General features: G+C 45.1%; 5 protein-coding genes and 6 pseudogenes across 5 annotated transcripts in view; 5 read left to right on the top strand and 6 right to left on the bottom strand.

Annotated features, from left to right (window-relative positions):
• Positions 1 to 19,179: 19,179 nt before the first annotated feature.
• On the top strand, positions 19,180 to 19,296 carry LOC136650579 (5S ribosomal RNA; annotated as a pseudogene).
• Positions 19,297 to 30,697: 11,401 nt separating this feature from the next.
• LOC136649797 (5S ribosomal RNA) lies at positions 30,698 to 30,817 on the top strand (annotated as a pseudogene).
• A 44,081-nt stretch (positions 30,818 to 74,898) lies between these two features.
• On the top strand, positions 74,899 to 137,775 carry EFR3A (EFR3 homolog A). Its single transcript, XM_066625539.1, has 22 exons — positions 74,899 to 74,976; positions 77,907 to 78,034; positions 79,961 to 80,111; positions 83,466 to 83,587; positions 91,035 to 91,184; positions 95,669 to 95,806; positions 96,131 to 96,209; positions 97,749 to 97,884; positions 99,920 to 100,084; positions 101,576 to 101,690; positions 103,066 to 103,117; positions 105,884 to 106,056; positions 108,191 to 108,266; positions 109,472 to 109,633; positions 114,307 to 114,438; positions 114,531 to 114,598; positions 116,173 to 116,300; positions 120,090 to 120,178; positions 123,504 to 123,552; positions 126,619 to 126,722; positions 131,302 to 131,351; positions 133,241 to 137,775. The coding sequence occupies exons 2-22, from the start codon at positions 77,928 to 77,930 to the stop codon at positions 133,344 to 133,346; spliced, it is 2,352 nt and encodes a 783-aa protein (XP_066481636.1). The 5' UTR covers positions 74,899 to 74,976; positions 77,907 to 77,927; the 3' UTR covers positions 133,347 to 137,775.
• Positions 136,025 to 159,049, bottom strand: OC90 (otoconin 90). Its single transcript, XM_066623271.1, has 13 exons — positions 158,989 to 159,049; positions 156,785 to 156,844; positions 155,094 to 155,268; positions 154,041 to 154,153; positions 152,371 to 152,499; positions 151,753 to 151,794; positions 149,824 to 149,877; positions 148,614 to 148,664; positions 147,930 to 147,980; positions 143,057 to 143,231; positions 141,579 to 141,685; positions 140,447 to 140,695; positions 136,025 to 136,071 (listed from the first exon to the last, which is right to left on the bottom strand). The coding sequence occupies exons 1-13, from the start codon at positions 159,047 to 159,049 to the stop codon at positions 136,025 to 136,027; spliced, it is 1,314 nt and encodes a 437-aa protein (XP_066479368.1).
• An 8,656-nt stretch (positions 159,050 to 167,705) lies between these two features.
• Positions 167,706 to 200,328, bottom strand: HHLA1 (HHLA1 neighbor of OC90). Its single transcript, XM_066623270.1, has 11 exons — positions 200,259 to 200,328; positions 198,828 to 198,908; positions 196,950 to 197,033; positions 196,777 to 196,860; positions 193,891 to 193,974; positions 193,267 to 193,323; positions 190,904 to 190,990; positions 189,345 to 189,407; positions 170,481 to 170,634; positions 168,650 to 168,732; positions 167,706 to 167,749 (listed from the first exon to the last, which is right to left on the bottom strand). Exons 1-11 carry the CDS (start codon positions 200,326 to 200,328, stop codon positions 167,706 to 167,708), a joined length of 891 nt encoding a protein of 296 aa, XP_066479367.1.
• Positions 200,329 to 221,843: 21,515 nt separating this feature from the next.
• Positions 221,844 to 221,962, bottom strand: LOC136650065 (5S ribosomal RNA; annotated as a pseudogene).
• A 4,522-nt stretch (positions 221,963 to 226,484) lies between these two features.
• Positions 226,485 to 240,950, bottom strand: LOC136647626 (potassium voltage-gated channel subfamily KQT member 3-like). Its single transcript, XM_066623269.1, has 7 exons — positions 240,940 to 240,950; positions 240,170 to 240,357; positions 232,002 to 232,104; positions 230,455 to 230,586; positions 229,187 to 229,285; positions 228,317 to 228,401; positions 226,485 to 227,213 (listed from the first exon to the last, which is right to left on the bottom strand). Exons 1-7 carry the CDS (start codon positions 240,948 to 240,950, stop codon positions 226,485 to 226,487), a joined length of 1,347 nt encoding a protein of 448 aa, XP_066479366.1.
• Positions 239,610 to 239,726, top strand: LOC136650446 (5S ribosomal RNA; annotated as a pseudogene).
• A 19,131-nt stretch (positions 240,951 to 260,081) lies between the features above and the next one.
• LOC136650064 (5S ribosomal RNA) lies at positions 260,082 to 260,200 on the bottom strand (annotated as a pseudogene).
• A 4,515-nt stretch (positions 260,201 to 264,715) lies between these two features.
• Positions 264,716 to 288,358, bottom strand: part of KCNQ3 (potassium voltage-gated channel subfamily Q member 3) — a 159,068-nt gene continuing 135,425 nt past the window's right edge. The window contains exons 11-16 of the mRNA XM_066623376.1: positions 278,398 to 278,585; positions 270,236 to 270,338; positions 268,689 to 268,820; positions 267,422 to 267,520; positions 266,553 to 266,637; positions 264,716 to 265,444 (exon numbers count right to left, since the gene is read on the bottom strand). Of these exons, the coding sequence (XP_066479473.1) occupies positions 264,716 to 265,444; positions 266,553 to 266,637; positions 267,422 to 267,520; positions 268,689 to 268,820; positions 270,236 to 270,338; positions 278,398 to 278,585 (1,336 nt within the window). The remainder of the gene's footprint in view (positions 265,445 to 266,552; positions 266,638 to 267,421; positions 267,521 to 268,688; positions 268,821 to 270,235; positions 270,339 to 278,397; positions 278,586 to 288,358) is intronic.
• Positions 277,838 to 277,954, top strand: LOC136650414 (5S ribosomal RNA; annotated as a pseudogene).

Raw genomic sequence — 288,358 nt, 5'->3', positions numbered from 1 at the left:
CAGCATAGAGTAGGCAAAAAAATAAGATTCAGCCAAGTGCTGGATTAAAAGGGGAGCCAAAAATTCCTACTCAGCTCAAAACACTGGCAAGCAGATACACTGGGAGGGATCACAGAGTTGCTAATCCCCAACAAACATAAGTGCTAGGGCATCATGTTGGCAACCTTCAGTCTCGAAAGACTATGGTATTGCGCTCTGAATGGTGGTTCTGGAACAGCGTCTAGTGTGACTGAAATGGCCGATTCGGGAGTGACCATCCCTTCCACACCGGGAGCAAGTGCAGTCTGTCCCTGGTCTGTCTCCCTGGCTATGGGCCTTCCTTCTTTGCCTCTTAGCCTCAGACTGTTGGCCAAATGTCTCTTCAAACTGAGAAAGGCCATGCTGCACAGCCTGCCTCCAAGCCGGCCGCTCAGAGGCCAGGGTTTCCCACCTGTTGAGGTCCACTCCTAAAGGCCTTCAGCTCCCTCTTGCAGATGTCCTTGTATCGCAGCTGTGGTCTACCTGTAGGGCGCTTTCCTTGCACGAGTTCTCCATAGAGGAGATCCTTTGGGATCCGGCCATCATCCAGTCTCACGACATGACCGAACCAACGCAGGCGTCTCTGTTTCAGCAGTGCATACATGCTAGGGATTCCAGCTCGTTCCAGGACTGTTGTTTTCAGGTCACCCAAAAATGGTCAACGGAGCTCTGGCCCAGCACTTCCCTAGCAGAGGCCAATTCACCAGACTCAGGGATATTTTTGAAAACAAGGGGGAAATGTGTGGCCAGATACACCCAACCCTGAAGACAGGCTATGGGGAATGGAGACATAACCTACACCGAGCTTGATGTGGAATCTGATTGCACCACACAAGTAGCCACTAGCGGCCCAGAATGACCAAAGGGGCTTCTTGCATGCCTGTGGTGATTTAATTCAACATGAAGTGCTTTGCAAAGCGAGGTGAACCACTGCGCAAAACGGAGTGCTTTGTACCCCCTCTAGCTATGCTGCTGGACTAAGCCACCCAACCTCTCTTGGTGAATAAATTCCTCTCTTTGCCCACCTAGTTGCCTCCTGGGCTCCTCCTTCTCCTTCCTCTCCGTGGATTGAAAAGGGAAGAGGGAGACAAAGGAAATGTGGAGGGGAGGAGAGTGGTGAGCTAGAGCATTGCAGAGTGGGAATAGCAGAGACTGGCACATCAACAGGTATAGGAGGCATCATTTCATGTGCCACCTCAGGCATCAGGATGTCTGGGGCTGGTCCTGTAAACCAGGTGATTGAGAAAAATGTCTTTCCCCATGCCGTATGAGATGACTTCCCCACTGGGATGAGTACAACGGGAGTGGGCCCCCTACAATTCTGCATGCAATGCATAAGAACATAAGAACATCTCCACTGGATCAGGCCACAGGCCCATCTAGTCCAGCTTCCTGTATCTCGCAGCGGCCCACCAAATGCCCCAGGGAGCACACCTGATAACAAGAGACCTGCATCCTGGTGCCCTCCCTTGCATCTGGCATTCTGACATAGCCCATTTCTAAAATCAGGAGGTTGCACATACACATCATGGCTTGTACCCTGTAATGGATTTTTCCTCCAGAAATTTGTCCAGTCCCCTTTTAAAGGTGTCCAGGCCAGTCGCCATCACCACATCCTGTGGCAAAGAGTTCCACAGACCAACCACATGCTGAGTAAAGAAATATTTTCTTTTGTCTGTTCTAACTCTCCCAACACTCAATTTTAGTGGATGTCCCCTGGTTCTGGTGTTATGTGAGAGTGTAAAGAGCATCTCCCTATCCACTCTGTCCATCCCCTGCATAATTTTGTATGTCTCAGTCATGTCCCCCCTCAGGCGTCTCTTTTCTAGGCTGAAGAGGCCCAAACGCCATAGCCTTTCCTCATAAGGAAGGTGCCCCAGCCCCATAATCATCTTAGTCGCTCTCTTTTGCACCTTTTCCATTTCCACTAGGTCTTTTTTGAGATGCGGCAACCAGAACTGGACACAATACTCCAGGTGTGGCCTTACCATAGATTTGTACAACAGCATTATAATACTAGCCGTTTTGTTCTCAATACCCTTCCTAATTATCCCAAGCATAGAATTGGCCTTCTTCACTGCCGCCGCACATTGGGTCGACACTTTCATTGACCTGTCCACCACCAACCCAAGATCTCTCTCCTGAACTGTTCAGCTGAAATGAGCAGTTACAGCCTGAGCTACGGGCATTCAGCCTATAGCTTAGCCTTAGGTCAGCAGCTATATGTTCTGTTATACTTTGTTGCTATCAGGAACAGCACTCCAATGGAGCTCACAATACCCTAGCTCTTTCCATCTCTCAGAAATGCAGGTTTCCTTCCTTAGAAGAGATTCTGAAGAGGACTCTGACTCTCCCAAAACTTCATACAGCAAGATTTTCAATGTTATGAACCATTTGCTGCACTGATATAACTCTCAGTCTTCTCTGGGATATTTGACAGAGGAAGAAGGAGGAGCCATTCAAGACCACATTTCAAGGGACATCATTGACCTGGAAGCTCTCCCTGCTTCCAAATGGACCTAGATGACCAAGGTGACAAATTCATCTTGATATTTTGCTAGTCCCTCTTTGCTCTACACATTCTTGACAGCTAGCAGGGCTGCTAAATTTAGCTCCAAGACGTTCTTTTGCAGTCAAGACTTCAGCAACTGAGAAAGATTGTCTTTTGATTAGGAGTGTCAGAAAAGAATTAATTGTCACAACAGGAGACCAGCAGAAACCACAAGCCAGAATAACTGCAAGATATGCCTGAAGAAAAAAGGTCTTCTATTAGTGTCTAAAGGCTCACAGAAAAGGGGCAAAATGTCAAGTGGCAAGATGTTCCCAAATATGGTGCCATAGTTGAGAAGTTCCTGCCCCTCATGCCCAACAACTGCACCTCAGAGGGAGGCAAGACATGCAGCAGGGTCTTGCTGTGGACTGAACCATGCAAGCAGGTTCAAAGAGATGGTTGGCAACCTTCAGTCTCAAAAGACTATGGTATAAGCCTACAGCACCCGGAATTCCCAGGCGGTCTCCCATCCAAGTACTAACCAGGCCTGACCCTGCTTAGCTTCTGAGATCAGACGAAATTGGGGATGTGCAGGGTAACAGGAGGCAACACATCCATATCCGGAAGTGAGCAAAGGTGTTCCTAGCCATGGCTGCCACTTGCCTATCCAGGAGCACCACAGTATCCAAGAGCATTTGCAAACTGCACATCCATTCCCATCCAAAACACCAGGGTTGGGAACTTGACTCGGATGACTCTGTTGGGGCTCCTCCCAGATGCCCTGACTCCTGACTTACCTGGGAGCAGGCACCCCCTGCCCAGGGTGGGGAGGCTTCACTGCCCCCAAAGGGGGCAAAGCGGGTTGGCTCACCCCAACCAGCCAGAGGGAGCTGGCAGGGCAAACAAGGAACACAGAAGGAAACAAGCCAGGAACAGGAAAGGCCTTTTCTGCCCCACCTGGAGGAAGGGGAGGGGCCAAAGGGGGCGGGCTTGCTCCATAAAACAGGGAGGCCAGGGATGAGAGGCGGTCAGTGTGAAGCAGGGAGCTGCGAGGTCAACAGCTCCTGCTCCTAGGCCAGGTTTGGCAGCTCTGCTAGGGAGGAGGATAAGGGTGCTGGAACCCCCTCTCCCTCCAGCCAATCTGAGGCCTCCCTGGGGAGGAACAAGCCTGTTCCAGGCCCCTCCAGGGGAAGGCCCCTACAGACTCGGACTCAAGTTGCGAAAATGCACTATTTTCACTGACTCATGGACTTGTGATCTGCGCGTGTGGAAGGCTTGGAAAAACACTCAAGTCGGGGGCCCCTGACTCGGCACTCATCCCCATGCATGCAGACTCAAGTCTGTGTCTGGGCGTGCTTGCTTACTGTTTTCGTGGCATGAAAAACCTCGTGGGGTCATCATTCAGACCAGGCAAGCAGCAGGGAAGTTCCAGCCACGAGGAGGCAGGGAAGGTTTAATGTTTGCTTTTGTATGGGGGAAGGGCGGGAGACAGGACCATGCTCTATTTTCCTTCGATGCTCATTGGCTGAAGAATGGGCAGTGTGCTATTTTCTTTGGCTGAGGTAGGGCAGAAGGAGGAGCCAAGGGTGTTCTTGTCTTATGATTGGCTGCAGAAGCCTGGGGTGGGGAGGAGGCAGTTCATAGCAATCACACTTTTCACCACATGGCTGCTGTGAGGCGCTCCATTCTTACTTGGGTGGAGGAAGTCTCATTGAATGACCAGCTGAAGTGGGACTACTGAGTAGACCTGCCAAGGATCAGGTCATCCTGGTAAGCATGACCATCCTCCCTGTTGCGGTTTCTGTCCCTGCCTTTCTCACAGTCCCTCTTGTCATACACTTGGTCTCACTCCCAGGGTTTTGGGGTGCTCAGAGTTGTTGGTTCTGAACCCTAGAGCCCTCAAAATCCCTGTTCAGTAGTACTGCCACCACCCTGTAAGAGCCAGTGTCTCAGTCCAGGGACACCGAGACCCTCTAGGCTTAACTATATCCCTTGTAGGCACTGAGCACTTTCTTTACGTAAAGTCTCAGTCCTCAAGTTTCTAGTCCACAATGAGGATTTTTGGTAGCTTGCTGAACGGCTAGGCAGGATTCTGAACCTTTGTCCCCAACAGAAAATGAACCAACATGGTAAAAAGGATTTTTACTTTATTAAGTACATAGGTTACAAAAAGTTACAAAAGGCAGCAAATGCTAGAGGCATAAAAACTTCTAGGAAACATATCAGCATAAAACAACTAAGCTAACTGGCTAACTCTATTAATCTCTGACTCTCACCTGGGTCAGCTTCTTTTGTAGATCCTCAGGCCAGTTACCTATGGCCACATGGTCCTGGCGGGGCAGGATGTGCACCTACCACCTCTCTCACCAAGAGACAAAGACCAACCGACCAAAGACTCTGTCCTCCGGAAGTGGGCTGGAAGCTCGCCCTCTCAGCTCTTCCCTCCCCCTTGGAGATCTACAGCTGCATTCCATCCTTGATGGGCGTCTTTCTGGCTGCCTAGGTGCTACATTATCACCTTCCATTGAATTGTAAATCCTTGCAGCTAGGACTGCAAGCCCCTTGCAAGCCCCTTCTGTGTTACTGGGTTACTGTGGTTCAGGCTTTGCAATGCTACTAGGCCCAAACTGTACATATTCATGACACCTCCCACCCTTTTTACAGATGGGTGGGGACAACAGAGGAATGTTTAAAGTGAACTCCGACACACACACACCAGCCCTATTTCCCTCTATGGAGCCACAGTGGGCTTTATAGAGGGGGGGTGACTTGACTCGAGTCGCAAATGGGTGACTCAGTAAGTGTTCCCGTTATGACTCGTTTTTGAGAGAGTCATGGGGATGGAGACTGTACCCTCGACTCAAGCTGTGCCACACTGGGTTTTCCCATCCCTGCTAAACACCTAATCCCAGACTGGCCACAGGACCAGTACAGCCTCTCTATCTCAAAGAATAAAACAACTGCAGAAGCAAGATCAGAATCTGTTAAAGTTAAGCAAAGGTACTATGGATTAAAGATAAGAATTAAGGAGAAGAAAATCAGTATTTAATTCTTTCCCTGAAAAAGAAACACAGGATCTTTAACCTAAAATCTGATTGTGGAACTGAATTTGAATTTAGGACTAATTCGAGCTACCTTAACTCAGACAGGCAAATGAAACGCCATGCTGGTCTGAGTCAGCCTTATGAGGTTCTCTAAACTAAACCGTATGACAAACCAAGAATAGTTCCTTGAACGACAAAATATTTGAGAATCTGGGCTGTGACTACCTAGCAATTTATTCCAAATGAGAGGGGATCTGACAAGCTGGAGAATGCAACCTAAAATAGTCTGTGTCTGCTCTTGAGACCTCCTAGAAAATGGAAAAGTGAGAGGTTTGCATATAAATATGACAGGGGTAGCCAATTTACAGCTGTTGACTGTACTGCTAAAATAATACATTAATCAAGCCGCATTCAGTGTGCTAAGACAAGTGAGAGGAGCTGTGCGTGCACCCCTTGGGCCCTCAAGTGCCACACTGGCACACATGCACCCAAAAAGTGTGCTTTCAAGCAAGTGAAACCCTGCTACACTATGCAGTTGGTTTTTGGAATTGATTTTTCACTAACCCTTTGGCACAGAATTAAAATCAGGTGGGGAGCAAGAGATAACACAGTAGGAAATGGGAGCAGAAGTTGCTCAGGCTGAAGGATTGGTGCATGGGAACTGGGCCCCTGATGCAGTGGCATAGCTAGACGGGGGGAAAGCACTAAGGTTTGCAGGGAGCCTCACTGCAGTGTGCAAGCGACCCATCCCCCTCCCCTTTGGAGCCAGGTATTCACCTCCATTTTGCCCCCACCATCCAGAATGGCTCCAAAGGGGTGAGGGAGGAACCGCTTGGATGCTGCTGTGCGGCTCCCTGCAAAACTTAGTGCTTTGCACCCCTTCCAGCTATACCACTGCTCTAAGGATTCTCTGATGGAATGTTCAGACCAGGGGTGTCAAACTCGTTTTATTCAAAGGGCCAAAATAGTATTTATGATGCCTGCAGAGGGCCAGAAATGATGTGCTGAAAAAAAATAAAATAGATGAATTCACAAAAAACTATCAAAGTTTGACTAACTAGATGTTTTTAAAGCTATGAGGGGAAATTGCCACCATCTGCCAGGCTGTGGAGGTACATATAGCTTATCTTCAAGTCGAGCCAGTTCAAACTCATCCATACATACATAAAATGAAGGCACACCATAGGCTCCTCTACATTACGCTCACATAGTGTAGGCTCACACGGAAAGGAGTCTACGCATCTGCTTTGTTTTGAGGGCTGTTATAGCTGAGAGACATCCTTTGCTTCTTTTTGCAAATGAAACTCATGATCTGCGTGTTTTCTTTGGACCCAGGGAGAAAAATGAGTATGTCACTAGCACCAGTGGTGTACCTGGGGAGGGGCAAGGGGGACAAATGCCCCAGACATCAGGTTTGGGGATGGGGCCATGCCACCTCCACCTCCCCTGTGGTGCCTCCCGTGCCACCCAGGGTCTTTCATCCAGAGGCGTTCTGAGAACCAGGGAAGCAACACACTGCCTTCCGGACTCTCCAAAGGTCTTGTAAAGGCCTTGGAGGTCTGAAAACAAAAATCACTTCCTGTTTCACAGAGGAAACCAGAAGTGGCGTTTTTAAGCCCTTAGAAGGCCTTTGGAAGGTTGGGGAGGGTGCGTGCTGCCGGAAGGGTGGCATGGGGAGGCGACCCGCTGGTGGGGGAGGTGGCAGCTTGGGTAGTGAGGGGGCGGCAGCCTGCAGCCTTGGCCCTTGGTGGTACTGGGGCCAGGATTGCCACTGACTAGCACTGTATTTTTAAAAAATACAATCTGGGGGACCTGATTAGGTTGAGACGGGGGGGGGGGGGTATTAGCCCTATGTCTCCATCACAGTTGCATTCCAGATTTGTCCCCCCCCCTCCACTGTTGCTCTTTGAGAAAGGAAAATGTTCTTTTTGGCACCAAGTGGCATTTATTTCTTGTTATGTAGTAGCTGCACAGGGGAGAGGGAGAGAATCCAATCAGGACCAGTGGTGCTCAGGATCAGGGCAAATGTTAAGGCTACTCTCTTCCTGCCACTGTCTCAATATGGATTCCTGCCTCCCCTCCCCAATTGCTATTTTTGGGAGAAAAATTAAATTCAAGGTTTGGCCCTTACTTTGGCTCTTTCTACAATGTTTCTCGGGACTGGCAGTCCAAAAGCAAGTTGATTAGGCTGTTCCTACTGTACTATAATACATACTATGGCACAGAGCATAGACTTGGGACCTACTGTTCTAGTTCATGATCTGAGACCTCTGGCACCGTACAGAATTTGGCTAAAGTAAACCAATAAAATTGGTTAAGCCGTTAGGAAAACATTTGCATATGTTAACCTTAATATGCTTTGTTAGCACTGCATAGGCTTTAAAATTTCTTGGCAGAGTGAGTGATTTCTTTGTTATAGGTTATGCTAAAGCCCACCGCACATGCTGTTCTTTTTAAATCAGTGTATACATATGCTGGGCAGAAACCCAGACAAGTGTGCAATTTCCCCTACAAATTTAACTCCCAGAATGAACGAGTGATTTTTTTTTAAAGACATAGTTGATCTCTTCACTTCGGAGGAAGACAACATTTAGCAGGCTGCCAGAACATTTACAAAAGATGACCTCAGGGAATGATAGGGGTGTACAATTTTGCCTGCCAAAGCAAACAGAGAATGTGTTTAATAGTTAAACTCTTTTTTTCATTTAAGCACAAAATAACTCTCAGCTGTGCAGTAAGCTGAGGCTGGCATTTGCATCAAACTGTAGCCTGCAGAGCTGTTCTGTGCGGCCGCCAATGCCTGCTTCTGCCTTAGCAACTCACACACTTTATATCTATTCACATCAGGCTTTGGCCCTGAACTGGAAACCTCCAGGCTTCCAAAACCTCAGGTGAGGTCAGCCATGCACAAAAGCAGCCAGTGGAGGGGAAGTAAAAGGAGGTAGGCTTCCTCAACACAAATAGGGCACAGCAGACAAAGAAACAGACACACACTCCCTATTCAATTCAGAAACCGTTTTGACAAACCAGGCACCTTACCCAAATATCCACCCTCAGTTGAAACACTTATTGCACATTGATCCCCTCCCCAATAAATACTACTGTGTTTGCACCTATATCTCCTCGCTCATAAATGCCATTTCCATTGGGGTGTGCCACTATCCCATGGCCACAATCCAGGGATGGGCACTCGAGTCCTGATGACTCAACTCAAATTGTAAAAACATGCATTTTCCACGACTCGTGTCAACTCGAGTCACAGGTGTCACGAACTCGGACGTGACTCGCAACTCGGGGTCGGTAACTCAGAGAAGAGTCGTGAGTCATATAGAATCAAGTGACAACTCAGTGTTTGTGCGTGCTTGCGACTCGGTTTTGTGTACATACTTGTTTCTGCCACTTCTGCGTCATGCCAAAGACCTCGTGGGGTGATCCAGAAGCCAGCATTCAGGCTGGTGACAGCAGCAGGGATGGTGGGAGGAGGGTAGGTTGGCTCCAGGAGGTGGGGGCTGGGGGTGGAGAGGAGCAGGGAGGCAGTCACAAAGGCCTCCTCAAAGTAAGGGAATGTTTGTTCCCTTAGCTTGGGACTACATTGTGGCTGCACTAGTCCTGGAAAACTAGGTAGGATTGGACTCTTAGGGCACAATCTTATAACCCACTTTCCAGCACCGACATAAGGGCAATGTAGCTCCAAGGTAAGGGAACAAACATTCCCTTACTTTGAGGAGACGTCTGTGAGTGCCACCCAACTACAGGATGCGGTACACATCCCATTGGCACAGCTACGCCAGTGCTGGAAAGTTGGTTAGGATTTGGGCCTTAGTGACCTTCACAGATTGTCGGGGGGGGGGTGTTGGGGGGGAGGATAACTAAGATCTGAGTGATGTATCAAAGCCAAAGGGGCAGACTAAATGGATTTTTTTTTCTTCACTCAGACCTAGTGTGCTGTTGGTCATCCCTTTGAATGGGAAAAACCTATGAGAAATGTGCTCATCTTAGATGTGAACCAACTAGCATGTGAGTCAATAATTTAGAAAAGTAGTTCTCAAACGTTTTAGCCCAGCACTCACTTTTTAGAATGACAATCTGTCGAGATCCACCGGGAGTGATGTTATTAACATGGAAGCGATGTCATGGCAGGAAGTGACATCATCAAGTAGGATTTTTAACAGTCCTAGGGCCCAATCCTATCCAACTTTCCAGCTCTGGTGTAGCCATAATGCAGCCCCGTGGTAAGGGAACACATGTTGCCATACCTTGAGAAAGCCCCAATGACTGCCCCTCCACCACAGGATGCAGTGCACACCCCACTGGCAAAACAGCACTAGCTCTGGAAAATTAGATAGGATTGGGCCCCTAGGCTGCAATCCTATCCAGATGTACCCAGGAGTAAGCCCCACTGAGTACATATCATTGTGATAAAAGTACAGATCTCCCCAAACGCAGTCACGTACCATGTTGACATCAAGTCTAATATACTAAAAATAAAATATTGAAATGAATGGGGACCCACCTGAAATTGGCTCACAACCTACCTAGTGAGTCTTGATCCACAGTTTGAGAAACAGTGATTTAGAAAACCCTGGTTGGCAACCTTCAGTCTCGAAAGACTATGGTATAAGCCTACAGCACCCGGTATTCCCAGGCAGTCTCCCATCGAAGTACTAACCAGGCCTGACCCTGCTTAGCTTCCAAGATCAGATGAGATACCCTTGCAAAAATTATGTATCTATCTTTGCAGATAAATTCTCAAACATGCAACATCACTTTTGGACAAGGCAGAAACATCCACTGACCCAAACTGGGAAGTTTCAAAATTCCTAATATCTGGACAAGTTCCATTTTGCACCTCATAGCTTGTTTTTCTCCAATAGACTTTGTCAGGGAAACTGAGCAAAGAAATAATGAATCTTCCATGCCAAGATGGCAATACAGCCTACTCTAGATGGGGGTGGTGGTGGTGAAAGCAACACTGTCAACATCAGTCACACGTGTCAACGTGCTAAGCAACATTCCTTGCACATTCCACTATTTATAGTCCGTCATTCACGCTTCTGTCACCAGGAGCCCAAGGTGGCAGTTTCTACATTTTCCAAAAGCTGCTAATAAATGAGATGCATCCCCATATGGGTTTTATTAATCAAGAGATCATCAGCAAGTTAGCATATTGCTGTGCTATGGTCTGGAGGCCTCATCTCAAAAGCATCTTTATCAACAAAAAGGAGCATGGTGGCTTTGGCCACTGTGAAAGAGAGGTCAAAGACACGATGAAAGAGCAATCTTTTTTCTTTTTTTTCTTTTTTTTTTTTTTGCTGCCTGTGGATAATTTCCTGAATACTCAATTCAGCTAGAGGTCTAAAATAAGTGTTGGGGGGGTGCAGGCCAAGGCAGTTTGTAGTTAAAGAGGAACACATCGAGAGCCCAATCCTGTGCATTTCTACTCAGAAGCAAGCCCCAACAAAGTCAATGGGGTGTACTCCCAGGTAAGTGTGAATAGGATTGCAGCCTGAGAGTTTTGTGCAGCGCAATCCAGGAGGCCTGCACTGTATCCAGCACAAGATAAGGCCCCGAAGTGGCTCAGCCAGAGCCAAGGGGAAGTTCTCCAGTGCCGGCCCAAGCCCGGATCAGGATTACACCCTTAGGCTGCAATACTATACCCCGGGGTGCCTAATGTAAGAACCACGTATGATAAACTTCAGATGTTTGAGAGTCGCAGTATTTAAGAAGCATTTTAATTTAATTGTAATATATTTACTCACCACAATCATTAAACTTCTGTTTTAATTCAGTGGACTCTCCATTTATACCCGGTCAATAATTATAAAGCTTGAACGTTTCTTATTTGCCTTGTATGTTAACTGTGATGCAGAAGGAGCCCAGTCCACATATTTTCAAGAGTGGCACATTATATGTCAAAGGGCGCAATCCTAACCCCTTACGTGAGTGCTTTCCAGCACTGGCATAGTGGTGCCAATGGGACGTGTGCTGCATCCGGCAGTTGGGTGGCATGCACTGAGACCTCCTCAAAGTCAGGGAATGTTTGTTCCCTTTCCTCAGAGCTGCATTGCCCTTATGTCAGTGCTGGAAAGCACTGGAAAGCACTAACATAAGGGGTTAGGATTGTGCCCAAAGAGTTGCATGTGGCTCGAGAGGATAATTTTGGCTTCCCCTGCTAAACACTGTTATCTTTGAGTAAGACTGCAATCCTATACACACTCACCGGGGGGGGGGGGTAAGTCCCATTGAATACAATGGGGCTTACTTCTAAGTAGGTATGCATAGGATTGTGCTATACGTCTCATTGAACTCAGTGGAGCTTACTTCTGAGTACACACATATAGGATTGGACTGTAAGTGAAGTTAGCTGAAGTGGGTAGGGTGCAACCTTAGGGTTACTAGTTGGGGATCAGAAGAAGGTTACAAGTTGGGGACCAGGTGCAAGTGTAACTATCTGTTGTTGGAATGTATTTGACTCTGCTGTGCTCTGCACTTGCTTATTTATTTGTAAGTAAAGCAAATAGACTCAGTAAAGGGGGGGGGGGAAATAAAGCAAAGACCACAGACATCTCTGGTGCTCATTGATCCAAAGAAAATGACAGTGTTTGGAGCTGTGTCTTGAACTTTTCATTGTTCTATAGGTACATGACAATATTCACCAAGAAAGCAAAAGTTGTTTTTTTTTTCTACTTGGTTTCCTCTAACTACAAAATTATACCCAGAGCCCAATATTATGCATGTCTACTCAGAAATAAATCCTATTGAGTTCAACAGAGCTTGCTTCCAGGTCAATGCGCATAGGATTCCAGACTTAGCCCATTCCAGGAGCTCTTCCACCTAGTAGAGAGCTGTCAAGGGGTCTGCAGTTTGATCTGGGTCCAGATTAGCCCATTCAGGTGTCCTCCACTGCTACAGTTACTAAAATGTACTTCAAATAATGCAGTATGGGAAATATTTTTGATGTTTGAAGCGTCCCGTGTTCTAGGAAGCTCAGTGCAGCATCCATTGGGTTACCCCATTTGACCCTCACAAAAGCCCTGTAAGGTAGATTAGGGTACAAACTCACCCTAGGCCACCCCTTGGACTGAAGTCTCAACACACTCGACAAACACTGCAGAGAACACAAGTGTGAAGTATCACCGCTGGCATCCTTCCTTTAGCTGAAAAATAAAGTAGTACCTTCTCATTTCAGACTCCACTGATCATTGAAACCCTGAGCTGGGCTACACATTTTCAAGGATGACCTGCAGGTAATGGCCACGCATGATCAGACAGCCCTGGCCTGCCCTGACATTGATTTGGTAAAATTACACTTGCCATAACACGTAGGAGCCAATTGAAAGAATTGATGGAGCGACAAGAGGTTGAGCTTGCTGACACATGTTGTTGAGCCTGCAACCCTGTGGAGGGACGACTCAGCATCAGCCAATGGTCAGGGCTGCACAGATAAGGCTTTGGCACCCCCAACAGCTCCTCAAAGCAGCTTTGCCTTCTCTTGAAGGACAATCATTAGTACGTAGCTATGATGCTCAACCAACAGATGTTTTAATAAAAATCTAATTACTTCTTCTGCATGATTACAGAGTGCAGCATGTAAATGAGTTGTGCTAATCTCTTATGATCACCACCATGGTTTCTCATCTCTCACACCTGTGAGTAATTTACTACAAACTTTCCATATCCCCAAACTTTCATTTCGACTGTGCAATATATACAAATAATTTACGAAGTAGCTATGGGGGGATGGGACGGGAAAGAAGACCAACTCTAAAGTGTGGCTAATCTTGGTTTGACATCACAGTAAGTGAATGCAATAAAAAAAAGCGGAGGAGAACCAATTAGTTTTATGGAACGTTGACCGTCCCAGAATTAAAGCCAATGTTGGTTTCGTATTCAGAAGCATCTGCAGAATCTTTAGTTATTGGAGCTGCAGCTCATAAGCATTCAGTAAATCATTTGTCACCAACACTCTCTGGCACAATGGAGCTTAAAAATGAAGTTTTACTCACTCTGCTTTACTCCCTGCAGAACCGAACAGCTGGTAAGAAGGGGACTCAAAGCCCTTGAAGCCACTACTACACAGTAACTCTTAAGTCTAGATGGTGGCAGCCCAATCCTGAGCTTCCTAGTGCCCAGGGCTGCAGTGGTGTTGAAATGGCTACTGCTACATCCTATGGGGCTTATGCTCCCTTACTCCATGCAGCAATCAGGCAGTCCTTATGGGTCTCCTCAGATCTGTGCCCACTATTGATCGGCTGCAGGTTTGAGGAGACCCATGTTGGGTTTCCTGAACCGGGAGGAGGGATAAGTTATGGTGGCAGGGCCTGCCATCATCTCTGCCCCCTCCCACCCCACTCCCCTGCCACACCTTCCCCCACCCTCCCCCCATTCTGGAATGCTTCCCTCCCCACCCAACTTACTATTCTGCTGCTATGTGCTCCCACAGAGCACCGGACGACATCTGGCCAGCCTCTGGACAGCGCTGGTCCAGCATGGGCTTGTGCTCAGCCTGCTCCTTATGGCTCTTATGGCCTTTCCTCTTCTTTCCCTGCACATACCCTCTGAGCAATGTTACTGTAATGTTTACAGAGAGCAATACAGGGCCCGAGGAGGAGCAGCTTTGTGGCACCCTGATAGAAGCTGTGCGGAGCTCAGCTGTGCGGCCCACAGCCTAGCGGGAGTGGTGCCTCTGAGTGCTACCATAGAATGCAGCTCAAGTGTCTCTGAGCAGCCTTCCAAGGAGGCTTCCTCTGGGAAAGCAATCTCAGCTCCTCTCCCTTGTTTTGCTTTCCTCCCGTAAACTAAGTAAAGCTACTGCCCAGCCTTTGTGGGTTTGCCGATCAAGCCCACTTCTGCCTTCTTCCCTGCCTTTGCAATAGGCAGTCACGGTGCCCTGGCAAACTAGCTCCATGATTCCTGCAACAACACAAGTCTCATCTCAGCAAATATGGAGAAGTCACCTTGTCCATTGACACCTTGGGCTGTTGGCTCCCAAACCCCACTATTTTCTGCGTCTTGTCTGCAGTCAGATTACTGATGCAATAGAAAATATGACAGCCTCTTCCTCTTTGGTTTTGTGTCAGTGTGTGCTCAAGTCTAGGACTCCTTGAGCTATCTTTTACCTCTTAAGGGGGAGGTCTAGGAATGAGCCTCAGGCCTCCAGCACTCCATTCCCCTCCAAGAGTAAGGAGAATCACTGCTTTCAATTGATGAGCGGGTTAGAGATGTCAATGGTACTGAGCCATTGGGGAACAGTGACCATGCTGCATCCGTTTCGACATGCACATCGGGGGAAGAATACCAGACAAATCAGTCACAAAAACCGTTGACTTAGGACGAGCGGACTTCCCCCAAATGAGAAGGCTGGTTAGAAGAAGGTTGAAAGGGAAGGTAAAAAGAGTCCAATCTCTCCAGAGTGCATGGAAGCTGCTTAAAACAACAATAATAGAGGCCCAGCAGAAGTGTATACTGCAAAGGAAGAAGGGCTCCACTAAGTCCAGGAGGGTGCCCGCATGGCTAACCAACCAAGTTAGAGAGGCCATAAAGGGCAAGGAAGCTTCCTTCCGTAAATAAAAGTCTTGCCCTAATGAAGAGAATAAAAAGGAACATGAACTGTGGCAAAAGAAATGTAAGAAAGTGATACGGGAGGCCAAGAGAGACTATGAGGAACGCATGGCCAGCAACATTAAGGGGAATAATAAAAGCTTCTTCAAATATGTTAGAAGCAGGAAACCCGCCAGAGAAGCGGTTGGCCCTCTGGATGGTGAGGGAGGGAAAGGGGAGATAAAAGGAGACTTAGAGATGGCAGAGAATTTAAATGAGTTCTTTGCATCAGTCTTCACGGCAGAAGACCTCGGGCAGATACTGCTGCCCGAACGGCCCCTCTTGACCAAGGAATTAAGTCAGATAGAGGTGAAAAGAGAAGATGTTTCAGAACTCATTGATAAATTAAAGATCAATAAATCACCGGGCCCTGATGGCATCCACCCAAGAGTTATAAGGAATTGAAGAATGAAGTTGCTGATCTCTTGACTAAAATATGCAACATGTCCCTCATAACAGCCACGGTGCCAGAGGATTGGGGGATGGTAAATGTCACACCAATTTTTAAAAAGGGAAAGAGGGGGACTCGGGAAACTATAGGCCAGTCAGCCTAACATCTATACTGGGTAAGATGGTGGAATGCCTCATCAAAGATAGAATCTCAAAACACATAGACGAACAGGCCTTGCTGAGGGAGAATCAGCATGGCTTCTGTAAGGGTAAGTCTTGCCTCAAGAACCTTTTAGAATTCTTTGAAAAGTTCAACAGGCATGTGGATGTGAGAGAACCCATGGACACTATATATCTGGACTTTCAGAAGGTGTTCGACATGGTCCCTCACCAAAGGCTACTGAGAAAACTCCACAGTCAGGGAATTAGAGGACAGGTCCTCTCGTGGATTGAGAACTGGTTGGAGGCCAGGAAGCAGAGAGTGGGTGTCAATGGGCAATTTTCACAATGGAGGGAAGTGAAAAGCGGTGTGCCCCAAGGATCTGTCCTGGGACCGGTGCTTTTCAACCATAAATTACCTGGAGACAGGGTTGAGCAGTGAGGTCGCTAAGTTTGCAGATGACACCAAACTTTTCTGAGTGGTGAAGACCAGAAGTGATTGTGAGGAAGCTCCAGAAGGATCTCTCCAAACTGGCAGAATGGGCAGCAAAATGGCAGATGCGTTTCAATGTAAGTAAGTGTAAAGTCATACACGTTGGAGCAAAAAAAATCAAAACTTCACATATAGGCTGATGGGTTCTGAGCTGTCTGTGACAGATCAGGAGAGAGATCTTGGGGTGGTGGTGGACAGGTCGATGAAAGTGTTGACCTCTTTTGCATCTTTTTAGATTGTGAGCCCTTTTGGGACAGGGAGCCATTAGATATTTGATTTCCTCTGTAAACCGCTTTGTGAACTTTTTGTTGAAAAGTGGTATATAAATACTGTTGTTGTTGTTGTTGTTGTTGTTGTTGTTGTTGACCCAATGTGCGGCAGCAGTGAAGAAGGCCAATTCTGTGCTTGGGCTCATTAGAAAAGGTATTGAGAACAAAACAGCTAATATTATAATGCCGTTGTACAAATTGATGGTAAGGCCACACCTGGAGTATTGCGTCCAGTTCTGGTCGCTGCATCTCAAAGAGGATGTGGTGGAAATGGAAAAGGTGCAAAAGAGAGCGACTAAGATGATGACTGGGCTGCGCGGCTGGGAGGGTGCTCCTTCTCCTCCTGGCTGGCACCGCCACGCTTCCCCTGTTCCTGTCCCGAGGCAGAGAGTGGGAAGCCGAGCAGCGGCGGAGCTGGAGGCGGTGAAGCGCTAAGTCTTGCAGGGAGCCTCACTGCAGCGTGCGAAGCTCTAAGCTGGTGCTCATGGTCCCCCCAACACAAACACTGTATCCACCCCTCAGTGGCGTCACTAGGGTTCACGTCACCCCATGTGGGAGGCCAGCACATCACCCCCTGCAGTGGGTGTGGCAACACTCCAGGTGGTGGGCGTGGTGATCTACCATTGCCCCGCCCCCACTGGTTTTTGGGCTGTACCTTTTGATAGAATAAAGATATGTCAATGCAGTTTGTTTCATCGCATTCTGCATAAAATTATACATTGATTGATATATAAAATGATATTATTATTTTTGCAAACTGTGATTTTAGTGATTTTGGTCACTAGTTGTATCACCTCCCCCCCCCCCCCCGTCAACTTACTAACTCCATATTGGAGCAGTTCTTGAACTTTTAGCACTGGAACCCACTTTTTAGAATGACAATCTGTCCAGGACCCATCATAAAGCAAATTAAAATAAATAGTTATAAATAAATTAAAGTAAAATAAATAAATAAGGGGAAGTCAGCCCTGTTCCACCAAGTGAATTTTCTCTGCAGCCTGCCTTCAATAACACCCCCCCCCCCAAAAAAAGCATCAGTAAGATTTTCACCCCTACCCAGTACCCAGTTCAATTTAAGTTCTTATATTTCAAGCATATCACTATCAGAACCCACCTAGCTTTACAAGTCTGAGAGCCCAACCCTATGCCTGTCTACTCAGAAATAAGTCCCATTATAGTCTGTGGGGCTTACACCCAGGAAAGTGTGGATAGGATTGCAGCCTAAAACAGAAAAAAATTTCACCTTACCCTGTCAAGTCTCTGTTTCATTCTTTTTATTGGGGGGGGGCTGCCTTCTGGAGCATTTGTTGAACTCCAGTTGCATCAAATCAGGACCATTCTGGTGGCCTCACATTTCCCTTTATCTGACCTGCCCAGGAGGCAAGGCACATTTTCTTACTCATGAGTAAACACGACCATGTGGCTTAGTTTTGCTTTCCATAGGGCTCAATACATTCGCCAGCTTGGAGGGAGGGACCTTCTTCTCGGGTGTTTTTGGGGGGCTACATTCATTGGATCAGGTCCATTCTGGTGTTGTTGGATTCCTCTCAGCCTGCCCTTTCAGATGGATGAAGGCACGTTCACCTACTCACAACTAAATGTGTGATATGACTTGGTTTCACTTTCCATTGGGCTCCATGCATTTTTTGTTTTCCGTTTTTTTTGTCAATAACTTTTGATAGAAAGATGATATTTCACTCCCGTTTTTTGGATTGCATTCAGCTCGAAATTCCACATCCAATGGTATATAACGTGATGCTATTACTCCTAACCACTGCAATTTCAGCGCATCACCCTCCCAGTGCACGTAACCCCCCCTCTTGCGCATCACCCGGTGCAGTCCGCACCCCCCGCACCTCCCTAGTTACACCACAGCCACCCCTGCCTCCAGTGGAGTTCACCAGTACCTGAATTATACCAGGGCAGGATTATGCCAGCACTGCATCCATTGACAGGCAAACCTCTGCATTGGCAGGGTCTGTATTACACTGGCATATGTGGAGATACACTGGCCTATCTTGGGGCAGGATTGGGACATAAGACCTGGGAGATTCAGGTTCAGATCCTCACTTAGCTATGAAGTTCATGGGATGGCCTGGCCTACCTTTCAGGTTGCTGTTAGAATGACATAAAGGAGCAGAACCTGACATGCCAACCTGAGGTCCTTGGAGCAATGGTGGAATAATGTAAAAGAGAAGCAAAACTTTAGGAGATATATATATATATATATATATATATATATATATATATATATATATATATATATATATATATAACCCATCTTTCGGCATCACTGGGATCAAAGTGAACATTAGATAGTTCTCCAGAAGCAGTGAGTTCCTCTTTCGGCATCACTGGGATCAAAGTGAACATTAGATAGTTCTCCAGAAGCAGTGAGTTCCACCGTCTGGTCACTACAATAGAAGAGGACATGTTTGTTGTTCCTGCTAACTGCATCTCAGATCATTGAGATGTGCAAAAGGGTCTCTCCAGCTAAACTGAGTAGCTGGGCAGATTCATGGGGAAGGAGATGTATCCTTTAAGTATACTGATGCCAAGACACTCAGGGCTTGGTGCTCACCAGCACCTTTTACTGAGTGTAATTGGGCTGGTAGCCAATGAAGCAGATTTCAAAGGGGAGTCACACGATCCAAAAAGCCCAGCTATAGTAAAAATGTAGCTGTGGCATTTTGGATAAACTGAAATTTCCAAATGCTTTGCAACTGTTACCCTGCACATGCCCGATCTCGTCTGATCTCAGAAGCTAAGCAGGGTCAGGCCTGGTTAGTACTTGGATGGGAGACCGCCTGGGAATACCAGGTGCTGTAGGCTTATACCATAGTCTTTTGAGACTGAAGGTTGCCAAACATTGCAAAGGTGGCCTCCTGTGAAGTGCACTGCAGTAATTCAGCTTTGATGGAACAAAGGCCTGCAGGACTACAAATGGGTTCCCTTTCTTCTGAAATGGGTGCAGTTGGCATGCAGTTGGCGTAAACTCAGTGAAAGCACCCCTGCCTACAGCACAGCTTCTACCTGGGCACCCAAGAGGGAAGTCTAGTCCAGGAGCACTTAGGAACATATTGCCAACCCATTTCACCTAAAGCAACATGTGAGGTGAATTTAGAGGCCCCTATGCAAGTAAACAACTTTTTGGCTCAGGATAAGAGCTGAGCTAATTTCAGTTTGCAAAGTCTCTCAGTTTATTCCCCAAAACAGGCCAATGTAAATGTAGAGGAAGTCATCCATCCCTAATGCAGCTCTCCTTCCTACGCCTGCGACAGGGCCAATGGGTTAGTCGGCCCACTGATGTTTATATCTGCACTTTTGATGAGTGTGCTTGCTGATACTGTCAGTAGCGCAGCCTGCCTTAGATAAGAAATGAGAAGTAGAGACTATAGATTTCTTCCAGAAATAGCACAATTTTGGGTAGCTCTTTTTTGTTTGTTTGTTTCCAAGCTGTTAACATGAGCTCTTCTCTCTCCGCAGCGGCTGTCTCATGGGGGCCGTGCAGATGTGGGGAGAAGTAGCATAGCTAGAGGGGCTGCAAAGGACTAAGTTTTGCAGGGAGCCTCACCGCAGCATCAAGCAGCCCTCAGAGCTATTCTGGGCAGGGGGAGCAAAATGGAGGCGACCGCCTGGCTCTGAAAGGGACGGGCCACTCACATGCTGCGGTGATTCTCCCTGAAAAACATAGTGCTTTGCACTCCCTCTAGCTAAGCTACTGGTGGGGAGAGAATGCAAAAGACTGAGCCATCCTGCCGAGAAACGTTTGCTTCAAGATAAAGTCAGAGGCTCCCCCTCATGGCTCCAGCAGCTGCAATTTGATGTCTCCATTTGGGTTTCAGTTCATTTTTCCCCCAAGCTGTAAAAGTCTCAGCAAATATTTGATTCAGCTGTAATTTTGAAAAAGGGTATCTGTTGGCATCGTGGGAAAGGGGGGAAAAAATCAGCCAGCAGAGAAACAGGCAACCATTGACTGAGCTAAACCCACAGCTCTGAAATGAGAGTCCCTGCAGGGCTTAGGTACTTAAAACCGAATGAGCAAAAGGAGCTGAGCAGAAGGATGAAGGAAATGCCTACGATGTTGATGGCAAGCAGTTCCACACATACACACTGGCACATTTAAAACACATGGTGACTTCAAAGCAAACATAGCCGAATCCTTCAGAATCCTCCATTATATGTTACATGCAATGCTATTTCATTGTATGTTAGCATGTATGCACTACTGAAACAGAGACGCCTGCGTTGGCTCGGTCATGTTGTGAGAATGGATGATGGCCGGATCCCAAAGGATCTCCTCTACGGAGAACTCGTGCAAGGAAAGCGCCCTACAGGTAGACCACAGTTGCGATACAAGGACATCTGCAAGAGGGATCTGAAGGCCTTAGGGATGGACCTCAACAGGTGGGAAACCCTGGCCTCTGAGCGGCCCGCTTGGAGGCAGGCTGTGCAACATGGCCTTTCCCAGTTTGAAGAGACACTTGGCCAACAGTCTGAGGCAAAGAGGCAAAGAAGGAAGGCCCATAGCCAGGGAGACAGAGCAGGGACAGACTGCACTTGCTCCCAGTGTGGAAGGGATTGTCACTCCCAAATCGGCCTTTTCAGCCACACTAGACGCTGTTCCAGAACCACCTTTCAGAGCGCAATACCAGAGTCTTTCGAGACTGAAGGTTGCCAACTAATGCTATTTCATTGTATGTAGCATGTAAACATACATGCTTAAAAATAAATACAGTTTATTACAACAGTGTTCTTCAACCTGTGGGGTCAGGATCCCAGTGCGGTCCTGAAGCCTCATTTGGGTGGTCTCAGCAAGCTTTCAAAGCCTGTGCAAGAAAGGGCTTGGATCCAATCCAATCATGGCACTGCCTTGTCAGAGCTGAGTTCTTGATATAATCCTGCACAGCCTCAGCAAGTTTCAGCAAGATCATGTGGAAGAAGACAAGCAATGAAGACGAACAAAGAGCTCTGGGACTCTGAGGCTTGAGAGAGGAACTTCACAGACTGAACTGTAAGGGCACAAGGCCCCAGAGCCTTCTTCATGCCTAGAAATGGAGGTGGAGGTGTTCAGCACCAGGCCCCAAAACTGAGAGGAAGCAAGAGGTGTCCAAATCAGCGAGGACTATTAAAAATAGCAGGGGTAAGAACATAGGAAGAGCCCTGCTGGATCAGGCCAAAGGCCCATCTAGTCCAACTTCTTGTATCTCACAGTAGCCTACCAGATGCTTCAGGGAGCACACAAAGCAAGATACCTGTAACCTGTTGTCACTCCCTTGCATCTGTCATTCAGAAACAGGTTACCTTTATGCAAACTTCTGCCGTTGCCAAATGACCAGAGCAGTGTCTTCTCCCTGCTGCGCTTCAAGGTCTGGCTTCATTCCATTGTAGCAACAAACAGCAGGGGCACTGGGTTGGAAAGCATGTGTGCTGGGTCTGGAATCGAGTACAGGTACCCATTGGGTAAAGCCCTGACCTGTCAGGCTTGTAGTTACATCCTACAGCAGTCACCTCGTAAAAGAGCATCTGCGAGATGGAAACCCTATTGTGTGCCCAAACCCTTACCCCTGCCTTCCTGGTTCCTGTCATTAGACATGGAACACTAGTTCTTTCCTACCATATCACAACAACCATAAAAGAACAGTGCGTGGGAAGGTCTTAACTCTGTGATACCAAGTGAAATAGTAAACCATGTCTGTCGGAAGAGAGAACACCATTAGCTTGATAAAATATTTAGCCTCCAATAAAGTGTTCCATTAGCCGATTCTGACTTCCTTTGTTATGAGCTGCCTGGTAAAACATATGGGAGATTGCGTTCTCTCTCTTGCTCTTTCTGTGACAGAGACAGGGAGGAAGAGAGAGGGAGACGTGGCACCTGTCAGAGAGGAGTGCGCTGTTAAAAGCCCACATTTGTGTCAAATCAGAAGCAGCTGAAAATCACTGATGCATCTACTGGACAGAGCGTCTGGGAAGCCAACACAATAAATGGCTGATGAGTTCATAGCAGAGGGAACCAGTGGAAGAAAACACTGTGTGGGATCCCATCCCAACCCTGCTGAAATGTCTAGAGGTGGTCTTTTCCCAGCAGTGCTTAGCAGACTGTCATGCGTGAAATCAAGTAAATGGATTGGAAGGAGTCATATGGAGCTCCCTTATATGGAGACAGGTCATTGGTCCATCTAGCCCAGTGGCTCTCCAGGAGAGATTTTTATCCCTAGCACTGCTACATGAGGTTATGTCAAGGGCTGAACCAGAAACATTCTACCTGCAAACAAGAGCAACATTACTGATAATCCCCACTCCTGCTCCCCCACCCCGTACATGAAGCTGCATTAGACCTTCAACTAGGCCAGTATCATCTACTCTGAAGGACAGCAGTTCTCTAAGGCCTAAGACAGAGGTCTTTTCAGCCCTGCATCCTGATCATGTTGATCAGGATTAAGTCTAGGATCTTATCCATGCAAAGATGGGATATACTCCTGCATACTGAGCCTTTCCCAGGACTGGTTGATACAAAGTGAATGAATCCTTCTGCCATGATGGCAGTCAATCATAGCATGAAATGCAGCTTGTCTCCTCTCCCAATTCTTTCAATCAACATGGTCTTAAGCCTTACCCTCCATTTCCACCAGCCTTCTTGGTCCCTCTGCTCCTCTAGCTACTCGGTTCTACATAAGAACATAAGAACAGGCCCACTGGATCAGGCCATAGGCCCATCTAGTCCAGCTTCCTGTATCTCACAGCGGCCCACCAAATGCCCCAGGGAGCACACCAGATAACAAGAGATCTCATCCTGGTGCCCTCCCTTGCATCTGGCATCTGACTGCTCAAAACCCTAGTTAACGTGAGACCTGCAAGGCTTCCTGGGAATTGTAGTTAAGAACATAAGAACAGCCCCACTGGATCAGGCCATAGGCCCATCTAGCCCAGCTTCCTGTATCTCACAGCGGCCCACCAAGTGCCCCAGGGAGCACACCACATAACGAGACCTGCAAGGCCTCCTGGGAATTGTAGTTTAAGAACATAAGAACAGCCCCGCTGGATCAGGCCATAAGAACATAAGAACAGCCCCACTGGATCAGGCCATAGGCCCATCTAGTCCAGCTTCCTGTATCTCACAGCGGCCCACCAAATGCCCCAGGGAGCACACCAGATAACAAGAGACCTGCATCCTGGTGCCCTCCCTTGCATCTGGCATTCTGACATAACCCATTTCTAAAATCAGGAGGTTGCGCATACACATCATGGCTTGTACCCCGTAATGGATTTTTCCTACAAGCTTTTTGCCTCCCAATACCCCCAATTTCCCCTGCTCTGTCCCTCTGAGAAACACAGCCTGCATTCCTACCTTGAATAAAGTTATTTATGAGCTAGTTGTTTAAAATGAAATGATTTCTGGGAAACCCATTTGATAATTTCTAGGCAGGAGGAGGAACGGGGCAGATGAAGGCCGGGAAGAGGACGATATTGGCGTCAGCAGCACAACCGATATCCTATCTCCCTTTCCAGCTTTGATCTGCCTTCCAGGATCCACTCAGAATTCTGCCAGATATCTAGCTGGTACGGGCCGTAGCACAGCTAGAGGGATGCAAAGTGCTAAGTTTTTCAGAGAGCCTTACCACCGCATGCAAGCTGCCCCTACCTCTCCCATTCAGAGCCATTTGCCTGTTTTGCTCCCCCCACCCGGAATGGCTCCAAAGGGGAAGGGGAAGGAGAGGGGCTGCTTACATGCTTCAGTGAGGCTCCCTGCAAAACCTAGTGCTTTGCACCCCTTCTAGCTATGCCACTCGGTACAGGTCCAAGTGAACCAAGTGGGGCAGCAAAACCTTATCCAAGGGAAAGGGAACAAATGTTCCCATATCCCTAGGAGGACTTGGTGGCCCAAAACTCCCTGGTGGGATGCAGCACACACCCCATTAGCATGGCCACATCACTGCACAAGGAACTAGGTAGGACTAGATTGCTCTAATCTCGCACTAAGTCTCAGTGCCTGAAAACTCTCTACACAGCATTACACATTCCTGAAGGCGTCTCTTCCTCTGTAATATTCTATCATTAACTCTGCAACAGCCTGCCCTCCACTGGCGTTCTAAGCAGGAACCTGTCTGTGAGAGCCTGAGAGCGTTTAAGTTTGCAATGGGATTGCTTTGCCCTTAACAGAATGACTGCACTTCAAATGCATTCAGGCATATTTACTATCTGAGTAGGGGACTATAAAGGAATGGCAGGAAAAATAGTTCAGGGTTTGAACTGAGCCCCCAGACCATCCAAAGTTACAGTGAAGTGATCGTTTAAACCAGGGCCAGTTTTTACATTCAGGGAAGTGACAGCCCAATCCTGTTACCTATATGTGGCTCTATGTGGTGAATCATGTTTGAAATCTTCCCCTTAGAGGAAAAAAATTTTGCCTGCACATTCAAAGCTAGCATGTCAGTTACAACATGGTTCTAGGCATGCCTACTCGATAGTAAGTCCCATTGTGTTCACTGGCCTGGAGTTTACTCCTATGAATATCTATATAGGACTGTAGCCTTAGAAAGGTTTGTGCTAGCCTTCTTCCTGAAATGCTATTTTTCTGTGTCCGGGGAGCTTTTTCGCACAGAACAGTGTTCACACTGGGCACCACATGTTTCTCCTTTGGAAGCTGCTGAGTGTAAACGCTGCCTCCCATGCTGCCATTTGTGATCAGCAGTGCAGAACAGGTCTTGGCATCTTATATAAAAGCTATGCTTCTGTCCTATTAATAAACGTTAGTATATTTCAAAATAACCTTCCTGCTACTCAGTCAACCGTCATGAGGTTAGATCAAATGCTTTCACACAGGCAAGCTACTTCACTTCCCCTGCCCTTGATGCTTTGACTGAAGTCATCGTTTATTTCGTGAGTCGAGCCCAGCCTTTCGATCCATGGATCCACCAAGCTGCTAAAAAGACTTGAGAAAACTTCAATGCACAACAAAATCAAAATCACGAAACACTCATAACACACTTTTTTTTTTAAAAGGAGAAGAAAACAGATGGCTCCAAGCTGCAGAAGCAATAAAGGCATCACTGGTAAAGTTAGCACTTGGTAAACCCCAAAAGCAATTGCAAAATACAGACACTTTTGCTGGACACTGAGGGGCCAATAACAACAGTGCAAGATGGGAAAATTTCCAGTAGTTTGGGTGCCACTGCTGAAAAGGCCCTGCTCTGCTTAGGCACCAATCATAATCAGAGGTCTGAGGCCCATGAAGCAGGGCCTCTAAGGATCAACTTAATGTGTCTGTACACCTTTTTGCACCAATTCCTTTAAATTCTCTCACAGAATGTTACACAGTTAAGTGGCATTGCTAGAGTGGGTACAAAGCGCTAAGTTTTGCAGGGAGCCTGATCGCAGCGTCCAAGCAGCCCCCCCTACCCTTCAGAGCCATTCCCAGCTGCAACAGCAAAACAGAATGGCTGCAAAGGGAAGAGGGAGAGGCCGCTTGCACTCCACGGTGAGGCTCCCTGCAAAACGTAATGCTTTGCTCCCCCTCTAGCTACACCACTGACCCAGTTGATGCCACCATTCATAAAAGAATTCCATTGCCACTGAAATACACCATCATAAAATCTCTCACTGTCCTTTCTCAAGACTGCTACAAACTGCCACCCCAGAGTCTCTTCCTCCATGCCCACGTTAGTCTCTTTCCCCACCTTATCTGTTGATTCCCATCCAGTCAGATTTCTGGAGAGCTTGAAAGTGTGTTGTGATATTGTACTTGGTGCTGAACATGGTAGTGCCCTACTTTGGCCTTTTTTTTTTTTTATGGACGAATACAGCAGCCTACAACTTTTTACTGTGATAATTGAATAAGACTGACCTGAAGACATTTCAACAGTGCCACCAACTTCAAAGGAGGGACACATGGATGAATTTTAAAAAGACAGTGGAAAAGGGAGAAGGATCCAACCTGAAATGGAAACCTGCTGAATTTCTTTGTTTGAGACAAGCTCTGGGGTTATATAATGACTGTAAATTTAGCATGGAAGCTATTCGTGGTTGAAAGTCTATTGACGGCTGCAGTGTCTTTCTCAATCCGTCAGCTCCTCTGTCAGGGTGTGAGCAGTTTTGTTTATCTTCTGACTGCAGACACAGGCCCTCAGGTGCTAGCGCTGCTGTTAGCATTGTGTTACAGACCCTGGCAAAACCACACTTGGCATCCGATTAAGTGGAAGGTGCAACTTGAGCTTTTAGTCACTATAGCTGCAATCTTCACGCAGCTTTTATGTTCCGGGGCCTGGCAATGCGCTAGGCACCATGGTTATCATGCTGTAATAAATCCAGCAGCTTAATGTTGACTTTGTTCAGGCTTTTGAACCATCTCAGTGATCATTACCAGCTCTTTAAATATCTGCCATGCTTTTTCCTGGTTTTAAATGTTGCTAGAGAGGCACCACAGGGTTGGAATCGGATGCCTTGACTTGCACTTGAGCTGAACAGGCTAAAGTCACAGAGGGGCATAACCAATCATGTTTGTTTACATGACAGTATCACTGTAGGCAAGCAGAACTGTTTTAAAGTGAGAGCATGTGTGGGCAAATGAACTGACAAATGTTTTCAGAAGGAGTGCCAAAAAAAAAAATGCCCCCCCCAAAGGCATATTTTTTTTAATACTGGTGAAAATGTTTGTGCAAACCTCTGAGTAATTTTTTGCTCAGCCCTGGTTTCCTCTTCCTCTAAATGTGATGCCTGGATCTGGTTTGACACAAGGGATCATGTGTTCTGTGCATTGAGCAGGAGGTTTGGATTAGGCATATGACAGTTCACTTTAGTATCCTCACAGTTAACTGGTCTAATTATGTATATCAAGGCTGCTTTTCAGAATTGTCTCCTTTTAGCTTGTAGTGTAATCTCAGCTCAGATGATTCATGCTTTATCCATCATCAGTTATCCATAGAAGGATCCTACTAACAAATCTGGAAGCTAAAATATGATGCCTTGGGGCAAAATAATTTTAAAAAATGCTTCCTTTTCCTCAGTGCACTGGGGATTGATTCTGGTGCTGTGCATTTACAAACATGGTTTTGCCACAGCACCTGTGGAGTACTAAGCATGGCAAATGCAGTGGGGTGATCCCCCGGTGGCAGGATTTCCTAGAAAATCCATGTGAACTTTCAGCCCCAGTGTAATGATGTCCATAGGAAGAAATCCATATGCACTTCCATGGCGGAAAATTTAATGTCTGAATTGACTTGAAAACTATGGCTATCAAAAACCAATCTAGGTGCAACAGAGACTTACTTGTTTGGTAAAACCAAGGTCTGTCTCAATTTCCTATAAAGGGGGAAGCAGATCTGAGTAACCCCAAAGGGCAGGCTGAGGCTCGACATGGGGTAAGAGGAAAAATATTCTCTTACCCAAGGTGACCTACAGCCTGCACCTAACCTGCACTGGATACAGTGCAGGCCACTCAGCCTGGCTAGACCAGTGCAGGTTAGGATTGCACCCTAAATTATATAGACAAGTGACTTCACTCTGTATAAGACAGCTTCATTTGTTTAGCACAAGAAGGATATGGCACTCAAACAATAGTATCCCAATAGCAGGAAGTGGAGGGCCAGGCTGAGCTGACCCACAGGACTTTCAAAAAGTCCCAAAATTCTAGAACCAGGTCCCCCCGGAAATGTCTTGCTTAGTGTCTATATTGTGCATGTTGATTTTTAAATTTTTTTAGCAGCCCTGAGAGTAGTTATGTTTTGAAGGACAGGTTTCAAACCTGTTACGTAAAGACACTATTTAGCTGGTTGAAGCCTATAATATGAGTCTCCTGTTCACTGAACATAGAAGAGATGTAACTATTTCTTTCTTCTTCTTCTTTTAATGTGCCAAATGGAAAATAGGAAGAGATGTCAGTGATTTGCTTACAATCCCGACGCAAACACAGTCTGAAAGGTCAGTGAAAACGGCTTCCATTTAAACCAGGGGTGTCCAAACTTTTTGGCAGGAGGGTCACATCATTTCTCTGGGGTTTCTGGCTGGTTTCCCACTCTCAGGTAAGAGAAAAGCCTCACTGTGAGAAGAAAAATGAGTCCTGGTCTGACTTAGGAGTCTCCCTGCAGGGAATGTCAATACTTCACCCAAAGAGGAGGAACTGAATCTATCCACTAGTGTTGTCTTCTGAATATAAGAACTAGCTTTTTTGCCTAGACCTGAGGACCATGAAGGAGAGTGGCCAGAACTCTTCAGGTTCAGAGCCTAGGACTGTTCACACATGTAAGGGAAGGGAGAAGAGCCTGGTGGGTGGAGCACCTAGCAGTTGATAACTAACAACTATCTCCCTGCTTCAAATGAGAGTCAACAGGGAAAAGTTTGGGTAGCTACCACCACCCAAAGCTAGAAAGCCTACATGGAAGGAAGGCTTCTTGGGAAAACTTCACCCAAATGAAAAGTAGCCCCCAAATGTGGAGAGTTCTCTAAGCTTTGAACAGCAGCGGACTGTGTGTGGCAGTCTGTAGCTGAAAAATAACAGCATATGAATTCAAAGGAAAGGAAGACCAGGTATCCTGCCTCCCCATTTATCCTCAATGTTTTCTTCTTTTTCCCATTTGTGTAACAGGCTCATGGACCCACAACCAGGTGCTCAACAAAGAAAGAGATATGGACTGGTGAGCAGCCTCTCTCCTAGTCAGAGACGTTAGGGGAAGTGGAGGTCCTTCGATTTATTCGCTTTCTCACATCAGTTCAGATGGTCCTTCGTGTCGTCTTTGCAGCATTATTGATCTACGTATTTTGTCATAAACAACATGTTCTGCACAATATATTGCAAGAATAAGGAGGCTGCAAGAGGGAAGTAAGTGGCAGCTAGTGTCCCCAGAGGGTCACTACCCCATAGTGTCAACCTTAGACTCTCTGCTTTCCTTGTAGATATGGGGGATATGACATCATACAAGCATTATGCCTGTCATGTTTTAGTCCCATCTGTGGCTACATCACCCATGACATCACTTCCAGTGTCTGGAGCACCATTTCACAGCTCATGGTATAGGATTCTGGGTACCTTGGGGAGGGGGTACATATGCACATGGAAGAAGTCTCTCTGCAATGCTCAGCTCTGCTTCATTTCCACTCATCTAATTTTCTGATGCATGCATTCTGATGCATGGCATACTTTTGCATCCACCAGGTGCCAATCTTGTTTGTCAAAAGCATCCTTGAATTCACTCTGCTCTTTGAGCAGCACTTCCTCTTTGGCAAGCAAAGAAACCTCAAGACTGTCAGGAAGCTCATCATCTCTGCCACCTGTTGCCCCAATAGAAGATGCAGCTGGACATCTGGGACACCTTCCCAGACTTTCTAGAGCTGGGCTAAGGAAGTTTCGCTGTGAAGCTATGACCCACTACCCGGTCAAATATTAAAAAGAAACATTTTGAAGGCTTTTGGGAGTATCCAACCCGAGTAAGACTCCCAGGAAGAGCATTCCTGCCATTTGTCCAGCCCCCAGGCATCAGTGAGGTGTACCCAGGCTATTTTGCGCACTCTGCAAAGCTTACTGCTTGCACCCCCCTCCCTCCTAAAAAAATTGCCAACTTCAATTTTCAAAAATATGTATTGTAGAAAAAATGAAAAGCACAAAACTTGAAACTGGTAAATTTTAAATTGCAAAAATAAGTAATATAGGCTGGCCCTTGGTAAGCGGCGGGGGGTGGGGGGTGGAATCCGTTTAAGTACTTTAACATTTTCTTTCGTATTTGAGAAAGATAATCAAATATGGTTTTATAGGTTGGTCCTCATTAATTTGACTTAAGGTGGATTTGACTTAAGGTGGGTCCCAACCCCTGTCTGGAGTGCCTCATCAAACCTCTTGGACATGACGAGATGTGTCTTCCAGTTGCACCCAGGAGGTGTTCTGAGGCTTCTGAGAGGCAGTCCTGGTTTGATGAAAAATCGAATGTGCCTCTCTGAAATCTTGGGTCTGCCTTCTGAGGCACAGGGAGTTTGAGAATGACCTCCTTGCGCCTCAGAAGGCCTTCCGAGGCTTCTGAGAGACACTTCTGGTTTTTCGTCAAAAGCCTCTGGGAGACTTTTTGAGGCATTGGGAGGCTGCATATGGCCTCCCTACACCTCACTGGTGCAACTGGAAGACACTTCCAGTTGTTTCAGTGAGATTTGGTGAGACCCTTCAGACATGGGTCAGGAACCCACCATAAGTTTAATCCATGGCTCCCAAACCCACTGATAAGGAGGACCAACTTGTTTACTTATCTTTCTCAAATGCAGCAACTGTTACCCTGCACATGCCCAATCTCGTCTGATCTTGGAAGCTAAGCAGGATCAGGCCTGGTTAGTACTTGGATGGGAGACCGCCTGGGAATACCGGGTGCTGTAGGCTTATACCATAGTAGTCTTTCGAGACTGAAGGTTGCCAACCAACCATTTCTCAAATACAAAAGCAAGTGTTATAATTTCTCCATGGGGAACTAGGAGGATATGAAGAAAGCAGACATTCCACCAGCTAAAATTTCACCTGTTTCTGTACATTGGAAAGACAAGCGCTGCCACCCGCCAGGGCATGTTTGTACGTATTAGCCCTTATTAAAATAAAATAGTAGTTTTGAAGCTCTGTGTCATCAGTCCATCAGCCTTTGTCTAGCCTTCTCAAAGGATCCTGTGAAGCAGGCATGTTTGGTGAATCTTGTAAGGCCTCCTCTGTCCATCTATCAGCCACTCTTCCACCTCTTCACTGCAGGCTGTTCAATGTAAAAGAGAAAAGTCATCCCATTCAGTGGTGTAGCTAAGTCATCTGGCAGCAGGGGCACAAACATTTTTAACACCCCCATGTTAACACCTTCCGGGGTTCGGGAGGTGGTCTGAGGCTTCCAAGAGTCAAGGAAAGAGCAACCTCTTGCCTATCATTTCAACACAAAGAAGTGAGGGGCTGCTAATGCAGTGTTTTGCAAAATAGAGCAACAAGTGTCTTGATGAACACATGAGCCCAAAGTTCCTCAGAGGAGAATCCCCCTGCTTACCTCCCTAGCCAGAAAGGACAAAACTACCCACATAAAACCTCCTTTCCAGAATCATCTTCTCCTTTGCAGCCATCAGAAGGCCTCCCTGAAGCCTTAGAAAGGCACATCCAGTGTTCAAGGCCTTGTGAGGCTCAAGGAGGCCGTGCATAGTCTCCCAAAGCTTCAAAAGCCTGCTTTTTCATCTCAGGTCCACCACTGGTGGATGTGGGTTGGCATCCACTCAAGGCATAGTACCTGGGCATTCCTCCCTGCCCCCCTTAGCTACATCACTGGGCTAGAGAAGTACAGAGTTCACTTGCCTTGACTAATGACTATCCTCCCGCCCTTAGGTTTGAATTCAGTTTTGCTCAAATGCGTCTGAGACCAGAATGTTGTGAGACAAAGATGGTATCCGTGAGCTGACACATGTCTGGTTTCTGGCGCATGTCAGCACTAAGCTGGATGCTCTTTGGTGTTCTTAAGATGAAGTACATTTAAAAGAAGGCTTTGTTTAAGGATTTTGATAAATCTGTTCTTCACGCATTGCAAAGAAGCTACTCTACCTATCAGAGGCATAGTCAGTATTTGGTTAATTTGGGCATAGTTTGGGCACAGGATCCACAGCCATGGATGGGCCCATCCGTTCAACCCTTGAAGCCCCTGAAGCATCTGCTGTAGCTTCCCACCACTGCCTGATAAGCTTCCCCATTGACTTACAGGTGTGATGGGCAGCAACAAAAGCACATATCCCTAGCAGTGCCATTTTATATTTTCAGCTGGGTATCTCTGGGGGACAAGTACAAATGGAACATGAGGAACAGGAGCAGGGCACAGCATACTATTGAAGGATCCACTGACAGCCATTGCCCCAGGGCTCCCAGAACCTGCTATCTACCATCCCTGTTATCTATCAAAACAACGCCTTTCCCCATCAGCCTGGTTTGATACACCATTCTGCTTTTGAGAGCTATACCTAAAGAAGAAGTTTGCAATTTAAAAAAAAAATGTGAAGAACTGTGTCTTAAAATTCCCAATTTTAATTTTATTTTATTTTCAGAGCTGAATATCACACTTTGGAGAATCTCGGAGGAGACTGCAAGAATGGCACCGTTAAACTGTCTTTTAAAAGTCACGTTAATATTCGCGTTGTCGACCTTTTAGTGACGACGCTATGCCCACGTGACATTTTCTCTGCAGCTTTAGGGAATTGCATGTACTATATAGGATAATGAGCGACCATAATGACTCCAATTCAGTCCAGGGAGGATAGACATCCTCGAAAAGATGGGGCTTAATTGGGGAAATATACTGAACAGACATTGTTCATTTCCTCATTTTGTAAATGTCTAACTAATAAGAATTTTAAGAGTCTTTTCAAAGTGGCTGCTCCAATTACACAGAGCCAGAATCTCAGATTCTCCTAACTCTTCAATTGTGCTCCGTTTTTGTACTGCAAGTTCGTGACTTGTGTCTTTTGTCACTTTTTATTCCAATGAGGCTGATTCCAGAGCTGGGTTAATGATGTCTCTGACTCAAATCTCATCCAAGTCATGAGTTTTTGGGGGTCAAAATTCTCCATAGGACTTACCTTGCTGGAGTAAGTTCTATTGAACTCAGGAGGAATTGCTTCTGAGTAGACATGCAAACAACTTGGCTTTTAGCGGCCTTAGGCAGTGGTGTAGCTAAAGGGGGTGCAAAGCACTAAGTTTTGCAGGTACCTGAATGTGCCATGCAAGCAGCCCCTCCCCTTCAGAGCTATTCCCAGTGGCTAGAGCAAAACAGAGGAGACACTTCTGTTTGGGAATGGCCTGCCACCCTCTCCCTCCCCTTTGGAGCCATTCTGGGTGGTGGGAGCAAAACAGGAAGGGTTTCCTACACTTCACTGTAGCCACTGGCATTCGATGTAGCTTCGATGGGGAGGGGGACGGGTTGCTTGCACGGCACATTCAGGCGCCTGCGAAACATAGTGCTTTGCACCCCCTCTACCTACACCACTGGCCTTGGGCAAGTCTTCCCCGATCCCCCTGCATCACAATACAGGGTAATAATATTGACTGATCATTCAGAGTTGTTGTGAAGACACCTGAGATGATCATGTACAGTTACATCTACATCTGGGTAGATCCAGGTCTACAGAGCTTGCGTCCTGAGTACACTTCTGTACTGCAGCGAGTCATGGACTCTTTGCTCACAACAGGAGAGGAAACTGAACGCTTTCCACATGCGCTGCCTCCGACGCATTCTTGGCATCACCTGGCAGGACAAAGTTCCAAACAACACAGTCCTGGAACGTGCTGAAATCCCTAGCATGTATGCACTGCTGAAACAGAGACGCCTGCGTTGGCTTGGTCATGTTGTAAGAATGGATGATGGCCAGATCCCAAAGGATCTCCTCTATGGAGAACTCATGCAAGGAAAGCGCCCTACAGGTAGACCACAGCTGCGATACAAGGACATCTGCAAGAGGGATCTGAAGGCCTTAGGGATGGACCTCAACAAGTGGGAAACCCTGGCCTCTGAGCGGCCCGCTTGGAGGCAGGCTGTGCAGCATGGCCTTTCCCAGTTTGAAGAGACACTTGGCCAACTGTCTGAGGCTAAGAGGCAAAGAAGGAAGGCCCATAGCCAGGGAGACAGACCAGGGACAGACTGCACTTGCTCCCAGTGTGGAAGGGATTGTCACTCCTGAATCGGCCTTTTCAGCCACACTAGACACTGTTCCAGAACCACCTTTCAAAGTGTGACACCATAGTCTTTCGAGACTGAAGGTTGCCAACAACAACTGCTAATGCTTTCTGGTGGTGTAAGCTGCTGCTGCTGCTGCTGCTGCTGCTGCTGCTGCTGCTTCTTCTTCTTCTTCTTCTTCTTCTTCTTCTTCTTCTTCTTCGTCTTCTTCTTCTTCTTCTTCTGGCTTATGCGGCAGTAGGGTTTTGAGTTTTGGGTATTCAGATCTTCCCTTGAGAAAGCCACAGTTGGAGTGAAACATTTATTCAGATTTTGGGGAGATTGTGGCCTGGGAACCAACAAATGCATTTCTTTCTTTATGACAGTTCTGGCCACATGAGCCTAGTTCATGTATCAGGAGAGTGTTTACAACTTGCCCCACCCACACACACACACATTTCACCACCACCTCTATCTTTTATATTAAATTTGGCTCAGAGACTTGAAAGTTGAGACTCAAGAGACTCAATACTCAGGACTTGATGAGAATTTGGGTAAGGACTTTAGAATTGACTTGAGTCTTGGGGTTAGGGACTTGAATACATCACTGAAGTGTAGCAGGGCTGGAAGCAGCCTAAGAAAGGTGGAGTTGGTCCACTGTAACTCTCTCAAATTAATGCAGGACCAGCAGTCCATTTTTAGGGGCTCCTTGCTTCCAGTATGTTCTGCATATTTATTGGTAATTAAAAATAGACAACATTTTTTTTTAAAGCATGTTATATAAATGGAAGACACTTCCATAGTTATCTCATCCAAAGGAATCAAAACCCTGTAATGTTGCCTCTGGAGTTCTCAAGGCTTAATGGAACAGGGAGCACTTAACCGCTTGTGAAGCTCTTTTGAACACTCTCAACTGCTGGGTTAGAGCTAAATATTATTCTGGGAAAGGGGCTGAGTTATTATGTGGCAGTGAAGAGTCATGTAGCACTGTGAAGACGACCTAATTGATTTCAGCATGAGCTTTCACAGGCAATTCCCTGAACCGTCATGTATAGTGAATAGACAATGAACAGGGAAGTGCAAGCAGGGGGCATGCAGAATCTGGGAGGCTTCCTTGGTTTCTTCTGAAGAGTCCTTTCAAGCCCACCTCGTAGGTGTCTTGCAAACGCAAAATGGGAATATCTTCCCGTACCCCACTCTGAAGTCCTGAGGTAAGAGATGAATTTGAAATGCTCCTGGTGTTTCAGATTTAGCATGTTGGGAGCTTGGGAAAGAGGCTAAGGGAGGAATTGATTTGGTGGATCTGGGCTGGGACAAGGGCCAGCTGAAATTATTGGGCTGTCTGCTGCAGTACATAACTCTGCCCCCTTACCTAGCTCATGTGGACTCTTGAATCACAGCAGAAAAGTTGAAGTACGCCGGGCTCACTCCCAGAGCGCTGTACACTTCCTCCTTTGTTTTAAAGAGCCCAAGCAAAAGAAAGAGTGATCACGCTTTCTCCCTCCCCCCCACCAAATGCTTTAAAGTGCCCAGCGATAGAAGGTGAAGGAGTCAGATCAATGCCCTCTGGGGACTGGAACACAGCAATCTCAGTCCTCCCTCCACGCAGGCTCTTTACACAGGTGCGCACTGGGAGCACACCTTGCATTGCCTGCTTTGATTAAAGAGCCAGGCAAGTGAACGGGCCACTGAGGAGGCTAGTTTGCTGCTGCAGAGGGAGTTCATTCGCTGGCGCTCCCCAGATCAGGTCCCAATCTGCTGCCCGATGCAGTGGGCTCATCTGCATCATATATGGGCCGGCCCCAACTGAGACTTAGGAATGGACTTTTCAACTGACAAACACAGGAGTGAATGGGGGCAGATAGGAGAAAGGGTGAGGAGTGATGTCACCTTCTCCAGTCTGAATCTTAATTTGTGTCTCTCTTCTCGCTCGTTGTAACAAGGGCTGCAGTTTTCTGTTACTTAATCAGATTAAAAATTTTAAAACATGAACGAAAAGTCAACAACAATCTCAATAAATTTCTAATGGGGGAAAGGAAGAGAACCAAAATGCTTTTCTCAAAGATAACCCGAGGCAGCCAGTGGAGGTTATAAACCAAGGGCGCAATCCCAACACCCCTTTTGGCCTGCCTTGCGCCAGCTGAAGAGTGCCACAAAATCCCTGTGCCAACATGGCCCTGGGAAGAGTGTGCTCAAGCTCAGCCAGTGCGGAGGTCTGGGAATGGGGCGTGGGGAGGGCAGGGAGGAGGTGAGAGGGAAGGAGGCATTATGGGGCAGGGGAGGGCGGGTGGCAGTTGCTCCCAGGGCAGGCGGGCGGGGAGCGGGAGGTGAGGCCAGGACCCAGAAGTCCTGACCCTGTTCCCGGGTGGCCCAAGCAGTCCCGGGCTGCTCAGATTTGCGCCACCTCTCAGGTGGCATGGATCCAGGTAGCCTCATTGGGACCGCAGTGGCTCTCCCCAGGGTAATGTTTCCCCTTGCCCCTGACTGAGCCTCTGGCTGCCTGAAACTTGAGCTGGATACAGTGCAGGCACGCTGGCCTACCTGCTCCAGCGCAAGTTAGAATTGGGCTGTTTATGAAGTACTAATTTCTGATGTTTCAGCAAACAATAACACTCCAGATCGTTTCAGGTGATTATCAAGAAAGAACCATAAATCCCCCCCCCCCCAAAAAAAAGAAAATATTGTGGGTAAAAAGAGCTATTTAAATTAAATGGAGGGGAGCAAAATCCAAACCACGTTGACACCAGGAATGAGTTCACCTTCTTTTATGTATTTGGCTATTCCCGTCTTTAGGGTGTGTCTGAAATGGAGCTTCAACTTCCTGGCACTTCACCAAGATGCTTGAGGAAAGCTCTGGGTATTGCGGCAAGGGGGATGATTAGGTCAGCAGGTGGTGCTGCTGTTCCACAATCTCGGCTTGAGGCTTGCAAGGAAAATTCCTAATTATTGTCAGGAGCAAAGATCATGTATTGGGAGGCGTGAGCGATGCCTTGCTCATAGCAAACAAGGTGGCAGACGCAAAGGCTGCACCAGTGGTGTAGCTAGAGTGGGTGCAAAGCACTAGGTTTTGCAGGGAGCCTCACTGCATCATACAAGCAGCCCCTCTCCTTCCCCTTCCCCTTTGGAGCCATTCCGGGTGGGGGGAGCAAAACAGAGGCAAATGGCTCTGAATGGGAGAGGTAGGGGCAGCTTGCATGCGGTGGTAAGGCTCTCTGAAAAACTTAGCACTTTGCATCCCTCTAGCTGTGCTACGGCCCGTACCAGCTAGATATCTGGCAGAATTCTGAGTGGATCCTGGAAGGCAGATCAAAGCTGGAAAGGGAGATAGGATATCGGTTGTGCTGCTGACGCCAATATCGTCCTCTTCCCGGCCTTCATCTGCCCCGTTCCTCCTCCTGCCTAGAAATTATCAAATGGGTTTCCCAGAAATCATTTCATTTTAAACAACTAGCTCATAAATAACTTTGTTCAAGGTAGGAATGCAGGCTGTGTTTCTCAGAGGGGCAGAGCAGGGGAAATTGGGAGGCAAAAAGCTGAGAACAGAGTAGCTAGAGGGGCCAAGAAGGCTGGTGGAAATGGAGGGTAAGGCTTAAGACCATTTTGATTGAAAGAGTGGGGAGAGGAGAGAGGCGTTCCCTTACTTTGAGGAGGTCTCAGTGCGTGCCACCCAACTGCAGGATGCAGCACACGTCCGACTGGCACCGCTATGCCGGTGCTGGAAAGTTGGTTAGGATTTGGGCCTTAATGTCACAGGAGGGCAGGAGGGAGGGCAGGTTGTACAGAAGAAGGCAGAGAAGTAAGTGCTTTTAAAAAAAATGTTCAAGCAAGGGGAACAGACAAGACTGTTTAAAGCACCATCAATGTACATGCACTGCTGAAACAGAGACGCCTGCGTTGGCTCGGTCATGTCGTGAGAATGGACGATGGCCAGATCCCAAAGGATCTCCTCTATGGAGAACTTGTGCAAGGAAAGCGCCCTACAGGTAGACCACAGCTGTGATACAAGGACATCTGCAAGAGGGATCTGAAGGCCTTAGGAGTGGACCTCAACAGGTGGGAAACCCTGGCCTCTGAGCGGCCCGCTTGGAGGCAGGCTGTGCAGCGTGGCCTTTCCCAGTTTGAAGAGACACTTGGCCAACAGTCTGAGGCAAAGAGGCAAAGAAGGAAGGCCCATAGCCAGTGAGACAGACCAGGGACAGACTGCACTTGCTCCCGGTGTGGAAGGGATTGTCACTCCCGAATCAGCCTTTTCAGCCACACTAGACGCTGTTCCAGAACCACCATTCAAAGCGCGATACCATAGTCTTTCGAGACTGAAGGTTGCCAACAGATATAATGTACATGGCACTGTACTTCTTCTCCTGCTAGTAATCTAGGTGCAGAGATGGTTTCTATTCAGAGGAGTAGTCAGGCATGCAGGTTCCCACAGGCAATCTGAAGTGTTACAGCTAAGAAACAAGTTTACTACCTCCTCCAGCCACATAACACCCATCAGTAGGATAGCGGGCAGGATGCCCCCTGTTGATCAAAACACGTGGGTGTGTTCACACGGGAAACGTCCCATCATGCCTCAGCCCCTAAACACATTAGCTTGGAAGTAAGTCCCATTCCCTCCGGCCTTCTTTTCCTCTTAGTTTTATGCTGGGTTTATTTTCCTGCACCTGTGTTACTTTACATTCATTTTCCCCCACCAAATGTTTTTTTTTGTTATTTTCTGCTCACGTTGGAATGAGCTAGATGAAATTTGCACCTTCCAACATTACCAACTGTGTCAGACCATCTGTTTAGAAAATTAGGAAAAGAATGTTCTGACTCTCTTAATGCGCTGAAATGGCTCTATTTTGCTTTGGGAGTTTGCATCCCAGGCACTGTTTTTCCTCTTTGCCCCAGCAATGAATCTCATGATTATTTTTTTTTTTTCAGTGCAGCAATTTAAATGCCATTATGATTGGTGCATAGCTGAGCATCAATCACCAGTAGCTTCGTTCTGTTCAGGGCTCTTCAGACATGTTTTTTTCTACTTCCATTTGTGCTTTGACCATTTCTCAGCTTAGGCAATATCCTAGATCAGGGCTTCTCAAACTGGAGCGTTGCAACGCCCCAGTCAGAAGGCCCTGGCCTCTACCCCCTTAAGGGGCGGGAGCAGGGGGGGCATTAATGCGATCCCGAGGATCCTGTCGCTCAAGGGGCTGCAGGGACTGTTATTTGCTTACCAGTCCCTGCAGCAGCGTCCTGGGGGTGCGGGGAGCCCTGCGTGAGCATTTGCAGGGCTCCCCAGCCTTCTAAAAGTTAAAGCGGAGCGATCGTGCTCCGCCTCCTCAAAACCAGAAGTGGAGCGCGATTGTTCCACTTTCGCTTTTAGAGGGCTGGGGAGCCCTGCGGAGTGTCACACAGGGTTCCCTGCTCTCCTGAGAAGCTGCTGCAGGGACTGGTAAGTAAATAACAGTCCCTGCAGCCCCCACCAGCTGCCTCCCCCCCACCCCCACCAAGACTAACAGCGGCTCCAACTCTCCGTGAGAGTTTGAGAACCGCTGTCCTAGATTATTTCAGTGTTCCAGCAAACACACGATCCCTTTTGTGAGAGATTATCCGGGAGGGGGGGCATGGAGAGTAAATGTTTTTTAAAAAATTGTTTAAGCAACGGGAATAAACAAGACTGTTTAAAACACCACCAATGTACATGGCACTAGGTTGAATTTTGTAAGACAAAAAGACAGATCCCTGCCCACAAAGTGCCTACAATCCAAATTATGACCATAGGAAAGACAAAAGAGTGAGGAAGAGAGAGAGGAGTTGCATAGTATGAATGATTGCTTTATTCTGCTGTGGTCTGGTATGGAATCATGAGGCAGTTGGCTTCTCTTCTTTCTGACAACCAGGGCTATTGTCAGAAATCACATTATACATCAATCTTGCTAAAGTGATGCAAGTCTGGGCTTCACGAGTACCTGGATAGATCACCAAAAGGCCTCTGAATGCTGCCCTGATCCCTTCATGGAAAAGGCAGAATTTCAATGAAATAAGAAATAATAAGGTTGGTGGTGATTTCCCTGGGAGGAGATGGATTGCAACTTCTCAGTGGCTTATAGCCCCCCTGGTAGAGTGCAATTTAAATCCTGAGGCCCAAGGACAGCAGAAATATTATCTTAGCTTGATCACTGACCCCAGAAGATCCCTTTTCAGATGAACTTCCCCTTTGGTTTAGAATAGGTAATGACACAATTCTACAATGGGGGCAGATATGACATAAATGGGGTAGGGTCCCTAGTATCACTTGGCAGTTTTGCTGGGAGGGATGCGGACCCAAGAGAAGCCAAGACACCAAGATGTCATGGCAGCAATTAAAAGGCAAATCCCCCAGAGGCAATTGACAGATTTTCTCTTTGCTTCTTATCAGGGCAGAGTCATGGACAGATATCAGAGTGAAGCCAGGAAACACCCCAGACCCAGAAAGGCAACTTGTTGCCCAGGCAAGATTCTCTCCCAAACAGGTAGTTGTATAGGCTTTCATAGAAGGGCCCAGTGGCCAGCCAATGTGGAAAAGCTAGTTCAGAACTTAGGAATTCTTCTTGCCCAAAGAAGTGGTCCAAACTACTACCCAATATGTCAACAGACAGAACCCCTGCACACAGAGCCAAGGATTTCTGGTTCTAGAATGGGGGGGCCCTCTTTGTGAGTGGTTACGTTCTTGTTCCCATTATGCCCTTTCTGTGCATCAATGATGAAAAGGGAAACCAAGGCAGACTACTTTGGAGACACTGCTCAGGATGTCTTAGCAAACTGAACTGCCATGTATCCCTCCCCACTCCTCAAAATCCCTAATGAACTGGCTCTTAAACCTACCAGTGGGGTAGTTAAGGAATCTGGTACTTGGAGGCATAAAATTTTTTAACACCCCCCCCATACTACTAAATCAAATTTAACACCCCCTGTTGTGTTCAGGTGCACCTGAGAGGTGGTTTGAGGTGCAAGGAGGCTACCAGGACGACCTCCTGGAGACCTTAGTAAGGCACTCACAGTTTTTCAGAAGGCCTTCTGTCCACCACTGGGGGTGTGGGTTGGCACCCCCTCAGAGTGTGGCACCCACGGCAATGTACCCCCTTCCCCTCTTTAGCTACACCACTGACCCCCTAAGGCACTGATTCTAATAACACTTTTCATCCCCACATGGTCACTGCTTTAGTATGAGCTATCTGGAGGTGACTTTTCCAATATCTTGCCTTCAAGATGAATTATTCATGGTTGATATTAGCAACATGCAAGCTGGAGGTTATGAAACCCAAATTTTTATCATCCTTCCTAAACCCTGATAATAGAACTGAGTCATGCATATTAATTTACTGCATAACAAACCTCAGATCTTCAAATCAAATTAAACACTGGGATTCTGAGTGGCCTACAGACTATTTTCCTAATGAAAACAATCCCCATTTAAAGAATGCATTCTTCAGAGTTAACAATTAGCACTATACCTACACCCCGGACTAGTGAAGTAATTTAGAAAATAAATCAAGACATGTTACCTATTGCAGAGCTAAGCCACAAGAGCCAAAGTTAGTTGCTGTCTTGTGTTTTAATGGGAACAGAATCATTATGCTAATTTTATGTATACATATCAAGGATGAAAATCAGGACTTGTTCCAATCTCATTATATTTATGCCAAGCCTGCATTCATCTGGATCTGGGGGAGATAACACAAGACTGAGCAACTTGTTCAACACAGCAGGGACATCATTTCAGGGACTCTGGAGCAGGAGGCAGAGATATTTAGTGGCAGGGAATCAAGGTTCAGCAAGGTCTAAAGGGACACAACAGTATAAATAGAAACATTTCGGCTGGACAGTGGTGGGGGGAATGTTAGAGCCCCCACAGTCCTGAACTGATACGTTGCAGTCTTGATCTTGATTGCGTCCCTGCACGGTAACGATTTACCTTTGGAAATGTTGAGCGCATGGGGTGAAACTACACATTTAACTTTCCTGATGAGGGCAATTCTATTTGGTGCTTATATCAGAGTGAATTTAAATGACTCTCTGCACTTGGGGTGAAAAAAGTGTCTGTCTATAAAAACACGACAAAGAGAGACACATATTGTTATTCGCAAAATAAATGCGTGCCGTTTTCAAAAGGAGATGGGTTTTGAAGTGCGCAAATGTTATGTGTTTACAGAAAGGAACGGAAGGAATGATGATGAAAGATGCTGCAAAGTCATTGTTGCTCTCTTTTATGGTGTCTGGGGTGCTGATGCTTAGGGGAGATTGGTTCTACTGAACCAAGGTGGGGGAAAGCCGTAGGAACGCAAACCCATTGCTGGAAAAAAGAGACTTGCATTTGTTGTCTGTAAGCAACCCCGGCTTTGCAGGACAGAAAGGCCAAAGGAAGAAGGTATGGAAGTCCTTGTGTGAGCTGCAACTGGAAAAACAGGGTGTTTGTTTAAATGCATAGTCATCCAAAATTTGTGTTTACTCATACATGCCTCCATTACACAGGCCAACACACATTTTGCTTCCTTAAACGTTACACCAATTCCTGGGTATATTTGGGGTGCCGATTCCAAAAATGGCATCTGTTTTGCCCTATCACGTCTAGTTTTGGAGACATGGCATAGGTTCTTTAGTGAATGGTTCAAGCAGCTTCCTCATGAGGAAGCCTACAACACGGCTTCCTCATGAGGAAGCTGCTTGAACCATTCACTAATGAGGCTATACTGTATCTCCAAAACTAGACGTGATAGGGCAAAACGGATGCCATACCTGTGACTGTCCTAGGTCCTTGGGAAGGGCCCAATATTTAACAGGACAAATCCATTATAATTATTATTAACAGTGCCATACGCATTGATGGTAAGATGTAAACAAAGTAACAAACATACAGTAAAATCACTCTGTGATAAAGCAACTGCTTTGCTTATATGTAACTTCGGATTCAGTTCCCAGCATCTCCATTATTTATTTATTTAAAATTCTTTGTCTCTTACCTTCCCCCAAAAGCGTTCAAGGTCACTATTTAAAAATACAATAAATAAAACTTTTTTTAAAAAAAAAAATCAATAATAAAAAAATGATCACAATAAAAATGACAACAGGTAAAAACACTAGGGCCCAATCCTAGCCAAATTTCTAGCAATGATGTAGCCACAATGCAGGCCCAAAGTAAGAGAATATATGTTCCCTTACCTTGAAGAGGCCCCTTGACTACCCCCCCCCCACACACACACACAGAATGCAGCGCATGTCCCATTGGCACAGCTGCATCAGTGGTACAAATTTGGGTAGGATCAGGCCCTAAAACAGACAAAACTTCCGTGCAAGGCATAGCACAAATAATCCACAGCACATAAAGCCCCAGCAAAACAGCTAATCAAAACTGTTAGATCAAAGCTCCAGCTAAGATCCTTCTGGGACAGAGCCGGAAGAGGTGCCGCCAGACAACTCTGGGCCAGTGATCTGACCTGGTCTGAGGCCAATGCCAGCACAAAATTGCTAGGGCCCTCACAGAGCCCCTCTGATAGCACATTGGACCCTGCTGTCACTGATATTGTGGGTTCGAGGGGCAGCCTGATCACTAGGCCCTTTGATGAATATAATCCCCCAGACCGATCCCTGATATCCCGCCTAGGGAAGACTCCTTTTCAACCCAATCTTAAGCATGTCTGCTCAGAAATAAGTCCCATTATTCAATGGGGCTTACACCCAATGAATACATAAGTCAATGGGGCTTACTGCATTGTATGTGTGCATAGGATTGCAGCCTTGTATTGTTTACAGTACAGCCTGCTTGTTTTGTTTTATGTAAAGTATCCCACTGCCTTCTTAGTACACCATGCCACAGAGGAAATGCTCCCTTTTGCAAAAGGCTCTGCATTCGTTCTCTTCCAAGAGCTGTAATCAATTCTTCCAGAACCTCTAGTTGAGGCAGGAAATGGAAGAGAATAATTAGCTTCTATTTTGGGCAGTTATTTTAATCAAGAATTCTGACATTCTGCTTTTGCTGCCTGGAAGCCAAACGAGATTGCTTCAGGTAGAGCTAAACTGAATGTTCTGAAGTCTGTGAAAAGAGAACAGGGATCTGGACTAACATACCAATGTTCTTGATTTGGAAGTATTAAAAAAAAATGGACAATGATCCATTAGCGAGCCATATGCTTAGATTCCTGTTTATATCTAGCATGGCAGAAATTCTTATGACCCACAGTATTAATCCCAGATTACCTACTACTGAGATGATTTAATTGCCCTGAACCTTTGCTGGAAAATCCCATATTACAACCACTGAACATTTATTCCATGCAGACCAAAAGAGTGTGCTAGGTGCAATGGCATAGCTATGTTGTTGTTGGCAACCTTCAGTCTCGAAAGACTCTGGTATCGTGCTCTGAAAGGTGGTTCTGGAACAGCGTCTAGTGTGGCTGAAAAGGCCAATTCGGGAGTGACAATCCCTTCCACACTGGGAGCAAGTGCAGTCTGTCCCTGGTCTGTCTCCCTGGCTATGGGCCTTCCTTCTTTGCCTCTTTGCCTCAGACTTTGGCCAAGTGTCTCTTCAAACTGGGAGAGGCCATGCTGCACAGCCTGCCTCCAAGCGGGCCGCTCAGAGGCCAGGGTTTCCCACTTGTTGAGGTCCACTCCTAAGGCCTTCAGATCCCTCTTGCAGATGTCCTTGTATCGCAGCTGTGGTCTACCTGTAGGGTGCTTTCCTTGCACGAGTTCTCCATAGAGGAGATCCTTTGGAATCCGGCCATCATCCATTCTCACGACATGACCGAGCCAACGCATGCGTCTCTGTTTCAGCAGTGCATACATGCTAGGGATTCCAGCACGTTCCAGGACTGTGTTATTTGGAACTTTGTCCTGCCAGGTGATGCCGAGAATGCCTCACAGGCAGCACATGTGGAAAGGTTGTCCAGCACATGAACTGGAGGTTGTCCATGACTTTGTGTACCTTGGCTCAACGATCTCCGACACTCTTTCTCTCGATACCGAGCTAAACAAACGCATCGGTAAAGCAGCTACCACGTTTTCCAGACCCACAAAGAGAGTCTGGTCCAACAAGAAGCTGACGGAACATACCAAGATCCAGGTCTACAGAGCTTGCGTCCTGAGTACACTTCTGTACTGCAGCGAGTCATGGACTCTTCGCTCACAACAGGAGAGGAAACTGAACGCTTTCCACATGCGCTGGCATAGCTAGAGGGGGTGCAAAGCACTATGTTTTGCAGGGAGCCTCATCGCAGTGTGAAAGGGACCCCTCCCCTTCAGTGTCATTCTAGGTGGGAGGAGCAAAATTGAGGCATATACTTAGTGCTTTGCACCCCTTCTAGCTATGCCACTGGTTAGGTGTTATATAGAAGTGTTAATAGTTTTGCCCAGAGCAGTAGTTCCCTGTATGGTAGGAGGTACTTGGCCCCACCGACATGGTGACTATGTGATAGTGTCCCACCTGGCCTGATTTGCCCTTTCTGGAAGGTGGACATGGCTGGAGTGGGGGTGTACCAGTGAAGAGGCTATGGCTGTGCAGATGCCTGGCTGCAACGAATGAGGGCACCCATGGGGGTGCACCAGCTAGCCACCTCCCAGTGCTACGTACTTGCTTGCTGGCCACACTTCCTAACAGCCATGGCTAGCTGGGGTGTGCGTGTGACTAGCTGGTATTCTGCTTGCCCTCCCAGTGTGTTCATTGAATGCAGGGCGATAACGTCTGACAAGGGTGAAACTCTTATCACATGAAGAACAGATGGGTGGAAGGGCAGGTCACATTGGATCAGACTGATGTTCCATCTTCAAGCCCAAAGCTTCTTTGCCAAAGTTAGGTACCAAATAGGGATTCCTGGAGGAAACAACTTAGGGAGAAGGAGGGAGGCACAGGCTGCAATCTGTGTACAATCCGATGCACACTTAACTTAGAGTAAATGCCACTGAACTCAGTGGAACTTACTTCTGAGTAGACATACATAAGATTGTGCTCACCGAGACTGAAATACCCCACTGAGAGGCAGGATCCTGTTTCCCACCTTCCTTCCAGGCAATGCTGAACTGAGAGTGAACCAAAGATTTCAAGTCTGTCTGGAAATCACTGACTCTTGTCTAGTGAGTTAGTCAGCACAGTTACTCAGGGAATGGGACCATGCATATGCTTGCAGCCACTCCTACTATGATCTGCCTGAGCTGCCTCCTCTTCATCAACCTAGCCAAGAGACACCACCAGGGACCCCTAAGTGACAGGGATTTTTGTCCCCCAACGGAGTCTATGCCAAGCAGGCAGAACCACTAGGGTTTGTGTCACCCAGTGCGAGGTAGCAGTCACCCCTATGATGGACTTCCTCCCATGCAGTGGGCAGGGCAGAGCCCCAAGCAGTGGGTGTGGTGACATACAATTGTCTAGCCCCCACTGGTTTTTTGGCTATAACTTTTGATAGAATAGAGATATTTCAACGTGGTTTGTTTCAATACATTCTGCACAAAATTACACATTGATTGATATGTAACATGATGGTATTATTTGAAAATACCAAGATTTAAAATTTTTTGACTAGTAGTGGGGTCACATACCCCCCATGTGTGTCACCCAGTGTGGCCCACAGCCCCCGCACCCCCCTACTGGGCAGAACGGTTATAAAAGGGAATTGTGTGACAGTAAGAACAGTAGCCATTTTTCTGTTGCATAAGAGCTAAGTTATGCAACTCTCATCTCTTTAAATGCTTTTTAAAAGCAGCTGTGGAGTAGGTGAGTTAGCCCCTTTTCCTGTGACGTTTCTCAGTGTCCCCTCTCCTCAGCTGCTATTTGCCCAGCTAGAGAAAATTTAAGTATGCTCACAAGCATTAAGTATGCTCTTATAGGCTATGGTTAATTGGTAAGGGTTGTTGACTTTCATTTTCAGCAATTCTGGCACTTCAGGCTGAGAGCCTCTGAACATGTGCAGAGTTCTACCCTTAGAAGAACATGTCTTTTTTTTTTTTTTTTAAAGGCTCAAAGGGCAAAGTATCCCATTGTAATGTGCAAAGGGCACACATGCTTTGTGTGCAAAGTTTTACTAGAGACCAGGGATGTGCAGTGGGTGGGGAGGCAGGTGAGGCAGAGCCTCCCCACTGCAGTCAGTGGGAACTGTCCTTGAATTTAATCAGGGCCCTGCGGTGGGTGGGGAGGTAGGTGAGGCAGAGGCTCCCCTCTGGAGTCCTATGAAAAGCGCTGCCACTGTGAGGCACCCAAGCACCAACAACCCACATGGACCACGCATGGGTTGTGGATGCTTCTGTGCCTCATACAGTAGCGGCGCTTTTCAAGGGACTCCAGAGGAGAGGCTCTGCCTCACCTGCCTCCCCACCCACCACACCTCCCTACTACAGAGTAAGGTTATATATATATTCTGTCCTGCCCCCCTCCCATCCTGCAATTCTGGCAAGAACCCCCTAGGATAAAATTCTGGCCAGGCAGAAACCTGTCAACTAGGCAAATGCACTCTTTGCATGCTCAGAGGGTGACTCAGATTCCCTAACCAAAAGTTGACTCTCTTCCCGAGGGAAGAAGACACTCTGCCTGTGCCCCCCACTCTCAAGCAGGTCCTGGACTGGGGCTCCAAGCCCTCCCTGCCCTCCCTTCTGGCTCCAAGCCCTCCCTGCCCTCCCTTCTCCTTCCCCCCCTTAATCGGATCTCTTGCGGGAGAAGCCTCTACACGCCTCCAGAGAGCATCCTTAGCGAGCCTCCTTCTTAGCGCACAGGTAGGTGACTGGGTGGGGAAAACTACGTCCCCCAGAATGCGCTGCGCCGCAGCCAAGCCTTTAACACGGGAGGCCGGGCGCAAGATGGCGGTGGCTGCAGTCCAGTGTTGGGCTCAGCGCGAGAGGGAGCGGGGCAGGTGAGTGCGTGTGCCGCATTCCCAGTATTGATTCTAGGGGTGGAGCAGCAGCAGCTGCTGCTTGTGTTGCAGGGAGGCGAAGGAGGGCTGCATTGGAGATGCTGCTGCTGCTGTCTTGCCTCCAACTGCAGTTCATTGCATGGTCTTCTTGGCCAATGCAATGGGTTGGGGGCTTTCTTTTGCGTGGGCAGTGCTTGCATTTTGCATGCTGCAAAGAGTTGCGGGGCGGGGGGTTGATGATGATGATGATGCAACAGATGCATGTGATTTCTTTCCCCCCACTCTTATCCCCGCAGCAGCACTGCGTGGTGAGTGATGTCCAAAACCACTGACAGGCCAAGGTCAGGCGTGCAGCTTAATGGCTCAGTGGAGATTTGAATCCAGTACCACCACCACCACCACTACCCCATCCGCAATCAGACTGGGGAATGGTTCTTTCTGCTCAGGGCTCACTCAGTCCTAGGATCTCTTTTTCAGTTAAGAAAAAAGGTGCCGGGGGAGGGGGTATGATTGAGTCATGCAAAATTATCAGGGGATGGATAAAGAGAGGCTCTTTTCCCTCTCACATAACTCCAGAACCAGGGGACATCTGCTAAAATTGAGTGTCTGGAGAGTTAAGACAGACAAAAGAAAATATTTCTTTACCACTCGGCGTGTGGTTGGTCTGTGGAACTCCTTGCCACAGGATGTGGTGGCGGCGCATAACATTAAAAAGGTGGCAGAGCAGCTTTTAAACTGATCCCTGGGGGAAGGCCGACAGGAGCCGAGGGGCATCCGGTTCGGGACTCCTCATCCCTATGGGATGAGGATGGGGAGGTTAGAGAACAACAAGACAAAGGCAGGGTAGGAGAAGAAATTGGGAAAGGTAGGGTGATGGGATGTGATAGACGGTTTGGCACAATGAGAGGATGCGGGGACAAAGGAGCGAATAAGCAGCCCATCCTGGGGCACTCCGTGTATAAATGCTTTTATGCGAATGCCCGAAGTCTACGAGCAAAGGTGGGAGAACTGGAATGTCTGGTGACAAGGGAAAATATTGACATAGTGGGCATAACGGAAACCTGGTGGAATGCGGAGAATCAGTGGGATACCGCAATCCCGGGCTATAAACTCTACAGGAGGGACAGGCAGGGGCGTGTTGGAGGTGGGGTGGCCCTTTATGTTAAGGAAGGGATAGAATCCAGCAAAGTAGAGATTGAAGGTGGGTCCGACTCCACCGTAGAATCTCTGTGGGTTAAATTACCAGGCTTGTGCAGCGATGTAATACTGGGGGCGTGCTATCGTCCTCCAGACCAGAAATCTGATGGGGACCTTGAAATGAGGAAACAGATCAGGGAGGTGACAAGGAGGGACAGGGTTGTAATCATGGGGGACTTCAATTATCCTCATATTGACTGGGTCAATTTGTGTTCTGGTCACGATAAGGAAACCGGATTTCTTGACGTGCTAAATGACTGTGGCTTAGATCAGCTAGTCACGGAGCCCACCAGAGGACAGGTGACTCTGGATTTAATTTTGTGTGGTACGCAGGACCTGGTTAGAGATGTAAACGTTACTGAGCCATTGGGGAACAGTGATCATGCTGCGATCCGTTTTGACGTGCACGTTGGGGGAAGAATACCAGGCAAATCTCTAACAAAAACCCTTGACTTCCGACAGGCGGACTTCCCTCAAATGAGGAGGCTGGTTAGGAGGAGGTTGAAAGGGAGGGTAAAAAGAGTCCAGTCTCTCCAGAGTGCATGGAGGCTGCTTAAAACAACAGTAATAGAGGCCCAGCAGAGGTGTATACCGCAAAGAAAGAAGGGTTCCACTAAATCCAGGAGGGTGCCCGCATGGCTAACCAGCCAAGTTAGAGAGGCTGTGAAGGGCAAGGAAGCTTCCTTCCGTAAATGGAAGTCTTGCCCTAATGAAGAGAATAAAAAGGAACATAAACTGTGGCAAAAGAAATGTAAGAAGGTGATAGGGGAGGCCAAGCGAGACTATGAGGAACGCATGGCCAGCAACATTAAGGGGAATAATAAAAGCTTCTTCAAATATGTTAGAAGCAGGAAACCCGCCAGAGAAGCGGTTGGCCCTCTGGATGGTGAGGGAGGGAAAGGGGAGATAAAAGGAGACTTAGAGATGGCAGAGAAATTAAATGAGTTCTTTGCATCTGTCTTCACGGCAGAAGACCTCGGGCAGATACCGCTGCCCGAACGGCCCCTCCTGACCGAGGAGTTAAGTCAGATAGAGGTTAAAAGAGAAGATGTTTCAGACCTCATTGATAAATTAAAGATCAATAAGTCACCGGGCCCTGATGGCATACACCCAAGGGTTATTAAGGAATTGAAGAATGAAGTTGCAGATCTCTTGACTAAGGTATGCAACTTGTCCCTCAAAACGGCCACAGTGCCAGAAGATTGGAGGATAGCAAATGTCACGCCTATTTTTAAAAAGGGAAAGAGGGGGGACCCGGGAAACTATAGGCCGGTCAGCCTAACATCCATACCGGGTAAGATGGTGGAATGCCTCATCAAAGATAGGATCACAAAACACATAGACGAACAGGCCTTGCTGAGGGAGAGTCAGCATGGCTTCTGTAAGGGTAAGTCTTGCCTCACAAACCTTATAGAATTCTTTGAAAAGGTCAACAGGCATGTGGATGCGGGAGAACCCGTGGACATTATATATCTGGACTTTCAGAAGGCGTTTGACACGGTCCCTCACCAAAGGCTACTGAAAAAACTCCACAGTCAGGGAATTAGAGGACAGGTCCTCTCGTGGATTGAGAACTGGTTGGAGGCCAGGAAGCAGAGAGTGGGTGTCAATGGGCAATTTTCACAATGGAGAGAGGTGAAAAGCGGTGTGCCTCAAGGATCTGTCCTGGGACCGGTGCTTTTCAACCTCTTCATAAATGACCTGGAGACAGGGTTGAGCAGTGAAGTGGCTAAGTTTGCAGACGACACCAAACTTTTCCGAGTGGTAAAGACCAGAAGTGATTGTGAGGAGCTCCAGAAGGCTCTCCAGACTGGCAGAATGGGCAGCAAAATGGCAGATGCGCTTCAATGTCAGTAAGTGTAAAGTCATGCACATTGGGGCAAAAAATCAAAACTTTGGATATAGGCTGATGGGTTCTGAGCTGTCTGTGACAGATCAGGAGAGAGATCTTGGGGTGGTGGTGGACAGGTCGATGAAAGTGTCGACCCAATGTGCGGTGGCAGTGAAGAAGGCCAATTCTATGCTTGGGATCATTAGGAAGGGTATTGAGAACAAAACGGTTAGTATTATAATGCCGTTGTACAAATCGATGGTAAGGCCACACCTGGAGTATTGTGTCCAGTTCTGGTCACCGCATCTCAAAAAAGACATAGTGGAAATGGAAAAGGTGCAAAAGAGAGCGACTAAGATGATTACGGGGCTGGGGCACCTTCCTTATGAGGAAAGGCTACGGCGTTTGGGCCTCTTCAGCCTAGAAAAGAGACGCTTGAGGGGGGACATGATTGAGACATACAAAATTATGCAGGGGATGGACAGAGTGGATAGGGAGATGCTCTTTACACTCTCACATAATACCAGAACCAGGGGACATCCACTAAAATTGAGTGTTGGGCGGGTTAGGACAGACAAAAGAAAATATTTCTTTACTCAGCGCGTGATCGGTCTGTGGAACTCCTTGCCACAGGATGTGGTGCTGGCGTCTAGCCTAGACGCCTTTAAAAGGGGATTGGACGAGTTTCTGGAGGAAAAATCCATTATGGGGTACAAGCCATGATGTGTATGCGCAACCTCCTGATTTTAGGAATGGGTTAAGTCAGAATGCCAGATGTAGGGGAGAGCACCAGGATGAGGTCTCTTGTTATCAGGTGTGGTCCCTGGGGCATTTGGTGGGCCGCTGTGAGATACAGGAAGCTGGACTAGATGGGCCTATGGCCTGATCCAGTGGGGCTGTTCTTATGTTCTTATGTTCATCTGGCCTGGACGCCTCTAAAAGGGGATTGGACAAATTTCTGGACAGAAAGACCAACACAGGTTACAAGCCATGATGTGTATGTGCAACTTCCTGTTTTTAGGAGTGAGTTACCTCAGAATGCCAGATGCAAGAGATGATGGCAGCAGGATGCAGGTCTCTTGTTGTCTTGTGTGCTTCCTGAGGCATTTGGTGGGCCACCGTGAGATGCAGGAAGCTGTACTAGATGGGTCTGTGGCCTGATTCAGTGGGGCTTTTATGTACTTTTCAGCACTGGGGACTGATCTTGGCCATATTAAAGTGCTACGTTTGAGTTATGCCTGGGATTTGCTCCTGTTTTGCACTTCTAGGATGTTTAGGGAAAGGGCATCCCTTAGAGCAGTGTTTCTCAAATGCTGGTATCTGGTGGTACTCATGGGACTCTCAGACCCCCACTGCCTGGCAGTGAGACAAGCAATGCAACTCAACTAACGGTGGTAGGAGGCTTGGTTCGGTCAGTATAGCTCCAGCATTCACTTTTCATGTGCTTGAAAAAGCCCTCTCATCTACCCTGAGCCTCTTAGTGTTGTGTCACGTATGGCCACCCAATCGAGAAGGAACTGATGATGACATCTTCCCCAGTTCCCTCCAGTGGTACTTCCATAGGTGGACTGTGCGAAGTGGTACGGCAGGAGGCAAACATTGAGAAACACTGCCTTAGAGCATATGCAAAGTGCATTCTTTGCCTTAAATAGCAAAACTCCACTACTGGCATCTTAGGAGAGGACAAGTTAAATGTGTGTGTGTGTGTATATAAACTGTGGTGGATTTTTTTTGTGTTGAAGTGGAACAGTGTCTAGGAAGAAGAAATGACATCCTTGCTTAGCAGCTTATAGCTGCTAATCTGTTTGTCCTCCTCAAACACACTCGCCTGCTTTTCTTAATCCCCCCCCCCCAATACCCAAGTTACATGTCCTGCACTTCAGTGTGGGCAACCTAATGGGGTAGGAGATGTCTCATGCAAAACCAAAAACCCTTGTTAACACTGTTTCTGGATTTTGAGTGGCAGAAAAAAGATGTAATAGGAACACAATGGCCAAAGCAACAACTTGGTAGGAAGTTAGACCAGCTTTGTCTATCCTACCTGGCAGCAGCTCACCAGGACTTCAGGCACAAATGTTTCCCAGCCCTATCTAGAGATACCAGGAGTTGAACCCGAGACCTTCAGTATGCAAAGCAGCTGTTCTGCTACTGAGATACTGCCGAGGAAGGAGCAGCTTCTTATCTGTTGCTGCCTGCGGAATGCAGCCTCAAAGACTCAGCCCACACAAAGAGCACTTCAGACATAAGTCCTTCATTATTTCAGTCTGTATTTACAAGGTAATGGAAAATAACAGCAGCATAACAAAGAAACATAAAGATGGCACAACATGCTACATACATGACCACCTGCCTTCCCACGCATGAGGTCTCTTGCAGTCCTTTTAAAGCACTGTGCGTGAATTAGGAAGGGTGGTGTCTCCTCCTCCTGGTGCTAGCTCAACACCTGTTTCAATTAGTGAGCTCTCTTTTCACTTGATTATTTGTGATTCAGCATTTTACACAGCTTGGGCCCTACCTTATCCAGGCCAAATTTCCCTGGTTTGTTTTCTAACCTTGACAGATAAGACCCTTCACCTCCAAACAGCCCCGTTTGCTTCACGCGTATATGGAGACATGGAATCAGTTTCTGAGTTGGAAGTACACACACACACACACACACACACAGAGAGAGAATGGGACCCCCACATTCTTATTCAAAGGGAGAGCAGGGAGCCCACCCCTAACCTTGCATCCTTGCCAAGATGAAGGGAGATGTAATTCCTCATGGCCTTGCCTAGGTTTGAGGAAGGGACTCCTCACATACAACTCTCACTGGTGGAGAGAGGGAAACCGGAATGGTCTTCATGTAGACCAGGGGTGCTCAAACTTTCAACTTTAGGGATGCTGGACCTTTAACAAGTGTATAGAAGAGAGAATTTCAGCAGGTGCAACTTGTCATCTGTGGGATGACAAGTTGCACCTGCTGCAATTCTCTCTTCTATACACTTGTTAAAGATCCAGCATCCCTAAAGTTGAAAGTTTGAGCACCCCTGATGTAGACTTTCATGAGGAAGGAGAAATGACAATTCATCATTTTCAGTGGGTGACAGGGCCATCTTCCTGCTGCTTTGGAAGACAGCAGTAGCTCTCATTGTGAAAGAACTAGAATTGCCCCATCCTCTTGCAGGGTGGCAGCTAAGTAGCCATGATTGTGTGAGCAAGGAGCACATCCTTGCTCTGCTAGAAAGCTTGGCCTCCTCATCCATTGTCTTGCCCATGGAAAGGAAAACAATGGAATTTTGCAACAAAATATTCTCAGCCAAGAGAATGAAAGAGACTATCCCATAGAGCACTGGTTCCTAACCTATGGTCTGTGGACCACAGACGGTTCGCAAGGCCCTGAGAAGTTGTCCATGAGGCCTCAGGGAAAAAAATCACCTTTGATGCACCTTTCCAGCACCTTGCTGAGCAAGTGTTCAATCACTGAAGTACTGGTTGTGGGTGATCCATTCTCCACCCTCTCTGTGAAGTAGTCTGTGGGGGAGTGCACACTTGAGAGATGCTTCCCCACGGTCCACCAGAGAGGGTGGAGATACTGAAGACTGCAGCTGAGGGCGGTCCATTCTTCACCCTTTCTGTTAGTTCGTGGGGGAGTGCTCACTTAGGAGATACTTCCCCACAGACCACCAGAGGGGGTGGAGACGGTCCACAGCTGGCATTGCATGTGGTCCACGACTCTTCCATTTTTTGCCTCAGTGGTCCACGGGCTCCTAAAGGATAGGAACCACTGCCATAGACCAAAAGCATGTAGTCCTGGGGCAAAGAAAGGGAATATCCGCTATGCACTTGTAACAACATAAGCCCAGCCCTGCTGAATTTATAGATGTAGACATCTCGCCACCATTCAGAATTTTGGAAGCATTGCACACATCCATATTTTTGGAAATTCTGTGCACCACACATCTAAAAAATAATGCCTTGGTTTTCACGTTGGAGATAAAGAAAACGCTGAAGCCAATGCATGCTGACAATTTTTATCCAAACCGAACTCCATGTGTGACTCATTCTGAGCCTGTCTAACATTTGCCAGGGTTGTGTGGCACCAGAAAATGGCAGTGCCAACTGCCAACTTAAAGCTCTGCTGTACTGGTTATATTAGGCAGCAGAGCCCGGATTTAAATGCCATTTAAATCTTCTATGATGGTAATTTTAACTTATTTCAAAGATGGCTGATTCAGATTAAGTTACTTTCTGCTTTAAAAAAAAGATAATATGGCAATAATTCACATGTCTGGGAAGAAAATCTTCTCTTTGGCATAATAATTATATGTTGATCTGTGTTGTGCCCGTAAAATTCCATAAAATGTTGCTTAGAGTAATGATGCTTGATAGTCTCCTGCGTGGTAGTGAGTGCAAAATGCTTCATGTGTGTGGTCTTGATGATCCTTACAACAAACCTGCAGTGTCATTATTGCTGTCCTATGTTGCAGCTTTATGGTTGGTCCAAGCCAGGTGCGATGTGGCACTTCACAGCATTTTTTCCCTTGTCAAAAAGCTACCACAGAGGGGCTGAGTTGGACTCAAATGTGCTGGCATTTGCTTGATACAAACATATAAGGCAGCCATTTTCAACCACTGTGCCATGGCACACAGGTGTGCCGCAAATGGTCTGCAGGTGTGCTGTGGGAGTTTGGGCAAGTGTCATTTATTAGTAGGGCCATTGGGGGATCATTGTAGGGGCTTCTACCAGCGGTGTGGTGTGCCTTGTGAGTTGTCAAAAGACTAATGGTGTGTCTTGACCTTTTTAGCACCTTGTCAGTGTGCCATGAGACAAAAAAGGTTGAAAATCACTGGCATAAGTATATTGACAAAAGTGTGTGAAAAAGAACCAAATAGATGTTGGAAGGGTAAAAGACAAGAAGGAATGTTCCATCGCATATGGTGGACCTGTACAAAAGTGTTAAAATATTGGGCAGTTCCTTTTGAAGGTAAATTTACAAATGAAACAAGAAGATTTTTGTTGGGAATATTGGATGATTCCATTCAGAAAGCCTATGTAACTATGTTTTTATATATGATAGCTTCTACAAGAATATTGGATTAGGCAGAAAGGGATAAACTAACAATTTTTCTTAAAGACAAGTCAGTAAAATCTTTTATGAATGGAAACCATTTATGGACTTTCTGCGAATTGAGGAGAAAATGGGCTATCTATGCATTTATGAATATGTACAATCTATGCATTTGATAAATAGGAGTTATATTTTTGTTTTTTTAATTTTTTTTATTTGTGTGCAGTCCTCCATTACCCCCAACCTCTCTCCCTCCCTCTGCAGTCCCCCATTACCCAAAGCTCCCTCTCTGCCTCTGCAGTCCTCCATTACCCTCAACCTCTCTCCCTCCCTCTGCAGTCCCCCATTACCCACAAGCTCCCTCTCTGCCTCTGCAGTCCTCCATTACCCTCAACCTCTCTCCCTCCCTCTGCAGTCCCCCATTACCCACAACCCCCCTCTCTCCCTCTGCAGTCCCCCATTACCCACAACCCCCCTCTCTCCCTCTGCAGTCCTCCATTACCCTCAACCTCCCTCCCTCCCTCTGCAGTCCCCCATTACCCACAACCCCCCTCTCTCCCTCTGCAGTCCCCCATTACCCACAACCCCCCTCTCTCCCTCTGCAGTCCTCCATTACCCACAACCCCCCTCTCTCCCTCTGCAGTCCCCCATTACCCACAACCCCCCTCTCTCCCTCTGCAGTCCCCCATTACCCACAACCCCCCTCTCTCCCTCTGCTGTCCTCCATTAGCACCTGTGGTGTAGGGGCATGTTGTGTCCTTTCTGGACAGCTCATCCACCTTTGGTCCCCACCTGTCACTCAGCTCTCACCTGTAGCTCCCAGTAGCTGTAGCATGCACAGCAGCTACACCCCGGGAAACAGCTTCGACAGACTGGCCAAACCAGGTTGAGGGTAGCCGTCTGGTCATTGACCTTCGGTGAGTTAGGGATTTGTCTATCCTGAGCATGTGAAGACAGACTCCGGTGGATTGAGCGGATGAGTCCTACTAGAATAGGACCAACGATCATGAAGGCGGTTTCTGCAAGCGACGTGGTACGCTAAGAGCACAGCAACCACTGCGCCCAGCCCATCTCCAACTGTCTCGACTTTTGTCCTGCCATTGGAGTAAGATGGAATCTGGGAAGAGGGAGTGAGGCTGACTATGCACACATCTCCCTCACTGTAATCCAATTCACACGCAACTCTTGACATCCCCCCCAACTTTTATAAACTTTAAAGTCCTGTGGCGATGGGCGAGGGACGAAGCAGTATGTGTGGATACATTGGGAGCTGTAGCCGCAGACCTGCACAAGCGTCTCAGGTCTAATGGTAGTCTTCTTGCTGACTGAAGCAACAGCTGGATTCGGCGTCTACCTGAGTGACTGAGCAGCCCTCTTAAGGACCGCACTGCTCACCACCATAGCAGAGGAAGGGGCTAGAAAAGGTGCCCCTCACGAGACACCACTCACTATTGGCACATGGAATGTTCGCACGCTTCAAGATACCCCCTCAGCAGAGCAACCAGAAAGAACAGCCCTGGTCGCTAGAGAGCTTGCAAGATTTAACATCGATATTGCGCCCCTGTGTGAAACTCATCTAGCCAACGAAGGTCAGCTTACAGAAACAGGAGGCGGTTACACATTCTTCTGGTGTGGACATAGCAGTGACGAACGTCGTGAATCTGGAGTTGGCTTTGCGTTCAAGAATTGTCTTGTCCGCAAAGTTGCCAGTCTTCCCAAGGGTGTGAACGACTGATTCATGTCACTGCATCTCCCACTACCTGGAGGAAAGCAAGCCACACCGATCAGCGCCTATGCACCTTTATGAAGTTTTATGAAGATTTCGATGCCCTACTCTCATCCGTGAAGCGTACCAATAGGCTGATTCTACTTGGCGATTTCAGCTTGAGAGTAGGATCCGATCACTCTGCCTGGGATGGCATCATTGGGAAAAATGGAATCGGCAAATGTAACAGCAATGGCCTTCTACTACTGAAGACATGTGTGGCTCATGATCTGATCATTACCAATACCATCTTCCGCCTGCCCACTCGCAAAAAGACGTCCTGGATGCATCCACGCTCCAAGCACTGGCATCTTATTGATTATGTCATTGTGCGGAGGAAAGACAGACAGGATGTAAGGGTGACCAAGGCCTTGCCGAGTGCTGAATGTTGGACTGACCACAGACTTATCATCTCCAAATTAAGCCTTCACATCATGCCAAAGAGACGTCTGCAGGGAAACAAAGCTGTGATGAAAAAGATCAACATCAGTAACCTGAGGAATTCCATCACAGCAGCCCCATTAGCAGAAGAACTTGACAACCAACTCTCGGAGCTGCAATTAGAGGAAAATGCTGAGAAGGACTGGGGATGCTTCCGGGACATTGTACACTCTTCTGCACTAAAGGTTATAGGACCCTCATACAGGAAACAGCAGAACTGGTTTGATGATAACGATGAAGAGATTAAGGTCCTACTTGCTGAAAAGCACTGCCTTCACCATGCTCATCAGAATGACCCGTTGTCAACAACTAAGAAAAATATCTCCAACAGCATTCGCAGGACCGTACAGAGCAAGCTCCGCAAGATGCAGGACTCATGGTTGAGTGCCAAAGCAGATGAAATCCAGAAGTTTGCTGACAGAAACGATGCCAAATGGTTCTATGAAGTTCTCAGATCCTTGTATGGACCTCAGCCCTCGGGGAGCTCCCCTCTACTGGACTCAGATGGCGTAACTCTCATTACTGAGAAGACCCTGATTCTACAGCGTTGGGCTGAGCACTTTCAATTCGTGCTGAACCGTCCATCCTCCATCAATAACGAGACGATTGACAGAATGCCCAGGCGGATATCAACTACAGCCTGGATGTTCCCTCACCAGAGACTGAAACTCTGTAGGCCATTAGCCAGTTGGCAAGGACCCAGGATCTGACGCGATCCCTGCGGAAGTTTATAAAGATGGTGGTGCAGTGCTTGTCGATAAATTCACTCAGCTGTTCCAGTCTTTCTGGATTCGGGGATCCATCCCTCAGGAACTGAAAGACGCATCCATCGTACACCTCTACAAGAAGAAAGGAAGTTGACAAGCCTGCAATAATTACAGAGAAATATCACTGCTCTCCATTGTAGACAAGATCCTTGCACAGGTGTTGCTGAATCGCCTAATTGACCACCTGGAACAGGGTCTACTAACCGAGACACAGTGCGGCTTCCATAAATGGCGTAGCACTGTGGACAGGATCTTCCCAACCCGACAGCTCCAAGAGAAGTGAAGAGCAGAATCGTGAACTGTACACCACCTTTGTGGATCTCACCAAGGCTTTTGACACTGTCAGTCGTGAAGGTCTGTGGCGCATCATGTCGAAGTTGGGGTGCCCTGACAAATTCATCCTGATGGTGCATCAGTTCCGCGACAGCATGATGGCTCATGTTCTGGACGACGGAGAAGCTTCAGAGGCCTTTCCCGTCACAACCGGCATCAAGCAAGGGTGCGTGCTGGCACCAACCCTGTTCAGTATAATGTTTTCAGCCATGCTGTCAGATGCCTTTCAGAACAGTTCCTTGGGAGTTAGCCTGAGATATAGGACCGATGGGAAACCGTTGAACCTGCGTAGGCTCAGGCTGTCACCAAGATAAAGGAGACTGTGCTACGAGACCTTCTTTTTGCTGACGACTGTGCCCTGAATGCTGGATCAGAACAGGAAATGCAAGCCAGCATGGACACATTCGAAGCAGCATGTGACAGCTTCGGTTTCCTTATCAACACAAAGAAAACCGAAGTGATGCACCAGCCAGCTCTGACGGCCCAACACCGAGAGCCCACCATCATAGTGGAGGGACAAAAGCTGCAAGCGGTGGACCAATTTACATATCTTGGCAGCAGCCTCTCCTACGCAGTGACAATCGACATCGAGGTCAACTGCAGAATTGCCAAGGCAAGTTCTGCATTTGGCAAACTGAGGACCAGCATGTGGAATCGCCGTGGAATAAGCCTTGCTACAGAGCTTAAAGTCTACTGAGCAGTTGTGCTAACTACTCTGCTGTATGCCAGTGAGACTTGGACTGTATACAGGAGGCATACTAGGCAACTGAATCACTTCCACACGACGTACCTCCACAGACTTCTGAGGATCCAGTGGCAGGACAGGGTGCCAGATACAGAAGTCCTCTCCAGAGCAGGACTGCTGTCAGTTCACGCCCTGCTGATGAAAGCCCAGACACACTGGGCAGGTCATGCTGTAAGGATGCCAGACCACCGCATCCCTAAACAGCTATTCTATGGTGAGCTGTCTCAAGGAAAGCAATTGCATGGGGGACAGAAGAAGCAATATAAAGACACACTGAAAGCCTCTCTCAAGTCCCTGGATATTGACACCACCACCTGGGAAATCCTGGCACAAGACCGATCAACATGGCGCACGCTGATCCACCAAGGCTGCGAGACATCTGAAGCCAGAAGGACGACCATAGCCCAAGAGAAGCTTGCACTCCGTAAAGCCAAAGCTGCAAATGCTGCAACAGTGGCGCCTACACATGTCTGCCCAACGTGGCAGAACATTCCGTGCCCATATTGGCCTTATTAGTCACCTGCGGACACACCGTGGACAGTCCACAACCCCTTAGCTGTCAAGGTCTTCTTTGAAAACGATGGACGAACATCTTCATATGTGTGCCTTCTATAATAAGTGTAGACTGTTTAAGATTTGATAATTTTTTGAATGATTTTGTAGTAGAACAAAGAAATGTAGTTTGAGATCTCCGCACTTGTCATATAATTTGCAATGTCTTTTTAATCTTTGTGTGCATGTGTCTGCTTTTAATAAAACTTAAAAAAAAAAAATCACTGGTATAAGGTAAAGCTCTACACTTTGCCCACTTCCCTTATTGAGCAATTGGTTGTCTCTTGTTCAGGGTGGCCAGATGTTATAACCGCAGTAGAGGCCTAGGCACCCCAAAATGTAGGATATACAAGAAAAACGTAGGACATGGCAAAATAAAAGTTAAAAACTCCACTAGTATATTGATTTCATGTAGTTAATTTAAACATTATATTATAATTTATGAATTACAAGAAGTCTATGGGCTTCCTGCAAGGGCCTACTCACAAGGAAAAAGGACATTTAAGTTATTTTCTAGTACACAAGGCTAAAAAAGAGGACATGTCTTGGAAAAAGTGGTTATCTGGTCACCCTGCTTTTATTCCCAAGATGTGGTACCAATGTTGGGGTCCTCATTTCAAGGATGTTTGCCCTTGATTGATCCCAGGTCTGTGTGCATATGCTGAGATTCAAAAATGCAGGATGTGGTTTTTATATGCAGAATCCAGCTTTCTTGATAGCTGCAGTTTTAATTGTTTTCAAAGTACCTTTTGAAGTCCTGTTAACTTCAACAAATTGCAGATATCCAGCAATTTGCTCAGTATGTGCCATCTTCACTTGTTTCAGGATTTAGCTCTTCTTGGTGCAGAATTAGGCTTGTCCGGGTAAAGAATTTTATGTATTATTTTTACTTCTAATTGTGTCTCATTTTGGCTGTTTTGACTCTTTTGTTTTTGTTTTTTTTAAGTCTTGGGCTCAGGTGTAATTTAGAATATTATTTTCACATTTTGCCCTCCACAGTGGTTTGCTCTGGCTGTGCAAAAATCCATAGTCTGAGGTAATTAAAATGTTTTGACAGATTTTTGAAACGAGGGGGGGGGGAGAATCCCAGCAACAGAATATTTGAATTTAGCGTGGGATGCTAAAGCTGGCGGGTGGCAGCTGTTCAATGGAATCTTCTGCAAGTCCGATAGTACATTTTGGAAGAGGTAATTCTTTTTTTCCCTCTCCAAAAGCCTTATGACATTTTTATGTAACTGGAAAAATTCACATACAGCATATTGACAATCTGTCGGTGCTGCTTGCAGTTGATTTTGTTTTGATGTTTTCCTCCATTAAAGTTTATTATTGGATCATGCTGATATATGACAAGCTGCAGCTCAAGGTTCTTGATAGGGGAATGAAAATGGGAGTATACAGGGGCTTTCTAGATTAGGGATGTCAAACATAAGGCCCGTGGACCAGATGCGGCCCACCGAAGCTTTTTATCCAGCCAACATGGTACTTAGGCTCTCCCAGCGCTGCCTTGCAGGACTGTCACTTCTGCTGAAGCACCGGAAGGCAGAAGAAGGCTTCAGAAGTCAAGAAACTCTATGGGAGAAGGTGGAGACCAAGGCCCTAGGAGTGTCTAGAAAATAAATCTTTGAGCAAAGGTGAAGCCAGCATGTTCTAATGCATGCACACTTAAATACACTTGTGTGAACATATGGTGGCATGTGCGCATAGTTTGTCATTTCACATGCTGGTGGAACCCATTTTGAACTCTTGATGGCCAACAGGGCAGTTATGTTCCCCCCCCCCCGCCCCAAACACATCTTACTTCTAAAGAACAAAACCATTTTGGGACTAGTTTAGCGATTTTCAACATTTTATTCTCATGGCACACTGACCTCTATGGTAATCTTTATGTTCTTTGCCTCTTGGGATGTCACTTTGGGCTTCCGGGAGACAGTTCTGTTTCTGTAACTCAGTTTCTAGAGCAAATGTTTGTCTGTCCTTCTTCTTCTGCCGGCCCTGCAATAATATGGGTGCAATAAGACTGGCTTGCCTTAATTGACGATTGTAATGATTCTCTTTGCAAGATATTAGAGCAAACGGAACAACAACAAGCTCAGTATAAACACCACACCACAGTACAGTCTTTTGCTCTTCGCCCAGAAGCCTTGGGAACTGTAGTTCTGTGTCAGAGGCCAAGATAGTGATTTTCAACCTTTCTCATCTCATGGCACACTGACAAGGTACTAAAACTGTCAAGGCACACCATCAGTTTTTGGACAATTGAGAAGGCACATCATACTGCCTGTGAGAAGCTCACATGCCCCCAGTGGCCCTACTAATAAATGACCCTCCCCCAAACTCCCATGGCACACCTATAGACCATTCATGGCACACTGGTTGAAAATCCCTGGGCTAAGGATCTTCTCATAACATTCTCAGCACCCTAAAAAAAGTGCAGTTCCCAAGGTTACTTGGGGGGGGGGTGGTGGTGTGTGCTACAACAGTTCAATTGGCATGAAATCAGTATAAGTTTATAGTAGATAGCTAACACTAAATGTTACCTAAAAGGTAACCTACCTACCATGAAACGCTAAACCAGTATAAAGGCCATAGCTACCATGGACCCAGAATAATGTGCATAGCTACTGTGAATCTGTTCTGGAGAGAGACCACTGTATTGTGAAGATATTGCAATGTAAATCCAATATAACACTTTTTTTTTTTGTAATTCATCCTAAGGCCCCAACTTCAGCCACAGAACTAAGTGATTTCCACCCCTAGGAAGTGATTTAGGAGGTGCATACTCTGCTCCTTAGGGACCATTGTTACGCGAAGGACTCTCCAGAGGCTGAGAGCTTGCAGGCTTTCACTTCAACTAAATCCTTCCCTCAGTACACATACAGCCAGGATGCTGAGAAGCCTATTGTGCTCCTAGGGGCCATTGTTATGTTTTAAAATGCTCTTATGGGGCTGAGAGGCTACTTCAGAGACCTTGCCTTCCCTCTCTCCTTCCCTCAAAGGCCACATTGTTAAGCATGCTGGTAGGAGCTGCTTAAAAGGCTTCTCTTTCCCTTTCCCTCAGCGCACAGGTACAGCCATAATGTTAACAAGAGCTGAAATGCGCCTTCGAAGTCATGCATTTGCTTTTGAGCCTGCTCCTTCCGTCAGTCACACACAGCCAAAATGTTAAAGGTGCTGCCGTTGGCCAGAATGCTGCCAAACACTTGGAATGGCGGACTGGATTATCTTCCAGATATGAGGGAGGCATCCATAAGCACATCCTGTGGGGAGTAACCGATCATAAAGTGGACCTTTTTTTTTTGGCCACGCAGAGTCCATTGTAATGTGGTTTGATCACACAGTGAGCCCATGGTGAAGCGGGGCTGATTACACAGGCCTACAAAATTGAGGGTCAGAAAAGGTTTTCCCAAACTTTATGGTGGTTTGATATGAATTTGGGGTGCCGATTCCAAAAATGGCATCTGTTTTGCCCCATCACATCTAGTTTTGGAGATATAGTATAGCCTCATTAGTGAATGGTTCAAGCAGCTTTCTCATGAGGAAGCCATGGTGTAGGTTTCCTCATGAGGATGCTGCTTGAACCCTTAACTAAAGAGGCTACTCCGTGTCTCCAAAACTAGAGGTGATAGGGCAAAATCACCCCTTGTATACCCCAAATATACCCAGGAATTGGTGTAACGTTTAAGGAAGCAAAATGTGTGTTGGCCTGTGTTATTTCTACAATAATAGCTCTTGGTTAGTGGGGATAAGAGGCTTTGCCAGCTTGGACCCCTGAGGATGATTCATATTATAGGAAAAATAAAATTATTGCTGTCAGATGAACAAATCTGACCCACTCGTACAAGTTTTACTTTTGTTGCTTGCATTGTGTTGTCATCCTGGATGATTGTGGTTTGTTCACAAGCAGAGTGCTTCCTTTTTGGTTCCTTTCTGCAATGCAAACCTAAAACCTACATGTGGTAGTTGTCATGGCAACAGTGTCATAACACTTGCTATTAATATTTTGCATATATAATCCCCTGCAATCATGTTTTTGTTGCATGGGTTCATAAAAACTAACTGCTTGTTGCCCAGCCATCATTTTGATCTACAGCATGCTTTCTCTCTCTGTGTTACTTGTGGGGATAAAGCATGCTGAAATGAAGAGTACCTGTGACCCTCACTATGCTGCAGTCTCTAAGACACAAGGCACACCATCAGGTTTTTGACAATTGACAAGGCACACCATGTTGCCAGTGGGAGCTGACACCCCCCCCATTGGTCCTACTAATAAATGACCTTCCCCCAAATTCCTGTGGCACACCTGTGGACCACTCGCATCACATCAATGTGCCATGGCACAGAGGTTGAAAATGGCTGTTCTGAAGCCTTCCACATTAGTAGCTATCAACCATGCCTTGTGGCTTCAGATTTCAGAGATAAATTCTGTGCTATGTGAAAAATACCTCCTTTTGTCTACCCTAAATCTCTCATTAATCAGTTTCAGTAAATGACCCTTGGTTTTTGTATTGTATGTGTGAAAGAAAAACTTATGTTGCTTCATTCTCTTAGCACAGGGGTCTCCAAACCCCGGCCCGGAGGCCAGATGCGGCCCACAGCAAGCCTCTTTCCGGCCCGCGGCCGACCTTTTGTCCCCTGAAAGCCTCTGGCCCACTCAACTGAACATGACCAGAACTGTGCTCTGATTGTGTCTGGAGGGTGTTCTGAGGGCCAGAGAGGTTGAATGAATGAGCCCATTCATTCATTTATTCACTCACCTAAGTTCCATCTCTTATTTATTTAAATTTTATATTTAAATTTTTTTCCCGAGCCTCCACACCGTGCCATATATTTGATGCGGCCCTCTGGCCAAAAAGTTTGGAGAACCCTGTCTTAGCAGATACCGTTTTATAAGTCTCAGTCATGGTTTCCAGAAAGACAACTTGTCCACGACAGCTTTCTTCAGCCACACGCAACCACAGGAAAGTGTCCTGGGGAACAGACCTGGAGCAGGGTACAGCTAGCAATAGTTGTCCTTACTTTAGCAGGAGGGAGTAGTTTTTGACTAAGAGAGCAGATTTCTAAGCAGGAGGGTGCAGGACCTTGAAGAGCTCCCACTAATAGCAGGCTTTGAGCTCTTAAGCTATGGAGTAGACCTGCTGCTCCTAGCCAAGTTCTGCCTCTGGGCTGTTAGATGATGGGTTTCAAAGGGGTATGGTTGTGATTTGACGCTCTGCATTCTGGTGTTGCCTCTGTGTGCAGTTTCTGTCTTTTAGACTTGGTTTACAGGGTTGAACAGGCCTTGTATGCTACATCTGCAAGAGGGATCTGAAGGCCTTAGGAGTGGACCTCAACAAGTGGGAAACCCTGGCCTCTGAGCGGCCCGCTTGGAGGCAGGCTGTGCAGCATGGCCTTTCTCAATTTGAAGAGACACTTGGCCAACAAACTGAGGCAAAGAGGCAAAGAAGGAAGGCCCATAGCCAGGGAGTCAGACCAGGGACAGTCTGCACTTGCTCCCAATGTGGAAGGGATTGTCACTCCCGAATTGGCCTTTTCAGCCACACTAGACGCTTTTCCAGAACCACCTTTCAGAGCGCGATACCATAGTCTTCCTAGACTGAAGGTTGCCAACTAGGTAACAGGGTTGAAGGACTTGGGTGACTGTGATTTGAACAACAGACTTGAAGCCATCTTTCTGAAGGTGTGGGGCCTTGGTCTTGGGCGCTGAAGCAAATGACTGGCTATGGATTACTTCCCTGATTGGGTCTCAGGTAGGCTTGAAGAATGAAGACTCTCCAAGTCCAGTGCTGCTTGACCTCCACCTGTAGAGGCTCCTATGTTCGAGACTCATTGTTGAAGGTGTCGGAGGCTTCAGTCACACAACATGGAGTGGGTCTATACTGTCGAAAACACCACACAGGTTTTTAAAGCAACATGATTGCAAAATCAGTGTTACCTTCAACATTTGTATATTTACAGAGGCTGAAAAGATTGCTCTTTTCAGCTGCCAGGCCTCCTTATTTAGCTTCAGAGCTAAAAAGGCAAACTGATTCCTTCTTAACCTAGCATAATTGGTCTTAAGAGCTAAGAATAATCTGACTGGTCTTGTTGTTTTAGTTCTTCCTCTATGCAACCTCCCATTAGCTTCTGATTGCTAATGATGGTGCTTACGGAGGAAATGAGTACTGTTCAACTCTTGAGATTTCTTGGAAGAGCCTAGGTTAACAAAACATTAATTGTGTGTGTAATCTAAGCAAATCTGTATCTCAGCAGAGCGAAAAAGTAGCACATCTGAAGGAAAACTTTTGTGCTTCCCTAGCGAAAGGGAATGTGGTAGTTTCCCTTGCCAGGAGTAGGAACATTTAAATGTTCTGGTGATGCCTCACCGCCTGCCTTTGGTCCTGGAATGCCTGCCTGGAATGCCGGGGTGCTGCCATTCAGAATGATGAGATTATTATTAAGAATATTTCTAAACTGCTTTTCAACAATATTATGGAGATGTAACAGAGATGTGGTATTTAAGTGTGAATCTGCTGTTGTGGGATTCCAATCCTTGATGTTAGTTCTTGAGATGGGGAGAGGAGGTTTTGAGATCTCTCCTCATTATTCTGTAGCCACTTCCCAACATTCTTTTTTTTAAAACAAAAGCTTTACTGACTTGGAGAAATATCTTTAGTACCATGGCAAGCTTATTGCAAAGGAATAATAACAAAGCTACAACAATCATAAGGACTTTTTGGACTTACTAACCAAAGGATACTCGGGGAAGGATTAAGGCAGAAAGTTAGAGAACAAACTCTGTCCTTTCTAGATATATCCTGTATTAAGGCAGATCAGAACCAAAGAACTGAACCGTGGAAGATGTTTGAAGGCTTGGTTTTTTCGTCAGGCCTCCATGGGATTTTGAATAGCTTTCTCTCCTTGTAAGTTTGGCCTGTTCTCTCTCAGTTGTGTTTTGTTATTGTATTCATGGTTCTTTGTGTTCTAAGTGTGTTTGTTTTTAATAGAATGGGTCCAGTGGCATCCATTTAGATGCCCAGGCAGTCTCTTCACCTAGCAAAAGGTCTTCAGAAGCTGATGAGCGTGAGCTCTCTAGCCTGATCACTTCTTTTCCGCCTCCCTCTCCGGACACAAAGGTCTGGCTGGCTCACAAGTCTGGCTGGAGTTGGTGTGCTGCCTAAGGCAGCCTAAAATTGTTGCTTTCCTTTCAACACATACATGTGTACGTTAGTGCTTGCCCACCCCCTTCCCTGTAGGTGACCAAAAAGAGGATGGGGTAGAACCAAAGTGGAGCCTACATTCCCTCCCTTTTCCTTTGCTTACCCTTGGCAGCTCTTGGTTCCTATTCCTGTTCATTGAAAAGAAGTGAACTGGAACACTAACAGGAGCTCCTCTGTCAGAAGCCAGCCAGGGGGACAGTGCAGTGTAGGGGCACCCCTTATTAGTTTGCAGCCCACTCCAACTTGACGCAAGACTTTCAGTCATTCCTTGGAAGGTGGGGAAAGGCCTGCACCAAGTGGCTTCCTAAGGAGGTGTTTGTATGAGCTCCCTGGCCTGGATTCCTGTTCTTCCTGGTGATGGCCATTTTTATTAATGTATAACAGGGGTGCCCAAACCCCGGCCCTGGGGCCACTTGCGGCCCTCGAGGACTCCCAATGTGGCCCTCATAGAGTCTCCAGTGAGCCTCTGACCCTCCAGAAATTTGTTGGAGCCCACAATGGCCCGATGCAGTTGTTCTCAGCACGAGGGTGACTGTTGGACCTCTCCTGTAAGCTGTGGGACGAGGGCTCCCTCCACTGCTTGCTGTTTCATGTCTGTGATGCAGTAGTGGCAGCAAAGGAAAGGCCAGCCTTGGTTTGTTCATGGACTTTTATAGGCCTTGAGCTATTGCAAGACCTTCATTCATTCATATAAGTTCATCTTTAATATATTCATTTATGTAAACTTATGTAAATTTATTTACATTTTAAATGTAAACTAATTCTTTTTTTCCTTGGCCCCCGACACAGTGTCAGAAAGATGATATGGCCCTCCTGCCAAAAACTTTGGACACCCCTGATGTATAACATGCTTACAGTACCTCTTGTGGTGCAGCAATGTACTCTTGCTTACAGCATTAAAGAATGTTTTGGTCTTCTAAAACTGATATGTGTTTTTTAATGCCCTGTTTCCAGAGTCGTACTTTAGATTCTAAGAAACAGGTGTCAGTAGTTGCGTATTCTAGAGTAAGGAGCCTTAATTTAGCTGTTCATAGAAATCTCTCTCTCTTGATACAGATAAGCTTTGCACCTGGATTTCATGCTGGTTGTCAGTTAAACATCTTATGCCGTGTATTTGCTGCTGGTTTCTGAGTCATGGTTCGGAAAGGTAAGTGTCGGGCAATTTACACGATGCATGGTCTGGTTGCTGAACGATAAAGATAAGGGTGTTCTGTGTCAATATTTGCATTTTGCAGGGCTGTTGGTGGATGGAATAATTTTAGTACATTAAGCATCGTCCTTTCCCCAATTAACTGATTAATTGACTAAATGCAAATACATTTGCATATTTATTGCCATCACTTCAATACAAGTGCCTTTACTGTTGACTTGAAGGGAGTGTGAGAATGTAGAATTAATCAAGAAAAGCAACCTCTCCTTTTTAGGAAAGGTCATCATAATATTTTCCAGCGTTCTAATGCAGAAAAACAACCACCAAATTACCTTCAGAATAATCTAGTACCATTTTCTTGTAGCCTTCCAGATTAAAATTTGACCCTCATTGGTCTAAACCAGTGGTTCCCATACTGTGGGTTGGAACCAACTGGTGGGTCACAACCTGATTATTGGTGGGTCACCATAGGGTGATGGAAAGATCAGATAACTAATTGGCTCAAGCCCTGAAGTTATACTGTAGTTGCTAATTACCCTGCAAAGAGCTCAGCTCCTACATTTTGCAAGATAGCTGCTAATTGCCCTAAAAGGAGCTGAGCTGCTGAGGTTTGCAAGCATGTGTAAATATAGGGAGAAAAATGTTGGAGGGTTTTTTCTGGTTACTATTACTTATAAATAAGTAAATAAAATATGTCTTTCTAGACCTCTTTTTTAAAAGTCTGGTAAACCTAGGGGGCTGGGTTTCCCCTTCCCCTGGGGGCTGGGGATAAGAATAGGCCCTCAGTTTGGCTGTACTTGTCGTAAGAGGCGACTAAACAGCCACCGGGTAGATGGGACTCGTCAGCCTGGGAAGGCAGCTCATCTGAGAGAAGGAAAACTCTGATCCCAAACCTCCACTGCCTTGTGGCTACATCCAGTTATGGAAAAGGCTTCAGGAGTCAACCTCGAGGCAAAATCCGGAGCCGGAGTCCCCGAGGCAGTTCATGGCTGAACACAGTCACGTTCTGGCAACTCCTGCGATGCCGCTGGAACCAACCGTATTGGCCTTTGCCTTTCCATTGGACCATTTCAGCGACGTGGAGAGGGGGGATTTGCTGCATGGGAAACAGCCTATCCTCCATACCTACTTTACCCAGGCTTCGCGCACTGGAGAGGACACTCTGTTCCAGAACCACCATTCAGAGCGTGACACCATAGTCTTCCGAGACTGAAGGATGCCAACAAAACCTAGGTGGGTCCTGATAGAATGTTTAAAAAAGTGGGTCCCGGTGCTAAAAAGTTTGGGAACCACCGATCCAGACAACTGATGTTCTCATTCAGTAATCGCAACACTCCCACAGCTTCTTCTCCTGTCCCTCCTGCACACTGCTGTCACTGCCCGGAATGGCTCCAACAGCACGTAGGAGAAGCCACTTGCCCGGTACATTGTGGCGCCTGCAGTACTTGCCACGCCCCCCTCTCTGTAGCTACGCCGCTGCCCCTTGCTATATTTGTATTTTTGCTGCAAATAAAAATATTTTTCATGGCTCTTATTTAAAATCATGCCTACTTTGGGCCTTATTACAATCTGAAATTCTGTTCAGGGCTGTGAGAGGGCTAGCTGTCTGAGCAGGCATGGACATTTTGAGAGCATTCAATCTTTAGCCTCTGGCAAACTCCAGTGTAGGGGTCTGTGCTGTTCTGGGTGCAGCTTGCTTTGGCGGATGTTGCTGTGAACTGAACGTGAGCAACCTGAGACTCCCAAGTAGAAAATAGCATTGAAAAGGAAGAGTGACTAGTGACCAGGGGTGCTCAATAGGTGGATCGCAATCTACCGGTAGATCGCGAGGCAAAATGAGTAGATCGCGGAGTGCCGACCCCCCCCCTTTCAGGTGCCTCTGGGAGGAAACGCCGGGAGTTAGGCCCATTGTACTCAATGGGGCTTACTCCCAGGTAAGTGTGGCTAGGATTGCAGCCTCACAGCCTAATCCTAGGCCTGTCTACTCAGGAGTAAGTCCTGTTATACTCAGTGGGGCTCAAGGTACACCAAAATACATTGTACACATAAATGTTATATGTTATGTAAATGTATAAATGTTATATGTTATATGTTATGATGGCGCGAACATTGTAAAAAAAACTCTGGTAGATCTCCGGGCCTTGCTGGGTTTCAGAGTAGCTCTCGAGCCAAAATAGTGTGAGCACCCTGGACTAGTCAGAGATGAAAATGTGTTACGTCAAACAAGGCATCTTTAAATGGGAGCTGTACTTTCATTGTGTTATGACTGCGGGTGAACCTGAGTGGAGCGCCTGCTGAATAAGTCTTAATCAGGACTGTTACTCCAGGAGCAAGCTGCATGAATGTTTGGCAGGCATTAAGGCCAAACTATTATTATTATTATTAACAGTATTTATATACCGCTTTTCAACTAAATGTTCACAAAGCGGTTTACAGAGAAAAATCAGACTAGACGAGATGTCTGTGGCGGGATTGGGGCTTAAGTGCTTGATTGTTCTGATGTAAATATCACATGCATTGGCTAATCTCCATGGAGGGGAAGCTTTAGGCCAGGGGTGTCAAACTCATTTCATACAGCGGCCCAAATAGCATTCACGATGGCTACTGAGGGCCGGAAGTGATGTCATTAAACAGGTCATAAACCCAAAATAAGCACTTAGGAACGTATTAGCTGCAAATGACAGAAAGAAAATAAGCAAATCTAGAGCATATTTCAAGATATGGGAGAGCCAAGTTTTTATCATGTGGGCAGCCCTTTCAGCAGTGATACCTTAGCACACCTCAGCAGCTGATGGAGAGACCAAGGACCTGATAAAAAGCTTCCATATGTTTGACACCCCTGCTTTAGGCCTTTGCCTCCACCTTGTCCTGTTCCAGATCCTTTTGCATGACTTTTCTTTGACCATGGGGGGCAACAGAGAGCCTTTCCTGTGGGGCCAAGAGCAGCTGGTGGGATTTCAGTCTGGACTGAGATTACACTGAAGACAAAGGATTTATGGCCTCCTGAAAAGGTTGCAGTTCTCTCGGTGCTTGCCATGTACACTTGAAAACGCAAACATTCTTGCCTTGATCGTGCAGTAGGTGTGGTTTGACCATTACTGCCGTTCTAAGCAGTGATACTAAATATTACCTATGTACCATGTGCAGTGTGGTTTTCCTTTAGGGGTGAAACTAGTTTTTTTTTTTATCAGTTATGCTATGAATTATAACATTTATCAGGGCACTAATAATGGTAGTAATGCTCACATTTTGGAATACTTGCCAAAATATGCCTTGCTTGAAAGCATCTTCTTGTTTTGGTGACCTTCATACATCACGCTGTTCCATGACCCCTGACGGGTGGGGTACATGCCTGCACCTGCAATGTGTCTCTGCACCAGAAGCATTGAATCTGCCCTTCTGGGGAGGCTTTTCTGCATGTGCCATCATTTACAGAAGCCCGTTTGGCAGCGGCATATTGGAGAGCCACCTCTATAATGGCTTCTGTCTTATGGAACTCCTGTCCACAGGATTCAGCCCCTTTCTTACCAAATGTCCAAGCATTTGGAGGCACCTAGTAGTTATTTACATCATTGTGTATCCACTCAGAGGGGGTTTTGTTCATTAAATGACCACCTCATAAGAACGTATGAAGAGGCCCGCTGGATCCATCCAAAGGCCCATCTAGTTCAGCTCCCTGTATCTCACAGTGGTCCACCAGATGCCCCAGGGAGCACGCAAGATAAAGAGACCTGCATCCTGTTGCCCTCCTTTGCATCTGGCAATCTGAGATAGAGACCTCCACCCTGGTCAGGTGGCCTTGAATGCCCAGTGAGCTGGGGCATGCCAATCTCAGCAGATGGACTAGCTAGGTCTACTGTCTTGCTTAGTCTCTGATGGAGAAGACAGCAAATTCATGAGAAAACCTGTCTGCTTTGCCAATGTGGTTTGTCTGCAATGATGCTGATTCCTCAAGGAAAGCCTCTTTGCTACTGAACATTATGCAGTCTTTCCCTAAGGGAAATGGGGGGGGGGGCAGGGAGCTTGCCCACTGCCACTCGCCCTCTCCCAAGTTCAGTTGTTCTTGCAGAGGTGGGGAGGGCCAGAGACGGGGGGGGGGCTTGTTGGCATGGAAGAGGCTTAGCTGGCCTGAATGTTCTGAACATGAGCAGTAGCTACTTTTCCTGGCAAAGCCTGTGGGAATTGTAATTTTCTGTGCTTCCCAATTCAATGGATTGAGCTGACTCTTTGCTCTAAGGCTGTGTGGCCTGGGTCCCCTGTTTCCAGTGCTTTCAAAAGGGTGAACAGAAAGCTTCTGTGAAAGCATTTTCCATCTTGGAAACAAGTAAAATACAGCTTGGGACGCTTAAGGGGCTTTTCTTTTATGCAGTAAATGGGTCATCTCTTTCCTCACTGTGTATGGGATTTGGTTAAGACTGGGGAAACAGGATTTTCAAAATAACATTTTAGATAGGATGATGTTAAACCATTTTACATGTTGGGAAATTCTCAAGTTCATCTTCTCAGGTGTCCTGATGTCTCCTCATTTACAACTGTCGAGTGACCTGTCGTTATTTCAGGTTTAAAGCCAAGCTTCATTCTCCCAAGCATTTTCTTACTATATATACCCTTTTCTAGCTTGAGCAAGTCATTTCTTCAAGGAGAAACGGCATTCCAGTAACCAAAATGGTGGAAATAAATGAGCTTTAAAAAAAACACGCTGCTGTAAAATGGGAAGGAATAAGAAAGCTTCCCATCTGCTAAATCTCAGCGTTTTTCTGGTTTATAAAGCAGTGCAGGTTTTTGCATCTAACGATGCAGTCATCCTCAGAGATGATATGTGATTGCTATTCTCCTGCTTGATGTTTGGTGAACTGTTTCTAGCTGATAGATGTTCTGGCACTGCGACAGCCTACTGTTGCTAGAGCTGGTAACCTTGATCTAACCTTGCTCGGAGCTCTGACAGTCTTAATTAAAGCCACCATCCTGTACAGCTTATGAAATGTCATCCTAACTGCCATTTGTGATTACATTGCTCTCTTTGTGTGGATTCCTTTCACTAGCCTCTTAATCTGAGCTTGACTGCTGCACTTCTTTTAAATCTCACATAAGAAAAGGTCTCAATAAACTGTCATGTCTCAGGTGCCCTGTACATTTTTTATTTTTTATTTTTTGCTTTGTGGGGGCTGCTTATCCGTGAGCAATTTGTGTGGCTGGGAGACCAATTAAAGACCTAAAAAGAGCCCTGCTGGATCAGTCCAAGGGCCTGCTTGTCCTAGTGGCCCACTGGGTTGCCCCTGGGTAATCCCACAAGCAGAAGAGAAGGCATGCCCTTCTCCCATTGGTCTTGTCTTGCAACTGGTATTCAGAGTGAACTTGAATGAGCAAGCCATGGGGATGGGTCCAGGTCTATTACAGGGGCGGGGGAGGTTTGTGGGGCCTCTCCTTTGTCTGTTCAGCTTCTATTTACTAATTAGTAAATTAGTAAACTTATTTACTAATTAGTAAATTAGTAAACTAAAGAGTAAATTAGTAAACTAGTGTTGCATGTTTTTATTCCAAGGGTGCATTTTTATAAATTATAATTTATAATTGCTTTAAAAGTGTACAAAGTAGGTGATATAGGGGGTATCGTGTCAACAAATGTAGCCACATGCAAGTAGAACAGAATAAAAATGTTCTCAAACCGCACTGGAAATCCCATAGAAAGGGGTCTGTCCTCAGATTTTCCTGAAAGTTGAAAATCAAACAAGCTGGGTAAGTGGGAAGAGTTGGTAATCCTGAATCGCTCTATGCCTTCAATCCTGTGCATCCTTACTTGGGAGTAATTCCCACTGAATTCATATGCATGTAATTGATTTTGTAAGGATAGCACTTGATGCTTTTTTTATGTGCCAAATTGCTAGTGCGTCTCTTCTCATTGTCCTTTTGTACAACCCTTTTCGCAGGGGTCTGTGGCTGCTGCGCCGCTTTGCGTCCTCGCTACAAACGTCTGGTGGATAACATCTTCCCTGAAGATCCCAAAGTAAGTCATGCAACCCTCAAGCCACTTGAGGCAGGTCAGCAGCTTGAAATGGCATACTACATGCTGCCCGCCTCTTATCTGTTGGTGTGCCAACCTCTGCTCTTCCCCCAGCATGGACTGGAAGAGGAAGAAGGGAACAGAGTGGAGAGGACATGAGGAGGAAAGGAAAGTGTTGGGTTTAGAGTGTTTAAAAGGAGGAAAGGGCAACTGGATCTGGGCCATATCAGTCTCAGTCAGTCCTAGATGAGCTGGTCCTGCTTTGTACTTACTTAAATACGACAATACTGGAGCTCTTCATTCCAGCTTTGTACAGCTGGATGTACCCCTAGAATCCTAGTATCCAAATACCCGCAGTATTTGGTTTGCTGCTCAAACTGGAAGTGGCTTTCTGAGCCCTCCTGGAGGCTTTCTGAGGTCCACAAAAGTCTCCGCAGACCTCAGAAGGCCTCCTGGAAGCCTCAAAAAGACATTGCCGGTTTGATGAGCAGACGGGAGATGGCTTTTTTGAGACCTCGGGTAGGTCTTCTGAGACCCATGGAAGCCTCTGCGAGCTTCAGAATGCTTGCTGAAGTCCTTAGAAAACCTCTTCCAGTTTGCCCATCAAACTGGAAGTGGCCGTGGATTCGTGTATCCTTGAATTCGTGTTTCCATGGAGAATCCTGGAACAGGTACCCCACGGATAAAAAGGGCGGACTGTAGGCCATCAAAAGCACATGATGCTGTAAAATTCTTATCCTTTTGACTTGTCAGAGACAGCACTGTACATTTTAATGAATGGACCAGCAACCCTCCAATGCGTCCAAGTCTAGCCCTGTGGGAGATGGTGGTTCTAATTAATTTTTTTTCTTCATCCTCCTAATGGCTCATTCAGTTTTTTATTCATCCACAGTGTATGTTTTCAGCAGCGATAGTTTGCACCCCCCGCCTTTGCACAGTTTAATATTGCCCTGTGGGACTTCAGGAAAATTTTTGTTTTTAATGAATACTTTATTGGTCTAGAATTCTTAGTTCCCACAGCTCTTTGAAATGCCTTTTAAAAATGCGGCTTTTAGATGCAGGTATTTGGTGCTCATCCTTAAAAAGAAACAAAATCATAAACCACAAAAAAAAAATACATTATATATGAATGCAATGGTGGTCTTGGCCACTGTGCTACCCTGGGGCAAGCCTGAAAGTGCCACCCCCCCCCCCCAAAAAAAAAAAAAAAAACTGGTCGAGTGACTGCCAGAAGTCTTCTGACCTCTCTGGCCATCAGAAGGTCTTAAAACATCAGGGTTTTTTTTCAGAGAAAACAAGTTTTTTCCAGTTTTTCAGAGAAAACCAGAAATGACATTAAAAGGTCTTTAAAAGGGTCAGGAAGGTTGTGCATGGCCTTTGTAGTCCTCAGGATTCCTCTGGACACTGAAGTAGCGGGAGCGGCAGCCCTCAGGGTGGCGCAGCTGGGGGGTGTCAGCAGCTCCCTAGCCTGGCTTCCTGGGACTACTTGCGCCCACTGATTCCCCCCCCCCCCGTACACTAGTGTATATACAGTATGTATGTATAAATCAGTAAAAGAGTGCAGTGGAATGATCTCTGGCCCAAAAGTGTGGGAACATGTGACACTGTTCAAGTTGCACAGGTGTGGAGTTTATCAGTGACTGGATGGGAGGCTACTGATATAGATGGAAAATATTTCTTTACCTGGTATGTCATTCATCTGTGGAACTCCTTGCCGCAGGATGTGGTGATGGTGCCTGGCGTAGTTGCCTTCAAAAAGGGGTTTGGACAGATTTATGGATCAAAAGTCCGTCGCAGATTGTAAGCCTTGGAAAGTAGGCTATCACTGAATGTCAAGGGAATTCTGACATTCTGAATTCAAGGGAATGGCCACAAGATGCAGGGATCTTGTTGCCTTATGTGCTCCCTGAGACATCTGGTGAGCCACTGTGAGATACAGGAGGCTGGACTAGATGAGCCCTGGGCCTGATCCAGCAAGGCTCTTCTTATGTTCTTCGTACTGGAACTTCTTGTAAGCCATTCTGAGCTTCTCCACGGAAAACAAAGCCATAAAGCAGCCATGAAGCATACTTCTTGCCTCCAGCAATCAACCTCAACCCTGTGTAAACAACTGAGTGGTAATCTCCCTCCTTTCCTTTCTGTTTTGGATTAATGAGCTACTTTGATCTGCTTAGGTTACATATGTTGCATGAATATGGGTGGGTGGGTGCGTGGGGGTCAGATTGCAAGCAGCCAACTTCCATTCTTTTAAGATCTAAAAGTATCGTGCACATGAATGCACAGAGAGAGAGAGAGAGAGAGAGAGAGAGAGAGAGAGAGAGAGAGAACTGTACATGAATGGAATTCTCTTCATGTGATCAAGTCAGGGGCAGATCCGCGGTGGGGCATCAGTGTGTGGCCTCCCCCAAACTGATGCCAGAGGAGAAGGGCACCTACTGAAACAGGAAACAGCCCGAGCACAACCTGGAGCCCAGGTCTACTCATTTGGAAGAGGTGGAATGGGAGTCCAGGTCTACCAGGCAGGAGTCCAGATCTACCCACCAACAAACTGGCTATGGAGGCCAGTTCAACCCAGCAGGTAGATCTGGGCTCCAAGTCCAGGTGGGAGCCCAGTTCTATCCGCCCAGCAAACCTCAGCCACAGAGGAGCCCAGGTCTACCTGCTTTGTTGATCTGGACTCGAGTTGGTAGTGTTCATGCCCCCCCCAAGCACAAACACTGGATCTACCCCTGGATCAAGTCCACTGAAAAAGCAGGAATCAATTCACATAGCAAAGCCCTAAGAGCCTGCAGTTGTATGTTCCAAGGCATGCAGCTGTTGTTGAGAACTACAGTATTTGTGCTATGTTAATAGCTGGCAGCAATAATTGAAGTATAAAGCATGAGAATAGTTATTATTCAACACACCCAACCTGTGATTGTCTTCATGCTTAGGATGGACTTGTCAAAGCAGATATGGAGAAGCTGACTTTCTATGCTGTTTCTGCACCTGAGAAACTTGATCGGATCGGTGCTTACTTAGCAGAGCGACTAAGCCGGGATGTTGTCAGACACCGTTATGGGTAAGGAAGCTTTTCATTCAGTACCACTGGTGGGTCCAGTTTGAGGGAGCCCTCTACAAATTACCCACCATGGGTCTCCCGACTACATATACTCGGGGACGTGTCTGTGTGCCACTATGTAAGTGCACAATTATGGGTTTTGTGGGTTTTTGAGCTGTTGGCAAACACATATTTATGGAAAGGAATAAAGTGTATGATAAAAGGAAGGGGAAATAAAAATGAAATGAACAGTGACTTAAAAGCTTGCGTATAACCAAAGAGATTTCTGGAAAAAAGCAAGAATGTAGGAAAAGCCTGGATTCATGAAAAGGGAATGGGAGTATCGAGATGCATAAAGTGAAGAGCAGGGAAAGCAGGATGTGCCTGAAGGGTTGGAAGGGGAATAACAAGTTTGGAGGTGATTAGAGGGGGACAGAAGAAGTGGGAGGCCATTTCTAGAAGGAGGGAAGCTGTAGTTTGAGCCAGGAAGCAAAGACATGGTTGGGACGATCATTTTAATATAAAGGTGGGTGGGTCGCAAAGAAAGACCCTAGGCTCTTTTAGCAAGCCAAGCACCCATTTCATGGTAGGATTTCTTGCTCTCAAGTTGTTGGTGGTGTTGATCAGCATTGCATAGAGCGAGAGCCTTGGCAGGAAAGATATTCATGACTTAGTCCAGTGGTTCTCAAACTTTTTAGCCCAGGACCCACCCATTTTTAGAATGACAATCTGTCACGACCCACCGGAAGTGGTCATTAATCTGGAAGTGATGTCATGACTGGAAGTGACATCACAAAGCAGGAACATTTTTTTTTACCAATTCTAGGCTGCAATTCTATCCACACTCACCCAGGAGCAAGCCCCATTGACTGTCATTGTTAAAAACATATACATTGTAGCCTGTTAAAATGGCTGAAAAGTTAGTTGCTCTTAAATCTCATTGAAATTCCCAGAATTAATTTGTTTGCAAGCAACTTGCCCCATCAACTTTAATGGGAATTGAGTGTGATGACCTTCAGTTGGACTGGAGCCATTGTAATGAGTCACTTCCTCCTGGCTAATCATACTTTAAACCCCTGTAGGCTGTTACACTCTGCATAGCACTTGTGCATATGGCCTTCCCTGCATGTTTACTGAGAAGCAAGTCCCCGTGAGTTCAGTGGAGCCTCTTCTCAAGTAAAGCACACATGAGACTGCCAGCTCAGGTAACCTTCATCCCCCAATTTGATTTGGGTTGAACTGTTTCCTGGCTGCCCCACTATTGGCAGTGACGTGGTACTACTGAGTCACAGAGATGTGTGTGAAGGGAGAGGAGGAAGAGGGAGAAAGACCTCCCTTATTGCTGCACCCTGCTCTCAGGTTGAGAGAGAGAATTGTTTTCCAGTTTGGATTTGGAATGCAAATGTGACTGCATTCAGAAAATGGATATGTTTTGTGAGCATGCCAAGCTTGTATTCTTAGCTGGGTCGCTAGGAAAATCAGCAGCAGCACTGGCCCTAGGGCAGGGGTTCCCAGCCCATGGTTTGTGGACCACAAATTATCCATAAGACCCTGAGAAGTGGTCTGCAAGGTCTCAGAAAAAAATATGATCTCCTTTGATCACTTCCAATGTCTTACCAAGTGAGTGCTCCCCCATGGACCACCGGAGAGGGCAGAGAACAGACTGGCTACAGCTGCAGCCAGAACTTCCAGCATCTTGCCAAGTGCCCCCCCCCCCCCGTGGACTACCAAATTTAATTGTATTTTTTGTGTACGGGGGGAGGAGTCCACATGTGGTCCCTGACAATTCCAATTTTCCACCTCAGTGGTCCTCAGGTTCCTAAAAGTTGGGAACCACTGCCCTAGGGTATGTTTACTCTGGACCAATTGATAAAGTCACATGTTGGTCTAGCCAACAAAATGGATGCTGCGTGGCCTCAACTGATCTCTGCTTGTCTCTTCACTCAGGTATGTGTTAATTGCCATGGAGGCCCTGGACCAGCTTCTGATGGCTTGCCATTCTCAAAGTATCAAACCATTTGTTGAAAGTTTTCTTCATATGGTGGCTAAGCTCCTGGAGTCAGGGGAACCGAAACTACAAGTCCTGGGAACCAATTCAGTGAGTAAACTCAGTGTAATAAAACAGTGGTGTAAGTGAAGGCTGAAACGTCCAGGTCGTGGTACCTACTTCACCAGTGATATGTGCGACATTTACATTGCATTCTTCTTCTGGAAGAAAATGATTTGGACTTGGAGCACGTGACAGGGTCTGTGTGGTTTGTTTTATTAAAAAAAAAAAAAGAATACAGTAGCTCTTCCTTTTAACTCATTAATTGAGTAGTCAACTGTTACTGTTTCAGAGTCAATTCCAAATGGCCATCTCATTTTCACCAATCCATTTGCAGGCAGCCAAGTACGAGAGGCAAAACTGTATGAGACACAAAGTGCACTGGCCCCCATTTTTTCCCACCCATACAGGCACACTCCCACCTGCTACCCTGTGTCCCCACATAGCATTGTTCCACAGAGGTTCTGGGGAAAAAACATGGCAATCACAATTGCGCGCCCTCAGTATGATGATGATGTAGTGTTGCCTAGAAAGGGGATTGTGGGGGTAAAATGGGGCTAGTGACCTCGGGGAGAAGCATTACTGCTACTGCAAAACATCTGGAGGCAATGGAATAAGATGGGATAAGATAAGACGCTTCCGTCTTTACTCTCCAGTCTCCACCCAGTTTTAAACTGAACATATCATATGAGAACTTTCAGCACAAGCCAAGGAATAACATTGTAATGATACCCAAGTATTTGGAAAGTGCATTTGAATCCATGAGTTTGCTATCTAAGAGTCAAGTTAGACAAAAGTTTGAGGGATCTCCAAACTTTTCGCTCTGATATTGTAAAATATTGTGTATTTTATACATTCTCATAGGCCTAGCCTAGCAGCTAGACCAGGGGTGTTAAACTTGTTTTATATAGAGGGCTGAAGTTAGCATTCATGGTACTTGCTGCGGGCTGAAAGTTACATCATTAAGTAGAAAGTGACATCATTCAGCAGATGATGGCCAAGAATAAGCATTTGTTCTCACGGAGAAACTCATTAACTCCAAATGACCCAAGAGGAAGTGTGCAAATCTTCTTCATATTTTCAAGATGTGAGAGAGTCCAATTATCAAACTAGGAGAGCACAATTATAACAGGGGCTAGACAAATTGCTTCCAGGGGTTGCATTTGGCCCGCAGACCTTCTATTTGTTACCCCTGAACTAGATTATCAGGAAAATCATGGGGTGCCATTTTCAGATTAGAAGTGGGAAGCATGAATTGAATTCTGCTCTATAGGATGCCTCCACCCCCTTCCCTGATAGAAAAGTACTGTATTAAAGGCCCTTGATTATAGTCCCGATTTGGACACCCCACTCCCCCCCAATCTGCTATTTAGAAAAGAAGAGCATGCAGTTATAAAGCGCGTATTAAATACCTGATTTATGTGGGTCATAAGAAGATTCCATCCAAAATGTGTCTGTACATGCCTTGCTGTTTGGGATTGGCTCAAATACAGGGGAGAGCCAATGTTCTCAATGGGCCCTTGAAGTGATGAGTGAACAAAGGAGAGAAAAGGCAATTGTTGAGCTCTGTCGGGCATTATATACTGGGGTGCAAACATAATTGCTTCGTCTCTTGCTGTTTGGGATTGGCTCAAATACAGGGGAGAGCCAATGTTCTCAATGGGCCTTTGAAGTGATGAGTGAACAAAGGAGGGAAAAGGCAATTGTTGGGAAAGGTCTGTTGGGCATTATATACTGGGGTGCAAACATAACTGCTTTGTCTCTGCCAAATACTGAAAATGTATTTTAGGCTTGTTTTAGTGCTATTCACAGATGTTCTCAAATGGAATTCTAATGCAATTTCCTCGATTTGTAGAAGCATTTTCCATAGCAACATGAGAGATGTTAAAGCTATGAAAACCTGGGGAACCGAATGGCTCAAGAAAAAACTGCAGTGCCGTTGCTTATTTTAAATCCTATCTCCCAAGTGGGCTAGGGTTAAAGTTGGCCACATTGCTTCTTATCATGTACATTTGACTATCAGAAATGAAGCAAAAATATTATGCACAGGAAATAAGCAGCAGATCTGGTATTTTTAAGAAGCTGGGAATGACTAGAAATGCATGGAGAAAGTGGTCTTTCTAAACAATAGTTTTATCTTGAAGATTTCATTTGCACATCAGCTATACAGAGATGCTGGTAAAGGTTGTCAGGCTAGGTCCCCATAAAGCTTGCCTTAAACAAGAGGCGTGCTAAGAATTCATTTAAAAGATTTCTATCCCACCTTTCCAGAGCTCAAGGCAGCTTACAAAATTCACAGTAAAAATCCATCAGTGGTAATAAAAACACAATATAAATGCATAGCAATAATACAATCAAACCGTTGATCAGTAAAACCAAAATATCCGTGCATGCCCCATTAATCTCATAGCAGCAACAAGCAGGTTAAAGTAGCTATATCATTTATCTGTTCACGTTAACAGCAACCACCTGAGCAAGCACCTAAGATGGTAGCAAAACAGTGACATTTAAAAGCAATAAAGTCACAGACAAAAAGCTGCCCACCCCACCACCACCCTCAAAATGACACTTGAGACAAAAACATTGTCAACCCCCATTGGAATACCTCCAATGATGGGACTGCCCTTAACTCATAAGGGGGAAGTTTCACAGCTGTGGTCCCACCATATAGAAGGACCTGCTTCTCATTGCCAGCCCATAACTTCTGTTGAAAGCAACACATAAAGCAGTCCCCCGCCCCCCTCAGATGATCTTCAGGAATGAGCTGGAGTATGCAGAAGCAGCAAGTAGTCGCTAAGGTGCTGTGGTCCCAGGCCATCAAGGGCTTTAAAGGTTAACACCAGCACCTTGAATTGAAACTGGAAATGTATTGGCAGCCAGTGGTCCAGCAGAATTGAACTGCTGGGCTCCAGCAATCCCATCAACTGCCACATTCTGCACTAATTGCGGTTTCTAGACCGTCTTCAAGGGCAGCCCCATATAGAGCGTGTCACAGTAGTCTAACCAAGATGACACTGAGGCAGCATGGATCACTGTGGCCAGGTCCTCTTGCCAAGAAGTAAGAGTTGAGACTCAAGGATGTCTCTCTGTCCTCCTGACTAACAAGTCAGACTGAACTCCAGATGGCTTTTCCCACTGAAGACCCTCAACAGCGAACTGGGTTGTAACTGTGTTGGAGAAAGTATTACTTGACTTGAATGTCTAGGGCAGGAATGAATCAAAGGCCCAGACCCTGAGGCCCCTTAGGAGGGTTGACTGGAAGAAGCAAAGATTGGTTACAAATGTATAGATGAGATTATCCATAGTTCTTTCAGTTTAACCGCACCTACCTACTGTTATCTCCTTCATGAACTGCAGTAGATGAAAACCCAACCTCTTCTGTGCGTTGCTGTTTTTCAATTCCAGTTTGTTAAATTTGCCAACATTGAGGAAGACACGCCTTCATACCACAGGCGCTATGACTTCTTTGTTTCTCGATTCAGTGCCATGTGCCATTCTCACCACGAGGATCCCGAAGTCCAAACTGAGTAAGTAATTGGATGCATGGTGTTCCTTCCAAACTGACTCTGTCAGCCACCTCAGCCCACTTGCCAATAAGATGATCTTAAACCTTTGACAAGTTCACTTATTTATGTGCCCGCCCTGGGTGAGATTTGTCAGAAGTGGATTCTTGGGCTTGCACCCATGTGGAAGAACTGGATTGCTAAGGGTCAGTGGCTCACTTGTGCTGATAGTCCAAACCACAGAAGTTTCACAAGTTGCTTTCACCTCAAGCCTATGCGCATGACCACCAAGTCTTATGGGAGTTCTGCAGTTGCAACTCCAGCAAATTTTTTCGCTCAGGTCTGTGGTGAAGGGGACCCAGTCTCCTTCACCTTTGTTCCCACAGCAATTTCCCAACTAAAATCACCCCCAAACTGCTATTAGCCCCCAAACTTTTGTGCCTCTAAATTTTCTCCTCCTGCAGCTGAGCAGTTAGTGGCTGTTTGTATCAGGGTTGCAGTGGGGGGGAGGGGTGTTGTTAACCCCATCTCTGACCACACTAAGAGCCTGATACCTCTTGGGCATAAGGGACTGCTTTTTGAGAAAGAAAAGAATCAGGATTCCATGTCGTGTGTTAATTTGACCTGAGTCATAAACATTCAGAAGCCTTGTGCCAATTTAAACTACTGCAGATTATCCCCCAAGTGCTTTGCAAATTAAAACAGAAGTAGAGAATTCTCTGAAAGTGTATTCCTGACCAAAATGGCAGCCAAGCACCCCTTTTATCTTTTCTAGCATAATTTACCTTCTGTCTTCCGTGCCCACAGCAGGTTCTGTAGAAATGAGGGATGTTGTGATGTCCTTCATGATAAGGTTGTTTTTTTACGGAGGGAGAACTTGAGTGCTTAGCTGTCATTTTCAGCAGCTGTTTGTGTTCAGGAAAACTTCTAGTTGGACTTTTGAAAAGGGAATTATTCTGGCTCATCTAGTAGTTTGATCAAGTCCCAAAGTTCCAGTTAGAGACTGAGCAGTTTCATGACCAAGTGTTGAACCATCTCCAGATTTTGCAGAATTTGTTTTGGAGATGCCATGAGAAGTAAGGCCTGTCAAGGCTGGGGAACATTTTCAAGTAGTGCCGGGGCTCACTATTGATTGGGAATCAGATCTTAATTATGGATGCACCAATCCCTACCCCTGGGACTTTGTCTGGATCAGAATTAATTTATTCTGGCATCTGTCAATACCTACTCTTGCCCAGCCCTGATTTCAAGCAGGCCATATGGTTTCTTCAACCTTGTAGATCAATTTTCTGTGCCCAATTAAGAAAGCTTTCTGGTTCTGTTCTTTAGAGGTATCTGACCACAGCCACACAGTCAGAAACATCTGAATGTTCTGTGTCCTAGGGAGCAGGTTTTTAAGTCATGTGAATTTGGTCCTTCATTCATATTAAGTGGTTCCTTCAGCAGCAATACATGCTGATGTAAATCCAGTTGAAATGATTTTCTTTCTTGTTCGCTCTTCAAAGCACTCAGAAGGTTATCCCTCTTTTAGAGGCTTACCTAAGGGAGAGTTACTTGCCCACACCATTAATTGAGCTTAATGACCTAAATGGAAATTAAACCCATATTTTCCCAAGCTAGTTATAGTGAGGTTTGTGATATAGCAGTTCAAGTACTGCAGTGGTGAAACCTTGCAAATATGTTATGGGCTACAAACCTTTCTGGATGTATTTTTAAAAGGGTGCAATCCTAACCTTGTGTTAGGCTGTCACAAGGCCCTTGTGCTGGCCCAGGAGGTTTGCAAATGTGCTGTAAAGCACGTTTGCACCTCCTCGTGTGTGGACTAGGCCAGCATGGGGACACGCACACTGGCCCATAGAGGCTGCATCTAGCCTGTGCAGTGATCTGGGGAGGGAAGGCAGCGCTGGCAGAGCTTGGCTGATGCAGAGGTCTGGGGAGGGCAGGGAGGAGGCAGGTGGGTGGGCAGAGGGGTTTCTAGGGGGTGGGTAGGGAGCGGGAGGCAGAGCTGGGACCCGGCAGTTATGCCAGATCCCAACCCCATTCCCTGAGCAGCGCAGAGCGGCTGCAGGCTGCTCCGTTCTCCTTGAACTTGCTGCACCTCCTGAGGTGGCACAGGTCTAAGGAGACACATTGATGCTGTGGTGGCTCACCCGGGGTAAGGGAAAGAGCTTCCCCTTGCCTCTGGTTGAGCCGATTCTGGCCCCAATTTTTCGCTGGATACAGCGTAGGCCTTCTAGCCTGCCTGTTCCAGCACAAGATAGGATTATGCTGAGTCACCTCCCTGTACATAATTGAGGGCACAATCCTAACCAGGTCTACTCGGAAGTAAGTTCTATTTTGTTCAGTGGGGCTTACTCTCAGGAAAGTGTGGTTAGGATTGCAGCCTAAGTTAGTCACTTACGCCATGCTAAGGATTTGAGAGGGGAAAGAGATGTGCCACTCCAGGTTACAGATGCAGGCAGATAAGTGGCCATTTGCAGCTCTGATCTCTTGCATTCATTTTAAATTGTTGCTTATACAAATAAGTGAAATTGTTTTGAATATATTTGTGTGTGTGTGTGTGTGTGTGTGTGTGTGTGTATATATATGTATGTATGTATGTGTGTGTGTGTGTGTGTATATATATATATAAAGTGTGTGTGTATGTGTGTATATATGTGTGTGTGTGTATGTATGTGTGTGTATATATATATGTGTGTTTTAAAAACCACCAAGGCTAGAGATCACAGCACCACAATTCACTTGTTTTGCTTTAAGCTTGTAGTATAAAGAGAGAAGTAATAAGCAAACCAGCTCTTTCCCAGTAGCATAGCAATGGGGGGTCAGGAGGATACATTTCCCCAGCTGCCATGCCTTGAGGGGGAGCCAACTTGCACCCCAAATGGCAGACCTGAGGTGAAAAATGCTGCCTTCTGAGGCTCAGGGAGGGTGCACCCAGCCTTCCCCAACCTCAGAAGGTCTCCTGGAGGTCTTAGAAAGGCACTTCTGGTTTAGCCTTTTCTAAAGGTCTCCAGGAAGCCTTCTGAGGCCCAGGAAGGCTGCCTTCTGAGGCCAGGGAGACCACCTCCCAGATATGACCACCCTTATTGGTGGTGTTAAATTTCATTTTGTAGTATGGGGGGTTCTTATAGGGGAAAAATTTTTTGGGGAGCCCCCAGGTGCCAAATGCCTTAGTTACTCTTTTCCCAACAAATCCAAATCCTACATTAGCAGTTACCTCTCCTAATATCCATGCCTAAGCTTTTTTGTTAACCCAGAAATTGCATGCCTCTCTCAAAATTAAACTGTCAAAACTCTTCATCTACCCGTGGTTCCCCTTCCCCTTTTGTTTATTTAAAAGCATTGCCAATCTGTCTTTCTGCTTGAAACAGTTTTGTCACCAACCTGATAATTTTTTTTTTTTTTACTTCTGTTAAAGGTTTAACAAAATTAGTATGGGGTTTAAAGAAAGTAGTCGGAAACCCACAGCTAGGAGACATTAACCGTACTGCTGCCTTTAGCCAGTCGGTGTGTGGATTGTGTTAGTGGCTGCTTGGGCTGTCACACAGAATTTTCTCGAAGTCCCTGATAGACGAGAGGCAGCCTGCTAGCCTCCCTCTCCTCTGCTGCTTGGCTCCAGTCTCCTCTTGCTCAATTTGTTTGGGAGAAAATAGTCTCCAATGTCAGTCTTCCGCTTGAAGCACAATTTCTATTCATAACCATCCATCTTATAGCAATCTCTTTTCCGAAAATAGACTGGTGCAGGTCAGATGTCAGTGTTTTTGAGTCTTTTGAGCTAGAATTTCAAATGTGTCTTTAAGACGCATTTAGAAAGCAGACGTTGTTGGAGAATGCTATAAAATATCTCAAGCCACTGATACCTTATCCCCTTATCGCACTGGCAAATAAGATAAAATCAGTTGTGTTTGAGCCCGTTGAAAGTCCAAACCCCTTTTAATCTGTCACCTCTCACAAATTGTGTGTATGTACGTATATACATACATACACTAGTCACTGGTGTATCTCAGTCTGTCTCATTAGTGAATGTGCAGAGGAAAAAGCAATGTTGCATTTATTTGAACGGGCCACTTCTAGCCTTTTTGTTCTGAGTGTTGGATTTAATTAAAGCTATACTTGTGTGCATTATGGAAAGGACATTGCCCAGAAGAATTAGTGTAACTTTAAATGCCTGCACAGAAACCTCGGAAGAAAAAAAACAAGGGTTTGTCCTATGGATTTATCTACCTATAACATACAGGTATATCCTGGTCTTTAGCGCCCTCTGGTGGAAAATAAGATGTATTCATTGCATACAAGACTATTTTTTTTCTGAGGACTTATTTATGCATTTGTCCCAATTCTGCAACTGGGGCACAGTCCAGTCCACACCCCATCTCACCTACAGTATGAAACTTGGAGACCACACACAAATTAACCCACCTCGGTTTGTACTAGATCATTATCACAACATTGTATCCTGCAATGGGGGGCGGGTCCCTGATCCTGTTGACATGGATAGGATTGTGTTTAGTTGCCATCTTGCCCCATAGCATGCCATGTCTGTCTGACTTTCTCCCTGTACTAGTGAAGAGTAGTGGCTCTCTTTCTTCCCCACCCCTCTTTCTGTTGGTCAGGTTTCAGGTCTCAGACTGTCTTCAGGTATCAGGCATCTGAAAGGGACTTTAGAAGTTTTGTTGGGTCAAATAGAACAATATACCCAGGGAGAGGGCACCATGGGAATTTATGTGATAGAAAGGAGGGAGAGAAAAGTAAAATTCCTTGCTTACTCCTTAGTCCCTAGTAGCATTAAGAACATAAGAAGAGCCCCGCTGGATCAGGCCAAAGGCCCATCTTGTCCAGCCAGGGGATCACCATATGCCCCAGGGAGCACACAAGACAACAGACACAACCTGCATCCTGGTGCCCTCCCCTGCATCTGGTAATCTGTGGTAGCCTGCCTCTAAAACCAGAAGCTTGCACATACCTACCATGACTTGTAACCCATGATGAACTTTTCCTCCAGAAATTTGTCCAATTCCCTCTTAAAGGCATCTAGGCAAGATGCCATCACTACTTCCTGTGGCAAGGAGTTCCACAGACTAATTACACGCTGGATAAATAAATTTTTTCTTTTGTCTGTCTTAACTCTTCCAACACTCAATTTTAGTGGATGTCTCCTGGTTCTGATGTAGCAAGTCTGAGAGCCTTGGACATCCCTGATTCAGATTTTGTCTCTACCTCAAACTTGCCTGCTACCCTTCCACAAGCCGCAATTTTCTTTATGTTGTACTTAAAGTACTGACTTTATATTCCACATTTCTGCAAATGCAGTCAAAGCAGTTTACTATTTTCAGTAAATGGCATACTGTCATACAAGTGTGACATAAATGGACAAGTGGGTGGCAAGGGAAGAAGAAAAATTACATCATGTTACCAATTTGTTATGAAGTCTGGGTAGAATGATTGTTGCAGGAGACGGTAGTTGGAAGGGAAGTGCCAAATGGTACTTGATTCAAGCCAAACTAGTGAAAGGGGCCATACTGTTTCATCTCTCTTTTTAAGAGGACCAGTTCTGGTATTGGAGGTGTCAAATGGCCCAACCAACCTGATGCATAGGCCTCTGCTATCTCTCCTCTCCTTCTTAAGTCTTTGCCTTCCATCTGCTGATACCTTACATCTGAGGTTCTCAAACTGGGGCGCTGTGACGCTCCAGCCTGAGAATCTCTGCCTCTGGCCCCTTAAGGGATGGGGCAAGGAGGAATGCAGCTATACAATTCCCAGGATCACACTGCTGGGGAGGCAGGGGGGTGTTTTTTTTAACGTGCCCTACCAGCTACCATAGTTCGGGAGGCCTGTGCTGCTGCAGGATGCCCTGCAGAGCCCTTTGCAGGGTTCCCTATGGCTTGTAAACAGTTTAAAAAAAATCATGACTCACTTCCGGGTCCACGGGGCTTCCCGGATCCTGGCAGCAGGTAGGGCACATTCGAAAAAGCCCCCTCTGCCCCCACAGCAGTGCGATGCTGGGGATCACGTCGCTGCTGTTTTCCCTGCCCCCGCAAAGACTTACCTTGGGGCTCATGTTTCAGTTCAAGAACTCAAGTGGCTCTCCGAAGGATGAGCAAAGTTCCCCCAGGCCATTCCTTGGATGTTGCGTAGGTTCTCTTCCAGAGTTCCAATTTTAATTAGGAGAGTTTCTAAAATTAATTCTGAAATGGGGAGCACACCTGCTTTGTTGCAGTTCTCCATTCCTTTTGGTTCACTTGGTGGCTGCAAATAACTTCCTCTGGGGATAGTATTTGGTCAGGCAACAGTGTTGAGGGGAAGGATTCACCTCCTCCACGCTTCTGTTCTTCCGTCCTCATTAGGGTCGGCCCCTCTGCACGGCTGCATTTTGCAAAAGATGAGCACTACCAGTTGTGCAAGTACATCTCTCAGAAAGGCAATTTATTTGAATATTGAGTTCAGCCCTGAACTCCTCAGAGGAGCTAACTGGAAGATACAGGGTGACCCCCCAAAAAACAGAACCCACAAATCGTTGAATAAAACTGTCAATTTCAATTTTTCATCTTTTTTCTTTCAGGGTATACAAGTCGACATTGTGCATGAAATATTGGAACAATAATCTTCCCCAATATGTCTTGGTCAACCAAGGAAAAGACTAAGGAAAATTTACTGGACCTTTGTAGGATTTAATAAAATTTTTATGGGTTCTGGTTTTTTTTGAGTCACCCTGTACTATATAAATCAACTTGCTCCAAGCCTTTGTTCAGCAAGCACTTTGAGAGTCTGCCATTGAACTGGGAAGCTGATGCTGTGGACTGCATGTTCAAGAGATGAATAGTAAAGGTTGTTTTGGCATGCATGCTGCCACGTTCTCATCAAGCCCCATTTCTCCCTTTCTATGGCCCTAGCAACAAGGCTTGTCTGGCTGCTTGAGGAATTGTCATGAATGATAGCGACTGACTCCACGGAAGTTGGTGGGACAGGAGTGGATACTTCCAGAATCCAAGCACTTGCCCCCACATTCCCCAAGACCTCATCATTGCTTAGGCCCTGCTGAACTGGAGATTGGGGGAGCGCTTGATTCCAAACCCTGCATTCCTTTCCCTTGCAACAGGCTTGCTGCGCTGTCTGTCAAGATTGCCCCGGCAAGCCATCTCTTTAAAAGGGGAACCTTTTTTGGAAGGCAGACCACGTGCTATACAATCTAGCCAACGCTAAACACATTTAACTCCCACTGATTCCAGTGGGAAATTTAAAAGTATATGCTCAAGGCTTTTGGTAGTCTGGATGTGGTCAGAGTCTCCAAGACAGTGATTAATAGGAACTGTTCTTCAGCATCCTGGGTATGAGCTATGTAAATGGATCACACTGGCCACCTCTTGCTGCAGAAGACACATTGTCTGTTTGCATAGTAGACTACAGGAAAGAGAACTTAATGCTCACAGCCCATGGCTCTTTTCCTTCAGCCTTTTTTTCTGTCTTCCCCTAGGATCCGACTGGCTGGAATTAGGGGCATTCAGGGAGTGGTCCGTAAAACAGTGAACGATGAACTCCAAGCAACCATCTGGGAGCCTCAGCACATGGACAAAATCGTTCCTTCCTTGCTGTTCAATATGTACAAGATTGAAGATATTGACAGGTACGTATGCTGATTCAGCCACCCCATCCTGCAGTTGCTTTCACTGTTACCACTGATGCTCTGTTACAAAGCTTAAGGTTGGGTCTGTGGGCAGCCGTTCTCAAATCCTGACCTGAAGTGTGCACTAGGAACATAAAAAGATGAGCCCTGCTGGATCAGCTGCCTATCAGAGGCTGTGCAAAGACATTTCTGTTTACCCAGGTTTTTCACTGTTCTTGCTGCTTCCTCACTTGCTTGCCATACTCTTGTCTTTATCGTTTTATGTCTTTATTTCATGCCGTGAGCCATCTTACGCATCCTTGCAAAGCTGGTAGATGGGTGCACAATTTAAGTGACTAAAAAAATCTTAGTTGGGGTGTTTAGTCAATTGATTGGCTTAAAAGAGGAAGTCACGCAGACATTTCAGCTGGACTTTGGACTTTGCTCTCAGTCTGGAGAGGTTGAGCTTTCCGTCTGATATGGTCTGGAGATTCCCAGTTTGAAGAGACACTTGGCCAACAGTCTGAGGCTAAGAGGCAAAGAAGGAAGGCCCATAGCCAGGGAGACAGACCAGGGACAGACTGCACTTGCTCCCGGTGTGCAAGGGATTGTCACTCCCAAATTGGCCTTTTCAGCCACACCAGACGCTGTTCAAGAACCACCATTCAGAGCGCGATACCATAGTTTTTCGAGACTGAAGGTTGCCAACAGTTTGGCTTAAAATCTTCAGTAGGTTACAAAAGGTCCATTACTGGGTTGCAGATTACTTCAAAGATAAGTAAAATTAACTCTATAATGTCACCTTTTTGGAAAAGACGTTTTGGGCATCAGAACTATTGTTTTTTTCCAACTTATGCAGATTTGATTGATTAAATAGGATCAATTGATTGTGCTTTCTTTGAGCGACGGTCTAACACTGAGGTGTTAGGCCAGGTGTGTCCAAACTTTTTGGCAGGAGGGCCACATCATCTCTCTGACACTGTGTCAGGGGCCAGGGGGAAAAAAGAATTAATTTATATTTAAAATTTGAATAAATTTACATGCATGTATTTATTAGAGATGGAACTTATATGAATGAATGAAGGTCTTGCAGTAGCTCCAGGCCTATAATAGGCCTTGCACAAAGCAAGGCCAGCCTTTCCTTCGCTGCCACTGCTGCATCACAGATGTTAAACAGCAAGTATTGGAGCTTGTCCCGCAGCTCAGGTGAGAGGTCGAACAGTCGTCCTCATGCTGAGAGCAGTTGCATCGGGCCAGCATGGGCTCCAGCAAGTCTCTGGAGGGCCAGAGGCTCGTTGGAGACTGGGGGCTCCCTGAGGGCCTGATTGGAAGCTCCCGAGGGCCGCAAGTGGCCCCTGGGCTGGGTTTTGGGCACCCCTGTGTTAGAGTAACATCACACCCCAGCCTGAGAAACCCCGCTTTGGTCCATTAAGGGGTGGGGGAAGGCAGCAGTGTGAACCCCAGGATTGCGCTGCTTCTGGGGCCCATTGGGGGTTTCTTATCTTACAAATCATTGTGCTGGCCTCTGGGAGAGGGATGCGGAGGACTCCATGGAGAACCCTCCACAGAACTCCCCCCCCCCCCGGCTCTGTTACAATAAAAAAAGTTATCAGAAACCACCTCTAGTTTCATGATTGTGAAACCGGAAGTGGTTTCTGATCATCTTCTTTTTTTTTTTTTTTTTACTTAACAGGTGCTTGGGAAACCCTGCGGACAACTCCGCGGGACTCCCTGCACCTACTGGAGACTGGCACAGCAATTTAGAAGGTAAGAAACCCCCAATCAGCTCTGGCAGCAGCGCGATCCTGGAGATTGTGTTGCAGCTATGCCTCTACAAACAACATATCCCAGTTTCCTAACTCCTGAGGAGTTTGGGAACCAATTGTCCAACTTAAATAAATATGAACTAAATGTGTGAATGCAAATATCTTTACGGCGAGACTACTCAGCCCAAAAGACTAATGCTTACCAAAATAGCACATAAGATACCCTTTGCATTCACATGTGCCAGAGAGCTGAAAACACTTTTTATGAATGTTGATCTGTTGGCCTCATACAGTGCAGACAATAAGTTGTCCATCTGATTTTCCTTTTGGATATTGTGACTTTTTGCATATGGAGGGAGTGCTGAGAAAGGTGTCTTGAAAAGTGGGAGGAAGGCACAGATGGCTTGAGCAGATAATAATAATAAATAATAATAATAATAATAATTTGGTATTTATATACCGCCTTTCTGGTCATCGGATTACTCCTCTGACTTTATTCAAGGCAGTTTACATGGGCAGGCGTTTCTAAATCCCTCCAGGGGATTTTTACAATCATGGAGGTTCTCTCTTTCAAGAACCAACCACATTTCAGAATGGATCTTCCTGGTTTGGTCTCACTTCTGGCCTCCAGGTCTCCCAGCAGACTGACAAGCAGCTCCATCTCTCGCATGGAGGGCAGCCAAAATGCTTCTTGCTCACACCAAGAGCAGGTGGAATCACTCAGCTCGGCTTGTCAGCTGCTTCAAGGTCTCGCCATTCTCAGCCGTTCAGGGAGCTGCCGGTGTCCTCAAACTGGCGACCTTCTGATGTTATCTTCGGGCTAACGGAGGCTCTACCCTCTAGACCAGACCTCCTGCCCAGATGGCCTTACATAGAAGAAGGCAGTTTCAGCAACTGTGTGGTGAATGGATAAGAACACATCCCCATCATAAAGGAGAAAAAAGCATTTCAAGTGACAGAATATGAAATATGAGCATTTTTTTCTCAGAATTCTTAATACTCTGATTTGATTGAATGTATTATTCTTAAATAAGCCCCCCGAAATAGCAAGTAGCAATGGGGCATGTAATAGGGGTGGCCACTGCTGGAAATCCTTGGAGAAGGCCATCCTTTGGGATTAAATTAGAGCCTCTCCCCCCCCCCCAATCTAACCTCTTAAGACTTCAAGCTTCATGGAAGCAGACAGACAGAGAAGTTCCAGGCAAGGAGCCTGCAAGTGTAGGTACGTTGTTCAAACGAACAATGTAGACTGTTCTCCTCAGGAAATGTAAAATATACTTACAGAGGATTATAATTGCACCGTGCTAATGGGCTTGATTAACATTACAGCTTTGCCCCGTAGTTCAATCACTGACATTTCCAGCTAAATATTGGGCAACAGGGCTGAGAAAAACCTCCATGATTGAGACATAAAGAATTATGCAGGGGATTGATAGAGTGGATAGAGAGACACACTTTTTACCTCTCACACAACACCAGAACCAGGGGACATCCACTAAAGTTGAGTGTTGGGAGAGTTAGGACAGACTAAAGAAAATATTTCTTTACCCAGCATGTAATTAGTCTGTGGAACTCCTTACCACAGGAAGTAATGATGGCATCTTGCCTAGATGCCTTTAAGAGGGAATGGGACAAACTTCTGGAAGAAAAGTTCATCATGGGTTACAAGTCATGGTAGGTATGTGCAAGCTCCTGGTTTTAGAGGTAGGCGGCCTCTGATTGCCAGATGCAGGGGAGGGCATCAAGACACAGGTTGTGTCTGTTGTCTTGTGTGCTCCCTGAAGCATTTGGTGGGCCACTGTGAGATACAGGAAGCTGGACTAGATGGGCCTTTGGTTCTTCTTATGTTCTCCTCCTGAGATCCTAGAGAGCTACCGTTAGTCAGCATAGAGAGCATCAAGCTGCCTGGAACCATGGTCTGATTCAAGATAAGGCAGGTTCTTTTCGGTGGTTCTTGGAGGCTCATGGCTGTAATTTTGAATAATAGCTGTGAATGCTGAAAGCTTCTCTGTTCAGTGGAGTTACATCATGCTGTAACTTTCCTTCTCAGTCCTGGAGGCTTGTAGTTATTTGTTGAGACTGTTGGAAGCCAAGCAAGCTGTAAGGCCTGAATGTTCCAAAATCAATATTTAAAATCCGTGCAACTTTTAAAAAAAAATACACACATTTGTATTTTGCACACAAGTGTTGGGTAAAATACCTGACATTTCATTCTTTGCCATTTTTATGAATGTAGAACAATCTGCATTGGACCCCCTCAAGGTTTGTTCCTGGAACAGAACACAGAAAGCTTCTTCTTTTTTTCTTTTTTTTTTGACAGAAACCTTGTTCAGTCAGTTTAAATTGGATGGTGATGGAGGAAAGCAGACTATTAAGAGCAGTCATTAATATCTGGAGAGTCTTTCCCTTCTACCCACAGACAAAATCTGGAGTGTGTGTGTGTGTGTGTGTGTGTATCTAAAGGTTTGAGGGTATGCAAGACTCTGCTGGATTCTAACCTATATAGTGGTCCACACGACCACCTGTCACTTTCTCATGGCAAATGTTCCCGTTTCCCACCTGGCAAGCCTTCCTCTTCATCTTAGAGCTGGGGCAAAGATTGCCTTGGTGCATATATGCTGAGATCCACAAGTTTGACAGCATCTGTTTGTGTCTTGAGGTCATTAATAAATGTGCACAATTACTTGAAGTTCCGCAATAGAAGACAAAATAGCCTGAGTGCAAGTGGTTTTCTTTCAGTCGAATCTGCCTGCCTTCGTCCCCCTCAGGAGGTGAGAAAGAGGAAAACCCGTCTGTGCTGGCCGAGAACTGTTTCAGAGAACTGCTAGGCCGAGCAACCTATGGCAACATGAAACATGCTGTTCGGCCAGTTTTTGCGTGAGTAGGAGACCTGTTTTAAAAAACATTTTGTTTGTGTTGCCACAGATTTGGGATTGCCCAGAAACAGGCTAATGTATAGAATCATCTGATGTGCTCCTACCTGGAGAGGCTTTCTTTTTTTCCCCCTAATAGGAAGGAGAGGTTGTCCGTTTGAACAAGTGCTAGAAATGCATCCCTGAGCACTGTTATTTCACATTGATGTGCAGTGGGTACATAAGATACAGGTTTTGTTCTCGCCTCACAGTGTTTGTTTTCTTTTATTTCGAGAATAGCACAAGGGCTCTGAGCAAAATTTCAATTCAATTTTTGTCATTTTGTTAGACATCTAGATCATCACAGACTCTGGGATCCCAATGAATTTGCTGTCTCTTGTTTCAAAATCATCATGTATTCTATACAGGTAGGTTTTGTTCTCTGTGCATTAAAACAAACACAAACCCAAGAAGGCAGAATGTTCTTGAGGAGATGATCACTTCTCTGCAATCCTCACTCTTTGTTTAAATGACAGGGGGTACAACACCAACAAGTCCCACCCCCTTATGGGGGAATACTGGAGGTGCATCCGGTTCTGCAGAATTGCTACTGTCATTTTTCTCAAGATCCATGAGTCCAAAGGAGACCACTCTGCGTTTTGTTGAAGTGATATCAAAGTTCTACCTAAGTAATAAATTATGCTTTGGGCAGCCCAGTCCTAACCTGCCTTGGAGCAGGCAGGCCTGCCCTGCATCCAAGGCAGGGTGGGGGCTGAAATCTGTGCAGCCTGGGGCAAGGGGAATCGCTTCCTCCAATCAAGTGTCGTGCTGCAACAGCCCCAGTGGGGTACTTGGATCTGCACCACCTGAAGAGCTGCCTGGAGGCTCCAGGAGCTGCCTGGAGCCTGGAGCTGCCCTGGGCAGCCTGGAAACAGGCTTAGGATCTGGCATAAGTGCCAGATCCTGTACCCAACCTCACTTCCTCTCGCCAGCTGGCCACCCTCCTCCTGCCCCAAAACACCTCCTTCCCGCCCTCCCCAGACCTCTGCACCAGCCTAGCTAGGCACCCTTTAAGTCGCCTCACCTTGCTTCGGCCTCCCTCCGCCAGAAACCGCACAAAGGTACTTTATGGCATGGTGCTTTGCCCTGAGGTGAGAAGATGAGATGAGGAAAGGGTGGGAGAGCTGTGTCATTGAAGGATCCAAGTCATGCACTGACTTCTGAGCTGGAATATTTGAATTCTGAGCTATGCAAAATAACAGCATGGAATGCGCTGTGCAGTGGGACCTTTGGCTGATCACGGCTTAAGTTGGAAGCCTAAATTGATGATGTCACTTCTGGAGATGACATAATTTCCAAGTTAATGACATCACTTCTGATGGGTCCTGACAGATTATCATTCTGAAAGTGGGTCCCAGTGCTAAAAGGTTTGAGAATCACTTTTCTGTGTGATGTGTGACAATAATACATCAGACCCGCACGTGTCACCTTCTGCTTTAACCAGTTAACGCACCTTCTTTCTTGGCAAACCGTTTCATTATAGGGGACTATCCATCCATTTTACAGAGTTGGGCATGAAATTCAGATTTACTCAAATTTTTGATGCAGTATTGAAAAGGTTTTATCTGTCAGACATTTTTTTTGTGTGTGTAACAGCCAGGTTTGCCAAATAATGAGAGCCTATTTCCTTAGAGCCTTGAGTCATTTCAAGCCTTTTCAGTAATGTTACCCTTGGTATTTAATTATCATGAATCCTGGTAGATGTGCTGCAGACCATAGCTACATGTGGGTAGCAGTCGCATTTATCCTATACACCAATCTCTCCTCGAACACATTGCCAGGGAAGAGGGAAGTTTGAGGGCTGAAAAGAAACTAGAACCTTTGGGATTAATGATCTGACACTTCTCCATGGGATGGCGAACAGGATTTAATTTACAAAGACTAATGGGCATTTTCTTAATATATAGGCACAATATTCTCATCACGTGATACAGGAAATCCTGGGACACCTTGATGCTCGCAAAAGAGATTTCCCAAGAGTCCGAGCAGGAATCATTCAGGCTCTCCTGCAAGCTGTTGCCATTGCTGCAAAGGGTTCCATAGGTGAGTTTTGGGAATTAAAGACTCCGAAATGTAGGTTTGTAGATGCTGATGATTGTAAAGATCTCTCTTTCTGGCTCTGTTTCATCCCTTGCATTTTCTTTTTGAACATTATTAAATGGAATGCCTCAAGATAGTTCTAAAATGTCTTCCTTTTTTTTCATTAAGTGTCTTCCGTATTTAAAGTGCATATCCAGTGCAGCTGAATAATTTGTTGCTGGACAATGATGACAAAAGTTTTATTAGTTTTTCAGACTTATTGGATCTTATTGTGTCCCCTCAATTATTAAAAAAAAAAAATTCAAGGATCTCTTTACTATGTGTTAACTGCTCCAAAAATAGTACCTGCAGAATATTAAAAGGGAAAAAAATTAAGGTTTAAGAAACAATAGTGTAAAAAGGGGGTGAGGGGGAACGACGGAATCTGGTAGAAATTTAGACCATGTCAAAGATCCAGTGTGAAGCACATATGCACATTTCACTGATTTCCGTTTCAGAATATTTGTGTCTCTTTTTTAATATTTGTTCGTTGTTCATCTGTTAGTGATGAAAATCAAAATTCTGAATTTTATTTGCATAGATTGAATAAACTTTGGAAAAGAATGCAGTCGATGACCATGTTTCCTTTTCCCAAAGTGAAAAAGTTGCCTGTTTTCTGTTGCTGTTAATTGTCCTGGCCACGGTTTGTAGCAGTATTGTTGGATTTGGTTGAAAAAACGTGAAATAAGCAGCAGTTCATTGTCCGATGAAACCAATTATCTTGCCCATGCTTTATGAATGGGCAGCAGAGAACAAACATTGAGTAAACCAGCACAACATCTGTGTAGTAGCTGGTCACTATTTGGACAGTGTACAGACATGAAATGTACATACCAAAATTATCCTGAGCATGTTTTGCCAGAAATGTCCACAGGGATGAAAAATGGGGTTTTGCCCATTCCTAATTTTAGCGTCACCAGAACAAAGAAATAGACACTTCTGGGTTGTTGTTTTTTAAGTCTTAAGAATTCTAGAGTTTGCATCACAGCACTGGATGATGAATGGCTCATTCCAGGGCAGAAAATAGATGGTTGGGAGACAGCCAAGAGCTGTGTCTCCTCTTCAGAGACTGGCAGGAAAGCTGTGTTTTCTGTCCCTGTTTATCAGAAACTGTCTTCTAACTTCGGAGGGCCCACACAAATGTGAAGTGGAAAATGGGTCCTCCATTAAGAGACAACATTGATAGATGAATCTTAAGTAAAAACCAAGAACATCCATGGATTGTTTTTGGATGACGACTTTCTTGGGCAAAGATAACTGAAAATAGACTGTTTGCGTAATGAGATCACGCATTTGGACAGGAAGTTTCAAAATGGTGGCCTAGATAGAGGCTGAATCCACATAAATAGAGGTGTTTAATTTTCTCAGAAGTAAACCAGTTGTATTTGGTAAGATTTGGGCTGTAATCCTATCTCTACAGATAGGAACCTGTACACATATAAGACAACAGGACGCTTGAAGCCACTTTCTCAACTTCTCTGTAATGTCTAGATGGGAGAAATCGCATAGGTGGGGAGAATGTGATCCTTCCCAGTGGCTTGACTAGGGTTTGCATCACCCAGTGCGGGAGGCCAGCATGTCCCCTCCGTAATGGACCTCTTCCTATGCAGTGGGCAGAGCAACGCCCTGAGCAGGTGTCACCCCCCCATGTCACCCAGTGCAGCCTACACCCCCTAGCAATGCCACTGTTCCTTCCTTCCTCCTAGGTGGAAGAGTAATTCTGATGTGACGGAGTCCTGTGCCACTGTTTCCATCTCCAGGCAATTTCCATGGGAATGGTCCGTAATGTTTCCCGGGTTTCCTCCACCCAGATATTAGCAGACCAGCGAGGACTTGACTTTGAGGAAGCATCTCATTAGCCATGAGTGAATGGATGAATCCAGCAGTAGTTCAGTGTCCCATAAGGAGACTGGCTCTTTCTATGAGATGCTTTTATATTCACTGCCTTAAACTGATATTTCCCACGTCATCAAAGCCAATCTTTGTGGTCTCTCCCCAGGGCCGACAGTCTTGGAGGTGTTCAACACCTTACTGAAGCATCTGCGTTTCAGCGTGGATTTTGAACTAAGCGATAGGCGCGGCTCGGTGAGCAGTGCCAATTTTAGTGCCAGCTCCAAGGAAAATGACGAGAGAATTGTCCAGAATGCCATTATTCAAACAATTGGTGAGTCATTCTTAAGGGTGCCCAATACTGAGGCTCAATGACACAGTATTGACTTCATTGTCAGCCCCAGAAGGCAAGGCAGACAGCAAAGAAGCGAAGCAATTATTTTTATACCCTTTGGTTTTGTTATGGATATAGAAATAAAAGCATGAGTATGTGTCAGGGCCTGCCATGACACTGACTGAAAGCATTGGAGGACAGTGAACCAATAAACCTTCTCATCCACCCCTCCTCTCTCCAGCCTGCCACTGATGGAGCAGCTCCAGCTGACTCTTCAGTCCTCTTTCCACTTGCTAAGAGTGTGCAGGCTGCGGATCAGGGCAGCCCCCTTTCTCCTTCCAGTACCGCTGATGGAAGGCAGGAAGTCCTGTGGCAGTCACCTCACTGTTCCTACCGATCTGGCTGCTCATGAAAGCAGGCCCAGTCCATGCCTCACTACCCCTTACCTGGTGTTCCACATGGCATCCTCATGCCCTTGTTCTTGATTAAAATAAAAAGGAATGGTCTGAGGCCACCATGTAGGAGGTGTAGGTTAAGGGGGTGGGAGCTGAGAACCACCGGCAGTCGGAGTAGGGAGCACTGAGCCACGTGGATCGATGCTCTAGCTTAATATAGGTGCCGCTTAAGATTGCTTAGTATAAGATCACTTCAGATGTATCAAAGCTTTAATTTCAAAAGCTCAAACAGTGCTATAGAACAGCAGTTCTCAAACTCTCTGGGAGTTTGAGAACTTCTCTAAGTCTTTGTGGGGGTTGGGGGATGGCAGTGACACAATCTCCACGATCGCGCCACTGCCAGGGGCAGACGGTTTTTTAAGCTTACCACAGCCAGTGCCGGCATCCAGACGGTGCAGGAAACCCCATGGTCACCTCTGCAGGGCTCCCTATGCACTGGAAAAGGTAAAAATAGTGATCACTACCCACTTCTGGTTTGCAATCATGAAACCAAAAGTGGGTGGCAATCGCTATTTTTACCTGAGCCATGGGGAGCCCTGCAGAAGGGTCCGTGCCCCCCCGCCAGAGGCAGACACTGGCTATAGTAAGCTTTTTCTTTTTAAAAACCTTCTGTCCCCAGCAGCAGCGCAATCGAGGCGATTGCATCATCGCCATCCCCCCGCTCTGCCCCTTAAGGGGGCAAAGACAGGGCTTCCCAGGCTGGTGGGTCACAGCTCACCAGTTTGAGAACTACTTTCAGGCTGTGTTTTCCAGTTCTTTGTGAAAGTAGTGAAGGCTTTGTGTCTGAGCAGGTGAAAGATTCACCCGTTTTTAAAAGTATAGATGTTGTTTACATGTGGGACAAGTGAAATGGTCACAGAACCTATCATGGCATGGCTGATTGTAAGGAAATTTCATTTTTTAAAAATTGGCCAAATGTCTAATTAATGGCAAATTTCATTTCAGCTCTAGGAGAAGAGTGGGGGGAAAACAATCTGCACTGTTCCTTGATAACTGTATTTCTTGCCTGTATATTTTTTTTTCTGTTTGCACACAGGGTTCTTTGGAAGCAACCTACCAGACTACCACCGGTCTGAGATCATGATGTTCATGATGGGGAAAGTACCTGTTATGGGGGCAACCTCACATACACTGGACACCAGCCAGCTTGGGTTTGTTCTGTTTATTATGATGTTGCTTGTCATATGATCCTCTATGCCTCTTTTCTCTGTGGCAAAAGGAAAATCTGCTTCTGTCTCTCTTGCTGTCTCTCTCTCTCATTCCTCTTGGGCTATGGTTGAATTTGATGGCTGCTTCCACTCTTGCGTCCCAATGCTAAGCCTTTCGATCACTTAACAGATTAGTTCACTTCTACAATTCAGAAGGGAATTGTCCACCCGTAGGAAGGGCCTAGCAACTTTCTGTTATTGGCTGGAAGAGCTTCAGCTGGCTGTAAAAAGAGAACCTGGGACCAGTGCTGCAGAAATCTATCTGCTTCAGGTTGGATTGATTCAGAAAAAGTTCTTTTTCTCAAAGAAGTACAGTGCCTATGTATACATTTCTGATAAAACAGCTGAATAGTTCAGAATTGCTTGATCTATTCTAATTAATCTGATTAAGGGCCCAATCCTAAGCTTCCCCAGTACCCAGGAAGACAGCAGTGCTGAAATGACCACTGCTGTATCCTATGGGACCAGGGAAGCTGCCAGAGGTCTTCTTGGAGTAAGGGAACAGTGGTTCCTTTCCCCCATGTTGAGCCCTAGTTACCCCAATGAGTCTACTCTGATCTGCACCTGCCTCCTTCACCCCTCTCCTAGGCCTGTTGCTCCCCTCCCTCTACCCAGTTCTGCCCCCTCCCCACCTTCCTCTGCCTTCTCCCTGCCCTGAAAAGCCTCCCCACTGCCCAATGGGGAAACTTACCGCTCCGCAGTCTTCCAGGTGGTACAGAGGCCCAGCGTCAACTGCCCCCCACTGCGGTCTCACTACCAGCAGCAAAGTGCCTTATGGGACTTTTGCGACAGCTGTTGGCTGGGCCTCACGTGAGCAAGCAGTGCTGACTGGGCTGTTCAAGACTAAGGCCCAGGCATGGTGTATGTCAAGTAAGTTATATCATTAGTTCTGATGTGCTTCCTTGTTCTTGTGTAAATTAGAATTTGGGGGGAAAGATCTGAAATGGGGGGACACTCACCCCATTGCTATGCTCTGGATCTATATCGTACTGTCTCCACTGACTCAAATGAAATATTTTTTTTGTTGTGGGGCAAAAGTTACACTTTTGGCATTTTTTGCACGATTTATGTTTTAAAAAATTTATATCTCACCTTTTCCATGTTGAAGCAAATGCCCAAGGCAGGCTTATAAAGTTTCCTAATAAAATGTATAATGTATAAAAGCAATAAGTAAAATCATTAATACAATTGATAAAACCATTGGGGGAGGCAAGTATTTGGTCTAGAAAGAGGCAGAAGTTGGATCTCTTATTCTGATGGGAGAAACATCAATTCAAGCTTGCTTTTGAGGTGTTTCTTTATCTCCCTTCACTTTTAGGGATTTGGGAACCAGGCAGATTCGGATTATGTTGCTGAGATCGCTACTGATGGTAAGGCTTCTAGCCAAGATCTCTCTCAGTGAACATAAGAACAACCCCGCTGGATCAGGCCATAGGCCTATGCAGTCCAGCTTCCTGTATCTCACAGTGGCCCACCAAATGTCCCAGGGAGCACACAAGACAGCAAGAGCCCTGCATCCCACTGCCATCCCTTACATCTGGCATTCTGACATAACCCATTTCTAAATTCAGGAGATTGCACATACACATCATGGCTTGTAACCTATGATGGACTTTTAATAATAATAACTCGGTATTTATATACCACCTTTCTGGTCATCAGATTACTCCTCTGACTTTATTCTAGGCGGTTTACATAGGAAGGCATTTCCGAATCCCTCGAGAGGATTTTTACAATCATAAAAGTTCTCTCTTTCAAGAACCAACCACATTTCAGAATGGATCTTCCTGGTTTGGTCTCACTTCTGGCCTCCCACACAGGCTGACAAGCAGCTCCATCTCTCACATGGAGGGCAGCCAAGACACTTCTTGCTCACACCAAGAGCAGGTGGAATCACTCAGCTCGGCTTGTCAGCTGCTTCAAGGTCTCGCCATTCTCAGCCGTTCAGGGAGCTGCCGGTGTCCTCAAACTGGCGACCTTCTGATGTTATCTTCAGGCTAACTAAGGCTCTACCCCAGGTGTCGGCAACCTTAGACAGGCAAAGAGCCATTTGGACCCGTTTTCCGGAAAAAAGAAAACCTTGGGAGCCACAAAACCCTTTTGACATCTAAAATGAAGATAACACTGCATATATAGTTTGCGCTCCCCTCTTATAGGTCCCAGTTATATAATACACTCCCCTCTTAGAGGTCCCACTAAAAATCAGGTCGAGACCCACAGTTGGAGAACAACAGTTTTAGATTGTGCACAGGTGAACTGCTTGTAAAGGATACTGTCATTCTTTACTGTCATTTACTTCTGTACTTCTGTAAATGCCTTTCCACACAATACTACCTCTGAACAAGACCACTTAGTACTACTTAACACTGTTCACAAAAGTGCTCCTGAACAAACAAGCTAAGAGTTCAAAACTGCATAAAAGGCATACTAACAGTGATTACTTCACAACCATGAAATATGCTTTGGTGCTACATATACAGTATGTTACACATATAGTATACTAACATATACAGAATACCATCTGGTGCAGAGGTCTCCAAACCCCTTTCAAGTTTCCAAGTGAAGGAAATGGAGCAGTGAGAGTGAGTGACGGGGGGGGGGGTGCTGAGTGGGGAGTTTGAAGGCTGTAATCCTGTGCACACTTTCCTGGGAGCAAGCACAATGGGACTTACTTCTGAGGTGACAAGCACAGGATTGTGCTCTGAGCTTGGGAGGAGGAGAGAGCAGCTGCATTCAATTGCTTGCTTTTGCCTTGGCTCTCTGGGGTCAGGGCTGCTTGTGGGAAGGGGGGATCATCAGGGTGTTCAATGGGACTTACTTCTGAGGAGACACACACAGGATTGTGCTCTGAGCTTGGGAGGAGGAGAGAGCAGCTGCATTCAATTGCTTGCTTTTGCCCTGGCTCCATGAGGTCAGGGCCGCTTGTGGGAAGGGGGGATCATCAGGGTGTTCAATGGGACTTACTTCTGAGGAGACACGCACAGGCTCGGGCTGCGGCTCCAGCAGGAGGGAACATGCGGCGGCGGGGGCTCGCTCCGCCAGTCGTTTGAGCCCTCTCCAATGGAGCGCAGCTGCAGCCTGTGTGCTCGGGCTGTGGCTCGGAACGTGCAGCGGCGGGGGCTCGCTCTCGGCAGAGGAGTTGCTCTGCCAGCCGTTCACGCCCTCTCCTATGGGGCGCAGCCGCAGCCTGTATGCTCGGGCTGGTGAGCGGCGGCTGCGTCGCGGGAGGTGCGAGCCCCTCCCCCGGGACAGGTTGGCCCCGCACAGAGCCGCAGCCGAAGGCTCAAAGAGCCGCTTGCGGCTCCAGAGTGGCAAGTTGCCGACCCCAGCTCTACCCTCTAGAGCAGACCTCCTGCCCAGACTTTTCCTCCATCTAGTTGTCGAATACCCTTTTAAAGGCATCCAGGCCAGATGCCATCACCACATCCTGTGGCAAGGAGTTTCACAGAATAACTACATGCTAAGTGAAGAAATATTTTCTTTTATCTGTCCTAACTCTCCCAACACTCAATTTTAGTGGATTGGTGAAATACTAATGCATTTTGTGAGACGATCTGTAGATGAAAAAGACCTTTCTTTTATGTTTAAGCCAAACTTCCCAAACTTACCCTGGTTGCGCTGTCCTTAGACTCGCAGTCATTCTTCCATGGCACCCCTACAGTTCCGTCACTATCAGGCCTCCATTTTTTTTCTGTCATGCTGCTGATGAATAACTGAACTTCTATCAGCCCATAACTGAGAGCTTTCTTCTTCCACAAGAGCGTCCATCCTTTTTTTCTTTTTTCCTTTTTTTCATTGTAGTAGCTGAGGGAGATGGATCAGGGCCTTGCATGGAGAAAGAGGGGGGGGGGGTTAACCCTTTCCACTTGCACAGCAGTCCCATTGAAAACTGTGCATGCATCTATCTCCTCATCTCTCACCCTGCAGCTGCTGTCAGCTTCAGAATGGAAGCTCCCTTTGGTGCCCATGGCTTCTAGTGCTACATTAGGTTTGATCCTGGCACTCTTATACGGTTAATTGGAGGGTGTGCAGGGAGCTGATCCAATAACTGAATCCACGGATACCGGATTCACAGATACAGGAAGGGGAGGGTATTTTGGATTCCTTGTGTTGACTATCTCTTTCACACCAACCAGGTCACGACGGGATATAGCGCCAAGACTATTGCTGCTGCCCTACCAGCTCCTTTTCTGGATCCTTTGCTGTCTCCATCACTCATGGATGACTCAGAATTAAGACAACTGGTCCTGGAAATACTCCATAACCTTATTGATCGGCACGACAACCGAGCAAAGCTCAGAGGGATCAGGTTAGCATTTGCATTTGATGGGGCCTCTGTGGATCTGTTCCTAGTTCAACAGTAGTTCAGACCAGCCTTCTCTGGAAGTCTCTATAAAATAAGGTTGAATAGGTGACATACACAAGAAGTGCAATCCATCTCCATCAAAGCTCCCACTTAAGAGTTTCTGTCCCCATCTGTGCACTCCAAGTCCCACCCGTATATGCCCATATATAAGTTAGGGTTAACCAAAGCACGTCTTACAGTGAGCTTTAAAGCCTTTCTGCTTCCATTTTGTCCTTCCTGTCTTCTTCATTTGGGGAGAAATAGAGACATGCTGGGTTACATGTCTGCATCTTGTTTAAAATGAATATGTATTGGGTCCTTAGAGACCTCTAGATTAATTGCAATGCACCATGGTCTAGGGCAGCAATTTTCAACTAGTACGCCATGCCACACTGATATGCCGCATAAGGTCCGCAGGTGTGCCGCGGGAGTTTGGAGTGCAGTGTTAAAAATCACTGAAAAACTTGTCCGGGTTCTGCAGCTCTTTTTCTAGGGCAACTCTCTGTAGTAACGAATTGTCTATCCTCCTTCCTCTGTCTGTCCTTCTGCCAGAGGAAGAAGGACAGACTTCGTGATAATTGGACAGCTGCCCTAGAGACAGAGCTGCAGAACCCGGATGAGTCTCTCAGAAGCCAGAAGTGACATCACAAGAGGTGAAGATTGAAAATTTTGGGATGGGGGAGAAGGGCTAAACCAGCCTTCTATCTTCCCCTATTCTAATGCCAGCACCACGTATTTTGCAATCAGCAGCATAGCTTCTCACAGCTGCCAGCAAGCAACCACTATTTTTACACACATCATCACAGAGCATCATTCCAAAGCTGGGGAAAAATGACAGCACCCAGTGGCAGTCACAATTTTTTTTTTTTCAGAACAACCTTTCAAACTTCACTGGATTATTTGAAAGGCTGATTTTGGAAATGGGGAGTGCTGGTGGTGAATGTGCCCCTCTCCTACAATTTTGCACCCACAAGAAATTGCTACATTGCATATTTAAACCGCTAAATTGCTATAGAACAGCAAAAATGGGGGTGGGTCCTTATCTCCAAGCCTAGTCTGTACTCTAATTCATAACTTTTTTTGTGTCTACTGAAGATAAATGATCAATTACATATAAGGGGCAAATGCAATATACAGACTGTTAATTTTTTCAATCTATTTTTAAGCAAAACCTTAGTTTGTAATAGCTGTTTGTAATAAAGGAATGAGGCAGTGCCCTGTCTCAAAAGGGCTGGACATCTGAAACAGACCCAGGGAATCAACTTAGGAAATGGAGTGAAGTAGAAGTAAGGACAAACATGGAAGAACATGCAATTGTTTCATGTTTATGTTTGATAATTCTGGATATTCACCACTCACAGGAGTGGGGTTTAATTTTGCACTTACTTATCTGACAAGTTGCAGCTTGCCTTTTGGCCCCTAAAGGAGCAACCACAAAGTCATCAAGAGTATCTCACTAAACAAAAAACTAAGGAATCCAAAACAATATCCTAAACAAAATATCTTAAATATCCTAAGGAATTCAAAACAATATCCTAAAACCAAAACAGCCGATTGAGCTCAGCTAAAGAATATTCCTCCCTCATCAATTTCAGTGGCAGCTCTGCTTTTTTTTTTTCCTCCCTTTCCCAGATGTGTAGGCAGTTGGAATCCTAGTAGAAAGGAACTTGGTGGGGTATCCCTCCCCTCTCCATAGGTGGAGTTTACTTATATGCACAATTTGTCATATTCCATTTGTCAAAAGGAAGAAATGTTTAGTGGTTCCTCTAGATTGCTCCTATTTTAATTAAACTTGTAATTATATTTTTGTTTCGCACAAAATGGATTTGTGCAAGATGTAAAATGCAATATTCTTGCATGGAGTCGCAATTACTGATTATTCCTTCTTTTTTTAAAAAAAAGAAAGAAAGAGAATCTACTGTCATTTTTAAGCTGGGGTGTAATTAAAATGGAAATTGCCTCAGGAACATCTGAATAGATTAAGTATCTTTCACAGTGTGCTTTCCACTTCCTGGCTCCCTATGAAGTAATTTGTTTACAAATTGTAATTATTAAGACTGCTTTAATAAACTAACCGACTGCTTTGTCTTTTGCACAGAATCATACCTGATGTTTTGGATTTGAAGATAAAGCGAGAGAAAATTTCAAGGCAAGATGTGAACTTCATTAAAAAGGTAACGCAATGGTTCCCAAACGTTTTAGCACTGGGACCCACTTTTTACCAGCTGCTCAAGCCTCTGTTTTTATCCTTTTCACTACAGTGGGAAGGGGTTGCCTTCTGGTGCATATTCTGAGCTCCATGTTCATCGGATTGGGACCATTCTGGTGGCCTTGTGTTCCCCTTGCCCTAAAGTCTGCTACAACCTGATTTATGAATGCAAAGGGTGTGGGTATAATAGTGATTGAACAGCAGTACTTCCCTCCCAAGTAGCAGCTTGTTTGACCCTTGATGATGTTTAAGGATAATCTGCCTTGTCAGTCTTGCAATCCACCCAAAACTGGGTCATGACCCACAGTTTTGGGAACCACTGAGTAACATATTGCCAAAGATCAAACAGGTTAATGGAAGAAAACAATATCACAACTTATTACGTTGGCGGTCTTGAGGAAATCCTGTAGTTTGGAGGTAAAACCGTATGCTGTGCATATAGAGGTCCTGGGTTCAGTCTTTGACATCTGCAAGAAGAGTTCTGAAGTAAGAGGGCTTTGACAAAACTGGCAGTAGCATAAGAGTATAAGGCAACTTATTAAAGGCAGCCTCCTGGTACTCCAGGTATCTCAGATCCTTTAAATATCTAGGCCAGTTTTAAGGCCATGTACAAGCTTCTTCTGACATGCAGAGAGGGAAGGCCAGAAAAATCCTGGCAACAGCCCTTTGCACCTTCCAAGATACTACACCTCCCAAGATTGGGGGATCCTTTGCACATGGGGTTGCCAAAGAAATCACCCCAGTCCCCTGTCCAGAACTGCTTTTGTTGCATACACTGGGTGGATGTGAGAGACAAAGAAACCTATTGCATCTCTGCCCCAGTGTTCAGTCCATAACACTGCTGAGCAGATACCCTTTTTTCAAAGATCTTAAACTTATCCAATTTAGGTTATGATGATTTAAAAGCAGAGACTGAAGAAGCCCAGTAAACGTAATTACCATGGTGTTATGGAAAACATCAAAAAGTCCACTTGCAGTTGATGGCAGCAGATATCTAGGGAGTGATACTAAATAACAGCTTGTATGCTTGACTTCAGTAAGTCAATTGCTGTGTTGTCCAGATTCCCCTAATTGCTCCTCAACAGATCCATAAACTTGTTTTAGCATAAAACCTTAATCTAGTTGATGGGCCACAGGTTCAAGAGAAGAACTCATTTTTGTTCCTTGCAGCATGGGCAACAACTGTACAGACATGTCTACTTGGGCTTCAAGGAGGAAGATAATGTCCAGAAGAACTTTGAACTGCTCTATACGACTCTGGCTCTCATCACCATTGAACTAGCCAATGAAGAAGTGGTCATTGACCTGATCAGAGTGGCTATTGCGTTACAGGTAGGACTTTAGAAGGGCATCTTGATGAGCTGGTCAAACTTATATTTATACAGAGAATCCACATTCCCTAGATCAGGGGTGCCCAAACCCCGGCCCTGGGGCCACTTGCGGCCCTCCAGGACTCTCAATGCAGCCCTCAGGGAGCCCCCAGTCTCCAATGAGCCTCTAGCCCTCCAGAGATTTGTTGCAGCCCGCACTGGCCTGACGCAACTACTCTCAGCGTGAGGGCGACTGTTTGACCTCTCGCATGAGCTGTGGGATGAGGACTCTCTCCACTGCTTGCTGTTTCATGTCTGTGATGCCGTAGCGGTAGCAAAGGAAAGCCCAGCCTTGCTTTGTGCAAGGCCTTTTATAGGTCTTGTGCTATTGCAAGCCTTCATTCATTCATATAAGTTCATCTTTAATATATTCATTTATTTAAACTTAAGTAAATTTATTCAAATTTTAAATGTAAATTAATTCATAAGAACATAAGAACATAAGAACAGCCCCACTGGATCAGGCCATAGGCCCATCTAGTCCAGCTTCCTGTATCTCACAGCGGCCCACCAAATGCCCCAGGGAGCACACCAGATAACAAGAGACCTCATCCTGGTGCTCCCCCCTACATCTGGCATTCTGACTTAACCCATTCCTAAAATCAGGAGGTTGCGCATACACATCATGGCTTGTACCCCATAATGGATTTTTCCTCCAGAAACTCGTCCAAACCCCTTTTAAAGGCGTCTAGGCTAGACGCCAGCACCACATCTGGTGGCAAGGAGTTCCACAGACCGACCACGCGCTGAGTAAAGAAATATTTTCTTTTGTCTGTCCTAACCCGCCCAACACTCAATTTTAGTGGATGTCCCCTGGTTCTGGTATTATGTGAGAGTGTAAAGAGCATCTCCCTATCCACTCTGTCCGTCCCCTGCATAATTTTGTATGTCTCAATCATGTCCCCCCTCAAGCGTCTCTTTTCTAGGCTGAAGAGGCCCAAACACCGTAGCCTTTCCTCATAAGGAAGGTGCCCCAGCCCCGTAATCATCTTAGTTGCTCTCTTTTGCACCTTTTCCATTTCCATTATGTCTTTTTTGAGATGCGGCGACCAGAACTGGACACAATACTCCAGGTGTGGCCTTACCATAGATTTGTACAACGGCATTATAATACTAACCGTTTTGTTCTCAATACCCTTCCTAATGATCCCAAGCATAGAATTGGCCTTCTTCACTGCTGCCGCACATTGGGTCGACACTTTCATCGACCTGTCCACCACCACCCCAAGATCTCTCTCCTGATCTGTCACAGACAGCTCAGAACCCATCAGCCTATATCTAAAGTTTTGATTTTTTGCCCCAATATGCATGACTTTACACTTACTGACATTGAAGCGCATCTGCCATTTTGCTGCCCATTCTGCCAGTCTGGAGAGATCCTTCTGGAGCTCCTCACAAGCACTTCTGGTCTTTACCACTCGGAAAAGTTTGGTGTCATCTGCAAACTTAGCCACTTCACTGCTCAACCCTGTCTCCAGGTCATTTATGAAGAGGTTGAAAAGCACCGGTCCCAGGACAGATCCTTGGGGCACACCGCTTTTCACCTCTCTCCATTGTGAAAATTGCCCATTGACACCCACTCTCTGCTTCCTGGCCTCCAACCAGTTCTCAATCCAGGAGAGGACCTGTCCTCTAATTCCCTGACTGTGGAGTTTTTTCAGTAGCCTTTGGTGAGGGACCGTGTCAAACGCCTTCTGAAAGTCCAGATATATAATGTCCACGGGTTCTCCCACATCCACATGCCTGTTGACCTTTTCAAAGAATTCTATTAGGTTTGTGAGGCAAGACTTACCCTTACAGAAGCCATGCTGACTCTCCCTCAGCAAGGCCTGTTCGTCTATGTGTTTTGAGATCCTATCTTTGATGAGGCATTCCACCATCTTACCCGGTATAGATGTTAGGCTGACCGGCCTATAGTTTCCCGGGTCCCCCCTCTTTCCCTTTTTAAAAATAGGCATGACATTTGCTATCCTCCAATCTTCTGGCACCGTGGCCGTTTTGAGGGACAAGTTGCATACCTTAGTCAAGAGATCTGCAACTTCATTCTTCAATTCCTTAATAACCCTTGGGTGTATGCCATCAGGGCCCGGTGACTTATTGATCTTTAATTTATCAATGAGGTCTGAAACATCTTCTCTTTTAACCTCTATCTGACTTAACTCCTCGGTTAGGAGGGGCCGTTCGGGCAGCGGTATCTGCCCGAGGTCTTCTGCCGTGAAGACAGATTCTTTTTTTACCCCTGGCCCCTGACACAGTGTCAGAGAGATGATGTGGCCCTCCCGCCAAAAACTTTGGACACCCCTGCCCTAGATCTATTCATATTTTTTATTTACCAGGTTTACCATTCATATTTGGAATTTTCTAGCTGATGCATAGTTTTACACCATGGGAATCTCACCTTTTATTTTCTTAAGCAAGTTTCTACATCTTGTCATTCAGATAAAGTTTAGTGAATGTATGGGATAGTTCGGGGTCAGGACGGTCAGTTTCCAGTGGTGTGGGGTGAATGTTTTTTTTTTTGTACCGATCCTCTGGGTCACCTGTACCATTTGGAAGAATTATTTGTGACTTCCTTCTTCCTGGAGTTCTATCTCTTATTTCCATGCCTTCCCCATTAAGTGGAACACTTCAAAAAATATCAAAAAGTACTTTACAACAATGGTGTCACTAGTGCTTGTGTCACCCCTATGATGGACCTCCTCGTATGCAGTGGGCGGGGCAGTGCCCTGGGTGGTGGGCATGAGGAGTTTACCACTACCCTGTCCTCACTGTTTTTTGATAGAACATATTTCAACATGGTGTGTTTCATTGCATTTGGCATGACATTTTGCATTGATGTCTATAACATGATGGTATTATTCAAAATACCAGAATTGTGGCTAGTAGCGATGTCGCCGTCGCCCCCAGTGTCACCTGGTGTGGCCTGTACCCCCAAGCGTTGCCACTGCTTTACAATAATTATCGGAGAGCATGGAATGATACACACAGTGCTTTTTTTTGTAAGGTGCAGGAACTCACAACTTGTTAATCTTTTATTTATTATTTTATTTATTTTTATTTCTATTAGAAAAAAAGCCCTGCATATATACATACGCGTACATATATATGTATACACACACATACATACACACATATATATACATACACATACATGAACATACAAACATACACCCCCAAACACATACAAACAACCCAACCAGCCCCCCAGACGTCCACCAGCCCCCCCCCCCCCGAAGGAGAGGGTTCACACCCTGCTCGTCTCCCGGGGTGGCTGGCGCTGAAGGCGGGGCGCGCCGCGTCCTGCTGAGGGGAAGCGCCTGGCCGCTGAGGCCAGAATGGAGCCGCCTTGGGCAGCAGCAGTCTACCTGTGGGGGACTGCATCAAAAAGGTGCCAGAATGCTGTTCCGGTGCGTTCCATTAGAAAAAATAGCCCTGGATACACATAACTATTTTATGTAGGATAAACTCACTCCAACTTAGTTTTCTGGTAGGTTTTCTTGTGCTGAACCGGTTGCGTGTCTTCTCTCTTGAGAAGAAAGAGAGAAGCATCACCAGCAAACCCAGTGGAGATACATTCTGAACTGGTGCCAGAAAGGAGCTGTGTATTATATGATGATTGCTTGCCCAGTGAAGGGCTTGAGTCATCTTTTTCTGGTACATCAGTTAAAACAATTCACTCGAAGGGTCTACCACGAACGCTGTGATACATCCTCAGATCAAAAACTCCATGCACTGAAAAATTTATTGCAGATGAGCCGTGATCTGGATGTGTTCTTTAGACAAGTTCAAAGAAGGCCAATTCTATACTTGGGATCATTAGAAAAGGTATTGAGAACAAAATGGCTAATATTATAATGCCGTTGTACAAATCGATGGTAAGGCCACACCTGGAGTATTGCGTCCAGTTCTGGTCGCCACATCTCAAAAAAGACATAGTGGAAATGGAAAGGGTGCAAAAGAGAGCGACTAAGATGATTATGGGGCTGGGGCACCTTCCTTATGAGGAAAGGCTACGGGGTTTGGACCTCTTCAGCCTAGAAAAGAGGCGCCTGAGGGGGGACATGACTGAGACATACAAAATTATGCAGGGAATAGACAGAGTGGATAGAGAGATGCTCTTTATACTCTCACATAACACCAGAACCAGGGGACATCCACTAAAATTGAGTGTTGGGAGATTTAGAACAGACAAAATATTTCTTTACTCAGCGTGTGGTTGGTCTATGGAACTCCTTGCCACAGGATGTGGTGATGGCGTCTGGCCTGGACGCCTTTAAAAGGAGATTGGACAAGTTTCTGGAGGAAAAATCCATTACAGGTGACAAGCCATGATGTACGTGTGCAACCTCCTGATTTTAGAAATGCGCTATGTCAGAATGCCAGATGCAAGGGAAGGCACCAGAATGAGGTCTCTTGTTATCTGGTGTGCTCCCTGGGGCATTTGGTGGGCTGCTGTGAGATACAGGAAGCTGGACTAGATGGGCCTATGGCCTGATCCAGTGGGGCTGTTCTTATGTTCTTAAAATGTGCAAACATACTGAGGAGGTTAAGGTTTATCCTGTCACATCTTTCCATGCATTTGCCAAGCATTGGTTGAGCTAAGCGTTGAATGAGTTACTTTCTTCTCATTGAAAGGACATCGCGATCGTCAATGAAGACAACTTGCCCATGTTTCATCGCTGTAGTGTGATGGCCGTGGTAGCTGCCTACCTCAACTTCCTAAGCCAAATGATTGCTGTTCCCGCCTTTTGTCAGCATGTTAGCAAGGTACACCATCTCTTCTGAATCTTGCTGATGTGCCTTGCATTTGACGCAAGAACAAATTTGCCGCTAACTTTTGGCTATTCTTTTCTTTGCAGGTCATAGAAACCAGAAATGTAGAGGCACCCTATTTTTTACCTGAAACAATCTTCAGAGAGAAGTACAGGTATGTCAGTCTAAACTGCTAACAGCACAAAAAATTGTAATGAACTTTAAAAATTGCTACAGAGAAAAAATTAAAGACCTGCTACGTTGCTTGCTATCTATCACACTGCATCAAACCATCTTCCCTTTCTCCCCTGCCAGCTGTCAGTCCTAGCATGCATTATGTTGGGCACATGTCAGGCATACCTGTCCCTTGCCTGTAATGGCTCTTCTGTACCCAGGAGGTTACAATGCACTCTAACTTCTCTGCAGATCTCTCAGGAAGGACTGGGTTGTGCTGTGTAACACAATGTGTAGCAGGAGTACGGTAGGGACATGAACTGTCTGTAACAGTGCTTCCCAAACCTCTTAGCATTGGGACCCATTTTTAAAATGGCAGTTTATCATGACCCACTAGAAATAAGAGATCTGGAAAGAAATTTTATTTATTAATAATTGATAAATTATTAATTGGTTAATTTATAAATTATTAGGTAATAGTTATTAATTAATGACATATTTTTAATATATTGTAATTACATTAATATTAATTAATAATTATTGGTTAATTAATAAATTATTAATGAATGATAATCGGTGTCCTGTGCTCTTGAGGCTGCTAGAGACCTTACATATAGTATGTGTGTGTAGATACTTACTAGACTCTCCTTACATATGGAGTTCAAGGACTGTGCCCCCAAACCTTTACAGTCCTTCCAGGGTACCAAGAAGGCTGACCTGGAGAGCAAGATGTAAAGTTAGGGACTTCCAGACCAGACAACAGGCTGAAACTGGGTTCACGCTTGATCCATGGCATGCCAGTTACTAGAAAAAAATTGGAAAATGTAACATTTCAATTTGCAAGTATGATGTTTGCCTCATACCACAGGTTAGCATTCCAGATAACAATTTTCTTCTGGAAATTTGGCATGGGTGCTTGCAAAGTTTTTTTTTTTTTTTTTAACATTTCAAAAACATTTTGTGACCCACCAAAAACTGACTCATGACCTGCTGGTGGGTTCCAACCCACAATTTGGGAAACACTGAGTCTCTAAAGTTCTGTGCGGGTTAGCTTTCTGCAGTTGTAGCTCTGCACTGGCACAAATTGGCTGTACTTCTTGGGCTTTGACTTTTCAGGACAGCTGTGTAGAAATAGCGGACTTGCTACTACCCCTATGAGTCAAGCAGCTGTGCTAGGAAAAAAAGCTTGGGTCAGTATCGGATTCTACTTTTTAATTCACCCCAACCAAACTCAAGTCAAAACTTCTCAGCTGAAAAGTCTCAGCTCAACCCTAACATCAAACTGATTTTCATCTTTGGGTTGATGACCAAGCTGAAAACAGTGGGCAGAACTCAAGTTCGCAGATAAGGCGGATATTATAGGCCATTGTCCAAGAAATCAATGGACAATGGGATGTGCTCATCTCATGAATCTTCATTCCTTATCTTCAAAATTTTAGTAATGCTCATGTACTTCTAATAAAAGGAAGAAGAAAGATTAACATTTTCAGTGTATTCAGTTTAATCTACGTGCCCAAATGTGATTTGACTTGTAATAACAAGCAGGAATTCATAATTGCTAAATATGTTTTGAAGCCTGCCCAAGTCCCTGGAGAAGGATGCAACCAACTTGTTCTTCCTGACCAACAAGATGGCAGAATCTCTGGGTGGCAGTGGCTACTGCGTGGAGAGGCTGTCTGTTCCGTATATACCCCTTGTGACAGGTAAGCCCTGGATGATGCCCACTTGTTTGGTAGCTGTACTCCTAGGATGCCCACTTGTTTGGTAGCTGATGACTCTTAGGTCATCAGAGAAGGCCTTTTTACAAGTGCCTCCGCCTAAGGAGGTACGTGGGGCGGCGGCAAGAAATAGGGCCTTCTCAGTAGTGGCACCAACGTTATGGAACTCCCTTCCCCTTGACTTGAGAATGGCTCCCTCTCTTGAGACTTCTCTGCGAGGCCTGAAGACCCTTTTGTTTAAACAAGCCTTCTGAGTTCTCAGCCTTTTTAACATCTTTTTTACATCTTTTAGTATTTTTTACAGGCTTGAGTCCTCTATGATCTGCTGCTTTATGCTCTTTTTTATCTGACTTTTTATCTGATACTGTTTTTATGGTATCTGTTAATGTATTTTAATATGTTTTTAGCTGTTTGTTAAATTATGTTTTAATCTGTTTTTAACATGTTGTAAGCTGCCCTGGGTCCCTTTGGGGAGAAGGGCGGGCTATAAATAAAGTTGTTTATTATTATTATTATTATTATTATTATTATTATTATTATTATTATTATTATTATTATTATTACCACCACCATTCTGCTGCCCTCATCTTATAGAGGTCACATTTACTCTTTAAGGCTTTGGTTCTCAAACATTTAGCCCAAGACCCACTTTTTAGAATGACAATCTGTTGGAGCCCACTGCAAGTGATGTCATTAGCCTGGAAGTGATGCCATGGCCAGATGTGACATCATCAAGCAGGAAAATGTTTTAACAATCTTAGGTTGCAATTCTACCCACATGTACCAGGAGTAAGCGCCATTAGTGATCATTGTCAAAAACATATACATTGTAGCCTGTTAAAAGTACAGGCCTCTCCAAATGCAGTCTCATACCATGTTGGCATCAATTCTAATAAACTAAAAATAAAATGGTGAAATGATTGGGGACCCACCTGAAATTAACTCGTGACCCACCTAGTGGTTTCCGACCCACAGTTTGAGAAACAGTGCTTTAAGGTATCCACTACTGAAATGTTTGCACTGATTAACATGTGCCAACAGCAGCATCCTGTGTGAGACAAATGGGGCAAATCCTCTGTTTGTACAAATCCTGTATACTCTCGTATGTTGCTAATCAGTTACCATAAACATATACAGGGTCTGTCTGCCCACCCCTGCATATAGAATATTAGCTTATCAGGGAGCAGGGTCAGCTGGAATGATTTTCCTAGACATCTGGTGGTGTTTGATGTAATTTATTTATATGGAAGTATTTTCATCCTGCTTTTCTATAACGGTCAAAGTAGCCTACAGGTGATAGAAAAACAGGTTCTGTCCCTGCCCACCTTCACCACTTCATTGCCACATCACAATATGCTGTTGTGTTCCAAGGCATTTAAAAGGGGCAAAGGAACTGCTGGTCCAGAAAGTACAAGTCTTCGTCCCAGCAAGGGTTCTGCAGATCTCTGAATCCCATCTGCTTTCTTTTCAGTCTGTTCTGTTCTCCCCATTTTCTACCCTTCTAGCCGGGCTTTCAGTTTAAAGTTTGTGTTTCTATTCTTATGTATCTCTTGAAATTTAGCTCTGTTCCCATCTGGCAAAAAGCCTCATAAAAACAGGCGCAAGTCAAAAGGTAAATTCTGACCCATATACCGGTTGTCCTTGTGGTGGTATTTTCCCTGTTGTGGGTAGGAGCTGTAGGCACCCCAATATTTTCTGTGCTTGTAGATAGAAAGTGCTGGTGTTGTGCATTCAGGACCGGCCCATAACATGAGGCTGACTGAGCTAGCTGCCTCAGAGCCCGATCTTGAGGTCTGTGGTGCGGCTCCGCGCCGGGGACCTCAGTCACAAATGTGCCATAAGGCTGGGCTGGCTGGGCTGGGCTGGCACGTGGCGGAAGCCTGGGTTCCGCAACTCAGTGGTCCCCTGGACTGCGGAACGCGAGGCGGGGGCGTTCCAAACAACCAAACAACCAAACAACCAAACAACCTTTTGGTTGGCGGTAAAGTGAGTAGCCCCATTGTGGGGCTGCTTCCCTTCCTCTGGGGAAGGAGACAAACGTCCCCTTCTCCCGAGGAGCCTCCCACGGCAGTTCTCTACAGAGTCGCTGGACCTGGGAGCTCCAGGCAGCTCAGGATTGGGCTGCCCTGCAGCAGGTTGCTGGGGTTGGAGGATGTCCACCCTTTTTCCATCCATAAGCATTCACTGGTCTTTCTCCCACTCTCTGGACTGGAACAAGAAGAAGAAATGGAGTGAAAGGGGAGAGTGGCGAGTAGTGTTCCAGCCCACCACTCTTATCTCCTTCACACTTCTTTCTCTTCTCAATCCCCCCTCTTCCTTTTCCTGTCCACAAAGAGTGAAAGGAGCAGAGGCTGGCACATCACCAGGTAAGGGGAAGCAGCATTTGGTTTGCAGCCTCAGGCACCTGAAAGTCTTGGGCCAGCCCTGTGTGTATTTATTTTTCTCTTCCGTATGTTACTGTGATTAATTCAGCTGTAGCTGTTGCTTACTTTCACTCTGAATTTTATGTTCCCCCTAATATTACTACGGCTTTTTTTATGTGAAGTGCCAGGTGCAATTGCAAGGTGCTGGGCAGAACACAGTTCTGGTCGCCACATCTCAAAAAGGATGTAGTGGAAATGGAAAAGGTGCAGAAGAGAGTGACCCAAGATGTTTACTGGGCTGGGGCACCACCTTTACGAGGAAAGGCTACAGTATTTGGGGCTCTTCAGTCTAGAAAAAAAGGTGCCTGAGAGGGGTCTTGATTGAGACATACAAAATTATGCAAGGGGTTGTATGGGCTTCTTGCTGAAGTTCCACAGATCTGAACCTGATCAGTGCTTGGATGGGTATGCCTGGGAGCCTCAGGTACACCATCCTGAGCTCCATTAGGATACTATACCAAATTCAGCCACTAGATGGGGTGAATAATGGAATCTAATGGAATGAAATTATGATTATTTAACAGCGCAAAGGTAGGAAATTGGATTTTGGTGCTTTTATCCTTTAGGCCAGTGGTTCTCACAGATATAGCACTGGGACCCACTTTTTAGAATGAGAATCTGTCAAGACCCACCGGAAGTGATGTTATGTCCGGAAATAACATCAAAAAGCAGGAACATTTTTAACAATTCTAGGCTGCAGTCCTACCCAGGTGTAAGTTCCAATTACTATCACTGTTAAAAGTATATACATAATAGCCTGTTAAAAGTTCAGAGCTCTAACATTACCCCAAATGCAGTCACATACATGGTAGCATCAAGGCTAATATACTTAAAATAAAATATTGAAATAAATGGGAACCCACCTGAAATTGGGTTGTGACCCACCTAGTGGGTCCTGACCCACAGTTTGAGAAACAGTGCTTTAGGCACTGAAGGCATTTAAAGGTGGACCTCAGTATTGGCGGTGAGTCAAATAATGGTTCTACCTGTACTGTTTCTGATAAGTGAATGTTAAAACCAGTTCCTTTAGGAAGGGTCCTTCCTCCTTTTGGAAGGATAAAGGGATAAAGTATTGCTATGGTTTTCACAGCTCTGGGAATCTGTTGATGAATGGCTTAAATGGTTGTTTCTGGGAACTCACTTTCAAAATTCTTGAGTAATTCTTGAGCCAATTTTGATAAATTTCTTTTTTTTTTCTTATTTTATTTGGTTTTTAATAAAATTTCTGATATGATGGGAGCAGGTAACAGCTAGGTGCTGAAATCTGATTGGGCTCCTTTTCAATTTGACAAAGAAAAAAGGGAAATATTAACTGATGGTTGACGATTTTGTCATGGCTTTTGTTGCCCAGATGAAGACAGGCTGTCCAGGAGGAAGAGCATTGTGGACACCTTATCCATTCAGGTAGACATTCTGCCTGGCTGCAATCTGGAGGAAAAGGTACGTAACTCCTTACTGAATGAAGTAGAAAAACAAGGAAAAGTTTCCATTAGTTTTTTAACCTCTACGCCTATAGTTGAACTTTTGTACTTGCAGAGGGTTCTTGGACCTGGTCTAGGGCACACAGAGCACTGGCCAAGCGTGTTGGGCCTCAGCGATACCCATTGTTGCCCTGTGTGAATTTGGAGTGCCTCTTAGAACATAGCACTCACCTCTGGCTACCATTGATAAGCCATTTTCTCAGGGAACTTTCCCATTATTTCTGATCTTCTTATGAAAGAATGCATGGTAAATTTCCAAAGAACATCACACTTCCCTGGTTGACAATTCAGACTAACATAGTTAATACTCAGCTCCTCAATGTTTATTCTGCTATATTTATTTGCTCTGGTTGTAACTTGCAACTTCCAAGTAGCTGAGCTCCCTGACGCAAGCACATGGGGCTTGGCTCGGGAGGCAAAGTGTCCCGTCCAATTTGCCATGCACCAGAAAGGGCATGTCAGAGCCACTTGCCGAGTCCTTGTGCTGTTGCCATGCCCTATCTGTTGTGTGGCAAATTTGGTGGGAGGATTGTATCCCAAGCTGAGCTCTGCGCAAGCCAGAAGAAGTTTCTGGAGGAAAAATCCATTACGGGGTACAAGCCATGATGTGTATGCGCAACCTCCTGATTTTAGAAATGGGTTATGTCAGAATGCCAGATGCAAGGGAGGGCACCAGGATGCAGGTCTCTTGTTATCTGGTGTGCTCCCTGGGGCATTTGGTGGGCCGCTGTGAGATACAGGAAGCTGGACTAGATGGGCCTATGGCCTGATCCAGTGGGGCTGTTCTTATGTTCTTAAGACCTTAGATGATGGGCTGAGTGCAGCCCGCAGGCTATAGGTCGCCAGCCTTTGGTCTAAAATACCTCTATCCCACCACTCTTCTCAATTCCACACTCCCTCTTTCTTTTTCCAGTTCAGGGAGCAGGCGAAGCAGAGGCTGGAGTATCACCGAGTAATGGGGGAGGCAGTTTTTGACATGCTGTAACATGAGGTTTTGGACGAACTCTGCATAACCATCTGATGACGTTGCTCTTTAAGATGTCACAAGACTCTTTGTTGTTTTCTGCACATGGAGATTCCATTAAGTTCAAGTTCAAGTTTATTAGGTTGATCAGCACATAAGCCATACACCTATTTATCTAAAATCTTAAAACCAGAGTTTAAAACCACATAGAATCAGAATTTGGCTATATCCACAACACACTCTTTGCAAAGACTACTTAACAGTAATTTCAGTCTTGAAGAGTTCGAAAACATAGAAAATTTATGTATCCATTTCTTTAAGACTCAATCTCTCCCTGCTGCATATTTTGGGCATCGGAAGAAGATATGCAGCAGGGTGTCTAATTCAGTTAAGGGACAATCGCAATAAAGCTACTCAGGAGGAATCCTTTGAAAATGACCCTTCATTTGTGCCGTTGGTAAAGCATTGCATTGTGCAATCATATAAGCACGCCTCAACTTGGGAACCGTCAGTACATAAAAATAAATGGGTAAAGAAAATTTAGTGGGAAATTTAATTCCGAAATAAGAAGGGGAGCATTTACGCTTAGCCTCCGGGCAATCCCAATCTTGAATTAATAGCTTTTCAACAAGCAGCGAATGACTTCTTCTACTGAATTTTTCTAGTGACTGTAGGCCCAGCTCACATATTTTCATCTTAACGTTGTTATTCCATTTTACCCAGCAGCATTCTTGTGCTGCTAGTTTTGTGAAAATAGGAAGATTTTCAGCAATTGTCAGTCTGTATTTAAATCCTATAATAGCTTTAAGAATATAAGAACAGCCCCACTGGATCAGGCCATAGGCCCATCTAGTCCAGCTTCCTGTATCTCACAGTGGCCCACAAATGCCCCAGGGAGCACACCTGATAACAAGAGACCTCATCCTGGTGCCCTCCCTTGCATCTGGCATTCTGACATAGCCCATTTCTAAAATCAGGAGGTTGCACATACACATCATGGCTTGTAACCCGTAATGGATTTTTCCTCCAGAAACTTGTCCAATCCCCTTTTAAAGGCGTCCAGGCCAGATGCCATCACCACATCCTGTAGCAAGGAGTTCCACAGACCAAACTTTCCAAATCAAGGTTTGGACCATGACCAAGCTTTCCAAATCAAGGTTGAAATCTTTGGAAGTCCCAATTCCAACCGTATAACTTCAGAGGCTATGCATGGGGGTAGAGCTAAAAGCTTCCGAAAAAAGACTTGCTGGAGTTGCTCAAGCTGTTCTATTGATTCCAAAAACCAGATCGGTGAGCCATATAACATACGTGGCAATACCATTGCTTTATATGCCTTTAGGAGTGCTGGCACCTACTGTCCTCCTTTGATGTAAAAAATTTTTCTCAATGCTAGTAGCATCAATTCAATTTTCCCCTTAAGATACTGTATATGTTTGGACCATGCAAGGTTAGATTGGAACAGTACTCCAAGATAGCAAAATTCATTAACCAGCTGCAACTTTTATGGGCCAATTTTCCATCTTTCATTGGTCCTTCTTATTGATTTTGTACAAACCATTATTTTAGATTTATCCTCATTTATTTCTAATAGTTCTTCACTGCAGTAAACAATAAATGCTTTAATGGCACGTTTAAGATCAATCTGAGTTCTGGACAATAGAACGAGATCATCAGCGTATAATAAGGCAGGAACTGGTTTGTTATCTAGGCACGGTGCATGTATATCTAAATCAAGTAATTTAGGAACTAGGTCATTGAGATAGAGATTAAATAAATGTGGCGCAAGAACACATCCCTGCCTAACCGCTTTCAACAGATATGGGGCAAGAAGTTGCTCCATCTTTGTTTAGTTTAACATATAAGGAGTTTCCAGTATATAAATTCCTTATTAATTTTAACAATCTTTTAGGCATAGATGTAGAATTCAATTTATTCCAGCGTCTTGTGTGAGACACTGAGTCAAAGGCAGCTCTTAGATCTATAAATGCTGCATATAAGGTGGCAGGAACATTTAATGCATATTTACTTATCAATGGTGCCAAAGTAAAGCAATGATCGATACAAGAGTAGCCTTTCCTGAACCCCACTTGCTCGCCTCCTTGTAGATTTCATTGAGCAACTGTGGCTAAATAGCTGTCAGTTATCCATGAACTGCATTTGGGAAATAAGTGTGGAAGAACAAACTGGTTGTCAGACTTGTGACATTAACAGTAAAAATTCAGAATTAAATGTTCAGGAGGAAAATGACTGAGCCACTTGAGATGTGATTGTATTTGCTTTCGCCTCCATTCGCTTCAGCCTCTGTCATTATTTTCTTTAGGTCAGCAGCACTGAACAGATCACCTTTGAAGCTCTGAAACAGGCAATAGGTATGATGGAACACTGTGGTCACAAAGCTGCTCACAAATCACTGTGTAATTGCACAAAATGACACCAACAAAATGGTCTTGGTTCAGCATTCTGTGGGCCAAGCTAGATGTAGTGGTTGAGATTTGCATGTCAGAGCCACGAGGCCCCCAATTTCCTGCAAAGTGGTGCAGGTGTGAAACAGGTTTCACAGCACACACCTACTACCCATAACATGTTCTAAGCCTTTCTCCCATCCAAGCTTTCCTAAGAATACTTAGCGTTTGTGTAGCACTTTCAAGTGTCCAAAATGCTTCACATGTTGTAATCATTGCATTTTCTCTGTAAAATTGTTTGGTATTATTACCCCCCATATTGCAGATTCAAAAAATGAGGCTGAAAGTAAATGGTTTCCCCAAGGCCATCAGTGACTTCATGTTGGAGCCGTGTTGGGGCTTCCTACCTCATAGCTCAGCCAGTGCACTCCTCCAAGAAAGTGCCTCCCCCCAGTCATTTTTCTCCTGGAGAGTTGAGAGACCATTAAAGAGAAGCCATTTGGGTGGGGTGGGGAGTGTTCAACACTCAGCCTACTGTGCTTTAATTTCCCCCTACTCGCCCACCCAACCCCGCTTTATGAGAGACCAAATTGGACTGTGTTACTTTTGGTATGGCCTTTCAGCCAAAATTAATTTGTCATCCACTCCCACAACCTGGCATTTCTCAGAGGATGATTCTTTAGAGTAGACTTGCTTTCCCTGATTCTGAAACTTTGACCGTTATGCAACGAGGGGCTGGTTTGGGCAAGGCTTACCAATCTGGCCTCACTTTGCACAAAGTGGGAGACACATGACCACTTGTAGCCCAAGCAGGCAGATGGGATCCAGTTCAGTAAGTATCATCCAAACTGGCATAAAGATGGAAGACTTTTTCCTGTGTTTGGCATTGACATTATACTCTCATTTATTTGTTTTTCACATTTTTATACTACACTTCCTCCAAGATCTCAGGGTAGTGTACATACTTCCTTCCCTCCTTTTGTCCTTATAACAACCCTGTGAAGTAGGTGAGACTGAGATATAGTGACTGGAAACAAGGTCACCCAGGAAGCTTCAGGGCTGAGCTGGGATTTGAATTAATAATAATAATAATAATAAAACTTTATTTTTATCCCGCCCTTCTCCCAAAAAGGGACCCAGGGCGGCTAACAACATATAAAACAAATTAAAACATAATTTCACAGATAAAAACATATTAAAAAACACATTAGCAGACCCATAAAAACAGTAGTCAGAAGAGTCAGACTAAAAGAGCATAAAACAGCAGTTCTTAGAGGAATCGGGCCTGTAAAAAAGCAACTAAAAGATATATAAAAGATGTTAAAAAGGCCAGAACGTCAGAAGGCTTGGTTAAACAACAAGGTCTTCAGGCCTCGCCGAAAGGACTCAAGAGAGGGAGCCATTCTCAAGTCAAGGGGAAGGGAGTTCCACAACGTTGGTGCCACTACTGAGAAGGCCCTATTTCTTGCCGCCGCCCCACGTACCTCCTTAGGCGGCGGCACTTGTAAAAAGGCCTTCCCTGATGACCTGAGAGGACGAGCCGGATTGTATGGGAGTAGGCGATCTCTAAGATAACCTGGCCCAGAGCAGTATAGGGCTTTAAAGGTCAAAACCAGCACCTTGAATTGGGCCCGGAAACGAATGGGCAGCCAATGTAGCCCCCGGAGAAGCGGGCTGACAGAGTCAAACCGCCTAGCTCCAGTGACCACACGGGCCGCCGCATTCTGCACTAATTGCAGTTTCCGAACCGTCTTCAGGGGCAGCCCCACATAAAGCGCGTTACAATAATCTAACCTCGATGTCACCGTAGCATGGATCACCGTGGCCAGGTCTGCACGATCCAAGTACGGACGCAGCTGGCGCACCAGCCGAAGCTGAGCAAAGGCCCCCCTAGCCACAGCCGCCACCTGGGAATCCAGGAGCAGCTGCGAGTCCAGGTGGACCCCCAAGCTGCGGACCTGCTCCTTCAGAGGGAGTGCAACCCCATTCAGAGCAAGCTGATAATCCAGCACCTGCATCGAGGATTTCCGAACCAGGAGAGCCTCTGTCTTATCCGGATTTAATTTCAGCTTGTTAGCCCCCATCCAGATCCTCACTGCTTCCAGACAGCGCTCCAGGCCCTCAACCGCCACCCTGGAGTCTGGAGGAAAGGAGAGATAAAGCTGGGTGTCATCAGCATATTGATGACACCCCACTCCAAACCCCCGGATGACCTCTCCCAGCGGTTTCATGTAGATATTAAATAGCATGGGGGACAGAATTGAGCCCTGCGGCACCCCGCACCTCAATGGCCAGGGTGTCGAACAGGCATCCCCCAGCACCACCATCTGGGACCGACCCTCCAAGTAGGAGCGGAACCACCGCAAAACAGTGCCTCCAACTCCCAACTCGGCCAATCGGCCCAGAAGGATACCATGGTCGATGGTATCGAAAGCCGCCGAGAGGTCCAGCAGGACCAACAGGGACGCACTCCCCCTGTCCAGTCCCCGGCGTAGGTCATCCACCAAGGCGACCAAGGCAGTTTCCGTCCCAAAGCCCGGCCTGAAACCAGATTGAAAAGGATCCAGATAATCCGCTTCATCCAAGACCCTCTGGAGTTGGGCCGCCACCACCCGCTCAATTACCTTGCAGGTCTTGCAGGTCTATGTCCAATTTGGATCTTTGGAATTTGGAATTTGGATCTTGCAGTTCTATGTCCAATTCCCAAACCGCTGAACCACCATGGCTTGGCTTGTAATGACAGAATGACACTAAATGTTGTTATGTAATGTTAACCTCAGCCATAATACTCACACCGTTGGGGCTTAGAACCTTAGCCTTTATTTATAAATTGAGTAACAGTACTTGGCCTATCTTTTCATTGTAAGAATTGCTGACATAATGAGAATTAAGTGTTTTTCTGAACTTAAGGGAAGGGCTATTGTTATTAATTTATATACTTTTTGTATCACTTGTAACTGTTTTGATTAACAGCAAAAACGCAATTGCTCTGCTGTTGACTGAAGAATTTTTTTTTTTTCATTCTTTCAAAAGACAGCAATGGGCTTGAGGAGCAAGAGAAGGAAAAGAGACGGCTTGTGATTGAAAAGTTCCAGAAGGCTCCTTTTGAAGAAATTGCTGCTCAGTGTGAAACCAAAGTGAGTAGTTGGAACGTGATCCATGACCCACTAGATCAAGTGAAGTCCTACTAATTGAAAAAGGTTGGGCTCAAATACACGTAGTGCAGGCTTGCTGGACTCTAATGAGTGATGAATGACAGTGAGGAACCTTTTATACAAAGGCTTGTCCATTGCTCGACCATGTTTCCATTCGTATTTTCACCACTGAATGGATGTGCGGCTACCATCACTGCAGGTATTATTGGACTGATTTTTCTCTGTAAACCACTTTGTGAACTTTTAGTTGAAAAGCGGTATATAAATACTGTTAATTAATAATATTATTCTGAATAGAACTTGTAGGAAAGAGGTGAAGGAAAGGAACCTGAGCTGAAGGTACAGATGAGAACATAAGAACAGCCCCACTGGATCAGGCCATAGGCCCATCTAGTCCAGCTTCCTGTATCTCACAGCGGCCCCACCAAATGCCCCAGGGAGCACACCAGATAACAAGAGACCTCATCCTGGTGCCCTCCCTTGCATCTGACATAGCCCATTTCTAAAATCAGGAGGTTGCAAATACACATCATGGCTTGTAACCCGTGATGGATTTTTCCTCCAGAAATTTGTCCAATCCCCTTTCAAAGGCATCCAGGCCAGATTCCGTCAACACATCCTGTGGCAAGGAGTTCCACAGACCAACCACACGCTGAGTAAAGAAATGTATTCTTTTGTCTGTCCTAACCCTCCCAACACTCAATTTTAGTGGATGTCCCCTGGTTCTGGTGTTATGTGAGAGTGTAAAGAGCATCTCTCTATCCACTTTATCCTTCCCATGCATAATTTTGTACGTCTCAATCATGTCCCCCCTCAGTCGTCTCTTTTCGAGGCTGAAGAGGCCCAAACGCCGTAGCCTTTCCTCATAAGGAAGGTGCCCCAGCCCAGTAATCATCTTGGTCACTCTCTTTTGCACCTTTTCCATTTCCACTATGTCCTTTTTGAGATGTAGCGACCAGAACTGGACACAATACTCCAGGTGTGGCCTTACCATTGATTTGTACAACGGCTTTATAATATTATCCGTTTTGTTCTCAATACCTTTTCTGATCCCAAGCATAGAATTGGCCTTCTTCACTGCCGCCGCACATTGGGTCGACACTTTCATCGACCTGTCCACCACCACCCCAGATCTCTCTCCTGATCCGTCACAGACAGCTCAGAACCCATTAGCCTATATGTGAAGTTTTTATTTTTTGCCCCATTGTGCATGACTTTACACTTACTGACATTGAAGCGCATCTGCCATTTTGCTGCCCATTCTGCCAGTCTGGAGAGATCCTTCTGGAACTCCTCACAATCACTTCTGGTCTGCACTACTGGGAAAAGTTTGGTGTCGTCTGCAAACTTAGCCACCTCACTGCTCTCCCTTGTCTCCAGGTCATTTATGAACAGGTTGAAAAGCACCAGGATAGATCCTTGGGGCACACCGCTTTTCACCTCTCTCCATTGTGAAAATTGCCCATTGACACCCACTCTCTGTTTCCTGGTCTTCAACCAGGTCTCAGTCCAAGAAAGAACCTGCCCTCTAATTCCCTGACTGTGGAGTTTTTTCAGTAGCCTTTGGTGAGGGGCCGTGTCGAACGCCTTCTGAAAGTCCAGATATATAATGTCTACGGGTTATCCTGCATCCACATGCCTGTTGACCTTTTCAAAGAATTCTAAAAGGTTCTTGAGGCAAGACTTACCCTTATAGAAGCCATGCTGATTCTCCCTCAGCAAGGCCTGTTCGTCTATGTATTTTGAGATTCTGTCTTTGAGGCATTCCACCATCTTACCCAGTATAGATGTTAGGCTGACCAGCCTATAGTTTTCTGGGTCCCCCCTCTTTCCCTTTTTAAAGATCGGCGTGACATTTAACATCCTCCAATCCTCTGGCACCATTGCCGTTATGAGGGACATGTTGCATATTTTAGTCAAGAGATCAACAACTTCATTCTTTAATTCCTTAATAACTCTTGGGTGGATGCCATCAGGGCCCAGTGACTTATTGATCTTTGATTTATCAATGAGGTCTGAAACATCTTCTCCTTTCACCTCTATCTGACTTAATTCCTTGGTCAGGAGGGGCCGTTTGGGCAGCGGTATCTGCCCGAGGTCTTCTGCCATGAAGACAGATGCAAAGAACTCATTTAATTTCTCTGCTATCTCTAAGTCTCCTTTTATCTCCCCTTTCCCTCCCTGACCATCCAGAGGGCCAATCGCTTCTCTGGTGGGTTTCCTGCTTCTAACATATTTGAAGAAGCTTTTATTGTTCCCCTTAATGTTGCTGGCCATGTGTTCCTCATAGTCTCTCTTGGCCTCCCGTATCACCTTCTTATATTTCTTTTGCCACAGTTTATGTTCCTTTTTATTCTCCTCATCAGGGCAAGACTTCCATTTACGGAAGGAAGCTTCCTTGCCTTTTACGGCCTCTCTAACTTGGCTGGTTAGCCATGCGGGCACCCTCCTGGACTTAGTGGAGCACTTCTTTCTTTGTAGTATACACCTCTGCTGGGCCTCTATTACTGTTGTTTTAAGCAGCCTCCATGCACTCTAGAGAGATTGGACTCTTTTTACCTTCCCTTTCAACCTCCTTCTAACCAGCCTCCTCATATGAGGGAAGTCCACCCGTCGGAAGTCAAGGGTTATTGTGACTGATTTGTCTGGTATTCTTCCCCCGACGTGCATGTCAAAATGCATCTCAGTATGATCACTGTTCCCCAACAGCTCGGTAACACTGACATCTCTAACCAGGTCCTGAGTACCGCACAATATTAAATCCAGAGTCACCTGTCCTCTGGTGGGCTCCATGACTAGCTGCTCTAAGGCACAGTCATTTAGCATGTCAAGGAATCCAGTCTCCTTTTCGTGACCAGAACACAAATTGACCCAGTCAATATGAGGATAATTGAAGTCCCCCATGATTACAACCCTGTCCCTCCTGGTCACCTCCCTGATCTGTTTCCTCATTTCAAGGTCCCCTTCCGGTTTCTGGTCGGGAGGATGATAGTACACCCCTAGTATTACATCTCTCCTCAGGCCTGGTAATTTAACCCATAGAGATTCTATGGAGTCAGACCCACCTTCAATCTTTACTTTGCTGGATTCTATCCCTGCCATAACGTGAACGGCCACCCCACCTCCAACACGCCCCTCCCTGTGCCTCCTGAAGAGTTTATAGCTCAGGATTGTGGTATCCCACTGATTTTCTGCATTCCACCAGGTTTCCGTTATGCCCAAGATGTCAATGTTTTCCCTTGTCACCAGACATTCCAGTTCTCCCATCTTTGCTCGGAGACTTCGGGCATTTGCATAAAAGCATTTGTACATGGAATGCCCCAGGATGGGCTGCTTAATAGCTCCTTTATCCCTGAATCCTCTCACTGTGCCAAACCGTCTATCACATCCCATCACGCTACCATTCCCAATTTCTTCTCCTACTCTGCCTTTACCTTCTTGTTCTCTAACCTCCCCATCCAAAAGCTCAAGGTGGCTTACAGTGCAGGTAGATTACCCTTTATCCGAACATTCAAAATCCAGACTATTCTGAAATCCACACATTTTTGTGCAAACCCTTTTTAAACTCCCCCACCCACCCACACCTGGCTGGTGCTACTCACAGGCAATTGTGAAATGTGAACAGAAGAAGCATGAATACAAGGAGCACTTGTATGGTGTTTTTTAGAGTGTGAACACTAGAATGTCTTGCGCTCATTCCCACGTTCAGTGCAGGTACAGGCTGCAAGTTCTGTTCTCTGTTCTATGGTGTGTATCTGTACAGTAGTTGGCATCCTTCAGTCTCAGAAGACTATGGTGTCACGCTCTGAATGGTGGTTCTGGAACAGAGTGTCCTCTCCAGTGTGCGAAGCCTGGGTAAAGTAGGTATGGAGGATAGGCTGTTACCCATGCAGCAAATCCCCCCTCTCCACGTCACTGAAATGGTCCAATGGAAAGGCAGAAGCCAATATGGTTGGTTCCAGCGGCGTCGCAGGAGTTGCCAGAACGTGACTGTGTTCAGCCATGAACTGCTTCAGGGATTCCGGCTCCGGATTTTGCCTCAAGGTTGACTCCTGAAGCCTTTTCCATAACTGGATGCAGCCACAAGGCAGTGGAGGTTTGGGATCAGAGTTTTCCTTCTCTCAGATGAGCTGCCTTCCCAGGCTATCGAGTCCCATCTACTGGGTGGCTGTTTAGTTCGCCTCTTACGACAAGTACAGCCAAACTGAGAGACTGTTCTTATCCCCAGCCCCCAGGGGAAATATCTGTACAGACGGTGTTGAAAAATGTCAAAAATGTCAAAAGAGGCCAGCAGACACCCATATGGGTCACGGGGAAAAGAGGAAGCTTTTCTCATATTTCTGCAGTTATTCCAAAAACCAGACAAATCCAAAATCCAGACACCTTCCCGGAATAATCAACCTGTACTTAATAATTGTATGCATGCTGAAAAGCTCTGCACAAATGTGGAATATTATTAAGCATTAGCCTTGCAAGCTCTTAGTTGGCCAGATTAATCTGTCAGAAGGGCACGATGGTCACCAAGCACCTCTCTGAAATATTTCATTTTTACTTTCCACAGGCAAACTTGCTTCATGACAGGCTAACACAGATACTGGAACGCACCATCCGGTAAGTCTTTCCAAAGTACATTGCCAGACTTGGTGAATGATATGCTTCACTTACAACACATCTTATTTCTCAGTGTTAACAAAGGGGGAAAAAAGAAGGCAGTTTTGGCAGCAACCCAGTATATATTTAATATAATAATAATATAATATACAGTATTTATATACCACCTTTCTTGGTCTTTATTCAAGACTTTATTCAAGGTGGTTTACATAGGCAGGCTTATTAAATCCACGCAGGGATTTTTACAAATTGAAAGAAGGTTCTTTCTTTCAAGAACCACTACATTCAAGGTGTTGCACTCCGATCTGGTTTAACATTCTGGCCTCCATCCTCCCACGCTCTGAGCAGATGGAACAGCTCAGCTGCAGCTTGCCAGCTGCTTCAAGGTCGCACGGTGCCGGTGGCCTCGAACTGGCGTCCTTGTGGATGTTAATCTTCAGGCAATGGAGGCTCTACCCTCTAGACCAGACCTCCTGCCCCTCTATATTTATGAGGAAAATAAACCCATTCAAATTAGTAAGACTTGTTTCTCAGTAAGCACAAACAAATTATAACATTTAAGCTGTTGGTAACAGTGACATGGATCCCAATTTCTTTTCATCCAAGGTAGTGGCATAGCTAGAGGGGGTGCAAAACACTAAGTTTTGCAAGCACCTGAATGTGCCGTGCAAGCAGCCCCTTCCCCTCCCCTTTGGAGCCATTCTGGGCATTTGCCTCTGTTTTGTTCCCACTGTCTGGAATGGCTCTGAGGGGGAGGGGCCGCTTGCACAGCGTGTTCAGGTGCCTGCAAAGTTTAGTGCTTTGCACCCCCTCTAGTTACACCACTAGATACCGAGTGTGTATCTATACCAAATAGGGTGCAATCCTAACCGGCAGTTATGCCAGCGTAGGAGGCCATGGAAGGTTGCAAATGTGCCGTAAAGCACGTTTGCGCCTCTGTGAGAGGAAGCTGCATTGACACATCCAGATGCGCCGACGCACGGAGGCCGACGGCGGTCTCCGCAGCAGCTTCCTCTCCGCTGCTTGTGCCAGTGCACCCGCAAAGGTAAGGTGAAGGTAGACGGGAGCAAAGCAGCAAAGGGAGGCGGGAGGGGGCATTTGTGGGTGGGAGAGGGTGAGCGATGGGCAGCCCCAGGGGCGGGCGTGTGGGGAGCCGGGGGCGGGGCTGGAACCCAACCCCTGTCCCCGTAGTGAACGGAGCAGCTTTGAGCCACGCCACTCTCCTCGGACTTGCGCCACCTCCAGAGGTGGCACAGGTCTGAGAAGTTCCATAGGGGCACACAACCTGTACCCAGGGGTAAGGGGAAGAGCTTCCTTTTGCCTCTGGCTGAGCCGCTGCACCCAACGAACCTGCATTGGATGCAGCGCAAGCCTCCTGGCTTGCCTGCTCCAGCACAGGTTTGAATTGTGCCCATAGTTAAACATGTTAAACAGTCATTTCAAATTACCAGAGAACTCTGGGAATGGTAGTTCTGTGATGGGGATGGAGGGAACCCTTTCAGCCTTGACTTAGCCACCAAGGAATTCTTGCAAATCTGCCATGAAGTCCTTGTGCATTACAAAGGATTTGGGGATGGGGGTGTATACTAGGTTCATGAACTTCACTGTTGCCTTGTCTGAGCTGAGATTGTAACCTAGACCATGCTTAACCCTCCTCTGGAACTGAACACTGTGGGAGAAGGTCAATAGCGGAGTAGTAGCTCTTTCAGGGAAGTTACTCACTATCATTGATCTTTCCTATTTCTGAGCTTTCAAGAGACCCAAGGTTTCCATAGAACACCATCATACAACAATGGTTTTAGAACTGACAATAAAAACCAAGATGAATTAAAATGTATGTGAGGTGAAGCCTGAAAATAATGCACCATTGTGGTGATATTCTTCTCCAGACCTCCTCCGAGCCCATCCGGAACTATGACCATCACTGCTGGACACACTCACTATCAGTCCGTTCCAGTCTATGAAATGAAGTTTCCAGATCTTTGTGTGTACTGAAGGTCCCCTGAATTCATCCTGAACAACTTATCAAGCTCTCAGATATTTATTTCATCTCATCTGATGGTGTATCAGCTCAGAGCAGATAATGGAGAACGTCCCAACTTAGTGCTTCTGCTGTCAGGAACTCCCATTTCTGGAAAGAGAAGCACTAGTTGGGGGGTGAGCCAGTATTTTCTTCTAAATTCCTATGCGCCCCCCCCTTTCCCAGCAATCCAAAAGCATTTCTTTATAATAATTGCTATTTGGAATCAAATGTGTTTTGTTTTTATTGTTTTGTTTTGTTTTATTTTAAAAAAGGATAATTTTTTTAATGGTGAGTATTTGTTACAGGTTTAATGTGTATTTTTCCAAACATGCATTTGCTAATTTGTGATATTTAACAGCACTGGTAGCTTTTTTGTTTGTTTGTTTCCATCGTTTTATACTTGTGTGGAACAGAACTCCTCTCAGCAAACATGAAATGTTAGCTGTGTCTTGCTGACTTAAAAACCAAGTCTTCATTAGGTATTATGCACTAATTGGTTGCTGGTTTAGATGTTACGGTTTTGTCCCAGGAATCCTGTGAGAATTGTAGTGTTCTTGGTTGGTCGTCTTCACAGATCTGTGCAGAGCTGGCCCAAGATCTTCAGGCACTGAGACTGCGCATCAGATTGTGTCTCACTCTTACTTGCTGGTTTGCGTGCCTCTGCTACTCCCACTCTCACAGGTGAATAGAGCAGAAGGCTGGGGTGTGGAGGAGAGGAGAATGTTGGGCTAGAATGACTCTGATGCTCTAGTTCATAAGTCTCATCCTCTCCCCCACACTTCCTCTTCTGCTCTACCCCCTCTTCCTTTTCTAATCTAAGGAAGGAGGAGGAAGGATAGTGGAGGAAAGTGGGCAAACAGAGGTGGGTGCCCCCTTGCCAGTCTACTGCCTGATGCAGTCTCATGGAGAATCCAGCCCTGGATCAATAGTTCCAAAGGTTCCCTTGTTGGGCGGAGCTGTGATTGTTAAACAGGTTTGAAATGCTTTCTGTTTCTATGCTCTGCTGCACAAGGAGGAACAGAGTGGCCTACGCATCCATCTCTTCGACATGAAGGTCCAGTGTAGGAGCCAGAACTCAGGTCAGATAGTTTTCAGTGCTATCATTAATTTTCTTGGGGGGGGGGGCGGTCAGGAGGGTCAGGGGATCAGGAAAGTGGCTTGGATTAGTCCACCCACCGCCCCATGAATGACTAACAATATTGAGGGCTATTTTGACCTGTCGCTTTAGTTCCTGGACTGAGGAAACACTTGTGCAGTGCAGATTTTGCATGCTGCTGGGCTCTGGAGCAGCTATTATGTTGTTGATGACCTTTCTCCTTTTCCGTAGCAGTTGTCTGTATAATGGTTTGGAGCCAGTTAAAAGTTATTTGCATGAAAGGTTAATGGAATGTGCTGTGCTTCCTGGCAGAAGTCCAAGGCTGTGTTGTAGAGCCTTTACATGAGCTGGATGCAGCATTGTTGGCTATGACAGATGTAGCTCTGCACATGTGCAGATGCTGTTTTTCTGCCATTGCTAGCCATTGAAGGGCATACTTGATATACACAGGACTGTACCTCTGGCCTATGGCTGGATATAATGTTTCATTTGAGGGATGAGGAGCTTCCATTGGTAGCTCTGAAATGTGCAATATATTTTTCACATTGGAGGGAATCTAGTTTCATACAGATCATGGTTTAAAAAAAAATTCAAAATATTTTGTTAATATCAACTTCAGAACAATTAAAGAGAAAGCGTGTTCTATATTTGATACTGCAAGAAATGGGCAAAGGCGCTATCAAAGTGCGAGTGTTTGATCCATGTGTAAGTGGGAAAGTCAGAAAGTGAAATTGTATGACATTTTGTGTTCTGTTTTGTTTAGACAACCTACACGACTCATACTTTTCAATAGAGTAGGATATTGTTGTCCAGGTAAAACACATGCCAAGTTCCTCTAGCTGAATGTGTTCTATATTTGATGTTCAAAGTAAATTCCATAGATTCACATATTTGCTATAAAGTTACCTGTACAAAGTTAGGACACAAGTTTTTGTTAAAACTGTACTGCAAAGTGTTATGTGTTGCTTAAAGTGGGGTTAATGGGATTGTTGTCACCCTTCCCTACTGTGCAGTTCTGTAGATCAAATTGAGAAGCACCCGTTGTAGCTCAGGATCTTATTCATACGTAGTTGGGGATTCAAAAAGCTCAGTACTCTTAAGTGATGTACTGACATTTTTCTTCTGTCTGCAGCTCCTCACACTATATTGGATGCCTCTTCAAAGGGCATCCCAACATTTAGAAGATGAATTTCAATTGGTACAAGAGGCTGCAGAGACCACTCTAAGCACAAGGTCTTGGCCTATGTTTGTCGCGTAATTGAGCTTTGAACAACTCAGTCACCATCAGCTTTGCCTTTCTCAGTCATTCTTAAAAGTTGTTTAGAAATGGCAATAGATGAAGAGCTGAAATGAAAACTGGGCATTAGCTTAATGGCTTTAACTGTTCATGCTAATTTTGGCCTTTTTCAGAAAGGCCTTTTAAAACCTTTTAAAAAATGAAATTGTGGCTTTGTTTTAAGTGAATTACTGCTTTAAGAAACTGAACAATGTTAGTTTGTATCTAGGCAGCTGTAGACACAGGTCATCAGTGCTATTCTGACACCCCCTCCCCCCCTATTTGAAGATCAGGGTATCGTCTTGAGCAAAATCAGCACTCAACACTAGAGACAGAAATGGAAAACCAGAAATTATCATAGTGTATACACTCTTATGGACCTGAATAGGCGTTTTGGATCCCAGGAAAATCTGTCAGGGCACGTAGCTATATACCTTCTCTACACTGCATTTGTCCAATTAATGAATAGCAGAATAATGTGTTCCTTCAGGCTTCCATTGTTGTTGTTACCAAGTATTTTCCTGTTCACATGCATAATTAACACTCCTTATGACTGTGGGTGATTTCCACACACACACACACCCCTTGGTCTTTTTGCAAAATAGGTTGGTGGTGTATGGCCTGCATGAACAATTACAAAAAAACACACACATGAAACTAAGGTCACGACAGATCATGAGCCTGCCGGCCCAGAGTAAGAATGGAAATGATTCTGCTTCTTACTCAAGCAAGCAAGAAGCAGATTATCGTGGCACGCAGTGGTGGCCGGTTGGAGGGGGTAGTAGCAGACTTGGGCACCCTGAATCCACCGCCTTCTCAGACCCTCTCTCAGTCTGTCACTGATGCAACCCACATTGGGTGGCCTCATGGAAGGGCCGGCAGAGGCTTAGTTTCTTTGCACAATACTAAATAGGGACACAACCCGTGGAGAAGCACACCCCTTTGAGAACTACTGATATGGATGCACACACACACACTCTTCTTGTTTAAATGATGCTTGCACAGGAGGCTGTATGTATCTATGCATCTATATAGTATCAGTGTATCTACAGAATCTCCCCTTGCATGCACACTTTCTGGATTCAGGATTGTGTATACTCGCATAAGAATCTCTGAAATTTTTTATTCCCCCAAATGGTTTGCACACTGGGTCTTGGTATTTACAATAGGGTTAACACTGAAGGGATTCTTCTTAGCATCCAGTGAAAGCCCAAGAAATGCAAATCTTGGGTGGAAATGTCACACTGTTGCTTTGGGCAGCCATTTGTGCACAAGTTTGAACACTAGGAACTGTGGGGTGTCGCAATGACTTTTGCCACTCCTGCGGTCCTCTGGTTTGGGGATCTGCTCTGGTCCGGGGACCAGAGGTAGTCCATGAGATCCTGAGAAGTAGTGGTCCCGAGGTCTCAGGGAAAAAGATGATCACCATTGATCACTTCCAGTGTCTTGCCAAGTAAGTGCTTCCTCACAGACCACTGAAGTGTCAGCTGTGGCTGTAGGTAGTTTGTTCTCTGTCCTCTCTGGTGGTTCAGTGCTTAAGTACCAGCTGCAAGAGGGTCCATTCTCCACCCTTTCTGGTAGTCTGTGGAGGAGCACTCACTTGGTGGGATGCTTCTCCATGGACCATCAGAATGGACGGAGAATGTACCCCCATTAGCTGGCATATGCAGTGTCTTGCTGAGCACTCCTCCATGGGCTACCAAACTGAATTGTGTATTTTTTTTTGTGTGTGTGTGGTGGGGATGGAAGGGGTACATGTGGTCCATGACACTTTAAAAGTTTGCCTCAGTGGTCCGCGGGCTCCTAAAGGTTGGGAACCACTGGACTATACCTTCTGTTTGAATCATTTCTGGAGAAAATTGCTGTAATTTATCCTGAAGAGAGCAGTTGTCCCCTTGCTTCAAAACTGAATAAAAGCAGAGTCATTGATTTGAATAACACTCACATGTGATTGGCTTTACCCAACAGGGTTTTTGTGTGTGAAATATAAGAATGTGCTTTGTGTAACCTTCTATATTTAATCAAATTAAAGGGAAAAATATTGATCAACTATGGTGTTGGCTAATTCCTGAAACAGAGATTATCTAGGCATTTGGAAGTGGCACCCAGTTGCATTTGTTTCCTGTCCCACTGGAGAGGCTGTAGAAGCTCAAAGTCATTGCTCTGGACTCTTTGTATATATGTAATTCAGTGAAGGAATATATTGTGGATGATTGCAGAACAGGAGAAATTATACTGTAGTACATGTAATTTTTTTTTAACTGCAGGAAGTTACTGACTTGATTAGGCAATCTGGAGCTAGCTTATGCCCCCTGGGACATAGAGACATGTCCTTATGGGAAATTCCTGAACATGGAGCGCAAGACAAGAGAGAACTGCAAGCATTTTTAGAGGTTTCATGCATCACAGGACAGTGTGATGTTACAGAAGAGGTGTCCCGGTCTCACTTGGGATCACAACTCTAGGAGTACTTTTCTCAGATTTGGAAACAAGTGGGACTGCTCTGCTTCAGCAACTGAAGGATCTGTGTTGCAATCCTGGCTTCAGTTCTTAGCATCACATTCGAGAAAGGAACTGTCAGGATGGAAAAGATTTGAGGGGCAGTGGGGAACACTGGTTTAAAGATCTAGAAGGAAAATTATGTGAGGAAAGATGAGAGTTGAGTGTGTTTACTGTTGAAAGACACTGTGGCTGACAAAAAGAGAAAAGCAGGGTTGAATTCACGGCATTCTCAGGCAAATCAAATAATTGCTTGCCATGCAGCATATTATGGACTGAAAAGCTAGGCCTTTTTAGTCAGATGTCAGGGGGCCCATAACTGCTTTTTTCTTTAGTGCGGCTATCACACTTACTAGCCACAATCTTCAGAAGGCTCAGAACCAAAGAAATAGTTTGTATTTAGCATCTACAGTGTATTTAGCATCTACAGTTAGACAACAGATGTATAAGTGTGGCAGGGGAGAGAGTATATCTGGTTTTCAGCAGCAGTCCCTAACTGTTGATGTTTTAAATTGTCTCTAGTTCCTCTTGGAATCTCACTGATTCTCATCCTGAATCTTAGAAAATTCTGTAGGAGATGCTCACAGCACAACTGCTATCATCAAGGGCAATTGGGGTATGCAGTGGCAAAGGACTTACTCAGGCAGGCCAACCTGATATCAAGGTGGCATTGGCACAAGTTGACCATGAGATTCATGCCTCCACTGTGTCCAGCATCCCCAGCTACAGATGAGAGCATCCTTCAAAGGGACCTTTCAAAGTAGCAATTCCAAAACTATGCAGACCAAGAGTCAGACTGAAACGAGCCTTAAAGCGGAGATGCTATGTTGGATGTATCTGCCATTTTCTGGCCTTTAGAGTATTGAAGTCTGAGTTAGCCCTAATCCCCCTCCTTTCTGCCAGTGTATAGGCAGTGGCATCCTTCTGAGGGAGAGAGTAAGGATAAGCCAGGGCTTCCCTGATGCATCCAATGCTATCGCTGAAGGATATCATGTGAGCCAAGGGCCCCTCTAGTCCAGCTTCCTGTATCTCACAGTGGCCCAACAGTTGCTGCAGGGAGCACACAGTACAACAGGAGCCCTACACCCTGGTGCCCTCTCTTGCACCTGGTATTCTGAGGTAGCTTCTTTCTGAAACCAGGAGGAACCAGGACACAAAGGAATCCCAGAAGCTGCACAGACCAGGCTTGTCTCCCCCCTTCATTTCATCCACTCCTTTACAAAAGCAAGCACAACACTTAATCTTTGCACTTGACATGTTTGTTCAAAACTGTACAATCCACATCATTTATTTTCTGCCTGAAAGGGACAAATGACATTCGCAAAATAAGAAGTGGGAGATCTGTGATTGAGAGGTCCTGCAGTTTTTAAAAACGTGGCTGTGCGGAGGACAATTTGGATCAAGACCACACCACTAGAGTAGGGGTCTCTAAACTTTTCGGCTGAAGGGCCTCATCAAATATCTGGCATAGTGTCAAGGGCCAGAAATATATATGTATGTATGTATGTATGTATGTATGTATGTGATGGAACTTAGATGAATGACTGAAATGAATGAATGGGCTCAAATGTCCAGGATTTCTCCAAGCCCCAACACAGCCCAAGAAATAAAGCACACACACTTAAATGGACCCCCATTCCCCCACCCCACAAGCACAACTCTGGTTGTGTTTGGTCAACTGGGCCAGAGGCTCTCAGGGGCTCAGAGACTGGCCGCAGGCCGGAAAGAGGCTCTCTGTGGGCGGCATCTGTCCCCTGGGCCGGGATTTGGAGACCCCTGCACTAGAGGAGGGGGACTTAACCCTTTCCCCATCCCAGGTTCCCTGATTAAAGTTGCTCCCCCAAAACCTGTTACTTGTCCCAGGAGGGGAAAAGGTACATAGCTGTGAGTTTTCCCCAATTGGCAAATACCAGCTGGAGATGGCACTTTTAAGTGGGGAAAAATTCGTCAAAAATAAGATGAAAGGATTAACTCCTAGTCCATCATTCCTGCTGACAACTTCCACACCTGCCTTCAATTTAAAAAAACTGCAGAAGATCCTAATCACTGTTTTTCAGGTGGCATCCCATTGCACCTGGGGTTAGGGTATCATATTGGCTGCCTCCTTCCAGCACTTGGACAGAGAAATTGAGACTATCTTGTTTTTAGTGGTGAAATTCTGAATTTTCCCAGCACCCGGCGTGCCGCCCTCCTTCCCCTACTTAAGATGCCCCTCGCTGGTTCGGCTTCCTCACTGCTGCTCTCTTCCTCACTGGAAGATACTCTGGCACCAGTTTCACCGCCGCTTGAGGGCCTTTCGTGCACCCCCCTGCGGCAAAACACTTGGGCCTCTTGGCAAGCCTGTCGGTTTGGGAAGCTCAGGCTTTCGTTGAAAGAAGCGGCTGCCATGCACTCCGCCGCAGCCTTGTCACAGGAACAGAGGAGCTTTTCACACATTGTCCATCCAATACCTAAAAAAAGATGGTTCGTTTTAGCTTCTTAACTAACACTTGAACTACACGTTAAGATTCAGAGCAGTGCTGAATTGCAAGTTTGAGCGAGCCCTAGAACAATCTTGGGACCTTCAAAAAACTCTGCCCAGGTGATACTAGTAGTAGTAAATAAACCTTTAATGGCATAAATACATCAATGAAATGGATTTAACAGGACAATGATACTAGAAAATATGTAGCGTAAACGACATATATAAAAGAAAAATTTACAGGGGGAAAAACTGTTCGTCCAACTAGCACTATGACTAGGGATTCACGGCTTGGGTCCAACTATGAATACGTTCTAGAAATGCCCGATGCTGGTTAGAAAAGTTGGACGGTTCACACATTTTGCAGGGCAAATTGACTTGTCTGAAGGCGGGAGTTTTTAATAGAATGAGAGCCAGGTATCTCTCATGTTGACATATGGCAACAGCATATGTCAAGGGTCCTATAGCATCTTCCATAAACCGTGAAAGAGAAGATTCACATGAGGGAGGATAATGGGAAAGCCAGGTGGCTAAATATAATTTGCGTAAGGAAGAATGAAGAGGGCAGAAAAATAATATATGGGACAGGGTGTCTGGAACTTCCTTGCAAAATAAACAGAGGCGTTTGTCATGAGGAATACGCAAAAAATGACTGTAATGTAGTGCGGAAGGGAGCCCGGGTGATACTTTAACACCATTGCTCTCTTCCACAGGGAAAATGGAGTCTAAGTGAAGTTTGGAAGAAATGCTGTCATGTTTATCATAGTAATAATAGGGCCTAGCACTTGTACAGGGGGTTTTATTTAAGGGTGCAAAGCTCCATTTTAACAGAGACCATAGAGAATCTGGTTCTTCACTCATCTCAAACTTACATGTTGGTGTATGATCAAAGCACACAACCTCAGATTTTGAATTTTGTTCTGGATGGCATCCAAGTCTCTTAACTTGCTCCAGGCAGCAATAATGAGAGAAACAGCACCTTTAAAAAACAGAGAGTCAAACTGTTACCGTAGTTTAAAATATAAAACCAAATAGAGATTTGATTTCCATTTTTAAGGCAGCAGTTCCTGCTGCTGAAGAACCTGAGAAGCAGCTTGCCTCTTTGGCAGCAAGGACAGCTGTGTCAAAATCAGAATGCAAAGTTCCTTCTTCGGATCCCTCTTTGTGTATTGAATTGCACCCAGTGAAGCACGTTTCCATTCCAAGAATTTGAATGGAAATGTACTTTGTTAGATGCTAATTGCAACCAATGCACTAATCTAGAGTCTGTTCTGTTCCAGTCCACATATATAGGCACCGTATATTACTTTCACTTTAGCAGGGGTATTACTTGACTTTACAAGCAGTCCTCTCGACTAGTTGAAGTGCTGTGTATGTAACTGCAAGGTTTGTTAACTAACAGTGTGACTTACTTGCACCTATCAAGTGAACCAATTTATGATGCGGTACCCATCCTACTGAAACTAAAAGGTAAACATTTCTGTTTCCAAAACTAGGGATGCTGGCGGAGCCCACCATATCAAATTGATAGCATCCAGTTACCCTTAAGTTGTTTGGTTCAGAGAAAGTTGCTTGCTCCAAAGAAAGAGTCCTTTCCCGGGGAGAAGAGTAACTCTGGATGCTACACTGGGATGCAAGTTTCAGAGGCTGTTAATATTTGCCCCAAAGAAGAAATGAGCCTTAGGAACCCCTGAATTCATCTCCAGTTCAGACCAGTGGTGTCGCTAGGGTTTGCGGCACCCGATGCGAGAGGCTAGAACATCACCCCCATGATGGATCTCCTCCCATGCAGTGGGTGTGGCAGCACCCCGGGGGGAGGGCATGGTGATGCACCTTTGCCCCCCCCCCCATCCTGCTGGTTTTTTGGCTATAATTTTTGATAGAACAGAGCTATTTCTGTGTGGTTTGTTTCACTGCATTCTGCATGAAATTAAGCACTGAATGATATATAAACATGATGGTATTATTTGAAAATACCAAGACTTTAAAAATTTTGGACAGTGGTGGTGTCATTCCCCCCCCCCCGCCCCACATGCACATCACCCAGTGTGGCCCACACCCTCTAGTGACGCCACTGGTTCAGACTAAAATACACTTCCAATGACAAAATGCAGGATACGGAATATGAAACTGTAACAGGTAAATGTCCTTTGTGTGGAGGGTTTATCCGGGGTTCTATTTTATGTTGTCAGTCACTGTAAGCCATCTTTTAAAGAGAGCTGATTAACAATTAACGGCCCAATCCTAGGCATGTCTACTCAGAAGTAAGTCCCGTTAGACTCAATGGGGCTTACTCCCAGGAAAGTGTGAATAGGACTGGGCTGTAAGTCTCCTGTTTGGGGTGAACAACCTGTCCAAATCATCCGTTGGGTGGCCTCTTCCCTCCTGGCCGCAGTAGCAACCGTATAATTCAAACTCCTCTGGGCACCGGTCTGTTAAGCAATACAGCATCTCGCCTAATTGTGGCAGTTCCCTCTTCACTCTTCCATTGTCTCTCAATTGCAAGAAGGTAAAACGTTCACAAACTGTAGAAAGAGAGAGACAGAAGGAGAAATGCAGATTATTCTGAATGAACTGGGGACATGAGTTCTTTTTTTTCTCTTTGTTTTTGAACTTTCTGTTTTAGTAAACACAAACTTCTCCATGAACTTTACCCGAAGTAGGGAGAAAATTTTTCCTGGCACACTCATCTGTCGACATTGCTAAGTTGTCATCTATTTTTTCCCCTGTGCATTTCATTAAAGTCACAGATTAAGCAAACTATACATTTTGCTTAATATACCCCATATACCCCAAACCCTAAAAGTTTTCCAGTATATTGTCCCAATTAAATTGTCAGCTATACCGAAACCGTGCACACCTTCTCCAAAGGACTCCTCGGGGTCTAGTGTCTCTTCCGGAGTCATTGTGGAAGAAGCTGGACCATCCTGTCCACCATCGACTAACTTAAAGTTATTTCCTGTTGGTTAGATAAAATGGGCTATTTTTAGAGTTGGAAACTTTAATCTACTGAACTGGTAGCAAAGACAACAAAAAATCTGGCACCATAAGCACCAAAAAAAAAGTATTCATAAGCTTTTGTGCCCCCCCCCACCAGGGGGGGAGTTGCAGGATATATACCTTTATACATCTTTTTATATGCCTTCCCCACTTTTTTTCTTCTTGCATAAGGGAATTATTTCTCTTATTTGCTCATTCTTGGCAAACCATAGTTTGCCATTTCATCTGAACCTAGCAAACCGTGGTTTGCACAAAACGCCCATTTGCTGGGTTCAGACAAAATGGAAGATAATGGTTTGCTGAGAATCAGGAGGAAAGAGAAGAAATGGCAGCATACAAGGGGAGATACAGGGCTGAGACCAGAACTGGTGCCTGTTCATGGATATAAGGTGATGGTCTGATGTTTATATTACAGCCTGGTCTCAGTAAAGACTGGATTCAGTTGTGGACCAGTGAAACAACGCAAAAAAAAAAGTGACTGGACACCCCAAGTTGGACTGATCTGGGGCCGCTTTTGATCAACTGACAATAAATGAGGGGGCACAATCATGACCCCCAGGCATTTATTATAATGGGTAGATGGGCATGAATTAAAAAATGGATGTACATTATATTCTGCAATTGTGAATGTGCGAGATATCTTAAGAAACTCTCAATGAGATCATTGACTTCACATTGCTTTCAGTCCACAAGGTGCCCACCAGAATATGAGTACTTACCAAAGTCTGTTGATCGCCCAGCAAAATCTGAAGTTGGCATCAATCCTGGCTCTATTGAGTTGATACCTGTTGGAGAAGAGGCTGTTCCCTCTGCAACAAGGGAGTTCTCTGTAAACTCTGAAAAAAACACCCATGGTTAATGTATTCGTTTCATTTATTTGCCTGCCACTTCCCGCCTGCCCCCACGGACAGCTCACATGCACACTATGAGTCAGACCAGTGGCCCACACTGCCTGGCAGTGGTCTCTGGAGTGTCAGACAGGGAGCCTTCCCAGCTGTGCCTACAGATGCCAGGGATTGGATTTGAAACCTCAGCAAGCAAGGCAAATGATCTACCACTGAGCAACCCACCCACATAGACGCACATCTTTAGGGTCAGGATGAAATGAGGCTAATTCTTGGACTGTGTAAAGCAATAAAAAGACTGCCTCTGAGCATGTGCAGAGAGTTTTTCTTCCCTTCTGAGAAGCCATAAGCCATCCTTATACAGCTGGAGGGAAGGGTTTCCTGTTCAGAGATTGTGACTTGGTACTGTGGCATTTTGGAACTTAGCCACAGGGTGTCATGCTTTGCTGACTTACCTCTTGGCATGGAATTTTCAAAAGCAGCACTTATGCCTTCTTGGGCTTTTGTGAAAACAGACATAAAGCAGAAAATGTACATTAGCTAAACCAGAACAATGTTATGTTGTTTTTGTGAGAAAAATATCAAAACCATGTTCTAAACAATGAAATATTGTACAGATCAGGAAACCCTTGGTTTCCATCTGAAACCATCAATTCCTTCTGATCCTTGCATTGTTAGAATTTGTGCGCTGGCAACACAAGGCCCTCTGAGGTAGACAACATCATGTGCTCTTGGACCACTGGCGCAAACGGTGAGTGGTGCAGCATGCATGCCAGCGGCTCCCAGGGGCTGTACCAGGATTGGCAAATTGGCAGTACAGTGAACCTTGGTACCAATTTCAGTGGATAATAAAATCCACGGAAGGGCCTCAAGAACCTCCCAGATGCGACCGGAAGTGCGTGGCCTCTCCTCGCCTCAGAACACCTTTTGGACACAACCAGAAGGTCATGTCCTGGAGGTCCTTGATGTCATCCAGACATGAGCTCAGCCCGGGTTAAATCAAATCCATGGGTACCAAATCCACAGATAAGGAGGGCCAACTATAGTGGTGGGGAACATTTGGGGGCATTCCAGGGAGGGAACAGGGAAGGTAGGGAGCGAGTTGGAGGGGGTGGATCTCAGTAGCAAAGGTGCATGCCAGATCCTATCCCCCATTTTCCAGCCTGCCTCGACCCCTTTCTCTCCTACATATGCCAGCTACATAACTGGTATGGATCCGAGGAGACCCAGAGATAGCCAAAAGGCCTTCCCATAGGTAAGGTGAAATGTGTTTTACTTCCCTTTGGTTGGCTTTCTGCCCGCCCTCCCCCCACGCAGGAAGTACTTCATTGGTCCAGCTACATGCTATAGCATGGTGCAGGGTAGGACTGGCTGCAAGTAGGTTTTCCACTGTGATAATATTGGATTAGCTAAGTTCAGAGTGAGAGTTTGTCTGCCTTTACTATGAAGCCCTCATTCTCATGAATGCAGCCGGGAAAAACCACCCTGGGTCTCAATAAATAGCAAAGGATCGGACAGAGATTTGAGTGTTGTCATGTGTGCTACTGTTTTTTTGTGACTTAACAGGAAAAGTCTAACGAATGCCTAGATGACTATTATTTATTCTGTGGAGAGCTGACCTTGATGGTAGTCTGTAAGCTACAAGTGGTGGCCTCTGACCGTACACAGAGTGCTTTTTTTCTTTCCACTGACCATCCCTTCACATCTGATACTAGCTAGAAGGTCATCCCACTCAGATTCTAGCCCCCCTTTTCAGAAAAGATTCAGACTCCTTCGGAACTCCTGCCACAGTGGAAGTTAACCACAGGATATCATACATACCTCCTTGCAGGGAATCTTCAAAAGTAGCTGTAATGCCTTCTTGACCTTTTGCCATAGATATAAAGCAAAAGGATATATTAGCTGAAGTTAGATCATGGACTTTCCTTTCCATGATTCATTTATTCTCACATACAATACGCTGCCTTACCACAGTTTCTAGAAACACAACATGTTGGGAGTAAAGGAATTCCACATTTGGTTAACTGTTTAATTATGAAATCCACCATGGTTCTAATTATTATTTTTTATGACCTGTGATCAAATTATAGTGTATGCTAGACTACTCATTATTTGTGCTGCATGGAGCTGCCCTTGATGACAGCCTGGAAGTTTCAATTGATGTCCTAGAGCAGGGGTGCCCAAATCCCGGCCCTGGGGCCACTTGCGGCTGTTGAGGACTCCCAATCCGGCCCGCGGGGAGCCCACAGTTTCCAATGAGCCGCTGGCCCTCTGGAGACTTGCTAGAGCCTGCACTGGCCCAACACAACTGCTCTTAGCGTGACGGCCAACTGTTTGACCTCTCGCGTGAGCGGTGGGATGAGGGCTCCCTCCACTGCTTGCTGTTTCACAACTGTGATGCAGCAGTGGCAGCAAAGGAAAGGCCAGCCCTGCTTTGTGCAAGGCCTTTTATAGGCCTTGAGTTACTGCAAGACCCTCATTCATTCATATAAGTTCCATCTCTAATATATTCATTTATGTAAATTTATTCACATTTTAAATGTAAATTAATTTTTTCCCAGCCCCCGACACAGTGTCGGAGAGATGATGAGGCCCTCCTGCCAAAATATTTGGACACCCCTGTCCTAGAGCAATGGGGGGGGGGGGTGGTAACAAAACCACCAACTGCCAGGTGAGGCAGACAAGAAGTCAGCAAGGTGGAAAGTCGCTCACACCATCTCCACCTGCTGTTGACTTTAAGCTAGAACTGGGCTTTTTCCGTCTTATAGAGCCACAGAACCACCAACTGCCCTGTAAGGAGGACGAAGGCAAGAAGAAGCCAATGAGGCATAAGCCCCTCCCCACCTCCACACCCACATATGCCCCTTTTCTGTTGCAATAATTTCCTGTAACTGATTGATTTTAGAGAAGCTGCTCTAGAAGCTTTATCCACTGAAGAGTAGGCTCACATGCTTTAAATAAACCACCAGGACATCAGAGAGAGAGAGAGAGAGAGAGAGAGAGAGAGAGAGAGAAGAACACTATTTTAGTACATTTTATCTGATTTAAGCCATTTCTGCCGAAAGTTGCATATACACAACAAGGATCAAATGTGTACGCCTGTGAGCTGGGCAGAAATGGATTAACTAGGGCCAAAATGACCTCCCATGCCAGTTGGGTAACCCATCTGCAAATGGTGAAATGCAGGGTGGGGGGCATGAAACTTACTCAGAGCAATGGTGGCAATGGTTTGCCCAGCAGCTGGTGGCTGCCAGTCACATTTCCTCTCTGGAGCTGTCTTCTGAGTGACATGGAACAATGATGTAGTATTGTTCTGGGGGGGGGGGACAGGACATGGTGGCTACCACTGGCAGCTTTATTATTTTTTTTTTAACGTACCTCTTACTTCTGCATAGCTCAGCAACCGGTCACCGGACTCTGAATGAACATCTGTCAAAATAAAATGAACCATTTATTGAACGGTATAGCTTGGATCTAAACACTATCTTTGTGCAAATGCTAGCACAAGAGTGGGAGAAGAATTTAAAAAGGGTATGTGGCACAGAGGGAAGGGACTCCTCCTTTCCTCTCCAGCCCCCTGTGCCATATACCCTTCTTATCCTTCATGGTGTCCCAACTATCAGAATCAGTTTGGGGAAAGTCTGATGGCTGGAAACCAATTAAAATAGTTGAAAATGGCACAAAAATTGTGCTCCTCTTCCCTGTGAATGAGCAGGAGGCAGTAATTTCACGACACAGGATATAGCTCCAACTTCTCAGTGGACCTATCACCCTATGAGTTACAATACTGGAAATTCTGAAGCTGTAGCCTGGCTCTGTAGCTACACAGCAGACTGGTTACTCCAGCCCCACAGATAATCCAGAGCTGGCAACTTCCATGCTAGAAGTGGTTAAGATCAAATGCAGTCAGAATGTAGTTTAATCACAGGGAAATACAAGGGATTTTTCTTCTTGCTTCAAAATATCAACTGTTAAAAGGTAGAAGGTTAATTCAAGGGGGAAAAATTTTCTGTGATACTTTAGCCCTAGAACTGTGCAATATTATCTAAAAGTGCCACACACCTGCTTCTTGGAGGGTTTCCAGGCCTCCAACAATCTCCACATCTAGAGAAACTGTGTAAGAAAAAGACACCAGCACAAGAGTGATGCTTTGGTCAGATAAATCAGATGTTTACGAAAAGCAATATAACAAATTGTCATCATGTTGATGTAAAAAAAAAAGTTAGGGCCATAGGAAGCACTTACACTGAGCATCAGGAGTCTTTACAGTCGCACCATTCGTGGGTTCTGGAATAACTGGAAAATGCACAATAGATCAGGCTGTGTCTGTGAGAGTTTGCCAAAGAGCTCTGTATGACCCTAAAGCTTGCAGACAGGCCAACATTGGAAAAACATACTTCCAGAAACCATCTGGTCTTCTACAAGAGTTTTTTAGCCACAGCCAGCCACAAGTGAAGAAAAAAAAATTAATCCTTGCACTGGGCATGTCCCAATGAACCAAAGCCTATCAGAGAACTTATTTTTTCAAGTCATCTAGCTGATAATTAGGGTTGGCACCAACATTTCAAAGAAAGGGGGCAATTTAAGCAAATTTCAGGATTCTTCCAAAGGAGAAATATGTGAGAATTGTCAAATGAACCCAAATGCATTTCTCAAGGGTAGGGCAGGGGGAAGGTAGTAAGTACATCTGTAGGGTTGACACCGAAATGTTACAGTGTGAAATCTGAAACAGTTTCCAGGATTCCATTGAGCCATTTGAGAATGTATTAGCACAGTCAAACAAGTTAATATAAGACAAGGGGAATTTCTCTGGGCATTAAAAAAAGACCCCCAATTTATTCACTACCTTATTTTTGTTTCCAACACAAGATGAAGACCCACCTGCTGTCCAAAAGCTTGTAGAACATTTCTGAGCAACTTAATCCACCAGTGCCTGCCGAAATGTCAAGAGCCAATGGGAGACTAGGTATGGTTGTCACCAGACTTGCTACCTACATACCTTTCCTCCATGGCTAGTGACCCCTGTGACTTATCATTGATCCTCAGCCCCATAACCCACTCTTCCCCCCCCCCAGATTTTTTTGAAAAACTCAATCATGGAAACAGATGATGCTGTATAAAATATATTCACTTTCCCTTAAACATTGGAACCGATTCCAATCACAGGAACTTGGGATCCTCCTTTCTTGAAAAATTTGGCTTTTCTTGGTGCAAAGTTTTAAATTTAGTTACAGTTGTACCAAACCAGACATGCTGGAAAACATGCACATACCTTCTGCTGCAGACATGGTTGTCAGTTCTCTGTTTTCAGTGCCCTGCTGACGCTCTGCAGAAATAGAGGCATTTCTGATTGCTGATAGACACAGTACTTGTAACAGTGTGGATCGTTCACCAGGTAATGAAAGGAGGTAACATCACTGAAGCTCAAAGGAAAGCCTGATTGAAAGTGTGCTTTTTCCCTACTCGACTGATCAAAGCTACAAGATGACAAGAGCCCTCCTGAATGAGACCAAGAGCCCAACTCATCCAGAATCCTATTTTCCACAATGGCCCACCAGAGCCCCACAGGGCACGAAGGCCATGACTATGAGCCTTCCAGATCTATTAACTTTGAACCTGGAGATTTGATATGGCTAATAGCTGTTGACAGGCCTATCTCCTTGTTGTTGTGGTTGGCAACCTTCAGTCTTGAAAGACTATGGTATCGCGCTCTGAAAGGTGGTTCTGGAACAGCATCTAGTGTGGCTGAAAAGGCCGATTCGGGAGTGACAATCCCTTCCACACTGGGAGCAAGTGCAGTCTGTCCCTGGTCTGTTTCCCTGGCTGTGGGCCTTCCTTCTTTGCCTCTTAGCCTCAGACTGTTGGCCAAGTGTCTCTTCAAACTGGGAAAGGCCATGCTGCATAGCCTGCCTCCAAGCGGGCCGCTCAGAGGCCAGGGTTTCCCAGTTGTTGAGGTCCACTCCTAAGGCCTTCAGATCCCTCTTGCAGATGTCCTTGTATCACAGCTGTGGTCTACCTGTAGGGCGCTTTCCTTGCACGAGTTCTCCATAGAGGAGATCCTTTGGGATCCGGCCATCATCCATTCTCACAACATGACCGAGCCAACGCAGGCGCCTCTGTTTCAGCAGTGCATACATGCTAGGGATTCCAGCACTTTCCAGGACTGTGTTGTTTGGAACTTTGTCCTGCCAGGTGATGCCAAGAATGCGTCGGAAGCAGCACATATCTCCTAATCCCACTTTAAAGCCACCTAAACTTAGTGATGGTCATCACGATACCTTTGTCCTAGGAGAAAGTCTGAATTTCCATTAAATAATTCCAGAACCATGAGAAATACTGTCTCCTCTTCATTAAAAATTAGAAATACTGCAATAAAAAGCAAACCATCAAGTGTGTATAAGTAAGTCCCTGCTAATCCAGGTAAGTCCTTGCACCATCTAAAGACATGATGCTAACACAAAGAGCTTGGCAGGCTCTCCAATTGTCCGTATAGCCATTTAAACAGATTTTTCTCCAGCTAGGCTCCAAAACCAGAACAAACCAAGTAGCCAACATGCCAGAAAAAACCAACTGAAGAGGAGAACTGACAGATACAATCACACACCCACACTAGTTGTGCCTCTTTCCAAGAGAAAGTCACTACATCCACTGGCATTACTGGGGGATGTGGGCTTCACCCCCCACTCCAGGGGGGTGACACCACTAGCGGCCAAAATGTTTAAAATCTTGGTATTTTTGAATAATACCATCATGTTATACAACATTGGATGTATAATTTCCATGAGGAAAACAATGAAACAAGCTGTGTTGAAATATATTAGAAGTTATAGCCAAAAAAACCCAGTATGGGCAGGGCAGTGGTGCATGACCACACCCACCTCTCAGGGCTTTGCCCCGCCCACTGGATGGGAGGAGGTCCATCATGGGGTGTTGTGCTGAGTGACACCACTGACTACATCCCTAGTGACACCCTAATGACACCACTGACTACACCCCAGGGTCTTTCTTGCCTGATCTCGGAAGCTAAGCAGGGTCAGGCTTGGTTCGTACTTGGATGGGAGACCACCTGGGAATACTGGCTGCTGTAGGCTTATACCATAGTCTATCGAGACTGAAGGTTGCCAACCAAGGGTCTGTCCCTATTGGAACATGGTCACTAATTGGGATGAGGGGGTGATATTGTGGAGAGTACAAAGCATACCTGCAGCAGGAACCGTTGTCTGACTTTTCTCGCTAGTTGTTTCTGAAAAGAAGAAGGAACATGTCCTACGGCCTTTAAAAAACTGGCCATTGTAAAATGGACAGTGCACATGTTAAGAGAAAAAGCTGCAAGGGTCAGCACTACAGGACATAACCAATTGATATTTCCTTCCAGTGAAAATATGGTCTGATTGAAACAGTCATGTTCACACCCTTTAACCACTAGGCCGCCCTGCTCAACGCTGCTCACATTGCTGAACCCGGCACTACAAAGATGCATGCAAATTTGCAAGTGTTTTTTTTTCTCCTGCATTCACGAGAGCTGGAAACTTGCATCCTTTATGAACAAAAAAGAGATTTGAAGAGAAAGATAAATCTAGGATTCGAAGCATGTCAGCTTCTGCTCCAGCTGCATTGACCTGTCTGCCTGGGTGCATGTGTGTGTGTGTGTGTAACACAAATTTGTACCAACATATCTCTCACAATACCTCTATCTCGCACAATAGCAGCAGACAAATTGTATTCAGTAAGGAAATGACTCATCAAAATCCAAACATGAGCAACAGGGACACCTACAGACATGGAAGGGTGGAATCAAAGCTTGTCTTTATAGTCTCACCTGTAACCAGAGAGGGACAGAATGAAACATCCAGGCTGTTCAGGGAAGAGTTAATGTGCGAATGCACGAAGCATTCAATAGCTGCTTTGTCACAGCTGCAGAGAAGGCGTTCACAGGGATCTTCAGACTCTGGAGAAGGCAAACCAAATATTCTTTTTCTTAAAAAAAGACCCACAGACAAAGTCCTATTGAGAGATCCGTTTCCACCATCTGCCTTCTCTCTAGAAGGTTTGGACCAGGACAAGTACATTTCATTTTGTAACCAGTAAAGTGTCTATTGTTCTCCAGACACCATTCAACCCGCTTGGAACAAATCCAAGACCGAGACCATTTCACGGCAAGAGCAACTGCAATCCTAACACAATCCAGTGGCGTAGCTAGAGGGGATGCAAAGCACTAAGTTTTGCAGGGAGCCTCACCGTAGCATGCAAGTGGTCCCTCCCCCTCTCTCTAGGAGTCAGGCATTCACCTCCGTTTTGCTCTTCCTGCCCAGAATGGCTCCAAAGGGGAAGGAGAGGAGCTGCTTGCATGCCGTGGTGAGGCTCCCTGCAAAACTTAGTGCTTTGCACCCCCACTAGCTATGCCACTGACACAAATAAATTCATGTCGCATGTATAATGCAATGGTAATACAATCTTGATGGAACATTACACCTGTATACAATTCTCAGCACATACAAATCCTATTCTGATTTGCACAGGATTTTCTTGGGGGAATTACCGTCGCAAGAATGAATGTTGCCCCTGGGAAATTAATCTGCTAGGTAACAAAGTTGCCAGCAATCAGCAACACTAAAAAATGTCAGATTCTGAATCAAAATAGACAATCTAATGGAGATCAAAATACACAACCCGCACAGTTTGTCAGACTCCAATCAACCTTGGAGATTTGGCTGTACAGCTATAATAACAAGGGGTCCAAAACCAGTCATGGCAATGAAGTCTGGGAAAGTCTAAAGAAAACTTAAAGGTCCCCTTAGAGCCCAGTCCTGAGCTCATTGCACTGTCCTTATGCCGGTGCTGGGTGTTGCAAACATGCTGTAAGGCACTCCCATGACACTCAGCATGGATCAGCACTGGCAAGCCAGCCACACGTAGCCCAGAGCAAGGGAAAAACTCTGGGTGGCAGAGAGATTTGTCGGGGCAGAGGGGGCATTCTGGGGCAGGAGAAGGTGGAGGAAAGGTGGGGCAGGGAGGAAGGAGAGCAGAAGAAGGAGCTCTGCTCTGCCAGATCCAGGACACTGCCAGGCCTTCTGGTCTGACGCAGAGTCTCTCAAGTCGGCGCCAGCAAAATAGCTGGCACAGACTTGAGAAGCCCCACTGCGGACAAAAGTCCCCTTTCCCCAGTGAAACCTCCAGCTGCTTCCTGGTGCCCGCTGGATGCAGCAGTAGCCATTTTGGTGCCACTGATCCAGCAGGCGCCGGGAAATTAGAATTGGGCTGTTAGTCTTTTCTAGTAAGCAAGGTATTCCAGGCCTTTCCTGCACCTTTTCCGGTTCTTCAATGTATTTTTTGAGATGGTTTATCAGGAACTGTAGACAATATTCCAAGTGTGGTTGCACCATGGATTCTTTTGCGTTATGCTACCAGCAACTGTGTTTCAATGCCTTTCCTAATCAGCCCTGGCATGAACTTGGCCTTTCACCTACGCTGGAATGACCGCAGCCTTACCACAGGTGATGTTTTTGGTTAGACAGCTGACGTCCATGGAAAGTTTGGCAGGATCCCAAGTGCAGTCTTCCTCGGCTGCCTCTTCATGACACTTGCGATGTTGGAAACAGCAGCTACCAAATTAAATTAATAACAAAAGACCAAAGACCTCATTGGCTTTACAATGGCTTAGCACCCCAAACTGACAGACGTCAGTTTCAGGTGAGATTGCTTGGAGAGCATTTGCTCTCTCTTCCCCCCCCCCCCAAAGGACAACCACTAGAAGGACTCCAGATACTATAGTTTAATTACAGAACACATGCTTTGCCACATCAATGGTAGCAAGGAAGCCAGGTTTCCATAGGAAGGAGCAGATATAAAAGTGGATTCTTTCATTATTTCCATTCTGGAGCTTCAGTGGCTGTGAAGACCCATCCACCTAGTTGTGTAGCTAGAGGGAGTGAAAAGCACTAATTTTGCAGGCTCCTGAATGTACTGTGCCAAGCAGCCCCTCCCCTTTCAGAGCTATTCCAGGTGGTGGGAGCATAACTCAGGCACCTGCAAAACTTAGTGCTTTGCACCCCCTCTAGCTACACCACTGCATCCACCACTAGTTCATCGAAGTCAATATTGTCTTCAGTGAGTGGCAGTGTCTCTGGGGTGTTCTGCAGAAGGGATTGCACTTAGGACACTCAATCGGTATGTGGATCAGGTGCACTTCCACCACTGAGCCGCTACTGAGCTACAGCTCTTGTTAAACAGATCTGCAGAAGTTCCCCACAGCAACCCTACGGCCACGTATTGTGGCCTGCCAGGCACATGGTCGGCCTCAATGTTTGCAGTCTTTCCAGGCAGCAAAAGCAGATTGAACAAGGTCAGAGTAGATAATTAATTGTGCAGGCCAGTGCGATGACAATCCCTGAGAAATGGATGCATGAGTCACTTGGGGATCTGATCTTTGCATTTCTAGTGTAACATCTGAAAGGACTACTCAGGTTTCCCCCCAAGGTGGGCTCCTCCCATGGGTTCCTCATTTACCAAATGGGACTGACAGCCAACATATCTCAAACTCACCTATCGGCTTCGTCTGCAGGGAGGCCCTCCAACTCAAACCGGCAGGCACAGCCGTAGTCTTCAAAATCTCTTGGGCAAATGCCAGTCACACACTTCATTTTGCTCACAAAGTTCAGCAGTGCAGGGAAGCTGGTGAATATGGCCTGCAGCCAGGTGAAGTGAGAACCCAAGCAGTCTACAGGGACACAGGTAACACCACCAAACTGCTAAGGGCGCATGTTCATCAGTGGGGGCAAGCAGCTCTCCTGGTTCACTTCATTAGTCATTCTTTCCCCCCCCCCCAAAGCTCTTTTCGGGGGGGGGGAAATTCTTAGGTCAGTGGTTCTCAAGCATTTAGCATCCAGACCCACTTTTTAGAATGAGAATCTGTCAGGACCCCCCGGAAGTGATGTCATGACCAGAAGAGACATCATCAGGCAGGAAATTTTTAACAATCCTAGGCTGCAATCCTACCCACACTTATGCAGGAGTGACTTTCATTGTTAAAAACATGTACATAGTAACCTGTTCAAAGTACAGATCTGTAACCTTTCCCCAAATGCAGTCATATACCAGTCTAATATATTAAAAATAAAATATTGAAATGAATGGGGGCCCACCTGAAATTGGCTTGCTACCCACCTAGTGGGTCCCAACCCACACTTTGAGAAACACTGCCTTAGGTATTTTGGAGTATTTTCCAAGAAAGCTCAGAAAATCAAAGCCTTGAGGGTCTAACCCTCCCTTCTTCCCCTCTCCATGATTTCCCTAGCAAATTTACTCCCACTATAGGAGATAGATTAAGAGGAGTCACAGCAAACAGAGAAGGCCTCGGAGGCTTCTTTCTCATAGGCTGAATGAGCTTTCTCTTTCAGGGACAAGCCCAGAAGACCTCAGGATAAGAAAGAGCAGGGCGAACAGCACCGCAGCTTCTGTTTTGCATGTGTGATTATCTCCTGTGGCTTACACACTGAGTCCCTAAGGCCAGATGGACTGGAGACCATTGGCAGATAATTGCAACCTTCAGCGTTTGTTTTGCTTTCACAAATTTCTTCTTTTTGGGCTGGACTTTTCCAACAAGTTGGAAACAATAAATAACTGAGCTATCCGGCACTTTGGGTGCTATTGTTTTCACATATTCAATATTTTTGCAACAAGAACAGGTTGTCTGCAGCAAAACAGAAACCGTTCCCCAATTATCTCATGTGGCTTCCTTATCCTCAAGCCTCCTGGGCTCATTTCTTAAAGACACACTAAGAACATAAGAATAGCCAACACAGTAGTCAACAGTGTGTGTTCTCAGGATTGTTTCTACTCACCAATGTGGCACCATAAACATGTCTAGAATAGCATTTTTCTAGAACTGTGATTTGCCCAGAGAAAATTTTAAAAGGTACATTATTTCCCATCTCTCTGTGCCAAAACGTAGCTCCAGACAGGGTTATTTTTTTCAGCACCACCCAGGGCTATGCCTTGAAGCATATAAATCCATAATAAAGGCAAAATAGTGCCACCAAGCATGTGCTTTTGGTATTAGGGAAAAGGGCTTTAGTGACAGACAAAACCTCAACCCTACCTAAAATTATCTCCATGCAATGCCCATAAGGCATGCGCATTTCTTGATTTGCATGGGTGCATTCAGATTTGTCCATATTTCATAGTTTCACACACTCACGATTCCTCCCCCTATGCAATTGAAAAAGTCAACTTACCAAAAAACAGCCCAACACTTTCCACATTTGCAAAGAGCCCATTGAAGAATGTAATGTTATCTAAATAAATAGTTTTACAAAGTTAAAATTCATGCATTCTTTCATTTCTTTCATTGTACCTATGTATATATTTGTTGATGGCATATAGACAAGGCCGTGCTCAGTGTTCTATCATACTTCAAAATGACCAAGAATCAGAAATGAAAATGGGATTATGCAATTCAAAGCAAGTCAGATTCTTAATGGCTGGAGGTCACCACGGTGAAGGAATGAATATACAACTAAAACCTAACTGTTACTTTCAGGGGAGGGGCCATAAATGGTAAAGCACTTGACCTGCGAGTCAAAGATCCCAACATTTCAATCCCTGGCATCTCAAGTTAAGAAAGTTTGGGGTATCAGGGTTGCGAAAAACCCATCAGAGACATTGGAGAGCCGCTGAGAGCCACAGTAGGAAGCACAGGAATCATTCATATATTCATTAGAATGTCATAAATTCATTTTTTTAAAACCCCAGGGGTTGCTGGAAAGACATTGAACAAGAGTTTCTTACTTAGGTCTCTCTCTGTTTCAAATGGAAGGTCCATGGGAATGGCTGGTGTCTCTGATCCTTGGCCACCTTTCTCACCAATTCAATGGGGAAGGAAAAAAAAAACAGATTAAATTAGAAAATAATATTCATGGAATGCTTGATGAGACCAGCATGGAATCTGTAGACCATTTCACACATTACATACGGGCAAATCTGGGCAGGCCACCTTAGTATACCCACGTCAAGGAGTTGAAGCTGACCCTTCTTGATAAGGCTGCCTCTATCCAAGGAAAAAATAATTGGGAGCGGGGGGTAGTGCAGGGAAAGAATGGCAGGTGCGGGATGAATTGCCTCTTTCAGTTCACTGACCATTCCCTATAAGAATTCCCCACCAGAAGCACTCGTGTTTTCTAAACACATAATTCAAGTCAACACAGAAGAAAGGAGGGAAAGGGAGTCTTTGCAGGGCAAGGTCATTCTTATTATGATTAGTTCTCTCCCAACTCTGGTACTGCAGATGGAAATGAGCTACGAAACTGGTTATATGACTCACTAAAGAGTACACCAAGTTGTCCAGTCTTCAACACTTTGCTCTTTGAACTAGATGCTCAGGGTCCTTTGAACTGCAAAGCAGCAACAGGCAGAAACATCCTAGTCCAGCGGTTCCCAAAGTGGTGGGTCGTGACCCATCACGGGAACAGGAAGTAGGGCATTCCCCCTTAAGGGGAGCGGCCCTGCTCCAATGGCAGTGCAGCAATTGCAGCGCCATCACTACCAAGGAGCTTGTTTTTGTTTTGTTTTTTTTTTACTGGAGGGGCAGAACTGGCCTCTTGCAGGTTCCTGGAGGCTTGCAGCCCCCTCCAAAATCCTCCATGGCTGTGTGAACATTTTCCCTAAATGCTGATCAGAGATAAGAACTGTTTATCCCCACCCATGCAAAAACCCGGTTCCCAACTCCCCTGTAGGGGTTTGGGAACCACTGTAATAGGCAAAACATGCCAGACAAATCCATCCAACTCTGGCCGGTGTAGCAACCCTATTATCAAATGCTGCTGGAATCCATCACATTTGGACAGCAGCAGCATCTGTAAATGCTCGGTTGTATCAACAGATACTGTTGTAAAGAAAATACTGCTAGGATAGCATTCACTGAGTCAGGGCCAGTATATCCATGAGGCTGCTTGATGGGGTAATCTTGAAGGCAGACGATTGGCCTGGGGCACCCACCTCCACACATCCATTACTCCTTCTTCTCCTCCCACCCCCTGGACTGGGAAAAAGGAAGACAAGGAACAGAACAAAAGAGGGAGTGGAAGAGAGTACATCACTAGGGACACCACTAGTACATCACTAGGGGGAAAGGGGGCAGCTTTTGGAACACCACCAAAAGCTTTGGTCAGACACCAGGAAGCTTTGGGCTGACCTTGCACTGACTCAGTAAGAAATAATTAGATGAGTCATTACTCATCTCCACTAGTCCTAGGGTGGATGGACTTCAGGCTTAAAGGAGCCCCTTTCTTTTTTGATAGATTCCCAAGGTCCACCAACAGGATCCATAGACACAGTGGTGGTCTAGGGGACAATGCCAGTTGCCTTTTACTTCCCACTGGGGTAACCTGCATGGACAAGTACACACTCTACATCTGAGTAACTCCAGATTAGGCAATCTAACCCAATATTCCAAAAGGGGCCTGCAGAGCAATGCTCTGGTCAACATTGAAGCTGTTTAACATGCATACTGGTGCTACAGAGAGATATTCTGCTATTATATTAGAGATAAACAGTCCAAAAATCTATTTCATCTATAAAGGGGTCAGGCACCAGATGCCTGATAGTGACACACAGGTATCCTTTTCCCATTTACTTCAAAGGACTAAGACCAGTGATATTTATTTCCATGTTAATGCACATTAGAACAGCTTACCAGCAAGAAATTTTGCATTACTCCATCCCACTTCTCTGAAATAAGTATTGCACTGGAAGGTGAGCCAAACCAGGTGTAGACTTATATCATTTTATTCTAAATTCAGAAGACATCCTATCCTTACAGTGAAGGTTTTAGGGGGCAAGCAAGCAGAAGTACAAATGGTCTTTGAAGAGTAAGAATTATAATAAGGTGATATTTAATGAAATATCTTGTATTAACTGAATTGCTACTATGGCGCTCACAAGATGAAAGAAAGCTTTGGATTATGAAAAGACAAGAGGCCAGCGTCTTCTTGGAGTAGACTTTCAGCCAAATTCAGCAATTCCCTGTGATCATAAGCAGTGACATCACTAGGGTTTATCTCACATGGTGCAGGAGGCCAGCAATCACTCCCATGATAGACCTCCTCCCATGTAGTGGGCATGGCAATGCCCCGAGCAGTGGGCATGGTGATGCACCACTGCCCCACCCTGCTGGTTTTTTTGGCTATAACTTTTGATAGAATAGAGATATTTCAATGTGTCTTGTTTCACTGCATTCTGCATGAAATTACACATTTAATGATATATAACATGATGGCATTATTCAAAAATACCAAGATTTAAAAAAATTTTGGCCAGTTGGTCTTGTCTAAAAGGTAAAGATGTTGTTAAGCCCAAAGGCAACATGTTCAAGAACACTGGAACATTCCATGTGTGACGAGACTTCTGAGAAGCTGAGCTGCTATCTTGAATTGGAGACAAGACAAGAGGCGACATGGCCAGAATGAAGATCAGACAGAAAAAGATCCACCTGGAAAGTAGCATGTTCTTGAAAGTCAGAACTTCTTTGTTTATTGTAAAACCCCCTCCAGTCTCTGCTGCAGCCCACTTTCGTGGGAGGGGGGCAGAAATAAAGCACACAGATGATGTACCTGACCACACCCTTGGTTGACTCGTGGGTGGCAGTGTACCGTCTAAAAGGGGGTGTCAACGGCCACCAGGAAGGAAAAGGATCAAAAGGGGTGTCCTTTATCACCCACCTTCCATCTGAGGTAAGCCCAATTACTGGATTCCCTTGGCATGAAAGCTAGTAGTAGGAACAACCCTACCAACCCCCTACTCCTCAGCTGCTACACATGCCCTCGGTAGTGCTGGCCCTCAGGGAGCAGTCAGGGAGGAAGGAACATAAGAACATAAGAACAGCCCCACTGGATCAGGCCATAGGCCCATCTAGTCCAGCTTCCTGTATCTCACAGCGGCCCACCAAATGCCCCAGGGAGCACACCAGATAAGAATAGCTCTTATTCTTATAGCTCACACCAGGAACAATAGCTCTTTGCCCTGGGTAGAAAGAAATGAGCAAGGAACTTGTAAAAATAGCAACATTTATTAAGGGAGATAAAAACAAAAAAAGGAATAGATAAAATAGACAAAAACAGACACTTGGAATGGGGTACAAATGGAAAATAATACATGGTACCTAGACAAATACTCAGGGCCAAATTCTGTGTTTAATGTGACATGTAGTTTGGCCCTTAGGTGTCCCAAGAGCTTCCTGAAATTATGGGGCTCACATCCTTTATGCACGAACTGACTCAGTGGTGTAGCCAGAAGGGGGATGGCACAGTAAGTAGTGCAGGAGCCACAATATGCCATATAAGCCGCCCCTCCCACTTGTCACTGGAGCCATTCCAGGCTGTGATGGAAACACGCAAGAGATGCTGTTTGGTTCGACAAGCACCTGAGTGTGGCTGTCACTGCCGGGAATGGCTCCGAAGGTGAATGGGAAGGGCTGGTTGTATGGAGCACTGTGGCACCCGTAGTACTTACCACACCATCCCCCTGACTACATCACTGAACCGACTACACTGGGAGCAGCACAAACACCTGGACTCATATGTTGCTCCTTAAATTGTACCAGCCCTTGGCAATTCCCTAGTCTGCCTTTAGCTAAACTGGACCTGAAAGAGCTATATGCATATGAGAGAACTGAGAGGGAGAACTCAGATCCTGTAGCTTTCGTAGCACTAGGTCCCACCTGCAAAAAAGAAAAGCCTCTCAAAAAAAACTGTACATGACAGAGGCACAGATACCCACCTCTCCAGAGCTTGTCTGAGTGCTCCAGTCAGTCAGTGGGACCCTGCCTATGGAAGAATAATACACAGACAACCCTGACAGCAAGCTGTGGGCATGCAGCCAGATCTGGACATACCACATGCCTGCTGTGTGAGCCAGCAAAGAGACCTGCACATTCAAACCTCTTCCATTCATAGATCCTCTTGCTGCATCTGGATTTGCAACATCCACTCATGCAATGCCACAGAGACTCTGCCTGCATTTGGTCCTCTGGCTGAAGACCCTCATCCAGCTATGAGCCAGTGTGGGCCGTTCCCAGTGCTGGATCAGAAACTGCACATGCAGCGCCCATCGCTTGGTTCACACTGTGAACAAAGGTGCCCTGAAAGGAGACCTGTTTTCTTGTTTCACTTGTATTATTGATGGCAATGTGTATCCCGTCCTCTATCAAGAACCATTCTGTGGGTTTGTCACCCACAGGTGGTCAACCTTGCTGGATGTGACTCTTCAGATCACGGACAAGGGATTGTGATAAAAATCATGTATGTGCTTATGGTAATTCGTTTTTCACCCAGTGGCATAGCTATAGGGGGTGCAAAGCACTAAGTTTTGTAGGGAGCCTCACCACAGTGTGCAAGCAGCCTCTCCCTTCCCTTTGGAGCCATTCTGGGCTGTGGGAGCAAAATGGAGGCAAATGCCTCCTGGTATAGTTCCAAAGGGGAGAGGGTGGGATCACTTGTGGTGAGGCTCCCTGCAAAACTCAGTGCTTTGCAACCCCTCTAGCTATGCCACTGTTTTCACCTCCACCTCTACTCTAAATCACGTCATGCTTAACAAACCCCAACACTTTTAACTGCTTTACAGCCTGATTCATTGCATGCTTCCTCAAAAGCACCTCTTACTGAGTTCAATTTCACATCAGAATGCCAGGTGCAAGGGAGGGCACCAGGATGCAGGTCTCTTGTTGTCTTGTGTGCTCCCCGAGGCATTTGGTGGGCCGCTGTGAGATACAGGAAGCTGGACTAGATGGGCCTATGGCCTGATCCAGTGGGGCTGTTCTTATGTTCTTAACTACAATTCCCAGGAAGCCTTGCAGGTCTCTTGTTATCTGGTGTGCTCCCTGGGGCATTTGGTGGGCTGCTGTGAGATACAGGAAGCTGGACTAGATGGGCCTATGTCCTGATCCAGCGGGACTGTTCTTATGTCCTTATGTTAAAGGGATTCACTCCCAGATAGATCTGCACAGAATGACAGCCTTTGTATATTTCTTTCACCCAGGCCACCTAGAACCTATACAGAAAAGCTGCACATGACTGTTGTCCATGTGAAATGTTTAACAGAGCTGGAAAGATTGTAAAATGTATTTCCACTTACCACTATGCAATACCATCAACATATTCACCAGCAGAATTACCATCATAATTTGGCAGGAACTCTGGCCTGGTGAATTAAGTAAAACATTAGGTAGAACATGCATTATTTCCTTCAGAATAATAAAATGTACCTGCCCCAAAGTCAAAATCATGTTTTTGTCTTCTGAATTTCATTTTATCGTACAACTATATGGTGAACACAAAAAGTTTCATGCTCTATCAGTGGTGGGCAATGAGGTCCACCAGTGGGAGCCAGGTGTGAAATAGCAAATGGCTCAAGGGGGTAGACTTACACTTAAGAATGAAGGAAGAGGGTGTCTGTAACCACATGCTCAGCCCAGGAAATGATATTCAGTAATAGAACTGAGCTCACAGTCCTACACAAAAAAATTCACTCCCATTGTTGCCCAAACTCTCTCTGCTGCAGAAGACTAATTTAGAGAGAGAGAGAGAGAGAGAGAGATATGAACAGTCCATTTGTGTTCCTGCTATTTTACTTCTGGGAGCCAGAAACTCTTGAAGCTCTACTGCAGATCCCCCAGAAATCTGCTAGTAGTTCCAGATTCTGTTCTGAAAACACTTGTTAACACAGGAGTCTGTGAGCCACACAAGCAAAAACTAAAGTACTGGGATCTTTTCTGTTGAGGAGGTAAAAAAATATGACTGGAGGGGACCCTGACAGAGGTTTAGAACATTATGAGCACTGTGGACGGACAGTAGATGGGATAAAAATAGTTCTCCCTCTTTCAGAACTTCAGGTCACATCATGGAATTGTTGGGCAGAAGTTTAAGGACAGACAAGAGAAATGACTCCTTCACACAAGGCACAATTAACACATGGCATTCACCACCACAAGATGTGGTGACGAACACTAGTTTCAGTGGTATATTTATTGCTTTCACATCTATACAGTCACATGTAGCATATTATAGCAGTCAAATGCTCAGAACAGTTCACGTAAGTTATCTTGCTTTAAGACCTGAACAGCCCTGTAAGGAAGGTCAATATAATGATCTCCATATTGAAGATGGCAAAGCCATCACAAAGCCAACACAGATGATTTCATTGCAGAGGTGTGATTCAAAATAAGAACTTTGTGGTTCTTAGATCAAGCTCTTAGCCCCCAGACACCACACCGAACCTATTCATTCTGTCTCTTTGGCAATATGTACCCCTGCTTCCTTGAGTCCCTCATTCTACATCAGAAAATATCAAGCAAGTAAAGACAGTTGCCTGCACTCCCAGGTGAGTGATAACATGACAGGTAAACAGAAGGTGCCCCAAGAAAAGTTTCATCAGGGACATTCCTGTGCTCAGGGCAGGAAGCCAAGTGTGTAGATTCAATGAACTGTATACTGAAAGTGCAATTATCCCCACCAACTGTTCTGACTGGGGAGCAGCAGAGACTGAAATGCATTGCACATGTGCTTCGCATAGATGGGATGCACTCAAAGTGCAAATTAAATTGCTTCTGTTGAAAAATTCAGTTGCTTAAATAAGAACCATCTGGCTGAAATTCTTAATAGAGATTCAGGCTAAAATCCTATACACTTACAAGGGAGTAAGAGCCTTTAAACACACTCACTTCTGATTAAACACACATAGACTTGGGCTGCCCTAGTGAGTCTTGTAGGACTTACTTACTCAGCTTAGCATCACAAAGCACTGCACATGCCTTTAGAAACCCAGGTCCAAGACTGCATTCCCAAACATACATTGAGAGCAGTCCCATGCATGTCCAGAAGGTGGTCTCATTGAATTCAATGGGACCTACTCCCAAGTAAGTGTGGTTAGTGCACTGCTACCTCATCCCATTGCTTTCATTACAGTTTACTTTCAAGTCAACCAGCTGAAGACCAGGGTGCCTGCTATGTTTCTCTTGCCATCAGATGAGATCCCCTTCCAACAAAAGACCCCAGGAACAGAACTTACCTTGAGGACTATTACCCAAAAGCAGGCAGGCAGGGAGGACAAAATGGGCTTTCAGAAAATCAGGACTTAGAGATTTATACCCATGGATGTTCTCCCCTTGCCCATGTGACCACTTTTTTCATATACCCTATTTCAAGCCTTTCTCAATCAGCCCTTTCATTAGATTTCTGCAGGTCATGAAGCCTGCAGTGGTGAGGGTTTTAATGTTATAGATCATTTATATACCTGGGACTATATTAAAGAGGCCTTTTCTCCAGGGGACTGCAAGTTACCAAAATAATAGAGGCCCTGTTGTAATTAAGCACACAATTGATTCTCTGTTGTCCAGCTTCTTCTGAGTCATGTGATCATTGCAGTAAGAATTTAATAAAAGGCTATGTTCCATGTTGAGAGACAGGTGAAAGTCTAGACTGCTTTAGCTCCTGAATTTGCTGGGTGTTGAAAAGCCAACAAGCTGTTGGAAAATCTCAAAGCAGTGCGTGGGACAAGCAATATAGCCTAACATTGCTTGCTTCTTATTTTACTTTATATTAAAAAAAATTATCTGCCTTTCTTCTGCACAGAAACCCAAAGTGGTGAACAGATTAAACATGTACACTATAATTAAAACAGCATCAAAACGGGACAATGAAACAACATGACAATACAAGCAGCAGTCAGAAAAATAGCAAAGGAATCCACTCCAATCTCACCAACAGTACAGAATCGCCATTGATCCAGGCCCTTCCCCATAAAGCCTCCTTGAAGAGTATGGTCTTCACCCCATGCTGGAAGGCACATCATGATTTAGCCAAGCAGGCTTCCCTGGGTAGAGCATTCCAAGGTGCAAGTACCAAAAAGGCCCTGCTCTTCATCCCTATCCTTGAACCTATGAAACTGCTTACACTGAGAAAGACCATTAGTCCATCCCACCCAGGATTCTCTATGTGCAGTGGTGGCAACTCACTAGGGTCTCAGACAGAGGTCTTTCCCATCACCTGCTACCTGATCCTCTTAAGCAGAGTTTGAACCTGGGACCTTCTACAGCAAGGCCACTAAATCCCTCGGCATGAGATTGTGTGGATTTGGGATTAAGGGCCCAATCCTATCCAGTTTTCCAGCTCTGTGGTAAGGGAACACATGTTCCCATGCCTTGAGAAGACCCCAGTGGCTCCTCCTCCACCACACGATGCAGCGCACACCCCACTGGCTCAACTGCACCAGCACTGAACAATTGGATATGATCATCTTTTGAGTGCTGCCCCTCACCAAGCCACAAAGTGTGTTGCTACTCACTGAATCGCAAAGGAGGCCCTGCTCCATAGGCCCCTGAAGTATAGCGAATGTCCACACATTGTTGTGGAGACAAAACTGTGGGACTTCCTTTCTCAGGAGGTTTGCCTTGCTCCTTCATGTGCTTCTGACATTTGACAGAGATGGGGCTATTAAGAGCCAGCTTGGTGTACTAGTGAGAGTGTTAGGAAGAAGAGCCCTGCTGGATCAGGCCAAGGGCCCATCTAGTTCAGCTTCCTATATCTCACCAGATATCTCATGGAGCACACAATGGGAGCACACAAGACAACTAGATACCTGTATCCTGTTGCCACTTCCTTGTGTCTGGCATTCAGAGATCAGCTACCTCCAAAACTGGGGGGGCGGGAGGGGGGTTTGGATACAGTCATCAGGACTTGTAACCTGTAATCTTGTAACTCATCAGGACTTGTAACCTTGACTTTTACTCAATAAATCTGCCCAATCGCCTTTGAAAGGCATCTAGGCCAGGTGTTGTCACAGTATCCTGTGGCAAGGAGTTCCACAGATTAATTGGGGTGAAGAAATATTCCCTTTTTTCTGCCTCTTCAATGATTGTCTCCAGTGACAACCAGTGCACATTCCTTTGATCTAGTATTGTGCAAGAGGGGAAATAACCTCACCCTATCTATCCCATGCATAATTTTATATGCCTCAGCCATGCCCCCCCCTTTTCAGGTGCCTTCGTCCTAGAGTGAGGAGCCTTTCCTTGAAAGGGAGGTGTCCCAGCTCAGTAATCATTTTGGTCACTCTCTTCTGTATCTTTCCCAGTTCTACTGCATCCTTTTTGAGATGTGGTGACCAGAACCGAACACAGCACTCTAGATGTGGCCTTGCTTTGTATTTCAACAAGGTTCAAATCTCAGCTCAGCCACTCAAACTAATCAACCTTGCAAGTTCATTGTGAAGATCAAAGGGAAGCAACACGGCCTGCTATCCTTTGCTCCTTGGAGGCAGAGCTGCAGGTGGAGTTCAGAAAGGCTTCTAAACTGTTTTCACTCTTGATTTGGATTTGCTTTTGTTGCTAATTCTTCTGCCAATTTTACTATGTGCTGTTGATTGTGGTTCTGTTTCTACTCTTTTCTGTTAGTCACTCCGTTAATTCCATGAATGGAAAAATGTGCTGTACGTTGATCAAAATCAAAGAAGAGATAATTCTATAAAATTAATAATAATTGTAATTTTAATCTCCACAGCAACAGGGGATGTGAACAGACCACTGGTGTGCCACCACAACCAATCACCGCTTGAGACGGCCCAGCTGCACAAACAGCGTGTGATGTTTTTACGACAGCCATAAAGAACCTTACGCTGCTGGAACACAAGTTCCAGCAGTGTAAGACCCTCTTATGACTGGGTCATTAATAAACTATTTTGAAAAAATACCTTTAACGCCAATATATGATTAAAAAAATACATATATCCATGATGTTATGGATATATGGATGTAGTAAAAATACTACAATATTACTCTTATGTTTATTTCTGTTCAAATCTAGTTTATTACTGTTTGACACACAGTTAACAATCACAGCTAACATCCATTAACAACACTAAGTTTATAAGGCACAACATACATAAGTGGTTACAATTATTGCCGTCAAAGTCTTTGCTTCAGTTTCATCCTTTAAATACACTCTCTAAATCATTGCCTAGAATGGAATTTTCTTTTAACTCTCTAGAAAAATGCTGATGTTCCTTCCTTGTTTTACTAAGGAATAGACAGCAGTGATTTCTTGCACCGGAAAATGGGATGACATCTAATTTTTTTTTGCATGTTTCCTTGTTAGCGATGACTCCTCTTGGGATTCAAATATATTTACAAATGCTTGCAAGGCATTTTTGCTTTAAAGCTGGAAGAACAAGGAGAAAGAAAAAACTTTAAGAATCTAGGATGCAGATAAGAAATATACAGTGAAAGCTATTTACCCCCTATCGCCTTCCAATTCTGCATCTTCTCTCTGCCAAATATATGCAGAGTTCAGTACAGTGGACCCCCAGTATCCACAAGGGATCCATTTCAGGACCCCCTGTGGATACTGAATTCTGCAGATAATAGAACCTGCAGGGGGACACACAGCACTACAATTACCTACCTGCGGACTGCGCTTAGCCCTCTGGAGATTGCATGTGGCCACCTGGCCTCCTCTGAATACAACTGGAAGGCATTTCCAGTGTGCACTGGCAAACCAGAAGTGCCTCCCAGTCAGGTCTGGGAGGCCTTCTGGTGCGTGGGGAGGACATGCCACTTCTGGTTGAATCAGGGAGGCCCTCTGAGGCCCTCCAGTTGGGAGTTGAGCATCTGCGGATATTCAAATTCACAAATGCCCAGCCCATGGATAAAGAGGGTAGCCTGTATTCCAAAGACTGTGGCAGGGATCACCCTGCTAACCATTTGAGAAGCTGAGGAACTGAAAGGGCCTGGGTTTGCTTCCTCTCTACAGGTTATCCATTCTTCTTCCTGCCACTCTAGAGCGTATGGACTGAAAGCTGAGAAGGAGGAGGGAGAACTTGGGAAGTGTAAGAGTGTGAAGATGGTTCATTGAGCTCAGTGACAATCCCCCTTCCCTCTGGACCTGGAGGATGGAAAGAAGACTACCAAGGCTGGAAAAGGCAAATGGCATGAAAGGACAGGTCTCCCCTCGGCCATCAACCAGTAGGTCTTTTGTCTGCTTCTAATTCGGCTGCCATAAGAATTTGCCCCATTATCTTTGTAAAGGAGATGCTGAAAAACACAGCTGAAATCTACTTACTGTTTGAATAAGCCATTCTCTTGACTTTTTCACAGACATATTTTGCGTTTTTCAAGAACCAGGAATAATTGTCAACACAGTACCTGAAATGTAAATTAAAAATCAATCTATTATGCACAGAAACGCTAACCTTCTTGTTTCATTGGCTCAAATCCACACAGACAGCAGTGCCATAAAGACAAAGACTGCAACTTCCATTTCAGAATCCAGAAATGGGATAGTTCTCATGCAGAATGCTAGGGAATGCTAAAGAATGTCAAGCCGAATAAGGGTGTAATCCTGACAACTACTTTTCCCTTGTGCCGGCCCAGGAAGGTCACAAGGGTACCTCCTCAAGGGTAAGCCGTGCCAGTGGAAGAAGGTGCGCCGGCTTGCAGAGGCTGACCCAAGCCTCCACGCCGGCTTCTTCGGTGAGGCTTGCATCAGCCTGGCTGGGCCAACGCAAGTCACTGGGGTGGGCAGGGAGGAGGTGGAAGGGAAGCCTCTTGGTTTGCCTATTCCAGCACAGGATAGGATTGCGCCCTAAAACTCCCTGAAATTTCCAAGGGAATTTAGTTCTTAATGCTGCTCTTAAATGCCACTAATTTCAAAAGAATGGGTCTTGTTTCCTTAGGATTCTACCCCATGCATTACTCGTGCCTCACAGTTTTCCACAGTGAAAAAAAAATTGTCATCACAATCCCCACTGAAGAGCCAGTGGGTTTGTTTTGGAATTTCTGCTTTGTGATCAGCTAAGCAACTCAGGCTTTCAACATTCATGTTAAATCCAAACCTGACTAAACGTCATTTTCTTTTTCTAACATGTTTACATCCAGCAGAATCCATTGTTTCAGATACTGAATTATATATAGAGTTTTTCAGAGTTTTTCCGAGCATAAGAACACAAGAGCCCTGCTAGATCAGGCCAAAGGCCCATCTAGTCCGGCTTCCTGTATCCCTCCAGTTGCCTTAGGGAACACTCAAGAGAACAAGAGACCCTGGTGCCCTCCCTTGCATCTAGCATCCAGAGGTAGCCTAAGTCTAAAATCAGGAGGTTGCACGTACCCATCACAGCTTTGTAACCTGTGATGGACTTTTCCTCCAGAAATTTGTCCAATTCCCTTTTAAAGGCATCAAGGCCAGATGCCATCACCACATCCTGTGGCAAGGAGTTCCACAGACTAATTATACGTTGAGTAAAGAAATATTTTCTTTTGTCTGTTCTAACTCTCTGAACACTCAGTTTTAGGGAATGTCCCCTGGTTCTGGTGTTGTGTGAGAGGAAAAAGAACATCTCTCTATCCACTGTCCTGAGCAAACTCAGAAGAATTAGTTTCAGGGCCCAATTCTATCCAACTTCCTGGTGCCAATACAGCTGTGCCAACAGGGCTTGTGCTGCATCCTATGGGGGGCAGTCATGGAGGCTTCTTCAAGGTAAGGGAACATTTGTTCCCTTACCTCAGGGCTGCATTGCAGTTGCATCAATGCTGGAAAGTTGGATAGGATTGGACTCTATCCTTCCCTTTCAGAGTTGGGTCCTTACTCAGGCTCCCTACAATCCCTACTCAGAGTTGGGTTCATGAATAAAACCCAAGATGACAAAGAAAGGCAGAAGGACATCAGTGCAGAAACAACAGAAGAGTAACCTTTATGGTACTCTGAAAATATTACTTGCAACAGCCTCCCCAAAGCTGCTTTGCTTTATAAATGTCCCTGGAGAAGAGCATCCATTCATGTCAATAATAATCATAATCACAAACCTAATTTAAAAAAAAAACATTTCCCATGAACCTTGAAGGTTTTCTCTCCTGTTGTTGCTAACAATTGAAGTGATTTGGGTCCTCCATTTTACCTCATAGCTTCTTCCCTTGAGTATCTTCTATCCCGCATGCACAGGCACTGCTGAAAGAATTTGCACAGCTCCATCACGCACGGGTTTATCTTTTGATCGGTGAAGGCTGCCTGAGTCGTCATAGAGGTCCCTTTCTTGCTTGCCTGCGGACATCCTAGAAGAAAATATAACCCCAAAGTAGGGCTTGGCAGAAACCTGTATGTTTGATATATCAAAACACACAAGAATAAGGGTGCAATCCTAACCCCTTATGTCAGTGCTTTCCAGCATTGGCATAGCGTTGCCAATGGGATGTGTGCTGCATCCTGCAGTTGGGTGTCACTCACAGAGGCCTCCTCAGAGTAAGGGAATGTTTGTCCCCTTACCTCAGAGCTGCATTGCCCTTATGTCCATGCTGGAAAGCAGTGACATAAGGGGTTAGGATTCCGCCCTAAGGGCCCAGTCCTATCCAATTTTCCAGCACTGGTGTAGCTTTAATGCAGCCCTGAGGTAAGGGAACAAATGTTCCCATACCTTGAGGAGGCCTCTGTGACTGCCTCCCCACCATAGGATGTAATGCATGCCCCATTGGCATGGCTACACCAGCACTGGAAAATTGGATAGGATTGGGCCCTAAGTTGCTTAAGGGCAGATGTAATCGTTTAATTATAAAGAAGCATAATAATTTCTTTCTTCAAGCGGAAGAGTTTGCTGGCCTTCTTTCAGAGCTGACAACAGAACAGTACCAAAACATTTTGGGTTATAATTCCTTCAGCCAGTTGCTAGGTTGAAGAACTCCAACAATGGTTTCCCTGGTGAAACCGACTATTGAAATGTGAATTCTTGACAGTCCCCAAACGCCATGATTTACAGAAAATAAAAGAGGCTGTAATTTTGGGGCAAAGATGGATGTAACAGAGTGGTTCCCAAACCCATACGTAGGAGCTGGGAACCTGGTACGTCAGTGGTTCTCAAAGTTTTCACACTTTTTAGAATGAGAAGCTGTCAGAACCCACCAGAAGTGATGTCATGACTGGAAGTGACATCATCAAGCAGGAAATTTTTCAACAATTCGAGGCTGCAAACTTACCCACACTTACCCAGGAGTAAGTCCCATTTACTATCATTGTTAAAAGCATATACACAGGAGCCTTGTTAAAAGAACAGATTTGTAACATTTCCACAAATGCAGTCACATACCATGGTAGCATCAAGTCTAAAATATTAAAAAATAAAATATTGAAATGAATAGGGACCCACCTGAAATTGGCTCCCAACCCACACTTTGACAAACACTGCTGTAAATGTTTGCATAGGCATGGAATGGGTAGGGGGGCAGCAACAGCCCCCTTCGTGGTGCTGCAGGGATTGTAGTTCTGACACTACCAAGAGCCTTGTTTTGTACCTGAGGGACAGAGCTGGCCTCTTGCAGGTTCCTGGAGGCTTGTAGACCCCTCGTCCTCCATGGCTGAGTAAACAGCCCTTACCTCCGATCAGCAGTTACTTCTAGTTTCCCTGTGAACACGGAGGTCGCTACTGGAGCACATGCTGGGAGTTTTTTTTCATATTACATCTATCTTAGCGGGACTTTTAAAAATATGAATCAATAGTAGCACAAGCTTGACACCAGTTTCCTATGGCAAGGAGAAAGAATACAAGATGGGGCTGGTTGTCATCCCATTACCCTTAAGAAAAGTGGGTGGGTTTTGTGTGATCTGAAGGACTGTGCTATCTGTGTGGCAAGAGCATCCTCTGGACCTATGGTCATCTATACAGGACTTCCTCCAAACCACCATCTGTAGTTAGGCAGGTGATGACCAGAGAAAAGGTCATGGTTTTTGGTTTTCATGGCCAATGGGTTTTAGTCATGTTGCTACACATTTGAAATGTTCTCTCTGCAGAAGCTTGGCTGCCGGTGCTAATCTTGATAACATTTCAGTGCCAAGCAAAGGTTCGACCCCATCAAATGAAGTTGATGCAGGATAGACAGCATATCAGACTTCTTCATGCAACACATTATAATTTATGGAATCTGCCACCACAGGGTATGACAATGGCCATAAATGGATTTGCAGTGGGATTCAACAAATCCATGATGTTTATCCATGGCTTTTGCCCTCTGTAAATATGACTAATTCCATTTCAACCCCCCTTAGTCAAGATGGCTAAAGCAGTCTGCCCTGTTTGTGGCTGGTCACTGAGGGAGACATGGTACTGGGTTTGGTGGATTTCATGGTCTGACCCAGCAGAGCCCACTTTTTGTCCCATGTGACACCAAAAAGTACTGGGAGATCAATGAAAAATGACCATTCTTGTTTAATATCCACAGCCTTCTTTGCTGTAAGAAATTGTCACTGGAGTTCCTCTGGCTGTGCATTTGAAATCAAGAGTCCACTGAATGTGTTGCTAACTTTCTTAGCTATAATCTCTTTGCACAGGGTAATTGGATTTACCATCTCCCCCTCCCATGCTTCACATTCCTTATGGCTTTGCTTATGTTACATGATAGGTGAGGTTAGGGAGGTTACCCTTACCGTAATGAAGCACTGTTGACATACACCTGACTTGTTGGAGGCTGACGTGAATTTAATATAAAATGGCATTCACGGATGGCAGAGAAAAAAAGCCACCATCATCTTCAAAGGGATGGCCACAAAAACTGTTTTAAGAGCTGGGTAAGCTAGCAGGCCAAGTGGAATGTGCTCCTTTAAAGCCACACTAGCCTCCAATACATTCATTTTCTTGGCTGGAGTTCAAAGCCCCACTCAGCAATGAAACACAATGGCCAACCTCGGACCAGTCAATGGCCGCAATCCTAAGCAGCTTTCCAGCACTGACATAAGGGCAATGCAACTCCAGGGTAAGGGAACAAAGACTGCCTTACCTTGAGGAGGCCTCTGTGACTGCTCACCAACTGCAGGATGCAGCACATGGCCCATTGGCACAGCTATGCCAGTGCTGGAAAGTTGGTTAGGATTGTGCCCAGTGTCTCTTAACTCCTCACTGGGTTGTTCAAAGGATATATTGATGAGAGAGGAAATCCATGAATGCCACCCTGACCTCCTGCAGGAAATCTGGGATAGGATTCCAATGATTCAGAACCAGAATCAGAGACCATGATGTGCCCACCCTTCTGGTAAAGAAGCCAAAAGAAAAGATTTAAGATCAGGCTCCTAGTCCTCTTGAATTCAACAGGAAACCAACATTCCAGTTATCCTACTATTGGATTGCAACATTCAACCACAACAGCCATTTCTTAAACTAAAGTTATTTCTTTCCATAGTTTCCTATGGACAAATGTCAGAATTCAGAACACAGAAATGATAGCTCCTCAGTCTCTTATCAACCACGGCCTTACATGAAAAAAAATAACTCTGAAACAAAACCAAAGAAACGGTTTCATTTAATGTTAAAGAACTAAATAAATACAAGCAAATACAAGATTTTCTCCCTGTACAAAACAATTTCTTTAGGGATGATGGCTTTGAAGATGACGTTTTGAGCAGTCACAGTGACCTGAGGCTGAGTGATTTGGACCTACTTGTCAAACACGATGGCGTGTCTACTTTCTTTAAGCCCTTTAGAAGCATCTTCCATGGAAAAGAAAACTCGAAGCTTCTCCATGTGGATAACTATAGATCTGGTAAGATCTCCGTCCCACCTTCTCATTATACCCCTGCCGAGAAGCCAGGGATAAAGGATCATTTCAAAAATGAAGGGGAAGAGGATGTTCTGGGAAGATGAGAAAGGTCACGTACAGGGGCTGCGTCTTCCAGGGACAACAGCTTCATTCTTCTCAGGTTCTCCACCCCTTGGCCTCTGTTTGAAATAAACGTCCATGTTCTGGTGAGTAAGGTATATGGATTTCCATGAAAATCAGAGGAAAGAAAATATTGTGTAGAAAACTGGTTACCTGCTTCTATTTCCAAACACAGATGAGAAATCCTTTCATTCCAGACCTTCACCCCTGGGATTTAAGACCAGTCTTCTGTGAAAAGAGTCTGGGTGGCAATTTGGTAGGTTTTAAGCCTACCACATGCAGCTCACTGCAGCACTTTGAAAGCCTGACGCAGTAGCACGTTCCAGCTGCTTCTCGTTGTCAATGGTATCACCATTTTGTTGTCAATCATTTTTCTTTGTGTGGTCATGACTGCTTCCCTAAGCAGTCCAGTGGATGAGGAGGAGATGGCATCTGCTCCTGCAGCTATGGTGGGCTGTGCATGGGTAGTTTTTGTTTATCTAAAGAGAAAACTAGTAGGAGCAACACATCTGCCCTAATTCAGGAGGCGGATTCACTCAAGCCACTCCTGGCTCTAATACTGCAGCATGTATTGTATATACCAGGGGTGCCCAAACCCTGGCCCTGGGGCCACATGCAGCCTTCGAGGCCTCTCAGTGTGGCCCTCAGGGAGACCCCAGTCTCCAATAAGCCTCTGGCCCTCCAGAGATTTGTTGCAGCCCACACTGGCCCGACACAACTGCTCTCAGCGTGAAGTCAACTGTCTGACCTCTTTGTGTGAGCTGTGGGATGAGGGCTTCCTCCACTGCTTGCTGTTTCATGTCTGTGATGCAGTAGCAGCAGCAAAGGAAAGGCCAGCCTTGCTTTGTGCAAGGCCTTTTAAAGGCCTTGAGCTATTGCAAGACCTTCATTCATTCATATAAGTTCATCTTTAATATATTCATTTATGTAAACTTATGTAAATTTAGTCAAATTTTAAATGTAAATTAATTCTGACACAGTGTCAAGAGAGATGATGTGGCCCTCCTGCCAAAAACCTTGGACACCCCTGGTATACACATATAATAATACACATTTTCAAATATTCCATCTAGACAATCATGAGATCTACACACTTGCATTACACACAAAAAGAAAACTGATCTCAGGACAGCAAACACTAAAATACAGACATGGCAGGAAGAACCACTTGTTTCAATCAAGTATAAGATTCCACCTTTAGGTACATTGGTGAAAATCATTCTATTAACTATTACAGCTATATACAGTTTTTGGGTAGGGTATAAAAATTCCAGTTCTTTCCGTTTTATTGAACATTGGCATTTTAGACTGCAATCCTAACCACACTTTCCTGAGAGAAAGCCCCATTGAATCAAATAGGACTTACTTCTGAGTAGACCTGGTTAGGATTGTGCCCTTAGCATCCCATTTCTACACAGTTTAGCCATCCCTGACCCAGTGCTCAAGAAATCTTTATCTGCCTGTTATGTCAGCATGGACAGTATACTCCTGCAATGGATTCCCAAATGTTCGTGTGCGGTGCATTTAGTTGCCACTGTATGTGCTGAGCAGAAGGTGGAAGCCGGCTCAAGTGCTCCTAACACTGGTGCAAGTCATCAGCATTGCTATTTCAGCAGGGACAATACAGGGTACCCAGCAATACATGGTACACAGGGAGCTTTTGCTGCTGAAGTGTATGGGAGGAGAGGTTAAATTACAGAATAAGAGTACCCTAACAACATAAAGAGCCCTGCTGAATCAGGACAATGGTCCATCCAGCTTCCTGTATCTCTCAGCAGACGCAGGGAGCATTCAAAAGAAACTCTTGCTACGCCCTTGCATCTAGCATTCAGAGAAAGGGTTACCTCTAAAACCCAGAGGTTGCATACAGTCATCAAAATTTTTAACTTGCAGTGGACTTTTCCTCCATAAATCAGTCCAATCCCCTTTTAAAGGCCCCTAGGCATCCTGTGGCAAGTGGTTCCACAGATCAATTATTCACTGGTTAAGGAAATATTAACTTTTGTCTGTTCTGACTCTCCTATCTCTCTTTAGTGGATGTCCCCTGTTTCTGGTGGTGTGTGAGAGGGAAAAGAACTTCTTTCTTTCTTTCTTTCTTTCTTTCTTTCTTTCTTTCTTTCTTTCTTTCTTTCTTTCTTTCTTTCTTTCTTTCTCATGCATAATGTGATATGTCTCAATCCTGCTCCTCCTCAAGCCCCTTCTTTCTAGACTGAAGAGCCCCAAACGCTGCAGCCTTTCCTCATAAGGGAGGTGCCCCAACCCACTGATCATTTTGTTCCCTCTTCTACAACTTTTCCAGTTCCAATCAACCAGACCTCAACTGAGTGTATCAGTGATTACAGCCTGCAGTGCCTTTCCAATTTCACATCATCACATACAGAGAAAGTACTGAATTCTGCATGTTCAAAGCAGCCAAGTTCTTCATACAACACTATGCCATCATCAGCTCGAGGATATGCTCCAGTGGTCCCTACTTACTAAAGATAGTCCTGGCACTTTTGCCTGGCAGGGTTCCTGGCCTTTTGTGCCAGGGAGATGATCAGCAGGTGCAGCTTTCCCCACTGCTGTTTGTCCATACCAGAAAGGGCTACAACCACTGAATTTCTCCTTGCTATGCAGTTGTTCAAGGCATGGGGACCCTGCCAGGAACAAAGGAGGCAACTCAACTTAGAAGATCAAGTTAAAGTTCATCCAATTGCTTGAAACAGAATCTCCAACTTTAAGGATTTGGGTTTGTGAGCATCACTGTGTCTAATTGTGGCTGAAAGACAGTAAGGAGGGCAAGATGTTACCAAACAGATGCATTTTCAAAGGGAAAGTAAGCTCTGGAGTTCAGCCAATGCAAGAAGGCAATTGGTCCTCTACCCAAGCTGTTCCTCTTTGCTTTCAAACAAGGAACCTCAGCTCACAGATTTAATTGAAAGAGATTCTATGGAGTTCAACAGCCTTGTGATCTTAGCTTGTCATGCCTGGTCATGTTCTCCTTGAACCTTCCATTCACTCACCTTCCCTCCTGTCCTTCCTGAACCTTGTCAGATGCATGATGGCAACCTCCATCTGGCTATGACTAGAGAAGACCACAGGAAAGATACATGTTTTCTCTATTTGGCTCTGCAGTCTGAGCCAATCAACCAGGATTTGTTTGTAAATGGTATGGTTTATATGCAGTGCAATCTCATTTATTCAAATGGGCTGCCCCTGCGCATACTGCTGTCCAAGATAGGCCTCAGATCTACATCTTTTCCAGCCGGGACCACATTTATGCCATACACTTGCCATCATACAGCTGCACCACGGTGTGAAGCAACTACAAGCTTCACATGCTCATACCTTCTTTTGGCCTGACAAAATGACTGGACTATGACATGGCAGCTGGTCCTCAGGGAATTTATACAAGGGGTGCAACAAATCTAGAATTATTATCTGTGTTAATGCCGAATCATACCTATGTCATTGGTGATCTATGTCAACTCACCAGGGACCTAATAAACCCACTGTGCGCTTAGGGCCAAACTAGATGTAATACAGTATTTGCATATTTTTGGGAAGGAGTCATAAAGAGTAATCATGGGAGGCTCATTTGGATATTATCCACAGTAGGAGTAAAGGGTTAAATCCCCCCACTACCATGCTGCAATCCTGATTTGGATCCCACAGATTTCCACAATGAGGCAGGAGCAAATGGTATATTTAAGGCTACATGTAGACTGGTCCTTATGATTGCAAAGACCAGGGCAGTTGTCAAGCAAATGGGGGAAGTTGGGGGAGGCACACTGTCCCCTTTGAACCCCAAAGAAAGACTTCACAAGCACTGTTTTGCATCCTGGGGCCAAATTATTGACATGGCTGCGTTAGCCTCAGGACTCAAAACATGATCATTGTTCTCATATGGTTACACTGACATAGGATGCACAGTCATGATTACTGAGTATTCGGAATTTGAGATATATTGAGGCATTGAGAATGTGCTGAATATCTGAAGTAAATGGAGCTAAAGAATCCATTTCAAATTTTTTACGCATGCCACCATAAATACGTTGGGACCCCTATGTGAATTGCATTTATCCTTCCTGATATGAGAGATGTGAGGGATGATTTGTTGTATGAGATGCTGGTACTTACTGGAATGCACCTTTAGTAATGCACCGGGTCTTGGTGGAGGTGTAGACAGTGCATGCAAAGGCCATTTCCCTGAAATGAAAGGAGCAACAGAGCATAAAGCAACAACAAAACTGGATTATATCCTATGCTAAGCGTGTTTTAGAGGAGGATCCTATGTGTTTTATCCTATGTGTTTTATCCTATGCTAAGCATGTTTAGAGGAGGATCCTGTTATTATACTACAGTCAGTTCTTGTTATCCAATAGGGTTAGGTTCCTGGAGAACCTAGTGGATACCAAATTAATGGATACCGAATTATTGAACTTATGGGAGAAATGGGGTTAGGTTCTAGGCAGGAGAATCTTTTCACCATACACTCTATGAACTTTATGAACATGAATCCTAATTTGAAGTACAGGGGGCTGAGTATAGGGGGCAAGGGCTCATCTACATCTCCAACATCTGATGCTTCCTCCTCCATGCTGGATCTCCCTTGATTAGTTGAAGGTTGTGGCAATGGTGATGGCAATTTCTCCCTGCTGGCTATCCCTCAACTTGTTGAAGGTTGCTGGCCCAACACAAAGATCAGCAGTGGGGAAGGGGTTGCTTCACCTGGCCTTTTCCTCCTCAGTCTGTCTCTTGGCCCCTTCCCTTGGCTTGCTCCAACTTCAGAGCAGCTCTCAAGCAGCCTTCCAGAGAACTCTCATCATCAGGGTTGCGATGGTTCGGCCAGAGTTCCCAAGATTGTGCCCAAGATGGTGGGACGAGTTTGGAAGTGGACACAAAGGTGTATGTCAATTTTCTGTGGGCCGATACCAATCCCCGTTTGATACGGTACCGGCACAGTATTTGTGTATAATGAGAACAGAGTTATACAATATGAGAGGTGGGTGGCAATTCTGCCCCTTACAGATATGCAAATTCACATATAGCAAATTTGCATATAAAAGGAACTGGCTGTATATGTGACAAAAATAGGTCCGTTCCTAATATTGGGCTCCTTTATGCCACGCTGCTCAAATCTTCTCGGAGAGTTAGGACCACACTCCCAGTTCCAAGAGAATATAACATTCTGGAAACCTGTTTTGTATAAAGACCAATATGCCGTATGGTTTCAGAGCTTATACCTGGAATCATCTGCAAGAGGGATCTGAAGGCCTTAGGAGTGGACCTCAACAAGTGGGAAACCCTGGCCTCTGAGCGGCCCGCTTGGAGGCAGGCTGTGCAGCATGGCCTTTCCCAGTTTGAAGAGACACTTTGCCAACAGTCTGAGGCTAAGAGGCAAAGAAGGAAGGCCCATAGCCAGGGAGACAGACCAGGGACAGACTGCACTTGCTCCCTGTGTGGAAGGGATTGTCACTCCTGGATTGGCCTTTTCAGCCACACTAGACGCTGTGCCAGAACCACCTTTCAGAGCGCAATACCATAGTCTTTCGAGACTGAAGGTTGCCAACAAGACCTGGAATCAGCAGAACAGCAGAAACATCTCTGTATGGCTCACCAAGGCCATGCCTGAACACGAGCTTTATGAGTTTATAATGTCCATCTCAAAGAAGCAGTGAGCATTATGAGGTCTTAAACACTGCTCTAGCTCAAATTAAAGTTATTTTCCACCCTTTCAGCTCACTTCAGCCCTTGAAGCAGCTCTTGAACACGTAAACACATTACAAGGCTGGAGCTGAGCAAGCCCAGATTCACTTATCATGCCCTCCGTCATCAAGGAATTTGCAGCCTTCAAGGTACATTGGAATGTAGCAATTATTTTCCCATAATGAGAAATGAGCTCACCTGTATGCTTTTGGGGAAGAGGCTTGGTTATTTTAGACGGTGGCTGCACGAAGAATGCAGAGCTCGCAACTAAATAAGCAAAAGCAGAAACTTGTCAGCATTAGAAGTTTATTTTGTTTCATAGAAAACACAGAAAAGAGTTTCATAGAGATATTTCTTCTTCAATCTACCTCCCACTTAACAGATACTGCAACCAGTATGGCACCAAACTTCGCAACTTAAGGGAGGGATTGTAATTGCACAGATTACCCATGGGCCTGCCATAAACTGGACTCACAACTCCACTGAAGACCAGGAGTGGTTTTTAGTGTGCTCAAGCCAGCAGTAGCATGTGCTGGCATTACCTAACCCTCCATAATGTCACTCCCCCCTCTTCAATCTTGCAAGGCATGTACTACCCCAGAACCATGGTTTTCCCAGGTTCAAAACTGAGGGATGCTTGATGTTCAGGTGGCACTTGTGCAGCATTGCTGAATGTGCCAGCTATATCTTCTATTGGGAAACAGAGAGCTCACCATTGAAACACATGCTTTGGTAAGCCGAGGGTTGGATTGATGCAATACACTCTGTATGAGGCTGCCCTTTGAAATATGCCAAGAAACTGCTACTGACCCAGAATGTAGAGGCACATTTATGAATAGGCATTTAGCTGCAGAGATCATATGGACCACGCATTAAGACGAAAGGAGGCCTGACCCACAACATCTTAGGCCACAATAAATGGCAAATGCCAGACGACTCGGTTGTTTTTGCTGCAACCAACTGACCTCCCCTGCCCCTTAGAATTTCTCCAATGGATGACTTGGACATTACACCCCAAAATCTCAACTCACTGAAAGGAGGCAAGGTCTTCACTGCATCCTCCCCTTGTGTAGAAGGAGAGGGTAATGGCAAAGGAACTCCTGTGGCTGAAAAAGTTGAACGTTAAAATTATCTGCACACTCGCCCCCCGCCCCCCCGCAACAACAACAACAAAAAAGATCCATTGGCGTAAACTGAATTTAAAACACTACGAAATGTACATCTGATTGAAAGAATATAGATCTTTGGGTTTTCTGAAAGCAATCAAACAAGACTAGTATTCCTAGACAACCTGCTATGCTCAAAAAGTTTCCCAGAGCTGAAATTTTATCTCCTTTTTAAAAATAAAACATCACAAGAGCTGAAATGGTGGAGAACCTGCAAAGTCTTTCCCCTGCTTCTGTTTAGCATTTCTTCAGACCAAACTACAAGTTAAACTGGAGACTGGGGCTACAATCCTACACACACTTATATGGGAGTAATCCCTATTGAACGCAGTGGGATTGAGTAGACACAAATGGGCTTGCGCTCTGGGATTCTTAATTTTTTCTTGCCAAAATCGTCACATACAGAACACCTCCATTTGGACTGGAGCTGTAATGTGGTGGGAGGAGACCTGCCATATTGATGTGCCAACTTAGATCTCCACCCAAGCTATTGGTTGTGGAGAGGAACACTCTATAGCAAAAAAACCTAACAATGGGCAGCCTAATCATACTTAAATCCCGTGTCATGATGCAGCAACACCAGTGCGGCTACCGCTGCGTCATGGAGGAGGGGGATTTTTGGCTGCTGGAGGTCTCCTCAGGGCAATTGATATTTGTCCCCTTACCCCAGGGCAAGCCCCAGCAGCTGCAACAGGTTGATTCGGACCTGCGCCAGCAGTTCACATTGATCCATGCAGGCCGATAAGGCTAAGAAAGTGGGTTGAGATTTGGTACGTGCCACCACTGCTGAACCTGCCCCTCTTATAGTCCCGATATGCCCACATCTCTGCCCCATCACTGTCCTGCCCACCCCTTAACCATTCCACCCTCCCCAGACCTATTCAACCCTCTCCCAACCCTCCCCCTGCTGTCTGCATGGGCTTACCACTGCTGCCAGGTTTCTATTGGTCCACCTGTGCACACAGGAAGGCTCTGGCCTTCCCACTAGTGCAGTGGCTGCTTGAATGCCAGAAAGCACTTTATGGTGGTTTTGCAACAGCCTGCACCAATGGTGCACATGATCCGTAGGCACTTCTTTTAGTTAAGATTAGGCCAAAAAGTTGGTAAATGCACTTTGAAAAGGACAGCTGAAAATCTGAACCAACTGCTGGTAAACAGGAGATTCCTTAAGTGCCAGTGGAAATCCTAATTAAGCATATTGGACTAGAGAGTGGTTGTCCTGGTTTAATGAACCAGGGGTTGTGAGTACAATATTGTGTTAAGAGGTATCTAGGATGTCTTCAGTATGCACAACTCTTCAGCTCACAAAAATGGGATTGTTCACACATGCCAGCACAACACTTGATTACTCAACACCTCACAGGAGAACTGGCTCCATCAACCTGCTCCATGACGTAATATGGATGTTGCTCCTCTGGGGTGAGATCTGAGCAGTGGCTTCACTAGGAGGTGTGGGTTGTACTGGGTGACGCACATGGAGGGCGATACCACTACTGGCCAAAAAGTTTTTTAATCTTGGTATTTTCGAACACCACCATTGTGTTATATGTCTATCAATGTGTAATTTCATGCAGAATGCAATGGAACAAACCACGTCGAAATATCTCTATTCTATCAAATGTTATAACCAAAAAACCAGCAGGGGCAGGGCGATGATACATTACATTACATTTGTTAAACCAACATACTGAGAGGGATAAGCCAAAAAGGAATTTACTGCTTTTACAGATACTTTTAAACAGTGCTTAAAAAGATTGCCTTTGTTCTCTGACCATTTTCCAGCTCCGCTTGCTGAATTTTTGGTCATTCTTTCGCACTGCCCTCTCTCCCCTTCATTTTAGGTCATTTTAATTTGCCTTCGATGTCCCTGCACAGCTAAATGGATTGGCTATGCAGTACAGCTACATCCTCCCATTCACGTCATGATTCCTCATTCTTTAGGATCACCCTGGGAATAATTTAGGAAGGAGGAAGAAGTCATAATGGGACAGGAGAGAATGCTAACTAAGGAACAGCAGCAGCTAGGTGAAACTTTAGCCCTTTTTGTGTCCTTTCTGTGCATCCATTGAATACACGCAGCAGGACTGTCCCCCCCTGTCCCCCCTGTGTCCCCCCCAATCTCAATGCATACAGCATATAGTGTGAATGGGGCTTCTAAGTACATACAGTGGTGCCAATCACAAGTCCTAGTTGTATGGAACTCCCAAAGATGTACAGAGCTGTAGTGCCCTACCTAAGTTTGTTAGCCTGCACAGCTTGACTGCTGCAATCCCAACCACCAGGGGCTCCTGTCATGTTGGGCAATGACATAGCCAGGTACTGGGGGAACTATGGAGGCCCAAACAGGACAGCTGGGGTTTACAAGGGCAGGAGGTTTCAAAAGGAAGAGAGGGGAGGAAGACAGGAAGCGTAGAGGAGTCAAAGCAAAGAGGGACAGACCAGAAAGCGAAGGAGCTTCATGAAGAAGTGGCCTAGGGACCAGAGGGGGCAGCAAAATAAGAAGAGTGTGGGGCTGTATAGGGAGGACTGAGGTAAGACACAAGGGGACAAGGTATCGGGGGACCACAAGGCAAGGAGGAGAGGAGGCCCTGCAGAAGGAAATCGGGGTCAGGAGGCAAGACTGAAAGAGACAAGTGGAAGTCCAAAGGCTGTTAGTGAAAACGTGGAACTGCACTAGGGTCTATACCTGGGGAGAGCAACCCCTAGCCAGGAGTCTGTGTGAGCCTGACCACTGGCCCGAAACCCATGTTGCCCAGTCTGGCAGGAATCCCACTCTGGACTAGGGCATTCCTGCCCAGTCAACTTGCCCTCATAAGAACGTAAGAACAGCCCAACTGGATCAGGCCATAGGCCCATCCAGTCCAGCTTCCTGTATCTCACAGCGGCCCAACAGATGCCCCAGGGAGCACTCCAGATAACAAGAGACCTGCATCCCTGGTGCCCTTGAAGTCAAGAGAAACTCACTGTAAGAGGTGTGAGCCAGACCATGGTCCTGAAACAAGGGAAGGAAGGGGACGGGGCCATTGATGGCAAATAACCCTGATGAAAGGGCCTTTAATTACACTGGGTCCTCAATAAAGCCATTTGAGCAGCTGACACCTGTCTGCCTGGTCTCTCCCACCTGCTGCCATGTCCTCCCCCTTCCCCTCGATGTAGCTCCCCCCATTTGGGAGGCAGTGGAGGATGCAGGGCACCCACAAGCGCCTCCACACAGAGAGCTTTTCATGCTGTATGCTGTCCATGCAGAAGCCAAAGGAGGGCCAGCAGGTGTCAGTGGTGGGGGCCAGCAGGCACGATCCCACTGTCCTCTCTGGGTGTTCAGTGATCACATGGAAGGACAGAGATCACATGGATCATGTGAACAGGGCTAATGGCACTGAACAGGGGAGGAGGGGAAAGTACGCATTTCACAAAAGTGTTGAACTATTTCTATTACTTGGTGAGATACCCGCTTTTGACCTAAAAATTTAGAAACTTTGGTCCTAACCTTGGCATGGCATCAACTGTTACCCTGCACTTGCCTGATCTTGTCTGATCTTGGAAGCTAAACAGGGTCAGGCCTGGTTAGTACTTAGATGGGAGACCGCCTGGGAATACTGGGTGCTGTAGGCTTATACCAGAGTCTTTCCAGACTGAAAGTTGCCAACCAAACATTAAGCTCAAGAATAAAACGTTCCTATGCTGACTCTCCAAAAATATCTCAATTCCACTGAGAAAGGGCAATAAGGAGAAGAAGACTATTGCGAAGCTAACCGTTGGTAAAAATGTTTTGAGTAACACTTCCTAAACGTTCCCTGAGAAAAAGGAGTCCCTGCCCACCTGTACATCTAGCTAGTTTCTCCTATTTTCACAGAGGGCCTCAGTGTTTTCTTTTGCTTTCGACACTTTGAAAACTCACTTGGCACCGGCTGTGTCTGAGGTGGAACACCAGGGCTCATCGAAGGAGCAGGTGAAGGTTCCATTTGGGTGGTTGCAGTTTCCCATTTTTGGAGCGAGTCTGTCTGAAGCCATGAGGACACCTGGAAAGGTGATACCTCAGAGACTTTCCAACCAGCAGTCTTTTGCCCTGTAGTGAATTGTGGTAAGGTGGTCTCATCGCTTTTCAGGGCATTTGTCCAAGCCTGCGCAGGCATCTTTGGACCTGAAAAATCACATGGATGAGAGATACCGGAAACCAGCTAACATCAGAACAGTCCTTTTAATGTTTCTAAGAGCCTACAGACTGCTCTTGGTCTTTTTGTTGCTCCAGGTAGAAAGGCTGAAGCAGCAATAAAGTTCCACAACTGGAACTCTTCATGTGTATGTGTTTTTTTTCCTTCAATGGCAGAGTGCACTTTGGATGGGGATCAAGGGAATCCAGTAGCATAGCTAGAGGATGCAAAACACTAACTCTCACCAGGCCGTGCAAGTTGCCACTCCCCTTCGGAACATTCCAGGCCACTAGAACAAAATGGAGGCATATGCCCAGAAGACCTCTCTGAAACGTTCCCGGACTACGTATGCCTCCATTTTGCTTTAGCAGCCCGGAATGGCTCCAAAGGAGAGGGGCCGTTTGCACGGCACGGTGAAACTCCCTGCAAAACTTAGTGCTTTGCACCCCCTCTAGCTACACCACTCCGCTCTCCTCGAACTTGTGCCACCTCAGGAGGTGGCAGAAGTCTGAGGAGACCCATTGGGGCAAAGGCACATTACCCAGAGGTAAGGGGAAAAATTTCCCCTTGCCTCTGGCTGAGTCGCCTTGGGCTCCTATCCTGCGCTGGATACAGCGCAAGCCTCTTGGCTTGCCTGTTCCAGTGCAGAGTAGGATTGTGCCCTTAATCTTGGATATAAAACAGACTTAAAAGCTTAAATTTTTTTTAAAGACTTTGAGCCCAATCCTATGCTTGTTTATTCAGAAGTAAGTCCCATTATAGTCAATGGGGCTTACTCCCATGAAAGTGTTGACAGGATTGTAGCCTTAGGGTCCAATCCTATCCAACTTTGCAGCATCAATGCAGCTGCAGTGCGGCCTCAGGGTAAGAGAACAAACATTTCCTTACCTTGAGAAGGCCTCTGTGACTGCCCCCTCGCACTGCAGGATGCAGCAGACACTCCATTGGCATGCTGGATAAGATTGGGCCCTTACCTCCAGTGTCTACATTGACAGATGCAAGTTTTCCAGGTTAAACACTCTATCCATAGAAACCAAAATCAAAGTTATTTCTGATAAGTGACCGTAGACCACCATAGTGGAGTAGACCACCGTAGACCGTAGACCACTACCAATGTGGCAGAAGTCCACATTAGGTCGAAGATGGGTTGGCCTGTCACTTTGCATTTCCATTATCATGTTTCTGTTGCCCCATAATATGTAGTCTCCAAACTTGCATATAAAGCCATCTCATTGTCTATCCCCCCCCCACCACCACCACCACACACACAACATATTGACTGCTCGTGGTAGGGAAATGGAATTACATCACAGTTATTCAAGCATTTGCTCTGGACTCGTCCTCCCAAAAAATATATGGACTTACTTGGGGCTGGTGGTGTGCCCAATGGCATCTCATGGCTTTCCCCTGGAGTAAAAGATGGCCTGGCTGCAGCCATTTTAGTGGATGAATCATCCTGTACTTTCAAGGCATCTGTCTGCAGCCAGAAGGGAACCTGAGCAGATGGTACTTCGGAGCCTTTCAAACTCAGAGTTTTTGGCCATGTGGGCGGTTGCGTCAAGAGCATCTCTTTTCCTTTCAAGGCACCAGTCTGTGCCCAGGAAGGCAACTTTGTAGCTGAAAAGGAAAATGGGGGGGGGGGGAAATCACCTAGTGCACACCTTTGGTTTGTGTCTCTCTCAAAAACTCCTACCTCTGTATATCAGATATAAAACACATGCTCCCCAGTGGTGAATATGATTCAGTGCTGAACCAACTTCAGATCACAAACACTTCCACATGTGTCTTATAGGACAGTGTAGTTGCCTGCACTGAGCAGGGAGTTGAACTAGATGACCTCCAAAGTCTCTTCCAACATCCTATGATTCTACAGTTCCCAAACTTTCAAAATCTAAGCACAGGTTTTATTCTGGATTCAGTCTGGAGGTATGCATTGCTTGTACATCCATCAAGATAAAGATATATTTTATCTATTCTCATCTCCAAGGATACCAAGATCCAGGTCTACAGAGCTTGCGTCCTGAGTACACTTCTGTACTGCAGCGAGTCATGGACTCTTCGCTCACAACAGGAGAGGAAACTGAACGCATTCCACATGCGCTGCCTCCGACGCATCCTCGGCGTCACCTGGCAGGACAAAGTTCCAAACAACACAGTCCTGGAACATGCTGGAATCTCTAGCATGTATGCACTGCTGAAACAGAGACGCTTGCATTGGCTCAGTCATGTCGTGAGAATGGATGATGGCCGGATCCCAAAGGATCTCCTCTATGGAGAACTCGTGCAAGGAAAGCGCCCTACAGGTAGACCACAGCTGCGATACAAGGACATCTGCAAGAGGGATCTGAAGGCCTTAGGAGTGGATCTCAACAGGTGGGAAACCCTGGCCTCTGAGCGGCCCGCTTGGAGGCAGGCTGTGCAGCATGGCCTTTCCCAGTTTGAAGAGACACTTGGCCAACAGTCTGAGGCAAAGAGGCAAAGAAGGAAGGCCCACAGCCAGGGAGACAGACCAGGGACAGACTGTACTTGCTCCCAGTGTGGAAGGGATTGTCACTCCCGAATCGGCCTTTTCAGCCACACTAGGCGCTGTTCCAGAACCACCTTTCAGAGCGCGATACCATAGTCTTTCGAGAATGAAGGTTGCCTCATCTCTCAGAACAATGAACAGGCATTCTCCTTGCAGTTAATACTCGCCAACATCCAAAGTCTACCTTCAGCTACTCAGTCAGAATTTGGGACAATGCTTCCTGGTCATTGACATCCAGGGTCATCCTTATTCCCTCTCCTGGAATGATGTCACTGCTTACTGGCTGGTAGAAGAGATGCCTTGTAGGACCAGCCCTCTCTGAGGGACCGTGAATGGGGATTGTAGCCAATGAGTTGGCACTTTAGCTCCCCCACCGCACCCCAAGAATCACTAACAGCCAAACTAGACATGACATGAGAGTTTGGGGACTGGAAACCCCCACAACTTTTTCCTTCACAAAAAAACAGCTTAGGACGCAGAATGTAGTCCGAGGCAGTAGGGGAAGGCGTTTTCGTGTTTCATTCCTCACAGGTTCCTCACCTTAAATCCACCTCACCCCAAAGCTGTTATAAGGAGAAACGGAAACTTTTGGGCCCAGTTTGTGCATATATATCCTCTCCATGGCTTATAGAAGCACTCTTGGGGGGGGGGGGGTGAGGAACAATTTAAGTCAGGGAAACAGTGTGTGTGTGTGGGGGGGGGGAGGATTAGCCAGTGATTTTCAACCTTTGTCTTCTCACATCTCAGACCTCTATGGCCTTCTCTATGGTATCCACCTCTTGTGATGTCAGTTTTGGACAAGGTGACCAGGCATATCCCCCAAAAAGGACAAGGCACCCCCAAAATGTAGGAAGTTCAAGAAAAATGTAGGGCATAATGAAAATAAAAGCTAAAAACACTTATGTATATGGATATCATGTGGTTAATTTAAACACTATATTACTTCATATTAAATTTAAAAGTATATTACATAAAATTTATTAATTCCAAGAAGGCTGTGCACTGCCTACAGGGGCTACTCACAGGGAAAAGAAGGACATTTAAGTTCTTTTCCAAGACAGGAGACTGAAAAAGAGGACATGTCCTGGAAAAAGAGGACACCTGGTCACCCTGCTTTTGGAACACTTGTCCAGGTCCTGCAGCTCTGCTTCTAAAGCAACTGTCTGTAGTAACGAATTGTCTGTCCCTCTTCCTCTGCTGGCAGAGCCTTGTCATTCCTCTGTCGGAGCATTCTGCCAGCAAAGGGACAGACAATTTGTCACTAAGGACAGCCGCCCTACTGATGTTGCCCTACAAACAGGGCTGCAGATCCTGAAAGAGTTTTTCAGCTACTTCAACAGTTGTGCTCCAAAGTCCTGTGGCACACCTGTGGACCTATCGTGGCACATTTGGAGAATTCCATAACAGAACTCCTTTCTCACGTCTAGTTAGGTTGTGATATTGTGATTAAGAATGTTCAGCACCTTGAGATGGATGATTTCAACACTTCTTATGTCAGCTCTGTTAACGGTCACCCTAATGAAATGATTAAACACCGAAGCACCAAAGATGCTTGCTCACTTTTAAAGGTCCAAGTGTCCTCTGCAGTACCACCTAGGACCTTGTCAGCATCGCCCCACGAAGGAATCCGATTAGGGAGGATGGGGTTCAAATCTGTGAGAGAAGACAGACAATATTACTAACATACCTAATCAAACACAGCAGCTTCCTGTTATGCAACACTAACACAATATTCAGATCTAACTTGAGTGTTAATGGGAAAATAATCAGGTATCACAAGAGCATAAGAATTGACTGGGCCAAATCGAGGTGCATATAGCCCAGCATTTTGCTTCCAATAGCGTTCAGTGAGATGCCCCCTGGGCACTTGTGCTCAAGAAGGTGATGGCTTATCTGATTATTCCAACCAATTAGCATGCAGAGGTATAACACTGCTTTTAAATAAGGACATTTCACTTAGAACTCATAGCAAATAGTCACTGAGAGATCTATTTTCCATGAATCCATCCAATTTTTTTAAAAAGACCTTTAAGGTAATGGCCATCGTTACATGCTCTGGCAGTGAATCCCATACGTTAATCTTATGCTCTGTAACAAAGGGTGCAATCCAGACCCGACACAGCAAACTTGCACCAGCCCGGGAGTGCCATGAAAGTGCCATAAAGCACTTTTGCGCCACTCTGAAGGGAGTTAGGCTGTCGCACGAACTTGCTCCAGCTTCCCCACACCGCTGCGGGCCCTGGGGACAGGTAGGTTTGTGTCGGCAGAGGTCGGCCAATGCAGGAGTCTGGGGTGGTGTGGGGAGGGCGGGAGGAGGTGGGAGGGAGGTGTTTCAGGGAGGGGAGAAGCGGGGCCAGGATCCAGCAGTTATGCTGGATCTTAACCCCGTTCCTGGGCAGCCCACACACGTCCTGGGCTGCTCGGATTTGTGCCATCTCCACCTCCCCTTGCCCCTAGCGGAGCCACTTGCAGTCTGAACCTCATGCTGGATACAGTGCAGGCCCTCTGGTCTGCCTGTTCCAGTGCAGGTTAGGATTGCGCTGAAAACCTCTCTTTTTGTAACTCCTTAACCTACTGCTAATTAGCCTTACTGGGCAATACCCCAAGGCTTACACCCAAATAGGCTATGAAATGAGTACCACAGAGCTGGTGGGAAGGAAAGTTAACCCATAACTCAGGTGTTGACTTTGCGTGTAGAAGGTACCTGATTCAGTCCCTGGCATTTCCCCATCATAAACTTTAGATAGCACCTACAAGTCATTGTAGCTAGATTGGCCAATATTCTAGGCTCAAAACAAGGCACCATCATATATTCACAGTGCACTTGCTCCCGGTGTGGAAGGGATTGTCACTCCCGGATTGGCCTTTTCAGCCACACTAGACACTGTGCCAGAACCACCTTTCAGAGCGCGATACCATAGTCTTTCGAGACTGAAGGTTGCCAATACTATACTACTAGACAGGCACCAAACCGTGCCTACATATCCCTTATAGGTCATCCCTTGTACCTTCTATACTACCCTACCTTGCCCAGTTCAGTTCACTGGAACATATTTTCCCATAATAATGATTGGGAGGATGGTGTTCAGTTTCTAAATGTTAGCCGTTTCAGTCAACTCAGTCATGGTTTTTATTCAGGAAATACTCACCCAGGAGGCCCGACGTATTACCAGAGAAAGTGTAATTAATAACAGGAGATTTTTCTACTGCTTCCCATAAATCTGACAGATTTCTGCCTGGGGGAAAAAAACAGACTCAAGATGACTTGGCTGATAAATCCTTCTTCCAATTAAAAGACTAACAGCAAGAGAGTGGTCTGGAAGTATATGTTCATGATATACTAGGGCTAGGCTGTGTCTATGGGTGAAAAGAGACAAGAGATCTTGTGTGGGCTGCTGGAATTTGAAGTCCAGCACACTGGTGTACCTGGGATAGGGGTCAGGGAGCAAAGGCTATGGGACGCCACCTGGTGGGGGGGCACCACTGCAACCCACTCCCTCGCAACCCATCTTTCCCCCCCCCCTTCGGACCCATTTCTAAAGCATCAGAAGGACTTCCAAGTTCTGGAGAAGGTGCACAGCAAAAACTGGAAGTGATGTTTATAGGCCTTCCGCAGGCCTACTGGGGCAAAGGTGGCCACATGCAGCCTCCCTAGACCTCCGAAGGCCTAAAAATGTCACTTCCAAACCGGGAAGTGATGTTTTCAGGCATCTGGGCCACATGGAGGTCGCATTTTGTGGCTCTGGCCCCAGGCATCTCAGGGGCCTGGATCGCAATTGGTCCAGCAAGCAGAAGGCAAGGGCAGAAAGTCAGAAACCTAGAATTTATACCACACTTAGCCAACAGAAAGGCTTCATACTGTCCACCAATCAGATGGGCTGATGCAGCACTTCCTATTTTTCTCTCTGCCTGAAGATGAATCCAAAACCTAAGTTTACACAGTCAAGGTTGGGACATTAGATTAGGTCCGCCCTGGCTCCAGAACCAGAGTCCATGACAGTTATACAGGTTAATTGATTTTAGCCTGGGCATTGTCTAGACAGGAAGTTGGCTGTAAACAAAAAAAACTTTGTGGAGATGTCAACATAAGAACATAAGAACAGCCCCACTGGATCAGACCATAGGCCCATCTAGTCCAGCTTCCTGTATCTCACAGCGGCCCACCAAATGCCCCAGGGAGCACACCAGATAACAAGAGACCTGCATCCTGGTGCCCTCCCTTGCATCTGGCCTTCTGTCATAACCCATTTCTAAAATCAGGAGGTTGCGCATACACATCATGGCTTATATCCCGTAATGGATTTTTCCTCCAGAAACTTGTTCAATCCCCTTTTAAAGGCATCCAGGCCAGTTGCCATCACCACATCCTATGGCAAAGAGTTCCACAGACCAACCACACGCTGAGTAAAGAAATATTTCCTTTTGTCTGTTCTAACTCTCCCAACACTCAATTTTAGTGGATGTCCCCTGGTTCTGGTGTTATGTGAGAGTGTAAAGAGCATCTCCCTATCCACTCTATCCATCCCCTGCGTAATTTTGTATGTCTCAATCATGTCCCCCCTCAGGCGTCTCTTTTCTAGGCTGAAGAGGCCCAAACGCCGTAGCCTTTCCTCAAAAGGAAGGTGCCCAGCCCCGTAATCATCTTAGTCACTCTCTTTTGCACCTTTTCCATTTCCACTATGTCTTTTTTGAGATGCGGCGACCAGAACTGGACACAATACTCCAGGTGTGGCCTTACCATCAATTTGTACAACGGCATTGTAATATTAGCCGTTTTGTTCTCAATACCTTTCCTAATGATCCCAAGCATAGAATTGGCCTTCTTCACTGCCGCCGCACATTGGGTCGACACTTTCATCGACCTGTCCACCACCACCCCAAGATCTCTCTCCTGATCTGTCACAGACAGCTCAGAACCCATCAGCCTATATCTAAAGTTTTGATTTTTTGCCCCAATGTGCATGACTTTACACTTACTAAGCTCACCATCTATTGGCATGAACATGAGTTTCAGGAGGTCATAATGGATCCTGCTTACAGTTGGACTCAATGGTGTTCAGTTTGTTAACTTGTATGATTCAAAAATTATAAGAGCTGAACATCATGTTCAGAAATGCTGTATTATACAACTATTCCTGGATTGTGCCTTTAGACCTCAGTGGAGGGTGGAGATGCCATGTTGCTATGTTTCTCCATGCCAATAAACTCTTTACACATAGAAAATTAGAAAACTAAATAAGATTAGGCCAGAAATATTGTCCTGACATGCTACTGTACCTGTTCATTGGGAATGGGAAGGTATTCAAGTATGCAAACCTCCACCTGAAGTGGCAAGTCCAAGAACTTGATCTTCTTAGAGACCAAGCATATGCATGTCTACTTGGAAGTAAATCCCATTATAATCAATGGGACTTACTCCCAGGTAAGTGTGGATAAGATTGCAGCCTTAATGAATCCTGATTTCAGCACTGAGCAATGCTTTTGAGAAAGAGAAAGAGAATTGCATGTTTACCTGTACGGCCTGACATGACACAAATATAGACACACTCTGTGTCATTCCTCTGGCTCACTGAAAGACAAAATAATTTGCTGGGCTTAATTAACACTCATGAAACTAAAACCAAAATGAATGTAGAAATTGGTTTTGAGTTCTCAAGCATGCAGGCCATGGTGTCAGCCCATGAAGCAGAATTCGGAAGTTCTAGAACTGAGAATTTTGTTTATGTTGTGGGTCACATACCAGTCTAATATATATAAAATGAAATATTGAAATGAATAGGGGCCCACCTGAAATTGACTCACAACCCACCTAGTGGGTCCTGACCCACAGTTTGAGGAACACTGGGAATTTCTCAAGAGCTTCATATGTCTACGAGATTTGGAAGAGATCTGAGATATGGACATAAGAGATATAGACATCATTTTCTTTCTGTAAAAACAGTTGCAATGGAAGGAGGACAATTTTGATTGGGACCACAGCATGGGGGGAGGCGAGTCCACCCTTCCCCCTCCCATCAATTCCCCAGTTTATATCTGCCTCTGAAACTGCTGCTAGCTGGGGGAAAAATTTATGGGCGCAAAGTGTCAACGTGTAGTGAACTGGGTCACAAAAATGCCAAACACAAACAAATCTTACCAGAAAGAATGGAAGTGGACTTGAAAATTTCCTTAAGGTAACTGGTAGAGTTTCCAATGATATCAACTAACAAAGCTGTAAAATCTAGACAAAGAAAGAAATGTGCTTTTATAATCTAAGATTTTCACTGCATGTCCTTTGGTTCCCAGCCAAGAACACACTGACTCGACACAAGGTTACAAAAAGCCTCATCCTCACTGAAATGGTCAAACCTGCATCCAGGCTGTACCACTTGCAATTGATGGGGCTGCACAATGGAATGCTTCTCTCCGCTTAGAACCAGGATTGACCAAGACCTACTGGTGTCTGAGGCAGCTTGCAAAATATCCTATGACTTGGTGATGTGCTTCCTGCTCTCTGAAAAATGAAGAGAAGATGAGAGTTGGAAAGCATGGAGTAGCAGAGAGTGGTGGGCTAGAGAGCTGACATTCTAGTCCATCTCCTTCACACTTCCTCTTCCACTTCCACCTCACTCCTTCGTGGAGCTCTCCATTAACCTGTCTTTCCTCTCTCCTTATTGGGACATTCGTGATTGGTCTCTTACACCTCCCTGCTCCCAGCTGCGCACAGTTTCCCTACAGTTCCTGACTCCTAGTTGCCCTGCTGACCAGAGAAGGGCAAAATCAGGGATCCTTGCTCCTCACCAGGAGGCCTGGATCACCCACTGATTCCTGCTGTGGCCCCCACAGCAAACCCTCAGCAGTTTGGGGGTAGTCCTGATATTGGTGTCATCCCTGCTGGAGGGAAGGTGTGCCACTCTGAGCTGGCATGGTGCCAGCCACTGCAGACCCAGACAGTATTCTCCTTCAACAATCAGGAATGCCTTTTAATCCGTTAAAAACAATTTTAATCATTTTAGTTACAGCCCAATCCTTTGGGCTCTGGTCGGCAGCAGTGGCATAGCTAATGATCATGTAGCCCGGTGCCAAGCTCAAAATGTTGCCCCGGAAGTGATGTCACAACAGGAAGTGACATCACGCCTGGGCTTTTTAAAAAGTGAAAATTGTGAGAAACCCACCTCCTCACCCAAGCAGCTCGCCACCCATTTGCACTGCTGCCTCCCCCCCCCCAGTCAGTGGCATAGCTAAGGCATCTATCTGCTACCTGGGGTCAATGAAGATTTGTAACACCCTCCAGACAAAATCAAATTTAAGTAAATAAATAAAAAGTATGCCCCTTATTAGTCAGAGACACTGTGCTGGCGTAAAGGGGGATGGTTATTTTCCCCTTGCTAAATATAAGAGGGGAACCACTTGAAAAAGTGCCTCTTTCCCCAGTTAGCAGGGGTAACTAAATGGAAATGAAATGAAATGAGAAATACATGGACTCATATTAACACCTTATTGGTTTCATGCTGTATCATGATAGCATGTCATTGCAACATGTCAATAAAATAATAGCATGTCATTGCCTCTAAGAACAATGAGTTTCATTGGTCAGTTGTGAGTTATGAAAATCCATTTTTTGTTCCATAAGGCAGTTGTGCTTGCATTTTATGGTTAATTGGTCATAGCTTTTGTTAGAATACAGATATTCCAATGCTGTTTGTTTCATTGTATTCTGCATTAAATTACTTTTCCAATGATATATAACATGATGGTGTTATTCACAATTTTGGTCACTAGTGTCAAGCTCAGCTTGTTGCCCCCCTAAATGCCCGGTGCAACTGCTACCCCCTGCACCCCCTTAGCTATGCCACTGGTCAGCAGTGTGTTCTGCTGTCAGAGACTGCTGAAAAGCAGTCTTAAAGCACCTATCGTAAAATGGCAGAGCATTCCCGTCCATGGTGTCGGCTGTCCCACTGCTTGACAAAGTAGGTAAGACAGCAGGAGAGATGGGCAGGGTAAAAATGGAATGAGGTGGGGAGAGGATGAAACTGGAGAGGGAAAGAGTGTTTTGGGGGTGGGGAGGCTGCGGAAGGGGGGTGGAACCTGCAGCAATGGCACATGCCAGATGCTATCCCCCATTTTTGTTTCCTTTCCATCCCCTTTCTCTCCTCAAACCTGCACTATCAAAATAGCTAGCGCAAGTCCAAAGAGACCAACTGTGGATCGGGAGGCTTATGCAGAGGTAAGGAGATTTAAATCCCATTTCCTTTCTGAAGCCTGATCCTCTGCCACCCCCTGGCTAGATACAGTGTGCCCATTTTTGGCACAGCTGTACCAGTAGGGGGAGGATAGAATTGGGCTCTTGAACAATTAGAACATAAGACCATAAGAAGAGCCCCGCTGGATCAGGCCAAAGGCCCATCTAGTCCAGCGTCCTGTATCTCACAGTGGACCACCAAATGCCCCCAGGGAGCACACAAGACAACAGGCACAACCTGCGTCCTGGTGCCCTCCCCTGCATCTGGCAATCAGAGGCAGCTTGCCTTTAAAACCAATGGATTGTTCCACAGTTTTATGCCTAGTTGAAACCAATATAAAACCTACATGTGATTGCAGTGTAGGCAGGGTTGGTCCGCCCATGAGGATCACTGAAGCAATTGCTTCAGGCAGCAGACTGATGGGGGGGATGCCCGTCTCTGTCTGCTTAGTTGCCTGTACTGGTTCCCCTCCTCTTTCCACTTCTTGGACTGGAAAAGGAAAAGGGGAAGAGGAAATGTGGATGGGGGGGGGGGAGAGTGCCAAGTTAGAGCACTGGGGAGTTGGAGAAGCAAAGGCGGCCACATCATTGGATAAAGGGGAGCAACATTTGGTATGCTGGCTCAGGTGCCAGGAGGTCTTGGGCCAGCCCTGAGTGTATGTAAACCATCAGTGAAGACATTTGCACATTCATATGATTAGTTGGGACAGAATAATACTTGCACTTGAATAAATACTGAAGAATTGGATCCCATCCTTCATTTTCAACAACACCCATTCCCACGTTTATTGTCCTGCTCACCTGTCAAGTCATTTGTCCTGTTGTTCAAGCAATAGCAGTACCTCGTAGGGAATTTGGTGGGGTCGATATTTTTCAGGTTGGAAACTGTGGAGAAAGGAGGGGCAATGAAACATTAAACGGACTGAGGAGGCATCAAAGGCTATGATAAGGAGAATTATTATCAGACAACTTACTGTTATAGACCACTATGGAGACCTTGTGGAAGGCATATGAACTATAAGATGTGATGCTCAGCAGAGAGAAGAATTTCTTGGTCTCTGTAGAAAAATAGACCCAGTTGAACACACCATAAAATATACAGATGGTTACGAAAAGACAGGCTTTGTTCACAGGCTATAGTGGGGAAGAGGAATAAGCATCAGCTCTGAAACACCCCTCCTCACTGTACATGGAACATACATTCACTTTGTGACAAATGGTAAGTGGATGCAAACAGTTAAGAACATAAGAACAGCCCCACTGGATCAGGCCATAGGCCCATCTAGTCCAGCTTCCTGTATCTCACAGCGGCCCACCAAATGCCCCAGGGAGCACACCAGATAACAAGAGACCTCATCCTGGTGCCCTCCCTTGCATCTGGCATTCTGACATAGCCCATTTCTAAAATCAGGAGGTTGCGCATACACATCATGGCTTGTTCCCCGTAATGGATTTTTCCTCCAGAAACTTGTCCAATCCCGTTTTAAAGGCGTCCAGGCCAGACGCCAGCACCACATCCTGTGGCAAGGAGTTCCACAGACCGACCACACGCTGAGTAAAGAAATATTTTCTTTTGTCTGTCCTAACCCGCCCAACACTCAATTTTAGTGGATGTCCCCTGGTTCTGGTATTATTTGAGTGTAAAGAGTCTCAAATAAGTCCAATTTCCATTTGTCTCTGCAAGGATCAACTGGGCCGATTTAGGACTAATTAATTTTCACAATAAATGGGGGGGGCAGGGGTCTGGCCCATTTTGCATCTGGTGAAAGTGACAATTTTTTTCCCTCCTGTTTAAACACTTTGTAAAGTTGAAAAGGAATATCATTGACCTGGAGGCAACTGCCTGAGGGCCCCAATCCTATCCAATTTTCCAGTGCCGGTGCAGCCATGCCAATGGGGCATGCACTGCATCCTGTGGTGGGGAGGCAGTCCCAGAGGCCTACTTAAGGTATGGGAACATATGATCCCTTGGGGTTGGCATTGCAGCTGCACTGGTGCTGGAAAATTGGATAGGATCAGGCTCTGAAAGACATGGCTGCAACTGCAGGCGGCTGCCATATTTTTTTCCTTACAGTGTTCCAGACCAATTCAGCATTGTGGGGGAAAACATGGAGGCCATCAGGAGGAGCTCTGAGATTCCCTTTGAACCTTAAAAAGAATTGAAATACATGAAGAGAAGGCTGACTCTTTGGAATCCCTTCCAGTACCGCCTTTGTCATGAAAACAAATAAGGGAAATGAAAAAAATGGGGAAGTTTCTGATGATCCTTGAGCATGAGTTCTGTACAAATGCCCAGAGTGGCCTGCATGAGTATGCCCCACTCATGCAAGTTAACCATCTATTTTTTTGCAGCACACTGATTGCATGAACCAGGGGTCAATCTACGCAGGCACTTACTTGTATAGACCCCTCTTCCCATTCAAGATTCATGCAGGTGAGAATTCAAGTCTAAGGCTTACTCCTATGTCCAAAGTAGAACCCCTACATACTTGAGCTGCATACAAAAACTCACAAGAATCTAGATTCCCATCTACAACAGGACTTCATCAGACACATATTGAGCTTTGGGTGTGCAGGACTTCCCACACATCACTTTAGTTTGGGAGAAGAATTCGCACATGTTGTGGGAATGGAAACTTTCCAACCATTGAAGTGAAAGGGGCATTCTCGGCTTGCATGGAGCAGGGTGTGTACTGGCAACTCTGCGGACATTTTCCCTAAAGTCCCGGTTCATCCAGTGCAACCACCATCTGATGACTGTAGCATGAAGTGAAACAGTCATCACAGATCAGCGATGACACATAAAGTGAAATTAAAAAATAAAGGAGAATAGTAGTAGAAAGAGAAGCGACCTTTGAGAGCCGAGTTTAGCATTCCGTTTACCAGTTCAGTCAAGTTAAGTGCTGCCAGGTCAACTGATTTAGCAGGCAGTTCTGGAAAAGAATAAAACATGCCTGATTAATGCTGACATTTAAGGCTGCAAATATCTCGAAATGTTCCATGAGAAGCTACCTTTCGTCAATATGCAGAAACACAAAGTCATCTCAGGCTAAATATGAAAAAGTGAGGAACAAATTCATGTGGCTGTTTTTCTTTTCCAAGTCTGGGATTTTCAGATGTTAGAGACCTGTGTGGAATCTGTTCTTGTGAATGGGTTAACCACGTACCCATGCCTGCAAAGCTTTCTGACTGTCCAGTGGCAGGGCCAAAGAATGCATCATGAACTCACTCTGGGCATACTTGAGACAACTTCCACAATCCTGGTGTGCTCTGAAACAGGAAATTACTGTTCCTGGAAGCTGAGCTACAGTATTTGACGTGCTCCATCTTCTTACGCTACTCTGCTTCCTCAAGGGTGTTGACTACAGATGTGAACCAGCTGATGGTATTGCAAACCAGATGGTGTAAATGAAATGAACTTACTGTGCTTTTCATCCTAAGGGCAGCATCCAAATCTCTTCAAAACAGTCTTATTTGACCAGAGTCTTTTCCCACCCTACCTAGAGATGCCAGGCATTGAAAAATGGGACCTTCTCAATGCAAAATATGGGGTTGCCCAAAGGGGAGTTCATAAGCGGTATGAACATACGACTGTACATGTGTTAGACCAGTCATTTTCAACCACGGCGCTGTGGCACACTGGTGTGCTGCAGATGGTCTGCAGGTGTACTGCAGGAGTTTAGGGGAAGATCATTTGTTAGTAGGGCCACTGGGGGATGTGAGCCCCTACTGTCAGTGCGGTGTGCCTTGTCAATTGTCAAAAAACTGAAGGTGTGCCTTGACAATTTTAGAGCCTTGTCAGCGTGTTGTGAGATGAAAAAGTTTGAAAATTGCTATGGTAGACTCTCATGTGCCATCAGGAATACCGGATGAATCAGGATTCCCAGACATATGGAAGAGCCCTTTGCACATACAGCTGTATGACCAGCTGTTTACACTATGTGCAGACATAGAGAGGGGGCTTAGGGTCCAATCCTATTCAATTTTCCAGTGCCAGTGCAGCTGTGCCAATGGGGCATGCACTGAATCCTGTTGTGGGGAGACATTCACAGAGGCCTCCTCAAGGTAGGGGAACATTTGTTCCCTTACCTCAGGGCTGCATTGTTGCATTGAAAGTTGGATAGGATTGGGCCCTCAATCAATCACTGCATCAATGTTGGGGTGAGACCACTGGATGTGACTCGGTTCCCCCTTCATGAATTCACCAAATTCAAGAGAGAGAGATGGACATATAAGACCAAAGAATCAATGATCAATTATAGAAAATCCCCTCAAAGATTTACCTGCAGTAGCAAGAACTGCCACTTGTTCTTTCTTGCTTTCTTCTTTTGCACTTGCAGCTGCAAAAGACATTTGACTTGAATGTCCTTCAATTTATCTTGCATGTCAGAATCTAGAAAAACAAAGATCTGAAGACTATTTAAAAAATGACTTCTCTGGAAACAATACACTGAGTATAGGGCTTCTCAGGGAATGGCAGTATACAGTATAAGGCTTTTCAAAGCATATGCCTCTGTTTTGCTGCCCCCGCCCAAAATGGCTCCGAAGGGAAGGAGGAAGGGCTGCTTGCACAGTGTGTTCAAGCGCCTGCAAAACTTAGTGCTTTGCACCCCCTCTAGCTACGCCACTGATCAATACTGACACCAGCAAAAGCAAATCACACACAGCCCTCCTTAAAAAGCAGCTCAGCAATTAAAATTAACACCAAAATCAACCACTAACAGCTCAGAAAGAAAAGGTACTAGTGGAACAGATTCCACCCCACATCACTGGCCTATAATCTTGGAGATCCTCTGCTCATTAAAAAGGGGGGAGGGGCTCACATGGGCCTCACTAGATCCACTCGGGTCTTGGTCAGAGACTTCTTCAGATCTCATCCAGTAGCAGGATGGTTGCAGGCTTCCTTCCAGCCTTTGTTTTCCTGCCAGTGCAAAATAAATTTTGCTACCTAGTTCAGATATTTGGGGATATAGTGTGCTGTGGAATATGTTAAGTAGAACATTCAAAACTGGAGGTGTAAGAAGATGATAAATATTCAAATGTTAACATTTTGAATGAAAACTAGTTTTTAAAAACTACCCTCTGCCCTTGCTGCCTGCAAGAACACTATTTGTCCACAACAACAAAGAGGAAAAGATGCTCCCCATGATTAGGGGTGCTAGGTTTCCAGGGCCACCAATCACAGAAGAGATCTTTTCCCAACCACAACATTTAAACTTGTGGATGTCAGCGGACCAGGGTTTTGGAAGCACATTGGCCCAAGGATAAAGCTTGCTGACATGATTTTTCTGCCCCTCCGCCAACCATACATTGGTGTACACATTTTTGCTAATGTTTGCACAGGACTACTGTCCTACTATCTCTATAGGGCTCTGCGTAAATGTAACCGAAGTCAAACTGTCAGGTTGCAGCATTCACACATTGCGTTTCCAAACATCCTGGCTCTTTTCCATCTCCTCTCCCCATTTCACCCCACTGGCTTTCCAATGCACTTCAAATGCATTGTTCTACTTGTGTTGAAAATAAAGGTCCTTTGCCTTTCTCGGTTCACCCCATATCTAGACAGGAAATGAAAGCCTTTTCCAATTTATGCTGATGCTTCTCAAGGAATCCAAATTCTCACTTTGAAACTCTTAGACTCCACAGGAGGCAAAGCCTTTTTAATTTGCTTTTTTGCTTTTTGCACTATTTGATTTGTTTTTTAACAACCTCTTGGAGTTAAGTACCCAGAAATGTTCATCTCTGTGAGCATTTATATTTTAGCCATGACATCTCACTTTGGAGTGGGCAATTTAGGAGATGAGTTATGTTTTTGTGAAATCCAGTGGTTCTGACCTTTGGAGAAGTGGTCATATGCTTGAAAATGCCTTGCCAACTGCAAGAAAAATGGGAAGTTACAGGGAACAGACGAGCAGCTGGGATTCCTATTAAAAGCAATGGAAAATTATAATTCATGGGAATAAAGAAGATGAATAAAATAACAAAAATGAATGTGATTTATCAAATTAATAACTAAAGTGGCAATCCTATGCATACGACCCTTGGAGTAAGCTTGGTCTGTGGAACTCCTTGCCATAGCATGTGGTGATGGCATCTGGCCTAGATGCCTTTGAAAGGGGATTGGACAAATTTCTGGAGGAAAAATCCATCACGGGTCACAAGCCATGATGTGTATGTGCGACCTCCTGATTTTAGAAATGGGCTATGTCAGATGCAAGGGAGGGCACCAGGATGCAAGTCTCTTGTTATCAGGTGTGCTCCCTGGGGCATTTGGTGGGGCCGCTGTGAGATACAGGAAGCTGGACTAGATGGGCCTATGGCCTGATCCATTGGGGCTGTTCTTATGTTCTTAAGCTCCTTATAACCGTGGGACTTATGTCTGAGTAAATGTTAACAGATTGCATGCTAAGGGAAGTACATTTTCTGTTACAAAACTGGATGGAATAACTAAATTAAAAAAATAATAATAATAAAGATTCTACCTTCCTAGTGAAGATTTATTTATTTACTTATTTATTAGATTTATATTCTGCCTTTCTCCCCAAAGGGCATCCAAGGAGGCTAACAATCAATACATTAAAATACAGAATAAAATACAGATGTACATATACTGTTACTTACCCAAACTGGAAATAAAGAGAAGGCATATAAAGCCCATGGATAAATTAACAGCCCTATGCAGAAGAAACCATGGCATTTTGGAATCTGACCTCCACTTATGAAAGCTGTCTTGGGAAAAAAAATAAAAAGAAAAGAAAAGGGGGGGGAGAGGAGATTAAGTACAGTTGCCAAAAATAGCTTAAACAAGTTGGGGCACAATCCTAACCAACTTTCCAGCACTGACATAGCTGTGTCAATGTGGCATGCACTGCATCCTGCAGTGGGAAGGCAGTCAAGGATGACTTCTCAAGCTAAAGGCATGTTTGTTACCTTTCCTTGGGGCTGCACTGAGGCTAGGTCAGTGCTGGAAATTTGGTTAGGATTGCGCCCTTGGTCACTTTTGATTTACATTTTGCAGAACGTGAGAGATCTTTGGGGATACTGCAACTTGCTCTGTGTACAGTTACACACTGAAAAACCTCATGAGCCATAACATTGGAGCAAGTCTCCAGAATTTTAACTTTGAAGGAAGTACGAGTCATTCTCGATCTAAGGTGAAATGTGAACTTGAAAAACTCAATACTGAGAGCCAGGATGGTGTCATGGTTCTGGTGTTGCACTTAGACCTGGAAGATCCAGGTTCGTAATCCCTGCTCAGTCACAAAGCTTCCTGGGTGACCTTGGGCCAGTCACTATCTCTCAGTTTCACAGGGTGGTTGTGAAGACAGAAAGAAGGAAAGAGCCATGTACAGCACCCTGCACTCATTGGAGGAAGGGTGGTCTAATACTGAAAAATACAAAAAAAAAAATAATAATATTTGGAAGGCCATCACCCGCACACAATGCCTGAGATACTCTTGGACCGACAGCTCTTGACTGATTCTTGATTTTGATCAGGGTCTCAAACGGTTTCACAGAACAGAGCCCTGGCCCCAATGCAAATCCCAATTGTAGGCTGGGCTTTGCGAGATGTGCAAAATAGCTCTCTGTTAGGGTGAACTGGTGGTGGTGGTTGGCAATCTTCAGTCTCGAAAGACTATGGTGTAAGCCTACAGCACCCGGTATTCCCAGGCGGTCTCCCATCCAAGTACTAACCAGGCTGACCTATTACCTGAGTTTCTGCATTACTACAACACTGAGGAATGAATGACGGATAAAAGGAAGACCAAAGTCTTTGATGTCTATTAATATTGCACGGAAGAATGAACTGGTGTGTCAGACCAGTGGTTGTCCTTAGTGGTTTGGTTCAACAAATGGTCACAGATAAAAGGAGACATTTCTCAGATGTCCAAGTAATTTTCCAACCAGGTTTCAAGCATTCTGTCAGCACATTACGACCGACAGAGAGCCCTGAAGGGTGTGGAAAGAAAAGAGAAAGGGATTTCCTGGGCACATGAACATTGTGAAAATGGATGAATGCATTCCATGACAAGATACGAGTTCCCATGCTATTCAGAATCCATTCTTTTTTCTATATAGTACAACTGTCCCTGTGTACCAGGAACACTATTATGTTTTGTTGAATGTCACTTGTAAATCATCGTCTCTGTTTTGTCCCTATTTTTGCCAGTGGAAGGAATACCTTGTTAACATTTTGTTAATGTGAGAAGCTAGAGGTGCCGTTCTTCATGTTTGGCTCCTTCCCCCCACGGTCTCTAGAATAGGCATGTCAAACATAAAGACTGTGAGTTAGATATGGCCTTTATTTGGCCCACATACCTCCGACGCATTCTCGGCATCACCTGGCAGGACAAAGTTCCAAATAACACAGTCCTGGAACGTGCTGGAATCCCTAGCATGTATGCACTGCTGAAACAGAGACGCCTGCGTTGGCTCGGTCATGTCGTGAGAATGGATGATGGCTGGATCCTAAATGATCTCCTCTATGGAGAACTCGTGCAAGGAAAGCGCCCTACAGGTAGACCACAGCTGCGATACAAGGACATCTGCAAGAGGGATCTGAAGGCCTTAGGAGTGGACCTCAACAAGTGGGAAACCCTGGCCTCTGAGCGGCCCGCTTGGAGGCAGGCTGTGCAACATGGCCTTTCCCAGTTTGAAGAGACACTTGGCCAACAGTCTGAGGCTAAGAGGCAAAGAAGGAAGGCCCATAGCCAGGGAGACAGACCAGGGACAGACTGCACTTGCTCCCAGTGTGGAAGGGATTGTCACTCCCGAATCAGCCTTTTCAGCCACACTAGATGCTGTTCCAGAACCACCTTTCAGAGCGTGATACCATAGTCTTTCGAGACTGAAGGTTGCCAACTGCAAAACTGGCCCACATGATAATTGGGCTCTCCCAGTGCAACCCTTTCAGCAGTACCGCTACTTCCAGGGCTCTGGGACAGAGAAATGAAAGGAGGCTTCAGAAGGCAGAGGGCTAAGGGGGGAAGGGGCAGACCACGAGGGAGGAGAGAGGGAAATACTGCTGAGGACTGAGATCACACAGGCCACCCTTTCAGCAGCTCTACTTCTGCTGAGATGTTATTTTGCAAAGCACCTCTCAGCTGCTGAGCTGTGAAGTGACACCTTGGGAGAAGTGGTGCTGCTGAAAGGGTAGTCCATGTGATAACAGAGCTCTTCAAACTCTGATCAAGGTTTGCATATTTTCTCTTCTGTCACTTGCAGCTGTGTTCCTGTGTGAGTATAGGTCCAACCTTGTCATACACTGATTTTTTTATACATGGATTTGACTCAATACGAATAGCCAGTGCAAATGAGAAAGAATGTGCTGATCCCTGGAGAAGGGGAAAAATGCATCCCTTTAAAATCACAGTTTGAAAAACTGCTTTTTACTATTGTAGAGAGACAGTCAAGCAAGTGACTACAGATATAACCTAATTATCCACAGATTTTCTATCTCAACGTGATGAGAAGTACCCTTTAAATTAAAGGAAAACAGTCCTTTAACAGTAGCCTCATTAATGCCAGAGAGGGCAGGTTGCTGACAATCCATCAATCATTCTCCAACTTCACTCCTCCCTTCTCCCTGAGCACTTGAAAGAAGGCTTAATGGCAGCGATTATCACCTTCTCCATTCTTTCCCCCTCACTGCAGCTCCTGGTGAAGGGAGGGATTGCTGCTTCCTACCAGTGGCATCGCTAGGAGGGTGCGGGGGGTGCGGACCGTACCGGGTGACGTGCACAGGGGGGGTGACATGCTAAAATCACGGTGGTTAGGAGTGACCCCATCATATTATATACCATTGGATGCAGAATTTCGAGCAGAATGCAATGCAAAAAACCTCGATTGAAATATCTGCTTTCTATCAAAAGTTATAGCCAAAAAACTAGAGAACAAAAAATGTGTGGATCCCTATGGAAAGTAAAGGTGAGCTGTATAGTGTGTTTACTCATGTGTAGGTGAACGTGCCTTAGTCCATAGGGAAGGGCAGGCTGAGGGGAATCCAATGACACCAGAATGGTCCTGATCCAATGAATGCAGCCCCAAAAACACCTGAGAAGGAAGTCCCTCTCTCCAAGCAGATGAATGTACTGAGCCCTATGGAAAGCAAAACAAAGCCTCATGGTCGTGTTTACTCACGAGTAAGCAAACGTGCCTTGGTTGGTGTGGCAGATCAGGTGAAGGAGAATGAAAGGCTATCAGAATTATCCTGATCATATGCACCTGCAGCTAAACAAGTGCTCCAGAAGGCAACCTCCCCCCCACACACACACACAAACTAAAAAGGATCAAAACAGAGGCTTCAGCTGATAAGGTGAACCTTTTTGAGACTTGCAAAGCCAGGTGGATCCTGACAGTGATCTGGTTTAAACAGAAGTTCTTAAATTGAACTGGGCACTGAGTAGGGCTGAAAACCTTACTGATTTTGGAGGGGGGGGGTGCTATTGCAGGCAGGCTACATAGGAAATTCACTTGGTGGAACAGGGCTGGCTTCTGCTTATTTGCTTTACTTTAATTATTTATACGTATTTATTTTAATTTGCCTGATGATGTCACTTCCACCATGACATCACTTCTGGTGGATCCTGGACATATTGTCACTCTAAAAAGTGGGTCCCAGTGCTAAAAGTTTGAGAACTGCTGCAATAAGGTGTTAGTAAGTTGACACCCTGGGGGGGGTGGCACCACTAGTGACCAAAATCACTAAAATCACAGTTTGGAGGAATAATACCAGCATGTTATATATCAATCAATGCGTAATTTCATGCAGAATGTGTTCTATCTTTGTTCGATCAAAAGGTACAGCCCAAAAACTAGTGGGGGCGGAGTGATGGTACATCACCACGCCCACCACCTGGGGTGTACCACATCCACTGCATGGGGGGGTGACGTGCTAGTATCCTGCACCAGGTGATGCAAACCCTAGTGATGCCACTGAACTTCCTACTGAAGCCTAAAGGCCTGGAGAGAGACTGATTGTCTCTGTCTGCATTTCAAAAGGTCAGCAAGGCTGTTTTTAAATCACCGGAGCAAAAGGACTTTGTTCTTTAAATTGATTTGCTTTAGTGTGTTTTTTGCCATTCACCTGAGTCCTGGGAACGGAACCCTTGTGAATAATGAGACTCAACCTGTACTTATTTCTGCCATCATTTGCTTAATGATGTCATTTCCTGCTTCATGGTGACAAGCAGAAAATATTTATTTACTCAGCATGTAGTTAGTCTGTGGAACTCCTTGCCACAGGATGTGGTGGCGGCATCTGGCCTAGATGCCTTTAGAAGGGGATTGGACAAATTTCTGGAAGAAAAGTCCATCACAGGTTACAAGCCGTGATGTGTATGTGCAACCTCCTGATTTTAGAAATGGGTTATGTCAGAATGCCAGATGCAAGGGAGAGCACCGGGATGCAGGTCTCATGCTGTCTTGTGTTCTCCCTGAGGCATCTGGTGGGCTGCTGTGAGATATGGGAACTAGATGTGCCTATGGCCTGATCCAGCAGGGCTTTTCTTATGTTCACTTCTTATCACATTCTTATGTGAATGATATTCAACCCGCTGTGTGAACCTACTGTATGACAGTTATTTCTTTTTTTTCTATTGTATTTTTAACCAGAAGACCAAACCCTGGTTTTAAGTCAGTGGCACACAGGGCTGTTGGAAAGTAAATTGCTATCACTATAGTATGTTACATCAGAGTGGTTCTTCCAGTGCCTGACTGATGAGGCAATTTCCTTTGGGGTGAAAATAGGAGTGTAACAGGTGGGAAGATATGAACTTCTGTTGATCTTTCTCTGAGCTTTATAGATACTCCTGGTTTAGTAGTGCATTATTATGAAAACTTTATGAAAATATGATTGTATTCACTTACAATTATATCCTTCCAGATGTTGGTTTCGCTGTATCCTTGCTTAAAAATATGTGTCATGTTGGTATACATCTTAACAAAGGTATACCTAGAACATTGATCTATCATTTGTTTAACTGTATAAGGCAATGCTGCTGGGGGACTTTCTGATCCTATGTTCTGAAAGAGGTCCCACTGACTCTTACTCCAAGGTAGCTGTACATTGGATTGCTGTTGATGCATGCTTACATGGGAGGAAGTCCCACTGAACTCACTGTATCATTTCTAAGGAAATGTACATTTTGGGCACACATCTCTTAAGAACTGAGGTTGCAATCCTATCCACACCTGCCTGGGAGTAAGCCCAATTGACTATAATGGGGCTTACTTCTGAGTAGACATGCATAGGATTGGGCTGTAAAACAATAATCTCGGAAAGAGATTATGGTCCTCTCCCAACAGTGTCCTCTTCCAACTAAATAATGTCAGTCAAGAGAGTATTTGACATTGTCCTCTTCCAACTAAACACTTTTAGTCCTTGTTTAAGAGTTGTGCACCCAAAATGTCCATTTTCTTAGAGACAATACAGTGAGGACCTTGTCAGAGGAGGCAGATTTGGTCATATCATGGGAGATGAATTTGGACTCTAAGAGACGGATTACTGCAGGGTCATTCAAATGTGAAAACACACTGAAATGGGAAGATTAGTATGTTGTAGAAGCGATTCAGATCAAACAACCTTGTTGAATCAATACCAGTTTCATAACTCATTCACACAATACATGTTGAATTAGGGCCATTTTACATCAAATTAATACCAATTTGTGCCAGAATTAAACCTATTGGCTCTACACATGGAGCTGCGAGCAGCATTCCAGCTGTGCAATTGGACTTTCTTGCCCCTTTCCCTCCTGTTTTAGCCCCCTGTACCCTCCCCCCTAGTTGTAATGAGGGTCAACGGACCCTTCAGAATGATTTGGGATGGGAAGATGCAGGGGGGAAAAGAATCAGCAGAAATCAGGAAGGGGCACTTAATATGACCAGAAACAGTGATATAGCTAGAGGGGGTGCAAAGCACTAAGTTTTGCAGGGAGCCTCATAGTGGCACACAAGCGGTCCCTCCCCTTCGGAGCCATTCCAGGCGTTGGGAGCAAATTGGAGGCGAATGCCAGAGAAGACCCAGAGAGGTGAATGCTTCTGTTTTGCTTCCTCACCCAGAATGGCTCTGTGGGGTAGAAGCCACTTGCACACCACATTCAGGTGCCGGTGAAGCTTAGTGCTTTGCACCCCCTCTAGCTACGCCACTGACCAGAACTACCTTTTTCATGGCATTAGGCACTGTTCAATCTACCTGATGTCTTTGCCTGCTTAACATCAGTGGTGCTACAAAATCCAGTGTTCCCAGACCAGTTAGTAGGTCTGTACCTAAAACTTTAAAAACCTTAATGCTTTTTATAGCTGATGGGAAGATTCTCTCCTAACTGCGAGTATTTTGATGCAACGCTCAGCCTTAAAGCAACAACATTAAATGCAGACAGAATTCTGTGACTGTCAGGAAAATTTCAGCGATACTCTTATATTCAACCCCTTGTCTGAACAAAATACATTAGATCCGTTCTAATGTAGTTAAGGTTCCCGGGCTAACCCCACTAATTTCCCTAGGAATAAATCACCTTAAACAAATCAAAATATATCTGTATAAAACCTCTGTAGCTGTCTGAGTTACAATTATGGGACCATTACATTCAGTTGGGATTAAATGCCTTTTCTCTGCTCTCTAACTAGCATGATCTCGGAAGCTAAGCAGGGTCAGGCCTGGTTAATACTTGGATGGGAGACCACCTGGGAATAGTGGCTGCTGTAGGCTTATACCATAGTCTTTCGAGACTGAAGGTTGCCAACCATTATTAACCCAACCTAACCTAACAAAAGCATTAGCCACACTTAATTTGTGCGATTTAATGCTACAAGTAACTTAAAATGTTCTCCTTTTTTCTAGTGCTACAAATGTCAGATCAGATATCCGATGTTCTCCTCCTCTACCTTCAGCACTTATTGAAAAGGAAGAGCTGTAATGCAAAGATTACAGGGGATCAATGTTCTTACTTCAATTCAGTTTCAAGCTGTAAAAGGCCCCTGTCACAGTTTTAAGCCGCTTTTTAAAAGCTAATTGAAGGAAATAGTCCAGAGCAGAAAATCATCTCTTTTTTTCTAGTTCTTGATTGTAATACTAGCACCTGGATCATCTTCTTTTGACATGATTTTAGAATTTAAGAAACCCTGCTTCTTAAAACTCCATCCTGTTGCGTTTAGCATTCTGTCTGGTCCATTAACTGAATAGATAGCTATTTGTAGCTTTCAGAAAAGGGCTATATTTATTTTGAAACAATGCAGGGGTTTTTTTTCTTTCTTTCTCTACCCCACCATATCTATGTATCTTTTAGTCTCAACTTACCTGGCTTCTGTGGATAGTGTTGATAAACTCCAGCAAGTGTGATCAGCCAAGGAGGTTATCACACTCCTTTTGATGAAAGGTTTCTAGGCTGCAGTTGGACAGGCTTGATAACCTTGCTTTAGAATGAAAAGTCTGTAAAAACTGACATTCCAATTCCAAAGGGACGCAGAATAAGTGAAAGGTACTCAGAGGCAAGCAAAGTGCTTGTGGCACAAACTAGAGTGAATCCCTTTGTAGGGATGACTTAGCAGGATGGGACATGAAACTGCATTTGGCAGTAATTACTTGCTCTGAAAAATAGAATTGAGTGGATTCCCTTTTTTTTCCCACCATTTAAAGGGACAGGCACTTTTAGTGTCATCAGAGAAGTATTGCTTTGAACAGCTCAAGGTTGACTTTGGGAAATTTCTGTGCCATTGTTAAAGCTTTAGTTTAGTTCCGCCTGATTCAATTCAGGATCACACATCAAGCCAAACACAGCCTATCAGTTCTGTATCAAGCACCAGCAGGGTGCTTGATGCATACACCTGTTGTTCTTTTGGGGAGGAGAAGCTTTATCGGTTTCCAACATTTCACCAAAGAAAATATTTCTTTCATGTACTGATTTGAACACATTTATATCCCACTTTGCCTGCTGGATCAGTTCAAAGTGGCTGACAATAAGGCCATAATCATGAATATATAACCAAAGGATATGCCCTCCCCCAAAAAACCAGAATAAAACCAAATACAGTCGATAAAGTTTATCCTCCCCAAAAGTACAATAGAAAACCTAATTTTTATGTTTAAGAGTAGCACATGGGGGCCTTATTGGCTTCTAAAATTGCCATATTGGTGTGCCAGAAAGTTTGTCCCATCACCACCAAAAACACTCTGCTCCTAGTGGATGCCCGCTACATTTCATGAGCCAAAGGCACCCGGACCAGATGCTGATCAGTGCATATAGGAAGGTACATACAGGCAGTGGTGTAGCTAGAGAGGGTGCAAAGCACTGAGTTATGCAAGGAGCCTCAGTGCGGCATGCAGGTGGCCACTCCTTCTCCTCTTCAAAGTCATTCCGGGCAGTGGGTGCAATACAGAGGTGAACACCTAGCTACAGAAGGGAAGGGGAGGGCTGCTTGTACACCGTGGTGAGGTTCCCTGCAAAACTTAGTGCTTTGCACCCCTTCTAGATGTGCCACTGAACAGGATGCATGTTTTTGGTGGCAATTGAACTTCTAATGGGCTGCATTTGGCTTGATGAGTCAAAAGTTGTGTGGTCTGATCCCTTGATAGGGGGCTTCTGTGAAGACAGCCAGGCTCAGCTGGCAATTGATTCATTCACTGCTTTTTTCACTGCCTGTCCTACTGTTTCTGGAAGAGCAACTAGGTACACAGAAATTAAACTGGGAAAACCTTAAACATCACAAGGGAATTATCCCTTGTTAGCTACTAAAAGCATGAGAGCAGGGCCTGTGTAAAAAAGATGGCAAGCCTAATTTTTTCTGCTGTTTGATCGGGCCAACAAGTGTTGTTTCAGGCGGTGAATGTAGAGGATTAGTGAACTGGCCACCTCTCCTTGCTCACCTCTGCTGTGACTATGAGCCTTAGGCTCCCATACAAGCCTAAGAGCACCACAGTGCTGGTGGCATCACCACTCCAGCCATTTCAACTCTGTGGATGTCACCAGTCTAGCCGAACTCTACGGGTGGAAATTCCTCCTCCTTTTCCAGCTTCCCCTTCCTTATCATCTCCCCCCTTTGTGTCTACTGCCATCGCTGGGAGCAATCACACCCTCACTTTCCTCCAACCCAGCAGTGAAGAACAGAGGTGTGTGGCAGGTTCAGCAGCAACTGGTTGTACTGGCATTTAAACTGAGTGTGCTGGGGAGGTTCCAAGAACCCCTCAAATGCATTAGAAGCACCCAGAAGGTGTTCAGGAGGGCTAGTATGTGATCCTACTTGCATGGTGAGGTTGCATCACCGAAGATGCAATGGACTGAACTGGTCCATTCAGGAGGAATATCAGAGGTTAGATTCCTAAGCTGAGGAGAGTGAACATGCTGGGTGTGCTTCATTCGGCCAAACACAAGGGCTGGCCAGAACTGAAGTCCATGTTCATAAGAACATAAGAACATCCCCACTGGATCAGGCCATAGGCCCATCTAGTCCAGCTTCCTATATCTCACAGCAGCCCACCAAATGCCCCAGGGAGCACACCAGATAACAAGAGACCTCATCCTGGTGCCCTCCCTAGCATCTGGCATTCTGACATAGCCCATTTCTAAAATCAGGAGGTTGCACATACACATCATGGCTTGTAACCCGTAATGGATTTTTCCTCCAGAAACTTGTCCAATCCCCTTTTAAAGGCGTCCAGGCCAGATGCCGTCACCACATCCTGTGGCAAGGAGTTCCACAGACCGACCACACGCTGAGTAAAGAAATATTTTCTCTTGTCTGTTCTAACTCTCCCAACACTCAATTTTAGTGGATGTCCCCTGGTTCTGGTGTTATGTGAGAGTGTAAAGAGCATCTCTCTATCCACTCTGTCCATCCCCTGCATAATTTTGTATGTCTCAATCATGTCCCCCCTCAGGCGCCTCTTTTCTAGGCTGAAGAGGCCCAAACGCTGTAACCTTTCCTCGTAAGGAAGGTGCCCCAGCCCAGTAATCATCTTAGTCACTCTCTTTTGCACCTTTTCCATTTCCACTATGTCTTTTTTGAGATGCGGCGACCAGAACTGGACACAATACTCCAGGTGTGGCCTTACCATAGATTTGTACAACAGCATTATAATATTAGCCGTTTTGTTCTCAATACCTTTCCTAATGATCCCAAGCATAGAATTGGCCTTCTTAACTGCCGCTGCACATTGGGTTGACACTTTCATCGACCTGTCCACCACCACTGTTCAATGTTCATCTGTTTGCTTCTGTACTGTCGGCTCAAGTCAAGGGGTCACCTCCATGATGATGAGAATGGGTTGCTCAGACGATCTTTTTCACAGCATTTGTTTGCTGAACGAAGTGAGGGGGGTGACTCGGTAATAAAGGCAGGTTTTATGAGCTGTGCCTGAATGACTCAGAAGGAGCATAATTTACTGGCATGTCTAAGTGTTCTCCCTTGGAGGCTTTGCTGCCAGTGGCCCCTGCTTCCTATTTCATCCATCAGGACTGGATAATGAAAGCATCCAGGATAATGACCTATCAAGCCTCTCTGATGGAGGAATAAAGGTGTTCTCTGGGACACCGTCCAGACTGTTTGATGTTTGGATGTGAAGATAATTTGACTTTCAACAGGATGTACATCGCCCAGCCATTTTCGTTTCGAGGCTTTGCAACTTCAAGTGCCCTGCTGCAAAGTGATGCTCTGCTCAATTGTCCTCTTGTTTCCCTCTGGCCAGCATACAAGGAGTTTTAGAAGGGGCAATAATAAAGACTAATAATGTTTTTTCTGGGGAGGCACAGCTCAGATGAATGGCGCAAAGCACTTTCTCAGGGCTATAGTCTTCAGCTTTCCGGGCACCTGAGATCAAGGATGTCCCCAGTAGTTACAAAGAGAAGAATAAAGAGAGGTACTAAGTGGAACCTCCATGTTTGCAAAACAGGAAAAAGAATGCCCATGTCTGCCTGTCAGCTAGGTAGACCTTTGGTCCCATCCAGTTAGACAGTTCTGTTTTCAAATTATTTTTAAAAAAATAATTATTATTGGTTGTGTTGTTTTCAGTCTATCTGCTGCTTTGGTTGTTGTTTCTGCTGTTTTTAAGCTGTATGTTTATAGTTTTATGAGTTTTAACCTACTTACAAGAACATTGTCCTGAAAGGTGGGACAGAAATATATTTAACAATAACAAAGGGACACAACATGGAACCATAGAGAAAAGCAGTTAGTGCACCATCTGCGCTAATGTTCCATTGCCCCCGCCTTGCCTCTTGCACCAGGCTGAGGCTTCCTTCCAATTGGAGGAATCGTGTCAGGGGACAGGAGGGACTGAGCGCTTTCAGTCTTTCACAACCAAAGCTCAGTCTGACCCAGCGGCTTCTCTTACCCTCCCACCCCATAGACAGTCTGAAATTAGCTGGTCACTCCTCGAGAGCCAAGTAGGAACTTTTGGCAGTCAACCTGATTGGCCCTGACCAGCTATTTTTTGCCTTCCCCAGACTGCCTAGCCCTAGAGCAAGGTGTGGGTTTAAAAGACTGGTGATGGTTGGCAACCTTCAGTCTCGAAAGACTACAGCACCCGGTATTCCCAGGCAGTCTCCCATCCAAGTACTAACCAGGCCTGACCCTGCTTAGCTTCCAAGATCAGATAGGTTTTCCCCTTTGTTGGTCAGTTTAGTTATTGGTCACTTAAATGTGATATGTGCAGGGTTAGGTAGGCAGCTTTTGTTACATCTGGTGTCCATTCCAAGGCAGCAAGGTCAGGGGTGGGCCCATGACTGCTCTTATGATGACTGACCAGCTTGTGGAGACTGGCTGGCAAGCCCTTGACTGAACTAGGAAGCTTGGCATGGCTTGTCCTGTGGGCTGAGCAGCTCAGTTGCCTTGACCCTTTAGGGGGCAACAAGGGTAGGCTGATTTGGCCTCGAGTTGGGTGGTACGCCCAAGATACTCACAGGGAAGGTAGACAACTAGAGATTTCCCCTTAGTGCCCCATGTGCTGGGAACTGGCATTTAACCTACCCTGCTGCATTTGTTGTAAATTCGTCAATAAAAGTGACCAGTTAAAACCCAAGCTGCAGTCTGGGGTTTTATTGGTGTGGGTGGGGCAATGAAATGCTGATTATGGGCTGCACTGAACTGCTGTGTTTGTGATCCCACCAGAGTGCAATCACAAGTTGCATGACTGCAATTGAAGAGAAAGAAAACCCCAGAAAGAGGCACACACCCAAAGAGAAAGCAAAACATGTGCCATCACATCCAGATGTACATGCACAGAAAGGCACCAGAAGGGCTAGACCAGATGATACACCTATTGTGTGATTGGGGCCTGCGTGTTTGGTTATTTTAAAATGTAAGTAGTAGCTGCACGGGGCCTTGCTCTAGATCAGTGATTTTCAATCTTTTTCATCTCATGGCACACTGGCAAGGCACTAAAATGGTCAAGGCACACCATCAGTTTTTTGACACTTGACAAGGCACACTATGCTGCCAATGGGGGGGGGGCTCATATCCCTCAATGGCCCTACTAATAAATTACCCTCCCCCAAATTCCCGCGGCACACCTGGGGACCATTCATGGCATACCAATGAACCATGGCATAGTGCTTGAAAATGGTTGCTCTGGATGAAAGCTTCGGGGGGGCAGGGCACTTGATCCCTTTCACCCTCCATTAGTTGGCAACCTTCAGTCTCGAAAGACTATGGTATCGTGCTCTGAATGGTGGTTCAGGAACAGCGTCTAGTGTGGCTGAAAAGGCCAATTCGGGAGTGACAATCCCTTCCACACTGGGAGCAAGTGCAGTCTGTCCCTGGTCTGTCTCCCTGGCTATGGGCCTTCCTTCTTTGCCACTTAGCCTCAGACTGTTGGCCAAGTGTCTCTTCAAACTGGGAGAGGCCATGCTGCACAGCCTGCCTCCAAGCGGGCCGCTCAGAGGCCAGGGTTTCCCACTTGTTGAGGTCCACTCCTAAGGCCTTCAGATCCCTCTTGCAGATGTCCATACTCTCCATACCCACCATACCCACATCCTAATCACCCTCCTCCCACAACTATTTGCCCTGGAAGAAAATACTCCCATTTATACCCGCAGGCACCTTTCTCTCAGGGCAAACAGCAGTAATGGAATAGTTAAAGCCATTTTGCCTTGCTGGGGCTCTGATATAGATGTACTTGCTATTTACATTTAATAATGCAAACATGCACTCCCAAACTCAGTAGGAATATCATCTAGTTTGGTGTTAGGGGATGACAATTTTAATATATCATCTAGTTTAGCCATTTTCAACCACTGTGCCATGGCGCACTGGTGTGCTGCAAATGGTCTGCAGGTGTGCCACGAGAGTTTGGGGGAGGGTCATTTGTTAGTAGGGCCAATGGGAATGGGAGCCCCCCACCAATAGCACGGTGTGCCTTGTCAATTGTCAAAAAGCTGATGGTGTGCCTTGACCATTTTAGTACCTTGTCAGTGTGCCCTTAGATGAAAAAGGTTGAAAATCACTGATCTAGTTCAACAATTTTCAATGTTTGTCTTCTCATGGCACGCTGACCTCTATGGTCTTCTCTATGGTCTTGTGATGTCTCTTCTGGCTTTTGGGAGACTCTTTCAGATTCTGCAGGTCGGTTTCTAAGGCAACTGTCTGTAGTAGTGGAGGAGGAGGGCCAAACAATGTGTTACTATGGACAGTTGCCCTAGAAACAGACCTGCAGAACCCTTTTTGCAAAACAATTTTCAACCGTGGCACACCCGAGAACCTTTCGCAGCACACCAATGTGCCGTGGCGCAACAGTTGAGCATCACTGATATCGTTGCATCTTCAAGAGTATCCTGGGGGACAAGAATGACAAGCTGCTGTGGACTGTGGACCCAGAAAAGTCCTAGTGGCTGCACAGATGTTTGTGCCTCCAGATCTTACCCATCACTGCTACTTCGTTCAGGTGTTTTCGAGTTGGTCCTGTTGTAACCCATCTTTGACAAAGAAATTAAATCTCTCCACACTGTAAGTAATTGAAATTTCTATTTATTTATTAAGTGGTGCAGGTTTTTTTTAAAGACAAAACTTAAAAAAAAAAAGACATTTCATACATATATGAAAGGTATTTCATATATATATGAAAGAGAGAGAGAAAGAGAGAAAGGAACATATTAAACTTTTTCAAATGTTGGACACTGCTGGAATATAAATTACACATACTGTTTAAAAATTACAAGAAATAATAATAGAAAGAGCACTAAAGGCCACTTGTATAAAAGTCTGTGTTCCCTTGTCAGCCAGAATTTGAAAGCATCTTGTGTAGCATGGATAAATTGCTTGAGTGAGCAAGGCACAAATACAAGTTGTATGAACAAAAGGCTGTAAGCGAGACAACAAAACAGAACTGATCCTAGAACGTGAAGACTTCACTTACGCTGAAGAACTGGACCGCACTACTGTGCAAGGGGACGGGTTAGAGAGTGCCGTTTGTCAAGAGGATATCATTTGGAGTCCCTGATCAGCAACTTCTTTCAAAACACGTTTTAGATTTAGAATCAAGCAAGGGCTGAAGGTTTACTGCCCAATCTCATTGGGGCCAGGGGTGTGTCAAGGGTGGGCTCGGGAAAGATATCAGCAGATAATCCTATTCCCCTGGTCTGGCTTCAACATGCACCCCCTCCCCCGACCCCGGACCCAGTCAGATTTTTATCAGCCAAAGAGTTAGTGCAGATCCAAGTAAGCCCATTGGGGTCCATAGCACAGTGGAGTAGATAACTAAGGGCACAATCCTAACCCATTATGTCAGTGCTTTCCAGCACTGACATGAGGGCAATGCAGCTTCAATGTAAGGGAACAAACATTCCCTTACTTTGAGGAGGCCTCTGTGAGTGACACCCAACTGCAGGATCCCATTGGTACTGTCCAATCGGCACCGCTATGCCAGTGTCTGAAAGTACTGACATATGGGGTTAGTATTGTGCCCCAAGTTTTTTATTTACCACTCCATCGTGCTAGCGTGCAGTGGGCCAGCCCAGGATAGGACTAGGCTTTTAATAACATTGCTTCCAGTCACTGGCACATCTCCCACCTATCTGGTCTAGGGTTGGGCCCCAATTTCTCAGGAGGGTACATTCAGCTGAGAGGTTGGGAGGCAACAGGGGCAAAACCCATTTGCCGTCACCACTCATTTTGAAGCCATGGAACCAGTGCCTCTCCCAGTGAACAATGGGGTGCAGTTGCCACTTTGGTCCTCCTGAACGCCCTCATGGAATGGCATGGAATAGGAGGACGAAATTTGGCAGCTGCCAGTCAGTGGGAAGAGCGCCACTGCTGGGGCCAGTGAGCCTTTTACATCACTTCACCCCTTCCCCCAGTTGCTGCCTGCAAACGAGATGACAAAGGGCCCAATCCTATTCAATTTTCTAGTACTGGTGCAGCCTCAATGCAACCCCAAGGTAAGGGAACAAATGTTCCCATACCTTAAGGCAGAGCTTTTCAAACTGGGGCGTCATGACGGCCCAGCCTGTGGTCCCTGATCTCTGCCCCCTTAAGGGGCGGGAGCAGCCTGGAGGCAGGGAGGAGGCAGTGGTGTGATCCCCAGGATTGCGCTGCTCAGGGGGGCTGCAGGGGCTTGGGTGCACTTACCCAAGTCTCCTGCAGCCTCCCCAGGGTGCGGGAAGCCCGGCACAACCTTCTGAAGGGCTCCCCACAGCTGTGAAAGTAAATGCTGATTGCGCCCCCCCTCCGCTAAAGCCTTCCCCCCACCCCCGCCGCCTCCCCTGGCCCCCGCAAGCACTTACAGTGGCTCTAACTCTCCATGAGAGTTTGAAAACCACTGCCTTAAGGAGACCTCTGATTCCCCACCACAGGATGCAGTGCATGCCCCATTGACACAGCTGCCCTGGCACTCGAAAATTGGATAGGATTGGGCCCAAAGTTTTTTTTTTGGGGGGGGGGGTTCCCTTCTGGCCTACTCACAGGCAAAGGCCTCTTTAACCCCCTTTCCCCCCAAAGTGAATGTCAACAGATTTAGGGCCAAATCCTATCCAATTTTCCAGTGTTGGTGCAGCCATGCCATTGAGGTACATGCTGCATCCTGCAGTAGGAGAGCAGTCACGGAGGCATCCTCCAAGTAAGAGAACATCTGTTCCCTTTCCATAGGGCTGCATTGCAGCTGCACTGGCACTGGAAATATGGATAGGATTGGGCCCTCAGACTGCTTTGCAAGCCAGTGGGCAGGGCCTCTTTTAGTTTTTGTATATAGCCTCATGGCTATCCATGCTTTATAAACAAAAGAACCACTAGAGTAGCAGAGCCTTTTGCTGGAGCCCTTTCTCTGCAGGAGAAAGTGGCAGAGGTGCACTGTAATCCACGGGGTTTGTTTGTTTGTTTGTTTTTAGATTTTTTAATTATTGTAAATTGTTTTTAATAATTGTTTCTAATGTATTTTTAAAGTGTTGTGAGCCGCCTTGTGTGCCCTTTGGGCAAAAAGGCGGGGTATAAATAATAATAATAATAATAATAATAATGAAGAAAGTCCTTGGCCTGAAGCTATCCCAGGAGAATCCATGGGTCACTTCCTACCGCTCCAGAAACTAACACCATCTTATCCAACCTATGCATGCAGACTTGGAAGGTCATTCTGCTGTGCTCAATGCCCTACTCCCAAGTACCTGTGTGGACCAGTGGTGTAGCTAGAAGGGGGTGCAAAGCGCTAAGTTTTGCAGGGAGCCTCAGCACAGTGTGCAAGTGTCCCCTCCCTTTTGGAGCCATTCCGGGCAGGGAGAACAAGACAGAGAATGACTCTGTCCAGAATGACTCCAAAGGGGGGGACACTTGCACACTGTGCTGAGGCTCCCTGCAAAACTTAGTGTTTTGCACCTCCTCCAGCTAAGCCACTGGTGTGGACTGCAGCCTTAGTTACACTTAGTAACTAAAAAAAAATAACAGTTCTGATTAATGTGATGTACCTGCCAGTAAGTGGGCTTAGGATCAAATTTGCATCCAAAGCATGTTTACTCAGAACTTATTGAGTTCAATGGGACATGCTTCCTAGAAAGTATGCATACAGCTCACAGCTCAGTCCTATGCGTGTTGACTTCGAAGTGTGTTCAGCAAAGCTTTCTCCCACGTACAGGTGTACAAGATTGCCACCTGTAAGTCTGAGTAGCTGTCCCTACTGCAACCCCAAACTGGTGTTCGTAATAGTGTTTTTTGTCTTTGCAAGGGTCCTGTTAGAATGCATTTTAAAATGCTCCTTTACGATTTGGTGGTAGATGCACTCTTGAATTCTGCACCAAGTGAACTTGGAGACTGTTACGGTGGGTTTTTGTCTGACGAAATATCTGTCGGGTTTTGGCACAGGGAGGGCTGCATCAGCTCAACAGCACAATAGGATCATCATCACATGACAGGCTGATTGTTTACACCAGGCCTCAGACGTGGGAAGTCACCTCATCTCTCAGTATGAATTGGGAAAACCTCAGCTGGGATCATGTGAAGAAGCAAAGGAAATGGCTCCTCCAAGTGGCACTCATGGCAAAGTACTTAGTGCGATGACCATGAGCCAGCTCACCATCCTTCAACCATTGAGGATTTCTTGGATTTGCCAATTAAAGAAAGATTTGGTTTTAATAAGAGAGAAGAAATAGACTTTGGTTGGGCACTCTGGCTCCTGTTGGCTAAAGGACCAGCAGCTGCTCTCCAAGGGCCTCCTCTGGCATCGTCTACAAGATGGGAGCTGGGGCAGTACAGCTTTTTCTCTGAAGCCTGGAGTCATGTTGGAGGAATCCATGCTACAGCCCCTTCCCAAGCCAATGCTACCTTTTCTGGACATGTCAGACAGGTGGCTTCTGACATGACCTTTGCAGCACAAGAAGGAGCAACACTGCAGAAGCTCCCAAGAAAGGAAAGGTAATGTCAGGTGGAATCCTGAGGTCTCAGACATGATCAGTTCCTACCTTTCACTTAACTACAGGTTCTAGGGAGAGAATCTGAGCCCATGCACATGCAAAGCATGTGATCTACTGCAGCTCTTTGGCCTCTCCTGAAACTTTTTCCTAAATAAAACACTTCAAAGTTTAGAAGGAACAACACGACTGCTCTCCAGCCTGTTGCTTTTCCTTCCCCAGCATCTCTTTTCTTTTCTAATTCTCATGTTTAAAGCTTATTAGTCCTGAAATATTGCTGGCAGCACACACAATATGTTGTGTGAATGTGTACACATGTAGGTACACAAGTGGGGGCAGTGATTGCCTTGAAATTGGTTGTTTGTGCTGTGATTCTTCATTTTAATCTTAATAGATGTTTGTAGGCAGGGGAAGAACAGAGGATACAAGATTTTATCATTGATAGTATATTGTAAAAAAATCAATACAGGTTTTAATTAAGAAAGAGGCATCTGCCTTGGTCTGCAGTCTTTCTGAATCACAGCCACTCTAAAGAAGGGATGTCTGCATCAGAGGCTGTTGACCACTTCAGAATCCTAAAGCAATTTGCTTTGTCTCCATACAGCTTGCCCACACATTAGAAAAAGGAGGGTAAGTGTGTGCTGAGCGCAATTGTCAAGGTTTTCAGTACCAAAAAATGGACACTTTAGAACAGGTCAGTATTTTAAAAAAAATGCAAAAACAAAGCCTTCCATATTTTGCACCTGTTCATAGCCACTGTTTCCTAGATCATTGGCTGATGGGTTGGTGCCATTTTTTTCCCCTTTGTCACGGAGTGATCCCAAATAACTAGGGATTACTCAGTAAACATGATGACATTCTGGTGCCAAATGGCTAATCAGCTTTGGCCACATGATGATGTTGCTGAAGTCAAACCCCGCTCCTTGGCCTCACTCTGAATAGGAGAGGAGAAGGAATGTATTCCCATAGCCCGGGTAACTAAACTGACATCCTCTATCTTCCTGCACCAATGGTTGGCAACCTTCAGTCTCGAAAGATTATGGTATAAGCCTACAGCACCCGGTATTCCCAGGCGGTCTCCCGTCCAAGTACTAACCAGGCCTGACCCTGCTTAGCTTCCAAGATCAAACGAGACTGGGCATGTGCAGGGTAAAGGAGCTGCACCACTCTCGCAATTTCATTACTCCCTGGCAGTGCACAGCAAACCTTTCATGCGGATTCACCTCTAGTCATGCATATTTTTGCATGTGCATCCCCATTCTGCCCCCCAACTAGTCAACTATGCGCAACTGGAGTTGAGTGAGGGAGGGCAGATCTGGGTTACCTCAACAATACAGATGCTTTTCCTCTTCTCATAACACCAATCCCTTTGCAAGTAGTTTCACACCTTTGGCAAAGGGATCCAAGAGGACATGTGTTTTGTGGAGCGCGACATGTTCATAAAATCCATCCCCTTGTTTCAGGCCCAGCATTAAGTAAACACTTAACACTGTACCCAATGGCATTATTAGGGTTTGTGTCACCTGGTATGGGAGGCCAGCGCATCAGCCCCATGATGGACCTCCTCCCATGTAGTGGGTGGGGCAATACCCTAGGCGGGTATGCACCATCCCCCCCATCTCCATTGGTTTTTTGGCTATAACTTTTGACAGAATAGAGATATTTCAACATGGTTTGTTTCATTGCATTCTACATGAAATCACACATTGAATGATATATAACATGAGGGTATTATTTGAAAATACCAAGATTTTAAAAATTTCGGCCAGGAGTGGTGTCACCCCCCCATGCATGTCACCTGGTGCAGCCCACACACCCCCTAGTGATGCCATGGACTGTACCTAAAGCCAACCATGAGAATATCAGTTTGAGTAGCAAAATATAGGTGCCACGCCTGCCTGGGGGATAGATGTTGACCATTCCCAGTCGAAAGAATGACCCTCCCTCCATGTAATGATACAGAATTAATACTGCTCTTGCAGTTTTACCCGGTTTCCAAAGTGGCAGTGCGGTTTAGCTGATGTGCTGCCATATTTACAAAGCTTAGCCCGTAGTTTTGTACATTTCGAGCCCGTTGACACTGGTCCAGCTGCTTTCTGCTTCCTGAAGCAAAGCTGAACTGAGTAAGGAGAAGATCACTGAGGCTATTTCCAAGAAAATACAGCATCCACATGAAGCAATTCAAAGCGAAGTCCATGTGACAGCCATAACATGTAAACTGGTTCTTCGTTGACCTGCTAAATTGATTTACTTGTACGTTTTTAGTCATCATGGATAGAAAAAGATTGAATCAGCCCTCAATTCCAGCATAGAAATAAGAGAATTTCCTGGTCAAGCTCAATGAGACATACAATATATGAGTCAAAATACCTTAAGCACATAATTTTCAAGTGGATGCTTGATTTTTTTTTTTTTAATATTAAAAAGCAGCCAGTTTGAGCAGCCATGGATTGGGACTGCAGTTGGGGGGGGGGGTCCAGATCAGGATCCTTGCAGCTGATAATTACCCCCAACAGAGGTCAAGCGCACCCACAAGTGGATACCCTGTAGCATCTGCCATGCCTGTAATTCAGATCTAAAGCCTACACTGGCAAGAATATGCTTAGATCTGAATTGGTTACCTTCTGCCTTCTAATCCATTAAGTGAAATTAACATCACCCCCCTTTTGATGCCTTTGCTTTTATAAAAGGACACTTGAAACAGTTACCTAAAAAAAATCCCATTTTCTTCACAAGATCCCACCGACCAGATGTGCAAATGTTAACTTGTTCCACACTGAGCAATATTGTGCACGGCCCCCAAGAAGAGATGAGATGTAGAAAACTGCCTTTCTCTAGGGCCAAAATTAGGAGTGTCACATGCACCATCAGTCCACCTCTGTACCACAAGAAAGATAATTTTGTTGAATGATACAAGTCACATTTCCAGACATTATCACTGGGATTTAAAATAGCTCTTTCCTGTGTTAAGGAATGCATCAACCCTATTCATAATTTCAAAGAACATTGCACTCATTGGCATTACTTGTAAACAGCAACCCAGGAAGGAGTAGAAAGCCATTTGGGGGCAGTAGTTAGGATGACAGAAGCATATTAACAGAGCTCTTAATTCCAATAGCGTCTTACATAACCAAACCTCATGAAGAGGTATTAATTGTTGTGGTTCATGGAATAGCAAGGGAGAGCAACAGCCACTGGTAGTTAAAAAAAAAAAAAAAAACAGCATCACACAGTTCCTAAATGATCATTCCAACAAGGGTGTGTGCCAGTCCAGAGGTTTGGTTCAGTTTCTTGTTGAGCAGATGACACAATCTGATTGGCAGAGAAGTGTGCATGCACCTCTTTTCCACCCACTTCAAGTAACACATGACAAAATCACTCCATGTGGAGGCCTGTATGCCTGAAAGCTCAATTCAACACTCTCTTCCCCCTTTGAAGGGCCATATGTGTGGGCCTCTGCATGGAGTACCCACCTCCCATGTTACGTGATGTAGGCTGTCTTGGCAGGGAGAAGCACACACTCATTCTTCTGCCACATGAATTGCAGTGCTAGTTCAGTAGGTGTCTGAACTGGGCATTACTCCTCTGCAAATAGACATATGATGGAGGAAAAAAAACTAGTGCCTTACCAGCAGTCATGTAAGTGAGCTTCAAAATGAATGGACAGGCCACAGGTCATCAGAGAGGAAAAGGTTAAGTGCCCTTGCACTGAGGACTTGCAAGGGCTTCAGAGAAATGCACAACTTAAGCCTCACAGAATTCCCCAAGGTGAGGTATAATTAGCCCCATTTAACATATGGGAAAACTGAGGCACGGGAAATTGTCATTCATTCAGAATGAAATTGTCATTCAATGCAAAGTTAGATGCATTGCAAACAAGAAGAGTCACACAGGTACCTGGGCCACTATATCATTTGGGCAGGCTATTGGGTAGAGACACTGGCAGTACAAGAATTAAATTGCTTGCTGATGATCTCAGTGACGCAACCTTTGCTGTGTTCTGTTGGGTGCCAATTTTTAGTAACAGTAGGAAGGTATTTAAATTGTGCTGCAGTTAGCTAGGTTATTTAAACCATTTCCTACAGTGAAATCCTATGCATGTCTACTCAGAAGTAAGCCCCACTGAGTTTCATGGAATTTACTCCAGGTAAGTGTGTATAGGATTGCGGCCCTAATGGAGTCGCTTTGTAAGGTTTAATAAGGAGATTGTTCATCCGATTCAACACAATTCCTAGATGAAAACTCCAGGATGAGTGCAATGAACTCCTTTTGTACAATATGGGCTTAGACCAGACAGCAAGATAATAGTTGTTAACCATTCATTGTATGTGACAGAGACACTGAATGCATGCAAATCCCATTGAAGTCAATGGAACTTTAGAGTACAGTTACATACTCAAGTTCAATGGGATTTGGAGAGATTCACTAATGGAGGCAGGCTTATTTCCCATGATTACAATGGTGATCTCTATTTAGAAAGCATACTTCCAAACACACAGAGCCATAGATAAGAAAGACACTGGGAACATCTTGGAGAATTCCACTGAAACCAGTGGAATCTCAAGCAACAGAAAACTGGAATGGATGCTAATAGGTGATAGAAGCAATGGCACAGTCTAAAGCAGGGGTGTCAAAACATAAGGCCCGGGGCTAGATGCGGCCCCCGGAAGCTTTATATCCGACCCTCAGGCTCTCAGCTGCTGAGTAGTGATTAGGTGCTACTACTGAAAAGCAGCCTGCATGAAAATTGGGCACCCTCATATCTTGAAATATGATCAAGATTTGGTATTGTCATTTGCAGTTAACGAGTGTTTTGTGAGAACAAAGTGCTGATTTCTGGCCATCTGCTGCTTAATAATGTCACTTTCTGTTTAATGACATCACATCCGGCCCTCAGCAGGTGCCCTGAATGCTAACTTCGGCTCTCTGAATAAAACGAGTTTGACACCCCTGGTCTAAAGCATGTTCGGCAAATGTGAGCCCCACTGAAATCAATGAAACTTAAGCGTATGTAAATGCTTAAATCTTGTTGAGTTCAATGGAATTTAACTGATGGCTTTATAAACATATCAGCATTCAGTTCTCAGAAGGATATATTAAAAAAAATCAAATAAACAGAAATTTCGATGAACAGAATTGACACACATGATTACAGCAGCAATAACCGAAAGAGTAACTGAGGTTTAGATAGCCAGAGGGAATGGGGGGTTGCGGGTTGGGAGGAAATATTCCATAAACATATATTCTGCAAAGGGCATTGCTCTGGAAACTAATTTTTGATTTCACTCTGCTTACAAAAATGTAGCATGTACCACTGTTACGGTTTTTGGTCCGGCATTGACCTAACCACTGGTATACCGAAGGACATCGTTTTCCCTATTTTAAATCACAGAAGAAAATTATCTGTACCATTTATAGTGTAAAGTCATGCAAAACCATGCTCAAAACTAAGCCGCTTAGTTTTGGCAGCATGAACAAAACCGTGTTTTTATAATCAACCGTATGAAATGGTGCAGAATGACTACCACTAATACCAGCATGCAGTGCAGCCATTGGTGTTTTGTTTTTGAGCTAGGAAGCTTTGGGTGTATAGTGAGATATACAAAGTTTTATGTTTACATTACAAGATGAAGCCAGCCAGCCAGCAACTCCTCACCCCGCCCCATCCCCCCACCCCCATGGAGAATTTTAAACTGGCTTGTTTGAAGGGGTCCATACTGAATCAGAAATCCCGTCCCCCGTTGAAGAGAGAGGCATAGAGCCACTTGGGGTAAAAGGGTCGGTATCGGTGTCTGTTTCGCCCTCCGCTAAGTAGCGCTTCTCCTTCATCCAACTTGATCCCCCATTGGGCCCAAAAGGGAAATCATCTCTCTCTTGGGAGATGCTGAATCCACTTGGTGAGCGTTCAAGTTCCTCGTGGTTGACAGAGAGGAGGGATAAAGGGGTGTCGCTGTCTCTCGTCAAGCTGTGTTTCTGCTTTGAAGAGATTCTGTCTGGAGGTGGGCTCTGGAGGTCTCCGGATGGGGACCGGTAGGAAATATGGGGGTCAATTAACGTAAGGATAGGCAAAACTGTCGGCCTTTCGGCATACGAAGTCGAGAATGGTGTGGTCTGAAACCTACCCGAGTTTTGCCCACCCAGTGGCAATGAGAGTGAACCGCCACCAGGATCCTGCACTGAGAAACCAAAAGGAGTCACTTTGTTCACTGGAACGTGGTGGAAACTTAGAGGCAATTCAGGAACGGAAGGCTCCGAGTATTTGTAAAGGATGGATTTCAGTTCAGCATATCTGTTGTCCTCTGCTGGGGATAAAGTTCCTTTTGAAGGACACACGTCAGTGACTTGGACCTGCAGCTGCTCCATGTGTTGCATGTGCATATCAACTAAAAAATCCAGTTTCTTCCCCATGTCATGGACCTGAAAGAGAACAGCCACCAGAGTGAAAAATAGTGAACTGGCCATCACTTTTGAAAGTGATGGCCAACCATGAAGAGGAGCTTTCATAGTAGGTTGTGAGGGGGAGGAGACTTTCACACTCAAGGTCTGTGCCGGTTTTACACTAAGGTTCATTTACCTGTATATCTCAGTTTCTGCCTCGTGGTAAATTTCTTTTACTTATTAGTTATTTAAAAATATACAAAGGAATAAGGCCAGGTTAAATTAAACATACACAAAGCAAACAGTGTAAAGTAAAATGAACAAAACATACCGAAGAAAAAGAGCTATTACTAGATCGTATTTTCAACAAATACTATAAATAATTCGTTTAAATTGAATTAAATTAGATCAGTGGTTCTGAAACTGGTTTTTGCAACCCATCAGGGAACTGGAAGAAGGCCATTCCCCCTTAATGGGAGTGACCAAGAAATCGGCAGCAACATGATCACCACAATTGCGCTGCTGCTGGGTAGGAAAGGGTCTTTAAAAAAAAAAAAATTACCTGGGGGTTGCTATGGCTCTCCGGAGGGTACAAGGAACCTGTGACCTCATCTGATGCCCACACTCTGCCTCCAAAGTACAGTAAAACGCAAATAAAAAATATTTTAATATTTTAATAAAACAACCACTTCTGGTTTCACAACAAAAACCAGAAGTGTGTTTTTTTTTCTTTGCTTTTTACAGCACTTTGAAGGTGCAGTGTGGGTAGTAGAAGGGGTCACAGTCTCCCCTGACCCTTCAGAAAGCCATAGCGATCTCCAGGTAAGTTCAATAATCCCTTTCCTTCCCGGCAGCTGGGTGATCGTGGCAATCACACTGTCGCCCCCTCACCTCCTCCGCAAACACTTCCTGGTTCTTAAACTTTCCCGAAGAGTTTGAGAACTGCTGAATTAAATAATTTTGAGTATTGGGCAAACTCTGCATCTTTAAGGGCTGTTAAGGGCTGAAGACCAAGGAGTTAGATATGAACCGAACCTGAAGAGAGTTTGGATGGGAGGGGGGAAAAAAGGCCACCAGTACAAAAATTAAACAAAGCTCCGTTTTAAAGAAAGACATAATGCCAAGAGCTAACAATTTCATACCTGTCTTTCAACTCTGACAAACTTGCCCATCATACTTTGGTCTTCAGGATCTACTGTGGGTGCTTTGGCTATGTAGGGTTCATTCCTAAAAATGAGGAAGGATCTAGGTTAGGGACAGGTAAAATCCCTATGATTTCTGCTTCACAAATGATTGACAGAAGCAGATATCTAATATTCATGAGAGGCATGTTTTTCTGAATTGTACATATGTATCCTGTTCCAGGCATCAAAGGGGACTAGGTATTTGGGGGGGGGGGGCTTCCATGCAGGCCCTCAAAGGAGTCCTCAGAATCTGAAGAGAGAGAGCAATGTCCTTGGGCCAGGTCAGCACATCTGGCTACTGGGGATCCCCCCCATAGAGGGGGTTTGTGTTTCAGATAGGCTGGGGAAGTTCAGGTCCTGCGCTGAAGAAATTCCCCATCCCCAGTCTGCTTTCTGTCCTCTGTCTGCCACGTTATTCTTAGAATGAAGAAGCACTGGTCCCAGAGTCATGCTGGTTTGGATACTGGTGTTACCGTGCATTTTTCTGATCTAAAGGCAAGGATAACTGAGTTCCCATTGCACACTATTTTCAACTGAATGGCACAGAGATCAGCTCAGATTTGTACATCCATCAGGCTGCTGCAAGCCATTAGATCTAACATAGCATGTTTGATGCTTTTTGTTCTACTGTTCTGTTGTTGCCTCCCTCATCTGGCCTTGAATGCTGGCCTGTCAAGTTACGAGGCACACCTCCACTTTGGCACATGCTAACAGCCCTGTCAACTGTGTCGGCACAGGTCCAAGGCCAGATCCCAGACAGTATGCATGGGGGGAAAGATGGAAATGTGTAAGCCTGTTATCAATGCGCTGGACACAGAATAATTTCACCTTGGAGATTGTTGTGAAGGGTAAGAGAAGGTTCCTCCCTTTATGGATTTCCTATGCTTGGGAGTGGATGGAGGTCCAGGTGCAAAAATCATATCTATTCTGAAAGAAGACAAAGATAGGACATGATGAAAGGCCTGTGATCTGTTCATCCAATCAATTTATAACCCATCCCAAGGTCTTGGGTCAGATAACTATGTTAAAATCCCCTTTTTTGTTTTACAGAATTGGAAGTTGCCTTGATGGACCAAACTTTGGTCAAAAGCAGGATATGAATAAATAAACAAGGTCAGCTTCAGGTGAACCTGGAGAAAGCAAACAGGGTTGTTTTCTTGGTTTCTGCACTGTAATGAGAACTAGTTTAGAGCAACGGCAAAGAGATTGAACATTGGAGAATGTGCTAGATTCATACCTCACCTTTGCATGGACAAATTAGGCGGCCCAAAGCAATTTAGGGCAAAAATGGATGTGGTATTTTAAGTGAGATAAAACATATATTCACTGCCTTCTGAAGCCCTGTTAATGGATGAAATTACACAGTGGGAGGGCAAGAGCTTGCCAATGAGCCCTGACCTAGAAAAAACATCCCATTGCTCCCAGACACAGTGCAATTCCCCATGCTGACAGCATTTGTCTGCAATGACAAGTGTAGAGGGGAAAGATCCTTGCTATGATCTCTAGGACACTGGGCATCCTTCCAGACTGTGGGGAAGATCTCTTCCTGGTGTAGTGGGTGTTGTGGCTGACAAATGTGACATGTGTAGGGGGCTGAGGTTGTGGCTTCAGGGGCACATTGGTGCAGGGGTGAAACCTACACGCATGCTCTCCACTGCCACCATCTGGCCTATTCACATATATGAACAGGGCATGAACCATTTACAAATGTGAGTTAAAACCACTTCCTCCATGCTTAGAATGCCTGGCTTTGTTCGTTCTGCCTTCTTCCATCATATGAAAATGACAATTCTGGCCTACTTTATGGGGTTGTCATAAGGATTACTGAGTTAATGAATGTGAAATTGTGAGCTCATTCTGCTGAAAGTATAATCATCCCTGTGAAAGGTTTGGATGCCCTTGGAAAGATACCATTATTGTTGCCCAATTGTATTTTCTATAGAAGGCTGTACCTTCTGCATACCTGCTTGCCCTGCAGCTGGCCAAAGGCATTGCTCATGAATAAGCTGGCAACCCTACCAAGCTCCCTAATTCATAATGGGAACCATTGTGCCCACCCCTGCCAACCAAGTAACTATGCCTTCAGTGTCCCTTACCTCCCTTGAAGGTATTTGATTCTGGTTAGCATGTCCAGGTGTCCTGCTGAGTATTGCTCTATCACATCCTTTACATCATAAGGCCTCAAAGTCTCCTTGAATCTCTTCTTATAGAGGCGGAACTGTAGTATTCTGATAGGAAAAGGGAATGTTTTAATACCAGGACTTCCCTTTGCTGGTTCAGCGACTGTAGTAGAGGAAGGTGTTCAGTTCAGACTGGTGCCCAACATAAACCTGTCATTACAATATAAAGTTGTCCAGTGGACAACATAACATAACCTGCAGTTGAGTTTGCTGAAAACCAACTATTTCATAAGAATCTAATAATCCATTTAGACCAGGGGTGCCCAAACCCCAGCCCTGGGGCCACTTGCAGCCCTTGAGGACTCCCAATGCAGCCCTCAGGGAGACCCCAGTCTCCAATGAGCCTCTGGCCCTCCAGAAACTTGCTGGAGCCCACACTGGCACAACGTAACTGCTCTCAGCGTGATGGCCAACTGTTTGACTGCTCGCATGAGCTGTGGGACGATGGCTCCCTCCACTGCTTGCTGTTTCACATCTGTGATGCAGCAGCGGCAACAAAGGAAAGGCTGGCCTTACTTTGTTTGTACCTTTTATAGGCCTTGAGCTATTGCAAGACCTTCATTCATTCATATAAGTTTGACCTCTAGTATATTAATTTATGGAAATTTATTCAAATTTGAAATGTAAATTAATTCTTTTTTTCCCCCGGCCACCCAAACAATGTCAGAGAGATGATGTGGCCCTCCTGCCAAAAACTTTGGACACCCCTGATTTAGACTATTGCAGCAATCCCAAACCTTTCAGTGCTGTAACCCACCACGTCCTCCACAGTAGATCATGACACAATGTTCCCTGCAGTGCCACAATGCCTTATTGGGAGCCCCTGGGGGCCACTTCTTGGTCAGGTCATGCCCTTGACCCATTCCATTTGCCTCTGTGGGTCCCAGAACGCTCTGCAGAAACAATCAGAAATGACTTGCTACTGAAAACCAGAAGTTGCTTCTACGGGACATTCTGGGGCCCATGGAGGCCAATGGAGTGAGTGGCAGGCCCAGTGTGACTCGGAAGTGTTCTCCAGTGCACATGGGGTCACATTCCATTGCACATTGGGTCACGACCTATCAGTGGGTTGTGACCCACAGTTTGGGAAACACTGGACTATTACAAAGTGCAGTACCTGCAGCTTCCCTGAAAGACAAATGCAAATGCAGCTAAAAATTGAATGTTTATGATAACAGAGTCATTAAATTTGAAATATTCATCAAACATATTATGTCCAAAGAATCTTAGCTGCACAGGCTGCATAGAACCCATCACTGAAAGCACTAGCTGCACAGACCTTGCACATGGCATTGCGGACTCCCTTTCAAATCCAGCACAGTCCCTTGGTCAACTTTTTCTTTACAAATTTCTGGGATGAAGATAAGTTGTCCTTTCAGATTCTTCATTTGATGTCTCCAGATCCAGGCTCTCCTAGAACGTGATCATCAACAAAGGCAGAAGGCAACACACATGAAATTTACCTGACGGCTCGGATAACTACTTTCAGTGTGGGGATCATGTCTTCGATGAGGAGTTCATTACTGTACCCTCTATCTTCTGCCAAAGGATCTCCAGTTCCAGCATCTAAAAAGTTACCCAATCACCCACATGGAAAAAAGAAAGATAGAGAAGACTTCAGAACAATGTTAAGCCGATCATACAGCAAACCAGTTTGGGTGACACTCTGATCATCCAACCAGTCCCATGAGATAAGATGTGTGTGCTGTGGGCAAGGAACCAGTTTGGCAATCAGAACATCATCCAAACCAGCCCATGTGTGCTCATGATATTGTTACCACATATCAAACCCAAGACTCTCAAAAGTTCTGCAAGCCACCAGTGAAGAAGTCAGTGACCCTTTTAGCTACTCAGGGCCCGATCGTATCCAATTTTCCAGTGCTGGTGCAGCTGTGCTAATGGGGCATGCACTGCATCCTGTGGTGGGGAGGCAGTCACAGAGGCTTCCTCAAGGCATGGGAACATTTGTTGCCTTACCTCGGGGCTGCATTGCGGCTGCACTGGTGCTGGAAATTGGGATAGGATTGGGCCCTCACTCATCTGGATGTCAGTCTGCACCATAATTTTTTTTTTCTTCTAAAGACGGTCTTAAAAATTTGCTCTTTTACAAACTTCAATTCACTGGGATGCATTAACAAAACTATGACATAAGTATGTTAAATGTAATCTGATCAACATTAAGGGTGGCTGAGCAGCAGTTTCAAAATGTGTTAATGGTGTTCAAGACAGCAGTACCAAGGAGTATTTATTCTCAGATAATTGATGCAAGGTTCAAAGAATACCATCAAAGGGGTGGTTCAATGCTTAGCAAAATCAGATGGTAATGTCCACATGGGCCTGAATCACTCCAGACTGCAATTCTTTAGCTTTTCCCCCTCCCCCTCTTTTAAATATGTGTGGGTACTGAACTAGGGTTGTCCTTCAAGTGCAGCATGGACAGTGTCCTGAATAGGTCAACCAAGTTTCACTGCAGTGTCTCACTATTCAAGGGAGATATCACATTGTATTTTGCGTTAACACTATCTAGTCCCTTATAAAATGGGCACAGAGATCGAGCTGGAACTTGAATATGAGACACAGAATTATTCATTTCATTCCAATTTCTCAGTGCTGGAAATCAGGAAATCAATTCCTGATTTCATTCCAATAACTCAGTGTTCATTAAAGTAATCGCATTACCAAAATATAGGCCAAATTACAGATAGACAGCTAAAAGGGTCAGTACTTAACCCAGCCATTTTCAACCAGTGTGCCACGAATGATCCCCAGGTGTGCTGTGGGTATTTGGGAGAGGGTCATTTATTATTTTTTTTATTGAGTAAAGATATGGGAAAAGGAACCAAATATACATGGGTTAAAGGTAATACAAAGGGGAAAACATTGGGAATTCGCAGAACTGCAGTTATTACCATTTTAAATCACCATAAAAATTAAAAAAATTAATTACTGCTTTCCTCCATTCTATAATGTTAATACAAATTTAACAAAAATTCATTCTAATCTTGTCTATAATTGTCATAAACATTAATACGTTTACTTTCATCAATTTCAATTTTACTTAATTGACTCTTAAATCATTTGTCTATCCATCTATAAAGCGGGTTCCATAATTGCTGTATTGTTTCTATCTTACCATCCTTCAATCTTTCAGTTAAGACATCCATTTCAATAATCTCATATAATTTCTTAATCCACATATCTATAATGGGAATTTCTGAGCTCTTCCACATCTGAGCATAGATTAATCTTGCTGCAATAGTTGTATACAACAAAATATGTCTTGTATCATTATTACAGCTTTCGGGAAAAATATTCAACAAGAATATCTCTGGTTCAGAAGGTATAACACATTTAAAAATATTTTGAATATTTATATGTGCTTTTCTCCAGAATTCTTTTGCCTTAGGACAGAGCCACCACATATGGTAAAAACATCCTTTCGCCTAATTTCATTTCCAGCATTTATTGCATATGCCAGGATACATTTTTGCAAGTCTATCTGGAGATAGGTACCATCTGTAAAAGATTTTATAGATGTTCTCTTTCATCGTTATTGCTTTGATTATCTTCATATTTCTTTTCCAGATCTGATCCCAGTTGTTCATTGTTATATTACACCCAATATTCTTTGCCCACAGGATCATCACCTCTTTTACCGACTCATCTTCCATTTTCATATTTAACAAATATTGGTACATCTTCTTAATATAGTGTTCCTCATTTGATAGAAATATTTTATCAAATTCTGCTTCCACTGTGTAGATTCCTTCTTTTTTGTCTTCCATCCATCTTGTTTTTGCTTGTAATTCTGTCAGCCAATCCAATTTAATCCCTTTCTCCAATAACTCTTCTTTTGAATAAAGATCTGTTTTATTGTCTAATAAGTCGTCATAGCTCTTATTTTGTGATTCCCGTATCCACATTGGCTTTGTATTAATTTCTAACAGTTTGACCCATCTCAGGATTTTCCCATAAACTTTATATCTTATTTGTTCCCAAACAAATAACAATGCCCTTCATATCAAATGTTGTTTGAAGTAACTGTGGTACTTGGCCTTGTCATAAATCATAAAAGCATGAGGACCAATCCGCAAATCATGTAATTCTAATTTCAACTCTCTAAATTTTTCCAATTCTGCCCAGTCTTTTATCCAGTTCATTGCTGCTGCATAATAATAGATTTCCCCATTAGGCATTCCAAGGCCAGCTCGCTCTTTAGCATCTTGCAATAGTTTCATCTTCACTCTTGCTTTTTTTCCTTGCCAAATAAAGTTGGCCATAACTTTATTCAATTCTTGGAAAAAGAATTTCTTTAATATCACAGGAATTGTCTGGAATAGGAATAATATTTTCGGTAACACATTTATTTTTATTGTTGCTATTCTCCCCAACAACGATAAATTCAACCTGTTCCATCTTTTTAAGTCATTCTTAATCTCTATCATTAACTTTAAATAGTTATTTTTCATCAATGCACTGGGTTTATCTGTTAAGATAATACCCAGATATTTCACTTTATTTGTTGTAGTGATACCAAATTCTTGTATTTACTGTTTCTCTTGTTTTCCAATGTTTTTCACTAGTAGTTTCATTTTATCATAATTTATCTTCAGTCCTGCCATTTCTCCATATTCTGTCAAATTATCTATTAAATATTTTAAGGACTGCTTTGGATCGTCAAGAATGAAAGTAAGGTCATCTGCATACGCCTGGATTTTAAATTCTTCTTTTTGGACCTTCACTCCAGCAATTCTTTCATCCCTTACTATATTGTTCAATACTTCCAGAGTTAAAACAAATAATAATGGAGATAAAGGACATCCTTGTCTTGTTCCCCATTGGACTTCTATCTTTCTTGTTGTGTCACCATTTATCTTTAATCTCGCTGTCTGTTTTGTATATATCTTCTCCATTATCTTTCAGAGTGCGATACCATAGTCTTTCGAGACTGAAGGTTGCCAACGATCTCTATTATCTTTATAAACTTTGGTCCAAAGTTCACCTGATGCATTTGTTGTATCATAAAATTCCAATTTACTCTATCAAATGCTTTATGTGCATCTACAAAGATTAATCCTAATTTCTTCTCTGGGTGTGCCTCAAAATATTCTATTATATTGTTAATAACATTATTTTTTAGGTGTTGTTTTGGTAAGAAGCCCGTTTGGTCTTGATGTATTATTTGTAGCAGGACACTCTTTAATCTTCCAGTTAATATTGATGCAAAGATCTTATAGTCCGCATTTAAAAGAGAGATCGGTCTGTAATTTCTAATTTCTATCTTTTCAGTATCTTGTTTGTGTATTAGCGTAATTAATGCTTCTTTCCATGAATCCGGTATATTTCCAGTTTCCCAGATATCATTAGCCAAATTCTTAAATGGTAATTGTATAATCTCTTCAAATATAATATTCAGCTGGAATTGCATCTGGTCCTGGAGATTTCTGATTTTTCTGTCTTTTAATTGCTCTGTTAATTCTTGCATGGAGATTTTTTGGTCCAGAATTTCTGTTCTGATGTCAGTTTTAACGTATCATTTTTAAGTAGGTAATCCTTTTGCAGATTAAGGTCTATATTCTTATTCTTATATAGTTGTTGATAGAACTTTTCTATTATAAGTTTAACTTCTGAGGGTTTATGTTTCTCAATTCCATTTTCATCTATCAAGCTGCTTATAAAGTTCCTCTGTTGTTCTTTTTTCAGTCTATGTGCTAGCCAGGTTTATTTGCATTTTTGAAATAATTCTGTTTAATTAGTTTTAATTTTTTCTCAATTTCTTCCATTTTTATAACTCTGATCTCATGTTGGAGTCTCTGTTATCTTGGCATTCTTCTCTAGATGGATTCTCTTGGAATTCCTGCTCCTTCTTCTCCAGTTTTAAAGTTAGTTCTTTAAGACATTGATTATCCCTCTTCTTTTTCCTTGCTGAAAATTTCATCATAATTCCTCTAAAATATGTTTTGCTTGTATCCCAAATAATTTGTGGTCTTATTTCTGGGTGATTATTTATTTTAAAAAAACCAACTCATTTCTTCTTTAGCTAATTTTACAAAGTTCTTTTCTTTCATATCAATAATGTTCAAATCTCCAGAGCCCTTTCCTCCAGGATTTATTAAGTTTTAAACTAATTGCATTATGGTCTGCAAAGGTAATATTTCTGCTTCAAATATATCTGTCTTTGCTGTAATCCAACACATATCTATTCTGGACCATACTTTATGACGTGTTGAAAAAAGAGTATTTTTTTTTTCTGGATTGTGAACGCTCCATGTAACAATCAAATTAAATTCTTCTGCCAGTTGTAAAAAAGATTTAGGTAAGTTTCCTCCTTTCTTTTTCCTCTTATTTGATCTATCTAAATTCATGTCAAATGTCGAATTAAAATCACCCAGCAAAATCAGGTCATATTCATGCAAGGGAGACAACTTCCTACGTAATTTTTCATAAAATTTTTCACGTGAATCATTAGGAGCATATAGATTTACCACTAATAATTTCTTCTCCAAATACATAATTTCTACCATCAATATTCTGGTGTCTTCATCTGCATAAATCAATTTTGGATTCAACCAACATTTAATATATAGGGCTAAACCTTTCTTCTTTTTTGTTTCTGCCATAAAAAAAAGTTTGCCTAATTTCTTGTTTTGTAAAAGCATCCAATCTTTTTTTCAATATATGGATTTCATGAATTGCTATTAAATCTTTATGATCTTTCTCTAACTGATGGAATATCCTCTTTCTCTTTTGTGGTGAGTTTAGTTTGTTAAGATTGATAGATAAAATATCAAGTTGGGTATCTGGCATCATTATTCTATATTTTTCTTTTTTCTTTTCACTTCTCTCTTTGGTTGGGACCTTTGTGGTTTAGTTTTAGTAACTTCTTTCTTTTCATTCATCATCCTGCTCTTCTTCCTCCTCCTCCTCTTCTTCATCTTTTAGAGTATGATCTAATCTTTCTTCTAATTCTTTCTCTAAATACATTGTGTCCTCCAGGGTCTCTTTGTTTTTTCTTCCACCATTATTATTTTTACTTACATCTTTTGGAGAGTCTTGTTCCTCTTCATCCTCTCTGAAGGTCTTCAGGAAGTCTCTCATTTTCATTATTGAAGTGATATTATATCTTTTTAATTGATATGTAAAGACTAAACCTTCTGGCTGTAGCCATCTGTATCTCACATTCTCTGTTCTCAAAAATGATGTGAGGGTCCTATACTGAAGTCTGTTTTGTCTTATACTCCATGGGATTTCCCTTAAAATTCTCACAGAGTTTCCCCCAACAGTTAATGTTTTCTCCATCAACGCTTGTTGGACCATATCTCTCACTCTTTTCTGTGTGAACTTCATCATTATTTCTCTTGGGAAATTGTGAGTTCTTGCGTGTAAAGATCTAAGTCTATACACTACTTGTAGTCCTCCTTCATGAAGTACTATCTCAATCTCAGTTTGCTCTTCTAACCGGTGTATAATTGTTGATCTGATATCTTCTTGTTTTCCTTCTGGATAATTCTGAATGCGCAACATATATCTTGCCTGTTCAAGCTCCAGCAGCATCACATTTCTTTCTAGCGTTTGGTTTCTTTGCTCTGCGGTTTCAACAGGTTGGGTGAGTTGCTCAATCTTTGCCTGGTCAATTTTTACCTGTTCTTTCACCCTGTTCACCTATTTCTGATTTCTATTGACTTTTTTACGTGTCTCCTTCGCCATCTCATCCATCTCTTTCAGTTTAATTGACAATTGGTCCAGTTTCCCCATCAGGTTTTTATCTGGATCAGAAATGTGAGTCTGCATCTGCCTTGACTCTTCATGAAAGTCTCTAAGAAAATCTGTAATTCCTACTTGGTTTCTTTCTTTCTCAAGAGTCAGCATTGTCTGGATCATTGAACTCAAGGTTGGAGATGATTTGTGTCCTTTTATTGACTCTTTCCTAGAGTGCTCCATCATATATTAAAACAAAGGAAGATGAGTAGAAAACCAAAGATAGTGTACGCAGACCAGTATCTATCAGCCTTATGCAGGTATCTACTATAACAGTTCAATAAATCAGAATCTGAATGTTTACAATATTAATCTCTCCGTTTAATGCTTGTTCATCACCCACGCAGATAGAAGGTCTCTTCAACTCAACTTCCTTCAGAGTCCCCTTTACTTCTTCTCCTCTTAAAGAGAAGAGGGATACATTGTATCAAAATTGTAACTATCTTCTTTCTAATATAATCTAATATAATCCTTCAATACTTAACAAAATAATCCACTCGAATTCACTTAACTCCTCTCACAATCCTTTTTACTGCATAGCTTAACTAATTAGTTCCAGAGTATCAATTATCAATAATACAAAATATTTCTTATATAATTTCCCCACTAGATGTCTTCCTACTCCATGATATCCTTATAAGGTGCTACAAATATCCCTTAATTGTCTGTTAATTGTTCTTTGTTGGTTGTTGATTGGTGCATAACAGAGCAGGTTCATTCTGTTTTTTTTCTCAGACTCTTGTTCTCTTGATTAGTCTTGTTTAGTCTTTATAATTGTAAATAAACTCAAACCACACAGTCTTTGAAGTGGGTTTCTGAGGGGGTGAAGAATTCAGATACCTCTTCTCCTCCTCCTCTCCTCATTAATAAGATCCCCTTAGAATTTTTAAGCAACTACTTTTCATCTGCCCAGTTACCTCTTCAAAGACACCACATCTCAAAGCTGTTCTCACTCCTCCAGATCGTAAATTAGAAAAACAGCATTTTCTCCTTCCTTAGAACTGCAGTCCAAGCGATAGAGGGGAGGGGAGGAATCCAGGCAGCCTCTGCCAGTTAATGGCTGACAGAGTTCCTTCACTTCGTTGCTGAAGAGACAGGTTCTGCCCAACCCTAGAGGTTGCTCTCCCCAAGGGTTTGCTAACCTGGAGTCTCAAGCACTTTCCTGGCTTCTCCTAGTCAGAAATAGCCCCTCCAAAGCCTTGAAGGGGTACCCAAAGCTGAAGGTCCGACGGAGCTCATGAAAGCTGCGTCTTGTTGCCCAGACTGTAGCTCCTCCCCCTGGGAGAGGGTCATTTATTAGTAGGGTCATATACTCTAGCAACTGTTACCCTGCACGTGCCCGATCTCATCTGATCTCGGAAGCTAAGCAGGGTCAGGCCTGGTTAATACTTGGATGGGAGACCGCCTGGGAATACCGGGTGCTGTAGGCTTATACCATAGTCTTTCGAGACTGAAGGTTGCCAACCATTTTTTGGGGGGGAGATGTTTGCCCCCCATTGACAGCACAGTGTGCCTTGTCAATTGTCAAAAAACAGATGGAGTGCCTTGACCATTTTAGTGCCTTGCCAGTGTGCCGTGAGATGAAAAAGGTTGAAAATCGCTGAATTAACCACAGCCCTTTCTTTGCTCAGTCAGTATTTAAGATTTAAAAGTTTTGTTGCTGTCCCTCAAATTTTAGAGTCAGAACAGGATGTCAGAATTCTGAAATTCAACATAAAACAGCTGAATCTTTCCAAGTTAAGGACGTGTGCAAGATTTCATTACAAATCTAGCTGAAACATCAGAGGGAATCTAGGGAAGAAAGAACCAAAGGCAGTTTGTAAAACAATCTGGAAGGAATTAGCAAATAAAATAATTCAACTTGAACATTTACCTTCTGAGCTTTGCCAAAATGCATACGCTTTCATTCGGAATGCAGTGCGCAAACGTTCCCTATTATTCAAGGCAACACTCTTAGGTTCTTTAGAAGGACTTTCTTCAATTGCATCTACATTCAGAGGGGTAAATAGCTTGCCTTTAGTATTGGTACCACGAACCCGATCCAAGAGACCCAGCTTTTGGCTAAAAAAATAAGGAAAAGGGATCATTTTCCCCCCTCATTTTAATGTAAATCTGTAAAATCAACCTTTATGTCAAGGCGTTCTTAACGCATCACATCCCAAACAAACCGATTTGTGATAGAGGTCACTACGTATACATGGCAGCTGACGGTATCTGCGAAGCTCCTCAAACATGGTTAGAAAAGAGAGAGAAGGAGAGGCTCCCTGAGACAGTAGGGTCATTAGGGTGTGTGTCACCCGGTGAGGGAGGCCAGTGCATCACCCCTATGGCGGACTTCCACCCGTGTAGTGGGCAGGGCAACACCCTGGGCAGCGAGCGTGGTGATGTACAATCGTCCCGCTGTTGTTGTTTTTTTGGCTATAACTTTTGATAGAATAGAGACATTGCAATGAGGTTTGTTTCATTGCATTTTGCATGAAAGCACACATCAATCGATATATAACATCATGGTATTATTTGAAAATACCAAGATTTTAAAAACCTTGGTGAGTAGTGGTGCCACCCCCACCGGTGTGCATCACCTGGTGCAGCCCACACCCCCTTAGTGATGCCACTGGCCTGAGGTTCGGTCCTGCCACTTGCCTGAGAGCCATGATCTTCTTCTTCCTGTGTTGCCAGAATGGGGTGGTGGTCTTGAGCTCTTCTTTCTCTCATGACTGTCTAAGCCAGGGGTGTCAAACATAAGGTCCGGGGGCCAGATGCGGCCCGTGGAAGCTTTTTATCTGGCCCTCAGGCTCTCATCTGATGAGCAGTGCTGAGGTGTTACTTCTGAAAGGGCAGCCCACATGAAAATTGGGCTCTCCCATATTTTGAAATATGATCAAGATTTGCATGTTTTCTCTTATGCCATTTGCAGCTAATGAGTTCCTAAGTAAGAAAAAGTGCTTACTTATGGTTATGACCTGTTTAATGACATCGTTTCCTGCCCAATGAAATCACTTCCAGCCCTCAGCAGGCATCATAATGGCTAGTCGGCCCTTGGTTTGAAACGAGTTTGACACCCCTGGTCTAAGCACTCATGTGCTAAGGACAACTTCCTGGCTGCCTGATCAAAACTAGTGCACTTCAGGGCAACAGATAACCATGCAGCTGGAGGGAACTTGTGCTCTGTGGTGGTGAGGGGACAAGCAAGTAAGCTCACTCACTGCCTGCGACATTCCATCCCTTCCTTCCAACCATTCCCTGGCCTCTTCTTCCTGTCTAACTTAAAATTGCGTGTGCGATTTTGGGGTTCTGTTCTGTCACTTGCCATCCTGGCACTGCCTGTCCTTTCTTCCAACCCACGATCACACTCTGAATCTGGAGTAACTTCTGTGCTCCTGATCAGTAAGCTTTTTCTTGGGCTCAGCGCTGGTGGAACATCACAATTATGAGCCCTCAACAGCGCAAATGGACTCCATACACATTCACATGCTAGCGTGCTCACATGCTAACTGTCTCCTGTGCTGTGACTTTTCAAGTCACCACACGATGAGATCCCTATGGTACGGAGACTTCTGAAGAGGCCCATCACGCAAGTCACTGTAATTCTGCCATGTGGTCAGTAAACAATAATGTCACAGCTAGTCAGATGTGTGGTAACACTGGGGTCCACGATGGGTTTGGACACCCTTAAGCAACCCACTTTGTAGCAATTGGAAACACTACTATGCGTGAAGTCCATTACTATCCCTACAAACAGGCAACATAAGAACATAAGAACAGCCCCACTGGATCAGGCCATAGACCCATCTAGTCCAGCTTCCTGTATCTCACAGTGGCCCACCAAATGCCCCAAGGAGCACACCAGATAACAAGAGACCTGCATCCTGGTGTCCTCCCTTGCATCTGGCAACACAGCATATGAACAAAGCAGGGTGTCAAACAATATTGGAATTCCATCATGTTAGACAGCCATAAAAATATAAGAAAAGCCCTGCTGGATCCAGCCAAAGGCCCATCTAATCCAGCCACAGCTGCCCACCAACCGACCCTAGGAAGGACACAAGCAGGAAAGAAGAGCATATCATTCTCCCACCAATTATTCCCTGCACACTGCCACTGAACCTGAAGCATAAAGACATCATTACTAGCAACCAGTGATAGGCCAAACAACATAAGAAGTAAAGTAGCAGTGTGTTAATAGCACTTAACAAATGCAAAGAACGATACAAATCTATAGCTCATAAATGGTTCCATTAACTGGTCCAAACAGTGTGTGCTCTGCTACTTCTGGGGTAAGCTTGAGTGAAATGGGGAGGAAGGAGCACGTGAAGATGATTAGGAGGTCCTGAAAAGTTATTTCTGCATGAAGCCAGTGTAGCAATGACCTGCAGTGGGCTGCCCATGATGTTCTTGATTTCTCATTGGGTCAGTGGCTATGGCAGCCATTGATACTAAGTGCCAAGGTCTTGGCCAGGTTCTATGGGACCTCAGCTGCTGCTTGAACTCGCTGACTCCTGCAACATCACATTATGTTTTTTCTGAATGGAGGTGGCCATCACTGGACCTTGGGAATGAAACTGTGGAGAAGGAGCTCTCCGATACCATTTAGGTTTGCAATTATTCAAACTCATGGTCCTGTTCTTCTAGGGACAGGTTAACAAGCCAGTCTTCCACAGAGCTTAAAATGTTCTTGAAAGCAATTACTGGACCATGTTCCAGTAGAGCTTAAACTGTAAAACCAGTAAGATTTGAAAGTCTTGAAGGAGGATGGCCAAGGGTTACATGGTCTGCATGAACCCTGTCAGATGTTTTGTTGTTGATGATGACACTTTTTGCACTTTAGAGCACACAGAGCAGTTCACATACCATAGTCAAAAACTCTTATTTAAACGCTGCAAGATGGAGCAATATTATGTCCCAGGTGGTGTGCGGAGACTGAGAGAACAGTGTGCGTTGCCCCCTAGTCAGTAGCATAGCAAGGGTGGGGCAGGGGTAGGGGTCTACCCCAGGTGACAAGTGGGATATCAAATGCACCACTGAGCAGCTGGTAGACCTGGTCTCCCTCAGAGATCTTAAGGTGAAGGCTTAAGGCTTTAAGTGGCTGCACAAAGCCATGGGTAGATCAGGCCTTCACCTTTGAGAGGTTGCTCAAAGCCATGGGTATACCTGGCCTCCATCCTGAAATCCCCATAGACCTGGCCTCCACCAAGGGATTTCAAGGCAGACGCCAGGCCAACCCTTCACTTAGGCCTATCCTGGGTGTTCAATATCCGAGCTATGCCACTGCCCCTCGCTAGTTTGTGATCAAGGTGACACAGAGCTGAACCAGAGACTTTCCAGCTCCTGTTTTCAGAACAAAACTCAGTATTATTAAAAGCACAGCTGTGCTGCTGACGATGGCAGTCTGTGCTATGTGCTCCTTCTCTGTAACCTATAGTTAAATGGCTTCTGACAATGACACATTGTCAGTTTCTCTGCATGCTTCAGTCAGTTATGTGGAGTAGGACAGAGAAATACACAGAACGGTGAGTTCAGGACCTGGGTAAGTTTTACTACATGTTTGGGACAGAACTTAGTGAAGAGCTGTCATTTGTGGTGGCAGCCCTGTGACGAACATAACTCCAAACCCTGCTCTTAGCCACAATACTAGACCATCTTGTACATTTTCAGTAACACAGTTCTTTATACCAAAAGTTACATGATCTTCAGGGGATGGTTCCCCACAAAAAATACTCATGTATCCATGAGTCAGATAGAAAGAAAAGAGTACTAACTCTTGCCTGCAAAGTGTAGCCACATCTAAACTGAGAGAAGCTTTGAGAACCACTCATGCAGCAGCCGAATGCAATTTTTTCTCAGCATGCAAGTCAGACATTCCCCCTACTCATTGTCTAATTCTGAAGTTCATAACCAAATAACAGTTGGGTGAGAGGAAAAAAAATAAAACAGGAGCGTTAAGCCATTAAGCAAAATCGCCGAGCAAAGCATGCCTCCTTCCAGTGGCGTAACTAGAGGGGGTGCAAAGCACTAAGTTTTGCAGGGAGCCTCATAGTGGCACACAAGCGGTCCCTCCCCTTCGGAGCCATTCCAGGCGTTGGGAGCAAATTGGAGGCGAATGCCAGAAAAGACCCAGAGAGGTGAATGCTTCTGTTTTGCTTCCTCACCCAGAATGGCTCTGTGGGGTAGAAGCCACTTGCACACCACATTCAGGTGCCGGTGAAGCTTAGTGCTTTGCACCCGCTCTAGCTACGCCACTGACCAGAACTACCTTTTTCATGGCATTAGGCACTGTTCAATCTACCTGATGTCTTTGCCTGCTTAACATCAGTGGTGCTACAAAATCCAGTGTTCCCAGACCAGTTAGTAGGTCTGTACCTAAAACTTTTAAAAGCTTAATGCTTTTTATAGCTGATGGGAAGAAGGGGAGGCATTCTCTCCTAACTGCGAGTATTTTGATGCAACGCTCAGCCTTAAAGCAGCAACATTAAATGCAGACAGAATTCTGTGACTGTCAGGAAAATTTCAGCAATACTCTTATATTCAACCCCTTGTCTGAACAAAATACATTAGATCCGTTCTAATGTAGTTAAGGTTCCCGGGCTAACCCCACTAATTTCCCTAGGAATAAATCACCTTAAACAAATCAAAATATATCTGTATAAAACCTCTGTAGCTGTCTGAGTTACAATTATGGGACCATTACATTCAGTTGGGATTAAATGCCTTTTCTCTGCTCTCTAACTAGCATGATCTCGGAAGCTAAGCAGGGTCAGGCCTGGTTAATACTTGCATGGGAGACCACCCGGGAATAGTGGCTGATGTAGGCTTATACCATAGTCTTTCGAGACTGAAGGTTGCCAACCATTATTAACCCAACCTAACCTAACAAAAGCATTAGCCACACTTAATTTGTGCGATTTAATGCTACAAGTAACTTAAAATGTTCTCCTTTTTTCTAGTGCTACAAATGTCAGATCAGATATCCGATGTTCTCCTCCTCTACCTTCAGCACTTATTGAAAAGGAAGAGCTGTAATGCAAAGATTACAGGGGATCAATGTTCTTACTTCAATTCAGTTTCAAGCTGTAAAAGGCCCCTGTCACAGTTTTAAGCCGCTTTTTAAAAGCTAATTGAAGGAAATAGTCCAGAGCAGAAAATCATCTCTTTTTTTCTAGTTCTTGATTATAATACTAGCACCTGGATCATCTTCTTTTGACATGATTTTAGAATTTAAGAAACCCTGCTTTTTAAAACTCCATCCTGTTGCGTTTAGCATTCTGTCTGGTCCATTAACTAAATAGATAGCTATTTGTAGCTTTCAGAAAAGGGCTATATTTATTTTGAAACAATGCAGGGGTTTTCTTTCTTTCCTTCTCTACCCCACCATATCTATGTATCTTTTAGTCTCAACTTACCTGGCTTCTGTGGATAGTGTTGATAAACTCCAGCAAGTGTGATCAGCCAAGGAGGTTATCACACTCCTTTTGATGAAAGGTTTCTAGGCTGCAGTTGGACAGGCTTGATAACCTTGCTTTAGAATGAAAAGTCTGTAAAAACTGACATTCCAATTCCAAAGGGATGCAGAATAAGTGAAAGGCACTCATAGGCAAGCAAAGTGCTTGTGGCACAAACTAGAGTGAATCCCTTTGCAGGGATGACTAAGCAGGATGGGACATGAAACTGCATTTGGCAGTAATTACTTGCTCTGAAAAATAGAATTGAGTGGATTCCCTTTTTTTTCCCACCATTTAAAGGGACAGGCACTTTTAGTGTCATCAGAGAAGTATTGCTTTGAACAGCTCAAGGTTGACTTTGGGAAATTTCTGTGCCATTGTTAAAGCTTTAGTTTAGTTCCGCCTGATTCAATTCAGGATCACATATCAAGCCAAACACAGCCTATCAGTTCTGTATCAAGCACCAGCAGGGTGCTTGACGAATGCACCTGTTGTACTTTTGGGGAGGAGAAGCTTTATCGGTTTCCAACATTTCACCAAAGAAAATATTTCTTTCATGTACTGATTTGAACACATTTATATCCCACTTTGCCTGCTGGATCAGTTCAAAGTGGCTGACAATAAGGCCATAATCATGAATATATAACCAAAGGATATGCCCTCCCCCAAAAAACCAGAATAAAACCAAATACAGTCGATAAAGTTTATCTTCCCCAAAAGTACAATAGAAAACCTAATTTTTATGTTTAAGAGTAGCACATGGGGGCCTTATTGGCTTCTAAAATTGCCATATTGGCGTGCCAGAAAGTTTGTCCCATCACCACCAAAAACACTCTGCTCCTAGTGGGTGCCCGCTACATTTCATGAGCCAAAGGCACCCGGACCAGATGCTGATCAGTGCATATAGGAAGGTACATGCAGGCAGTGGTGTAGCTAGAGAGGGTGCAAAGCACTAAGTTATGCAAGGAGCCTCAGTGCGGCATGCAGGTGGCCACTCCTTCTCCTCTTCAAAGTCATTCCGGGCAGGGGAAGGGGAGGGCCGCTTGTACACCCTGGTGAGGTTCCCTGCAAAACTTAGTGCTTTGCACCCCTTCTAGATGTGCCACTGAACAGGATGCATGTTTTTGGTGGCAATTGAACATCTAATGGGCTACATTTGGCTTGATGAATCAAAAGTTGTGTGGTCTGATCCCTTGATAGGGGGCTTCTGTGAAGACAGCCAGGCTCAGCTGGCAATTTATTCATTCACTGCTTTTTTCACTGCCTGTCCTTCTACTGTTTCTGGAAGAGCAACTTTGTATTGGCAACCTTCAGTCTCGAAAGACTATGGTATCGCGCTCTGAAAGGTGGTTCTGGCACAGCGTCTAGTGTGGCTGAAAAGGCCAATCCGGGAGTGACAATCCCTTCCACACCGGGAGCAAGTGCAGTCTGTCCCTGGTCTGTCTCCCTGGCTATGGGCCTTCCTTCTTTGCCTCTTAGCCTCAGACTGTTGGCAAAGTGTCTCTTCAAACTGGGAAAGGCCATGCTGCACAGCCTGCCTCCAAGCGGGCCGCTCAGAGGCCAGGGTTTCCCACTTGTTGAGGTCCATCCCTAAGGCCTTCAGATCCCTCTTGCAGATGTCCTTGTATCGCAGCTGTGGTCTACCTGTAGGGCGCTTTCCTTGCACGAGTTCTCCATAGAGGAGATCCTTTGGGATCCGGCCATCATCCATTCTCACGACATGACCAAGCCAACGCAGGCGTCTCTGTTTCAGCAGTGAATACATGCTAGGGATTCCAGCACGTTCCAGGACTGTGTTGTTTGGAACTTTGTCCTGCCAGGTGATGCCGAGGATGCGTCGGAGGCAGCGCATGTGGAAAGCGCTCAGTTTCCTCTCCTGTTGTGGGCGAAGAGTCCATGACTCGCTGCAGTACAGAAGTGTACTCAGGACGCAAGCTCTGTAGACCTGGATCTTGGTATGTTCCGTCAGCTTCTTGTTGGACCAGACTCTCTTTGTGAGTCTGGAAAACGTGGTAGCTGCTTTACCGATGCGCCTGTTTAGCTCGGCATCGAGAGAATGAGTGTCGGAGATCGTTGAGCCAAGGTACACAAAGTCATGGACAACCTCCAGTTCATGCTCAGAGATTGTAATGCAGGGAGGTGAGTCCACATCCTGAACCATGACCTGTGTTTTCTTCAGGCTGATTGTCAGTCCAAAATCTTGGCAGGCCTTGCTAAAACGATCCATGAGCTGCTGGAGATCTTTGGCAGAGTGGGTAGTGACAGCTGCATCGTCGGCAAAGAGGAAGTCACGCAGACATTTCAGCTGGACTTTGGATTTTGCTCTCAGTCTGGAGAGGTTGAAGAGCTTTCCGTCTGATCTGGTCCGGAGATAGATGCCTTCTGTTGCAGTTCCAAAGGCCTGCTTCAGCAGGACAGCGAAGAAAATCCCAAACAAGGTTGGTGCAAGAACACAGCCCTGCTTCACTCCGCTTCGGATGTCAAAAGGGTCTGATGTGGAGCCATCGAAGACAACAGTGCCCTTCATGTCCTTGTGGAAGGATCTGATGATGCTGAGGAGCCTGGGTGGACATCCAATCTTGGGGAGAATCTTGAAGAGGCCGTCTCTGCTGACCAGGTCGAAAGCCTTTGTGAGATCTATGAAGGCTATAAAGAGTGGCTGTCGTTGTTCCCTGCATTTCTCCTGCAGTTGTCTAAGGGAGAATACCATATCAGTGGTGGACCTGTTGGCTCGGAATCCACACTGTGATTCTGGATAGACGCTCTCTGCAAGTACCTGGAGCCTCTTTAGTACAACTCGGGCAAACAGCTTTCCTACAACGCTAAGGAGAGAGATGCTGCGGTAGTTGTTGCAGTCACCCCTGTCACCTTTGTTCTTGTACAGCGTGATGATGTTTGCATCCCTCATGTCTTGAGGTACTCCACCTTCTCTCCAGCAGAGACAGAGGATTTCATGCAGCTCAGTGACGATGATCTCTTTGCAGCATTTTAGGACTTCAGCAGGGATGCTGTCTTTTCCAGGTGCCTTGCCAAAGGCAAGGGAGTCCAGGGCCACGTGAAGTTCTTCTAGGGTTGGTTCACTGTCAAGCTCTTCCAGCACAGGCAGGCACTCAATGTTGTTCAGTGCTTCTTCGGTGACTACATTTTCTCTGGAATATAGCTCAGAGTAGTGCTGCACCCAGCGTTCCATCTGCTGCGCCCGATCCTGGATGACCTCGCCTGTGGCAGACTTCAGAGGGGCAATTTTCTTCTGTGTTGGACCTAGGGCCTGCTTGATACCATCATACATCCCCTTGATGTTGCCCGTGTCAGCTGCTATCTGTATCTCGGAACAGAGCTGGAGCCAGTAGTCGTTAGCACATCTCCTGGCAGTCTGTTGGACTTTGCTGCGAGCAGTTCGGAGGACCTGCAGGTTGCGCTCACTGGGACAGACCTTGTATGCTGCTTGAGCTCTCCTCTTTTCCTCAATGACTGGTGTCAACTCCTCAGAGTGGGCTTCAAACCAGTCTGCCGCCTTGTTGGTCTTCTTGCCGAATATGGACAAGGCGGTGTTGTAAACGGTATTCTTGAAATGTTCCCATCTGTTGGATGCGTTTGCGTCGGCCGGGCCTGGAAGAGATTCCTCAAGCGCTTGTGCAAATTCCTCCACTTTTCTCTGATCCCGGGTCTTGCTGGTATCAATGCGAGGTCTTCCTTCCTTTTTCGTGTGATACAGTCGCTTTGTTTGCAGTTTCACTCTGCTGCACACCAGGGAGTGGTCAGTGTCGCAGGCAGCACCATGATAACTGCGTGTGATCTTGATGCTGGGAAGGCTGGAGCGTCTGGTGAGGATCAGGTCGAGCTGGTGCCAGTGCTTTGATCTTGGATGTCTCCAAGAGACTCTATGTTGGGGCTTTGTGTTGAAGAATGTGTTGCTGACACAGAGACCGTGATGACAGCAAAACTCTAGCAGGCGTTGGCCATTTTCGTTCATCCTCCCAGTGCCAAACTGACCTAAGCAAGTGGGCCATGAACTGTTATCAGCACCAACTCTAGCATTGAAATCGCCGAGGATGAACAATGGCTCTTTTACAGGGATTTTCTTGACAGTGGTGGCCAGGTCATCATAGAATTTGTCTTTGGCTTCTGCTGGAGACGACAGAGTCGGTGCATAAGCACTGATGAGAGTGATAGGTCCTGCTGATGACTGGAGCTGCAGGGACAAAATTCTTTCACTTCCCACAGTAGGTGGGATGATGGATTTCAGCAACTAGGTACACAGAAATTAAACTGGGAAAACCTTAAACATCACAAGGGAATTATCCCTTGTTAGCTGCTAAAAGCATGAGAGCAGGGCCAGTGTAAAAAAGATGGCAAGCCTAATTTTTTCTGCTGTTTGATAGGGCCAACAAGTGTTGTTTCAGGTGGTGATTGTAGAGGATTAGTGAACTGGTCACCTCTCTTTGCTCACCTCTGCTGTGACTATGAGCCTTAGGCTCCCATACAAGCCTAAGAGCACAGTGCTGGTGGCAGCACCACTCCAGCCATTTCAACTCTGTGGATGTCACCAGTCTAGCCCAACTCTACGGGTGGAAATTCCTCCTCCTTTTCCAGCTTCCCCTTCCTTATCTCCCCCCTTTGCGTCTACTGCCATGGCTGGGAGCAATCACACCCTCACTTTCCTCCAACCCAGCAGTGAAGAACAGAGGTGTGTGGCAGGTTCAGCAGCAACTGGTTGTACTGGCATTTAAACTGAGTGTGCTGGGGAGGTTCCAAGAACCCCTCAAATGCATTAGAAGCACCCAGAAGGTGTTCAGGAGGGCTAGTATGTGATCCTACTTGCATGGTGAGGATGCATCACCGAAGATGCAATGGACTGATCTGGTCCATTCAGGAGGAATATCAGAGGTTAGATTCCTAAGCTGAGGAGAGTGAACATGCTGGGTGTGCTTCATTTGGCCAAACACAAGGGCTGGCCAGAACTGAAGTCCATGTTCATAAGAACATAAGAACATAAGAACATAAGAACAGCCCCACTGGATCAGGCCATAGGCCCATCTATTCCAGCTTCCTATATCTCACAGCAGCCCACCAAATGCCCCAGGGAGCACATCAGATAACAAGAGACCTCATCCTGGTGCCCTCCCTAGCATCTGGCATTCTGACATAGCCCATTTCTAAAATCAGGAGGTTTCACATACACATCATGGCTTGTAACCCGTAATGGATTTTTCCTCCAGAAACTTGTCCAATCCCCTTTTAAAGGCGTCCAGGCCAGATGCCGTCACCACATCCTGTGGCAAGGAGTTCCACAGACCAACCACACGCTGAGTAAAGAAATATTTTCTCTTGTCTGTTCTAACTCTCCCAACACTCAATTTTAGTGGATGTCCCCTGGTTCTGGTGTTATGTGAGAGTGTAAAGAGCATCTCCCTATCCACTCTGTCCATCCCCTGCATAATTTTGTATGTCTCAATCATGTCCCCCCTCAGGCGCCTCTTTTCTAGGCTGAAGAGGCCCAAATGCTGTAACCTTTCCTTGTAAGGAAGGTGCCCCAGCCCAGTAATCATCTTAGTCGCTCTCTTTTGCACCTTTTCCATTTCCACTATGTCTTTTTTGAGATGGAGAGACCAGAACTAGACACAATACTCCAGGTGTGGCCTTACCATCGATTTGTACAATGGCATTATAATATTAGCCGTTTTGTTCTCAATACCTTTCCTAATGATCCCAAGCATAGAATTGGCCTTCTTAACTGCCGCCGCACATTGGGTCGACACTTTCATCGACCTGTCCACCACCACTGTTCAATGTTCATCTGTTTGCTTCTGTACTGTCGGCTCAAGTCAAGGGGTCACCTCCACGATGATGAGAATGGGTTGCTCAGACGATCTTTTTCACAGCGTTTGTTTGCTGAGCAAAGTGAGGGGGGTGACTCAGTAATAAAGGCAGGTTTTATGAACTGTGCCTGAATGACTCAGAAGGAGCATAATTTACTGGCATGTCTAAGTGTTCTCCCTTGGAGGCTTTGCTGCCAGCGACCCCTGCTTCCTATTTCATCCATCAGGGCTGGATAATGAAAGCATCCAGGATAATGACCTATCAAGCCTCTCTGATGGAGGAATAAAGGTGTTCTCTGGGACACCGTCCAGACTGTTTGATGTTTGGATGTGAAGATAATTTGACTTTCAACAGGATGTACATCGCCCAGCCATTTTCGTTTCGAGGCTTTGCAACTTCAAGTGCCCTGCTGCAAAGTGATGCTCTGCTCAATTGTCCTCTTGTTTCCCTCTGGCCAGCATACAAGGAGTTTTAGAAGGGGCAATAATAAAGACTAATAATGTATTTTCTGGGGAGGCACAGCTCAGATGAATGGTGCAAAGCACTTTCTCAGGGCTATAGTCTTCAGCTTTCCGGGCACCTGAGATCAAGGATGTCCCCAGTAGTTACAAAGAGAAGAATAAAGAGAGGTACTAAGTGGAACCTCCATGTTTGCAAAACAGGAAAAAGAATGCCCATGTCTGCCTGTCAGCTAGGTAGACCTTTGGTCCCATCCAGTTAGAGAGATCTGTTTTCAAATTATTTTTAAAAAAATAATTATTATTGGTTGTGTTGTTTTCAGTCTATCTGCTGCTTTGGTTGTTGTTTCTGCTGTTTTTAAGCTGTATGTTTATAGTTTTATGAGTTTTAACCAACTTACAAGAACATTGTCCTGAAAGGTGGGACAGAAATATATTTAACAATAACAAAGAGACACAACATGAAACCATAGAGAAAAGCAGTTAGCGCACCATCTGCGCTAATGTTCCGTTGCCCCCGCCTTGCCTCTTGCACCAGGCTGAGGCTTGCTTCCAATTGGAGGAATCGTGTCAGGGGGCAGGAGGGACTGAGCACTTTAAGGCACACGTCTTTCACAACCAAGCTCAGTCTGACCCAGCGGCTTCTCTTACCCTCCCACCCCATAGACAGTCTGAAATTAGCTGGTCACTCCTCGAGAGCCAAGTAGGAACTTTTGGCAGTCAACCTGATTGGCCCTGACCAGCGATTTTTTGCCTTCCCCAGACTGCCTAGGGCAAGGTGTGGGTTTAAAAGACTAGGTTTTCCCCTTTGTTGGTCAGTTTACTTATTGGTCACTTAAATGTGATGTGTGCAGGGTTAGGTAGGCAGCTTTTGTTACATCTGGTGTCCATTCCAAGGCAGCAAGGTCAGGGGTGGGCCCATGACTGCTCTTATGATGACTGACCAGCTTGTGGAGACTGGCTGGCAAGCCCTTGACTGAACTAGGAAGCTTGGCATGGCTTGTCCTGTGGGCTGAGCAGCTCAGTTGCCTTTACACTTTAGGGGGCAACAAGGGTAGGCTGATTTGGCCTCGAGTTGGGTGGTACGCCCAAGATACTCACAGGGAAGGTAGACAACTAGAGTCATTTCCCCTTAGTGCCCCACATGCTGGGAACTGGCATTTTAGAGTTTAACCTACCCTGCTGCATTTGTTGTAAATTCGTCAATAAAAGTGACCCAGTTAAAACCCAAGCTGCAGTCTGGGGTTTTATTGGTGGGGGTGGGGCAATGAAATGCTGATTATGGGCTGCACTGAACTGCTGTGTTTGTGATCACACCAGAGTGCAATCACAGGTTGCATGACTGCAATTGAACAGAGAGAAAACCCCAGAAAGAGGCACACACCCAAAGAGAGAGCAAAACATGTGCCATCACATCCAGACGTACATGCACAGAAAGGCACCAGAAGGGCTAGACCAGATGATACACCTATTGTGTGATTGGGACCTGCATGTTTGGTTATTTTAAAATGTAAGTAGTAGCTGCAGGGGGCCTTGCTCTGGATCAGTGATTTTCAGTCTTTTTCATCTCATGGCACACTGGCAAGGCACTAAAATGGTCAAGGCACACCATCAGTTTTTTGACACTTGACAAGGCACACTATGCTGCCAATGGGGGGGGGGGCCTCATATCCCTCAATGGCCCTACTAATAAATTACCCTCCCCCAAATTCCCGCGGCACACCTGGGGACCATTCATGGCATACCAATGAACCATGGCATAGTGGTTGAAAATGGTTGCTCTGGATGAAAGCTTCGGGGGGGCAGGGCACTTGATCCCTTTCACCCTCCATTAGTTGACAACCTTCAGTCTCGAAAGACTATGGTATCGTGCTCTGAATGGTGGTTCAGGAACAGCGTCTAGTGTGGCTGAAAAGGCCAATTCGGAAGTGACAATCCCTTCCACACTGGGAGCAAGTGCAGTCTGTCCCTGGTCTGTCTCCCTGGCTATGGGCCTTCCTTCTTTGCCTCTTCGCCTCAGACTGTTGGCCAAGTGTCTCTTCAAACTGGGAAAGGCCATGCTGCACAGCCTGCCTCCAAGCAGGCCGCTCAGAGGCCAGGGTTTCCCACTTGTTGAGGTCCACTCCTAAGGCCTTCAGATCCCTCTTGCAATGTCCATACCCTCCATTCCCACCATACCCACATCCTAATCACCCTCCTCCCACAACTCTTTGCCCTGGAAGAAAATACTCCCATTTATACCCGCGGGCACCTTCCTCTCAGGGCAAACAGCAGTAATGGAATAGTTAAAGCCATTTTGCCTTGCTGGGGCTCTGATATAGATGTACTTGCTATTTACATTTAATAATGCAAACATGCACTCCCAAACTCAGTAGGAATATCATCTAGTTTGGTGTTAGGGGATGACAATTTTAATATATCATCTAGTTTAGCCATTTTCAACCACTGTGCCATGGCGCACTGGTGTGCTGCAAATGGTCTGCAGGTGTGCCACGAGAGTTTGGGGGAGGGTCATTTGTTAGTAGAGCCAATGGGAATGGGAGCCCCCCACCAATAGCACGGTGTGCCTTGTCAATTGTCAAAAAGCTGATGGTGTGCCTTGACAATTTTAGTACCTTGTCATTGTGCCCTTAGATGAAAAAGGTTGAAAATCACTGATCTAGTTCAACAATTTTCAATGTTTGTCTTCTCATGGCACGCTGACCTCTATGGTCTTCTCTATGGTCTTGTGATGTCTCTTCTGGCTTTTGGGAGACTCTTTCAGATTCTGCAGGTCGGTTTCTAAGGCAACTGTCTGTAGTAGTGGAGGAGGAGGGCCAAACAATGTGTTACTATGGACAGTTGCCCTAGAAACAGACCTGCAGAACCCTTTTTGCAAAACAATTTTCAACCGTGGCACACCCGAGAACCTTTCGCAGCACACCAATGTGCCGTGGCGCACCAGTTGAGCATCACTGATATCGTTGCATCTTCAAGAGTATCCTGGGGGACAAGAATGACAAGCTGCTGTGGACTGTGGACCCAGAAAAGTCCTAGTGGCTGCACAGATGTTTGTGCCTCCAGATCTTACCCATCACTGCTACTTCGTTCGGGTGTTTTCGAGTTGGTCCTGTTGTAACCCATCTTTGACAAAGAAATTAAATCTCTCCACACTGTAAGTAATTGAAATTTCTATTTATTTATTAAGTGGTGCAGGTTTTTTTTAAAGACAAAACTTAAAAAAAAAAAACATTTCATATATATATGAAAGGTATTTCATATATATATGAAAGAGAGAGAGAAAGAGAGAAAGGAACATATTAAACTTTTTCAAATGTTGGACAGTGCTGGAATATAAATTACACATACTGTTTAAAAATTACAAGAAATAATAATAGAAAGAGCACTAAAGGCCACTTGTATAAAAGTCTGTGTTCCCTTGTCAGCCAGAATTTGAAAGCATCTTGTGTAGCATGGATAAATTGCTTGAGTGAGCAAGGCACAAATACAAGTTGTATGAACCAAAGGCTGTAAGCGAGACAACAAAACAGAACTGATCCTAGAACGTGAAGACTTCACTTACGCTGAAGAACTGGACCGCACTACTGTGCAAGGGGACGGGTTAGAGAGTGCCGTTTGTCAAGAGGATATCATTTGGAGTCCCTGATCAGCAACTTCTTTCAAAACATGTTTTAGATTTAGAATCAAGCAAGGGCTGAAGGTTTACTGCCCAATCCCTTTGGGGCCAGGGGTATGTCAAGGGTGGGTTCGGGAAAGATATCAGCAGATAACCCTATTCCCCTGGTCTGGCTTCAACATGCCCCCCCCGACCCCGGACCCAGTCAGATTTTTATCAGCCAAAGTGTTAGTGCAGATCCAAGTAAGCCCATTGGGGTCCATGGCACAGTGGAGTAGATAACTAAGGGCACAATCCTAACCCATTATGTCAGTGCTTTCCAGCACTGACATGAGGGCAATGCAGCTTCAATGTAAGGGAACAAACATTCCCTTACTTTGAGGAGGCCTCTGTGAGTGACACCCAACTGCAGGATCCCATTGGTACTGTCCAATTGGCACCGCTATGCCAGTGTCTGAAAGTACTGACATATGGGGTTAGTATTGTGCCCCAAGTTTTTTATTTACCACTCCATCGTGCTAGCGTGCAGTGGGCCAGCCCAGGATAGGACTAGGCTATTAATGACATTGCTTCCAGTCACTGGCACATCTCCCACCTATCTGGTCTAGGGTTGGGCCCCAATTTCTCAGGAGGGTACATTCAGCTGAGAGGTTGGGAGGCAACAGGGGCAAAACCCATTTGCCGTCACCACTCATTTTGAAGCCATGGAACCAGTGCCTCTCCCAGTGAACAATGGGGTGCAGTTGCCACTTTGGTCCTCCTGAACGCCCTCATGGAATGGCATGGAATAGGAGGACGAAATTTGGCAGCTGCCAGTCAGTGGGAAGAGCGCCACTGCTGGGGCCAGTGAGCCTTTTACATCACTTCACCCCTTCCCCCAGTTGCTGCCTGCAAACGAGATGACAAAGGGCCCAATCCTATTCAATTTTCTAGTACTGGTGCAGCCTCAATGCAACCCCAAGGTAAGGGAACAAATGTTCCCATACCTTAAGGCAGAGCTTTTCAAACTGGGGCGTCATGACGGCCCAGCCTGTGGTCCCTGATCTCTGCCCCCTTAAGGGGCGGGAGTGGCCTGGAGGCAGGGAGGAGGCAGTGGTGTGATCCCCAGGATTGCGCTGCTCAGGGGGGCTGCAGGGGCTTGGGTGCACTTACCCAAGTCTCCTGCAGCCTCCCCAGGGTGCGGGAAGCCCGGCGCGACCTTCTGAAGGGCTCCCCGCAGCTGTGAAAGTAAATGCTGATTGCGCCCCGCCTCCACTAAAGCCTTCCCCCCGCCCCCGCTGGCCCCCGCAAGCACTTACAGTGGCTCTAACTCTCCACGAGAGTTTGAAAACCACTGCCTTAAGGAGACCTCTGATTCCCCACCACAGGATGCAGTGCATGCCCCATTGACACAGCTGCCCTGGCACTGGAAAATTGGATAGGATTGGGCCCAAAGTTTTTTTTGGGGGGGGGGATTCCCTTCTGGCCTACTCACAGGTAAAGGCCTCTTTAACCCCCTTTCCCCCCAAAGTGAATGTCAACAGATTTAGGGCCAAATCCTATCCAATTTTCCAGTGTTGGTGCAGCCATGCCATTGAGGTACATGCTGCATCCTGCAGTAGGAGAGCAGTCACGGAGGCCTCCTCCAAGTAAGAGAACACCTTTCCATAGGGCTGCATTGCAGCTGCACTGGCACTGGAAATATGGATAGGATTGGGCCCTCAGACTGCTTTGCAAGCCAGTGGGCAGGGCCTCTTTTAGTTTTTGTATATAGCCTCATGGCTATCCATGCTTTATAAACAAAAGAACCACTAGAGTAGCAGAGCCTTTTGCTGGAGCCCTTTCTCTGCAGGAGAAAGTGGCAGAGGTGCACTGTAATCCACGGGGTTTGTTTGTTTGTTTGTTTTTAGATTTTTTAATTATTGTAAATTGTTTTTAATAATTGTTTCTAATGTATTTTTAAAGTGTTGTGAGCCACCTTGCATGCCCTTTGGGCAAAAAGGCGGGGTATAAATAATAATAATAATAATAATAATAATAATAATGAAGAAAGTCCTTGGCCTGAAGCTATCCCAGGAGAATCCATGGGTCACTTCCTACCGCTCCAGAAACTAACACCATCTTATCCAACCTATGCATGCAGACTTGGAAGGTCATTCTGCTGTGCTCAATGCCCTACTCCCAAGTACCTGTGTGGACCAGTGGTGTAGCTAGAAGGGGGTGCAAAGCGCTAAGTTTTGCAGGGAGCCTCAGCACAGTGTGCAAGTGTCCCCTCCCTTTTGGAGCCATTCCGGGCAGGGAGAACAAGACAGAGAATGACTCTGTCCAGAATGACTCCAAAGGGGGGGACACTTGCACACTGTGCTGAGGCTCCCTGCAAAACTTAGTGCTTTGCACCTCCTCCAGCTAAGCCACTGGTGTGGACTGCAGCCTTAGTTACACTTAGTAACTAAAAAAAAATAACAGTTCTGATTAATGTGATGTACCTGCCAGTAAGTGGGCTTAGGATCAAATTTGCATCCAAAGCATGTTTACTCAGAACTTATTGAGTTCAATGGGACATGCTTCCTAGAAAGTATGCATACAGCTCACAGCTCAGTCCTATGCGTGTTGACTTCGAAGTGTGTTCAGCAAAGCTTTCTCCCACGTACAGGTGTACAAGATTGCCACCTGCAAGTCTGAGTAGCTGTCCCTACTGCAACCCCAAACTGGTGTTCGTAATAGTGTTTTTTGTCTTTGCAAGGGTCCTGTTAGAATGCATTTTTAAATGTTCCTTTACGATTTGGTGCTAGATGCACTCTTGAATTCTGCACCAAGTGAACTTGGAGACTGTTACGGTGGGTTTTTGTCTGGTGAAATATCTGTCGGGTTTTGGCACAGGGAGGGCTGCATCAGCTCAACAGCACAATAGGATCATCATCACATGACAGGCTGATTGTTTACACCAGGCCTCAGACGTGGGAAGTCACCTCATCTCTCAGTATGAATTGGGAAAACCTCAGCTGGGATCATGTGAAGAAGCAAAGGAAATGGCTCCTCCAAGTGGCACTCATGGCAAAGTACTTAGTGCGATGACCAAGAGCCAGCTCACCATCCTTCAACCATTGAGGATTTCTTGGATTTGCCAATTAAAGAAAGATTTGGTTTTAATAAGAGAGAAGAAATAGACTTTGGTTGGGCACTCTGGCTCCTGTTGGCTACTTTGACCAGCAGCTGCTCTCCAAGGGCCTCCTCTGGCATCGTCTACAAGATGGGAGCTGGGGCAGTACAGCTTTTTCTCTGAAGCCTGGAGTCATGTTGGAGGAATCCATGCTACAGCCCCTTCCCAAGCCAATGCTACCTTTTCTGGACATGTCAGACAGGTGGCTTCTGACATGACCTTTGCAGCACAAGAAGGAGCAACACTGCAGAAGCTCCCAAGAAAGGAAAGGTAATGTCAGGTGGAATCCTGAGGTCTCAGACATGATCAGTTCCTACCTTTCACTTAACTACAGGTTCTAGGGAGAGAATCTGAGCCCATGCACATGCAAAGCATGTGATCTACTGCAGCTCTTTGGCCTCTCCTGAAACTTTTTCCTAAATAAAACACTTCAAAGTTTAGAAGGAACAACACGACTGCTCTCCAGCCTGTTGCTTTTCCTTCCCCAGCATCTCTTTTCTTTTCTAATTCTCATGTTTAAAGCTTATTAGTCCTGAAATATTGCTGGCAGCACACACAATATGTTGTGTGAATGTGTACACATGTAGGTACACAAGTGGGGGCAGTGATTGCCTTGAAATTGGTTGTTTGTGCTGTGATTCTTCATTTTAATCTTAATAGATGTTTGTAGGCAGGGGAAGAACAGAGGATACAAGATTTTATCATTGATAGTATATTGTAAAAAAATCAATACAGGTTTTAATTAAGAAAGAGGCATCTGCCTTGGTCTGCAGTCTTTCTGAATCACAGCCACTCTAAAGAAGGGATGTCTGCATCAGAGGCTGTTGACCACTTCAGAATCCTAAAGCAATTTGCTTTGTCTCCATACAGCTTGCCCACACATTAGAAAAAGGAGGGTAAGTGTGTGCTGAGCGCAATTGTCAAGGTTTTCAGTACCAAAAAATGGACACTTTAGAACAGGTCAGTATTTAAAAAAAAATGCAAAAACAAAGCCTTCCATATTTTGCACCTGTTCATAGCCACTGTTTCCTAGATCATTGGCTGATGGGTTGGTGCCATTTTTTTCCCCTTTGTCACGGAGTGATCCCAAATAACTAGGGATTACTCAGTAAACATGATGACATTCTGGTGCCAAATGGCTAATCAGCTTTGGCCACATGATGATGTTGCTGAAGTCAAACCCCGCTCCTTGGCCTCACTCTGAATAGGAGAGGAGAAGGAATGTATTCCCATAGCCCGGGTAACTAAACTGACATCCTCTATCTTCCTGCACCAATGGTTGGCAACCTTCAGTCTCGAAAGACTATGGTATAAGCCTACAGCACCCGGTATTCCCAGGCGGTCTCCCGTCCAAGTACTAACCAGGCCTGACCCTGCTTAGCTTCCAAGATCAAACGAGACTGGGCATGTGCAGGGTAAAGGAGCTGCACCACTCTCGCAATTTCATTACTCCCTGGCAGTGCACAGCAAACCTTTCATGCGGATTCACCTCTAGTCATGCATATTTTTGCATGTGCATCCCCATTCTGCCCCCCAACTAGTCAACTATGCGCAACTGGAGTTGAGTGAGGGAGGGCAGATCTGGGTTACCTCAACAATACAGATGCTTTTCCTCTTCTCATAACACCAATCCCTTTGCAAGTAGTTTCACACCTTTGGCAAAGGGATCCAAGAGGACATGTGTTTTGTGGAGCGTGACATGTTCATAAAATCCATCCCCTTGTTTCAGGCCCAGCATTAAGTAAACACTTAACACTGTACCCAATGGCATTATTAGGGTTTGTGTCACCTGGTATGGGAGGCCAGCGCATCAGCCCCATGATGGACCTCCTCCCATGTAGTGGGTGGGGCAATACCCTAGGCGGGTATGCACCATCCCCCCATCTCCATTGGTTTTTTGGCTATAAATTTTGACAGAATAGAGATATTTCAACATGGTTTGTTTCATTGCATTCTACATGAAATCACACATTGAATGATATATAACATGAGGGTATTATTTGAAAATACCAAGATTTTAAAAATTTCGGCCAGGCGTGGTGTCACCCCCCCCATGCATGTCACCTGGTGCAGCCCACACACCCCCTAGTGATGCCATGGACTGTACCTAAAGCCAACCATGAGAATATCAGTTTGAGTAGCAAAATATAGGTCCCACGCCTGCCTGGGGGATAGATGTTGACCATTCCCAGTCGAAAGAATGACCCTCCCTCCATGTAATGATACAGAATTAATACTGCTCTTGCAGTTTTACCCGGTTTCCAAAGTGGCAGTGCGGTTTAGCTGATGTGCTGCCATATTTACAAAGCTTAGCCCGTAGTTTTGTACATTTCGAGCCCGTTGACACTGGTCCAGCTGCTTTCTGCTTCCTGAAGCAAAGCTGAACTGAGTAAGGAGAAGATCACTGAGGCTATTTCCAAGAAAATACAGCATCCACATGAAGCAATTCAAAGCGAAGTCCATGTGACAGCCATAACATGTAAACTGGTTCTTTGTTGACCTGCTAAATTGATTTACTTGTACGTTTTTAGTCATCATGGATAGAAAAAGATTGAATCAGCCCTCAATTCCAGCATAGAAATAAGAGAATTTCCTGGTCAAGCTCAATGAGACATACAATATATGAGTCAAAATACCTTAAGCACATAATTTTCAAGTGGATGCTTGATTTTTTTTTTTTAATATTAAAAAGCAGCCAGTTTGAGCAGCCATGGATTGGGACTGCAGTTGGGGGGGGGGGGGTCCAGATCAGGATCCTTGCAGCTGATAATTACCCCCAACTGAGGTCAAGCGCACCCACAAGTGGATACCCTGTAGCATCTGCCATGCCTGTAATTCAGATCTAAAGCCTACACTGGCAAGAATATGCTTAGATCTGAATTGGTTATCTTCTGCCTTCTAATCCATTAAGTGAAATTAACATCACCCCCCTTTTGATGCCTTTGCTTTTATAAAAGGACACTTGAAACAGTTACCTAAAAAAAATCCCATTTTCTTCACAAGATCCCACCGACCAGATGTGCAAATGTTAACTTGTTCCACACTGAGCAATATTGTGCAAGGCCCCCAAGAAGAGATGAGATGTAGAAAACTGCCTTTCTCTAGGGCCAAAATCAGGAGTGTCACATGCACCATCAGTCCACCTCTGTACCACAAGAAAGATAATTTTGTTGAATGATACAAGTCACATTTCCAGACATTATCACTGGGATTTAAAATAGCTCTTTCCTGTGTTAAGGAACACATCAACCCTATTCATAATTTCAAAGAACATTGCACTCATTGGCATTACTTGTAAACAGCAACCCAGGAAGGAGTAGAAAGCCATTTGGGGGCAGTAGTTAGGATGACAGAAGCATATTAACAGAGCTCTTAATTCCAATAGCGTCTTACATAACCAAACCTCATGAAGAGGTATTAATTGTTGTGGTTCATGGAATAGCAAGGGAGAGCAACAGCCACTGGTAGTTAAAAAAAAAACAACAGCATCACACAGTTCCTAAATGATCATTCCAACAAGGATGTGTGCCAGTCCAGAGGTTTGGTTCAGTTTCTTGTTGAGCAGATGACAAAATCTGATTGGCAGAGAAGTGTGCATGCACCTCTTTTCCACCCACTTCAAATAACACATGACAAAATCACTCCATGTGGAGGCCTGTATGCCTGAAAGCTCAATTCAACACTCTCTTCCCCCTTTGAAGGGGGATATGTGTGGGCCTCTGCATGGAGTACCCACCTCCCATGTTACGTGATGTAGGCTGTCTTGCACACACTCACTCTTCTGCCACATGAATTGCAGTGCTAGTTCAGTAGGTGTCTGAACTGGGCATTACTCCTCTGCAAATAGACATATGATGGAGGGAAAAAAAACTAGTGCCTTACCAACAGTCATGTAAGTGAGCTTCAAAATGAATGAACAGGCCACAGGTCATCAGAGAGGAAAAGGTTAAGTGCCCTTGCACTGAGGACTTGCAAGGGCTTCAGAGAAATGCACAACTTAAGCCTCACAGAATTCCCCAAGGTGAGGTATAATCAGCCCCATTTAACATATGGGAAAACTGAGGCACGGGAAATTGTCATTCATTCAGAATGAAATTGTCATTCAATGCAAAGTTAGATGCATTGCAAACAAGAAGAGTCACACAGGTACCTGGGCCACTATATCATTTGGGCAGGCTATTGGGTAGAGACACTGGCAGTACAAGAATTAAATTGCTTGCTGATGGTCTCAGTGACGAAACCTTTGCTGTTTTCCGCTGGGTGCCAATTTTTAGTAACAGTAGGAAGGTATTTAAATTGTGCTGCGGTTAGCTAGGTTATTTAAACCATTTCCTACAGTGAAATCCTATGCATGTCTACTCAGAAGTAAGCCCCACTGAGTTGCATGGAATTTACTCCAGGTAAGTGTGTATAGGATTGCGGCCCTAATGGAGTCGCTTTGTAAGGTTTAATAAGGAGATTGTTCATCCGATTCAACACAATTCCTAGATGAAAACTCCAGAATGAGTGCAATGAACTCCTTTTGTACAATATGGGCTTAGACCAGACAGCAAGATAATAGTTGTTAACCATTCATTGTATGTGACAGAGGCACTGAATGCATGCAAATCCCATTGAAGTCAATGGAACTTTAGAGTACAGTTACATACTCAAGTTCAATGGGATTTGGAGAGATTCACTAATGGAGGCAGGCTTATTTCCCATGATTACAATGGTGATCTCTATTTAGAAAGCATACTTCCAAACACACAGAGCCATAGATAAGAAAGACACTGGGAACATCTTGGAGAATTCCACTGAAACCAGTGGAATCTCAAGGAACAGAAAACTGGAATGGATGCTAATAGGTGATAGAAGCAATGGTACAGTCTAAAGCAGGGGTGTCAAACATAAGGCCCGGGGCTAGATGCGGCCCCCGGAAGCTTTATATCCGACCCTCAGGCTCTCAGCTGCTGAGTAGTGATTAGGTGCTACTACTGAAAAGCAGCCTGCATGAAAATTGGGCACCCTCATATCTTGAAATATGATCAAGATTTGGTATTGTCATTTGCAGTTAACGAGTGTTTTGTGAGAACAAAGTGCTGATTTCTGGCCACCTGCTGCTTAATGATGTCACTTTCTGTTTAATGACATCACATCCGGCCCTCAGCAGGTGCCCTGAATGCTAACTTCGGCTCTCTGAATAAAACGAGTTTGACACCCCTGGTCTAAAGCATGTTCGGCAAATGTGAGCCCCACTGAAATCAATGAAACTTAAGCGTATGTAAATGCTTAAATCTTGTTGAGTTCAATGGAATTTAACTGATGGCTTTATAAACATATCAGCATTCAGTTCTCAGAAGGATATATTAAAAAAAATCAAATAAACAGAAATTTCGATGAACAGAATTGACACACATGATTACAGCAGCAATAACCGAAAGAGTAACTGAGGTTTAGATAGCCAGAGGGAATGGGGGGTTGGGGGTTGGGGGTTGGGAGGAAATATTCCATAAACATATATTCTGCAAAGGGCATTGCTCTGGAAACTAATTTTTGATTTCACTCTGCTTACAAAAATGTAGCATGTACCACTGTTACGGTTTTTGGTCCGGCATTGACCTAACCACTGGTATACCGAAGAACATCGTTTTCCCTATTTTAAATCACAGAAGAAAATTATCTGTACCATTTATAGTGTAAAGTCATGCAAAACCATGCTCAAAACTAAGCCGCTTAGTTTTGGCAGCATGAACAAAACCGTGTTTTTATAATCAACCGTATGAAATGGTGCAGAATGACTACCACTAATACCAGCATGCAGTGCAGCCATTGGTGTTTTGTTTTTGAGCTAGGAAGCTTTGGGTGTATAGTGAGATATACAAAGTTTTATGTTTACATTACAAGATGAAGCCAGCCAGCCAGCAACTCCTCACCCCGCCCCATCCCCCCACCCCCATGGAGAATTTTAAACTGGCTTGTTTGAAGGGGTCCATACTGAATCAGAAATCCCGTCCCCCGTTGAAGAGAGAGGCATAGAGCCACTTGGGGTAAAAGGGTCGGTATCGGTGTCTGTTTCGCCCTCCGCTAAGTAGCGCTTCTCCTTCATCCAACTTGACCCCCCATTGGGCCCAAAAGGGAAATCATCTCTCTCTTGGGAGATGCTGAATCCACTTGGTGAGCGTTCAAGTTCCTCGTGGTTGACAGAGAGGAGGGATAAAGGGGTGTCGCTGTCTCTCGTCAAGCTGTGTTTCTGCTTTGAAGAGATTCTGTCTGGAGGTGGGCTCTGGAGGTCTCCGGATGGGGACCGGTAGGAAATATGGGGGTCAATTAACGTAAGGATAGGCAAAACTGTCGGCCTTTCGGCATACGAAGTCGAGAATGGTGTGGTCTGAAACCTACCCGAGTTTTGCCCACCCAGTGGCAATGAGAGTGAACCGCCACCAGGATCCTGCACTGAGAAACCAAAAGGAGTCACTTTGTTCACTGGAACGTGGTGGAAACTTAGAGGCAATTCAGGAACGGAAGGCTCCGAGTATTTGTAAAGGATGGATTTCAGTTCAGCATATCTGTTGTCCTCTGCTGGGGATAAAGTTCCTTTTGAAGGACACACGTCAGTGACTTGGACCTGCAGCTGCTCCATGTGTTGCATGTGCATATCAACTAAAAAATCCAGTTTCTTCCCCATGTCATGGACCTGAAAGAGAACAGCCACCAGAGTGAAAAATAGTGAACTGGACATCACTTTTGAAAGTGATGGCCAACCATGAAGAGGAGCTTTCATAGTAGGTTGTGAGGGGGAGGAGACTTTCACACTCAAGGTCTGTGCCGGTTTTACACTAAGGTTCATTTACCTGTATATCTCAGTTTCTGCCTCGTGGTAAATTTCTTTTACTTGTTAGTTATTTAAAAATATACAAAGGAATAAGGCCAGGTTAAATTAAACATACACAAAGCAAACAGCGTAAAGTAAAATGAACAAAACATACCGAAGAAAAAGAGCTATTACTAGATCGTATTTTCAACAAATACTATAAATCAGAATTAATTCGTTTAAATTGAATTAAATTAGATCAGTGGTTCTGAAACTGGTTTTTGCAACCCATCAGGGAACTGGAAGAAGGCCATTCCCCCTTAATGGGAGTGACCAAGAAATCGGCAGCAACATGATCACCACAATTGCGCTGCTGCTGGGTAGGAAAGGGTCTTTAAAAAAAAAAAAAATTACCTGGGGGTTGCTATGGCTCTCCGGAGGGTACAAGGAACCTGTGACCTCATCTGATGCCCACGCTCTGCCTCCAAAGTACAGTAAAACGCAAATAAAAAATATTTTTTTAATAAAACAACCACTTCTGGTTTCACAACAAAAACCAGAAGTGTGTGTTTTTTTTTCTTTGCTTTTTACAGTACTTTGAAGGTGCAGTGTGGGTAGTAGAAGGGGTCACAGGCTCCCCTGACCCTTCAGAAAGCCATAGTGATCTCCAGGTAAGTTCAATAATCCCTTTCCTTCCCGGCAGCTGGGTGATCGTGGCAATCACACTGTCGCCCCCTCACCTCCTCCGCAAACACTTCCTGGTTCTTAAACTTTCCCGAAGAGTTTGAGAACTGCTGAATTAAATAATTTTGAGTATTGGGCAAACTCTGCATCTTTAAGGGCTGTTAAGGGCTGAAGACCAAGGAGTTAGATATGAACCGAACCTGAAGAGAGTTTGGATGGGAGGGGGGAAAAAAGGCCACCAGTACAAAAATTAAACAAAGCTCCGTTTTAAAGAAAGACATAATGCCAAGAGCTAACAATTTCATACCTGTCTTTCAACTCTGACAAACTTGCCCATCATACTTTGGTCTTCAGGATCTACTGTGGGTGCTTTGGCTATGTAGGGTTCATTCCTAAAAATGAGGAAGGATCTAGGTTAGGGACAGGTAAAATCCCTATGATTTCTGCTTCACAAATGATTGACAAAAGCAGATATCTAATATTCATGAGAGGCAAGTTTTTCTGAATTGTACATATGTATCCTCTTCCAGGCATCAAAGGGGACTAGGTATTTGGGGGGGGGGGGCTTCCATGCAGGCCCTCAAAGGAGTCCTCAGAATCTGAAGAGAGAGAGCAATGTCCTTGGGCCAGGTCAGCACATCTGGCTACTGGGGATCCCCCCATAGAGGGGGTTTGTGTTTCAGATAGGCTGGGGAAGTTCAGGTCCTGCGCTGAAGAAATTCCCCATCCCCAGTCTGCTTTCTGTCCTCTGTCTGCCACGTTATTCTTAGAATGAAGAAGCACTGGTCCCAGAGTCATGCTGGTTTGGATACTGGTGTTACCGTGCATTTTTCTGATCTAAAGGCAAGGATAACTGAGTTCCCATTGCACACTATTTTCAACTGAATGGCACAGAGATCAGCTCAGATTTGTACATCCATCAGGCTGCTGCAAGCCATTAGATCTAACATAGCATGTTTGATGCTTTTTGTTCTACTGTTCTGTTGTTGCCTCCCTCATCTGGCCTTGAATGCTGGCCTGTCAAGTTACGAGGCACACCTCCACTTTGGCACATGCTAACAGCCCTGTCAACTGTGTCGGCACAGGTCCAAGGCCAGATCCCAGACAGTACGCATGGGGGGAAAGATGGAAATGTGTAAGCCTGTTATCAATGCGCTGGACACAGAATAATTTCACCTTGGAGATTGTTGTGAAGGGTAAGAGAAGGTTCCTCCCTTTATGGATTTCCTATGCTTGGGAGTGGATGGAGGTCCAGGTGCAAAAATCATATCTATTCTGAAAGAAGACAAAGATAGGACATGATGAAAGGCTTGTGATCTGTTCATCCAATCAATTTATAACCCATTCCAAGGTCTTGGGTCAGATAACTATGTTAAAATCCCTTTTTTGTTTTACAGAATTGGAAGTTGCCTTGATGGACCAAACTTTGGTCAAAAGCAGGATATGAATAAATAAACAAGGTCAGCTTCAGGTGAACCTGGAGAAAGCAAACAGGGTTGTTTTCTTGGTTTCTGCACTGTAATGAGAACTAGTTTAGAGCAACGGCAAAGAGATTGAACATTGGAGAATGTGCTGGATTCATACCTCACCTTTGCATGGACAAATTAGGCGGCCCAAGGCAATTTAGGGCAAAAATGGATGTGGTATTTTAAGTGAGATAAAACATATGTTCACTGCCTTCTGAAGCCCTGTTAATGGATGAAATTACACAGTGGGAGGGCAAGAGCTTGCCAATGAGCCCTGACCTAGAAAAAACATCCCATTGCTCCCAGACACAGTGCAATTCCCCATGCTGACAGCATTTGTCTGCAATGACAAGTGTAGAGGGGAAAGATCCTTGCTGTGATCTCTAGGACACTGGGCATCCTTCCAGACTGTGGGGAAGATCTCTTCCTGGTGTAGTGGGTGTTGTGGCTGACAAATGTGACATGTGTAGGGGGCTGAGGTTGTGGCTTCAGGGGCACATTGGTGCAGGGGTGAAACCTACACGCATGCTCTCCACTGCCACCATCTGGCCTATTCACATATATGAACAGGGCATGAACCATTTACAAATGTGAGTTAAAACCACTTCCTCCATGCTTAGAATGCCTGACTTTGTTCGTTCTGCCTTCTTCCATCATATGAAAATGACAATTCTGGCCTACTTTATGGGGTTGTCATAAGGATTACTGAGTTAATGAATGTGAAATTGTGAGCTCATTCTGCTGAAAGTATAATCATCCCTGTGAAAGGTTTGGATGCCCTTGGAAAGATACCATTATTGTTGCCCAATTGTATTTTCTATAGAAGGCTGTACCTTCTGCATACCTGCTTGCCCTGCAGCTGGCCAAAGGCATTGCTCGTGAATAAGCTGGCAACCCTACCAAGCTCCCTAATTCATAATGGGAACCATTGTGCCCACCCCTGCCAACCAAGTAACTATGCCTTCAGTGTCCCTTACCTCCCTTGAAGGTATTTGATTCTGGTTAGCATGTCCAGGTGTCCTGCTGAGTATTGCTCTATCACATCCTTTACATCATAAGGCCTCAAAGTCTCCTTGAATCTCTTCTTATAGAGGCGGAACTGTAGTATTCTGATAGGAAAAGGGAATGTTTTAATACCAGGACTTCCCTTTGCTGGTTCAGCGACTGTAGTAGAGGAAGGTGTTCAGTTCAGACTGGTGCCCAACATAAACCTGTCATTACAATATAAAGTTGTCCAGTGGACAACATAACATAACCTGCAGTTGAGTTTGCTGAAAACCAACTATTTCATAAGAATCTAATAATCCATTTAGACCAGGGGTGCCCAAACCCCAGCCCTGGGGCCACTTGCAGCCCTTGAGGACTCCCAATGCAGCCCTCAGGGAGACCCCAGTCTCCAATGAGCCTCTGGCCCTCCAGAAACTTGCTGGAGCCCACACTGGCACAATGTAACTGCTCTCAGCATGATGGCCAACTGTTTGACTGCTTGCATGAGCTGTGGGACGATGGCTCCCTCCACTGCTTGCTGTTTCACATCTGTGATGCAGCAGCGGCAACAAAGGAAAGGCTGGCCTTACTTTGTTTGTACCTTTTATAGGCCTTGAGCTATTGCAAGACCTTCATTCATTCATATAAGTTTGACCTCTAGTATATTAATTTATGGAAATTTATTCAAATTTGAAATGTAAATTAATTCATTTTTTCCCCCGGCCACCCAAACAATGTCGGAGAGATGATGTGGCCCTCCTGCCAAAAACTTTGGACACCCCTGATTTAGACTATTGCAGCAATCCCAAACCTTTCAGTGCTGTAACCCACCACGTCCTCCACAGTAGATCATGACACAATGTTCCCTGTAGTGCCACAATGCCTTATTGGGAGCCCCTGGGGGCCACTTCTTGGTCAGGTCATGCCCTTGACCCATTCCATTTGCCTCTGTGGGTCCCAGAACGCTCTGCAGAAACAATCAGAAATGACTTGCTACTGAAAACCAGAAGTTGCTTCTACGGGACATTCTGGGGCCCATGGAGGCCAATGGAGTGAGTGGCAGGCCCAGTGTGACTCGGAAGTGTTCTCCAGTGCACATGGGGTCACATTCCATTGCACATTGGGTCACGACCTATCAGTGGGTTGTGACCCACAGTTTGGGAAACACTGGACTATTACAAAGTGCAGTACCTGCAGCTTCCCTGAAAGACAAATGCAAATGCAGCTAAAAATTGAATGTTTATGATAACAGAGTCATTAAATTTGAAATATTCATCAAACATATTATGTCCAAAGAATCTTAGCTGCACAGGCTGCATAGAACCCATCACTGAAAGCACTAGCTGCACAGACCTTGCACATGGCATTGCGGACTCCCTTTCAAATCCAGCACAGTCCCTTGGTCAACTTTTTCTTTACAAATTTCTGGGATGAAGATAAGTTGTCCTTTCGGATTCTTCATTTGATGTCTCCAGATCCAGGCTCTCCTAGAACGTGATCATCAACAAAGGCAGAAGGCAACACACATGAAATTTACCTGACGGCTCGGATAACTACTTTCAGTGTGGGGATCATGTCTTCGATGAGGAGTTCATTACTGTACCCTCTATCTTCTGCCAAAGGATCTCCAGTTCCAGCATCTAAAAAGTTACCCAATCACCCACATGGAAAAAAGAAAGATAGAGAAGACTTCAGAACAATGTTAAGCCGATCATACAGCAAACCAGTTTGGGTGACACTCTGATCATCCAACCAGTCCCATGAGATAAGATGTGTGTGCTGTGGGCAAGGAACCAGTTTGGCAATCAGAACATCATCCAAACCAGCCCATGTGTGCTCATGATATTGTTACCACATATCAAACCCAAGACTCTCAAAAGTTCTGCAAGCCACCAGTGAAGAAGTCAGTGACCCTTTTAGCTACTCAGGGCCCGATCGTATCCAATTTTCCAGTGCTGGTGCAGCTGTGCTAATGGGGCATGCACTGCATCCTGTGGTGGGGAGGCAGTCACAGAGGCTTCCTCAAGGCATGGGAACATTTGTTGCCTTACCTCGGGGCTGCATTGCGGCTGCACTGGTGCTGGAAATTGGGATAGGATTGGGCCCTCACTCATCTGGATGTCAGTCTGCACCATAATTTTTTTTTTCTTCTAAAGACGGTCTTAAAAATTTGCTCTTTTACAAACTTCAATTCACTGGGATGCATTAACAAAACTATGACATAAGTATGTTAAATGTAATCTGATCAACATTAAGGGTGGCTGAGCAGCAGTTTCAAAATGTGTTAATGGTGTTCAAGACAGCAGTACCAAGGAGTATTTATTCTCAGATAATTGATGTAAGGTTCAAAGAATACCATCAAAGGGGTGGTTCAATGCTTAGCAAAATCAGATGGTAATGTCCACATGGGCCTGAATCACTCCAGACTGCAATTCTTTAGCTTTTCCCCTCCCCCTCTTTTAAATATGTGTGGGTACTGAACTAGGGTTGTCCTTCAAGTGCAGCATGGACAGTGTCCTGAATAGGTCAACCAAGTTTCACTGCAGTGTCTCACTATTCAAGGGAGATATCACATTGTATTTTGCGTTAACACTATCTAGTCCCTTATAAAATGGGCACAGAGATCGAGCTGGAACTTGAATATGAGACACAGAATTATTCATTTCATTCCAATTTCTCAGTGCTGGAAATCAGGAAATCAATTCCTGATTTCATTCCAATAACTCAGTGTTCATTAAAGTAATCGCATTACCAAAATATAGGCCAAATTACAGATAGACAGCTAAAAGGGTCAGTACTTAACCCAGCCATTTTCAACCAGTGTGCCACGAATGATCCCCAGGTGTGCTGTGGGTATTTGGGAGAGGGTCATTTATTATTTTTTTTATTGAGTAAAGATATGGGTAAAGGAACCAAATATACATGGGTTAAAGGTAATACAAAGGGGAAAACATTGGGAATTCGCAGAACTGCAGTTATTACCATTTTAAATCACCATAAAAATAAAAAAATTAATTACTGCTTTCCTCCATTCTATAATGTTAATACAAATTTAACAAAAATTCATTCTAATCTTGTCTATAATTGTCATAAACATTAATACGTTTACTTTCGTCAATTTCAATTTTACTTAATTGACTCTTAAATCATTTGTCTATCCATCTATAAAGCGGGTTCCATAATTGCTGTATTGTTTCTATCTTACCATCCTTCAATCTTTCTGTTAAGACATCCATTTCAATAATCTCATATAATTTCTTAATCCACATATCTATAATGGGAATTTCTGAGCTCTTCCACATCTGAGCATAGATTAATCTTGCTGCAATAGTTGTATACAACAAAATATGTCTTGTATCATTATTACAGCTTTCGGGAAAAATATTCAACAAGAATATCTCTGGTTCAGAAGGTATAACACATTTAAAAATATTTTGAATATTTATATGTGCTTTTCTCCAGAATTCTTTTGCCTTAGGACAGAGCCACCACATATGGTAAAAACATCCTTTCGCCTAATTTCATTTCCAGCATTTATTGCATATGCCAGGATACATTTTTGCAAGTCTATCTGGAGATAGGTACCATCTGTAAAAGATTTTATAGATGTTCTCTTTCATCGTTATTGCTTTGATTATCTTCATATTTCTTTTCCAGATCTGATCCCAGTTGTTCATTGTTATATTACACCCAATATTCTTTGCCCACAGGATCATCACCTCTTTTACCGACTCATCTTCCATTTTCATATTTAACAAATATTGGTACATCTTAATATAGTGTTCCTCATTTGATAGAAATATTTTATCAAATTCTGCTTCCACTGTGTAGATTCCTTCTTTTTTGTCTTCCATCCATCTTGTTTTTGCTTGTAATTCTGTCAGCCAATCCAATTTAATCCCTTTCTCCAATAACTCTTCTTTTGAATAAAGATCTGTTTTATTGTCTAATAAGTCGTCATAGCTCTTATTTTGTGATTCCCGTATCCACATTGGCTTTGTATTAATTTCTAACAGTTTGACCCATCTCAGGATTTCCCCATAAACTTTATATCTTATTTGTTCCCAAGCAAATAACAATGCCCTTCATATCAAATGTTGTTTGAAGTAACTGTGGTACTTGGCCTTGTCATAAATCATAAAAGCATGAGGACCAATCCGCAAATCATGTAATTCTAATTTCAACTCTCTAAATTTTTCCAATTCTGCCCAGTCTTTTATCCAGTTCATTGCTGCTGCATAATAATAGATTTCCCCATTAGGCATTCCAAGGCCAGCTCGCTCTTTAGCATCTTGCAATAGTTTCATCTTCACTCTTGCTTTTTTTCCTTGCCAAATAAAGTTGGCCATAACTTTATTCAATTCTTGGAAAAAGAATTTCTTTAATATCACAGGAATTGTCTGGAATAGGAATAATATTTTCGGTAACACATTTATTTTTATTGTTGCTATTCTCCCCAACAACGATAAATTCAACCTGTTCCATCTTTTTAAGTCATTCTTAATCTCTATCATTAACTTTAAATAGTTATTTTTCATCAATGCACTGGGTTTATCTGTTAAGATAATACCCAGATATTTCACTTTATTTGTTGTAGTGATACCAAATTCTTGTATTTACTGTTTCTCTTGTTTTCCAATGTTTTTCACTAGTAGTTTCATTTTATCATAATTTATCTTCAGTCCTGCCATTTCTCCATATTCTGTCAAATTATCTATTAAATATTTTAAGGACTGCTTTGGATCGTCAAGAATGAAAGTAAGGTCATCTGCATACGCCTGGATTTTAAATTCTTCTTTTTGGACCTTCACTCCAGCAATTCTTTCATCCCTTACTATATTGTTCAATACTTCCAGAGTTAAAACAAATAATAATGGAGATAAAGGACATCCTTGTCTTGTTCCCCATTGGACTTCTATCTTTCTTGTTGTGTCACCATTTATCTTTAATCTCGCTGTCTGTTTTGTGTATATCTTCTCCATTATCTTTCAGAGCGCGATACCATAGTCTTTCGAGACTGAAGGTTGCCAACTATCTCTATTATCTTTATAAACTTTGGTCCAAAGTTCACCTGATGCATTTGTTGTATCATAAAATTCCAATTTACTCTATCTAATGCTTTATGTGCATCTACAAAGATTAATCCTAATTTCTTCTCTGGGTGTGCCTCAAAATATTCTATCATATTGTTAATAACATTATTTTTTAGGTGTTGTTTTGGTAAGAAGCCCGTTTGGTCTTGATGTATTATTTGTAGCAGGACACTCTTTAATCTTCCAGTTAATATTGATGCAAAGATCTTATAGTCCGCATTTAAAAGAGAGATCGGTCTGTAATTTCTAATTTCTATCTTTTCAGTATCTTGTTTGTGTATTAGTGTAATTAATGCTTCTTTCCATGAATCCGGTATATTTCCAGTTTCCCAGATATCATTAGCCAAATTCTTAAATGGTAATTGTATAATCTCTTCAAATATAATATTCAGCTGGAATTGCATCTGGTCCTGGAGATTTCTGATTTTTCTGTCTTTTAATTGCTCTGTTAATTCTTGCATGGAGATTTTTTGGTCCAGAATTTCTGTTCTGATGTCAGTTTTAACGTATCATTTTTAAGTAGGTAATCCTTTTGCAGATTAAGGTCTATATTCTTATTCTTATATAGTTGTTGATAGAACTTTTCTATTATAAGTTTAACTTCTGAGGGTTTATGTTTCTCAATTCCATTTTCATCTATCAAGCTGCTTATAAAGTTCCTCTGTTGTTCTTTTTTCAGTCTATGTGCTAGCCAGGTTTATTTGCATTTTTGAAATAATTCTGTTTAATTAGTTTTAATTTTTTCTCAATTTCTTCCATTTTTATAACTCTGATCTCATGTTGGAGTCTCTGTTATCTTGGCATTCTTCTCTAGATGGATTCTCTTGGAATTCCTGCTCCTTCTTCTCCAGTTTTAAAGTTAGTTCTTTAAGACATTGATTATCCCTCTTCTTTTTCCTTGCTGAAAATTTCATCATAATTCCTCTAAAATATGTTTTGCTTGTATCCCAAATAATTTGTGGTCTTATTTCTGGGTGATTATTTATTTTAAAAAACCAACTCATTTCTTCTTTAGCTAATTTTACAAAGTTCTTTTCTTTCATATCAATAATGTTCAAATCTCCAGAGCCCTTTCCTCCAGGATTTATTAAGTTTTAAACTAATTGCATTATGGTCTGCAAAGGTAATATTTCTGCTTCAAATATATCTGTCGTTGCTGTAATCCAACACATATCTATTCTGGACCATACTTTATGACGTGTTGAAAAAAGAGTATTTTTTTTTTCTGGATTGTGAACGCTCCATGTAACAATCAAATTAAATTCTTCTGCCAGTTGTAAAAAAGATTTAGGTAAGTTTCCTCCTTTCTTTTTCCTCTTACTTGATCTATCTAAATTCATGTCAAATGTCGAATTAAAATCACCCAGCAAAATCAGGTCATATTCATGCAAGGGAGACAACTTCCTACGTAATTTTTCATAAAATTTTTCACGTGAATCATTAGGAGCATATAGGTTTACCACTAATAATTTCTTCTCCAAATACATAATTTCTACCATCAATATTCTGGTGTCTTCATCTGCATAAATCAATTTTGGATTCAACCAACATTTAATATATAGGGCTAAACCTTTCTTCTTTTTTGTTTCTGCCATAAAAAAAAGTTTGCCTAATTTCTTGTTTTGTAAAAGCATCCAATCTTTTTTTCAATATATGAATTTCATGAATTGCTATTAAATCTTTATGATCTTTCTCTAACTGATGGAATATCCTCTTTCTCTTTTGTGGTGAGTTTAGTTTGTTAAGATTGATAGATAAAATATCAAGTTGGGTATCTGGCATCATTATTCTATATTTTTCTTTTTTCTTTTCACTTCTCTCTTTGGTTGGGACCTTTGTGGTTTAGTTTTAGTAACTTCTTTCTTTTCATTCATCATCCTGCTCTTCTTCTTCCTCCTCCTCTTCTTCATCTTCTAGACTATGATCTAATCTTTCTTCTAATTCTTTCTCTAAATACATTGTGTCCTCCAGGGTCTCTTTGTTTTTTCTTCCACCATTATTATTTTTACTTACATCTTTTGGAGAGTCTTGTTCCTCTTCATCCTCTCTGAAGGTCTTCAGGAAGTCTCTCATTTTCATTATTGAAGTGATATTATATCTTTTTAATTGATATGTAAAGACTAAACCTTCTGGCTGTAGCCATCTGTATCTCACATTCTCTGTTCTCAAAAATGATGTGAGGGTCCTATACTGAAGTCTGTTTTGTCTTATACTCCATGGGATTTCCCTTAAAATTCTCACAGAGTTTCCCCCAACAGTTAATGTTTTCTCCATCAACGCTTGTTGGACCATATCTCTCACTCTTTTCTGTGTGAACTTCATCATTATTTCTCTTGGGAAATTGTGAGTTCTTGCGTGTAAAGATCTAAGTCTATACACTACTTGTAGTCCTCCTTCATGAAGTACTATCTCAAACTCAGTTTGCTCTTCCAACCAGTGTATAATTGTTGATCTGATATCTTCTTGTTTTCCTTCTGGATAATTCTGAATGCGCAACATATATCTTGCCTGTTCAAGCTCCAGCAGCATCACATTTCTTTCTAGCGTTTGGTTTCTTTGCTCTGCGGTTTCAACAGGTTGGGTGAGTTGCTCAATCTTTGCCTGGTCAATTTTTACCTGTTCTTTCACCCTGTTCACCTATTTCTGATTTCTATTGACTTTTTTACGTGTCTCCTTCGCCATCTCATCCATCTCTTTCAGTTTAATTGACAATTGGTCCAGTTTCCCCATCAGGTTTTTATCTGGATCAGAAATGTGAGTCTGCATCTGCCTTGACTCTTCATGAAAGTCTCTAAGAAAATCTGTAATTCCTACTTGGTTTCTTTCTTTCTCAAGAGTCAGCATTGTCTGGATCATTGAACTCAAGGTTGGAGATGATTTGTGTCCTTTTATCGACTCTTTCCTAGAGTGCTCCATCATATATTAAAACAAAGGAAGATGAGTAGAAAACCAAAGATAGTGTACGCAGACCAGTATCTATCAGCCTTATGCAGGTATCTACTATAACAGTTCAATAAATCAGAATCTGAATGTTTACAATATTAATCTCTCCGTTTAATGCTTGTTCATCACCCACGCAGATAGAAGGTCTCTTCAACTCAACTTCCTTCAGAGTCCCCTTTACTTCTTCTCCTCTTAAAGAGAAGAGGGATACATTGTATCAAAATTGTAACTATCTTCTTTCTAATATAATCTAATATAATCCTTCAATACTTAACAAAATAATCCACTCGAATCCACTTAACTCCTCTCACAATCCTTTTTACTGCATAGCTTAACTAATTAGTTCCAGAGTATCAATTATCAATAATACAAAATATTTCTTATATAATTTCCCCACTAGATGTCTTCCTACTCCATGATATCCTTATAAGGTGCTACAAATATCCCTTAATTGTCTGTTAATTGTTCTTTGTTGGTTGTTGATTGGTGCATAACAGAGCAGGTTCATTCTGTTTTTTTTCTCAGACTCTTGTTCTCTTGATTAGTCTTGTTTAGTCTTTATAATTGTAAATAAACTCAAACCACACAGTCTTTGAAGTGGGTTTCTGAGGGGGTGAAGAATTCAGATACCTCTTCTCCTCCTCCTCTCCTCATTAATAAGATCCCCTTAGAATTTTTAAGCAACTACTTTTCATCTGCCCAGTTACCTCTTCAAAGACACCACATCTCAAAGCTGTTCTCACTCCTCCAGATCGTAAATTAGAAAAACAGCATTTTCTCCTTCCTTAGAACTGCAGTCCAAGCGATAGAGGGGAGGGGAGGAATCCAGGCAGCCTCTGCCAGTTAATGGCTGACAGAGTTCCTTCACTTCGTTGCTGAAGAGACAGGTTCTGCCCAACCCTAGAGGTTGCTCTCCCCAAGGGTTTGCTAACCTGGAGTCTCAAGCACTTTCCTGGCTTCTCCTAGTCAGAAATAGCCCCTCCAAAGCCTTGAAGGGGTACCCAAAGCTGAAGGTCCGACGGAGCTCATGAAAGCTGCGTCTTGTTGCCCAGACTGTAGCTCCTCCCCCCGGGAGAGGGTCATTTATTAGTAGGGTCATATACTCTAGCAACTGTTACCCTGCACGTGCCCGATCTCATCTGATCTCGGAAGCTAAGCAGGGTCAGGCCTGGTTAATACTTGGATGGGAGACCGCCTGGGAATACCAGGTACTGTAAGCTTATACCATAGTCTTTCGAGACTGAAGGTTGCCAACCATTTTTTGGGGGGGAGATGTTTGCCCCCCATTGACAGCACAGTGTGCCTTGTCAATTGTCAAAAAACAGATGGAGTGCCTTGACCATTTTAGTGCCTTGCCAGTGTGCCGTGAGATGAAAAAGGTTGAAAATCGCTGAATTAACCACAGCCCTTTCTTTGCTCAGTCAGTATTTAAGATTTAAAAGTTTTGTTGCTGTCCCTCAAATTTTAGAGTCAGAACAGGATGTCAGAATTCTGAAATTCAACATAAAACAGCTGAATCTTTCCAAGTTAAGGACCTGTGCAAGATTTCATTACAAATCTAGTTGAAACATCAGAGGGAATCTAGGGAAGAAAGAACCAAAGGCAGTTTGTAAAACAATCTGGAAGGAATTAGCAAATAAAATAATTCAACTTGAACATTTACCTTCTGAACTTTGCCAAAATGCATACGCTTTCATTCGGAATGCAGTGCGCAAACGTTCCCTATTATTCAAGGCAACACTCTTAGGTTCTTTAGAAGGACTTTCTTCAATTGCATCTACATTCAGAGGGGTAAATAGCTTGCCTTTAGTATTGGTACCACGAACCCGATCCAAGAGACCCAGCTTTTGGCTAAAAAAATAAGGAAAAGGGATCATTTTCCCCCCTCATTTTAATGTAAATCTGTAAAATCAACCTTTATGTCAAGGCGTTCTTAACGCATCACATCCCAAACAAACCGATTTGTGATAGAGGTCACTACGTATACATGGCAGCTGACGGTATCTGCGAAGCTCCTCAAACATGGTTAGAAAAGAGAGAGAAGGAGAGGCTCCCTGAGACAGTAGGGTCATTAGGGTGTGTGTCACCCGGTGAGGGAGGCCAGTGCATCACCCCTATGGCGGACTTCCACCCGTGTAGTGGGCAGGGCAACACCCTGGGCAGCAAGCGTGGTGATGTACAATCGTCCTGCTGTTGTTGTTTTTTTGGCTATAACTTTTGATAGAATAGAGACATTGCAATGAGGTTTGTTTCATTGCATTTTGCATGAAAGCACACATCAATCGATATATAACATCATGGTATTATTTGAAAATACCAAGATTTTAAAAACCTTGGTGAGTAGTGGTGCCACCCCCACCGGTGTGCATCACCTGGTGCAGCCCACACCCCCTTAGTGATGCCACTGGCCTGAGGTTCGGTCCTGCCACTTGCCTGAGAGCCATGATCTTCTTCTTCCTGTGTTGCCAGAATGGGGTGGTGGTCTTGAGCTCTTCTTTCTCTCATGACTGTCTAAGCCAGGGGTGTCAAACATAAGGTCCGGGGGCCAGATGCGGCCCGTGGAAGCTTTTTATCTGGCCCTCAGGCTCTCATCTGATGAGCAGTGCTGAGGTGTTACTTCTGAAAGGGCAGCCCACATGAAAATTGGGCTCTCCCATATTTTGAAATATGATCAAGATTTGCATGTTTTCTCTTATGCCATTTGCAGCTAATGAGTTCCTAAGTAAGAAAAAGTGCTTACTTATGGTTATGACCTGTTTAATGACATCGTTTCCTGCCCAATGAAATCACTTCCAGCCCTCAGCAGGCATCATAATGGCTAGTCGGCCCTTGGTTTGAAACGAGTTTGACACCCCTGGTCTAAGCACTCATGTGCTAAGGACAACTTCCTGGCTGCCTGATCAAAACTAGTGCACTTCAGGGCAACAGATAACCATGCAGCTGGAGGGAACTTGTGCTCTGTGGTGGTGAGGGGACAAGCAAGTAAGCTCACTCACTGCCTGCGACATTCCATCCCTTCCTTCCAACCATTCCCTGGCCTCTTCTTCCTGTCTAACTTAAAATTGCGTGTGCGATTTTGGGGTTCTGTTCTGTCACTTGCCATCCTGGCACTGCCTGTCCTTTCTTCCAGCCCACGATCACACTCTGAATCTGGAGTAACTTCTGTGCTCCTGATCAGCAAGCTTTTTCTTGGGCTCAGCGCTGGTGGAACATCACAATTATGAGCCCTCAACAGCGCAAATGGACTCCATACATATTCACATGCTAGCGTGCTCGCATGCTAACTGTCTCCTGTGCTGTGACTTTTCAAGTCACCACACGATGAGATCCCTATGGTACGGAGACTTCTGAAGAGGCCCATCACGCAAGTCACTGTAATTCTGCCATGTGGTCAGTAAACAAAAATGTCACAGCTAGTCAGATGTGTGGTAACACTGGGGTCCACGATGGGTTTGGACACCCTTAAGCAACCCACTTTGTAGCAATTGGAAACACTACTATGCGTGAAGTCCATTACTATCCCTACAAACAGGCAACATAAGAACATAAGAACAGCCCCACTGGATCAGGCCATAGACCCATCTAGTCCAGCTTCCTGTATCTCACAGTGGCCCACCAAATGCCCCAAGGAGCACACCAGATAACAAGAGACCTGCATCCTGGTGTCCTCCCTTGCATCTGGCAACACAGCATATGAACAAAGCAGGGTGTCAAACAATATTGGAATTCCATCATGTTAGACAGCCATAAAAATATAAGAAAAGCCCTGCTGGATCCAGCCAAAGGCCCATCTAATCCAGCCACAGTAGCCCACCAACCGACCCTAGGAAGGACACAAGCAGGAAAGAAGAGCATATCATTCTCCCACCAATTATTCCCTGCACACTGCCACTGAACCTGAAGCATAAAGACATCATTACTAGCAACCAGTGATAAGCCAAACAATATAAGAAGTAAAGTAGCAGTGTGTTAATAGCACTTAACAAATGCACAGAAAGATACAAATCTATAGCTCATAAATGGTTCCATTAACTGGTCCAAACAGCATGTGCTCTGCTAGTTCTGGGGTAAGCTTGAGTGAAATGGGGAGGAAGGAGCACATGAAGATGATTAGGAGGTCCTGTAAAGTTATTTCTGCATGAAGCCAATGTAGCAACGACCTGCAGTGGGCTGCCCATGATGTTCTTGATTTCTCATTGGGTCAATGGCTAAGGCAGTCATTGATACTAAGTGCCAAGGTCTTGGCCAGGCTCTATGGGACCTCAGCTGCTGCTTGAACTGGCTGACTCCTGCAACATCATCATCACATTATGTTTTACTGAATGGAGCTGGCCATCACTAGACCTTGGGAATGAAACTGTGGAGAAGGAGCTCTCCGATACCATTTAGGTATGCAATTATTCAAACTCATGATCCTGTTCTTCTAGGGACAGGTTAACAAGCTGGTCTTTCACAGAGCTTAAAATGTTCTTGAAAGCAATTACTGGACCATGTTCCAGTAGAGCTTAAACTGTAAAACCAGTAAGATTTGAAAGTCTTGAAGGAGGATGGCCAAGGGTTACATGGTCTGCATGAACCCTTTCAGATGTTTTGTTGTTGATGATGACAACACTTTTTGCACTTTAGAGCGCACAGAGTATTTCACATACCATAGTCCAAAACTCTTATTTAAACTCTGTAATATGGAACAATATTATATCCCAGGTGGTGTGCAGAGACTGAGAGAACAGTGTGGGTTGCCCCCAGTCAGTAGCATAGCAAGGGTGGGGCAGGGGTAGCGGTCTGCCCCAGGTGACAAGCAGGCTATCAAATGCACCACTGAGCAGCTGGTAGACCTGGTCTCCCTCAGAGATCTTAAGGTGAAGGCTTAAGGCTTTAAGTGGCTGCACAAAGCCATGGGTAGATCAGGCCTTCACCTTTGAGAGGTTGCTCAAAGCCATGGGTAGACCTGGCCTCCATCCTGAAATCCCCATAGACCTGGCCTCCACCAAGGGATTTCAAGGCAGACGCTAGGCCAACCCTTCACTTAGGCCTATCCTGGGTGTTCAATATCCGAGCTATGCCACGGCCCCTCGCTAGTTTGTGATCAAGGTGACACAGAGCTGAACCAGAGACTTTCCAGCTCCTGTTTTCAGAACAAAACTCAGTATTATTAAAAGCACAGCTGTGCTGCTGACGATGGCAGTCTGTGCTATGTGCTCCTTCTCTGTAACCTATAGTAAAATGGCTTCTGACAATGACACATTGTCAGTTTCTCTGCATGCTTCAGTCAGTTATGTGGAGTAGGACAGAGAAATACACAGAACGGTGAGTTCAGGACCTGGGTAAGTTTTACTACATGTTTGGGACAGAACTTAGTGAAGAGCTGTCATTTGTGGTGGCAGCCCTGTGATGAACATAACTCCAAACCCTGCTCTTAGCCACAATACTAGACCATCTCGTACATTTTCAGTAACACAGTTCTTTATACCAAAAGTTACATGATCTTCAGGGGATGGTTCCCCACAAAAAATATTCATGTATCCATGAGTCAGATAGAAAGAAAAGAGTACTAACTCTTGCCTGCAAAGTGTAGCCACATCTAAACTGAGAGAAGCTTTGAGAACCACTCATGCAGCAGCCGAATGCAATTTTTTCTCAGCATGCAAGTCAGACATTCCCCCTACTCATTGTCTAATTCTGAAGTTCATAACCAAATAACAGTTGGGTGAGAGGAAAAAAAAATAAAACAGGAGCGTTAAGCCATTAAGCAAAATCGCCGAGCAAAGCATGCCTCCTTCCAGTGGCGTAACTAGAGGGGGTGCAAAGCATTAAGTTTTGCAGGGAGCTTTACAGTGGCGTGCAAGCAGCCCCTGCCCCTCCAGTTCAGAGCCATTCCGGGCAGTGGGAGCAAAACGGAAGCAGAACGTAAAGGGGGAGGGGCCACTTGCATGCCGCTGTGAGGCTCCATGCAAAACTTAGTGCTTTGCACCCCCTCTAGCTATGCCACTGCCTTCTCCTTCTCCAGTTTGTCAGACCTTTTTTTTTTTGAAGAGGAGAGAAACGGAGAAATGATCAATGAACAAAAAATGTAGCAGCTGTATTCTGAGATTTATTTTGCAGCCTTAAATCTGGAAACACAAGACAACCATGCTTGATCTCATTTTTACTACATTAGCACGATAGACTTTTTTCCACACAGCTGGGATCAGCTCCAGTGAACAGAACATCACTTTAAACAACTTCTGGTGGGGCAGCCCTGTTATGTCTGTTGCCACGCAAGCAATGAAGAACTCCACGGCACCTTGAAGACTCACAGATCTATTTCAGCATATGTTTTCATGGAATGAATCCATGATACACTTCATCAGATGCACTTGGTACTTTTTATGAGTTTGCCGTATCAAAATATATGACACACTACTTTGGAGCTCAGGACAGCCTCTAAATACATCAGAGCTAAAAAATATTACAACTCAGCCTTTGAGAGTCTGCTTAACTATCTACTTCTCTTGAACTTTTTTCTCTTGAACTGTTTTGCCAGGTCGGGGAAGTGAGTTACCATAGGACACTGAGAAAATAACGGGCTGTTTCAGAAATCTGTGATCATTCATCAGCTAAAGGACCGGCTTCCCCCAAAGCCCGCTCTAGAGTTCCCCCAAAGTTAGAGGTTCCCCCAAAGTTAGAGGCTTCCCCCAAAGTTCCGCTCTAGAACTGCAATAAGGAAATCCCCTGGCAGTGTTTTCTCAGGATGAAGAGTGGAATGCCTTTGCAACATCAACAGCCTTTGGACCAATCTCTTTCTACGCCTCTCTTTTGCCAATGGGATGAGAGAAGGGTCAGAACAAACCAGCAAGTTTTGTCACTAGGGCTACCACATAAAGCATTTACCTAGTCAGAAGTCCTAGACACTGGAATGCCTCTACCTATCAAGCTGGCCATTGGTGCTCCTCAACCAAAAGGTTGGCTGGCATGGTTCAGGCTGGCATGTTGCCTAAAAGATGATGGTCTTTCCTGCTTCTAGTTCTTGGCTTGTTCTCTGGTTTTTTTTTTTTTGTATTGGCAACCTTCAGTCTCGAAAGACTATGGTATCGCACTCTGAAAGGTAGTTCTGGCACAGCGTCTAGTGTGGCTGAAAAGGCCAATCCGGGAGTGACAATCCCTTCCACACCGGGAGCAAGTGCAGTCTGTCCCTGGTCTGTCTCCCTGGCTAGGGGCCTTCCTTCTTTGCCTCTTAGCCTCAGACTGTTGGCAAAGTGTCTCTTCAAACTGGGAAAGGCCATGCTGCACAGCCTGCCTCCAAGCGGGCCGCTCAGAGGCCAGGGTTTCTGCCAAACACACTTCAGCTCTGATCTCCAGTTTGAGACCTGGCACCCTGCGGTTCAGCTCCAATGGATGTAGGAGCCAGAGAACCTGGGCCAAGCTATGATAGGAACAGTGAAAGGGGGACTGGCTCTGGCACTGATTGGTTTTCAGAATATGTTTTATACACATCTGAATCATTTGGCAGGCATTTCATTAGTGATCGTAATAATGGCAATCTCCCCTGTGATCAAGATGCCCAGTCCAGATTTACAAGTCACGCATTTCACTGTGGTTAGAAGTCCAAGTCAGCCCTTTTGCACGCCACATGGGGGTGCATGAAACGAGGAAGTGGGAATCATTCATGTTCCTCAATCAATGCTTGTTTAAAACAAGTGAAGCTGCCCTAATGGTTACAAAAAAAATCACTGATAGTTTGTGGGTAACACCATGTCCTCTGAAGGTGCCACGCATCATGTAAAACAATGCCACCTCCACAATCGAAATCTATATGATACAGATGCATCTTTAGGATGTAGAAATCATGCGCCTCACACAAAGGAGAAATTACCTTGCAGTTGGATCCAGTGTGTTTTTTGAGGGGGGGGGGGGCTCATGAGTTAGGAAACAAAAATAACTGGAAAAAAGTCTGTTTTTGGAGAGTAAAATTTCACTACAGAGATAGGAAGGAAGCTTCTTTCATAAAGATGTGCTCAAGAAAGGGCTATTCATTTTGCTGACTGCAGGTGCCCTTGGCTACCACTGATATTCTAGGAGCAGCTGTGGTCTAAGTTCTCCAAGGACAATTTTCATGCAAAGTTTAGTGTGAGGATGGCAAAGTGGGGGGGGGGGGCGCTAAATTGATCCTCCCTACCTCCATGTCTGCTGCTGCTGCAGCAGACATTCCCCTCCCTGTAGCAGTCATTTCTCCCCCCTTGGAAAAGAAGCATCGTTCTAAAGGGGCTTCTGGGAATAAAATGATGGCCTCCAACTTGTGTCCATATGAAGAAGCAGAATTGCTGACACCACTGCTAAATTTCACCCCCACTCCAAAAACTTCAGATATTCCCACCCCAGCAGTGTAGCTAGAGGGGGTGCAAAGCACAAAGTTTTGCATGCCACAAGGAGGCTCCTTGCACAACTTTGTGCTTTGTACCCCCTCTAGTTACATTGCTGGCCCACCTTCAATTTACAGCCTGCAAGTGGAATGCTGGCGGAGGGGGAGGGTAAGACAGGTCAACTCAGCCCTATAAATGATGTCGCTTTTGCTTTTGTTCAAGCAGTGGATTCTGTCCACAAGAAGACAGAGTGAACGTAACGAAAGAAGACAGAACCTATAAAAAACTGGAGGGTAAGATACTCCAGGAGGATATGATCCCCTCATCCTAAGGCGACTGCAAGAGGGCAGAGAGGATTCCTCAGCAATATCACTATCCTCATGACTCAGGTAGGAAAAAGGGCTGCACACCTTTCGCTGGCACCTAACCCCTGCTAACTGGTTAAGAGGCACTTTTTCAAGTGGTTGCTCCTCTTTTATTTAGCAGGGGGAGAGTAATAGGCCCACCTCACCCCCAGCAGTGTCTTTTCTAGTGGCTGTCTGCTGGTGTTGCATCTTTTTAGACTGTGAGCCCTTTTGGGACAGGGAGCCAATAGATTTATGATTTTCTCTGTAAACCGCTTTGTGAACTTTTTGTTGAAAAGCGGTATATAAATACTGTTGTTGTTGTTGTTCTCCTAAACAGAAGTTATCTGCTTCTGATCCTACTGCAGGCATGCATTGTATACCAACATTCCAGCCACTCACAGACCACGTATACAACGGCTGTCCCATAAGATTATAATGGGTGTTTGTACAGGTTTGTAGCGTAGGAGCAAGAAGCTATTCCAGATTGTCCCACAAGATGGTGCTGTGCAATAATAAGAAAGTTCTCCCAATGATGAAATCTTCTAATGAACAGTTCTTCAGAATGTATTCCTGTCGTTAAGCGACACATACCTGTAATCTCCTTTCTTACTGAAGCTGTCTGTCTAGCCAGTACTGTAGGCAGTGGATCTCCATGGTCTCTGGCAGAGTACCTCCCCACCCACCCCAACCCCTTGGGATTCTTTCGACTGGAGATGATGGCAATTAAAGCTGAGAAGTCCTGCAACCCAGGCAGCAAGCACAGGAGGGTTAATGAATCCCCAGTGGTCTGCCATATATGCTGCCTTTAGATTGGTGGGCCACAAATTGCTCAGCCCTGCCCTCCTTACAAATGGGCATTCCATCACTGAACTGCAGAGTCCCAAGGGGTGAGAAAAAGGAGAGTCTGCATGCTTCAGCCCAAAGCTGTTCTGAAAACAACAGATGCACCTTGTGCAGGAAACTGATCAAAAATTCTCATCTCCAAGTTAAAAAAAAAAATGAGAAAACAGCACATCTATCTGACTGGGCAATTCTCATGCATCCCAAACCGATGGGATGACAGGTCTCTCCTGCTCTTGCACCACCCTTTCTTGATGCAACAATAACAGTGCCAACAGCAAAAGTAATGCTTCCGGAGCAAACTTGCTCATTCTGGGAATCCTTGATGAATTGTGGTTGCTGTGTAAGATACATAGAGCATCCTGCTTGGATGCCTCTTGGAGGAAAGATTCTTTGTGGTGGGGGGGGGGGTGTGGCTCAGTCATAGAGTATGCACTTTGAATGAGGAAGGTCTCAGATTCAACTCCTAGCATCTCTAGGTAGGGCTGGGAAAGACCCTAGGTAGGGCTGTCTGAAACCCTAGAAAGCTGCAGCCAGTCATTGTAGACAACACTGAGCTAGAGGGACTGATGATCTGACTCCACATCAAGCAGATGCTGATATGTTCCAGGAAATTGTGCCACGCTGATCTCCTTCAAAACTGCCCACTTTCCCAGAAACAGAGACTTTTCCTCGCCTCCGTGACAGGAGTTGCCCATGCTTTATGGAAGGCCTCCACAGCTTGTCTATTCAGTCTTCACATTTTTACACCACTCTTACTCCAAGGAGCTCAGGGTGGTGTACATGGTTCCTCCCTTCCTTTTGTCCTCACAACAACCCTGTGAGGTAGGTGAGGCAGAGAGTGACCAGCCCAATGTCACCCAAGAAGCTGCATGGCTGAGAGAGATCTGAACCTGGATCTTCCAGATTTAAGTCCAACTCCCAAACCACTCTGCCATACTGGCTTAATGCAAGCCCACAGCTTGCACTGTGGACTGCAAGTTTGACGCCCCCAACTCTGTGTTGCGCTAGCAAAAGGTGGAGGTCTGTCATATTCTCTGTGGTTGACCATAAACAAACCTATGAAGCTAGTGTATAATGAGTTGGACCACTGGCCCATCTATCCTAGCACTGCCTCCTCTGACTAGCAGCAGCTCTTCAAGATATCAGGCAGGGGTCTTTCCCAGTCCTACTTTCTACAATCCTTTTAACAGGAGATGACAAAGACTGGACTTGGGACCTTCACCATGCAAATCAGGTGCCCCTCACTGAGCTATAGCGTCTCCTAAGCCCCTGAATGTTATTTTAGTAATGTTAAGGGATCATCCTTAAGGTAATTTGCAGGCTGGATAGTATCAGGCCCTGAAGCCTTGGCCTGACTGCACACAGCATCATGGGAAGAGATGATGCAACATCTGGTGATGCATACCAGGTGACTGTCACCAGGTATGTCACCCCATGTGCCATCAGAGTGACTAAGCACTTTCTAGTTCACTCTGATTGGCTGTGGCAAGTATATACTCCAGCCAGGGCAAGCTGGGTTGTGGGAGATGCAGAGTGGAGTTTGTGCCGAAGGCTACGTCAGTGTGATCCGTGAATTGTGTGCTATCTGGACTGTTGCTGTATATATTGTACATAGCAAAGAGACGTTTGGTGAAGGACTTCTGCCGTGTGTTCCCGGGAGTGCCTACGCTTCGGCCTTGAGAGATAGGTGGAGAGTGCAGCCAGACAGCTGCTTGCTGAGGAAACTATACCCACACCGTAACAGAAAGGGGGAAATAAATATTTATAACAAATAATCACATTAAATAGTTTACTGTCCAATCCTATCCTCAAGGTATAGTGCTGCTGCAGCCTCTCCGCCAGTCTGTAACACCGTCAGTGCTGTGCAGACAAGTTGCTGGTGGGTTTCAGCAAGCAGTGGAGCCAGATTGGAGGCAGATCACAGTGACACCAGAATCTGCTGCATCCCAAGCCCCTATCCCAAGCTTGACACACCCTGCAGGGCTTCACATCTATGCCAGAAAAAGCTGGTGTGGATCTGAGGAGTCCCATAGAGCACCAGGCAGTGGGTAGAGAGGAAAAGTTAAGTTTTTTACCTCTCCCAGTCAGCCTGGTC

Source organism: Tiliqua scincoides, chromosome 4, assembly GCF_035046505.1.
Source record: "Tiliqua scincoides isolate rTilSci1 chromosome 4, rTilSci1.hap2, whole genome shotgun sequence".
In the NCBI taxonomy this organism is placed as follows: domain Eukaryota; kingdom Metazoa; phylum Chordata; class Lepidosauria; order Squamata; family Scincidae; genus Tiliqua; species Tiliqua scincoides.
Note: the sequence above shows the minus strand (reverse complement) of the source record. Positions and strands in the feature narration are given on the sequence as shown.

Coding starts and splice junctions, on each gene's coding strand:
- EFR3A (XM_066625539.1), top strand. CDS start 77,928: ATGGAGAAGCTGACTTTCTATGCTGTTTCTGCACCTGAGAAACTTGAT. Junction 109,634..114,306: donor GAGTGGCTATTGCGTTACAG/GTAGGACTTTAG, acceptor TCTCATTGAAAG/GACATCGCGATCGTCAATGA. Junction 114,439..114,530: donor TTTGTCAGCATGTTAGCAAG/GTACACCATCTC, acceptor TTTTCTTTGCAG/GTCATAGAAACCAGAAATGT.
- OC90 (XM_066623271.1), bottom strand. CDS start 159,049: ATGTTAAACAGCTTCAATGTTGACCAGAGCATTGCTCTGCAGGCCCCT. Junction 154,154..155,093: donor CCTGCAGACGAAGCCGATAG/GTGAGTTTGAGA, acceptor TTAATTTGGTAG/CTGCTGTTTCCAACATCGCA. Junction 140,696..141,578: donor CTTTGATCATACACCAACAT/GTAAGTTTGAGA, acceptor ATCTTTTTTTAG/GTATTGGATGGACAATGTGT.
- HHLA1 (XM_066623270.1), bottom strand. CDS start 200,328: ATGTCTTTTGCAGCTGCAAGTGCAAAAGAAGAAAGCAAGAAAGAACAA. Junction 198,909..200,258: donor GGCAGTTCTTGCTACTGCAG/GTAAATCTTTGA, acceptor ATTCTTTTCCAG/AACTGCCTGCTAAATCAGTT. Junction 190,991..193,266: donor TGTCATGTCAGGCCGTACAG/GTAAACATGCAA, acceptor TTTTTCCCCCAG/GCAGAAATCTGTCAGATTTA.
- LOC136647626 (XM_066623269.1), bottom strand. Junction 228,402..229,186: donor CCTTCACAACAATCTCCAAG/GTGAAATTATTC, acceptor CCTCATTTTTAG/GAATGAACCCTACATAGCCA. Junction 227,214..228,316: donor TTGTCAGAGTTGAAAGACAG/GTATGAAATTGT, acceptor GTTCTCTTTCAG/GTCCATGACATGGGGAAGAA.